Source organism: Antechinus flavipes, chromosome 6 (assembly GCF_016432865.1).
Source record: "Antechinus flavipes isolate AdamAnt ecotype Samford, QLD, Australia chromosome 6, AdamAnt_v2, whole genome shotgun sequence".
NCBI classification, from domain to species: domain Eukaryota; kingdom Metazoa; phylum Chordata; class Mammalia; order Dasyuromorphia; family Dasyuridae; genus Antechinus; species Antechinus flavipes.
The window spans coordinates 36,337,707-36,626,064 of NC_067403.1; the positions used below are offsets into that span (position 1 = coordinate 36,337,707).

A 288,358-nucleotide genomic window follows, 5' to 3' on the forward strand; every position below is an offset into this window, starting at 1 on the left:
TAAATGAATAAGTTATTCCCTTTAGAGCCAAAACTGATGAGATCAAGCTTCAGATAATGCTCAACCCCCTGCCTTTTTATCCTGTATTGTAATAGGTCTTTTGTACCTCCTCATGTGAACTACTTTTCTCATTATACCTCCCCTTTCTCCTTTTTCCAATAAAGGCTTTTTTCTAAACTTAGATGTCTTCACATCATAGTCCATTCACAAGCACATCCTCAGTCCATGTGATTTCCCCCTTTGTCTGCTCCAGTGACAGAAACAGGGTTTTTTATTTGTTTGTTTTGCTGAGACAATTGGGGTTAAGTGATTTGCCCAGGGTCACACAGCTAGGAAGCCTTAAATGTCTAAGGTCAGTCAATCCTTCTGACTTCAGGGCTAGTGCTTTATCCACTGCACCACCTACTTACCCCCAGGTACAGTTCTTAAGAGTAACAGAAATCCTTTTCCCATCTAAGGATGTAAACACTTTAACCTTTAAATACAAATTTTTCCCAATTACCATTCTAGGCCTCTTTGATTCCTGTGTTCATAGATTACATTTTCTATTTTGTTCTGATTTTTTCAGTAGTCTCTTATTCATTGAAACTTCATCGCCACCTCATAAAGATGATGCTGAGTCTCACTGTTTAATTAATTCTTGGTCGTAACCCTTGGTTCTTTGCCTTCCCAGAATATGATATTCCAGGCCCTCTGATCCTTTCTTGTACAAGCTGCCAGATGCTAAATAATCCTGACTGTTAATTCTTGATATTTGAATTGTTTTTGTCTGACAGCATGAAGTATTTTTTCCTTTGAGATTGTAATTTTGGAGTTTCTCAACAATATTCCTTGGGGTTTTCCTTGTGGGATCTCTTTCCAAAGGTGATTGATAGATTCTTTCAATCAGTATTTCCCCTTCTGTTTCTAGACTATTGGGGCAATTTTCCTTAATGATCTCTTGTAGAATGTTACTCAGGTTCTTTTTTTGATCATGGCCTTCAGGTAGGCCAATTATTTTTAAATTATTTCATCTGAATCTATTTTCCAGGTCAGCTGTTTTTCCAATGAAGTATTTCACATTTTTTTCCCTATTTTTTCCATTCTTTTTAGTTTGAGTGATTCTTGCTGTCTCACAAAGTCATTAGCTTCCATTTGCCCTTTTCTAGTTTTTAATGTGTGATTTTCTTCAGTTAGCTTTTGTATATCTTTTTCCACTTGGTTAACTGCACTGTTTAAGGCCTTGTTTTCTTCAGACAATTTTTTTTCATTCCTTTTCCAAGCTGTTGACTCTCTCTTGCATAACTCTCACTTCATGATAGAACTCTGGTTTGGTCCAACTATTCTGAATATTAATTTGGAAATATGTAAGAAAAATGATTTTTAATATTTATACCTTTAGATATAACACATATGGTCTTAAAAAAAACAAAGACAACTATGCTCAAAAAGTTATCAAACTGTGCATACCCTTTGATCCAGCAGTGTTTCTACTGGGCTTATACCCCAAAGAGATACTAAAGAAAGGAAAGGGACCTGTATGTGCAAGAATGTTTGTGGCAGCTCTGTTTGTAGTGGCTAGAAGCTGGAAAATGAAAGGATGTCCATCAATTGGAGAATGGTTGAGTAAATTGTGGTATATGAACGTTATGGAATATTATTGTTCTGTAAGGAACGACCAGCAGGATGAATACAGAGAGGACTGGAGAGACTTACATGAACTGATGCTGAGTGAAATGAGCAGAACCAGGAGATCATTATATACCTCAACAATGATACTGTTTGAGGATGTATTCTGATGGAAGTGGACCTCTTCGATAAAGAGAGCCTTAATTGATCAAAGATGGACAGAAGCAGCTACACCCAGAGAAAGAACACTGGGAAATGAATATAAACTGCTTGCATTTTTGTTTTTCCTCCCGGGTTATTTATACCTTCTGAATCCAATTCTCCCTGTGCAACAAGAAAACTGTTTGGTTCTGCACACATATATTGTATCTAGGATATACTGCAACCCATTCAACATGTAAAGGACTCTTGCCATCTCGGGGAAGGGGTGGAGGGAGGGAGGGGTAAAATCAGAACAGAAATGAATGCAAGGGATAATGCTGTAAAAATTACCCTGGCATGCGTTCTATCAATAAAAAATTATAAAAACAAAACAAAACAAAAAAAAAACAAAGACAAAAACAAAGCTAGAATATACATGAAAATATTTCTAGCAGCATTATTGTAGCAAAGAAGTGAAAATAAAGTGAATACGCATCAATCAATTGAAGGATGGTTGGAAAAAACTGTGGCATATTAATAACATATTATTTTATAGTCAGAAATAATAAACATATAGAATTCAGAGAAACAAGTAAAGATATGTATAAACTAATTTTAGAACTATAAGGAACCATAAAGTTCATCTAGTTCAATTTCTTCATGTAATAGATGAGGAAACTGAGGCCTTAGGGGCTTGCAGTGACTTGCAGCACTAAGCATCAGGGCCAGCTCTCTGATCCCAAGGTCCAGACTTGTTTCATTGGACCAGATAGACTTCTTATGAACCAGAAGGATGCAGAGTTCTAAAACCAGACCTCTCTTCTTTCTTTCAGTCTCAGACTTGCTGTTTACCCTGCATGGGGAGAAGATTCATCCCTTTGCAATCCTTCACCTGTCAGATGGGAACATGATCAAGTGCTGAAACAGACAGAAGCCTAGAAAGGCTTTACATGGATCTACAGTCTGGGGTTAGCTGTCTCGTCAAAAGACTTTTTGTTTATCTTTGGATTTATATGCACATAGCTTATAAGGTCCAGAGATATTTAAAAATCTCTACTCTGTTTTCATGGTTCTATAATAAATAAAATATATTGAGACTTTTATGTTTCCATAAATTCTTGACATAATTAACATCACTTTATGACCTTTATTCCATTTCACCAATTTTGCCACAAAATGAAGGGGAATTAATGTATCAGAATGGTATTTTAACTTTAGGGTTCTTTTGATCTTTTAATGTTCAATTTTTTGCCTAGTTGACAATGGGTGACATTTGAAACATTCCTTTGGTTTGAAATAAACCCAGCCGAATTGTTCCTAGATACTCTAGATTGAATAGCTAACTGCAAGGCCTTTTTAACTTCCAAATATGCTGCATTAACAAATATAGATAAATGCTTCCTTTTGAGTATGATTTATGCTAACTCTCAAAAGCAGGCAGCAGCAGCAACTGGCTCATCCTAATCCTTTTTAATTTGCGTGAAATACACATTGGAAATTTCCCCCTTTCATCCCAAACCCAGAAGCTCTAAGAGCTCAGCTTTTAAAAATGTAATTCATTAGTTTGAAAATAGGAAGTGGCAGGAGGTAATTGATCTCAATCTCAATTTGTTCATGAAGAAGACAGCTTTTATTTCTTGGGCCATTGCTAGCCATTGCTAATTAAGAACATATATTTTTTGAAGTTTTTTTTTTATTTCCTTCATTTGAGCACTAAGAATGATTTAAAAAATTTTAAACACCTAAGAAATCTCAGTTTTAAACAGTATTTTCCAATAATATGGCCAAGCATGATAATACATGTGGTTAGTTTTTTTTTTCCCTCTGTTTTTCTCTCTCCCACTCCATTTCCCCCTTTTTTTCTCCTTTCCTCCCTCCCCCCTAAAAACCCAACTCCTACTAAGACTTTAATTTTGTTAAAATATTTGGAATGCAGCTGGGACTAAAGCAGTTCAGCTAGGTGCAAAAACACACAGTTATTTAATATTCAATCCACAGTCTAGACAGAATCACATTAGGTCATTTGAAAAAAAAAAGAGCTGCTGAGACTGCTTTATGTAGCATGATTGGTAAAGTCCTGCTGTGGAGTCACATACTATATAAAAAACATTTGGCATCTACCACCAAAGCAGTAATTTGGTTTTTGGTAAATTGTAAAAATGGTTTTCAACTGAGACAAAATTTATACTTCGGCATGAATTATTCTTTAGTGTGGAAGGAGGAGAGTTGTTCTGTTTACATAGCTGTTTTATTATTGTACTGTTTTAAAGTTGAAAATTTAATTGCAATAGTCTATACTCTGTACTTACAATTCCTCACTACCCATTCATTTCAGGAACTCATGCAATCTGGATTACATCCCTATTCATACTGTCAAAGATATCAACAATCACCTATTAATCACTAAAAGAAAAGATTTATTCTTCAGGACTCATGGGAGACATATCTCCCCACCCAGATCCCACCTGATCATCTCTACTATCCTTGTGGATAATTTCTTCTTCCTTGGTTTCTCAGATTACTTTCCAACTTAACTACCTTCTTTGCCACCTTTGTTGGCCTATCTTATTTCGGTCCTTCTCCCTTAATATCAACATTCCTTAAACTCTGTCTTCTATCATGCTCTTGCCTAATTCCACAGTTTACATTATTACCTCCATGCTGGTGACTTTCAAAGTCATACTTCTATCTATGAGCTCCCAAACTGCATTTCCAACTACCAACTCTGGAGTTTCAAGAGGATGTAGCCTTGGCACCTCATGTTTAATTTATCTTTGCCTTATCTTTTCCATAAATCTTCTTGTTCTTCTCTTAATAAAAGCATCCCTGCAATCTCAACATCACGGAGTTCTTCCTCTTCTTTACCCTTTATATCCAACCAGATGCCAAATATTATTGGTGCTATAGCTTCACTATTTCTTCACACAATCTATTGCTATTACCTTCATCTAGACTCTCATTGCTAGCCTCAATTATTGAAATAGCCTGCTACTCTTTTTCTTCAATTACAATTCATTCTTATTGTTTTGAAATTTATTTTAAACTTAGTAACTATTAACAAAACAAACTTTCAGGTACCCAAAGAATAAAAATTTATTGTACAATAAATTAAATCTAAACTCCAATGTTAGCTTATATATTTACTTAAAAGTAAATAAATTTACTTAAATAACACTAATGAAAATATACTACTTTCCATGATGACTTCAGAAAATCTTTTTTGTCTCTGTAGTTTTCCAGGCTTTTTTGACTTTTACCCATATAATTCTCTAATTTATTCATTCTATATTATTTAATGTAATATTTCATATTTATTTGTATTGTTTATAGTACAGTAATTTTCAATTATGTTCACATACAAGTATAGTCATTTCTCCCTTATTAGATATATTTCCTAGTTTTTAGCCACTGTAAGTAATATTTGGTATATATTTTTGTCTAAATAGTTTCCTTCTTTTCAATAACATCCTTTAAGTATGATCCTAAAAATAGGTTCACTGAGTCAAAGAATATGAGCAAAATTTTCTGCTTATTTTATATTGCCATATATATACCCAGAGAGAGTGAATCAATAGTTCAATCAGTAATGTTATACTGTGCCTTTTTCTCCATAGTTCCCATCAATAATACAATAAATCATTTTAAATTATCTTTAAATTAATAATAAAGTAATATCATAAAAGTTTGTACTGCTCCACAAATTAGATTGTTTGAACAGTTTGTCAAGTGTTTGCTAGTTAGTTATAATTCTGAGAATAGTCCATTCATTAATAGTCTTTATGGAAATTTGTTAATATCTCAATTCTTTTTAGCTCTGTGGGAATAATCTGTATCAACCTTCTTCTATGTTCTCACAAATTATGTTATTAATTTTTAATTTATTTTTTAATTCCTCTAGCAATTGCTATTTTTATTATACTCTGGTCTTGTTAAATACTTGCTTATTTTTTTTGGTACTTATTTATATTTTCTTTGTATTCCAATAACATGATCTATTTTTTGTAAAGATGCAATATAGTACTGAGAATTATCTATTGAGAAGATGAGAAGATATCTATTGAGAAGTCTTTAGTGCAAAATTTTCTAATAGTTCTTTATTTTTCCCTTTTGTCTTTTTTTGTTAAATTTGTCCAACTGTGAAAGAGATACATTAATGCCTTTTTCTATTATTGAATTACTATATGTTTCTTAATTGAATTTTCTTTTGTGAATTCATATTCAATATTAATGATGTTTCATTTCTATGGTTTTTAAAGCAGAGTGCAATCTCCTTACTCTATTGATAGTATGAGTTTTAAAATACTGCTTTATCTGAAAACATAATTGCAAAGTCTAGTTTATTGAAATTTTCTTGAAGCACAATAAATTCTGTCCCAAATATCATTTTAATTCTATATGTATCCTTTTAACATATGTTTCTTATGTATAAGATCATTAGATTTTGGTTTTTTTATCCATTCTGTCATTTTAATTTTATTCAATTATTTAATCTATTCACATTTAAAGTTATGATTGTTAGGCTTGTACTCACTTCATTTGTCTCTTTTAGATTTCTCTTTCAAAATCCTCTTCTTTTTTGTTATTACTTTTTTTCTTGCAATTTTCAATGCTTAAAATTAGATGTTAATTTTTCCATATGTGTTTTCTCTCCATTGTCCCATAAGCTTATTTTACCTCTTAGTCCTTGGATTTTATTGAAAATAATAATTTATTTTTATTTATTTAAGTTTTCTAATTTCCTAGTCAGTTAAATGCAGACTTCCTTCCTTCTGACTTATTTTTTTTAATATTATTTTTCTTTTACTTTGCTTTTCTTTTCTGAACAGGCAAAACATATTTCTGCATTATTCCAAGAAGAAAAAGCAAGAAGTCGAGGAAATTCTGAGTTCATCAGTTTTCTTTACTGGATGTGGACAGCATGTTTTATTAGAAGTCCTTTGACCATCAGAGTTATAGAGTTTGCCTAGTTCTGGCACAGGTCTTCACATGCTTTTTTGAAACCATTCCCTTTATCATTTTTTACAATACAATAATATTCTATTACATTCATAAGCTACAACTTTTTCAGCCATCCTTCAGGTGATAGCCATCCCCTAAGTTTACAATTTAGTTTTAACTTTTGGGATACAATTCCAAATCATTTTCCAGAACAAATGGATTAATTATGCTTTTTTCTACAATGTTTTTCTTTGCTTTTTTTTCTTTATTACCCTTCTTCCTTTATGGTATTCTCTGAATTTTGTTTTCTGATTCATTGGCTATTCATATTTCTTCTTTATTTTCTATCTGGCCTTCAAGGAGTTAAAGCTTCTAAAGTACCACTTTTGAGCTTTCTTCTGACCAATTTCTGTTTTTATAGATCTTGTTCAAACTCTCCTTTTCTGTTGTGCCTCACTCCTAAAAATGTTAGTTCATGCCTATAAATTACAAAACACCTTTGGACCCAGAAATACTATTCTAGACATATATATCCCAAAAATAATAAAGAGAGAAAAGACTCATATATACATCCAGATACTTAAAGCAGCTCTTTTTATCTTACAAGAAACTGTTAACTAAAATGGAGCCTACCTATTATGAAATGATTAAATAAATTCTAGTATATGAATGTAATGGAATATTATTGTATCACATGAAATAAGTGTATTTTCAGAGGGCAACTAGGAAGACTTATATGAACTGATTCAGAGTAGGCAGAACCAGAATTTACACAATGACAACCATTATAAAGAGAAACTACTCTAAAATCCTTCAAAACTTTGTTGACTGATGCCTGTTTTTAGAAATGGAAATGAGGGAATTTGCTTTGCTTGACTATCCATATTTATTATAAGAATGTTTCTTTTTGTTCATTTTTGTAGAGGAAAGGAGGAGGGAGAGAAACATTTGAAAAAATAAAGAAATAATTAGTTCATCTAGAAAACAATATTTCATGGAACCAGCCCCATATGGTAGAAATTTTCCTGTGTCTCAAATCATGTGATTCAATCAGTCAATGAGCAATATACTTTTTGAGAAAGGACTGCATATTGTTTTTTGTAATTGGGAAAGAGGGAAAGAAGATTCTTCTGTCCAAATTAAATAAAAATGAAATGAATAAGAAAGCTTAAGATGGACACCAAAGCTTAAAGAGAATCTCAGTGATGAATATGAGGAAGAGAAAATAGAGGAAGAAGGAAGAGGAAGAAGGAGAAGAAGAAAGAAGAGAAGAAGGAGGAGAATTCAACAGAAAAATAAGAGTAAGAAAGACTGCTAATTTTTCAGAGATGGATGTTGGTTATTCACATTTTTATATAGTGACTTAACGAAATTTGAGAGCCAACAAGGTTTGTGGAAGAACACAAAGATGTAAAATTTTAAATAGTACAAGCTTAGTTTTGGAACACTGGAAAGAAGAAGTTCTAAAAACATAAACAAAACCAAAACTAACCATGACATATATACACATCCCAGTATAACTGAGAACGATTGTGTTCCAATAATTTCCTGGGTTTGTGTTGGCAGGACTCCCAAGTATTTATATCATCTGCAGTTATTTTTTATTTATTTATTTATTTATTTATTTATTTTGCTGAGGCAATTGGGGTTGTGACTTGCCCAGGGTCACACAGCCAGGAAGTGTTAAGTGTCTGAGGTCAAATTTGAACTCCAGTCCTCCTAACTTCAGGGTTGGTGCTCTATGCACTGTGCCACTCAACTGCCCCCGCAGTTATTTTAAAAAATATTTTTCCATCTCTTCCTGCTGGACTTTGTTGGTAATATATAGAAATGCTGATGATTTATGTGATTTATTTTATAACCTGCAACTTTGTTGAAGTCGTAAATTATTTCAGCTAGTGGTAGTTTTTTAATTTGATTCTTTAGGATTCTCTAAGTATAACATCATATCATCTGCAAATAGTGAAAATTTTGTTTCCTCATTGCCTATTTTTATTGCCTTCTTTAATTTCTTTTGTCATTTGTTGCTATAATTAGCATTTCTAGAATAATATTAAGTAAAAGTGGTGAAAATGGGCATCCTTATTTCACCTGATAGTACTGAGAAAGCTTCCAGTTTCTCCCCTTCCCAGAAAGTATCTGCTGATGGTTTTAGATTTCAGTCATCATCTTATTCCTATGATTTCTATTGTTTTTTTAAAAATAGAAATAAGTGTTGTATTGTCAAATATTTTTCCTACATTTCTTGAGATAATCAATTGATTTTTGTTGTTTTTGATGTTGATATGGTCAATTTTGCTGATAATTTTCCTAATACTGAATCATCTCTATAATCCTAATAAAAATCCCAGCTAGTTATAATGTCTAATTTTTGTGATATAGTGCCATAATTTCTTTACTATTTAGAAATTTTAAGAAACATTTTTTGCATTAATGTTCATTAGAGAAATTTGTGACATTCCACAATTATGGGTATGTTGTTTCAGTTGTCATTCTATGAAATGAAACAACTGTTATCTATGATTTGGTGGCTGACCCACTCATTTTTTAGGATTAGATTATTTTGTTGCTGTTGTTGCTCAGTCATTTCAGTTGTCTGATGCTTCATGCCTCTCAATGTGCCTTCCAACCACTTCTGTTATCCCCTTCTCCTCCTACTTCCCCGTAGGATAAGATGTGTAGATGTTATTCCCTCTTTCAATCAATTCTGATAAGAGCAATGTTCAATTATTACTCACTACCTTTCCCCTCAGTCATCTTCCCTCCTCTACTGTAAAAGCCCTTCCTTGCGTACTTCTTTTAAGCAATTATCATTTTTCCTACCCTTCTTCTCCCTTCTCCTCCCAGCACATCCCTCTTTTTCACTCCTTAATTTTGTTTTTTAAAAATCATCCTATCATACTCAATTTACACCCATACCCTCTATGTATAATTCTTCCCACTGTCCTAATAATAAAAAAGTCCTTAGAAGTTACAAATATCATCTTTTCATATAGGAATATAAATAGGTTAACCTTATTACATTCCTTATGACTTCTCTTTCAGGTTTACCTTTTATTACTTCTCATGAATCTTATATTTCAAAGTAATATTTTTTATTCAACTCTTTTCATCAGGAAAGTCCTCTATTTCATCAAATATCTATTTTTCTCTTCAAAATTTATACTCAGTTTTGCTGAATACATGATTCTTGGTTATCATTTCACCTCCTTTACTTTCTACAGGTATCATTTAAAACCTCTGCTCCTTTTAAGTGGTAGCTACTAAATCTTGTGTTATACTGATTGTGACTCCACAATATTTGAATCATTTCTTTCTGGCTACTTGAATGATTTTCTCCTTGACCTGGGAGCTCTGAAATTTAGCTACAATATTCTTGGGAGTTGCCATGATGGGATCTCTTTCAGGAAGTGGTCAGTAGAGTCTTTCAATTTCTATTTTTACCCTTTAATTTTAGGATATCACAGCAGTTTCCTAAATAATTTCTTAAAATATGTTAGCTAGGTTTTTGGTTTTTTTAAATCATGGTTTTCAGGTCTAACAATTCTTAGATTGTCTCTATTCAATGTTTTCAGATCAATGAGATTTTTCATCATTCTTCTGACTTTGTTTTGTTATTTTTTTGATGACTTACAGAATTGTTAGCCTTCATTTGCCCAATTACAATTTTTGAGGATTGTTTTCTTCAGTGCATTTTTTAATGTTTTTTTCCATTTAGCCAATTCTACTTTTTAAGGAGTCCTTTTTTTTTCCAGTGAATTTTTCCTGGCCAATTCTGCTTTTTAAGGAATTCTCTTCTCGGTTTTCCTTTAAGCTCTTTTCATCATTTTCTTGCATCACTTTCATTTCTTTCCCCAGTTTTCCCTCTCTCTCTTTCTTTTTTGATTTTTAAAAATCCTTTTTGAACCTTTCCATGATTTCTATTTGGGTTTGTGAACAATTCATTTTTTTCCCTTTGAGGCTTTACTTGTAGCAGTTTTTGACTTTTTTTTTGAGTTTGTATCTTGATCTTCCCTGTCACCATAATTTTTCATTGTTAGCTTCTTTTTCTATTGTTTGCTCATTTTCCCAGCCTATTTCTGGTGTTTATACTACGCTTGGCTCTGCTTCTGGGGTGAAAAGAGCACTGTTTCAAGCTTTAGGTATTTTGTATGCTGTTTTGAAAGTTAGTTCTGAGAGGGAGGGAAAAGAGGGAATCTATAAGTTTTTGATGTTTCTAACATGGTATGATCTCCATCCTAGAACTGGGCAGGGTCCTCTTCTTTGCCATGGAATTGTGACTAGGAACTGTGTAAGGGCAATGCAGCAGTGTCCTGAAGCCAGCATCAGCAAAAGGTCCCTTTCTGACCAGTTGTCCAACTCTTTAACTTCCCCTTCCCTCTGGGGCTCGAGAAGCTGGTGCTGCCACTATTGCAGCTGCCTTGACATGAGGTGAGCCTCTGTTGTGTTCCCTGCCCAATCATCACCCAGGTGAGACACTTTTCCTGCTGACCTCCAAAGTTGTCTGGAACTAGAATACTGTTTTACCAGAACCTTTTGTTGGCTCTGCCACTCCAAAAATATATTTGGGGTGTTCATTTTAATGTTATTTGGAAAGGAATTTGGGAGAGTTCAGATGAATTCTTGCCAACTTGGACACCTTGGTTCCACCCCCTAGAAGCTCCATTAAATGGTTTAATTATAATTTCAACAAGGATGATTCTCAGATTTATATATATTCATTCTTGATCTCTTTCCTGAACTCTCTCATCATGAATGACCTATTAGACAATTTGAACTGTATGTCTGATAAAATCTCAACTTTTGCAGATCCAAAACAGAATTCATTATTTCTGCTCCCGCCCCCCCAAAACCCAAATCTACTGTTTTTCTATACTTTTCCTATATTTATGGATGGTTCTTCTGGTTGCTCAGGTTTGTAAGTTTATTGTCATCCTCAGCAACTTATTTTCCTTTCTTTCATATACTGAATGAACCAAGTGACAAACCCTAAATTTTGTCTATCGCTTAGGTCTTCATCACACGTTGGTTGACCTACTGTAAAAAGTCTCTTAAATGAGTGTTTGGATATCAAGTGTTTGATAAACCCAAAAGATCCCAGATTTGGGGATAAGAACTTAGTATTTGACAAAACCTGCTGTGAAAACTGAAAAACAGCATGAAAAACTGAAAAACAAGTATAGAGCAATATCTTACACCAAAATAAGATCTAAATGTATATATGATTTAAAAACATAAATAGTAATACTATAAGTAAAAATAAGGAATAAATTAATTAATTAATAAATTAAGGAATGTCAGACGTATAGAAAAAGGAAGACTTTATGACCAAGCAAGAGATAGGAAGAAGCACTACTAGATTAAAATTGACAACTTTGATTATATGAATTTTTAAAAAAGTTTTGACCAATAGAACCCACACAACCAAGATTAGAAGGAAAGCAGAAAGCTGGGAAACAATTTTTACAGCAAATATCTCTGCTAAAGACTTCATTCCTCAAATACATAGAGAATTGGTTCAAATTTAGAAGAACACAAGTCATTCCTCAAAGAATATGAAAAGGCAGTTTTTAGATGAAGAAATCAAAGCTATCCATAGTTATATTTTAAAAATTCTCTAAATCAACACTGATTAGAGAAAAACAAATTGAAATGACTATGAAGTACTACCTTATTCCTATGAGATTAGTTTATGTGACAGAAAAGGAAAATAATAAATGTTGGAGGGGATGTAGGAAAAATGGGAGCTGTAAATTAGTCCAACCATGTTGTACAATAGTTTTCTATAAAAATTGTACATACCTTTTGATTTAGCAAAGCCACTATTGGGTCTATATCCCAAAAAGATATAACAAGGATTTATCTATCTGTACAAAAATATTTATAACATCTGTTTGATATTGAGGGGATGCCCTCAATGCAAAGTGAAATGAGCAGAACAAAGAGAACACTGTACACAGTAACAGTAACATACGATGATCAACTGTGAATGACTTAGCTGTTCTCAGCAATATAATGATGCAAGACAATTCCAAAAGATTTGGAAAATGCTATTTGTATCCAGAGAAAGAATTGATTGAGTTTGAACGCAGATATAGTTTTCACTTTCTGTATTTTTTACCCTTAGAGTCTGTGTCTTTCACAATATGACAAATATGGCAATGTGTTTTGCATGATCAAATACACATAATCCATATCAAATTGCTGTCTCAGGGAAGGAGATGAGGGAAAGAAAGAAAATTTGGAAATCAAAAGTTTTTTTAATGAATGTAAAAAATTGTCGAATTGTCTTCATTTGTAACTAGGGAATAAATTTTATATATACATACATACACACACACACACACACACACAACACATATAAAGTCCTGATTTCATAAAAAAGAAAAAAGCCTCTTATTTGGACTACCTCAAGGTCCTTCTTACAAAAATCATTCTACACAGAGATACAGAAGTCATTTTCCTAACTGACAATGTCTGACAATGTCACTGTTCCCTTACTCAAAACATTCCAAAGATTCTCTCTTACTTGTTGGATCAAATGTAAACTTCTCTGTCTAGTAAAGTTCTTCACAATCTAGTTCCATTAGACCTTTCTAGACTTCTTATATGTTACATACTTTACCCCTCTATTGTTCCTTGAAATTGGGTTTCTTATCGTTCTTCACACAGGGCCCTCCATCTCTTATCTCCAGCCTCTGCAATGGTCTTTCTCCACCCCAGAATGCCTTCCTTCCTCACCTGCACCTCCAAGAATTCTCATCTTTCTTTAAGGTTCAGCTCAATCCCTCCCTACAAGAAGCTTCTCTTTAAAAACCTTCTATAATATTTCTCCCTCAAATAACAAATTTCTTCAATTTATATCACATTTTCTTATATATATATACATACTGTCTCCTACCCTCCTAGACTCTAAGTTCCTTGAGGGAAGAGAACATTTCACTTTTAATAGCTTACATTTACATAGCACTCTGAGCTGGATGCTTTCCAATGATTGTTTTCATTTGATCATCACAATAACCCTATTTTTATCACTACTTAATAGAGGAGGAATCTGAGGCAGACAGGTTAAATGACTTGCTCAGGATCACACAAACAAAAAGTGTTTGACCCCAGATTTTAATTGTTATTGACTCCAGACATGGCTCTCTCTCCACTATATCTTTTAGCTGCCCCAAATTCTCAAGGCCTAGTATTCTAAAAATGCAAGAGGAGAATGGGCTCCCAGTGTGAGAGTTATTTCTATCACTTTTCTGCCTTTGTTGTGCTTTCTCAGTAAATGTCCTGCCACAGAAATGAATAAAGATCTACTGGTTAAAAGAAATTGGCCCTAGAGGCAGTCAATAGAGGCTCCTGAGTAATGACAGCAGAAGCCACAATGCTTTAAGGTAACCCACAGGATCCTGAGGGGAGTATCCTTCCTTCTGGGAATCTGAGCTGCCAGTCTAAAGGAGAGCGAGAAAGAGAACCCTGAAGGTGGGCTCAAATAGTATTTACTATAGCTGAGGGGAATTCTATGGCTATCCTGCTTTATCAAGATCTTAGCATAGCCTCTGGTGAAGTATCTTATACTGCCCATGGGGAGAAGCTAGAGAAAAAAGCACCCTCGGAGCTGGTTGGCTGACTGGCCAGTTAGTGGTGCAGTAGATAGAGTTGGGAAAATCTGGGTTTAAATCTGGCCTCTGACACTGGCTGCAGGCCAAGAACTTTACTATTTGCCTTAGTATCCTCAATAGTAGAATGACACAATGTAGAATTCCTCAAATGTAAAGTGATAACAGTACCTACCCCTTAGGGTGGTTGTAGGGATGGCCTCTGTACCTATTTTTTTTAAAATAACTTTTTACTGACAGAACCCATGACAGGGTAATTTTTTTTTACAGTATTATCCCTTGTATTCACTTCTGTTCTGATTTTTCCCCTCCCTCCCTCAACCCCCTCCCCTGGATGGCAAGCAGTCCTTTACATGTTGAATAGATTACAGTATATCCTAGATACAATATACGTGTGCAGAACCAAACAGTTTTCTTGTTGCACAGGGAGAACTGAATTCAGAAGGTAGAAATAACCCGGGAAGAAAAACAAAAATGCAAGCAGTTTATATTCATTTCCCAGTGTTCTTTCTCTGGGTGTAGCTGCTTCTGTCCATCTTTGATCTGAATTAACTCTCTTTATCGAAGAGATCCACTTCCCTCAGAATACTTCCTCAAACAGTATCATTGTTGAGGTATATAATGATCTCCTGGTTCTGCTCATTTCACTCAGCATCAGTTCATGTAAGTCTTGCCAGTCCTCTCTGTATTCATCCTGCTGGTCATTCCTTACAGAACAATAATATTCCATAACATTCATATATCACAGTTTACTCAACCATTCTCCAATTGATGGACATCCTTTCATTTTCCAGCTTCTAGCCACTACAAACAGGGCTGCCACAAACATTTTGGCACATACAGGTCCTTTTCCTTTCTTTAGTATCTCTTTGGGGTATAAGCCCAGTAGAAACACTGCTGGATCAAAGGGTATGCACAGTTTGATCACTTTTTGAGCATAGTTCCAAATTGCTCTCCAGAATGGCTGGATGTGTTCACAATTCCACCAACGATGTATCAGTGTCCCTGTTTTCCCACATCCCCTCCAACATTCCCCATTATCTTTCCCTGTCATTCTAGTTAATCTGACAGGTGTGTAGTGGTATCTCAGAGTTGTCTTAATTTGCATTTCTCTGATTAATAATGATTTGGAGCATATTTTCATATGTCTATAAATAGTTTCAATTTCTTCGTCTAAGAATTGTCTGTTCATATCCTTTGACCATTTATCAATTGGAGAATGGTTTGATTTCTTATAAATTAGAGTCAATTCTCTATATATTTTGGAAATGAGGCCTTTATCAGAACCTTTGTAAAAATGTTTTCCCAGTTTATTATTTCCCTTCTAATCTTGTCTGCATTTGTTTTGTTTTCTCTGTACCTATTTTTTGAAGCCTAGAGTATGGTGTGTGGCACAATAGTTTAAAGACAAAATGTTGTTAAAAGACAAAATGAGATAGTAAAATGTGAAGCACTTTGTAGACTTTCAAATTTTCTACAAATAGCTATTTTTTTCTGCTGGGATTGTGCTTTGGTGTCTATATTCCCATGACTAGTACAGGCCTTGATATATAACAGGCACTTAATCAATATGCATTTGATTTTAAAGATTATTACATAGAGGGATGTAGAGGGCCGGAACTCTAGAGAAATATACTTGAAACAAGAATTTACAACCCAATTTCAAGGGTTTCCTCACTTTCCTCCTCTATTAAGTAGTGATAAAAATAGGGTTATTGTGATGATCAAATGAAAACAATCATTGGAAAGCATCTAGGAGGGTATAAACTCAGGAGAATTGATGAGATGATGGTTCTCTAGTTCACATATATACTTAGTATGATGATATAATGGTTCTCTAAGTTCACACATAATCAGTATGCTGTAATGATGTATTTACAATAAGGTATAAAAGGGCTAAGAAGGACTGGAAGATAGACAATCTATCTTTAACCAGCCTCGTGGTGGCTCTCATGCCTCCTGCACTAAGATCAAGACTATGCCAGAATAAAGAATCTAGACTCTTTTCAAAGTCCGATTCTTTTTGTGCAGCAAAATAACTGTATGGACATGTACACATATATTGTATTTAACTTATACTCTTACATATTTAACATGTATTGGTCAACCTGCCATCTGGGGGAGAGGGTGGGGGGAAGGAGAGGAAAAGTTGGAACAAAAGGTTCAATGCTGTAAAATTACCCATGCATATATCTTGTAAATAAAAAGCTATATATAAAAAAAGAATCTAGACTCTATTCTTGACCGAATTTCTCGTGGTGTCTAATCTGCTGAGACCAAGGCCCATCCGAAGGACCTCCAGAAAGCTAGCCCCAACATTACGGAGGGAGAGAAAGAATACTTTTTAAAATTAGGAATGGATATACAGATCTGTCTTTTTTACTTTTTTTTGGATTCATTAGAGAAGAAGTTTGTTTTTCTCACATCACACTACACTTGGTAACATTTTTAGGAAGGAATTACCCTATGCTGATGTATCAATAACAAAGATATTAAACAACAAACTATCATCCTGTGGGTATGTGGTCAATTTCGAAGGAGAATGAGAAAAGAGAATGTCTATTAGATACCATTCATGAAAGAAAACATTCCTCTTTATTAAAGCATCTTGTCTTTCTTTTCCTTCCACAAAGCTTTTCCTAGTTAAGAAGCTCTGATCTATATACCCCATCACTAAAGAAAACATGGGAATATAGAAAACTAAGATGAGAGAGAATAAATGGTAAAGCATTCAGAAACAGTATCATTTAATTCGTTAACACGTCTGCGGGTAAGGACCCTGTCTAGTCCCCCGACATCAACGCCATTCAAGTCCTTGACAGCATTTCTAGTCTAAGGTTCTAAGGGTTAAGCCACATAACCATTCGCGGTTCGGAGACTTGCCCCGTGACAGGACTGTGGCGATATAGCACTAGACTCTGTCTGGTTTCAGAGAAACTCTCCCCAAACATCATTCCCAGAGAAAACCCAGCAGACAGAAACGCCCAGCCAAGCCCTCCCTCCCTCCTCCTTCCCCGTTAAGTCTTTGTTCAGCCTCAGGTCACATTCTAACGGAACCACTTAATGCTGATTAAAGGGAGGAGCCAGCGCTGCCCCGGGGGCCTGGGGACCCACAAGTGAGAGGCAGAGAAAGTCCCGGCCGCTCGGCTCCCAAATGGGATTCAAGTGCATCCTTCAGGGCAGCCAGACTTGAGGACTTAGCCCAGCCCTCCCCGGCAGCGGGGAGCATTCATGCTGGGGACCCCGAGGAGTGGGAGACTCTCGGGAAGCCTAGCTCCGCGCGAAGCTGGGAGGTCCGTGCCTCCCCGCGCCCGGCGGACAGGCTGACAGCGGCCGAGGAGGAGAGGCAGTCGGGAGCCGGGCAGGGTGACGGTCCCCTCTGGCTCCTCGGGACCTGCTGCTGCTTCTCGGCTGCCGGCCGGCTTCGGATGCGCTACAGGCAGCCGGCCCCTCAGCGCGCAGCCTTCGGGAGGCAGGCCGGACGTCCCCATCCCGCAGGGATCCTCAGCCATGGGCAGCCAAGACAATGAGACTCTGCTGTTCTCGCCCTCCCCCGAGGCGGAGAACTACAGCCAGACAATCACCGTCGGGGACTTCAGCCCCAGCCCTGCCCAGAACTTCAGCCCCAGCATCTTCGAGGACCCCAGCCTCAGCCCCAACTTCAGCTCTAGCATCAGCCCTGATCCCAGTTCCAGCCCCAGCCCCAGCCTCAGTTCCAGTCTGAACCCGACCCCTAGCCCCTGGGAGTCAAAGGTCAGCAGTAGTCCCCAAGGTTTTGCCCACCTCCCACAGGATTGGGGCTCCCAAGCCAATCCGTTCTGGGACACCCCTCTGAACCACGGCCTGAATGTATTTGTGGGAGTGGCCCTGTGCATCACCATGCTGGGTTTGGGCTGCACCGTGGAGGTCAATCACATCGGGGCTCACATCCGCAGGCCCATCGGGGTCCTGCTGGCCCTGCTCTGCCAGTTCGTCTTCATGCCCCTGCTGGCCTTCCTCCTGGCCCTCATCTTCTCTCTGGACGAAGTGGAGGCTGTGGCCGTTCTATTATGCGGCTGCTGTCCAGGCGGAAACCTTTCCAATCTTATGTCTCTGCTGGTGAACGGCGACATGAACCTCAGGTAGGAGCTTCCCTTCTCCCTCCCGTGGGGAGCTTCTCCAAACCAATTAGCCATACGATGAGAAAAATGAAGGGAGCTGTGAAAAAGAACAGACTGGACAAAAAGTAGAGAAAGGATTGAACGGGAGAGGCTTTGCAATCAGAGAAGCAGTAGTGGCTATGTTAGGGAAAAGGGTAGTAGCTCTGAAGGTGGGAGGGAGGAAAGGGAGAGGCAGAAGCTGGGCTCCTCCACCACTAAAGTCAGTTTTAGAACCCGGATGACTGTAATTGGGGATATCAAAGAAGAGACTGTCACTGTGGGCAGCTGAACCACAGAAAATCTGTTGAATTCAATTCAACAAGTAGATACAAATAAAAAGAAATAAATAATCAAGGACAATTTAGAAAAAAAGACATGTCCAGAAGAATCAAACAACTACAGATCCTAGTCCTTCTGCTTAATCAGATCCAACCGGGATCAATGGAGTACTTTAAAATATTGGCAAATAAAGACAGGGGATGGGAGTGGAACATAACTCTTAACATTTCTCAGACAGGTTTCGTTAGGAGGGTTGGCCCTAGGCCCCTTCATCAGTCCAACATGTTGCTTTTCCCTGCAGCTTTCCTCAGATCTTTAGGGACCCCTCCCCAGACCTTAAGCTGGCTAAAGAGGCTGGGGGGAGGGTCGGGTCACTCCTAACTAGATGCTTGTTGTGTTTACTTCCATCTCTACAGTATTATCATGACTATTTCTTCCACACTTCTGGCTTTGCTGTTGATGCCCCTCTGCCTGTGGATCTATAGTCGGGCCTGGATCAATACAACTTTGGTGCAGTTACTACCCCTGGGAGCAGTGACCCTGACCCTCTGCAGCACCCTGATTCCAATTGCTGTAGGTGTATTCATCCGCTACAAATATACACGAATCGCTGACTATGTTCTTAAGGTACGGTCCTGATTCTGTTCCCAAACTCAGTTTTGTTTATCAGAACCTTAGATCACTTCTTTGACTCTTAACTGGCCTGAAATGGGGAGGATCTAGGAGGGGAGAAAAAGAGAATCAGCTTCACAAGTTACAAGGAAGAAGCTACTCTAATTTTACAAAAGATTACCTCCATCTCAAAGTAATGATTGAGGCTTATCTGAAAAGAATCTTACAAGGCACAAGTAGAAGAAACAAAAGAGAAGTAGCTAGGGAAAAATAAGAAAATGCAGTAGCAGCAAAAATATTTTCTCTAACAAGAGCTGATCAAATAATACTGCCAAAATAGGATTTGTATAAAACTTTAGGGATAACTTACTGTGTTTTGCAAAGCTCACAAAAACTGGCGTTAAGGACACCATCTAAATATAGTTTATTGAAAAAAGAAACCAAATTAGTTCCAATTGTTTTCAAGTTACAAAACATTTTAATATTTTAAAAAACAAATCTGGACATGGAAAAACTCAAAAGGAATAGAAAGGATGATTTAGTAAATGGACACTATACAAACAAAATATATGTGTGAACACAAAATAATATTTTATTTTTGAAATGTACCTTACGCCATAATCTTGGCTGTTCTTTCTTGGTGAAATATAGTTTTGCATTATTTTTGGCTGTTATTGTAGATAAAGTTTTCTAATACCTTCGAGAAAGGAAAATAAAAATGTAAGAATTCCAAAAATGTATTCTTCCAACAACAAAAACACCAAAGACATAATAAATTAACTATAAATAATAAACACCGGTTATTTCTTTTCTCTGATCTTTTCTCTGTGGGAGAGATACTGAACCAGCTTTCAATAAATAAACAAGGTTTTCTGTAGCAGTATTTAGTCAAATCAACAAAAATAATCAACATATCAAATCAAAGGCCAATCTGACAAAGCAACTGAATAGAAAACTCTATGACAAAGTTTCAATTATGTGACATTTGAGAATAGTTCATTTGTTGAACTTTACCATCAGCAATGTCTTTATTTCCTATGGTTATATTGTTATATAGAAGATCTAAACCTATTAAAAGCAAAAACAATTATGTATATTCAACTCAAAAGTCATAAGAAATATATGGCCTTAAAATATTATTTTATACCTAATTTTTAAAGTGTTAAAAGATGCTTCCTTCAAGACTTAATTGACAAAGAGAATCAAATTATCAGTTTGCATGCCAAAAACAAACATTTTAATCACTTAAAAATGAATATATTTGAAATTAACTGGAGAAGATGGTGAGGCATATGGTAGAGTGAAAAAAATACTGGACTTGTAGTCAGTTGACAAGGGTCCGACTCTCCCTATATGACATACCTCTTAATTTCCCAGGTCCCCTGTTTCATTCCCCACAAAACTGGGGGTAATGTATTCAGTTAGCTACATTCTAGAGGCAGGCTTTGAGGAAGTCCTTCTCAAACCTTAAGTCACTTTGTCCTGGGGGACTTGGGCTCTCAGTCCAACCTAGCAGAAAGTTTCTTTTAAAAGATATTTTACAACCTTCAAATAGTGATAACTAAACATGAGTGGGTGTGGGGACACCAGATCTGTGATTTCATTCCAGTAAAGGAATTCAGATGAGACAGCTTTCTTTACCAGATACAGATCAGTAAGAGACAATATAGAACCTCCAGCTTTTCCCTATACAGAAGCCAAATCTTGATCCACTATGCCAGAGCTGACTCTCAACTATCCTTAAATATGTATTATTTTAGGAAAACAAAATGGTAAGATTTAATAATATTATCAGATACCTGAAAAAAAATTTAAAATAAACATCAAGTCCCCATAATAACTAAAAGAATTAAAATAGTTGAAAGATAAAAACGGACTCTACAATAAAATATTTCAAAGGAAACAAGTGATTTCCTTGGTCCTGATTTTCCAATTGTATTGACAAATCAAATGGAACAATGTTTTTCATATTTTAAACTACAAGGATCATGTGATTATTTAGTTTCCATCTGTTTTTTATTTGAAAGTAAGTTGAATATATTTTTAGAATCTTCCAATGCTGAGATCTGTCTTAGAAGATACTATCATATTAACAGACAGAAAGTAGTATTAAGGATATGCCAATCCCACATACGAAGCTCTCTTCATAAACATCTAGGAGCTTGATGCATTATCAAAAGTATTATCTAAAATCTTACGATTTCCTACTACTCTCTCACAATGCAGTCTATTTTATCTGAATGAGTTAAAAGTATCTGGCAAGATACCAAGATGACATAGTGTTCTGTAACACAGAAAACATTTTTACTGCCAGCTGTAATGTATAAACAAGCTACCTATTATGATGATGATATAATATCGTCATAAGAAACTATTATGGTTTAACAGATAAGTAAGAATATAATATGGAAATATTCAATTTAGTTTTATAAAAGAAATACATCTACATTTGACATCAGCTTGTTTACATTCTTGACATCACAAAAATCTAAAAGATATCATGGTTCAATATTATGAAAGCTCCTTTGGAAATGTGAAATACAATCATATCACAAGTGTTAAAAATATTGCTTGTTTAAAGGAATTTTAAAATATCATTCATTTAATCCCAAATATAGTACAAGACAAGTTTTCATGCAAAAAACACAATGTCCAGTTATAAAGTTGTTATATAGTTTATGCATGTATGTATGTATACATACATACATATACATAATATAAAGTTTTATTATGTTTTGCATTAGTTAAGGCCACATTTGGAATTCTGTGTACAACCCTTGAGGCTACATTTTAAGATGGAAAATGAAAGTTTGTGAAATGGACTAGGACATTGTAGAAGAGATAGAGTAGAAATGTAGAAACTATGTTATATGATGAACAGTTGAAAAAACGAGGAATATTTAGTTTGGAGAAGAGAGGAGGGGAGCCAGAAAGCCCGATCTTTGTGTATTTGAAGGCAGTTATAGGGAAGAACTTTTTGCTCCAAAAGGGAGAACAAAAACTAACTAGTGGAGACTACAGGAGAGAAAATTCAATTCAACATAAAGGAAGAATTTAGTAAACATACCTCTGTTTAATAATAGCAAACTGAGTGGATAAGTCTGACAAGAGCCAACAATTCTAGAGGGCTTTCAAGTTTGCCAAGCAGTTTCCCATCCTATGGGACAAGTAGTACCATTCCTATTCTCCAGATGAGGACTTAGCCAGGGAGAAATCATGTTCACAAGCCAGGATCACAAAACTAACAAACGTCGGAAACAGATCTGAATCCCAGCCTTTCTTACAGAAGTCCAATCCTATTCACTTACTATATAAACTAATATCTATAATTTATTTTTTGAATTTCTCTGCATTTTATCTGATTTTCAATATGATTTATCCATTTTCTATTACTAGGTTTCCCTGTGGTCTCTGCTAGTGACGCTGGTGGTCCTTTTCATCATGACCGGTACTATGTTAGGACCTGAACTGTTGGCAAGTATTCCTGCAACTGTTTATGTGGTAGCCATTTTTATGCCTTTGGCTGGATATGTGTCAGGATATGGTTTGGCTACCTTATTCCATCTGCCCTCCAACTGCAAAAGGACTGTTTCTCTAGAAACAGGTAGTCAGAACGTACAACTCTGCACGGCCATTCTAAAGCTAACCTTTCCTCCACAGCTCATAGGAAGTATGTACATGTTTCCTCTGCTTTATGCCCTTTTTCAGTCTGCAGAAGCAGGGATTTTTGTATTAGTGTATAAGATGTATGGAAGGGAAGTTGTACATAAGCAAGATCCTCTGGATGAAGATGATACAGATATTTCTTATAAGAAACTGAAGGAAGAAGAAATGGCAGATACTTCATATGGATCAGTTAAAGTGGATGAACATAATTCAATAATGATGGAGCCCACCCAGACCTCATTGTGAGTTCCATTTAACGTAGAACAACCTATCGGCTCCTCCCCCCCATCTCTCATTTATAGTCTGTGGGATGTTTAAGCAGTATTAAAGGGCTTCATCATAGCAGGATTCTTCTACATATAACCTTATACCTTTCCACTGTAAGGCAATCTGGGCTTCGTGATTGTCAGCTACAGACCTTTCCTCAAATTTAAACACTTAAGTACATTCAATGTTATAACCTCTACATCAGATTACCCACACAAAGTTGAAGTTAAGTGAATGAATGTCTGTTCTTTAAATAATTCTTTTAAAATGGAGCCGCTATTAGAAACCGGGACCTCAAAACATGAAATTTTGGTGCAGTGTGAGTAAAAATAAGTTCTAGTTCTAAGACCATAATTGAATTTCATGTATTCATCGGGGGGAGGGGGGAATGTAGGATTTGTCTTGTATTCAGTTAAGTTCAATTAAATAAAAACGGTGTAACAATGTCAATTCTGTTGAACCTGCATCATATTAGAGAAAATCAGTAAAGACATTAAAACGCCTACTTGACTTGAACTGATATTATTTATACCAAAGAGCTAACAAATATCACTCCCCAAGTGATGTGGTGCCTGCGGGAACAACCAACACCACAATCCTCGGAGCACTTTCTCTCGGAGAGAGAAAAGGCAGCTCACGCTAACGCTCCCAAGACCAGAGAAGGAGTCGGCCCACCCTGTGGCAATTCCGCCCAGGGGGTGTCCCAGCAGCCCAGCCCAGAACGCCCCTCCCACCCCCGCCCTCAGCCCGTCTCCCGCAGACTTTCCCGGTTCTTTCCCCACGTGCTCACCACCTGGGGAACCCCGCGCTGCCGTAATTGACCAGGGCGGCTGTCTCTAGACCCCGGAGGAGGGGGGTCTTCTGGGGGTGGAGGGTGGGGGCAGACCTGCGATGGCTCCCCCCCTCCCGCCCCCCACCGCGGGGTCCCGGGGGAGTGGGGAAGGGACGAGGCTTACCTGGGCGGCAGGCCTTGCAGGCGGCCCCAACCCGGCCTAGACCGCCCCCGCGGGGAGGCGGCGTCTGGCCTCAGGGCCTCGGGCCGGGAGTGCCGCCCCCGCGGGCGGGCCCGCCTATTTAGGGCGCGGGCGGCGGGCACAGCTGGGCTGCGCACATGGCGGGCCTAGGTGACGACGGCGGCCTGGACGGCTACATGTTCCCGACCTACGGCCCATACGCGTTCCCATGCGCGCCGGGGCCCAAGGGCAAGGGCGGCGGCGGCGGCGGCTGGCGGCCCCGGGGCGCAGTGGGGGCGAACTCCGGCCTGCCGGCCTTCGGGCAGCCCCCGGCGGCTGACTACCTGGACAGCTACCAGCGGGCGCAGCTCATGGCCGTACTGGCGCAGGTGAGCCCGGGCCTGGTTCCGCGGCTGCGCAGGGCCCCGAGCCGCGACGTGGCCGTGCAGGTGAACCCGCGTCGGGACGCGGCCGTGCAGTGTTCCCTGGGGCGCCGCCCGTTGCTGCGCCGGGCCCGGGAGCTGCCCGAGGCCGCCTTCCCGCGCACCGCCGCCGTGTACTCGCCAGTGGCCTCGCGCCGCCTCGCAGCCCTCGTGGAAGAGCCCGAGGTCGGAGGCCCCGCGGAGGAGGAGGAGGGCAGTGAGGCCCAGCAGGGCAGTGAGGCCCAGGAGGGCGGCGGCCGGGAGAGCGAGGAGCCGACTCAGTCCGACGGCGCCCAGGCCGCGGAACCCGCCGACGAGCCCGAGGAGCTGGAGCAGGAGCAGGAGCAGGAGCGGGAGCAGGAGCGGGCCGCGGCCGAGGAGGCGGAGGAGGCCAGGGAGACCGCAGCCCCGGGGTCGCAGAGCCCCGAGCAGACTAAAACGAGGCTGCGCTTCCAGGTGAGAACCCTGCCCCTAATTCTAGGGTCAGCGCCCACCCCCGCCTTCCACCTGGCACCTCTGGTAGACGCCTCCCGTTTGCTGGGCTGCTGCTCGCCTTAGGGGCTGGAGTCCAAACCAGCTAGTGACTCTGGAAGGAGCGTGGGGGGCGGGGGAGAGGAGAGGGAGAGTCAGCCCCAACCCCCACCCCTAGTGTGGAGCGGGGGCTGCCTCAGAGGGTCCGGAAGCTTTCTTAATGGAAAGCCTCGGATGCTGGGGAAGACTGCCGGCGCCCAGGGACTGCTCTGCCCACGTGATCCCGCGGCCCCTTGAGGCTCTGGGAAGCCTTGGGAATGGCTGGGCCGTAGGCCGGCTTTGGGCCTTCAGCGATGCGGGTCCCGTTGGGGCCGGTCATCGCCAAGCGCCGAGGCCGCGGCGTGGAAGCACTCAGGAGACTGTTGGGGGTCCTGGACGGCCTGCCCGGATGCCTCCCCAACATGCGATTGTAACTGTCTGACAAATAAAAGTCTAGGACTGTCTTTTCCAACGGGGAGTCACGAAGGGCTAGGTTCTCATCCCTTAAAAGACCCCCAACTGCAGAAAGCTTTTGCTTTGAGTTCTTCTGCCCCCTTTTGGCCCTGGAGGTTGCCCACGTGGTATCTGCCAGCCCGCCTCTGACTGCCTCGCGCCCCGGAGAATTATGCTTTGTTTGGCTGGGTCCCCCGTAAGCGATTTCTTCCTTGGTGCGTTCTCGGAAGAGGGTCTGTGGAAATGATTGATTTCTCCTTTCCTTAGCTTTGGGAGAGTACGATGGACCTCAGCCGAATCACAAACAAGCCTCGGCTTCCCTCCTCTCTGTGAGCGAGAGAGCGGACATTACGGCTCGTTTGCCCCTTACGATGTTGTTGTTGTTTAGTTCTTAGAGCAGAAGTATGGCTATTATCACTGCAAAGACTGCAACATTCGATGGGAGAGCGCGTATGTGTGGTGTGTGCAGGGCACCAACAAGGTAAGCGGCGAGGACCTGGGAGTGTCGGGGGAGGGAGGAAGAGGGCACGCTTACCTTGCGCTCTCTCCTATCAGGTCTACTTCAAGCAGTTTTGCAGAACTTGTGAGAAGTCTTACAACCCCTACCGAGTGGAAGATATCGCCTGTCAGGTAAAATGTCTTTCCTTGCTCGGGAGTGGGTGTGATTTGGGTCTTTGTGTGTTTTTAGTGCACCTTATTTCAACAGAAGCTAGCTGGTTACCTAATAGTTATAGAATCACAAGACAGTAATAAGAAGGGCACCAGGTTAAAAGACTAGGAGAATGCTTGGTTAAAAAGTGGATTGCTTGGGCATGTTGTAGAAAGGATTCTTGGTTAGAGAGATGGCCTCTGAATTACCTTTCACATCATAGATTCCATGGTTTGGGGTCTAGTTTTTATGCCACATCCTCCATTATTAAAGCCAAATAATCTCCGAGTTCAGGTTTTGGTACACAGCATTCCTTTTTCCCCTCCAGAGTTGTAAACAGACAAGATGTTCCTGCGCAGTAAAGCTTCGCCATGTGGATCCCAAAAGACCCCATCGGCAGGATTTGTGCGGGAGATGCAAAGGCAAACGCCTCTCCTGTGACAGCACCTTCAGCTTTAAATACATCATTTAAGTGAATGTCAAGAGTCCAGATGTAGTTTCTGCAGACAAATGAGTTTCTTTTGCTTGCCACCTTCCCTTCCCTCATTTAAAAGACTAATGAGAAAAGTAAGAATATTTAACTGAACCTTTAAATAAAGGTATTATTGCAAAACAATCTATACATTATTGAGGTCTCACCTTTTTTGCTTTTAAAAATTTTTTTATTTTGGGAAACAAATCGAATCAAAAGAAAAAAAAAACTTGTAACTCATATTGCAAGATAGATTCCAGAAATTGTCCACTTTTATACAGAAATAAATCAACAATTACTTGAAAGACTTATAGAGATCAGGAAAATGATCTAAAAGAAAAACCTAATGCTACTTAACTTGGGGCACTATTGAATCTTTGCAGTAAGTTAAGAATTTGCTTCTGAGGAGGGGGGAAAAAACCATCTTAATTTTCTCTGAATTTGTTCTGGTGTACATGGTATAGAAAAATCATAATTCAGTTTAACAGAAGCCAAATCAAATAGTTTTGGAGGCAAAGAAAAAATTAATTCTGGCAATACTTGACAGTGTGATCTAAATAGGTACCTTGAAGAAAATTAAGTGCATTTAAAAAAAATTCATATTGACAAACATTTAGGGCAAAAGTATGATAGCTTGGCTTCAGTGAGGAGGAATTTAAACTCATACAATTGGAATAATTATAGTACCTTATTTCTTTTTTAAATACTACTCACTAGAGTGACTTGAAGAGGGAAGAAGTTGTAGATGCTTGATCTGAGTGTTACTAAATGCAATTTCTTCTTTGGACCTCTGCTCTTTTTATCTTGCTTCCTGTTCTAATTTAAAGCTAAAGCTATTGAAGTGTTTAAAAAAACAACAAAAAAACCCTGTCACAGGAGGAGCTATAAAACCTTGAGTGATCAAATCCTGGGAATTAACAAGAGTTGAAATGATCCTGAGTATTGATTATTCTTTTGAGTAGGATTTAGTAAGATCAGACTCCTTATTTGCTTATCACCCCAAAGAATAATCCAGGATGACTAAAATAGCACGTTATCCCATTGGATTCAATGACTTTTGTAATGTATTCTGGCCTAGATTATTTTAAAGAATATGATATTGGTGATGTGATAGTATCTGGATGACTGTTTATACATGTCCAAATTTTCATTATAGAATGGAGATGGGCAGGTAGGTAGCTCAAGGGATGGAGTTCTGGGATCACTTGGGGAGGACCTGAGTTCAAATATGGCCTCAAACACTAGCTGTGTGACTCTGTTTGCCTCAGTTTCCCCATTGGTAAAATGAGCTGAAGAAGGAAATGGCAAACATTTCCAGTATCTTTGCCTCAAATGGGCTCATGCAGAGTTGTAGACAACTAAATAGCAAAATTGAAATATGGATGAGAAATGTTTTCTTAAAAACCTTTTTAAGTCCCTCCATAACTTGGTATCTTCTTGTCTTTCCAGCCATATGCTGGAATCAAATTGAACATCTCTGACCTCAGAGTTGCAAAAAGGGGCTCACTCATGTGCTTGCATGTTGCCAATGCCTGTTAGTCTGTCTGATTAATTTTTTCAAGTCCTTTAAAGCCCAAATCCAAAGAAAACCTGATAAAGTTGATATTTGTTGCCTCAAAGACTTTTGTGGAACAAAGCTCTTGCAGATGGCAACATGTTACATGAATGTCAATTACTTCTATCCTCTCAGTACTTGGTAATTCTAAGGCACTTGGGTAATACTGCAGTGATAGCCAAGTGATTGATAGGATTTTACCCCTTTACAAGAATTAATTCCTGGAGGCCAGCGGCCATCTTATATAAACTGCAGCCCTGAGTAGGCACTTTAATAGTTGCAGTATCTTAACTATGTAAAATGAAATTTGTTTATTCTATTTTGCAGAAGTGCACTGAACAAAATTTTCATGCAAATTCAAATGCACAAAATCAATTCTTTGAACATTTGGACAATTTAAGCTAGAAAATGATGCAGAACTCTGGTTTAAACAGGAGTCAAGGCTGTTTTGCAATAAATAAGCTTTTGGTAGTAATATGATAAAAGTGTTCAGCATAGTACCTGCCACATGAGTACTTTATAAATGCTTTTAAAATTTTATCTGAATGGCCTAGGGGAAAAAACTTAAAATGAAAGTCTTTACTGGATAATTGAGTATTAATTATTTCTCTATGAGAAAAAACCCAGATCTTAAATGCCAGTAATACTGGCTGTGTGACTTTGGGGAGATGACCACTGTCACTGTGCCAAGCCCTTCTCTCCCCCGGGGGCTTCTCAGAGAATCCTGAGATGCTGCTGTGGAACAGTGGCAAAGAGAGTATTCTACAGCCTGTATCATCAGAGATTGCAGTTTTTTCATTGAGTAGGGTTCCATTGTTAAGAGTTGATTTTCTCCAGGCATTTCACTACCCCATTAAGCTAAGAAGTAGGAAAATGAAACAAGTTCAGCAATTTTAAATACTGCTTTCTAAAAGTATGTTCACCATTTTGGTGTTATTTAGACTTCTATTATATTCTTATATTAACTTTATTGGGCTTTGGTAAGCTGGAGCAGTATCTTACATGATTCTCATAACCCTGACATACAGGTATTATAATTCCCATTTTACAACTGAAATAATACTTTCATTTGATAATTTTTAAAAAATATGTGAATATTAATAATTAGTATCTAATTTGTACAAAACAAGTTTACATGTTCTCAATCAGTACAAGGTGTAATTCTTTAAGCTATTCAGGCCCATTGCTTAGAGTATGACTAAAATAAAATTAGTAATTAATAATTTTCTGCTTTTGTAGCAATTAGCTTAGATGAAGTTTACTGAGGCAACAGGATTAAGAAATAGTTTATAGAAAAAAGGGTCATGAAAATCTTCATGCCACCAAGCTCCTTGGACGTTCATGTGAAGAATCTCATGGCCTAGCAATTGCAACTTCATATGAATAGGATACATTTTGAGAATTTGCTGTTAATGCTTGTTTGTTTTTGTTGTTGAAAAGTAATTTCCCACTTACCAGTTATCTTGGACAGTTTATAACACAGCTCACTGCTATTATATCATTTTGGATTTTATATCCCATTAGAATGAAGATTTCAGTTTTTCCACCCCCTCACCTTTTACAGAATAGGAAGCATGACATAAAGAACCAGATAATCATTTTTTTCCCCTTCACGGCACCTTTTGTTTCATTTATTCATTTATTTATCAGAGCAATTGAGGTTAAGTGACTTGCCCAAAGTCATATAGTTATGACATGTTAAATGTCTGAGGCGGGATCTGAATTCAAGTCTTTCTGACCTCAGAGCCAGTGCTTTAATCTACTGAGCCAGTCCCAACAGGGCACCTTTTGTAAGGGCCTCTTCCAACTTAGTCTTACTTCAGCAATTCTGAAGAATCCTGGCAGTTAGAAGCAAAACAAAAACTTCACTTGAAGGAAGCTATTTGTAAGTAGAAACTGTTTCACTGAAATAAAGGGAGGCATTTCTCCTAGAGATATACAATATTTTTGTTGGAATATAATTGTAGATTAGTAGGAAGAAATTAATCTTCAAGTCTTAGAATAGAGGCTTAATTTTACCTAACTGTACTAGTTTCATTTCATTTATTCAGTCTTTGACTTAAATCCAGTAATTTCCATGATATAACTATAATACCTTGGATTTTTGCTTTCTAAACATAGAACAATTAAGAATTTTTAGGGAAATGATCCTAAACTGATTCTGAAACTCACATTTCATATAAAGTAATTTACTATTGTAAATTTACTGTTGTAAAAACAGTAAATGTAATTTACTGTTGTAAAAGCAACACTAAAGCTAATTCCATGTTTTCATATATATCTTCAAAGAATACTTTGTTTCAGTTTTGGGAAAAAAAAGTGATTTTAATTATATTCTAGAAATATTCTGCTCAATATTCATTAGTTTGAACGAGTTTAACATTATGTTATAACTATATTTTTGGTCTGTAATGAGGTGTAAGAAATCATTTTACAATCTTTTAAAATAAAAATGAAAAGAAAATGAAGTCCACTTAATGTTGTAAAAATCTTAAGATAGTTATAAAATGATTTAAGCACTAATTTTCAAAATAATACACTGAGTAAGAGATACAATATTTTTATTTTAACAAAAACAAACAAAAAAAAAAAAGAGTCAAAGGAAGAGAGAAAATAGGAAATGGAAAGAGATGATGGGAGTAAGTGTAACGCACCACTAAATAAAACCACCTAACCTTCAGTAAATAGTTATTAAATAATTAAAAGAACACCATCTACAGTACCAACAAGCCATCAAAATAATTCAATTTTATCAGGGTCAAAAAAAATACAGTGATTATGAATGTGCCATGACCAGTTATAGAACTTATAAAGGTAACATAACTACTGTCAGCAGTCCAACAGCGCGCACAGTGCCTTCGATGAATGCATTTCAGCATAATTACATTTCTGGTGGGGTCCTCTTCCCCAAGAAAAGGCAAAGCTAAGAATTTCATTTCTACATTCTAAACTCTGGAATCACAGAGCCTGGGTTTTTTTTTTTTTTAAAAAAATCACAGTGGGTAAGAGATGCATATAAAAAATACAAGGTGTTCCTTTCAAATCAGAGGAATTGTGGGACTACATTCATTTCTTTTACAAAATGCTTAAAAAAAACCCCAACAGGTACAGTTCATATTATACTACAGACTCAATGGATAAGTCTATTGCATGTTTTGGTATCCATCCCCTGTGGTCCTGTATTTGTCTTTTTCTTCTGCAGCCCCAGTTTCCTTAGTTGTCACATAAGTCCTGAATAAACATCACTGCATTTGCACCTCTTCAGCAGACAACAGGATCTGCAAGTCTTATGTTTCTACCACCAGTGGCCACAATTTTTTTCATTAGCTTTGTACACCCATTCTTGTATAACAGTGCATTGCACAAATGTACAAGAAAAATACTGGTTTTATTCTATACAGTTTCTAGAATATTTACAGAATAAAATAAGTTAACTTTTTCTAGTGAGAGTTGCTGATGGGCAGCATATATCTTTAATATACATTTTTAAGTCTCTGCAGGCAGCTACTTTGGTTAGTTGTTATCAATAATTGTAACATAAGCACTGATCAGAGAACTGAGCAGCATTCCAATAAAGTTAACAGATATATTATTTCTTTTAGAAATTCTGGGAAAGCCCAGTTTTAAAATATTATTTAATGTCCTAACATTTACACACTATGAAGAGTTAGATCTAATAAAATAAAATTTCTTCAAAAATAATTTGCAGTGCTCTTTTAGGCATGCTCTGAGACTTTTATCAACAAACATCCATACTTGGAAAATGGGACTGTCACATATCCATACATCCTAACTCTCGCACATACAAATCCTTATGCAGACAATACAAAACAAAGAAAAGAAGTCCACCACACATGACTGCAATCCCCAAACATTAAGAAGTCTTTTTTTTTTTTTTCAAACAGTCTTTTTCTGTTGATGTCTGACTGCACATTCTTCGTGTAGATAATTAGGTCTCAAGTGATGATTATGCTTGTGATTGCTGGAAAGACAGGAAACCTTGCAGGTTTTCAGCTAAAATAACCCAGCCTTGATTTCAGCCTCATTCCACCTGCTTTTCGTCGTTTCAAGATTAAAGAAACATTATTGCAACTACTCATAGAATTATTTTCTTACTGCAGAAAATAATGCGTTTCTGTGCATCGCTTTTAGCCCTTTTTTTTTTTTCTTTCATGTAGTTTATTTTGTGTAATTTTAAAAAAGTTTACTACTGTACAGAGTTATTAAGTGAAGTGATGGCAGTCAGTAAGCATTTTTTTTTTTTTCCTTCAGAGCTTTTGTTTTCAAGTTCGTAATTTCTTATTTTGATAAAATTCTACATTGGTCACCAAGGTTGTGGATGCTGCTGGAAAAGGTATTAATTATTTGCAACAGTTTGTGAAAGGTGCTTGATAAAAATTCTGAGGTACCCCTCAGCTTTAATCTTGTTCATTTCTAAGCAATGAAGCTTCTCAAAATCCAGTGCTCACCAAATTTCTGATCGGTTTGGCCTTTGTTAGAAGCTGGTATGATTGCACCATTCGTAGAGACTCTCTTATTTCGAGATTAAGTTCCATCAGTTTTAAGCCGGCTTCTGACATGTCCTGGTTAGAACCTATCACTGCAAAACTGCCTGTCTGGCCCAACGTTTGATGACGGAAATAAATGTGTAACAGTGTTTGGACAGGATCATCTTCACAACTGCCAAATATGTCATTGGGCCAAAGACACCTGCAAATATATATTTAAATAAAAAATAAAGCAACTATGGTTAAGTATTTAACTTACTATTTAAAAAATAATTTACAAGTTATTATGTTTTTCAACAATTAACTGTTATAAGGATCTATTTCTTAAATATGGGAAGACAGGTGTTTCTAAAAAGTTCACATTTTAGAAAAGATTATGGTGAAAATCTTTCACTTTCAAAAATGACATGTATGCAGCATTAATCTATTATCATATTTAAGTGGGCTGTGTAGAAATTTTATTTTCTTATGTATATGTGGTTAAGGAACCTGGGCAGGCTCATAAAAATTCATATAACATATGCTACAGAGAATAAAACAGGATGATACAATAGACTATAGATATCCAGAAAAACAGCAACTATTTTTCTTACCAGCAACCCCAGGTTTTTGCCCCTGGTTCTCCCTTCAGATTTCAAAGTGACACTTTTCCTTTTGCTTAGCAGGAACCTCATCTGACAGATCAGTCAACTTTGTTCAACCCCTGTCCTCTACACTACTGAAGCCCAGAAGGACAGCATTAAATTCCCAGTGGTAAGTCTAATTTTAGCCTTACTCCAAAAAACTCACTTTCAAATGATTCTATATTTTACCTGAAAGTTTTGACTTGTGCTACTGCTGCCATAAACTCTTTATTTCTCAAAGTCTCAATGAGAGAATGAATGGCTGTTTCTATGGTAGCCTGTGCAGCCTCTGACACATCATTTTCTCCAATGTTCTCGGAGGCAGCTTCGGCCTCCTGAAGAAAACTCTCTAACTGGGCAAGTTCCTCTGACATGTTAATGACCTAAAACAAATAATCAGTTATAGTAGTTATAAACTTTACAGTAAAAAACTGATTTCATTTAAACATTTTTTTTGTTTCAAAATGGTTCTTTAAAAATACCAGATTTGAATATTACCAGATTTTCCCAGCACAGTACAAATCAAATATATGTGCTCTTTCTATAACTTTATAAAATGTACTGTGAAGTTAGATACTCTTCACAGAACAGGATCATATCATTTTAAAGATAAAAATACAAGGTATTATGTCTACTAAGAATGCAATTTTAGCAGACATGTCAACTTGGCATTTCATAATGAGAAAAGTAAGGCCCTAAAAAGTCATTTAGTCAAAGCTATTCAAATAGTAAGTGGTAAAGCCAGAATTTATTTTACTACCCCAGAGGTTATTACATGTATAATGAAGTATAGGTTTAATCCTAACTTTAATTTGTATGGTAACCATGAAATATTTCAAAATTATAATATCATATGTCTTACCTCTGCTTCATTTTTGATTGTATCTACTTGGCTGATAAGTTTACAGTACGCCTGGAACAGAAGTAGCAACTGGAAATGCAATTTGTATAACCTCCGACATAATTCCAGTTCCTAGGAATAAGCAACATTACATTAAGATTTAGGAATTATTTTTCTGTAAATATGACAAGACATGTTTTAGCCAGCTTTTCAGCAAAGAATTTGCAAATAGTTATTTGTTTACTGCAGAGAAGGAAATGTAGAAAATTTTGACAAGTTAATAGGGTGTAAAGCTGACTAAAGGCAGATGAAAGATGCTTAGGGAATCTCAGTTTATAATTAATAACCACTGATACAGGCTATTTTATTTTAAAGTTTATTTTGAGAATGAAAGCACATTTCCAACGTAATAATAATGTTGGTCCACCAAGGCCATATGTAGAATGCTTTAAAAGGTGCAGTGCCCATGTAATACTTAAAATTATAAGTTATTTTCCACTGCAGAGAAAAAATTCTTCCCACTGCATTTACTTACAGCTGCCTGACAGCAAACAAAAACTAAATTAATTCTTACTCAGAAGTAAGAATAATCATTTCCTTCTTTAAACTGATTTTTATCAATTCCCCCAAATTTTGTATCCTCATTGAAATAAGAAAGTGATATTAACATTTGCATTTTAATAATTATTAAATTTTTCTTTTAAAAAGCCACTGCTAGTTAGATTTAATGATGAAATTCCACAATCAATGTAGGAACAACATTTCATGGGTTAGGACTATGCAAAACTTAAGCACACACTATTCTTAAGGTAGTCTATGACAAAAACATTGCTATGTCACAAATGGGCAAGAGACAGAACACCAGTTTTTGTCTGACATGGTTAAGTAATTCTATAAATCAAGACAGTTCACTTACTGCTAGAATTTCCATTTGCTAAGCAAGAAGGTGAGCGGGTCACAAAAAAAAAAAAAATACAAAGGAAGAAAGAGACCAAGAATTAGTGTAGGAAATCATTTTAAGTAGGGTCACAGATGTCCCAGGTAAACTGAAAGAAAGACATTTATTCCCATAAAGAAAATCATTAGAATGAAACTTTTTTTTTTGTTTTGCCAAAAAACAGAATTTGACAGTCACAGTGAAAGTTTGGTGTACTGTTATTTAAATACTTAAAATATAAAGGCCACCAAGAGTAAAATAAAATTATAAGACTTAGACCACTCATAAATTATCATGAATAGTATCAGATAGATTCTTTTTTTTCTAGCTAGGTTTTTGAAAGTATTAAAAAAAAAAATCAGGAACTAAAATGAAATGAAGTCATTTGCTTTCATTTACAGAGAATAATTTTAAATTTAAATTTTTATGTAAATGGTGTTTCTCTTATAAAGTACTTCAATGTTACAAAAATGAATAATCTCTTAAAATGTTTAAGTATTTTCCATTAATATATGTTTATGCTGGTTATTTACATTATCAAGTGAAGATGGGATTTCCTAAACTTCAAGTTTCTGTTATCATATTATCACGAATATAGGGCATCCCAACACAGAAGCCCTTTCAGAATTTAAGTGAATTACTAGTGTAGTCTGAACCACTGAGAACATATCATATGCAATATTTAGAGATAATTCATTTTACTGGGATTATCAACACCTGCCCAGGAAATGAATTTACATTTTCCTATTTTACATTTTCTCAGTATTTGTATTTTCAATTCTTTATAAAACATCAACAGAATAATACAGAACAGTGAACAGTCATTCTCATGTCTCTTTAAATGCTTCAAACAATGCATATTAGAAGAGGATAAATATTATCCAAATATACATATTTTAAATCCTACTCCTAAAAACTTCTTCAGGATAAAGTTGTTTTTATAAACATGTAAGAAATGTTTACTGAATTAAGTTATAGGAATTGTTAGTGTTCATTTTTTAGTGTTATTTTCGCTTTTGATTACCAATTTTTTAGACTCTTCCATTTTTTTCAGAAAGCTCATATACAGAAATTTTGAAAAAATGAACATAATACTTGTAGGCATATAAAATGACAGCCTTTTAAAATACAGATAAGAACTTTAATTTATATGTTATAAGCTGACTTTCATAAAATAAGACAACCCAAGATTATTTTTAAAGCCAGGTGTATAATTTTAAAAGGGCAAAACAAATGTTATGAAATCAAGTTTCACAAATAAGTCAATTTTTGAAAATCCATTACATGGAGAGAACGACAACTCCTCCCCAATCAGCTCCTAAAAATAATAAGTGATTTGTATAATTTAACAAAAGCATAAGAGAATATAGCTTTGTCACATATCGGTTATTATCCTTGTTTTTAACATTTTAAACAAATTTTCCTGAGCATGAGGACAGAAGCCATCCTTTACTTTAAATAAATACCTATTAGCCCGAATATCCCACATTCATAAGTTCCATGAATCACTCCCAACCAGCATGGTTCCCAGTAAATAAGTCCCCCAGTTTTGCCTTTGCTGCCTGTTCAACAGCTGCCAACAGCTTTCTCTTCCCTCCTGCTATTGTTAACCTCATCCTTCCTTCTTCCTTCTCTTACCTGAAATTGTTCTCTTTAGCCTTTGTAACATAACTGTTTTCCACACAGCTTTTCAAAGAAAGTATTTCACTCTGTTTTCTAATATGGAAGCCAAAAGTCAATGCTCCCACTGAACACCCCTGATCAATATATAAAATGGATTCTTTAGCCTAATTTTTCCTTCCAAAATAAGCAAGATGGTATTGGAGATGTTGAAAAAATGTACTTTTCTAGCCTGATCCAAACTCCTCAACACAGTTGTCATTAACAACATAATTTAATGTCTTTCAATTGTTGAAAGCAAAATAGACAAAGCAGCTATCAGGTGGAATACACAATGTCCACTTATCATAGGGTTTTTAGTCCATTTGTATTTTTCACTAAACTTTTATGTGAACAAATTGCAAAGGGTCCACCCAGAATTTCATCATCAAAAGAGCTATAATATAGTTCTACAGTGCTAATTTCAGGTCTGGTTTTTGGAGTAGACAATGCATCTGTAAGGGACTGAGGCAGAATACTAATTCCTTTTCTTTTAGAGGCAGCTGCACTCAAAGCAGACCTGGGCTGACTGGTGCACAGATTTTTATCTAGCTTATCCACTGAATATTATTAAACTACATATCACAAACTGGTTGCTTACTTTTATTAAAGTGAAATTTTCATTACTAAGCCAATATTTCATGGGAACCTAAGTTTCACAAAGATGATTCTGATAACTAAAATGAGAAGCTTTAGAAATATTCTTTATTATTTCTAAGAATATCAGACAAGAACTGGAACACAAGAATTTTTTACTTGCCTTAGAAATATACCAAGAAAATGAGAATAAAACACTTACCTGTGCATCTGTGTTATTTCTATACATGTTATCACCACCACCAAATGTCCTCTTGCAATTGTCTAACCACTACAGGGGAAAAAAAAGCCAAGTAACATTGAGTAAAAGGAGCTTCTCCCACACAGTGCCCCGCAGGCTACGGACTGTAGGAACACCGTCATTCTAAGGTGCTTACCGTACCTTCTTACAACTCTCTCAAGTAACTATTACTGTATAGCTTGATGGAATTTCATGATATTGAAGAGGAAACTGGCTCAGAGAGAAGAAAAGTGACCAGCTCGGCAGCTAGGAAGGACTGGAGGTCGGGGCTTCCTGACTTCAAATTGAGCACGCTTTCCATTCTACCATAGGATTTGGTATATCTGAAAATATTCTGTGCTCTAGAGATGGACTGATAATTATTGCTTTTCTTTAAATGTTGGATAATGCATCATCAACAACTACACTGCTACTTTTTTCCTTGTTGAATTGCAATAATGTTCATCCATATCAGGATAAATAATTATAACCGTTTCTCTAAAAAAATTGAGAGGAAATAAAGCTCATTTAGATACATCATTTTACACTTTATGAAGTGCTCTTCTTTTAACAGCCTTGTGAAAGTGATAGTACAAATATTATCATTTCTATTTAGCAGATAAGAAAACCCAGGATTAGAGAGGTTAAAGTGACTTTTTCCAACTGGGGTCATGTAGAATGGATATGGTGAAAAGCCCAGTCTTCTGACTGACTCCAAACTAAGTGATGACTACTATGATGGATAACCTCCCCAGCTGAAAAGCTCTTGTGAAGACATCATTAAAGTCTACAGCTTTCAGGAAAGTGTTTTGCAATCACTGATTCAAAAAATATATATAGATTTTTAGCTTCAGAGAATCAAGCATATGGGAAATAATTAAAATTAAGAAGTCCATTAAACTTAAGGAATAGTATGGTTTTAGATGTAAAAAAACCACATTTCAAAGCATGTAAATATGACTTCATTTGGTTAAAAGTATTTCCTCAGAAGTATATGTTATTTCTCATAAAACAAACATCACAATATCTTAATTTTATTTAGAATAAGTATTTTTGAAAAAACCAAATAAATATTTTATCTTTAGAATGTGAAATGTTGCTTAACATAAAATAAAGCTGACTAAAATTTTATTTTAATTTTATTCAGTAACAGCAGGGTAATGTACACATTGCTGAGACTGAAGTGCCAGTTCAAACATGGTAAAGCTTTTTTGACCGTGGCTTCCTCCAGACATAGATCAGTAAACAGTCCACTTTACCTCTGTAGATTTCATTGGAAATCTTCATGACCTATATCTAATCTTTGTGAGATGTAAGACTGGGAAATGAAAAATGTGGTTTCTCATCTGGTCAATTTAATAAAGGCTACTGAATGAATTAACCAGGTCTGTTTGCTTATCAGAAGTGGAATTCTCTAAACACTGGTGTCACTTTCAATTAGTGACACAGAATCCAAGATCCATTTTAAATCTAGTAACAAAGAAAAAAATCATGGGTGTCAAAAAACATTTTAGCTTGAAAAATCCGATAAAGACCTGATGGTTCTTTTCTATGCGGTGAGTGCACTTTTTTTCCCTGCTCCTAAAGTTAGGCACATTTAACACTTAAGGAAAATGTATTATCAAATGTGATAGGAGGAAAAAACGATAGTCATCAATTGGTTCAGTCCTATGTATATTCAAAATGTGCAAAACTATCGGAGCAAAATATCAAGGCATGGAAAAAAACCTATTATAGTTAGCTGAAATACTTTAATGATCAACAAAAAATAACATTTTCAACCTCCATCTTAGTTTACAATATGTAAAGAATAGGAAATGAGGCTTGATTTCTGTTATTTCAAAAGAGTGCTTTTGACCAGACTGGACCTCTACCCCAGACATTCAGAATGAAGTGGTCCTTGGGCTATTTTCTGACAGCATCACTGAAGAAAAACATGTTGTGCACTCCTATTGAGATAAGGCTGACAGAAATTATTGTCAAATGCCAGCCAGTAGATTTCTTAATATCAGCCTGCAGAGCAGACATCTATCACAAGATTATGCATTATCTTTATTCATAGAACTGCTTTCTAACAGAATCATGATGCTAGGGGAAGTTTTTGTTTTTGTGTTTTAAAGCTATCATTAATAGCAAATATACGAATAGTAAGAGTTTTAAATCTCTTAAAAAATCATGTTTCCTGCACCCCAAAATAATTTCAATCCTTTGTAAAATAATTTACATCACCTGTTCAAAATACATACATGCACTGTATTCTCATTATGCTGATTCTTGTTTTGCCCTCTCCTTCCCTACCGCACCCCCTGCACCGGCCCCAGGCCCTGCCAGGTCAAGAGATAATTTGAGTCTGGCAGATGCCAGGGAGGGATTCAGCCAAGCCCTGGGGAAAATGACTCGGTGACCGCAGGCAGGCCACTTAAGCTCTCTGGGGGGCTTATTTGAGGTTGAATTAGATGATCTCAACTTTCCCTCCCAGCTCCAGATGTATGAGCTGATACAAGAAAAGCTTCTGTACTATGGGCACTGAGGGGAATGTGGAAAACAGCTGGGTGCTGCCTTGCAAAGTCAATTCACTAAGTCTCTATGTCAGGTGCTCAAGATTTCAATCAAATTTCTTTATTCAACACATTCCCTAATCATGTTGATGTGTCTGCTTAAAAAAAATCAAGTAACTATATTTCAAGAACTACAAATGTACAGAAACTGAGTGGCATTAGGCCATAACACAACACACTAGAATATAACTGCTACTTCCCTTCTAAAAATTGAGGGGAGGTCAAACAGGGAAGGAACACATCCTTAGGAAACCTAAAATTAAGCCTTAGAGAACAGATTCAGCTGCATCCCTGAAGCTGTTGTAGATTACTACAACTCCAGTGGTTCCTAGACCTGGAGGATCAGATATCAAATCCTTTGTCCCTTCTTCCCTTTCCATCTTCTTCCACAGACTCTACAGCCCAGTGATAATGTCTCCAGACTGCTCTTGCTCCACACATTCCACCTCCTGATTCAGTGCATTTTTCCTGGCTGTCTCTTGGCCCTGGCATTCTGTTCTCCTCCTCTTCCAAAGCTTCCTTCAAGTTGCAGCTAAAATCTCAATTTTTCTAAGATTTTCTCGATCCCACTTAATGCTAAGTGCTTTTCTTTGGAGATGATCTTCAATTTATTGTGTCTATATTATGTCTGCACAGCTCTTTGTACATTGTAAGCTCCCTGAAAGAAGGTCTGCTTTTGACTTTCTTTTTATCCTTAGTACTTAGGACAGTGCCTGGCACAGAGCTGACACCCTAAGAACACTCTCAGATATTAATAAGACCTAGAGGGAAGTCTCTGGAACATGAGGTGAATCATCTATGAAAAGGACAAAAATTAACGCAGAACCAGGAAGCATATGGATAGTAATTTGCATTGATGGAGAGATGACCCACATTGGTGAGATCATAGGAGACATTCATTTTCAGAATACTGAAAAAAGCCAGGAGTCAGTAATCTATGCTATCAATCTTTCTCTTAGTCACACATACAGGGAAAGTGCTCGCAATCCAGGAGTAATACTATTATTGAGAATTTCATTTTCTTAAATATTCTGAAAGTCACATTCCCTCCTTTAATCAAATGAGATATATTTGTCAAGCATTTAGCACAATATCTGCTGTGTGGCACTATATAAATGATTATTGCCTTCTCTCTCCCTTTTAAGGAGTTTATTTCCCCATTCTCAGCTATGTAACTACCAAGCAAGTAGGTAGTTATCCTGCACTATTATATATGTACCTTTAAGGAGGGTACTAAAGTAGTAATCAAGCATTAGAAAGGCCTAACTTGGAGACTGTTCAGTTACAAAACCTTAGTATCTCCCAGTGTATCCAAGTAAATTGGCAAAGGGAATGTGTTTGAAAAGCAGTAAAGACCCAAGAGATTAGAGTCTAGACCTAACATCCAAGGTATTTCGCTGCCCTTTAAAATTTATGGCCGAGGGCACACCAACAACTACCCTTGCTGTTATAGTAAAATATGCTACTTGAAATGAGTCACCTGTTCGGCTGCTTCTCTTTTGGCATTATACGTATCCAGATGTTCTTGCAATTCCAACACGCTGAACTTTAGTGTTTCTAGCAAACCACATGACATCAACTGTAAGAACAAAAAAAAAATTTTTACATGGTTTGCCAATTTGAGAATAATCACAAAATTAAACATTTGTAACTGAAGGACTATCAGGATTAAGGGAATCAATCTTGATCCGGAGACTAGAAAGGACTGAGATAATGACTGCCAGCTTCTCAATTTCCTTGGACAACCTGATATGTGGCAAGAATTTCCATGAATGGAAGAATAGCCCCCAAGAATTTAATCCCATCTCCATGTTCAAGCACAAGATTTTGGAGTTCCTATTTCTGGCAGCGCCACCAACTAAGTTGTACAAGGAAATTCCCCCCCAAAATGGTTAGAAATGGAAACTGGGGGCATTAGATATTCCATGCCAAAGGAGTCAAATCATATGAGGGGTGAGATCATCACAGATGAAAAATTCAACCAAACTGAGAAGTCTCAAATCTGGAATGGGAAGAGAGCTACGAGAGAATTGAGTTTCTGATGCATTATCATAATTTATGAAAATGAGGCTGGCAAAATAGGTGCCTTAAGGCAGGCACTCATTCTTATTGTGAATGACCTAAAGGTCGGATATAGGACATGGGAACATAGATAAGAATGCTAGGTACCTAATTGGGAGTAGAAACAGAGAATGATATATAAAAGCAAATGCAGGATGGCAAAGACAAATTTTACCTAGGATTTACTCGTATACCCATTCATTTTCCCCAAAGTACTGAGAGGAAGGTCTATGGAGGACCATTTTAGAGTCCTTCTAGGATAATGTACTGTACCACAGGAGAATAAACACTGGAGAATAAACAGTGGTGCGCTTAACTTTGCAGTGTGACTCTGGACTTTAATACTACCTACTTATATGCCAATAAAATAAAAACAAAAATAAAAAGATTTCCTATTTCTAGGTTACTAATATTTTCTCTTAAAAACAATATATATATACACACAACATATATACAAAATCTGTATGAAATAAATACAAGATAATCTGGGGAAGTAAGAATTAGCAATCACTGTAATCTGAAAGGGCGCCATGGAAGTGGTAGAAAATGAGTTAAATTAAAAAATGGCAAGATAAAGATATAGATTGACCTCCCTCCATCCCCCATTACAAAATACTGCTATTGATTTCTAAGATTTTTCATTACATGAAGTTTTAATTCTTTATATTAGGCCCAGTTGTATCATTTTACCGTTTCAGCATCCACAAAGACTGTTGGACATTCTGAACACATCATCATTACTTCCAATGAACTTTTAAACTTTGTTCCAATTCGTTGGAGACTCTCACCAAGAAAACTGACTGAATCATTTGTTATAGCTCCAAATTTTCTTTGAATGGTCTAAAATAAAACACACAGAGGAAACTGATTATAAGCATGATATATAACAATTATCCTTCGATCTAAATCTTTAATTTTATTAAAAATTCAACTTCAAATTTCACATGTTTAACATATGTTGGATCGCTTGCTGTCTAGGGGAGGGGGGAGATGGGAAGGAAGGGAGAAAAATTTGGAACACAAGGTTTTGCAAGGGTAAATGCTGAAAACTATCTTTTTATATATTTTGAAAATAAAAAGCTATTATAAAATTTTTTTTGAGAATAAAATTTACTTTTCTCTCCTCTTAAATTAAATTTCATAGTTCTGAAAAGTAAAATTTAGAGCTGCTAAAACTACATTTTTGAAAACAAATAACACCAAAGAAGTCAGAGTATACATTCTTGTTTATCTGGCTATCCCTGGGTAGTCCTGAAGAATCAAGAACCCCTAAGTTAAAAACACACATGGAGTGCAGAGAGGAAAAGCCCACCTCCTCGGGCCCATATCACTTCTGGATCGCTCAACTAGACCAAAACTAAATCATTCTTTGTTGCTTCCAACCATGAATCTTGTTCCTGCCTTCTGCCATTTCTGAGTACAGGGTTCAAAAAGTACACTGACAACCTGGGGACTGTGTAGAGAAGTGTATCGGGAGAGAGAATGGCCTGAAGTAATATGGAGTCCATGGTCAGAACTTTAACCCACCACCCATCCTGCTTCCATGGCCACGGAGTTAGGATAATCAAGACAGTCTTAGGAGTTGGCCTATCTTAATTAAGCCAGACCTAACCAAGTACCAGGCCACTGTCCACTGATGGACACACCAGTTAGTTCTCTATCTGGCCCTTCCGTAAGCCCTCCCCAACTCCCTAGGTCTTGCTCTTACTTCTTTCCCCCTTTCTCTTCTAAATTTCAAAGTCCAAGCTACTGGAAGCATCTTGCTTAATCATATGTGATTCAGCCTTGCTGGTCTTATTTGATTACATGCCTGAGCCCCTCCCCATAATAAATGGCATCTTTTGTGGCTGTGATAAACATCTTGTGAATTTTTCACGTTTGAACCACTCTCCCACTTAGTAATATGGTTCTTTACATTACACTTCTTCACTGAGTTCATGACATATGAGGATTGGCTGAAGGAGGCAGGACTTAGAAGGCAGAATCAGGAGTGAGGGATGGGGAGAAAACAGAAAGGGAAAGACAAATTTAAGAGGAAAGGACCATGCTAAGGGTGACCATACTAAAGGGTGGGTGATGGGATAGAGCAGATCAAGTTGTGGCAAAGTCAGAAGAATGGAGTGAGAAGTTACTCCAGGTATTTGAATGCTGAAATTCATTTATCTAAATGAACAAAATTTTCAAGTGCAAATTTCTTTTAACATTGTAAAAATCTATAATGATAAACAACACTTAAGAAGAATTAAGATAATCTCTCGTATTATCAGTCTTTACAGAATCTGAGAATTACAAGCTCACCTTCTAAACAGAAGAAAACCAAACTTCAGAATATACTGATTAAAATGTATAATGCTGCTATCGAGGTTAAAAAAAGAAAAAAATTAGCATGGATGAAAAAGCAAAGAGAATTGGGGCATCTACAGAAAGGAAAACAATCAAAAAAGCCTGGGGGTAGGAGAACAGAGCAATCAAAAGGAGAGCAGATTTTTAAAAATACAAATACAAAATTCGTTTTAATTCCAGTTAAGGAAATTTATAGCACAGATGAACAATATTAGAGAGAAAAAACCTAAATGAATTAAGCCAGCATTTAAAGAAGTTAGGAAGAAAAAGTAACCCAAAGGAAAAGTAGAAAACAAAAATTAATTATGATTAGGACAAAAATAATCAGGACAGATCATGAAAGAATAAATAAATAAATAAAATAAAACCCCCAAACAAGGTTTTGGCTACGAGTTATTTATTTTTTTTTAAAATAATGACAAAACTTATAAATCACTAGAAGTGTAATTATTTTTTCAATAAAGCTTTTTATTTTTAAAACACATGCATAGTTTTCAACACTGACTCTTACAAAACCTTGTGTTCCAAAATTTTTTCTCCTGCCTTCCTCTCCCCCGCCCCCCACTTCTCCCATACAAGTAATCCAATATATGTTAAATATAGGGAATTCTTCAACATATTTCCACAATTATCATGCAATACAAGAAAAATCAGAAAACAAAATGCAAATTAACAACAAAAAAACTGAAAATACTGTGATCCACACTCAGTCCCCACAGTCCAGATGGCTTTTTCCATCACAAGTCCATTGGAACTGGCCTGGATTACCTCACTGTCAAAAAGATCCATGCCCATCAGAATTGATCATTGTATAATCTTGTTGCTGTGTACAATGTTTTTTGTTTCTACTCATTTCACTCAGCATCAGTTCACGTAAGTCTCTCCAGGCCTCTCTGAAATCATCCTGCTGATCATTTCTTACAGAGCAATAATATTCCATAACATTCACATATCATAAACTTATTCAGCTATTCTCAACTGATGGGCATCCACTCAGTTTCCAGTTCCTTGCCATGTCTACAAAAATGGCTGCCACAAACATTTCTGCACATGTGGATTCCTTTCCCTACTTTAAGATCTCTTTGGGATACAAGCCCAGTAGTAACACTGCTAGATCAAAGGGCATGCACAGTTTGATAGCCCTTTGGGCATAATTCCAAATTGCTCTCCAGAATGGTTGGATCAGTTCACAATTCCACCAACAATGTATCAGTGTCCCAGTTTTCCCACATCATGTCCAATATTTATCATTATCGTTTCCTGTCATCTTAGCCAATCTGAAAGGTGTTTGCATTTCTCTAATAAATAGTGATTTAGAGTATTTTTTTCATATGATTAGAAATGGCTTTAAATTCTTCATCTGAAAAATGTCTGTTCATGTCTTTTGACCATTTATCAACTGGAGAATGTCTTGTATTTTTATAAATGAGTCAATTCCCTATATATTTTAGAAATGAGGACTTTATCAGACTCCCTTGGATATAAAATTCCCTCTCACCCCCTCCCCCCCCACCCCAGTTTATTCCTCTTCTAATCTTATCTGAGTTGATTTTGTTTGTACAATTTATTTAAATGGAAAAAATTATTGTGTACTCCAGGATCCCAATTCTCTTCTTGTCACTTTTTTTTTCACTGAAATAAATACACAAATACTTGCTTCGTTCACAATGCTTAATGAAAGGGTTGGAAAAATGCACAGAGTGATGGAAAGAAGATGGAAACAAAGTCAGTGTTATGCTAAACAAGAGTAATGTGGAGGGTGGTAAATCTTCATTATGACACGTCTTATTCTGAGATTCAAAATAAGATAGAAGAATAGAAAGTTTAAAAAATGAACAAAAATTAAATCTCAGTTGGGACTTCTTATCACTTAAGTTTCATGGGGACTAGGTAACTGTAGAGGCACACTGTTATTTTTGATGCACACAAGAAGTTTCTCTTCTACCTCTGAGCTATGTTGTATTCCTACATGTATGACTGTGTCACACCTCTTCTGTTTACGAATTTGTTTATAGTGGTGAAAAGTGTTCAGTATATAATGGAAAAACAAGCATAAAATTTATTATGTGTCTTAAGGCAAAAATCTATAGTGAGTATCCTATAAAAGTGAAAGCTGGCTATATGTGAAAGTCCCTGCTTTCAAGGATATTATAATTTAACTAGAGAGAGCTAAACAAAACAAAGCAATGTGGAGAAATGTCAAACAAGTAATATAGCTAAAATATACTTTAAGAGTTCAAAGAAGGGAATGGGCTCAAATGATTGACAAAGGCCCAAGAAACTGGGCCTTTGTAGGAATTTAGTGATGGATTAGATTGGAAGGATTTAGATAGGTCAAGATACCATTAGGAGAGCTCGTTTTCCAAATCACTATTAATCAGAGAAATGCAAATTAAAGATAAGTCTGAGATACCACTTACACACCTGTCAGATTGGCTAAGATGACAGGAAAAAATAATGATGAATGTTGGAGGGGATGCGGGAAAACTGTAACACTGATGCATTGCTGGTGGAGTTGTGAACAAATCCAACCATTCTGGAGAGCAATCTGGAATTATGCCCAAAAAGTTATCAAACTGTGCATACCCTTTGATCCAGCAGTGTTACTACTGGGTTTATATCCCAAAGAAATACTAAAGAAGGGAAAGGGACCAGTATGTGCCAAAATGTTTGCGGCAGCCCTGTTTGTAGTGGCTAGAAACTGGAAAATGAATGGATGCCCATCAATTGGAGAATGGCTGGGTAAATTGTGGTATATGAATGTTATGGAATATTATTGTTCTGTAAGAAATGACCAGCAGGATGAATACAGAGAGGCTTGGAGAGACTTACATGAACTGATGCTAAGTGAAATGAACAGGACCAGGAGATCATTATACACTTCGACAACGATATTGTATGAGGATGTATTCTGACAGAAATGGATTTCTTTGACAAAGAGATCTAACTGAGTTTCAATGGATAAATGATGGACAGAAGCAGCTACACCCAAAGAAAGAACACTGGGAAACGAATGTGAACTATTTGCAGTTTTGTTTTTCTTCCCGGGTTATTTTTACCTTCTGAATCCAATTCTCCCTGTGCAACAAGAGAACTGTTCGGTTCTGCAAACATATACTGTATCTAGGATATACTGCAACATATCTAACATATATAGGACTGCTTGCCATCTAGGGGAGGGGGTGGAGGGAGGGACGGAGGGGAAAAATCGGAACAGAAGCGAGTGCAAGGGATAATGTTGTAAAAAAATTACCCTGGCATGGATTCTGGCAATATAAAGTTATTATAAAATAAAATAAAATATTAAAAAAAAAAAAAAAAGGAGAGCTCGTTTTCTTGAGCTAAAGCCCAGAGAGCAAACGGTGCCCTGAGCTTGGCAGAAGAACCATCACTTTGTGCATGTAATGACCACATGAAGTGAATCAGGGTCCTGCTTGCTACTCATGACTGGAAGGTCCTAGCCACACCAATCCTGGTTCTACATACTGCTCAACAATCACAAGGCTCCACAACCCTAATGACCCAGAGAATTATTTACTCGAGACCCAAGAATATATGTTTGTGGTTTTCATGTTTAAAAACCCTACCTTTACCCTAGGTGGGTGAGCCCCTTTTCTTAGCAAGAAGGACTTGGCTTACAAGCTGTTTCCGTCACCATGAAATTAAAAGTTCTGTTTGATTCCCAATTCTCCAGTCTCTAGCCCACTTCTGTTGGCTCTGGCCACCCACAGATTAGAGGCCAGTTCATCAGGCTGACAGATAGGTAGAAGTAGAAAGGGCATCGGGAATGGGGCACTGGATAAACAAAAGCAAAGATACCTGCACTAGACAATTAGGTATTTATTTATATGCTTATTTTTAATGTCAACCTGCGAATAGTCTTGAGTCAAACAGAGCAGGCCAGAGATAGGAGACTCAGGGATCAAACAAAAATTTAATTTCAGAGTCAGGCAAATGAGACTTGGAAGTAGAAGTTCCCCTGAGGGGAAGGCTTGTCTAGCTGCGAAAAGGGCAGAGTTTATGTACACAAAAATCACAAGTGGAATGGACCATGACAATCATTTTTAGATCATGAATTGCTGTGCCTGTGGCAGGCTCATGTACCTTTGGGTCCTGTGGGAATAGTATTTCTGTTCTAAGGGCTGTGATTATTCTGTAGGGTACAGAAGTCAAGTTCTGTGAAGGAAACAGGAATTCCAAACCAGGTTTGGTTCAAAAGTTTTGGTTCAGTTATTGCCAAGATAGAAGTATGTGGGCTTAGCTCTGCTAAGACTTCCCAATGGAGATAAGAAGGGTGGATATTTCAGGCTTGAAGAACTGCTTGAATGACTATATGGGATACTTTGGGGGCAGGTTTGGCTGAAGTGAAGAGGTCTAATAGTTAGTAAACCTGGAATAATAAGGTTGTGGGCATGCTTCAAGTACTCAGAAGCATTACCTGGCTCCAGTGGTTGGAAGATTGTGATAAGGTTAGAAGAAATTTCCAGAAAATCAGTATTCTTATTCAAGAGAACATGATCTCCGGAGAAGAACTAAATAAAAAAGCAATTAACAACAGCAAGGAAGAACTTTGCAAACTCCAAACCTCACTGACCTGAAATAGCCTGGAGAACACATGGAAAGTAAAAACAGCACAGGATCCATCTGTGTCAGAAAGCATTTGGTTGACATGGCAACGCCAGGCTTCTTCTTCATCATCATATGCTACTGGTTGAAAAGCAGCTATTATGGCAGAAAGAAATGGCGATGGTGGTGGGGATGTCTGGATTTCTGGAAAGCCATCTTGCTCTTCCTCATCTTGGCTGTTAACATAAATATTAACAATTAATCAAAATGCTATATACACACACACACACACACACATATTTTTTTTAATACATTGCAAGTACTATCAGGGTGATTTAGGTCTTGGGTTCCTAACATATCCTTCAAATTTTTCTCCTTATTTCCGACTTTTCTTATTCCTGAGAACTATGATTAGCATCTTAGGCAGCGATCACTCTCTATCCCTTTATTCTTTTTCTGGATCCATGTTTGTCCATATCTGCTTTAACTGAAATCAATTTCCTTTTTTTTTAATTTAAAATTTAAATAAAAAATAAAAAAAGAAAAAAAATTGCCATGTGCACAACAGAACATGAGAGGATTCAAAGTATGAGACAATAAATTTCCATTTCAAGAAAGTATATAACACGTCTCTGAAGTGGATAACTGTGCTGGTTGAAAAGAATTATGAGAAATGGTTCCCATCTAAGAAGAGTTTAAATTTTGTTGGGAAGATAATATATAAACAATCCTGGGACTGTATATAATAAAATATTTAAATTTATTAATGCAAGCTCTAAAATCCATAAGATTTCACAGAACAGAGAAATCAGTGTAGTTAAAGAATTTTGGGAAAAATTTTTAGAAAAGTTAGAATCTAGATTGATAATGGAAATGTTAATGTAGTAGTTGACTAATATCAACAAATAAATATTTTTAATGTTTAAAAATAAGTTAGAGGGGCAGCTAGGTAGCACAGTGGATAGAGCACCAGCTCTTAGGTCAGGAGGACCTGAGTTCAAATCTGGCCTCAGACACTTAACACTTCCTAGCTGTGTGATCCTGGGCAAGTCACTTAATTCCAACTGCCTCAGCAAAAAAAGAAAAAACAAAACAAAACATAAATTCTTCTTTAAAAATTCAAATAAGACAATTTATGTATTACATAAAAATAAGTTAACATTGTGGTGTTCTTTTTCTTCCTTAAAATATATAATAAGATGATGGTTCTCTCTGGGTGAGAGTAGGTTTCTTGAAGAGGTTTTCTTGGAGGCAGCCTTAGTATTAGTTCAGATCAATAATTACACCAAATGCAGCCAGCTGGTAAAAATACAAACGTTTATTTTCTCCTTCCAAAGTAGCCTGGTTAGTTGAGGCCTCTCTCTCTGCTTGATTCCAAGAGCTCCCTCCGAATGTCTTCAAATCCAAAGGTTTTGTCCTTCAGCCTCTGCCTCCGCTTTCTTCAGCCTCCAGCCAGCACAAAGATGGAATGACTGTCTTGTTTCCTTCTCTTGGGGCTCGGCTAGCTTTCTGGAGAGTCTTTCAGACCAGCTTGGTCTCAGTGGGGGGAGTGCAGGAACCCAGCCACCATAGTAGTGTGAGATGAAGATGAATCTGGTTGTGCCTCTGAGAGAGCCTTCTCAATCTTCAGTTCAGCTCCAACTCGTGGCTTCTTCTGACTTGATGCTCTTCTCTTCATGTGATTTGGCTGAATTCTCCCCGAGAGCCTCTGTCTGTTTCTTTTATATGAGAGAGAGGGATTATGGGTTTTCTCCCATAGTGCTCTCTGGCCCTAAGAGCTTCAAGGGAGGTGTGAATTCACAAAGTTTACTTTGTGAATCTCTCATACTTGTGAACTCCAATGAATAAAGGTGTAAACACAAGCATTGTATTAATTAGTTCTATTTAGTACCTTGTTTCAGGTTCTGGCCCAAAACATCTTCTTGTAAGATTAAATCAATAATCTATCAACTCTAATGAGTTAGCAGTTTGTAAAGATTCCAACATAACGTAGCCAATACTTACTAACACTTTAAAGTTTGCAAAGCATCTTAAATATATTTTCTATTCGGGTCCTCATAATAGCCCTGGAGATAGGGTATGCAAGTCTTAGAGAGTTGTGACTTGCCCAAAGATTCATAGTTTTTAAAGAGTAAATTTCAGATCTAGCATTTTGTCTATTAAATCAAGATGAAGGAAGATTATTCAAGAATAGCAAGAATTTTTCATGTGTGTACTAAGTAACAGATATAATATTCATCAGTAATTACCATAAGAACACCTAACATGTTCTATAGATAGCTTAGATCAGTGGTTCTGAAACTCTTTTTCTCAGAATCTTTACGGTATTAACAACTACTGAGAATATGTGCAAAGAGTTTTTATTTATATGTGTTACATAGAAGATATTTATCATAAATAGAAAAAAAAACTAATTTTGAATTTGTAGACCCTTTGAAAGGATTTCAGAGACCCTCCAGGATTCACTGCACCACACTTTGAGATTATTGTTTTTCCTAAGATATGAAAATATTGATAAATGAATACCACACTATAAAAAACTACTCTTTAAAAAAAAGAAATGTTCATAGGAAAAAATAGATTGGAAAAAACTTCAAGAGAATTAAGTAGATAAAAAGGCAGGAAAGTTTTGTAAGAAATGAGAAAATACAAAACGCCATAGTTATATATATACGTCTTCTTTTCCTTATACTATAAAGGAGTTGATTCTCACCTCGACAAGCCTGAGAAATCAGCTTCTTCTTCTTCACATCTTTCATCCAGCTCTTTCAAGGCAAGGGTAACATCCTCTTCACACACTGATTCAGGAGAACTTTCAAGAACTGGAGGCTCTGCAATTTCAGTTTCTTCCAATTCAAGAATTTCTTGACACATGAGAGATTCTTGCTGTTCTTGCATAACATATGACCCTTCATCTTCAAAAGTCATGCTAACATGTTCATCTTTTAATAATGAACTTCCATCCTGTAAGTAAGCAGAGTTTTCATTACTTTTGAAACATTTTAAGAAAGCAAATTCATGACAATTTTCATGTTCAATCTAACCTAACAAGCATTTGTTAAGTGCTTACTATGTATAAGATACTGTACGGGGCCTGGCTGGTAGATAATAAAAATCAATGTCTGCCACTGAGAAGTTCTTTTTTTCTAGAGGAAATACAAAATAAACGGTCTAGCTGCCAGCTCCCTTCTTTATTCACATAATTTTACTTTGCATATCTTTATATTATAAACTATAGTTATAAATTCAATTTTATATTACTGGTTCTAATCGAGGAGATCACTTAACATCCAATCACTTAAACTTTTTTAATCTCCATTTTTTTTATCTGTAAAATCTGAGGGCTGGACAAGATATTCCCTTCAAAATGTACCTGCAATCTTATAGCAATAGAAATATTATGTCTTCTGATATTCTATTATTTTGATTATAACTTGAAAGTAAAGGTTCTTTTGCCACCTTAAGTGTTATAATTTTCAGGACATAAGGTTAAATAGTTTCTAGTCATTGGATTTGTTTTGAAATTTCCCTGATGCCCCCAGGAAAAAAAGTTATCATGTAAGATATTTAAAAATTAATCTAACAGAAAGTTCATTTATCTAATAAGGTGAATACTAAAGGGAAAATGTAGCTCACATGCCAAACTCCATAAGATATCATCTAGTATAACATGTATTCAAACTTTTCTCTTCCAAAATTAAATGATTTAACTTAACTATGGCATAATTTTCCAGAGCCTAAAAAGGCTATCATTAATGAAGTACTTTAAGGCTTACTATACATTTTGCAGACATTATCTTATTTGTACTTCCTAATGATCCAGTGAGATTCTACAGATCGAAGTGGCATTACTACTTTGCCTAGTAGATATTTCAATAGCACAGTGAATATTTTGAACTGCATTTCCTTAAGCATTTCAAATTTTGGATATTCAAAACTAAATCTAGTATCTTTACTTCCAAATCTGCTCTTCTTTCAAACTTCTTTCTTTTTTTCAAGAAGAGCAGCAGTCTATTAGTTTGTAAGAACTGGTTTGTAACTTACTTCAAGGTTATCTATCTGTGATTCCTCACTCTTCCTTCATCCATAGACCTAATCCATCCCTCGATCTCTTTACTGCAGTCTTTGATGGCCCTTTATCAGGCCAGTCCCTCTAGAGATCCTTTTGATGTCATCCTTTCCCATCTCTCTAGCATAACTTCCTGAACAATTATCTCCCACCTTGGATATTCAATCTTGCTTCATCTACTCACTCCCTTCTTTCCCACTTCCCTATCAGAAAAAATAGAAAATACTTAAATATAAATAGTTCACTAATATTTAGTTATAATATGAGAAGATTTTTTTTCAATTAAACAATATATTATTTTCATTATTCATTTCAATATTACAATCACTGGTGGTTCTGATCAATCAGACTTTTATAAAGCCTTACTGGAAATTCACACTCTGAAAATCTATATATATATATATATATTTTTTTTTTAAAGTATCTCAGTTAAGGAACTTCAGTGTCTTTACTACTTGTTATAAAACACTGTTTGATTGTGGATACTTCTGAGCACTAGATTCTTAATCCACAAAATGAATGAACTGAACTTAAATTTTCCATGATCTTTCCCTCTCACTTCTAAATGTCCATTTTGGAAATGAAAGCGCTCGTTTAAACTATTTATACCAAGAGTTTAAAAACTTCAACAGGGAAAAATGGTATAAAGGTAATGCTTTAAAAGCCCATAAAGCAGGAGAGTTTTCTACAACTTTGGAGCTTCAGAATGAAATAATATAAGCTTCCTACCTATAGCATGCAATTTACTTTTTTTTTTCCTCTTTCACTCAAAAATTAGGGTGTTAGACAAACAAACCATTTCCAAGATTATTTCACAATCTTCCTCTTCATACACTCTAAAGTCCAAATTTTCCTACTTACTGCTCCTTAAATTCAGCACTGCATCTCCCACTGACATGCTTTTTATAGGCAGTATTCCCCATTGTTGGAATTTACTATCTCTTCACATCTGCCTTTTAGAATTCACTTTTTCAAGCCAATAGACATTTATCATGTGCCAAGCATTGTACTAAGCATTGGAAATACAAAGAAAAGCAACATATGTCTCTATCTCCTTTTTTTGGGGGGGAAGGGAGATAGTGATTATTCCCTCCCCCAAAAAAGCCCCAAATGGTAATTTACAGTAGCTATAGTAACAAATACTATTAAGTGGAATATTTGATTAATTTTTTAGTCCAGATCTTTGATTTCATTGGCATAGCAAACACTCAGTAAGTAAATTCCCTCTATCAACGCAGATCAGTAATGCTTATGAAGCTTAGAGAGGCCTTGGGTAAGGGAAGTTGAGTGAGCAACCCACGATGGCACAGCAAATAAGTGCCAGACACAGGACTTTAAGCTAGCTCTATCCAGATAATCTATTTTGCCACTACTTCTCAAATCAAAGTTTAGCAACTACTGGAAGGAATATGAATTTTCCACTGAGTAGACATCATATACTTTATGATTGGAGATCTCAACTTTGCTATTATCAATCCCCCCCCCCCAAAAGCTTTATGAAGAGCTAATAAGCATTAAACATTTTATTTATGCACAAAATTATTTTTGCATTTCAGTGGAAAAATTATATATCATGCATAAACATATTAATATTTACATATATACATACTTATCTATAAAGCTTTTATATCAGTTGAGAGAGAGTAAGGATATATATATATATAAGAGAGAGTAAGGATATATATATATATATATATATATATATAATCTTATATATCCTTACTCTCTCTCAACTGATATAAAAGCTTTCTATATATATGTATATAAGGTTATAGGAGTAGGAGACAGAGACATGATTTTATTGGTATAGGGAAACTGCTTGGTGAGACCACGTCCCCTACTACTGCCAGTTAATACTTTTTGTGCTCAGAACGCTGAGAAGGAAAGTGATCTGCCCTATATCACTCAGCTAGGAAAGATCAGAGGCAAGACAAGGACTCGGATAGTCTGGGCTTCAGGGCCAGCTCCTTATCCATTATCTTTTGCTGCCTCTCCTTTCAGAGGCAAAGAACCTGTTATTTTTTTTTTTTTTTTAAGTAATATAAGTAAAACAAAATGTTTTTGTTGTTGCTTTCAGTAAAGAAGAAAGGGGAAAAAAGTTTGTATTTTGATGAGTTCTGCTTTTTTTTTTTTCACATTATTAAATTTTCTCATTAACATTTATCAAGCCCAAATAATGAGAGTAGAGACACTGAATTTATTTGTTACAATAAAACTCAGCTGGGGCAGCCATATGGTACAGCGGATAGAGCACCAGCCCTTAAGTCAAGAGGACCTGAGTTCGAATCTTGCCTTAGATGCTTAACACTTCCTAGCTGTGTGACCCTAGGCAAGTCACTTAATCCCAATTGCAAAAAAAAAAAAAAAAAAAAAGAAGCTCAGCTCAGACATTTCCCTACCTCTCCCCTGGCTGTATTATTTGGGGGCTTTCTCTGATTTTTTTTCCATCATTCCCCAGGAAAGTCCTTAAGGGATAACCTGGTCAGGTCATCAGAGCTCAATGGACATTAAACACCAATCCCATCACTATGCTCTGCCTCTCCAAGGTGGGACCTTGAACTCCAAATCTCCATTGAAAGAGAGGGGTCAGCGAGGGGCCCAAGCTTCTCAGTAGGCTACATTGCTCTGAGACTTCTCCACTATCCCAGCAGAACCCCCAACAGCTTCCTTGGGTTTTATCTTCTCCTGTTAGACTGTGAGCTCCTATGGGGCAGCCCTTCTTCCTTTGGCCTTCTCTCTCACGTTTGTATCCCCAGCACTTAGCAAAAAGTCTGGCACAGAGCAGATGCTTTTTGGGGGGAATAATAATAGCAAAGTTGAGATCTCCAAACAAAAATATACTAATCACTTTACCAAAGATGGCTCTCAGGTAAAGAATTTAAGCATAACACAACTCAATAAATCAGAGGATAACTTTTAAGTTCTATGTCCCAAATAACCTATTTAATAAACCAAGAAGTTATGACAATATTATTTTGATAACACCTGCAAGAAAATAAGATTTTCCAATTTTTAGCAATGCTTTTGCAAGTTTACTGCACTGAAACCTAAAATGGCACGAGATTTATTTAGAATTTCACCTTTATGCTAATTCTTACCTAATAAGTATAAAAAAGCTACAGTTAACTGCATTCTAAAAATTAGTTATCTACAAAAGTCAAAAAAGCAGCTAAGATACTCACATCTTTTTGTTCAGTCATTAGCTTGAAATCTGGCTTACTCCTCACAGGCCTTTCCAAAAAAACATAATACTAGGCTTCCAAGGTCCTTTTTAAAGGATTTGATTGCACCAACTGCTAACACAGCTGGCCTGAGGTTTTAATCCCAATAATAGCACCAATCAATAAACCCAAACACAAAGCAAAAAGGAACAAAGCAGTATTTTTTCAAAGAAAATAAAAGTGCTGTAGAAAGATGATCACCATCTCCAGGAAAGCATTTCATACATGAACTTAATGTTATTCTGCACTACAAAATGCTTATTGAAAATACTTGCAATTATTTTTAACCTGTGGGTTGTTTCTTGAAATATAGCAAATCAATTTCTAGATATTAACAAAAAAATTAATTTAAGACATTCCCACAGGTTAGAAATACTGAAGACAAATTAAATAATCAGTGTAACAGCTGAAAATTCTTTGAAAAGAAAGGAGAGTAGTTAGAGAATGCTAAGGAGAGCCCCGATCAGCCATGCGCCAGCCCGCTTGTCTCCCCACCTCAGGCAGCTGGCTGTTAGCATTGTCTAGAGAGGCCTCCATGCCGGGGCTGTCCGCTCGGATGTGAAGGACTTCTTCCGGGGCGACACTGCTGGCCGAATCTTGGCACTGAAGGAGGGAATCTGGGTGGTCTGGTATTTCATCTAGGGTGGACTCATTGGTTAACTAAGAGGATGAGAAAAAAGCAAAATGGTGGGTAAACGTGGGAGCCGATGACGGGTCTGAAGATTGAAAGAAATCAAACTGATCCTGAAAGATATTGTGTTGCTTGGGTTAAAATGGCTGTTTCAGCAATTTCTTGAATTTTTTTCATTTCAAAATCAACCATGACAGCTATCAGTAACATATTCATGGAAACATCAGTAGATCCCCTCCCCCTAATATCCCTAAATATAAGCAAAACCTATCTAATGCAAACAGTGAAGGGAACTCCTCCTTGCCTCAGGGTAGACTGGCACCCTCACTTCCACTAACAAGCCTGGACACCAAGGGGTGAAATGATTTTGCCATGTGCCAATGCTAGGAAGTTGTGGGAGGCAAGCCTCCCAGCTCTGGCTCTCTTGCCAAGACTACTACAGGGAAACCAGGTGGGTCTCTGGGCCTCTGCCTCCAAGACCAGCTCCCGTGAAGCATCTTTGAGGCCTCCGGCTTGGAGATCCTGAACTTTTCTTGTGTCACAAACGCACTGGTAAAGTCTTAAACCCTTATCAGAACAATATTTTACAATAAATAAAGGAAATATTAAATTCCAGTTAGAGTATACTGAAAATAAAGATGTCCTAATTTTTTTCTCTTTCTTTCATGTCCACAGCTATCTCTGGTTAAGAACTACTTTTGTCTTTTCTTCCTTATAAAACTGCTTTTTGACCTTTTTCATGTACTATTATGTCAATTCTGTAATGTGGTTCTTTGTGAATATGTAGAATGATGCTGTTAGTGTGTAAGCTTCAAGAGTGCAGAGACTATGTTATCTAATTGTTTTTGCCTCAGGGATCTACACACAACGGATGCTCAATGAATATTTGCTGAATTTTTTTTACAATTTTTCTTTTGGATTTCTGTCCAGAGTTCTGCCCAATGAGTTATCTCTCCCGGTTTAATGTCACTGAGAAACATGGTAGTCAGGGCTACTAAGCCCTTTAGCTTGAAGGTCATAAATGAAGAGGGAAAATGGCACTTATACTGAACTTTTAAGTTTGTGATGTACTCTAGAGACAGAATCTTACTTGAGTCTCCTAACTTTATGAGATGTTATTTATGAGTTCCCCTTTTTACAGAAAACTCTGAGAGATTAAGTGCTTTGGCCAGGGCCCCAAATTAACAAGGATCAGCAGCAAGGGTGGTAGATTTTATGTCCTTTACCCTGCTGTCAATGGGTGAATGGAAAAAGGGAGAGGAAAAGGAGAGGTGTGGGGAGGAGTGGACTGCTAACCTACTGCTGTTACTAAAAAGAATGATTCAAAACTCCCATATGACAATGATAGAGATGTGTACTTTTCCCATAATATCTCATAACTGATTCTACTCTGATGAAATCAAGTGAAGTTTATATGCTAAGAAAAGAGGTCAGCTTGCATACAGTCAAGATCTGAGGAATGATAAATGATAAATGTAAGGGTCGAATGGACAGACTGAGAAGCCAAGGCCAGAAGTACAAGGGTGACCACCCCAGGCTCACAAAGGAAGAAACAGAGCCAGGATATGCATCCAAGAAAAGTCGAGATTTACCATCTGGGAGCGGGACAGTATCTGGCTTGCTGTCAGGGCTGCCTCCTCCTCAGAGGACTCATCAGTATCTTCCTGATTGGTCAAGTTGAGGCTGGGCGTGCTGCCAGAGTACTGACATTCCTGAAGGGAAGGCGTGTCCCCTTTGTCAATGCTGTCCAGCGAACGTCTACGGACTCCCCAGTTGAAATTATCCATACTTTCACCCTGTAAAACAAGATAATTAGTTATTGTATAACCACTTTAGAAAAATGTAATATTTGGAAAACATGTAACAAGAAGAAATATCACCAAAAACATTATAAACAGAGTTTCAATCAGCCCTTTAATTTTTAAAAAATGGTATCATATTGTTAAGTGTTTGTATTTAACTAGATCAAAACACAGTTGATGACCTATAGTTAACTTTAGACAAAGCAGAATTCTCTGAACCTTCTATGTGTTATGACTTGGGACAAGCTAATTCTAATGTCTAAGCCATATATCTGCACTAAAACACAAACATAAAAAGACTATGCAAGTACAGACAGACACGTCACAGATGACAACAGATTAAGCAGCCCCTAGACCAGGCTGCAACTTACCTGCAGCTCCTGGTTAGCAAAAAGGAAAACACACAGAATTAGAAAAACGAAGACAAACATTTAAAAACAGTCTCTAACTTGGGGAAAATGATTTCTGATTTGCCAATGGTAAGACTGATTCAAGCTCTGGATTCAGCACCAGCATGGCCAGCCAAACCGCTCTCTTTCTGTACAATCTTGTATGGAAAAGTCAGAGACAAACACTTGGAACAACATTTCTGTTTGGCTAAACATATAGAACAGTAGATTTTTAAAATACTAATTGCACACACATCTACTACTTTGTAATGAAATATTATAATGATTAAAATGTCCACAGTCAAAAACAACATACAGCGTTTACAATTTAATGCTGTAGAAAGACTATGTCTGATTTTTAGAAGTCATTGCCTATGTCCATTTAAATATCTGACAATCAAGATCCCAACCAATCTATTCCTATTTCCAAAAAAAATTGTAGGAAATCATAATTCTTACAATTTCTCTAAAGCCTTGCAAAAACAAATTACACCACTAATCATATTTTATACTACAATAATCTTGATATATATATGATAATAATTGTTAAAAAGATCCATTTCAAGATGTAACAGTTGCATTCTTTGTGATTATTCCAAGTATAGGCTCACCCTGTCTAACATCGTCAACTGGTTCAGTGAAAACACAGTGACAGGTGAGTTGATGTGCGAGGAGACAGCTCACTGGCCACCGGATGACCAGCATGGTGTTTGCAGCAGAGTCTTTGACTCTTTCTGTTAACAATGTTATTTCAAACTGGCCTGGGTCTGGGCCTTCTTACATTTTCATGAGGCCTCAGATAACAGCGGTTATTTCAAGAAGACCTATTCATATTTTGGAAGGCAACCAGAAATTTGGTTTACTGTTCAGGATCTTTTTTTTTTTTTTTAAATGAAATAACGTAATCAGATCTATTTCTTTATTCCTTCATTTAAAGTCATTAAAGAAATTCTCATACTCTACAGATTCTACAAAATCTATTTTATCCTTAGAGCATTGTTTGTTGGGGGACATAGTGATGGAAATTTAATTTATGAATCTCTTAGTTTGTTTATGTAAATCCTCAATTTGATCTAATATTACTGAACTGAAAAAAAAAACAAAAACAAAAAAAACCAAACCCAAACAAATTACAAAGCAATGGAAGGATTAGTAATAGTGATGAGGAAAGTACATTCTGCCTTATAATAGGAAGTATTAGTTGAATTTCCTATGCTGTATAATACACTCTTTAATAAATAAAACTTCTGAGGACATAAGAAGCTTTATAGCTAAAGTATCTTAAAAGAAAAAGCTTCTTGGACAGCAACAATTTGAAATTTGAGGGGATAGCACCATGATAAGAAAAAAACTGGGAATGTTATTGGGAAAGACATTCAGTGGCTACCACTGAAACAAGTTCAAAAGGACCAGGGCAGAAGATGACAATAGGGACAGCTTTATTATGAATAATTTTTTAAACAGCATGTCATATTGCCAATGATTAGAATCATAATATTATTCTCTTCTGTTGAGCAAGAATTTGAATAACTTAGGAAAATTACTTAAATACACATATAAAGTGCTTTTGAATAATTCATTATTCAAAATTGAATAATGAATTATTTGTGTGAGGGTTTGGGAGCTATTTTTTTTAATGACCTTGGAGTTAGAAGGTTAACATGAAAAATTTTCAATTTTTAAAAATAAATTTCAAAGCTTAAAATGTTTGTTTTATTTGAAAATTTGTTTCTCCACTTTGTAGTTAATTGTATGCAATACTTAAAATCATATGAAGGGGCAACTAGATGGCACAGTGGATAGAGCACTGCTGCTGAAGTCAGGAGGACTCAAATTCAAATCCAGCCTCAGATACTTAATACTTCCTAACTGTGTGACCCTAATCAAGTCACTTAATCCCAGTTGCCTCAGCCAAAATAAAAAAAAATCACATGAGAAGTTTCTATTTCAATTTTTATCCATTACAAATAATAAAATGGCCATACAGTGAACAATGGACAGAATGGGTACATTCTTAGCATTCAGACAATTTTAATTTTGAAGTACACCAGCAATGACAAGAGATAACCCAGATTCTTACCTCTGCATCTTCCAGCTCAACATCTAAAAAGTCAAAATCCTTAAAAACTCCAAATTGTTGTTCACTGCTATTGTCCTCCACAGCCACTTCCTCCTCCTGGATGATTTCCTCTGTTGCAGAAATAAGACTAGTCTGTTGGTCCCCAACTTCCAAATCCTCATTAGAAGAAAACACAACCTATGGAGGGAAAAAACCAGAATAAAGTTGTGGATCAGAGCCCAAAGCCCCCATACTATCTAAATGGACAATGTCTTAAGAGGCAACCTTTTTTTAACCTAATTTTTGAGTTGGCCACGAACTGTTTGTAAGAAACAATCAATTTTTTTTCTCAAATTTAACATTGTGGCTGTTAGTGCATGAAAACGATGAGAAAGAATAATTTCCATTTCTTTGTGTGGATTAAATGATCCTTCAATAATGATTAAGAACTCACCGATGGATTCTTTGGGAGACCAGACTCTGGACCACAGAGGGACAACACATTCATTAGCTTCTCTCTTGTTCTTCTCTAGGATACAAAAGCAGCATACAGTGTCACAAGATGATTAATAAATATATGTATGTGTGTATGTATGCATATACACATACAGAGAGAGGGAGGGGAAGAGAGAGAGAGAGAGAGAGAGAGAGAGAGAGAGAGAGAGAGAGAGAAAGAAAGGAGACAGAGAAGGTGAAGGAAGGAGGAAGGGAGGGAAAGAGAGAATGCACACAACTGCAGTGTATTAGAAAGGATCTGAGAGAGAACGTAGCTCTGAATCCCAACTCTGTTACTTATTATTGGGCCAAATGCTTAACCTTACCGTTCTACATCTATGACCTTACCGGCATCCCTAAAGGTCTTAGCCTTGCTTTTAAGCCTTTCCCTTGGTATTGTCATTGTGTATAACTTAAGGACTCCTTGCCATCTGCCTCAGCACAATATTTAAGGGCTAACCAGATTTCTTTCAGACCTTGAAGCTGAACTTGCCTTGATGTTGTTTCTTTCCAAATGGAGTTTGAGCTCCTTAAGAATACAGGATGTCTTTCCTTTTAAAAAAATTTTTATTTCCAGCACTTAGCAAGGTAATTGGTATAGAGTCAACACTTAATAAATTCTTCCCTTCCTCTCTTTCTGTCTTTTCCCCTCCCTTTTATTCCCTCCTTCCCTCTCACATACCTGGGATAACTGTGGTCTCTTCCAGCTAACAGGCACAAGGGCATTTGAATTTGAACCTGATGAAGTTGAAGAGGTACTTCGAGTAACTGCAATGACTTTTGGTTTCCCATTTCTTCCAGCTGCACTATGTTGATCACCATACTTATTCCCAATAATTGGTGTCTACACAGAAAAGAAATAATAAGCTTGACTCAATTCAAAATTATAGACGTAAATGGTAGTAGAAATGAAATGTCTGAAAATCAGTCTAAGAAAGATGATATATTTTAATGTTAGATACACATGGTAAAATGATAAAAATGTCTTTTAATACTTGCTGTTAATTTTGTTTTTTGGTCTTTAAATGAATTCAAAGATGATTCTTCTAAATACTGTTAATAAAATCTGATAAAAAATTATCCTTAAGCTTAATATATCAACTTTAAATTCTTTGCTATTTCTAAATTACGATCCAAAGATACTTTATATTTAGCTTTGCTATTTCTTATGGCTTACTTGCCTATAAGCACATTAGATATTCTGGAATTCACTTTGTTTCAAGCAAAACATCATCACCACCAAAAAACCCCACCACTACCCCTCACTGTAATAACTCAGAAAATACCACAAAGCACAATCCCCCATCTTACCCACTTGCCTATTTCTCTCAACTTTCAGAATTGAGGTAATGGCAATGCTAATCACCATCTCAAAAAGCACATGTGTGCTCTCTATCATACTTTCTTTCATTAAAAAGACAAAACCAAACCCTACTGACAAGACTATTATTATATCTTTGGTGCATAGGATTTTAATTTTCCGATTCCATTGGGGAAAACTCCCAAATATAAGAATGCAAAATTCTGTTGAAAAGAAAATAGGTTGTATTTTTGTGTTTTATACTATTTTGATTACATGAAAGAATTACCTCAGATATATCAAAATGAAAATCTAATGTCTTTCCAGGCAACTCCTTGGAGACATTATTGAAAATTTTTGTAAATGATATTTCAGGAGAACCCATATCACTGCCATAATTCTTAGGGATATCATTGGGGACAACCAGACTTGCAGATCGTGATACAACCAGCTTTAATATGTTGAGGGCTTCTTTCCAGTATGGACTCTAAAAAGAAATAAAAATACACTAGTTACACATTTTTTCCTCTTACATCCAGACATGGTGAACAAATATACTAAATGAAATCTAGATAATGCGTTGCTCTTGAAGGATTTCCTAGGGTAGAGGAAAAGATAACAAGTCCAGCAGATATGGGACATTTGGCTATGCATATACACAAGCACATATATTTTAAACAGTTAGATACTGTAACATGTTACTTATCTCTGTGACATGATGAACTCTTAGCTTTTTAAGTACCCAAACTCTTTTTTCTAAATAGCTAACATTTAGATAGCACTTGCTATGTGCCAAGTACTCTACTATACACATCACAATATCATCTGTTCCTCATACAACCCTGAGAAATATCTTAATTTCTATTTTACAGAAGGAGAAACTGAGGCAGAGGTTTAAGTAACTTGCCAAGGGTTACACCCTCAGCAAGTGTCTTGAGGGGGACAGATAAGTGGCTCATTTTGGGGAGCTCAAATCAGCTGTAGACACTGACCAGCCATGTGATCCAGGACAGGGCTCTTAACCTTGTTTACCACTGTTTCCTCAACTGTAAAATGAGCTGGGGAAGAAAATGACAAATCTACCAGCTTTGCCAACCCCAAATGGAGTCATGACTTAAAAACATAACAAGATATCCTTAGGCTGTTTGTGCTCAGGTCTCCCTGATTCCAGCCCAGTGCTCTAGATCCAATACCACCTCATTTTAGCTGCCTCCATTTTCAGCTGGGTTCCAAGTAGATGAAATGATCTCTGTAGAGGGGAAGGAACCCCCCCTCCCTTCCCGAACCTAACTCTCCATTATTATGTGCAGGATGCTGCTCTGTTGTCTGTCCTTCATTCTAAAAGGGGCCAATGACGCCAGGAAGGTGACATCTTGAATTCGACTGAATTTAAGTGAGGCAGGGCTGGGCACTTAGCCTTAAATCATTCAAGGAGGCACCTCAAGGGTGCAGGACACTCGCCTTACTCTCAAGGAGCTTTTTAGCAGCCCTAAATCACCAATCCTGTGCAAAGCACAGTGCAAGGGGCTGAAGTTTACAAAGACAAAAATTAAACAAAGATGGACTTTAAGGAACCTCACTTCTACAGAAAAAAACACTCAAGTCATTAAGTACTTTGTGAAACACTAAGATAAATAACATTTCAAGTCTATAAATATCTTCTCTAGGATTCTTAAAAAAGAGGGGGGGGTAGGTAAAATAAAACATATAAAGGTAGGTAAGGATTTAAGAGGGCCCTCCATAAAAGAGTGGTAACTCAAAGTTTTGGCTAGGACAGAACGGTCTTATAGTAAATGCCTCCTAGCTGCTGCTTCAGCAAAAGCTCCTGTGAGCTAATTCCTGCCCTCTCCTTTTTACAGTCGAGGGAAAAGGGTCATTAAAGTCTTTTCCTATTACAATCCCACATATAAAATGAAGGAGCTGACGTAGGAGGCCCAGATCTCTTCCAAATCCATATACACTCTATTTTAGAAAGAGATGGTGGTCTTCACTTTTGCATATCTCTTTATATCTATCTACATACACACCTAGCAATACATCTGTACAACCACAAATCAACTCTTATGTTCAATGAAGGAAGGATTTTAGAACCTTATTTTATCTGCAAGTAATTCAAGAGAGGTGGACTCCTATATTTCACTATAACATTGAAGAAATATGGTCTTATAGAAAACCCTGAGCCTAAGAGCAAGCAAATCTAATGTTACTTTTCTCAGATGTATTCCTGGTGAAATCCCTTTTTCAAGAGTCTAATAGGCTATGAGGCTGATACAATATATGAAAATTGTCTAAAATGAGATCTCAATGGTATAGAGTAAGAAAAAAGTTCTTATAATTGAAGTTTTTGTGGTTTCCCCCCCTCCCTTTTAAAGCAAACTTTTGAGATAAACTATAAAAATTACAACAAACTAGAAGGATAGGCATATATATCAAAAGGAGGAAATTCAAGTACCAAATCTATTTTGCTATGGTATGGCATGAAACTTAAGAGAGCAAATAATTAAATACTTGTATTTATTTCTTCTTTTGATATCATATTTTGATTAATTTAATATTTTCAATAAAATCAAATGGTGGATTAGTAAAGTTATAGAAGAACAAAGCCACAAATTAGCTTAGTGGGTGAAGTCTCTAGATTTTGATTATTCTATACCAATTGCTGAATCAATCTGGAAATATTTTAGGCAAGGTTTAAAGGAAACTCATAAACTGTTATACATAAGTGAAGAAGAGGGCTTTCTTGAGTAGTTCTCAGGAAATTTGAAAACTTATCTAAATCTTAGAATATGAGACCCTTTCTTAGGATTGATCTAGAACAGGAACTAGCAACTTTTTAAGGAAGAACCATTCTGATCAAGTGTCTGGTAGAGAAACATTTTATATTATGCACATTTTTATACATGCTGAATTGATATTAGAAAGATTTTAAAAGATCCACATCTGTACAATAAGTTAACTCAAATATTCAAAAGGATCTGTGATCTCTGTTCATGTCCTCCCAGTTTGCCATAGAGATTTCCCCCAGTATACTTCTTCTTGTCTCTATTCAGGCTGTCTACATGTGATTCCTTGTTTTTACCAAATAACCAGATCCTCTTCTCCTATTAGAAAAGCTATCGGTTTCCTGACAATATCCTTTACTGCTGCTCTTCTTCAGAGTTTCCTGTTGGTTATGTTGCAGGCTGCCTGGATAAACACTGTGAACTTTTTTAGTTCTTCAGAAGCAGTACTGTTCAATGGCTTGCTGCCATATAGCAACACCAATAAAATGTGAGATTGAAATGGTAGGCCTTTGGTTTCAGGAAAAACTTGAGATTAGTAAAAGCTGACATTTTCAGTCCACTTTCCTCCTCTCACTCTATTTTCTATGTAGATAGGTCAAACTTCTCTCAATGATTACATTTATCTTCCATGAAGATCTACAATACTTTGGGGCTAAATAAAATCAAGAAGTCACCAGCAAAAAGGAGTTTCTGGAACTAGAGATCATTCTTCAACCTGGACTGTGCATTTAATTTCATTTTATCACAATGACAAATATATTCAGCAAGCATCCTTCTCCCTGATTTATATTTAGCCTGAATCATTGAACAAGGCTGTTTCTTTTTTACTGGGAGGGGAGGGTGTAAAGCTATTTCTAATGTTATATTTTCCATGAATCTTGATGTACAAAAGGAAATATTTTATTATTTTAAAAAACAGCATCTTGTTCAAAAAGTACATGACAGTACAATAGTTTTAAAAATGAGTCAGAACATGATTAACAAGCCCATTTGTTTTACTGTTTTAGCTAAAAGTTATACATGTACACTAAAAGAACTATAAGTGAAAATTAAGCTGTTAATCTTTCAATCTCTAGAGCTTTCAGTCACTTTATTATTAAAAACTTCAGTGAAAAATCAGGATTCCTCAATCATTTCTTTCAGCTCATACAAGTAACTGAATACAGAGCATAACTAAGCCAAACCAAGATACTCGGTCATCTCATCTAAATTGAAATATATAAAAGTGGGTTAAATTATATTATTTCCAAAGTCTCTTCTGGGTACAAAACTCTACAACTGAAAAACATTTCCACAAATTTTTTTCTCCAATATTTCTGGGGATACAAAAACAAAAATGGAATATAGTTCTCAAGAAGTTTCCACTCAGGAAAACAGCAGGTACATGATTAAGTAAAAGCAAAATATGTCCTAAATACAAAGTAATTTTTTTTAGTGGATGAGGGGAATTGAGGAAAAATCAGAAAAGATCGTTTGTAGAAGCCTGTAATTTGAATCTTAGAAGAAGCTAGAGATACCAACAGGTAGAGAGGAGGAAAGTCACAGATGAGAAGAAAGGAAGAGAGACACAAGATGGAATGTGAATGTGAATGGAAAGTTTGTGGAGAAGAGAAATGTGTCATCAGCCTGAAAAATAAGGTCGGATCAGATGCAAAAAGCTTTAAATGCCTAATAATGTAGTTTGCATCTTATGCTAGAGGAACCTGGGAACTGCTTAAGTTTCCTAAGCAGAACAGTGGCATAATCATTTCAATACAGTAGGAATAAGTCCCAGATGGTGTCAAGATAATCTGAATTTTAACAGCATTTTAGTCAGATGTGATTTGCCAACTTTTGTTAGTTACACCCCCCCCTCCCCTGAATTTAATGCTCTCTCTTTTCTGATACAGCTCCCTCTTACCTCTCATGCCCAATTCATCCTTGGGCATGTCCAACCATGACATTCCCCATTTCAATAAGCTCTGGTGTTCCATTATAGCCTTCACTGCCAAATACAAATATCATGGGCACTTAAAGTACTTCACAATTTGGCTTCATACACTGTGTTCTACTTAAACTGGCCTTTCTCCTCTTCCCAACATAACACTCCAGATCTCTTTTCTCCATACTTTTTTGCACAGCTGATTTTCCCATGCTGATGAAGTATTTATTAAGAGACAACTATTTAGGAGGATCTGTTTTACACACAAAGGATATGTACAAAGAATGAAACAAACCTGACTCAAAAGGAACTTGTATTCTACTGAGGGAAACAAGTACATAGACAAACTGAGAGAGTATAAATACAGAGCAAATAAAATAAAAATATGTACAAAACAGTTAAATGCAAAGCACTTAGGGAGAGGGAATACAAATAGTTGTGGGACTCATGAATGAATGAAAAAGCACTTATTAAGCCCTTACTATTAGCAAATGCTTTGCCAAGTGTTTGGGATGCAAATAAAAGCCTCTGCTCTCACGGAGCACACGTTTTTGTGGAGGAGACCACATATGGTAGATGGAAAGTCTCGGCTGCACAGCAGAAGGACGAGTTCTGTCATTTCTAGATTGCAGCAGCAACAGATGGTAAAGCCTTTTCTTTGAACATCATTTCCACCAACATTTTAGTCTGTGATCATTACTTATTGGGTAGTACACTAAGGCCTTAGTTAGCAAAACCTTTTCTGGGTCTTCACTACCTGGGACTAGAAGATATGCTTCCCAGGTGATGGCTTTGGGGTCCTGGGCCATCTCCAGCAGGATCTGAGGGAACATGGCAGTCAAAAGAGCAGAGCTGGTCTGCCTGGCTGACACAGACTACCCCTTGTCCCTTCCTGAGGGGGCTCTGCTCCTTTAGGGAGGCTGGCTTGCCTGCCTCCTGGGAGCACTGGGGACAGGCGACAGGATGGCTGGCTTCTGCTTCATAGCAGTTGCTTCTCTTCCGCAATGGCTTTGGGGTCAAGGGCTGAACTGGAAGCAGAACTGGTGGGTAATCTGTCATTGGAGTCACCACTGCCTGGGCTCCTGTACCCTAATGCTTTTTCAGCTGGTGATTCCCATTAGAGTCAGTGGGAAAAAAAATCCTACACTTAAAAAAAGCAAAAAATAAAAAGAGCTACATAGAGGTAGCTGAGGTAGCACTGAGTCATGCATTTAATCAAGTATGTCCCGGCCCAAGGACGATCCCTTAAGGACTGCCAAGAATGAAAATGTCCAGACAATTCCAAAGTCATTATGAGAATGGTATTGTAAATAATCATATTTAACATTAAGTAAACTTGTGAACATGGGGAAAGAATCATCATTTTTCAGGCAAATAATTAGACTCCAGGCATTTATGCACAAGCTTTCTGTAAAAAGCCTAAATTTCTCCAGGGACAATGCTTCCAATAAATTACATTAAGAGTTATATTCCAAATGTAAAAGAGATTACCAAGGGCACAATTGTGTAAATGGCTGGCATCATCTAAAGAAATGCATTAAAAAAAAAATAGGGACTTAAACAATTCCAGTGAACTTTTGGAGTGAATTGCCATAAATACAGATGGTAATATCTTTGTTTTAAAGAAGAAAAATAAAACCTCAAGAAGAATCAGATATTCTTTTGTAAGGAAATATGATTCTCACTCAGTAAATTCCTAATTTTAGTGTGGAATAGGGCTTAAAACAACAACTAACTCTGCCTTACATTTTACACTATAGGGAACTCTACTGGAAAGCTCAGTAATCTCAACACTTTAATATGCTTTTGTTGTTCAGTCCTTTGAACTGTGTCCAACTCTTTACAACTCCGTTTCTGGGGAAGACACCAGAGTCATTTGCTATTTCCTTCCAAAGCTTATTTTTATAGATGAAGAACTATGGCAAACAAAGTGAAGTGACTTGCCTAGATTCACAATAGTTAGTAAGTATTCTGAGACTGTATTTGAACTTATGAAGATGAGTCTTCCTGATGCTAAGGCACTGCTCTAGCCACTGAGCCATTTAACTGCCCTGCCTTAATTATAGAATGTTAAAAATATTGTATTAATTTCAATTCAAATGAATATTGCAGGCAGCTAGAGGATACTACAGATAAATCACTGGGACTAGAGTCAAGGAAACTGAAGTTCAAATTCAATTTTAGACATATCAGTTTTATGACATTGGACACAACCTCATCTGTAAAATGGGGATAATAACAGCATCAACTTCTCAAGATTGCTGAGAGGATCAAATGAGACAATATGTATATAAATGCTACTCATTATTACCATCATTATTATAGTTATTACAAGGGATTTTTCTTTTTTTTCATTGATGGAAAGGTTAGAAGAGTGGAAAAATAATGTTTGTCATATGAAAAAATAAATTTTAATAATAAAAGAAAAACAGAAAACAGTTTTAAGTCACAATAATTTACAGCTGTTCCACAAACAACCATAGGTTGGTCCTCAAAGGACCAAGTAATTATCCCATTGAAGTCTGCTTTCTTTGTTAAATTAAAATTATCCTCTATAATGCTGAATACCAATTTCCTTAACAAACTTGTTAATCATTTAAAGGTAAATTTCAGTACAGATCATCACAAATCCCAAATAGTCAAATCTGTTTTAATACTTGAGATTTCAGATAAATATTTTCTAAGAATTTAATAATAAGACTCACCTGTACGTATTTCCCAATAACCTTTATGATCTCCAAATTAAATTGTTTCACTGGGGCTGCTGAGAGGTCAATATGACTCAGAAGGCTATAAATGATCTGTAGTAAGGACTGCTGCATACTGGACAATCCTTTTTCTAAAAGCTAAAAATAACATGACAAAGTTATTCTTTAGTCAGGTTTTAAGACAAGTTTCTTTTACTTGACTGAGGTTACTAAAAATACTTGTTTATGATGTGTGAAAACATATAGCTACAGCTTGAGAAAATTGAAATCAAATAAAATGAGGAAAAGTACAGCATAATTAAGCTGTTTATAATGTCTATGTCTAAGGTTGATAAAAAAAAAAAAACACACCAGTATTTAACAATAAGAGTTAAACACTTTTTGATGTTAAAATAAAACATTTCTCTTAATTTGGTAATATGCAGATTTGAAAACTGGTTATAATAAACTCAGAGGATTATGCTAACCTTGTCACATAAGAAATGTTTGTTATTTGTTTCTATGCTTTGGAAGAATATAATATTACTTCTAAGAAAGAGGAGAGAATGGGGCTTTATTTTTCCTCTCAATCTTTCTTAACACATCCATTTTGAATAACCTTTATATTTGGCTAAGGTAATAAATAAATCAACATTTTAATTGGGACAATTAAACATAAGATATGGAGAGATTAAAATATGAAAACATCAGCACCTGTGAACCATGACAATATAAAAGCTTTCAAGCCTTAGACCATACCTTCAGTCTACTACTTAAAACTACTTTGGTTTCAGGGTAGTTAGTAGTTTGATGGATATGGATCTATATTGGGGTCCCAGAAGGTAGACAGAAGCAACTGATAAAGTCTAAAGCTAATCCAGGTTCTTATTTAAAATGAGCTTCAATATAGAGGATTTGCAGAACCTGGGAGCTGGAAATGATATATCTGTTTCACCGATTGGGCTTTTAAATGAAACTGTACTTTATCCTATTCTGTTGGGATTATCATTAAAAAGTAGATATTGGTTGGTTTTGTAAACTTTGACATGCTATGAACTTTCCAAATTGAATAAGGTTACTTAGGGTCTGTTTAAACATGTACTGCAAATCACTTATTACCTCTGTCCCTATTTATCACTGTCACAGCAATGGCCCATTTTCTAGCAGAGAAAATTAGTGCACAGAAAAGTTCAGTTTTAGTTACCAATTCTACAAATATCTTCTATCTTTGTTCAAATTTTTGCTTGTCTTTATATAGCTTTGGGTCTGGACATTGCCAAATGTTGAAATTCTGTACTAACAATCAAAACTTTTAAAAAAGGAGATGATATTCATTATTTGCAAAACTGGTTTCTTTTTGATAGATTTTGATGGCATTCACTGTAATATTAGTGGGATTCTTGGACAGAAGATAATTTTTTGTCATTTTTGAACCAAAATCAGATTTCAAATGAATACCATGATAAAAATTTACTTAATAGGAATTTCCGACAGCATACATACTTATAGAATGGGCTAAAGAAGAGAAGTTGTTAATCAGTTAATTATTTAACTGAACAATACTGACTTTGCGCCACCTTTTAAAGGCAAAGGAGCTTTTTACTTTTTTTCCCAAGTTGGAGGCCAAAGAAACTATTTTTCTTTAAGTTTAAGAGAAGGCAAATTGTTTTGTACTAAACTAAATTACACCTCAAATTAGTTGACAGTACTCTGAATACAGTTAGATATAAAGGCTACTAGAAAAACATATTTAAATTGAAAATTTTGTTAAATTTAAAAATAATAGGCAGATTAACGAGTTAAGGAAAATTTACCTCAGCAAGATAAGTTACAAGATTAAATGTAGTTTCTGAGAAAGAATCATGTAGATATCGACACACTACATTAATCCAATTTGAGCAGTCCCTGGAATAAGTGTGTGTACTGTATAAACTCATCATGTGAGCCAAATTGACAAGTGTTGGTGATTTTTCTTCTGCACAGACCTGGAAAATAAATGTATTTCATTCAAAACCAAAATAACAACAAAAGACATTAAAGTCTAAACTCGACACAAATGATTACATTAACACATTTAAATTAAAAGGAAATACAGGTGTGCATTAATATGGACACAAGAAATCTGGTTTAATCTAAAACTTCTCAGATGCTGAAAAAAATAAGCTAATTCTAAGAGTACCTTCATGGGTTTTGACATATTTGAGGCAATCCAAAGAGATCCCCATTCAGTTCTGAACTCTGATTTGCAAATCCATTATCCCAATCCCTAATCTGCCTGAAAATCAACTATGATCACAAGGCCAAAATTTCCAGGACACTCCACTGACAAGACAATGAAGGGAATTTGGCATTTCTGAAACCTACTTGTTACTAGATCACGTTTTAAAGACATTATGGCATTGTGTCAGAACATTAGAATATCATATAAATGGAATATGCTACAATAAATTGCTATTCCTATCATTTTTTTCCTCCATTCAAAACTCTATTCTGATGAGTATCAAGATGCCCTAGGGTTCTGGCATGCTATACAAGTAGAACCAAAGCTCTGCCAGCTCTTACTGTGTTGAAAAAGACTAAGTGTGGGCCTAATAACTGGCTCTACATTGTTATCCACAGACAGTCCTAGGAGCACATCACCAGTTTAACTACAAGTTGATGAATTTTTCAGACAGAGGAGCTCTCAGAGGTTTTTACATCTATGAAAAAATGGAAAGGCTGTAACCTACAATGGAGGAAATACCCACACCAATGACATTAAAGGTCCGTACAGAATAATAGTGCAGGTCAAATCTGTGTAAATTTTAAGACTTGCAAAGCATTTCTCCCCCCTACAAATTTATAAAGTAGTTAGTGAAAGTGTTATTTCCCTCTTTTTCCAATGAGGCTCTCAAAGGTGAACTGGCTGGTCCATGATCACAGATGGCAATGGTAACTGCCTATAACATCAGCTACTAGAGCAGGATTAAGTTTGAATTTATGCTTTGGTAGTCTCAGCTGCAGGAGAGCTAAAACCAACTGAATGTTTCATTATAAATATGGGGAAGGCCTTGGGAGTTAAGAGCAGGGATTACAGAATGGGAAATCAGGGCTCCAGCCTACCTAAGTAGGGGCAAATGAGCTTAAAACAGAAATGAAACAAGACAAAGATTCTGTGACAGGCAGCTCCTGAATAGGACCTTTTTTATTCCTAGTCTTCCTGGGCAAGATAAGAGGATCCAGTCTCAGCTTCCTTTCTCCTCTCCAAAAAGAGTCAAATGAATAATTTTATTTAAAAAAAGATTTAGAGATTTTATACTATGCCTTCAATATCATCAATAGGCATTACCAATGAATAGACTCCAGATGTGGTGTGTGTAAGAGATTACATTACCCTATGAAATATCCTAAAAGGGTTTTTTAAAATGATACCTATTTTCATACATTTCTTAAATATCTATTTTCCATAAAAATAGTACTCAAAATATTTTTTGAAACCTGTTATTTGAGCTATCTGGATATTTATGTAAGAGATAAAAGAACATCTGTAATAAATGAAAAGAAACCTTGCCAACTGCTTTTAAAATGTCACAACTGTGTAAATACTTCAGAATATGAAAAACTTGCAAAAAGAATAAAATTAGGTTCTCTCTTAAAAGACAGATATGGTTAAAATAATAGCTGACATTTAAAATGTCAATAAAGAATGATCTGTGTTACATTATCTCACTTGATCCTCCCAACTATCTGGCTGGGGAAATATGATAGCATTATACCTATCTTCCAGATAAGGGAACTGAGGTGGAAAAGAATTACAACTTGCCAGGATTACATGATTTGTAAGTATGAAGCAGAAATTAACGCCAGGTCTTTACATCCAGAATACTAAAGCACCACACACACACACACACACACACACACACACACACACACACAAATAGAGATTCTATTTTCAGAAATTCCTGATTCTCTTGTTTAGAAGCATATGCATAGATATATATCCATATGTACACATTACCTGTACATATATAAAAAAGGTATAGAGAATGTATGCTTCCAAATATAAGATATCTTATATGTGTTTGTGTGTTTCTAGGAGAGAGTTCTATGTTTTATGAAAAAAGAGAAATTTATCTGAGCAAAATTTGTAACATTTAAGAAAATGTCATTTTGAAACGGATTTTAGACACTGGTACAAAATGTGATTAAAAGACCATCTTGCTTGACAAAATGAATTTCTTGATGTACTAGCTTTTTGCCTGTATATGAAGGCCATTCCTAATCAGTGGACCCCATGCCAAGACTCTCAAGTACATGGAGACTGCTTAGAAGATGATGACTTGGGTGAGATTAAAATGAAGATATTTGCATAACAAGTGTTCACAAAATAGTACAGAGACCACTCAAGAGTTATATAAAGGAGATAGCAATTAAAGATTCAATCTAAACTTCCCAAAGCTCATCTACTTCCTGCCGACTAAAGACATCTAGAGAGGAACCTGTTATTCACTACTCAACAGGAAGAAAATAAACATTCTTTATCACAAATAAGAGAGAAGCCAATATGCATGCTGAGATTGTCTTTTAGTTCAAGAAAATTTTCTTGATTATGACTAGCATACTGTTTTGCTATTTCCTGTGCAATGACCTATTATTTAATGATTAAGTTATCATTTTTTTTAAGTCTTCAATTTTTCTTGCAATATTATGTGTTACGGTTTGCTTTTGTTGTGCTAGTGTAAATTCAATTTATCAGATTCCTTGCATACAGGATTATTAATATTTTCAATTTCTATAAAGTGTTTGAATGGAATCTTTCTTTGATATAGCACAATCCCTACCTTTTCCCCCCTAGAACATGCACACTTTTCTTTTGTTATCTAATACTTGTCAATTAGTTGGTTTAAAAAAAAAAAATTACTCGTTTTTTAAAGCTTATCTTTGTTGGTTTCATTTACTTTTTAAATTTTTAAGCATATGCTGCTGATCATCACTATTTTCCCTCAGCTATTCTAATCTATTCTAATAATTTAATATAACATATTGTGGATTTAACTTGTGAATTTCAGTACCTCTTAACTTGCCATTCACTGGTTATGTAGACTTAAAGATACTTAAAACTTTCTGGGCCACAAGTTCCTCATCTATTAAAAAAAAAAGTTGGGGGGAAGGGAGGGAGGATCAGACCAGAAAGTTTATGATATTCTTTTCAGTTCTAAATCTGTAATTCTACTTTTTTTACCTTTCAAACCAACATCACAGTAATAAAGTTAAAGGCAAAACTCAAGCCAGGGTCAGAGAAGTCTAATTTGAAACATGAGAAGCCACCACATCCCAGCCATACTTTCTCATGAATCCCATGGCATTACATGTGACAGAAAGATGTATAAATATGATAGTATACTTCTTTTTAATTTAGGGACCTTGTTTTCAGGCTGACAATGGCAAAAGAAATTAAGGGGAGATTCACTATACCTTTCTATCTGCTGATGCCAACATAGAAGTCAAAGCAGCAATTTATTATTCCCATCATTTTTTCTATATTTATCTTGACTTTATCAGTTTAGAAATGTTTAGATGTTAACAGTACAAGTAGTAGCATTTCAGAAACTACAATTTGCAAAATAAATATATTGCTCTCAAAGAGCATTGTGATATTGAAAAAGCTCTAAGAATGATTTAAAAAGAAGACCAAAAGACTGTATAGTAAAAGGCTTCAATTTTAAAAATCATAATATTTACATACCTTTGCTATTCGACCAGCTGTTTCTTTGCAGAACTGTGTTGGGTTATCAAAATGCTGAATTAAATGAGGCAATAAGCACAGGATATTTAAGGGAAAACCTACAGACATTTAAAAAAAAAATCCACACATCAAAGGTCATTGTCCACTTTTGGAGACTAAAAACTCAAAATTAGGTTAATGATACTTTTTTCTTTTTTCAATTCTTATTTGTCAACTACAGTAGTTTAAGTCTATATATCATAGGGTCCCTTAAACTAAATTTATACTTATTACTGTAACTCATTTCATAGAGTTTGGTAGTTTTTATGAAATCTGATGAGATATATATGTTTGCTTTTTGGAATTCTGTATCCACAAAATTCATTTAGGGAATCTAAATCAATGTTAAGTGCTTCTATAGGAGGACATGAATTATCAGTTGAATGAAATATATCTCAAGGAAAAAAGCCATAAGCATCTACATGTTAGTTCTTCACTTAAAATAAAGAAACAAAAAACAGCCTGGCACAACCATGATACTTGTTCACTGTTTAAAGTGAATTAAGAGGCAGAACATTCTGGGAAGACTCACATGCACATATTAGTCAACTATTATGTATGCTAGTGTGCTTATGCAGTTTTAGTTGTTCTCTGCTTTCTTTCTTTGTTTTTTTAAATCTCCGAAACTATAAGTTGTTTCCCCAATTATAAATTTTTATGTCTATCTGGGGCTCAAATGGCGCCAGAGCACCCAAGGTATTAGATAAGACTTTCTACATACTTTTTGTCAGACATTTTAAAATAAATTGGAAAATATTCTAATTCCATATTTTTATGCCCTCAACCAAAAATCTGAAAGTGTAAGTCTGAAAGCTAAGGTAATATAATACCCAGTTTTCTACTTATCGTCACTTTGAAACTTAGAAACTTTCCTTGATTTAAAAAAAAAAAAATGGGGAGGGGGGGGACACACACATGTACACATGCACACACTTGCATGGTGGGGGAGAGCTGCAAAGCCACATTGAGGTAACTATCACACTAGCAAACAATTTGGATGTAAATGTGGAGGAACTCTCTTCAAAAAAAATCTCATTTGACCTTAAGCTTTTGCATAGAATTTTTTCTCTTCCCTTTCACTGTTTTACCACATAATTTTACTCATCTAGAGAGTTCTTTGCACTAAGTGTAAGAATTGGATCATGTAGAAGAAAATGGTCATGTCTGCTCATTTTTAACAGCCTCAAATGCATACAGAGCCTTCATTCAACTTGTTGCAATGATTTACCTTAATTCAATGTAATATGTTTAGACAGTAACAAAAAAAATTAGAAACACTAAGAATTTCAACATAAAGACTCATTTATGCCCACTGACTCCAAATAAAGCTATTAGAACAATATTCTTCACATTACCTGACAACTGGGAAGGATCCACCAAAGTGTATTTGGAGACAGTAATGAGTTTACTGAGGAGGTGGACTGTCATTTCCTGTGTAGAGACTGAGGTAAAGCCCTTAAGGAAAAGCTGCTGAAGACCTGGAAAATTATTCCATTTTAGTTGACTTTGTACATTTTCAATCTTCTCTCTGCTCTCAGATTTATCCAAAGGCAAATGAATGAGCAGTTTGTTGAGTAGCCTGAGAGCTAAGAGGTATTCATATTCGTAATCTGATTCTAGCAAGGATGCTGCTATCCAAAATATGGTGGCCATCAAGTTAGTAGGGTCAGTAGTGGACTGCACATCATTAATTCCTCCCTCTCTCAGAGAGGAAAGGCTTCTAGTCCTTGCTAAACTGCCACCATGATTTATCCGTCCATCCATTATATCCAGTGTGTTACTCCTTCGCCTGTCACCTCTTCGGTCACCAATTAAACTTAGTCTCAAAGAGTTACTTCTTGCATTGCTGTAGTAGCCCAAATAATTGCCACTACTAATGGGGCTTGTGCTTAGATTAAGTTGTCCAGTGCTTTTCCTGTTAGCTGCAAACTTGTTTCCCATGACAGGATCATGGTACGAGGTTCTAGAAAACAAAGAAAGGGCATAAATTATACATGTAAATCACAATTTTGCTAATAGTCTTAAAACTATATAAAAAAAAACAGTGTGTGCCTATAAAGATGTTTTTTTCCCAAGGATGTTAAATTCCTCCACATGAAGAAATACATTTTCTTAAAGTTTGAAAACAGGCCCAAAGGCTAATGGGGGAGTTAATAAGCTAGGGGAAAATCCTGCCTTCACCCATCTTGGCTGAATGATCATGAATATATCATTTAAACTCTCAGTGCACTGAGCAACTTTCCAAGTTACAAATCAGGGCAGCTAAGTGACAAAGCTGAATATGGACTAAGGAAAATCCTACCCGAGACATTGCTGGCTGCGTGCTACTTAGCCTGCGCAAATCAACCTCTGTCTGAGTTTTCTCATCTGTAAAATGAGGTTAAGTAACAGCATTTACCCAATAGGGTTGTTGTGAAGATCAAATGAGATGTATGTATTAATTATAAATCTTAAATATGATTGTGAATGCTGCCATTATCATTATTGTTACTAGCAGTAGCAGCAGAAAATATGTATTAGTTGAAGAAAGTGTTCTATTAAAAAGTTACCCGAAACTATAGAATCAAAAACAGTTTTTGTTTGTTTGTTTTTTAATTCTCCTCTGGTATGTTTTTCCTTGGCCTGGGGTTGTCTAGCTCAAAGAGAAATCTCTTTTTATTTTTTCTGCAATAGGGTGACATTTACACTATTTATAAAATAGAATGTCACCTTGTATATATGACCAACTTTGTCCTCAGTTTGATTCTTATTATATCTACTATCATTAGGTAACAGTAAATGACCTATCTTATTTTACAAACCAAATATTTTCTCAATTCTTTTTTTTTCAGACTTTCCTGTTTTTATTGATTATCAACACTCTTTAAACCACACTCAAAAACCCAACAAATACTCCCTTCTTGTTTATTCCTCAAATGTGAATTAAATTCCTGCTAATTCTAATTCCTAATGAGTCTCAGTACATCTCTCTCTTTAACTTCTCACAGCTATAGCCCTATTTCAAGATTGAATTACTTTTTGCCAAAATTATTCTAAGAGCTTCCAAGCTGGCCTCCCTCCCCCCAATTTCTCCCCACTTCTATACTTTACATATCACTGCCAAATTAAAGTCACCAGTCTTTCAAAAAAAAAAAAAAAAAAGTAAAAAAAGCTCTGTCCTGCCTATTAAATTAAACCCAAGTTGTAGCAAGTGCAAAAAAATGAAAGGTTCAAGCTTCTGAACATAATGACTTATTGAGGAATGCATGATAAGTGCACAATAAATCAGGACAAGGCTCCTTAGTTTTTGATACAGAACCCAGAATATAAGAGGAGATAGATTTTTATGCATTAAAAACAATTAACCAAAGAAGACCAATTAATTAAAATAAAGAATTAACCAGAATCTAAATAAGATAAACTGATTTCTCATTGGAAGATTAGGGACTTTCTAAGTTGAGAGAGAATGCAATTCCTTGAAATCAGAAAAAGAAATACATAGCATTTATGGTCCTCCAGAATGTGTTTCCAGCTTCACCCTCTCCCATTACTTCTCTACATGAAATCCATCTTCTAGGTTATTATTCCAAGCTTTTCCACTTCTGGGGACTTACTTTTATCTCGTAGTAAGAATAAAGAACCTAAAAGAATTGTTTTTAATTAAGTTTGCAGGCTTTTTTTTTTTTTTGGGCAGAGCATTGAGGGAATTAGGAAGTTTTTTCTTAATCCAAAATTGCCTTTCCATCAGTGTAAGAGATTATTTCTATTACCCTATACTATAAAAATCTTTACTTACAAAGCTCTATTTCCAGACCAAAAAAAAAAAATTCATTTATAAATGTTATTTCAGAAGTATTGTATAAAGGTCTACATAGAATTTTCTATTTAAAGTGAGAAATCAACAATTTCACTATAAAAGAGAAAACCAGGAAAAAAAAAATCAGTAATTAGGAACTGTCCCAAAAAATTTCCTAATTTTTGTCATGTGATTAATTGTGATATTAAATGAATCACCAAAACACCCTTTTATCTGTTGCAGACACATACAAATCCAAGCATAAATATACATATGAGAGTAAAGACAATGAGAATTTTAAAAATCACTTACATCAAGGATTAAACAAAAATACAATTAATTATTTTATGTAATATTTCTCATATAATAAAATGAGCAGTTTGCTAATGATTTTTAAATATAAAGTTATTGGTCGACAAATTCTTACTGAGAAAGGGCAGAAAGAAGATCATAATGCTTCATGGTTTCTGCCAACGTATCAATGGAAGATTCCAAAGTGAGAAGGAGTTCTATCACAAAACCCTGGAAGAAAATATAAGTTTTTAAATATATTATGCTATGAAAGAAGTAATCACAATGAAATATTAAAACAGAAAAGCAGAAATTTTATCAAGTATTTTATAATTTAGTATTAAAAAGTGATTTAGATTTTCTTGCACAGCATGATTTTTATGGATCTAAAAATCTATAAACTATGGCATTTAAAAGCAAGGGAATAAAAAGGGTCATTTTAAGTGTATATATACTGATTTCCCCATTACCCAATTGGGATGTCAGCTTACATTTTACTTGTTATCAGAATAGGAAATCTATTCTATATATTTAAAGAAAAGTCTCTACCTCCCCTTACCCACATTGTCCTGTTCCCTCTTTTTCAGGATGTTAATCAAATAAAATAAATAAACGCTTCTTCAGAAAGAGTTCCTAACTTAAAAAGAGGATAGGAGATGAGGCTCTATATGTACATAATCACTTCACCACTTAATGGTGTAACATTCTTGATTTCTTGCTGTTATGCTAATATACTGATCTAAAATTTCTAAAATACTATTTCTTTTTTCTACATTTGAAATCCCAGTTTCACAAACTCATTATAAGATGTTAATTCCCCCATAGCTACTCTATAAAAATTGATTAAACTGAAATATGTTTACCTGGGCATCTTCTCCTGCATCACCCACAGTTTCTACAAGTCTGGAAAGAACATCTGAAAGTGTATTTGCAGAAAGTGGCTGTTTCAGAGCTCTGAAAATCTGAAAAGATCTCCCAGCATAGTGTCGAGAAGAACAAGAAAGTGCTGTTTGCAAAGCAACTTCACTAAGATGATGCTCCAGTTGAAATCTTGCTGTGAAAATAAATAAAACAAATTATTTTCTCCCCTAAAACTGTCAGTTTTATAATCACAAAGTATTTGTTCCCTTATTTATTTGTCTGTTCATTTATTTATTTATTTATTTATTTATATTATCAGGCTTTTCCAATTATTTTAACTTCCAGAGCAATAAAACTTCAGATACCTAAACAATTTAAACCATGATTTAAAAAAAAAATTATTTTGTAATAAAACTAAAACCCTTAGAAATTGTGAATCCTGATCAAGTTTATTGTGTCACACTCAAGTATGTATCTCTAACACAATTCTTTCATGATATACAATAATGAAAATTACCTATGGATACTGGCATAGTAATTTGACAAATTTTATTTTATGATCAGACATAATCAAAGAAGTCAAGTCCTGAATTTTAAATATCCTTTTGAAAGGGTGCCTTAATATTAATTCCATTTTTTGGTTTGGTATTTTATTTTCTCTCAGTTACATGTAAAAACCATTTTTAACATTCATTTTTAAAACTTTTGAGTTCCAGATTCTTTCCCTTCCTGCTTCTGCAACTCCACTTTCCCCACCGAGAAGGCAAGCAATTCGATGTTATACGTGTGACCCCATCAATGTCCAATAGGAATTGTACAGTTAATGTCTATTACTGCTAGTAAGTGTAACCTTTTTTTAAAAGAAACTTTTTTGACACAGACCAGTTATGTCTTAATTTCATATGACCAAAAAGGAGATTATTCTTTGATACAACTAAAAGACATACCCCAAGGAGGTCAAAGGCAGAGGGAATGGCCTAATATATATAAAAATATTTGTAGAAGCCTTTTTTAGTTTACTAAGAACTGGAAGGAATGTAGCTGATCATTCATCAGAAAATGATTGAACTCTCATATGTGAATATAATGGAATATTATGTTGAAATAAAAAATGGACCATTTTTTAACCATTAAATAGGAAGAATTCAGAGAAATTTGGGTAAACATGTAAATTGACATAAAGCAAGATAATTAGAACCAAGACAATTATTTATATAATAATAACAATTATTGTTATGTATTATATTGTATGTATAATAACAATTATTATGTTATCATAATTGAAAAATTAAAAGATTTGAGAATTCTGATCAGTGCAGGTGCAACAACCTATCATGATCAATAATAGGGAACTGGAAGAAAGTGGTGGACCACATATGTGTAATAAGGCATACATACATTTTCAGATATGGGAAACATGTTGAATTGTTGTTTTACTATATTTTTTAAAAAAGGATCTCTTGAATGGCCAAGCATAAATGGGAGGTAACAGTGATATTGTAAGATGAAATTATAAAAAAACAAGTGGGTGGGTGTGGCTTTTTAAGAAAGTAGGTCACCAATAATTCTCATTTTCAAAATAAATTCATAATTTACAAAGTAGGAATTATATAAAAGATTTACTGAAAGATACCTGAGCTTGATTGTTTAAACACAGAAACCACATGTTTTAGAAAAACAGTTAACTGTTCAGCACTTTTAATACTGGGGTTCTTGGCAGAAACATCCTCATGGTTCCAAAGAGGCCCTCTTTTTCTGTAAATAAAACAAAGAAATAAATCCCTGTATTCCTAACATTATTGATTCTAAAGTAATGATCATGTAGCATATTTAAGTATTTTCTTCATTCATTATGTAAATATATTTGATCCAAGAAAGGTTATTTCATTGACTCTAGTGTGATATTAATACAGTTATGGCAAAGGGGAAGAAACAACTTTTTTTTTTTTTAGAAACAACTTCAGTTGTTAATGGAATCCTCTCTTTTCCTCACACGACACTGCCCCTAGCATCTTTTAATGGAATGCTGTCCCTGCCATTTGCCTCACAGAGACCTGCTTTTTAACACACAGCTCAGACCTCAGTACTGCTTGATTCCTTTTCTGATAAAACAGACTGCTAGTGCCCTCTCCCAAATTACCCTGAACTGAACTCTGGACTTTGTATTGCTCTACTTTCTATGCATGCTTTACATACTTACATATATACCTGTGGGTTCCTCCACTAAAATGCAAACCCACTGAGAGAAGAAACTGCTTTGTTCTTTGCACTTATACCCCTTAGCACCTGGCATTATCTTGTGCCATCTCTTTGTTATGATGAACTGTCAATTCTCTTGCATTCAATGACAAGCAACATTTTGTCTATAGAGATCAAATTATATTTCCTTCAATCAAATTATAAGAACTATAAAATCCAAACATTTTCTTTTTTCCTTATTTACAAACAAACTCAGATCTAAATTTAGTATGCAATTGCAATAACTAACTCATGTCATATATACGCTAACATGTTTTGTCTGTCCTATTATTTTTGATTTCAACATTAATTAAGCAAGGGAAAATAAATTATTGCCTCAGTACCACAGTTTCTTTACTCATCAAAAGGACATGATAAAACTGCACTAATAACTAAGTCTTTACAGACTGATTTTGAAGAAAAGTACCTTTTGAATTGCAAAGCACCATTCAAATGTGAACTAAATTGCTACTTTTAAAGTTTTCTGTTGAATTTTTTAAGTAATCTCAAATCCTATAGGTGACATGAAAAAAATGGTCAATTAACAAATATCTTACATTGTTAATTAACATTAGAAACTTTCATTTCCCTGACTAGACTGTAAATTCCTTAAAGTCAAGGATCAACGTTATACCTCCCTAAAAACACCTGGCTTTGGATATAGTAGAACTGCAAATGTTTATTAATGATACAGTTCCTGAAAAAGGGACTTTCATCACATATTGTACTCATTCCTCTTATTTTGAGGGGACAACTATGATAACCGTAGATCCTCAGGCTATATCATATACTTTTAGAAAAGACAGTAATATATCCATACCTGTGTACTTCAAATAAACATCAATCAGCAAACTTCAACTGTGAGTCAATATGTTTAGAGCAACTTAGACATTTCTGTGATGGTAAGAATGGCAAATATTACCTTGAGGTAATGAATTCCATGAGTGTTTTTACTTTTTCATCCTGCTCTACTGAAATGTCCGCCTCGTTTAGGAGAGTGGTGTGCAGCTGTGAAATGGCCGAGCTGGTATTTCCTAGGCTGATACTAGAAGAGGTAGAACTTGAGCTAAGCCCTGAGTCTGTCATGGGGGAGGGCTGGTAATCAGGGATAAAATCGTTAACACCTGTGAAAAGAAACCCATCATCACTACAACACAGAAGACTCTTCTCGGGCTTCAAAGACTCAAACTTAGCTTTGAGCTGGATAACGGGGACATAGACAAAGATGGATTCACTTTAGCCCATGGTACATGAACCACATTCATTATATAAAAATGTGTTCTGAATAACTGTCTCCTTCTAGGAGGAAATACTGAACAATACAGTGTTGCTGCCACCTGCTGGGGGAGGCCGACCCGGCCCACTTCTCAGAATGCTGCTGAGTTTACCAGACAGCTCTCAAACAAACTTCAAAGATAAAAGAATTTTATTATAATAAATTATGTACTAGGCTACCTGAATGTTATTTAAACACAAAGCCATAGTAATGAAAAGCAATTAAAAGATTTTTTTTGTTGCCAAGTATGATTTCATAACATCGTCTGGGATGGAAAATCTCTGAACCAATGGAGATCAGCAATGGGTCAGTATGTAACTTACAGATATTGAGATTTATTCCATACCACAGAGGCAGAAATAATCTACCATGTTTTGAGAATAAAATAACTGCAATATTACTAATTAATATTTAATCATCTTCACATTTTTCCCCACAGAGTAGTCTTGTCCAGAGCCATAGGGCAGACCTGATGAATTCTTGAAAAACCTTTTTAATCTATAATATTGCTGCTAGATGCATTAAATAATAGCCCCTCTTGGGGAAAAAAATTAACAATATATATGTGGTCTTTTAGTGTCTGAGAACTCGGATTTATTCCATTATCTCTGGGGACAAAAATATTTTTTATGTTTTCACAATAAAATACAAAATAAATGAAAAAAAAACACATCAAAATATCAAATTTCTCAATGATTCTTTTCAATTATCTGAAAAGAATGAGTATCAATGAACACTAACAATGTATTTGATTTGAGAAGAATTCTAGAAAGTTTTAATTCCAAAGTTTCAGGTCATTTTAATGTTTTTGTTGAATCATATGGAGTCCTACTAAGTGAAAAAAAAAGATTTTAAAGTCATATTATATTATACACAGTACAAGTAAAATTTTACAAATAAAAACCAAGGATGAAATAAATTGAGTTAGATTCATTACATCTGACTTCATTCAGAATTTATAAATCAAAAAAATTCTTAAGAAAAAGTTTAAAAGAATTTAAGGCAATTTAAAAAGCAAAATACAAAAATAAAAGCCACCTAGTTTAGCAAAAACTTCAAATCAAAGGTTCAAAAATGAAATATTCCTTCAGCATACATTTAATTGAAAGGTTAAGGAAGCTATCATTTTTATGTTTATTATGTCATGTGTTGACCAGTTATAACATGTAACATTTTCATTGTGTTACTTCCTTTTGCTTCTTAATACTCACTTCTTATTTTACATATGTTACATATAATGGTAATGTAAATTATTAAATATTATGGTGATTAATTAGAGCCGATATATTGTAAGACTGAGAGCAAGGCAATCTGGCTATTATACTATTGACACTGTGGCACTGGACAAGATGCTTAAGCCCTCAGTGACCAAGGCCATCCTTGGAGAATCTGAGTTTCAGATAAATTGCATTTTTGCATTGGTAGAGGAAGTTCCTCAACTGGAGTTAGTTCTCCACACAAATGAAATCCTAGGTCCAGGCCAAAAAAAAAAAAAAAATGGTACTTAACCATTAGTTATAACACAACTAATTTTCTTTAAAAGTATGATTCCAATTTTTCAGGGTCAAATTTGCTTTCTCAACTCCAAATTCCAAATATACAGAGTTTTACAGAACTTTCAAATTCTGAAAGGAAGAAAGTGCAAGGAGAATAAGGATCACTGGAAAAGAAAAAGTGAAATTATTATAGAGTATGTCCAACATGCTTTTAAATTGAGTAAAACTTCAATTACCTGTGAAAGTATAATCTAAATGTGCAGGGTGTTTGACAGTAAGCACCCTGGGCTCATTAAACTCCTTATTCCTGAGGAGGACTGAGGCAACAGTTCGGACATTACTATTGGATCCCATTACTATCAGTAAATGCAAAAGCAGGCGTTTGCAATGCTCATAAACCTCAGGGTGGCAGTGGTCAAACCCTAGGAAGGAAAGCAGACATCATAATGAAGCAGGAAAAGAAAATCACCAATTACCTACATCATTACAACATCAACTACCATCATTACTAAATTCTTGTGACATAAAATATCTACAATAAAAACCTTTAAAGCATTAAAAACAAAAATGACAATTCTTTTATCTATCCTTTTTCAGTTGTTTGTACGCAATGCCACCTGTACCCAATAATAAGTTAAAAGTCTAATACTGTATTTCCTGGTCTGTTTCCTCAACTGCAAATATATAGGTGCTAAGTATAGAAAAAAATTATTGGTTTTTTTCTTTTTGTGGCAAGGCAATTGAGGCTAAGTAACTTGCCCAGGGTCAAATGTCTGATGCAGGATTTGAATTCAGGTCTTCCTGCCTTCAGGATAGGCACTGTGATATGTTTCACAGTAAGTCATAACTGCCCTAATCTTTGTACTTTTTCACAGAACTGAGGTAACCTTCTAAAATTCTCAGGCAAGCATAAAGTGTCTCTTGTAGGAAGATGAAGGACAGCTCTGACATCAGTGAGAGATGAGGAGTGAAAAGCACTTCAAATCAGAAGAGCCATGGATCTTTCTCAGCTAAATGACTTGGTCTGAAAGCAAGTCAGTAATGGTTTGATATCAGGTCAGAAATAGGTCTCCAGTGGAGTGTTCTAGGGTCCTTGGCTAGGGACCATTTGCATTTTTAATCAATGATTGATGAAAAGGCATGAACAACAGGTTTATCAGATTCACAGAAAACAAAAAGTTTGGAGTGACACTGGATGTATGTAACACTGGGATGACAGTGAGAAGTAGAATCCAAGTAGAATCTGATAAGAAGAATTAAAAATAAAAGATGTAAAATCTTAGTTTATAAAGCTCTTATAAGCAATATTTAACCAATGGATTAGGAAAATCTAATGAAAATGTATTTCTCAGAAGAGTAAGACTACTAACGTACAAATGGAATAGAATAACTGTTAAAAATTACTGTGAAAAAGTAAGATCAGAGTGGATTCAAAGAAACCTAGTAAGTCTTGAATGAAGTAATACAGAATTAAGCAACAAGAAATAAGAGAACAGTCTAAATATAGACCACAAAAATGTAAAAGGAAACTCTGAAAAGCTCAGGAGCCTGATCAATGCCATGGCTAATGGTTCAGAAACATTCTGCCCTTCTCACAGCAGAGATTACAGATGTTAGTATAGAATGAGACACTTCTTTAAATATATAATCAGTGTGTGTCTTTGTTTTGCTTAAGATATTTGTTATAAGGGAGGACTTCTATAGGAGAGATTAGTCAAGAGGAAGTAGTAGGTAGTGATAGTGATGCAAAATAAAAAAAAAAGATACACTGAGAAGTAAGCAAGCTCTGGAACTATCATGTTAAACTTAATATGCACTGAAAAAACCAACTGTATCACAGAAGTTTACAATTCCATATACAATATTTCTATAATCTTTACATATTAAAATGCTACCAGTTATTGATGTTTGCAAGTTTGTAGAAAAAAAGAAAGTTCATTTTTTGTATAAGCACAGAAACTTATCTATTTCATGTATACTAAATGTATCTAGAATTATGTTTTCAGGGAAATAAATTTCATTAATGCAATAAGCATCTTATTCAAGGACACAATAACTTGGGAAACCAATCACTCCTCTCCCCAAAGTATCAGAGTTTCCTTTAAAAAAGTCACTTAAGAATTCAGAAACTCATTCAATATTCTAGAGGGATTCTTTGGGAAAATAAAAACAGAATGAAAACTATGAAAAATAGCAATCATTCCTAATGTCTTCTTGAATTCCTCTGTATTTTCAAAGTAAGATCTGGCATCAGCTTTAAAAACTGCTAAAGGAGCTAGTGTTGTAAACCTTATATTGACACAGCCATAAAATAATCTAATAGCCAGGAGTGGAGGATGGTATTAGATGTGTTTCTTTTCCCCTTGAGACAGGACTTTTAAAAGAGAAGCCAGGAGTGAATGACCAAAAAATAGTATGTTCAGATATATTTTTAAATATTTAAGGAAAAAAAGGCAATGATGAAAGAACTTATGTCCATTACTGTTTCTGGGAAATTTATGCCAGAACAGAATGTATTCTTCAAAAAAAAAAAAAAAAAATCTGAAGATTTAAAAAAATAGAACTGAGAGAGGTAATATAAATATTTTAAGCTGTATGTTTCATGAAACAGTGGCCATTTGGGATCAGTTGGTCTTGAAGTTATTCTAAAACTTTTAATAAAGTTTTCTAAAAAGAAGCCTTATTTCTAAGAATCTCATTTCTTCTAAAAATATTTTCAAGTAAAAAGAAAATGGAAAATATTAAAATAGAGAAAAACAAGATAAATATGCTAAGAGTATAATTTCATACAAAATCTAAAAAAATAAGACAAGTTTATATTTGTTGCATATGGCTGTGTGCATGCATGTGTATAGTGTAATTATGCATATACACATACACACATATATCTTTCATTTTATTATAGAGAAATATAAGTTTAAAAATGTTCTTTTTACCTATAAAAATTGCATGAAGAAGAAGATGTAGGTAGCTTCCCCATTCCACCTTCACACTATGATCAATGATCAGGTCAGTCAAAAGGATCACTGCTATGTTACACCTAAGAAAGGCAATAGATACAATTAATACTTTACAGAGTAAAAGCAAAAACTCCAGGAGTTTTGTAAAGATATGTAAAACACTTCAATAATTTCCCTTATCAATTAAATATAGATTATTAATAAAAAGAAAGGCAAAAGCCACAGAGCAAAATAAGCAATTACACCACCAAGTTCCCTCACTCTATCACTTGCCAAAATAATCTGACAGAGTAAGACAAAAGCTACACCAAAATTAATGTAGTAACTAACAGTCAAAATCACAGTGCTCTTATAAAAGCAGTTTGTGTTAGATGTAGTGAATTGTAACCATGAAGTGTAAGTACCTTTCCAACAACTGCTCCTTCCAGTTTCTGCCCCCCCACCCCTACTCTCCATTCAGCCACTGGGCCTGGGTCCTATCATGTCTCCCCACCACACTCCCTACTGTCTCCCGTCGCCTTTCCAGTTTTCTTATACCTTCCTCCTCACCACTGACATTGGAGTCCTCCTGAGAAGATCTTCCAGCTTTCTGGCCATTCCTCACATTCCCTCCTCTGCTCTAAACACTGAGCTGCCTGGCTTCCTTTAAATCCCAACTACGATCCCCTTTCTGACCTAAAAGTCTGGCCCATTCCCTTTTAATTCTATCAGTTTCCCTCTGCTAATTATGTCCTATTTATCCTGTGTAAAGCTTGCTCAGTGGCAGGACTGAGCCAAGAAGATGTGATGGCTCAAGATACACTAGATGACTTTCAGCTCTAACCAAACTCTAAATGCTCCCAGCATGCACCTGCCTTCACAGCCACTGGGACTACCTGCTGCCATCCGCCCTTCCTACAGAGGAAGTCTTCCCATGCTTGGGGAAGACACCCTCCCAACTCCCCGTTGGGTGGGAGACTCTTCAGTCCCCTTCAGTGTCAGCCTGATTTAGCCCCTCTGCCCAAACAGTTTACCGGCCACTGGGCAGAGGACAGCTCCCTGGAGCAGCCAGTGAGTGAGGTGGGCCGTAAACTCCTGAGGCGGAGGCTTTCTTTTGGCTCTCTCCCCAATACTTGGCATGCTGCCTGGCACATAGCAGAAGCTTAATAAATATTCACAGATTTAGTGATGCATACTATCTAATGGGAACCTAATCTCATGTTTGATCCATTTTGTACCTTTTGATATTGTATAAAGAAAAGGCAAAAGTTTATCAAGTTCATAAAGAATTACACTCTAAATTTTACCTGTGAAGAGATAATCCAGGTGATGAAGTTTCAGGCAAATAATCCACCAATGGTGACCAACAGCCTCCAGCAGGAGGGAAAGGCAACGGCTCTCCTTGATTATGCTCCATCACTTTCAGTCGCCAGTTAGAGTAAAGTGGCATTGAATCACCTATCAAAATAAAATTATTTTCCTTTTCTACATCATTTGTTTTACAACAGCTTCACATTACTCAAAAGAAATAAAAAAAGAGTTCCTCACAATTTAAAAATATTTTTGTCAGAAAATTAAGCATAAATATATTATCAAAAATGCTAATTTGAGAAGAATAAGATCATAAATCTTAAGGTCAAAAGTTAATTTTATTTAACAGATAAGATAAACTATGAACCACAGAAAGTGACCTATCCAAAGTCACAGAGAATTAAGTTTCAGAGTTAAGATTCAGATGTAGGTCCTCTGCATACAAATCCATTTTTTCTATTACTAACAGCACAGATTTATCAGATTCAGGCTCATTCTTTGTACCAAATTATTCAATGAAAAAAAGCATTTATTAAGCACCTTTTTTAGGTTCTAAGCCCTAAACCTGTGCTGGGGATTAAAAAGACACAAGCGAAACAGTTCCTGTTCTCAAGGAGTTCATATTCTATCAGGGAAACACCACCACTTATACCACTCTGACTTTTTTAAAGTCAGAGATGAGATACTAGAGCTGCAGGGATCAAGAAATCTCCCGTGTGAGGCCCTTGACCCCAAACTATGAGAAGCCAGGGATTCCGAGAGGTGGAAATGAGGAAAGGCTGAAGTCAAAGCCAGAGAAACCTACACAAAGACACAGACACAAGAAGTCAGGTGTGGATGGAGCACAAAGAGCAAGAAAGACAGCACTCAGTGAAAGACAAGGAAGTTGAAGTCGAGTCGTAAAGGGCTTTAAAAGTGAAACAGAAATTATGCTTGATCCTCAAGGCAATTAAGTTACTGGAGTTTACTGAGCAGAAGGCAAACCTGTACTTTAGGAACTTAACTTTTTGCAGGAAGACAGCTGAGAGAGTGAGATGAATCTAGAATTCACAGCAAGAGAGTAAATGACAGACACCAAAGTGGTGACCTTGACAGGGGAAAGAAAGAGATAGACACAAAAGCAGTAGAAGTAGAATTTTTAAATGGCAAATGACTAAATATAGAGGGAGTTAGAGTAAGGAGCTGAGAGCATGACCACAAAGTTGGGCACTGAAAGGATGGAGGGGCTCACAATAGAAAGGGGGAAGTGAAGAAGAGAAGAGTTTTTGGAAGGAAATACAGTAAGTCCTCCTGGGGCATGCTGAGTTTGAGATGGCCATGGGAGATCCATTTTTAAATATCCAACAAGTACTTGGTGACATAGGACTGGAGCTCAGGAGGAAACATATGTGTGTGTGTGTGTGTGTGTGTGTGTGTGTGTGTGTGTGTGTGTATGTAACATGCATATAACTAAAAATAAACACATATATACAAGTTTATGTGTACATATATGTATGTTATATATGTATTTATATTTTTGGGAGTTCTATGTGAAGAGATGGAACTATCATTACACTGGAACTTAACACATTGGAGAACCAGGAGATTTCTTTACAGATAAAGCAGCCTTATAAGTTGGTCCTTTTGGGACTTCAGTAATACACTGGTTAATTTTTATATTATACTAAATCTTCTCCTACAACTCAGAGATAGGGAGCAAAAAAGCCTCTGAAAAATGAAGAAAAGTATTTATATGATTCTGGGCATGGCACAGCATAAGGAAAATAGAAAACCAGAATAGTCTGTAATGAAAGAAAAATAAAGGGCATATGTCAATAACTATTATTATTTTGTTTAGAATGAAAGATCAATGAAAGAAGACAGGAGAAAATGAAACAGGTAATATAAGAAGAACTGACTTCAAGAGGATAAGTCACTGGCTTGAGTTTCTCCTTCATGAAAAGTTATCTTAGCCAATCTCTTAGCCCCACTCTACTTCAAGAACTATATTATTCTATTTTAGAATCATGGCAAACTTTCATTTGTCATTCAGTCCATACTTGCAAAAAGAAAAGAATTCATGTGTTTATTAGAATAAGAAAATATATTTTCCCACATTTTAAAATCCCCAAATAACTGACTCAAAGTTATATTTTATGCTGTTAAATAGCTAAAACGCATATATTATTTTAAATGATTAAAATTTCTCATTCCCAAATAAGAATGGAAAAACTAGTAAGCTTTATAAGTGGCACTTACTATACTTTTTTACTTCTTAATTTTGTAGAATCAAGACATAAAAATCACACTGGAATAATATGGTATAATATTAAGAGAACTTGATATAGAGTTAGAACAATTCCAGCAGTGATTACATTTTCTGTGATACTGGACAAATTACTTTACTTTATCTCTATAAAATTAAGAGGGACTGGAAACCCAAGACATCTTCAAGCTTTCAAGTTCTAAAATTCTAAATCAGCTATCTTTTTTCTTCACACAATGCTATTTTTATAGCAAAAGAAGCTATCTCTTCTAACCACCCTAAAATTTATAATAATAAGTAAGTAACCATTCAATCTAAGTTCCTTAGGAAATGATAGGGTGAAATTTTCATAAAATTCCTTTTCACAAGCAAGGAGAATAGAGAGGAAAATTCATTCATTATACTACATAGCAACTGATAAATAAACACAAATATTTTTGCATTCGTTTTTAGAATGTGCTATAAGTTTGCAATAGCTATTTAACTACATCTTGGAGAAATCAATTGCTTTACTACTTTGACTTTTCTTTAGTTGCAATATTGACTTTTCTACAGTCTTAATAAGATGAGTCTCAATTTTTAATTTACTTAATAACATAACAACATGTTTTCTTCCTAAAATGAAAATAGCACTGATTAAAACTGTCTTTTGGAATGAGCTCTCTGTTGAAAATATATTTACTCTTAGAATAGTCTATATAGGTTAATAGAATTATAGGCTTAAGTTATGGAAATGCACTTTTAACACTTTAAATAAATTAATAGTATTTATTATTTTTACTTATAATATTTCATAATTATAGAAAAATAACTTGAGAGCATTACTTTTCTCTTCTTCATATGATCCTCCTGAGCTGCTACTGTAACGAGATTCTAGTCTGTGATGTTGACGATTTAAATTACTATTCAGTCCACTATAGATGTCTAGATGAACATAGCTGCAGAAAAAAATGAGTAATTAGGCATAGGTGACAGTAAACCAATAAGTATATTTTATTACTTATTTTATATGCATAAATATACACATTGCAAAATTGTAATAGAAACTGACTACATTTTCTTAATTTTCCTCTTGATCAAAAACTAAAGTTTTTATGCCAAAGATTAACTAAAGATTCAAATCTTAAAAACATTTTTTTGCTGACAATTATTAATTAGAATATTGATATTAAGATATTTATATCTGCTATGCAAAGACAGGAAAGGTTAAATTTTACAGCAAAACAAAATACAACAGAGAATTTTTTTGTAGATAATATATTATTTTAAAGTATATTTTACAAACTCTTTACAAGAAATAGGAAAATTTCCATTACAGTAATATATTATCTTAAGAATTTTGAATGAAGGAATATAAATTGAAATCCATAGTTCAACACTAATAATCCTGGAAGGATTAAGTATTTAATAATTATAATCTCAAGTAATAGGATGAATCACTTACTTCTCCTCAGTGCTGTCTTTAATGTGCTTATTGTCAAGGCTGCCATCTGTAGGAGGCACCATTGTATTGCTACTGGAAGTGGTTCCTATAAATTAGAACGAAAAGTATCTATATATTATAAACATGTATAATCTAATAAGTGATTATATAGCATTACATAATTAGCAAATAATATGTAAACCTCTATGACCTAGCTCAGAATGTGGCCAAAAATTTTATTTGGCTGTTAAATGGTTTTATCTGGAAAAATCAAACGGAAAATCTGTTTGTAGCTTATAAGTAGCTTAGACAAGATATTATTCTCAATTTGTCAAATAAGTAGGTAAGGAGGTGATACGTTAATTTAATTCAAAACATAATATAGTTTATTTGGCTCTGTATAGGTATGTGTGTTCCTGTGCATGCTGTAATACTCAGCTTCTTAAATTGTGGTTCTTGACCCTATGTAGGGTCTTAGAATGTGGGGTCATGAAATTATGATTTATTATCAGTAAAAGTGTGATTTGTATACTTATTTTATATACCTATTTACCCGGGGGTCACACAAAAATTTCTTGGGCAAAATGGTGTCACAAGTGGAAAAGAATTAAGAAGCCCTGCTGTACCGCACATAGTGTTTGCAAAACTTAGCTTTATTCTCTCCTTCTTGTATCACACTGAACCACATTTTCTTTTGCTGGATCATAATCTGTGCCACACATTAACTAAGACTGAGCTCCAAGAGTATTCTGAGCCCTCTTTTTCCCCCCTTTCTAATTTGGTGACTTTAATACTCTGTACTGATTCAATTACCATCTTTATATAGACAATTCATATATCCATATATCCAAGCCTAGATTCTCTACTGAGCTCCATTTGAACACCTTAAACTACTTATTCAATCTTTCAAAAAGGACACTGTGGAGGCACCTCAAACTTAGCTGTCCAAAATAGGACTCATGATCATTCCCCACGATTATTTATCACCAAGCTTAGAGGTCTTGGTTGCCATATTCAAGTCCCCATTTTACTCTTACTCTGCACATCTATTCCTAATTCCACAAAATCTCTTCCAAACACCCATTCTCTCCATTTATATAATCACTCTCCTAGTCTAAGCCCTCATCATGTTTCCTGGCTTCAAGTTTCTACTCATTTCAATCCACCCTCCCAGCAGTCATCAAAGTATTGAGTTCAAGAAGTCTGTAGTCAGTACGAACTATTTAAGTGGTTGATGGAACTGGATAGCTTGAGACCAGGAGGGAGAATAATGCTGAACACACGGATCAAGGGTCCAGTCTATTGATAGAGGAATGATAGTATTAAATAACTTCTCACCTGAGGTGACAGATGGTATTTTATAACTTGAAGTAATGCGATAATATGGTGGGTTATCCATGTGAGTGACCCCTGAGCTGACTGGGTCTGTGAGCTGAAGTTCACTCACCAGTTCTTCTAAGAGCTGCATGGTTTTATCTCTACCTAAATATACAATAACCTTTTTCACCTGTCATGGAAAAATTTGCAGAAAACAAAATAATGAAAGGTTAATATTTATCACTTATAATAATGATTTAAATAATAGTTGGTTTTAAAAGTAAGTATAATTCAAAATTCAGCACATTTTTCAGAGCTGTTGTACTCATAAAGGGAGATGAATTTGCGCTAAATGTTCCTTTCCTTCCACCTCCTCTTGTATATAAAACCACGATACTTAGTTGACAGTTGACACAAAAACTTTGTCCCTCTACTCCCAATTATATTTCCCCCTTTATTTTCACTCTCAGAAATTTATTTTTGATTTTGATTTATTTTGATTTTACTTCGTCACCAAGTTTTGTCAAAACTTCCATTGTCAAATATTTCTTTTTCTTCCAGTTAGTCACCACTCTACAAAACTTACTTACTACAAAACTTAATGGAACACTTTCCTTTTCCCAGTACATATCATGAATGAGGAGAGCAATTCCTAAAATTCTGAATTATATCATTCCCCTGGGAACCTAGCTCATTGCTCTGTTTCCCATAATGTCCATATAGAATGTTCTATTGCTTAAGACTTGAAATCTTTTTCCCATTTTATCTAAATAAAACTTACTCTTCACAACAGATAGATTTTCCCTTCTATTAAGATTACTCTGCTAGTGGCAGCTAGATGATGTAGTCAGTATAACACTGGCCCAGGTGTCAGGAGGATTCCTAATGTTGTCATTAGGCCTCAGTCACTTAACACTTCCTAGCTGTCCAAGTCACTTAACTCCAATTGCCTATATATCTATAGTGCACATGTATACACATACACACACACACACACACATACACACACTAACTTGAGGTAAGATTAGTGTGCTTATGAGTCTGCAACATTTACTATACTCGCTCTTTAGGTCTTTATAGTTCTCTTTTCCAACTAGAGAATTCTGTCTCTCTTCCTTTCTGCTATCCAAATCTTACCAAATCATTATGGAGCATTTAAAATTCGATGGCTATAGAAAACTTACCTTGATAAGTTTATTAACTATTGTCATATTCCTGTCCTTGTACCTAAACCTACATCCAATACTTACTACAGCAAATCATCCTATTCAGATTAATGCTGTATTTTATACCATCTTGTACTTTTTTCATATGTGTCAAGATTGGCATGCCAAAAAAGTTCTGTCTTTGGGTGTACCCTTACTCACCCTGGACCCTCTCCTACAGTATTAGGGCCCCCCTTCTTACTTGCATTAGCCAGTATTGAATCCAAAGAGATTGTTCTCATCAGCTAGCTGGCTGCTAGCTGCCACCATTTCCCTGCCCATGCACTTGCGCCTCATATCCACCCATTCCCTAACAGGCCATGTAACAGAGTCCTGAACCAGAAAACACAAAGACCTGAGTTCAAATCCAGCCTCAGATCCTTAGTAGCTGTGTGATCCCAGGCTAGTTACTCAACCCTGTTTAGTTCATTTCCTTATCAGTAAATTGTGGATAATATTAGCACCTACATTCCCACCCCCAACCCCTACCCCCACTGGTTTGAGGATCAAGGTGATACTACAAAATATTTGACATATAAAGGGCCTGGCCCATAGTAAGCACTTAATAAATGCATGTTTGCTTCCTTGCTGACATAAATTCCTGACAGCAAATATAAAAAGACAAAGTGGAGCAAACAACTCTCAGGCTCACACTGCTGTGCTCAGCCTCTCTCTGCCTCTCTGAACCTCTGATATGCCCTTAATTCCCACTCCCTATTTGACTGTTCTCATTGATTCTTCAAGCCTTCCTAGTATCTGGCTACTCCTTGACCTCTTTATTCACCTCTTATTCACAATCCAGGCACAAGAGACTATGATGAATTACCAGTGGCAGGAAAAAAAAAGGGAATGACCTCTCAGGCTGTTTTTGGAGTGTTCAGAATGACCAAGATGATGGGTTCTGTGCAGATTGTACTGGGAATTCTGGGCTTAATTTTGAACCACACCATGAGGAGCAATTTAATCAAGGGAGTTCAAGGGAGAGCAACTGAAATAATAAGGGGATTTGCAATTTTGTCATATATAAATTAATTGGAGAAAATAGTGGTCTTTTGCATAAACAGAACAGTTGTCTTCAAGAGTTTGAGGGGCTCTCATTTAGAGGGCAGCAGTCACTACTGAAATTGATTTCAATTCAAGGCAATGAAGTATCCTAGAAAAGGCTAAACCATTCCTCCGACAGTCACTTGTGTGATTATGGGCTAATTACTTCATCTCTCTTAGCCTCATTTTTCCCCCCTATAAAACGGGGACAACAGTCGTAATATGACATCACACACAATTACTGGGAGGCTCCAATGTGGTATAACTTCTACAGCAATGTCACCAATTAATATTACAATGACTCAGGCGAATCCCCTACACGGCATCCCAGAAAGAGGGAGGGAAGAGTACAAAGAGAGTAGAACACAGTGGCTGTAGCTTCCACTTCCCCTCTGACCAGTGAGAGGGAAGAGAGCTGGGAGAGGCCAGGAAGGGGCCCCAGCTTTGGAATCCACACTCACTGGCTGCTCACTTTGTGACCTTCATCTGTCACATGAGGGTTCCAGCTCCATCCAGCTCTAATTCTCTGACTTTTCCGGCTTGACTCCAAAAGGAGCACTATAGGTAGAAGTGACAGAGCAGCCGACTCCAGCTCAGTCTTTGAAGAAACGTCCTAGAAGTTGGAGCTGACCCACAATGCAATAGCCCATCTCAGGAGGCAGCTGGGCGAAGGCTCACCACCAGCAGGATGCCAGGCCGTGGCCTCCCCGGCTCTCCTAAGCCTTTCTATACTGTATTATATTGCCTGTGCATGGAATGGGTGTTCAGAAGATCGCTGTTAAACTGAATACATACATAAGGCAAGAGGCTGGGTTCACTATTCACTCCACAAATGCTGATCAAAAAGTGCAAAATTATTTTCAAATTCTTTGGCCAGCTGTCTGCTAGTGTGGTCCAAACATTCTCAATCTCTGACCACGCCAACTCGTCACCATACTATGAAACAAAATTAAGACACATTCATTAAAAAAGATTAAAATGTAAAATAGAAATGCACATAATGATTTTCTAATGAATTACTCTAAAAGGCTTTGCCCATGAAGCACCATCATCTAAAGCTCACTGATGCAGCTATAGGCATTATGTTCAATTTCTTTGACAAATCAAATGACTACTCATTTCCTTTACTATAATTTAAATATAAATTAGTTATCTCTCAGGGCAAGAACAGTCAGAGAAAGTGTCATTTCTAACAAATGAGAAACTTCTTCAAGAAAGCATTTAGAATCTCACATGTTAATTGTTCTATAAATTTAGCACATTATCTCTTTCAAACCAGCTTTAATATTCTTTATAGCAAATACAAAGATCAGGTTACCTTTGCTGTCATGTACATCAAATTGTTCAAAACCATGGCTGTAGCCTGTGGTGACCCCCAACCTTCTCCTCGTAGCCAACGCCTGCTATTCACCATGAGTTCTCGGTCTTTTAAAGCTTCATCTTCATCTTCATCGTGCCGCCTTACTGTTGGCAAAGGTTTTAAATCCACCAACTCTATATTATTCATCCATGGTAACAAATAGTGCAACATTATTTGTCTCCCAGCTGGATGAGCTGTTTGAATTCTTTGACTTATTTCTGTAAAAAAAATTGTGACAGTTCATGCTAAAACAAACTGGACTTATTTGCATTTGCAAAATTATAGGTATTTAAAATGATCATTTGACCTTTTTTTTAAGCTAAGTGATATTAGAATAAAAAAATCAATAGCTAAAAATAGTCAGTCTTCTTTTATGCCTGAGATATTTTTCAATGTTTAAAAAGGAAACTTAATTGCAGAATAGAAAAAAAGTTCTCATCCTTCCTGTCACAGGAGCTATTAAGATAAAGGTTAGATGATTATTTGCCAGGGATGCAATAAAAAGAAAATTTGTACATTGGCTTAAAGACTAGACAGAAGTTCCATTCAATTGCAAAGTACTACAACTCTATGGATATTATGTCTTTTCTTAAAGAAAAGAAAAAATAAGATCTTCAAGTAAAATGAAATTTTAAACTACTTAATTACTAAATATCTTCAAATTTAAAACAGTTAAATATAGGCATATGACTTCCATCAGGTGAGTACTTTGGACTGCAAGTTAGATATCCTGACTTTAATTTCATTTTCTTTTTGAGGCTTAATTTTCATATTCAACTGAAAAAAAAAAGGCTGGCATAAATTTCTCTGAGGACATTAGTAAAAATTATTTCAACATGGAATGTATACAACTAACTTTATGTCTACAAAAGTGACTCTGGGACAACATAAAAATTCAATTTAAGCACTTTAATGATTTAGGATATACAAAGGACTCTGATAGAAAACCTTTAAGAGATCATTTGGCAAAGATGAAATAAGTTATCAACGGGCAGGCAAAGAATAATGTATTATGTTTTTTATATTGCCTTCAGTGTTTGGGGATTAAAAGAAGGATGAATGGGATTGGGGAACATATGGGAGGAAGACATAAGAGAAAGAAGAATAGAGGAAGGAGAAAGGAGGTAAATGAAAAGAGAGTGAAGAAAAGGAAAGAGGACATTAGAGAAAACAGAAATGGAGAAAAGTTGCAGGAGGGAATAGAGGACAAGGTAGGGAAAAGGGTACAAGGTGGGAGAAGGAATAGTGTGAAACAAGACGGGGAAGAAAGAAGAAAAAGAGATGAAGAGATGGGCCAGGGGAAGAGAGGGAGAGAGGAAATGTAAGGAAGTAAAAGGACTAAAAAGGGAGGGTTAGTCAGAAAAGAAAGAAAAGGAAAAAGGAATGGATAATGAAAACAGTCCAACTTCTCAGCCTGGCAGTGAAGACCCTCCACAATGGGGACTACAACCTACCTTACCAGTCTCTTCTCCAAACATCTCTCCTATTTACACTTTAGTTTGCTGCCAAAATAAATTAGGGCAACAACGATGGTGAAATTCTAGAAGAAAAATACTCCCCTGAAGCAATCAGGACCAACCTACTTCATGGCAAACTTGATGGCCAATCATCAATTCCCACTAGTGACCATGGGATCTAGGGTGCATTCCAAATTGAACATAAAAGATAAGCAAGTGAATATTCTGGATGGAATATTTATGTGGAGAAAATGATATCTCAAGTCTCTTCTATTTCTATGAGTCTATGATCTATGGGTGGGTCTGTTTTTCTGTCAAAGGGTTTTCAGTAGAAAATACAGGGAAATACATATACATAAGAAAAAGTAGTATAAAAAAGTCATTTTTTGGGGGGAGGGGGAGTAGGGATAACGTTTAATACCTTTAAAAAAGTATTTTTTAAGGCAATCATTAGGGTGTACTTTTTCTACAACGATGCATACTAGATCTCTGTATATTTATTTAAATTCCACTTGGAAACTAACAAACTCTGAAAATCTGTTCAAAGTAGGGATTTTAAAATGTCTAAATAAGCCTTACCAATTAAATGCTCATACCTGAAAAGATAGCAAGGGTTAATTCAGGATAAGTCCTTGCTAATTCCTCTGACAACTGATAATATGAAACAGAATACAGGTGTGGCAGAGGAGACAGCTGACTAAGCACTCCATCAGTTCTGTGAACTTCTAATTTGTGAGCATAACGAAACATCTTCGGTTCCAGAATCTATAGGAAGAGAATTATAACAATTAAAGCTAAAACTCAGTGGTCTTTTAAATTTCTGTTAAAATTATGTCTGCTTACAAATTATCTCCCAAGGAACCCTCTTGGCTACAAAAAGTATAATAAAGTATCTTCAAAGCAGTTTTTTATATTAATTACTGCTTTAGACAATATATGGAGGAAAAAATTTCCTATGGCATTTTATAGGAAACTATGGTAAATGTCAATAAATAATACAACTTTGTCCCAAGGCTTAAAATATACAACAATAAACTTCTACCATTTTTCCCCCTTCTTGCAAAATAAAGATATCAACTGTGACTATTGTTACTATGCTAAGTGCTTCAGTTATTATCTCATTTGATCCTCACAACAATCAAAGAAGGAAGGTGCTATTATTATCCACATGGTATCAAACAGACTTAAGTGACTTGTCTTCCTGACTCCAGGCCCAGTACTCTGGACATTGTGCCATCCAGCTGCCCTCTCAGTATTAACTCTAATATTGATATGAAGGAGTCAAAAGCTCTAAAAGAAACCCTTTAAAATTGACAAGAATGGCTATTTCCATTTTGAGTAAAAAGAATATGATATGAAAATTATGTTTTCTTCAGAATCCCTTCAATTTCATATTATTTGGAAATATATGATGTTCTCCAAACCTAGCAAGCCAGTTAAGAGCTTGTCATGTCATCGTATATTGCCAAAAACTTAAAAGAGTAAATGAAAATATTCTCTCATAAAGGAAAACTTTAGTTTCATGAAAATATTTTTTATTCATTTAAGAAAGATAATCTAATAAAATATTACTATAAAATAAATTTTCTTTTTACTCAAATATACCATGCTACTAGAGGTAATTTAAGATACTCTAGCATTAAATAAAATTTTAGAAACAAATGGATTTTATAGAGCTCATAATTTTCCAAAATGACTTCATGTACATACATTTTAAATTACAAATGTGAATCTACACAGTCAACTGAATTGGTTACATATTTTTGAATTTCAATGACCCATACTATCCTCTGTCCACTACTGGAAAGCTAACTCATTATATATATAACTGAGTACTAATGATGCATGTTAAAAGAAGTAAAATAAATCATTTTGATCTATGAGAAGTAAAGCAAGGGGTTTAACTAAAAACTGTTGACAGACCTGTAACAACTGCATAGCAACTTCATAGATATTCCTCGAAGAATCAGCTGCTTTAAACAATATCAGGTTTAGGAGAGTCACTGTATCACACTGGTAGTCTCTGGGGATAAATTTACATAATTCAGCAAAACACTTTGAAGCAGAAAGGAACACTCTACTATTAACAAACATAGTATTTCTAAAGGGAAGTGAAAACAACTTATGAAAAGCAATGTCTAAATAAAAGGCAATGTTAAAACAAAATAATAAAAGACCTGTTTTGGAACACATTTGCTATAGCTTTAAAGCAGCCAGCGGCGACCCTCTTGGAACCAGTGTAACAGCGATCCACAGCCCAATACATCAGATTGCTCTGGTCAGGGTTGAGCTCCAATAAGAGCGTAACAGCCTCACAGCCTAACTGATGAACCTTAAAAACAAATAAAAAGTACCGAGAAACAATGTAAAAATAGAGAAAATTTAATTTTTGATTTTCAGAAATGTTTTCACTAAAATAGCATGTATTTATTATATAACTAATTATATTAATTCCTCCCATCAGATTCCCAATTAAGCAGATATGGAACCATTAAGAAAGGACACCAGAGGATGAAGTTACTTTTAATAAATCTGGGCTTGTGGTTCAAGCCCTCTTTGAAACTCCTCTTTGAAAGCCTTTCTGATGGTGATAAGATCAAGTGTAAATAATATAATTATTACTTTAAGCTGTCATTCATCTCTAGAACATTTTGTATAAAATCCACTCTAATGCAGTAGTCAGAGATAAGACGTTAGAAAGGGAACAATGTATACTCTCTCCTCAAAACTGAAGACAATAAACGTAAAGTAACGTGCAGGTTGTAGGAATGATATGGATTAAGGGAAGGGACAACTGAGGTGAAGTGAGGACAGAAGATTGAATAAACAAGTAAATATGGAAAAAATTTTTATTATAGGAGATCAAATATACTCTACAAAAGTACAAAATACACTATTTCAGCCTGATAAAACATGACAACTACTAAGTCCATTTTCATAAGGAAGGGGAATATGACATATCATCAACTAACAAATACTGTTTTAAGAATTAGAATCTCAGGTAATTCTGGATTACTTTTAAACAATATTCTCTTTCTGCATGTTTAATTAAACTTCAGTTTTTAATCATTTAACAAACAGGCTTCGGATTAATTAGTTCATCCTAGAATCCTAAATTCCTTAAAAGATACATGAATATGAAGCACTAAAAAGACACACATTTGTCCTATTACCTTTTTGTCCAGAGAATCTAAAATATTATCCAGCCATTTGTATAAGTAGCCATCTGAAGAGAGTCCTACATTATCCGCAACAGGGCCGCAGCACAGAACAGCAGACATAGCCTTCAAAAATAACATTAAAAATATGCAATCTAATAAATAAAGCTGTTGAGTGAAGCTGACTGAGAAAATTCAATCAACTTTAATGTTTGCTAATCTTAAATCTCATAAAACAGAGATGTAATAATGTCTGTACAATAAGACATATATCTGTTATATAGAAAAAGTAAACAACATGGCATCAAATCAGCTAATTTATAAAATCTAAAAATATTCCAAATAGATTAAAAATAAAAACTTTAAGTTTTTATATACCAAACTTTTACAAACATACAAACAGGGAGAGTTATGGGGTGAAGTAGAAGGAGTGATCATTCCAGGTAAACAGGAATATTGTAAAACAAAGCTGTACATGTAAGAATATGTTTAGATAAAAAGACAAATTAAGTTGGAGTGCAGTGTACATAGAGGGGAGAAGTAAAAGAAAAAGTAGCTAAGCTGAATTCTAATGCATCATGGTTTGAATACCCACATATTATGAGAAAAATACAATGGTAGGTAAATACCTTTAATGCACAGTATTGATGTCTATTAATCTGCATGTTCCTATCGCTGTATCTGTCCAAGGGAGTAAACATGATGCTAAAAGGACCTGCCCAATGACTGAACAACATGAAGAGACTGTGACGGAGGCTCTGCTGGGGAAAGATGCTTCTTCTCTGGTGAACTATAAAGAAAAGCAAAACAGAAGTACCTGAGTTTTACCTTACTCTCCTTTAAAAGTATGAGAAAAAAATGTAAACTAAAACTTCAAATTTATCATTTTAGTAAAGGCAAACTTTCAATATACAATGTTGTCAGAAAGATATATTCCATTTTATTTCTATTTCATTTATGCCAAGTAAAAAAGAGAGAAAGACTACAGCATATGTTATTATGGCATGGCATATGACAACTTTTAAAGCAGAAATTTCATGCTGACAATATGATGTATTTGAAAACAGGATGGAAATCGGTAGACTGGGATACAGTTCCAACTATGACACTAATAGTATGACCTCGGTCAAAATCACTTTATCCAAGGGTCCCGAGTTTCTAGGTTTACGAAATGAGAGAGTTGGACTATCTGAGATGCTTCAGCCTTTAACAATCACTCTATACTATAAGATCTGGAAATACAACGTCTAGTTTTGCAGTACAATTTAAATTTAGCAAGTAATCTACTTATCCTATAAGAATGATGCATCTATTATGTGCATGTGCATGCCCCTGCACACATACACCCACACCCTCTAATCGGTGTAGCTCCTGGTTAGAAAGTCCTCCTACTGATGCAGGTTAGCACTTTTTCGTCTGGGGCATTAAGAAGTTAAGTGACTTGTCCAGAATCATAAAGGCAGTAAGTATCAGAGGTTGCACCTGAAAACCCTTGCTATTAGCTGTCTCTCTCTGTCCCCACCGCCCTCTCCCTGTCCCTCTTTCTCTCCCTCACTCCCTTTGTGTTTCTGTCTCTTACACATTCATAAAAGTACATTAAAATTTCAATGAATTTTTATTTGAGATCATCTAAAAAATTCAATAAATAGGTAATATTAAAACTTGATGCTTAGAAATACTCTCAAGTTCTAAATCTTACTTACAAGAAACTTACAAGTCCTAAGTCTCTTATTATTGATTCTTATCATATCATTGTATCTGTATTGCCATAAGCTTACTATTTGATTTTCAGAAATTGAAAATTGTGAAACCCACATAAGAAACAGAACATATGAGGGCAGTCAAATATACAGGGAGAGTGAAGAGCCTTGTCTCGAAAAAGTTGATAGTAATTTTTTGAAATAGAATTCGTATCCTAATAAAAACTTAATTATTGCATCAGTATTATTCACAAACTAGATGTCAGATTCATTACTTCTCATTTTTTCAAGGTTGTTATTGATTTAGAGATACCAGTTTAACTTTTCTCCAGACTTTTTTTTTTCCACTTTCATTCTCTCTCTTCCTCCCTCTCCTTTCCCTTTTGTGTACTCCTTTCTGCTGCCCAATATGTCTACAAGTTTACTAAAAGCCTTCATTGCTGTTTGCTTCTAAATTTAACTCTTAGTCTTCATTTTGCATGAAAATGAAAATGTGTCAATTCAATACTTTTATAACCTCTTGCCACCTGCACTTCTCTAACATTTCCCAATGCTCAGGTCTTGTCACTTTAAGTCCCAGTCTCATTGTAGTCATCATTGGAGGAAAGAAGACACAAGAGAATCAATTAATGCTATAAATATTGAACATGATACCTGGAACATTCTGAATGATATTCGCCACTAAGGCACTAAAATGGCATCGGATATCCTTCAGGGTATCAGAGTCCTTTTCATTTTCAGCTTCTAGGAGTTGCCTAGTTAGATCTACATACTCCAGCAAAGTGTTGTTGAGGGAATGTGTTTCATTATCAAGGCCACCACTTGCACTGAAAAGAAAAAAGGAAAATTATTAAAGAAACACAAAGTAAAAAAAAAAAAAAATGACAAGATTTTCTAAGTCATCTAAAGAACTAAAGAACCAAAATTAGAAGTGCATTTGTTAAACTCTACAAAGTTCCTATAGTAATAGGATTGCCAATGCCTTAGAATTTTGAATATAATGTTGATGTTTTATCAGGGAAACAAGTTGTTAATTAAGAAATGTTCAGGAAGATATAAGAGGGGAATATGGCATAGAAAACCAATAAAGGCTGAAAATCAGATAAGATAGGTAACATCAAGTACATTTAAGATATTCATGAATCACATCTAGTCTAGAGTATTACAACGGACTCTTAATTGATTAACCTAATTCAAGACACTCTCTACTTCAGTTTATTCTCCATATTTTCCTATCCTATCAACTTCAGTGGCTCTCTCTAAATAAAAAAATATACTTCTCTAAATTTTAAAGCCCTCTGTAACTTTACCCCAACCTATCTTTTTAGCCTCATTATATATCTCTCCCCTTTCCACACTCTGCAATCTAGTCAAACAGATCTTCTTTCTCTTCTTGGTAGACATCTCAGGGCCTGGGTATCAGCTGACTAACAAGCCTGGACTACACTCTCTCCCTATTCCCTCCTCAGAGAGTCCTTCTTTTCTGTTAAGATGTTGCTCGAGAGCTGCCTTCTCCATGAAGTCATACCTGACAGCTTCCCTTTACCGTTAATGCCATCTCTTTCAAATTATCATGGATGTAATTACTTTATTCTGTACATGCATGTATATTCTGTCTCTCCTATCAGAATGTAAGCTCCTTGAAAGAAGGATTGTAATGCAAGCTCTTAACACAATGCCTGTTATACACTAGGCCCTAAATAAATCTGTGTTGCTTAATTTATAATTCAGAGGCCACAGATTTAGAGCTAGACAGGCTAGTCCAATGTCCCGGCAGAGGAGGGAACTGAAGCCAGGTCTTGCCACAAATGCAGATGTTTAATTTTCTTTCATTCTAAAATTCATGAATTTTATTATTTTGAATCCTATCTAATAGCACTAGCCTCTCTGACTTGACCTAGCAAGGAAGTGAAAGTGAATAGGAGAAAGAGAAAATAAAGGGCTAGAAAGAAAAATGGACATAATAATTTAAACTATGTGCTCAAGGCTACTACATTTATGACTCAGAATCTATTGACTGCTACAAGTATGGTACAATGAATAAGGCATTGACTGAGTGGTACAAAGAGGTACCAGAAATTATAAACTGATTAAAATAGAAAATATAATCTAGAATTAGAGAGATAAGATACACATACATGAAAAAACTACATAATACAACAATGTTGGAATGTAAACTCCAAGATGTCAGGTTATCTTAGTAGAACCTTGCACACAATAGATGCTAATTGTAGAATAAACTGAAAAGAAAAAAATCATAAGAATGATATCACAAAACACTACGAGCAAATGCTAAATGAAGGTGACAAACAAAAAATGTGATGAATTCACAAGGAGATGGCAAAGGTGATATAGAATAACACAACTTCATCAATACATAATCTGTAATGCAGGGAGTCTTGTATAATTTTTGCGTGCCTATGACAATGAGGCTTTTTATTATTTGTCTAAGTTGTAAAGTTACTTTAAAAAAAAAAAAAAGCATTTATGTCAAGTGGATTATATGTACCACTTCTCCTATCCCATGTCATGGCTAATCCCATGAATGGCTAATTAACATTACTTTCACATTACTACATACTAAAACTTGTAGTAGGTAGGATCATAAGCCCAGAGATTTAGAGCCAGAAGGGACCCCAGAGTCCATTTTACAGACAAGGACAGTGACGTGCAATGTCACACAGGCAGTAAGCTCCAGGGGCAGGATCTGGATATAAACTGTTCAACCCCAGAGTACTTTCTATCATAGCATCTTGTCTTCTATTTCCTATGTAAATACTGTTGTAATGGCAGTCAAGAACAGAAGATTCTCAGTATTATGAGTTTATAAGAGGGAAGAAGAACTGGGCTCACTGTGTCTGGCCCTGAGGGAAGAACCAGCACCAGTGTCCCAAGGGGCAAATGCAGGCTCCTCACAAGGAGCATCTCCACCACAAAAGAAGAGGGCGTTCACAAGGGACCATAGTTTCCCTCTCCTTGGAAGGCTTCAGCTCTTTGTGGGGTTTGCAGAACAGAGGCGGCAGGTCAGGCACGGATAGCTTTTGGCAGCTTTTGATCCTTTCTCCTACCAAGACAGTGTGAGTCTGGGAGGCCCCTAACTGCTGCATAACATGACGGCATTATAAGTACTACTCTATAAAAGTAACAAAGAATGATTTTCCCTAAGGACTTTTTTCTTTTTTTGCATTTCAATGTTCTCACCCCAAAGAAAACAGCTCCAGTACTAACCTGTGGCTGATGACACCAGCATCGGCCAGCAGTTCAAATATCCGTACCAGCTGCACTCGCAAAATATCTCGACGCCTGCGCCGTTTCATATTCTGCTCCATATCAAAGGAAATACAGAAGACATATTAGAATGTATGCGGTGATGTCTTTTTTACTGAACTTTAAAGAGTACAAAGGGTTTTCCTCACAACAGTGCTGTTGTTACTTCAAGCTGTCTGAAATATCTCATTTATACAAACATCATTTTCGGTACTCTGTCAGGTACTCTTTATTGTGAATGAGAAGGAAAAAAACTTACTGAATTTTTATTTTAGGATAACTTCAGGGAAGAAATAAAGGTTCTACATCTGGGGAGGCTGCATGGTACAGTGAATAGGGTTTGGATTTGAAATCAAAGGATGTGGGGTGCAATCTGGTTTCTGCCATGTACGGTATTACCTTGAACTTTTTTAACCATCCATAGAATGGAGACTGAAGGTTGTGCAATGGTTCTGAAACGTATTTGCAGCTCTAGATCTATATTCTTACGGTCCAGTTTGTAGATTTGTTAAACCTTTAACAGTAGCGAAAAAAGTTGGAAAACTCTGCTTTAAATGAAGAGAATGTACAAGGGAGTCCTGAGTTTCACAGAAATCAGAAAAGGAGCAGCAATAATAAACTCCAAGAGGATTCCAAGAAGTCCCCAAACTTCTGAGAAGTTTTTATTTAAAAATTGTAGCGTTAAGAAGCAGGCTAAGAGAGCTTGAGCTTTTGATGCTACTGATGTGAATAACAAGCTACTTTTGACAATTAGAGGACCAAATAGGATACAGCACATCCTAAAAGCCTTAAGATAGCTTCACACTGTCAAAAAACTTTCAAGTATCTAGGAAGAAGCAGCGTGATGTCATGGATGGAGGTCAGGGCCACAGAGGCAGGACAACTGGAGTTCCAGAACAGCTGTCTGGCACATGTGACACTAGGCCTTAATTTCTTAGTGCCCCAAGCAGCCAGCTCCCTAAAAATATAAGCAGCAGAACAGGCGGTGATCTGCCTTGCTATGGGGATTTTTGCTTTTTTGGGAAAACCCTTCTAACAATGAAATCCCAGCTCAGCTTAAAAAAACAAACAAAACCCAAACATTTAATCAATACAAACTAGGTCAAAGGCACAATACATAAGATACAAAGATAGATAGCATCTCTTCTTTTTAAAAAAAAAAAAAGGGAGAAAAAAAAGCTTATGGTGTACTAAGGTAGACTGATAAGAACACAAACATAATATATAAGTATATTTTTAAAAATATTTCATTTATTTTACTAAATATTCAGTTTGGGATAAATTATCTTATTTTGGAGAATAAGACACTCATTCTAAAAGATTCTGTTCATGTCTCCTCTATTTCCTAGAATTGATACTGGCATTTTAATTTCATGTTTTAAGCTATTAAAGCTTTAAACTTCACTAAGATTTTTAAGATATTATTTTTACAGAGAAGAAAAGTTGTATGGCTTATTATTATTTAGACTCACATTCCAAATAATGAAATTCCCAACTGCTAAGCAACAGTGGCTAAAGCATGGCTAAGAATAACAGAATTTAAGCTTCACTGTTACTTTCTAGTAAGTTATAAATTTAAGTTGAGAGTACAATATTACTTGATTTAGAGTAACTAGAAAAAATTAAGAAGTAGATTAAAGTTATGTTCTTTAAAATTTCTTCTCTATGTTAATTTTGTCTAAATAGATTTTTAGATATTTGATTAATCTTGACAATTTTAAAATTAAAAAGCTCCCCTCACTCCCATCCTCGAAGGACTAGAAAGTAACTACAAGGACATTAGGCATGGTGTATTCCCTGAGAAGCACCATTTAGTGTACTAAACACTGAACAAGAAACATCAAAAGATATAAATCTGAAAAATATTCTCTAAAAGTTCTCAACAAGTTCACCTGTAGCTATAATAGCCTAATAAGAGTCCCCTCCTCCCTCCAAGAACTGGTTAAGAAACCATTTCACAACAAAATGTTTAGGTATGGAAATGATAGCTATTTCAACTGAAGCAGAATTAGCAGACATGGAATTAAATGTTCTAGATATACTATCCTATGGTAAATATATGATTACCATGTATCATCTAACTCAGAAAAAATGAATATAAAACAAATTTTGGCAGTTGCCCCATTACCATCTGTTTATGAAATATATGCCCACACTCTAAATTATCATATTCAATATACATGCCAGTTCCCATTATTTAGACCATGGGTTCTTTGAAGGCAAGGATTATATCTCATGCATCTTTGTATTCACCAACACGTCCCAAAAATCTTAGTGAAGTTTTAAGCACCATTTTTTTTTTTCTGGTTAATTGGACTTGCAATTTTATTGATACGAGGTGTGCCAGACCTGAACCTTAGGTTGCCCAGCCTCTGTGTGGCTACATCACTTTCATCCATTAGACTATACTGTCTCTCCACAAATTCTCAAATTAAATTGAAATTAATCTCTCTTGGAGAATATCAAAGAAATTGGGGCCGAAAAATGTCTCAAAGGCAAAGCACTCCCAGATTTTCAACCTTGGGGCTACAGAATCCCAGGCAGTGGAGGAGAGCAAAGATTTATTCAAGTAGCCATTCATCCATAAACAAACATACCACTAAAATCTTATTATTTTTTTATTACCATTTTTCAAATGTATTTGGATGCTTTTGTGATTAAATAAAATAGACATTCATGTAAAAGTATTACTGAATTGATAGTAGCCTTACATAATGTTTTTCCCTGAATAGATACTAACAGCACAACTGTTATGAGATGGCATGAGGTTTTGAGGTGGTTTCTTGTTTGTTTTAAAAGGGATCCTTTCAGTCTTGAAAATGTTGGGAACCTCTCATCTAGCTCAAATTCTTCACTTTATATATGAGAAACAGAGGCCCATCTGATCGAGTCAAATGACAAGGTCAAGATTAAGGTAGGGCTGTCTTTCAGATCAATGTGTTTTAATTATTAATTCAACATTTTTAATACTTAATACTTTCAACTATATTCTATATTGCAGTGTTTCTACTACATGACAACTATATACTAGGCTGCCTAAAACAGGATTGGGTAATTAAATCCAGGCAAGCAGCCCAGCTCTGCCTATTTCATCTACATCTGTTTTCATGTTTTAACTCAAAGATGTTAAGCACTGTATAGAAATAATTTGCAAAGAGGTATTAATTTATATTCACAGAGCTTAGCAAAATGCCTAAGACATGGTAAACTTTTAAAATAAATTAAATTTCTATTTTCTTTTTCCTTCTCTCTCTCTACCAACTTTTTCTTACTTAACTCTGTTTTTTTCTCATTCCTCTTCCCCCAACTTCCTTCTCTATCTACATTAATCAATGTACTTCCTCATCTTGTAAGCTGCATCATATGTTGTATTACTCTGTTCTCCTGAGGAAATGAGTGGTACTTTAGCTAATAGTTCATAATAGATTTTATTAAACTTTTCAAAACAATGTCCAAAATCTTCTGAAAGGCCTTCCTCCTAGCCCAATCATAGTCTTAGCACTCCTTGAAAAGTCAAAACTTAAATTAGAAATTATTTTGGACTTATGCATAGCTTTGGCAGTCTGTGAATGTACCTTTTATTTTTATGCTAGTAACACACTAACACAGCTTTCAAGATTTACTAAGCATAATAATCTTTGCACTTAGTGCAAGTATTATTTATACCCATTTCAGGTTTGGAAAACTAGGACTTTGCGAGCTCGATTCATATTATCAAGATTATACAGACAGTAACAGGAACTGGATATAAATCCCGGTCTTTTGGTTTTAACAGTAATGATCTTTTAAAAATTTAATCCCAACAACTTTTTACTATTCAAGTAACCTAAAACCTTCAATTATTCAATTGTCTAAGTAACACTAGTTTAAACCCCTATTATATGCTACAAATGAAAAAGAAAATTTACCACTAAATCTTCATTCACAAATCTATTCAGGTTCTCTCTCTCTCTTTCTGAAAAGAAACTTAGCTTATTTCTAAGCAGTTTTGATGAATTTTTAAGTGTTTAGAGTTATGGCATGATAATGAAAAAATGTGTAGAATGTTCATTAAGTTACACATTCTCCAAGTCATTAGATCTCTGTAATCAATATATATAGGAATCATAAATATGGGACAGATAAATAATTATCTTGCATAAGGTCTTATAATTCAGCCAAAAAGCTGACATTAAATGATACTGGCCAAAGTAAGAGCTGAATCTTATAAGTGGAAAAACTTGCTGTTTTGATTGCTTATTAATCATCCTTTTGTTTGAAAAGGTTTGGTTTCATCCTTTAAAAATAACAAATGTGATTTTGAAAAGCTATCATACAAAAAACAACAAGTAAATATGTAATGTAACAATATTGATGAACATCATTAAATAGTTTGTTTACTGCTATTTCTGATATGTATCTTATTTTTCAACAGTCTTAGTCGCATAAGTCTGGGTTTACACAGAAACATGAGGACCACATCTTTCACAGACAAATTTTTTTTTTTTTTGGAAAGACTTCCTCAAATAGTTTTTCTTTGGGACCCAACTCCATTCCAGTGTGGTCACTCCTACATTGAAATGAGGAGGCACAGAGAGGACAGCTGTCAGAACAATGCTCTTGCTATTAACCTAAAATTGTAATGGAAATAAATTTTCCCTACAACTTTGTTTCAACTCAAATTATGTTTGCACAGGGGGAATTAATATTATTTGGGGCATGGCTATAATTTTGTTAAGCACTTCTCATTACCTAACCCATCATACATCACATTATCCTAACAATCTCTTCTTTAATTTGTTCTATATACTAATGGCAAAGAAAACACTCATCAAACCATTTCTTGATTGATAATGGTATAACAAGTCTCTCTCTCTCTCATCCATTCCTTATGCCTATCTGGCTTTAAGACTTTTCATCCAGTAGTCCTGGATGAAATAACATGAAACATTTTTCCCAACATGAATTTTGTTCATCAGGTTGACTTCCTTACTATCCCTGAGTAAGCCCTATTCATTTCCACTTTCATCCTTTAAAAAAAAAAAAAAAAGCGACTTCCTTCTTCTCCATTAATTGCCTCTCCTTCCTTTTGGACAATGCAAAGGAGTAGATTGCCTGAAGTAGAAGAAAATACACTAATTTTGGAGGCTCAAAATCACTCAACCATTCTCACCTCTGGCCTTCTTTCAAGTGCTTCTTTAATTATAGGGTGCAATTCTTCTATTAGTTCCCTGGAAAGAAAAATATTAATTGCTACATTAATAACCAAGCTGATATAATCAAACTCTAAATGAAAATACATGAAAAAAATGAACAAAAAACCCTAGTGCCAGTCTTAATCACTGATTTTTAGCATTCAATTTGTATTGGAAACAGAGATTAGGTCAGTCAATTTTGATAACAATCAAGTATTTTTATATATGCTTTCTATTTATTTTCTAATAGTGAATTTTTTTAAATTGCCATCTGAAAAGAATATACTAAAAGAAAAAAAAAAAAACCAAAATCTGCAGATACATTAACAGAACTTATAGGGGGGAAAAGCAATCAAAAAAGTTCTTTACAAAAATTTACTGGCATAATATGCCTCTATTTCATTATAATACATAAGACAGTTACCTATCAATGTTTAAAACATTTAAAGTTTTTTGGGTTTTTTTTGAAGAGCAAGGTAGAAAAATTCAGCTTACTGATAATTTAAATATGTATACTGTGCCCAATTTGCCAGGCACTGAGCTGGATGTTAATGGCCAATGGATGAAATAAGACACAATCAGTCCCCCAAGGATTTCATGCGCTGCCAGGGGAGAGGAGACTGCTGGGTCCAAAGGCAGAGGGCATGTGTCTGAACAGTAAGCTTTGCCACTTACAGCCAGTGTAACGTTGGGCAAGTTAATTAACCTCCCCACACCCCCGCTCTGCTCACCCATAAAATGAAGTCAGAAGGAGATGCCGAAAACTCTTTGAACTCAAATGTCTCGGATGTTTATGAAGATGCGGACACAAAATATAGAATACAAATCATAACGTGGTGAGGGCAGAGGAAAGGTCCTACCAAGTGCTATGAGAAATGTGAAGAAAACAAGATGGCTTCCGGGCACCTCCCCAGAGTCCTCACAGCCTGGGATGAGGAGACAGTGGCAGGAGAGGTCGGGGCCAGAACACACAGAGGGAAAGGTCCTGAGAGCAGCAGCAGCAGGGGCAGGCCTGGGGTACAGCCAGAGGGTGCCCAGGTGCCTGCCACTCCCTGCCCCCCCCGAGTGGGTAGGTTGGGCATTCCCTGGGTGCCAGGGAGCCAAGAGTGGGAGCAGGAACAGCTCGGGGTCCTCATGGAAGTGTGGGCAAGAGACAATGTAGGAGGCTGGTCTAAGTTGGTCTACGCTGGCGGCAACATGGAGAGGCAAGATCTGAGAGACCTTTTGGGGCTAAAGTGACAGGATGGGACAGGTGAGAAAGCAAGAACGGAGAGCGGCTTGAAGGTTTTAATCCTGGTGACTAGAAGGATGCTGATGATGGGCCACCAAAAGATGGAAGTCAGGAGCAGGGATAGGTTTGGGGCAGGAGGATACACAGGCAGTCTGCAGAAGAGCAATGCATGAGCAAAGGGAAAACCTGTCCTTTATAGTCATCTCCACAGACATGAACATCTAAAGTCACAGAAGGCGGAGGGACAGCCAAGTGAGAGAGGGTGGAGACCCTTCCAGAACACAGAAGGGGCAAGAGGAGGCTGAGCTGTGTGAAACTCATGACACTTGGGGATAAAATAGGTATCATCACGTGGAACCTTGCATGGCTGATCAGATTAACTAGGGGCATCCTTAAGAAAATGAAGGGAAGATCAGAGCTGGACAACATTTTCCTCAAGCAGAACGAAAGAATGTACTTTATAAACACCTCAAGCCCTAAGAATGCCATTCTATGAAATGCCTGAGAATTAAAAACAACTAAGTGTTTCATTTACGTCACTTAAAATCCACCCTACTTTCTATTAAGTCTATAAATATAACGTGGTACTTGAGGAGGAAAATAAAAACAGAGATGCATCATAATACGGCTCAATTTTCTTTATAAAACTAAATAAGGATGGTAGATTCATTTTTCAAAAATCACTACAGTTAAGAGATGAAGAAACATTATCAAAATCACTACCCTTAGAATTCTAAATAAGTAGCCAATTTTTCTATTAATTATTTACTTATATAGAAAATATAGAGACAAGATAATAATTACCTAAAAGCTCCTGGGTTGGTCCTGCCAAGACCAAGAACAAGGGATTCAGTTATTTCCATGCTCTCAGAGCGCATCATTGGAACTATGTGCTTAAACAAGGAAGAAGGGGATGGAATGCCAATAATCTGGGGGGGAAAAAATACTGTGTTTTTATAGTAGACAAAGTAAACCTACAATCTCATAGCACTAAAAAGAACAAAAATAATTTAACATGTTAAACTATTTTTTGTCAGGGATAATGAATAGACAGACATAAACATTATACAAGCAGCACTGGAAAAACAAATCAATAAAACTGGCGTAACTCAAGATGGTTAAATAATTTGCCCAAAGTCACACAGCAGGTTAATTACCAACCCAAGCCTAGAACTCAGGTGTCTTGACTCCTACTTGCATGGTCTTCTCCCTGTTCCAGGCTAGCTCCCCCAACATTTTGTGTTCCACATTGCCTTAGGATGCCAGTAATGGGCTAAGGTGGGGAGAACACGAGTTAGAGGACAGGAGATCTGCTCTCTAGTCTGGGCTCCATAATTCCCCTTCTGATTGCAGTGAATTCATTTCCTCTCCCAGGGACTTACTTTGACCGCTTAGCAAATGAAGCCACATGGTGCTTGGTGAGAGAGTGTGGTGGGAGAGTCCGGAATGTGGAGCCCAAGCCCTCGGTTAGTCCTGGGCTCTTGCTGTGAAGCCTTGGGCAAGTCACTTAACCTGGCTTTCATGCCCGAGTGTCAGACAAGGAAATCTCCAGACTTTTATCTGCTACAAGTCCATTACTCTAGGTTCCTAGGACCGGATCATCGCGTGATCAGAGAAAATGCAAAGCACAAGTACCAAAAGGGAGACTGTGATCACCCAACACAAGATCTAACTCAATACTTTATGGTATTGGAAGCTGTACTCATGGCCTCTTTCTGGAGATGTTGTTGAAGGTGTGATTTAAAAAAACCTCAATGTTTTTACACCAAGATTCTATAATCTTGTAATATCAATTCTCATCCACTTACCTGGGTATCACCTAAATGTCATCCTTGCCTTTGAGAGGAAACTTCAGTCACCCAGGCAAGATCCTATATTTCTCTCTTTACCCTTTTAAAATTATACTTACCTTCCAATATCAGAAAAATGAATAAAAACTACATGATATGCTATAAGTATAATTTTTTTTTAAATCCATAATCACGATCTTAAGACTGATGGCTTTATTGTGAAAATAAATAAAATGTGTATATGTGATTAACATTTCATTTCTTTTTAAATAAATAAATCTTTACTAATCCAAGAAAAAAAAGAAATTTGGAAAATATAAAGGAAAGAAAGTGATCACTTAATCTACTCACTTTTCTGACAAAGAACTCTACAATTATTTTATTCAATTCTTCACTATTTCTATGGAGAGACTTCAAATACTTACTTTAGAATCAATGCCATAACCACTGTCAGGAGTAGATGCCAGCGTTTCAGGAGGAGAGCACCTCATGGAACCAGTAGATGGGGAAGAGGATGCACATGTGGCTGCACTGCAGCAAAGAATCAGGTAGTTTCTCCAAAGTCCAATGTAGGAATCACTGCTTATGGTAGTACTGACTTTTTTAGCATTAATGGGGCTACTAGACAAAGATTAAAAAAAAAAAAAAGCAAATTCAACATGATATACGTCAATAATATTATAGCCAAGAAATGTCTATTAATGTATTTCAAAAATTTTCCCACTACTTCAATGGATCTATGATGTATTCAGTGGGGTAATTCCATCAATAGTACAGATTATGGTCTACCACATCCTATGTATCCATGCTAATCTATGTATCCACACAAATGTATATACACAGATTTAAAGCAGCAAATATATTTGAGAGGGATGGCAGTTAGTCAGAAGGCATGGAGATAGGAAATATTAATGTTGCATGAGAAAAACAAGAGCTGGCTAAGGCAACTGAATCTAGAATAAACAGAACACAAGACTGGAAGGATAGGAAGGGACCAGCTTAGGAGGGTCTTCAAATATCAAAGGAAGGACTTTATATTGAAGATTGGAGATAACAAGGCTATAGCATCAGAGAGGGTTGCAACAAGGTTAGACTTAACTCTTTAACAAAATCTTTTTTGGGAACGGAGTGAAAGATAGACTAGAAAAATGGGGAAAGAATTAAGATAATGAAACCTAATATAACTATTGTAATATCAAGTTAGGAGTGATTAGGTCCTGAATGAACTTGAGCAGTGCCTATGTGAATGGAAAGAAAGAAATGTACACAAGTTGTGCTATAGTTAGAAACAAAATTTGATAATAGAATAGACATGTAGAACATGGAGAATAAGGACTAAAGAATGTCATGAGTATTGTGAGCCTACATGACTGCATGGCAACAAGAAGATTATATGATGATCAATTCTGGCGGATGTGTCTTTTTTCAACAATGAAATGATTGAGGCCAGTTCCAATGGTCTTATGATGAAGAAAACCATCTACATCCAATGGGAATTGAGTGTAGATCACAACATAACATTTTCATTCTTTTTATTGTTGTTCGCTTGCATTTTGCTTTCTTTCTCATTTTTTTTCCCTTTTTGATCTGATTTTTCTTGTGCAGCAAGATAATTATATAAATATGTATACATATATTGAATTTAACATATATTTTAAACACATTTAACATATATTGGATTACTTGCCATCTAGGGGAGAGAGTGGAGGAAAGGGAGAGAAAATTTGGAACAGAAGATTTTGCAAGATTCAGTTGAAAAATTATGCATGCATATGTTTTGAAAATAAAAAGTTTTAACTAAAAAAAAAAGATGGTGGCAGTCACAACAGTAATAAGAAAGCTGGGAAGAGGGAAAACACTGGGGGGTTAGGGGGGAGATAAAGAATTCTTTGGATATGCAAATGTATAAGTAATATTCAACTACTACTGGAGTTCAGAAAAGAGACTATGTCTAGAAATATAGAACTAAGAAGCATCTGGCTAGATATGATGAGTGAATCCACAGCAATGAAGGAAATCATTAAGCAAAATGGAAAGAAAAGAGTACTGGGCTTTGCGGAATACCTATATTGAAGAAGAAACAGAGGAAGGAAGAGGGAGAGAGAGAGATTGAGAGAGAAACAAAGGGAGGGAAGGAGGAAAGGAGGAAAGCACCCTAGAGACAAGAGAATATCCAGAAGAAAAAAGCAGTAATTACGTTATATGCATAGAAGTAAAAAAAAAAAAAATCATTTTTATGAAAAAATTATTAGATTTCATGATTGAGAGATCAATGTCATATTTTTAAAAAACTGTCTTTGACTGTGCTTGATAGGATGTTAGGCATATAAATAAGAATTTTCCTAAAATCTATTGAGATAATGATTTGGTTTAAGTTGTTTTTGTATTTAATGAAATTGTGTTGCTTTTTCCCCTAACACTGAACTATTCTTGCATTTCTAGTATACATCTAACTTGATATTTTTGGTTGAATTTCATAAATGCAGTTTGGAAGAGAGCTTCTTTCACAATTTTTATGAATTAGGTAGAACTGATAAAAGTTTCTTTTTAAAAATGTGACAGAATTTTTGCTATAAATACATCAAGACTAGGAGTTCCTTCACTCCTCCTTTTCCCTCCCCACATAGTTCCTTATGCAAATAAAGTGATCATAATGTATACTTCAAGCTTTGATCCAGACATTCTACTGCCAGATATTTTGTCCCAAAGAAATCATTGATAAAAAGGGCCCATTTACACCAACACTCATCCCCTCTCTTCTTTTCCCTCCTTTCCTCTCCTCTCTTCTTTTTTTCTTCATCTCTCTTCCCTCTCTCTCTTTTTTTTGATAACAAAAAAGTAGAAACAAAGCAAATGCCTATTGATTGGGGAATAGTAAAGAAACTGATACATGAATATAATTCATATTATTGTACTTACTTTAAGAAATAACAAAATACCACAAATAAAAAGAAGCATGGAAAGACTTACACAGATATAAAATGAAACAGACATGACCAAGGAAACAATTTAAACAATGATCTATGGAAAGAACCACTACCACACAAAAAGGAAAAGAAGTGTTGCAAATTTACAAAAAAGAAGATTGGTCACAATGAGAGAAGTGAGAAAATACCTGCCGCAATTCCTTTGAAGAGATGAGAGGTCTAGCGATATGAAAAAAAAGTCAAAATGGGGGAGGGGAGAGAGTATATGTATCAGTTTTTCTGATTCCTCCCCTTATTTCTCTCCCTCTCTTTTTTTAACTATCATATTCTTTTTTAAAAAAATATTTTATTTTTCCAAATAAATGTAAGTCTAGTTTTCAACATTCATTTTTGTAAGACTTTGTATTCTAATTTTTTTTTCCTTTTCTTCTTCTCCTCCCTAAGACAGAAAGAAATTTGATATAGTTAAATATGTGCAATTCTCTTAAAACATTTCCATATTTGTCATGTTGTACAAGAAAAATAAGAACAAAAGGGGGAGGAATCACAAGAAAGATAAAAATAAATGAACAAGGTGAAAATACTATGCTTGGATCCACATTCAATCTCCATAATTGTCTCTCTGGATGTGATTGGCATTTTCCATACCAAGTCTGCCTTCATATGGGAAGTATTGCCTTGAATCACCACATTGTCGAGAAAAATCATCTCTTTTTGTTTTTTAAGAAAAAAATTTGGTATAAGAAGTGGCCCCTTGGAGGAGAGAAGGGAAAGGAGAATAAATAAAGGGGAGAATTTAAGCAATATAAAAAATAAAAAATAATAATAAAAATTTATTTTGAAAAATAAACAGGTACTATTGCTAACTTTGTAAGGAACAATTTCAGTTTAAAACCAGGTTATAAAGGGTTTAAAAGACAATGAAAGGAATAGAAGCACCTACTATAGATGCTCAAGTAGTCTAATCAAGAAAGAGAGAAAATACATTGGAAAATAACTAATGGGGATGATAGAACCAAGTGAAGGGTTTTGTTTTTGTTTTGTTTTTTAAGGATGAGGGAGACATGGATATGTTTGTAAGCAAAAGAAAATAAGAAATTGAAGAGAAAGGAGAGAATGGGAAAGATAGTGAGGATCATTTTCTGGAATAAATTCAAGTGTGCATGTAGATAGTCACCCTGTTGTGATGGCCACCTCTTTATCTGAGGCAGGACTGGAGAAGAAAAGTGTTATATGAGTGCTCTGAGATGACAACAGAAGGAAGGGGAGAGAAGGAGGAGCTCCTATCTAATAGTCTCATTTTTTTGAATGAAGTATAAGATAACACCTTCAGCTGAAAGTGAGAGGTCTGAGAAGAAATGAAAAGGTTAAGGAACAGCTTCTGTGAAGTGTGTAAAATAGAAATTCTCCATTTACCTAAGAGTAAAAGAAGTACCCAGCTAAAATAAGAACAGTTGAGATTAAGAGAAATATAAATTTATAGTGAAAATTTATAACGACTTAGCCATAATATGGAGTGAGCTGGTCATGTAGAAGACAGAAATGGCCCAATTACTTAGATTTCTATTTTAATTATGCCTAAGGATTACATCAATCATCCCATCTCTAACTTGGAATGGATATGGACAAGTCTATGTGGACAGGCAGCTGCATAAAAGAGATTTACTCATCTATTAATGTGTTGCCTTATTTATCCCAATTAATGAAGCCTGCTATTGGAAAGGACTGGAAAAGACTGCGTAAATTTATCTAACCAACCATACACAGGTTATGTTACTGGTAACGCTGTACAAGCCACTAAAACTATTGTTGGAGAAGAAGCCCTTCCCCTCAGATGATCTCCTTTATCTGGAATTTTTGTAGAAGTTTGAAAGGAACTTTGCAGCTCACTGTCTTCAATTTTGGATACTGGTTGGTAGGTCCTGCAAATCCTCCCCAGAGGAATGCCAAAGAGAATCCCTCACACCATCCTGAGCAAATTTTATTCTAGAGACCTCTTCAATCCCCTCTTCCCTCTACCCCTCCCCTTTTATTTTGAAGTTTATATGAAAGAATTGGTAACACTGTGCCACTATTTCTGATGTTTTGAACTTTTAATAGACTTTAAAATATCCTCTACTCAAAAAGTCCCTATTTTCAATGCTTTGTCAAAACAGCTGCAGGGACAAAAATGTATCTGTTTTTTACCGATGTGTGTGTTTATACTTAATGGTGAGATTAACAGTCTGATTATAAACTAATCTCCTGGATTTTAAAGCTGTTTAGGAATGTGGCTAGATGAAGTTGCAATTTCTTGATCAAAAATAAAGGGCAAACAAGTTTGTATGACTCTTAGGAAGAACCAAGAGACATAGTTACTTAAGAACACCCCCTTCAGTCCTCCTGCACATCACTGTCCTATGCTGCTGTTCAAAATACATGGTCCTTGCTCTTGCCTGTTTGATGAACAGACTACCAAGGCAAGCCTTTTCTCTCTAATGTTTCCTCTCTGGTGATGAGGAAGATGATGTACAATATTTGATGCCAGAGCATAGGCAACCCTTGGCCTTGATTCTGACTCTGGAGGGAGGAACAATTCTTGGGTTTTACTACTATTTCTTCTATGTTAAAAACTTGCAACTTCTATACAATTGGCATTTATGTAGTGGCACAGTAAGTTTCCTACTTTGTCATGATGACACTTAATGAGCCTCCAATGCAGAGGACTTGTGAGGTCCAATTATTTTTCTCTGTACTGCAAAAATAAATCAGCTTGCTGGAAAGAATTCCAGCCTGATAAAATAAGGCTGATATTCTGAAAAGCTATCAGTGTTTAATGTCAACAATGTTTACTAAAAATTAAAAGTATAACAGAAAGAAGAAAGAGAACATGTCCTAGCATGTGTAAATGGATATTTTAAACACTATTCTAGAACATTCCACTGAAATTATCCATTTGATCCTGCTTTCTTATCACCTTGGTCTCTCTAGGGTGATCAAACGTTAACTCTGACTTATTCAGGATTCTCATTTGCTCCTTTCTGATGTTCTCCATGCAATGGTATTCTACGCAGTTTTTCTGTTGTTTGGTCTCTTAATGTTATTTGTAACTTGGGTACAACTTCAATTTCATTACTAGTACATTCCATCCTAAAGATGCAAATTCTTTATTTTTCTATAGTTAGGAGGGGATTGTTAGCAAGAAAATGTCAATGTATACAATATGGCATCCAAATATTTCAATATAAAAAATAAATGTTAAATAAAGTGGAAAAAATTACACTGAAATCAATCAGCATGGTTTTTTTATTTTTAAAAGCACTTAGATAGAAGCAACAAGACTAAGTGGCAGGAATAATCTGGGATTCAAGTTTGGCAAACTATGATTATACCATAGTTCCTAGTATGGTTGTGGGAAAGAGGGAAGGATTTAAGAATTGAAAGTAGTGTAGAGTTAAACCAGTTGACCAAGGATTAAAAGATAAAAGAGGAGAGTGTATTACAAAAAGAATGGCATAGGAAAGAAAGAAATGACAATTATGGTAAGAACAATGAAGAAAACTAAGGTATCAAAGATTTAAGGAAAAATAAAATGGCAGAAGATTCAGATCAGATAAAGGAATTTCAGAATACACGACCACAGAAATAAAACCTTTGTGGGTGATAGTTAGATCAAAAGTATGATTATCTCCATCTCTGTGTTTAGTTGAGGTAGAATGGAAAAGTAGGTATTTCAGAGAACATTGAATAGAATGAGTAGAAAAATTTGACCAGATTGAGGAACAGGGAAGCTATAGAATTAAGTATGGGTTACTTCACCAATTTCTACTCTTTCACCATGTAATAATTGTTTTTTGAATTCTTAGCAGTGCAGAGTCATTTTTTTAAAAGTGGAAACATAGTGATTCTATGACATCTACACATAGATTAATGTGATAGTCTTTTTTGTATCCACGCCTCAAAAATAGCTTCAAAAAGAATTGTGAGCATTTTCTGCATATTTTCCTTGGAATACTTGAAGAGTTTAATTTTTATTCATATTTAGGGGAAAAAAAAAGTTAATCAGAACAATATCAGGTTAAAAGTTTTTAAATACTCAGGGAACTAGAATTTTGATGCCAAAAAAAAAAAAAATGCTAGTAGAGAAGCCTAAACAGTGGACACCCAGAGGAATATATGAGAAGGTTTTCTTGTTTGGGAACAGAATAATTTAGGGCAGCAAAAAGGGAATCAGAAAAGTAACAAATTCAAATCTGTTATTCTATAATTTTGCTTCTAACTCTAGAAGCAGCCAAAATAAAAGTTGAATGATGCTAATAACAGGAATTATGAAACAAGGGCAAATTTGGAAGGATGCAAGAAGAGGAAGAAAGAGAGAAAAAATATAGAGGTAGAAAAGCTATATACATGTTTCCTATGCCTCCCTTGCCCATTTTTATTTTAAGTATGTTAAAGCACATTATTCTTTGAGAATTCCTATTTTCAGAACTTTTAGAAGTGCTTTTTCATAAAAGTAAAAATTATAACATATTCATTTAAATTACAATTGAGAGGAACTCACTTTATATCAACCTGAGGAGATAACAACTGGAGTCTTGTATAGGCAAACATCCAAGCATAGCTCACAGCAGTAGAGCAGTACTTTGGAAGATTTTCTTGTTTCATAAAACTTGACAGACTAATTATCCATGGATCTTGCCCCTGGGTCACATGTGCAAATATCCATATATGAGATGGGCTGATCACATCAAACTGGTGGCTGATAGGAGATGAACTCCACTCAGCTAATGTTTGCAAATCTATAGAGCCAGGGCAATACAGTAAAGTTGTCTGTGGAAAAAAAAATTGCATATTTAGAGCTGCCTGAAAGCTTTCTAACACGAACTGGGTTTAATACCAACAGATTCTCTTGACTTGACTCTAAACGATAAATGGATTGCATTTGTTTTTGCTCCTGAAATTACTTAAGAAAATCAAAGATAAAGATGGCAGTTTTCTACTGTCTTACAAAGTTGTGTTTATTTACAAGAGTAAGTTATCTAAAAGGTCCACACACATTCTCAAAAATTGGCCTGTTGATATTTGGATTAAACTGCAAAACTAAATGCTACCTTCAATTCTGTTCAAATATCACAAGACAGAGAACACAAATTGGAAAAAGCATAAAGTGAAAGATTAATAAGCACAATATTAAAAAAATATGATAAAATATTTTTCAGATAGGCATTTATAAACAGAATAGATTTTTAAGCAAGTATGACATTTTGAAAGAATGTGTTTTACTAATCACAACTCTATGTGCAAGCATAAACACATCTCTTTCCACATTCTCTGAAGTTCCTTCCTCCCAAACTCCCTAAGTAATATTCTTGGTCTCTATAATTTCCAAATAAAGAGTGTCATTTTGTAACCTAAATAAGAAATTAAGTAAAATATATAGAAACTTCCTTAAGAAATAGATTTGTATTTTTAAAAGAAAATACACTTTTTCCGCTATCCTACAAACTCATTTGCATTTCTTTGGAATAAGAGAATTAATTAAGTAATTAATGGTTGAATGATGTCTATAGTAGCTACTTCATGATTAACAAGACATTTTTATTCTTACTTATTCAAACACAATACCTTGCAAATAAAGTTAGATTTCACTGAATCAACCATGCCACAGACATCACAGAATCCCCATTCTAGAGCTGGAAAAGCTCTTTGAGGTCGTTTAGGCCAATTACATTGTTTGATAGATGTGGAGCTTGAGGTTCAGGGGAATTAAGTAACTTAGTCTGGTCACACAAGTAATATCAGAGACATGGTATGAACCCCATTCTTCTGACTCCAGACTATATATACTCTTTGTTAGGACAATTCAGAAACCATTTCAAACCATGAAAGTCAAATATATATTTTAACTATTTATATTTTGCATTTGTTTTGGTTTTAAAGAGTACAATTTAATGTCACTTTATTGTTAATTTCTCTATACACTTGAAGAATGTATTCATGTACATTATTTCTAAGGTAAATCTATCATAGAAAACTTAAACCAAAAGATATATGCCCCGTGTTTAAGACAATATTCTTTAGCAAGACAACATGAAAGCAAAAAACCCACTCTTATTACCTGATCAGCCCCTGTGAGGTGTATGAAGCTCTCAAGAATGGATGGGCTCAATCTGTCCATCACATCGATGGCCAATTCATCATCACCCTAAAAATAATAAATATAATCCTCTGAAAAATGTAATAGTGATTATGAAAAATAAACTAAGGTAATTATATAGTAGAATCTAATTAGAACAGTATTCACTGTAGGAAGGACAAAATTAATCTGAAATTTCTTAATCTTACCTTAGAAATTTCCAAAAGTGCAAATAAAGCTCGTACTTCTCTAAGGACACTGACAGCTAATCTCCTAGTGGCGGGACGACTACTACAAAGAATGACGAGTGCAAATCCTTCCACCACATGGAATACGTTGGAATATGGGATTCTTTCCAAAGGAAGGGAGTGAGCAGCTCCATTAGACATGTCATGCTTTAAAAAATTAAAACAATTACTCAAGACTTGCTGATAACGGTAAAAACAGCACAGAAATTTATAATATAATAATTACGAATGCAAGTATGCCCTATTTTAATAAAATCCAATATGCAGAAATCCAGCTTAATAACAGATAAATGAAAGAATGACTACTTCTGCTGCAAAAAAACATAGCTCCCATTGCCAATAAGTTCAAACAAAGGAAACTTTTAAATTATTATAAATTAAATAAATTAATAAATACATATTAAATGATAAATTATACTGTGTAGCAGAAAGGAAAAGAAAACCTACAGGGAAGCAAAGAAAAAGCTAAGTAGCTGGAGAAATAATGTATATTATTTATTATATAGGCTTAAAATAAGTAAAAATTTATAAAAAATTTTTTTCTTATATTGAAAATAAGATTTGGTAAATAAAAACACAGAAAAGCAAAGGCAAAGGGCCCCGGAGTAGGAGCTGCACAGATTCAGGTTACAGGTTCAGTTTTTGTTATGAAGTAAGTAAGTTACATTTAACAAGACACAGAACTACTCTGGCACATGGTTTATCCAGACCTGATAATCTCTAAATTCATTTCCAACTCTACAGTTCTTTTATTCCACATCACCCTTACAATCAATCAGTAAACATTTGTTGGGAATTTAAAATAAAGGTACAATAAGCACCTCTATTATTTTTTTTGAGGGGAAAAAAAAAACATTAAAAGAATAGCTTAGAACAAATAGTATTAAGGTGTTCCAGCAAAAGACCAACAAGAGATTCCAAGTATGATTTCCTTCCTGAAAGGAGACCATCTTTTCTGAGCTACCAGAAGCAGGATGAAGAAGTTATGAAAAATGAACTGCACAGAAATGTATGGATCACCTAAGAGTAAGGGAAGTAATCCCAATGAGTTTGTAGGGAACTAAAGATGAGTTACTGCTTCAATAGAGCAGAGGGGACCTAGTAATATCATCAAGGTTATGACAGTGAAACTCAAGTTCTGAAAAAATAACATACTATCCCAATCTGGAAAGACTTATAATGTGGGTAAAATCTGTGTCAGCCAGAGTAAAGTCACTGCCAGAAAGCTGGTCAACACATAATGACTTTTAGTAACTGAAGAAACAGAAGATTTACAATATAATTTAGTGTAAGGAGTAATCACATTGATGAAATTAAGCATCTTGGAAGCAGAAAAAGAAAAGACAATTTATACTTATGTCCACATATATATTAACATTTCTAACAACATATACTTTTATAATTAAACACTGCGACCCCATTATTTATTTATTTATTTACTTGCTTACTTATCTATCTATCTATCTATGCTGAGCCAAATGGGGTTAAGTGACTTGCCCAGGGTCACACAGCTAGGAAGTATTAAGTGTCTGAGTCCAATTTTGAACTCAGGTCCTCCTGATTTCAGGTTTGGTGCTCTATCCACTGCACCATCTAGCTGCCCCCCACAATTTCATTTTTAAGAGGAAGAAGCAAAGCTACGTTCACAGATTTGTTGTTGCTCAGTCATAAGGTTTTTACTGAATGTATAGTACCTGAGAGTCTTGGTTTTTATTGTGCATTTGGGCTGCTTGCTTCCACTGGTTTATTAACTGCACCAACATTTTTACAGCATTGTCAAGAAGTGTAGGATGGACATCCGTAATTTCCCGTACAATGAAATACACAAATCCTGAAAGAACATCTTCTCGCCAATCTGGAAAATCAAGCATTAGTGCCTGCAGAGTATTGAAAGCCAGAGCGCGTAGTTCCTCATCCATATGGATCGTAAGCCTACCAAAAACAAAGGGCCATTAGGATGCTTCACAACTCTCCTAGTATTTAGAGAGGCTTACGCCTGAAAATGCTCATTTTTAGCTGTTGCATAATGAACAATGAGAAACATTAAATTAGGGTTCACTGGGCCCTTTTCTGGGCTCCTCCCATTAGCCTATTAATCTACATATATTTCCACCCATTTAAAGTTATTCTTTTCATATAATTATTTCAGCAAAAAGCTTGATCAATTTAGAAGAAGATAAAATATATTTCATTTTGAAAGAAAACGATCTTTATAATTAGTCTCAACATATATATTTTGACTAATTTTTCTTATACTTGATAATCACTTTTGTGACAGCTAAATATAAGATGGCTGACAATGAACAAAATGTAAAACATAATGGAATATTAGAAAAACAATTCTTGGGAGATGGGGAGTGAAAATGGAACTTAATAGATCAGATAGCAAACACAGAATGAAGTAAATAGGCTAAGAACAGAAAGAAATGATTTAAGAAATGAAGGTGAAACAACACAGAAGAAAACCTTCAAGATTAAAGAATCTATGTCTGCATATGATAAGAAGAAGATCTGGTAAAGTATTTTTTAAAACCATGAAAACAATAAAGGGAAATGAATACCATTAAAAAAAAAACAGAAGTTTTTATATATATAGAATGTAAGGAAGTGAATGATAAACAGGAAAACCATAAAAGATATGGTTGCAGTTAAAGGAATAAGCAATAATATATTAATATGCAAACAAGAGATTCAAGTCCTGGGTGAGAGAAATAATTTTGGAGATTGACTATAACGACAAATGCATCAGAGTGAGAAATAGTCTGAATGAAAAAGGTAAGTAGATAGTATTAAAAAGATGCCACAATTACATGCTTGGGAAGCTGGGAAGATGGAGTTATCCACCATGACAGAGAAGAGTTGTGTGGTTTAGGAGAAAGGAGAGATCACATCTTCACCCTGCTGAACTCAGTTCTGGTCTTCACTAAGCCAACCTTCAACTGACAATGAGACTGAAGAGAAAAGAGGTGACAGCGCAGCAGCCTTGGCAGCAGCAGTTACCCAAGGACATTGGCAATGACCCAGGGTCAGACTGATGGTCTCTCAAGCCCGGGACTCTCTCTGTCACTCTGTAAGAGAAGACCTTACACTACCTTCTATGACACCCAACAAGCATTAGGAATCAAATGCCCATGAAGCTATAGAGATGCTTTTAGGCAACATAATTTCCCAGAGTAACATTTCATAAACGTTCTCCTCCCTATCTGGCTCAGGAAAGTCTTAAAGATTTATAAGCATTCCTCAAAGACAAAATACAATTCAGATACCACTAGGACAAAATCTACAAGCCACCCCAAACCTGTTATCAGAGTAGAATGTCACCACAATTAAGTACATCTCAGGAAGTCATTCCTAATCTACTATATCTGGAAACAATACAGACTAACTCTTCTGAAGTAAATGAATTAGTAACTGAAAAAAAAAAAAAAACTGCTCTGAAAATAGTAGGAAACTCTGTGAGGCCAAAAAAAAAAAAAGTTTAATTTTGAGGAAATAAAGTACATGCATTTTATCCTCTTGGAGGTTTTTATTATTATTATTATTATTATTATTATGTTTATAATTACATTTTGCTGGGCACAGCAGAAATTGAGGGTTCTTTGGGGAGAGGGCAAGGTGGGACGATTGGGATAACGGGGATGCTGAAGATGGAAAGAGTGAATAGGAATGGAAGGAGGCTTGTGGCTTGTGGAATTTGTAAGGCTCATGATATCATGTAAGACTCAACTTTACTAAAAGCACTATGTCTTAGCTTTAACCTTTCAAGTGTCAGCAAGCAAATGTAAAAAACAACTCACTCTCATAAAAAAATTATAGTAAGCATTTCTTGAATTGAATTGAATCAAAATGGAGAACAAGTAAGAAAATTAGTGATTTACTGTCCCAAGATTCAATTATTTCCCCTTATATCCTGGACAACAAACACTACTATACTCACTCATTTCAATTCAAAACACCTTAGAGCATGTACATGTAAATGCCTGTGCATGGACTGTGCATGTGAAGGTGAGGGCAATGAGAGATGCATGGGATGTATGTTCCAGAGGTCAACAGGAGAGGGATAGAGCAAATTCTAAGTCAAGAATCTCCTCAGGAAAATAAAGCATTTGAAAGGGGGGACTTCCAAGGCCTTGCCTAATTCTAGAGTCTAGGACTATAAGGGTTCTCAATTACATTTACCTATATGGTAAACACATACTGCACAATTAACTTGGTCACTTTTTTTATTTAACAGTGACCTTTGAGAACAGTATCAGCAATATTCTCAGTTAGTTACTGAGGGAAGTAATTAAATATGCTATTTTCAGTAAAAAGACATAACTTCTGGTAATAATAACAACAAAAAAGTTCAGCAATGGAGAGAAGTGAATATAAGATGTCAAAGCAATAATTGGAGAGGTAAATTTAGTTTTAGTATCTGTCTAAATAAACATGATGGTATTCTGGGCATTATATATATAAAGGGACAATACAGGGGTATAAGTCCCAAAAAACCTCATGGAGAGTTACAAAATGAAAAAATTAAAAAGCAATGAGGGCCGATCTAAATCATAGTTAATATAACTAAAAATTAGAAAACTGAGATTTGTAGGGGATTCAAAACAAGAGACAGAAGTTAAAATGAATGGGAATCACAAGCTTGACAGAGAATTAAGAGAAAAAGTGTTAATTAAGATGCTAAATAAAATATAGGGTTTATAAATTATTTTATTCATTCATTTTAAAGACAAAATTGGTGATTTAAAGTCTAGGTGCAAGTATTAAAATTTCCATAGCAAATAATAGTTTTATTTCATTTACCTTGCTAATAATTCAATGAGGTCCGTTCTGCTCATACCATCTGGAATCAATCTTGGGATAGCAGCAATACATGTTCTAAACAAATCAATCTTCGGTTTTCTCTCACCTCTGAAAAATAAATGATATTAGGTGCAAATGGAATTAAAGTGTTTAAATTTTTCTTCTGATAACACACAAAAAAGAAGTGGTATAGAGCAATAAAATAATTCATTACATACGTGATCATATCTTCAGGCTCCTTATTAGACATTTGTATACTAGTCATACACATTGGTCTTCCAACTTCTTTGTCTAAATGTCTAAGTATGCTGTCTAATGCTTTTCTTACTTGAGGGTAGTATATTGACATTCCTGAAAAAGAAATATAACATTACATACAGCTGGGAGGTGTTAAGTGTCTCAGACCAGATTTGAACTCAGATCCTCCCTACTTCAGGGCTGCTACTCTGTCTACTGCACCATCTAGCTGCTCCTACAACAAACTTTTAATACCAGACTTGTTTCTTCTGCCCCTCAGAAGATTTCTACCCCCCATATTTAAATTTCTTAATGGCTTTAATACTGGCAAAAGATGCTACTGCTACCAACCTTTTTACTACTATTACTTTCAAGATTACTAACTTATTCTAATTATTTTTTTGATGCTTTACTTAAGATACTCCGGAAGTGACAGCAATTAGTCTGCATAATTACAACTGTTATTTTGCCCCTGACGCTCATGTCCTGACCATTGGTCTATAGCTTTTGGTAAGCCTACCAGAAAGGCATATTTAAAAATATAAGTGCTATTAATTCCTAGCAAAGAATTAAGCAAGAAAGAGAATAGAGAAATTAGGGTCCTAAATTATGTCTTATTATAGTTTTTTTTTTTTTTGTTTGAGATGAAATACCAGAATGTCAGATGAACCTATTTTCAAAGATAACTGCAAAAACTCATTATAAAAATACATTTTCCCCCATGACATGTCACTTTGAATTACTTATATCTCTGTTCTATTATAGAGTTGACAATAAACAAGAATTGACAATACAAATAAAAAACCTTCTTTATTTGACATTTTGATTGCCTAGATCATAACATTCCTTCATTGTCAGGGTTAAGGGAGAAGTCATTGCATGAACATTCCTAAAAAAATTATGTAGTCTGGGAAAGACAAACAGTTCACAAAACAGCCCTTCAATCTCTCGACATACTTTTTCAAATAAAAGTTCTTTTAAGAACAAGCTGTTAACATTAATTTCAAAAGATGTGCCATATTGCCTATGTGTCAAGGACTGTGCTGTTTCAGAATGGAAAGAAATCAAACATTCTTGTCCTTTAAGATCATATAATCAAAGCAGGGAAAATAAGTCATGAAAAGAACAACTATAAAACAAATCAGAAATTAAGGGCAAAGGAGAAGTTCATATGAAATATTATGCAAAAAGCTGAGCCTAGAGGGGAAAAGAAGAGTCTTGATTTACTAAAAATGGGGAAAGAATATTCTGGAAATAGCAAATAGCATACATCACAAGAAAAGGAAAAAGAATCCATTCTGAATGTGGGGAATGGTGAGAACAAAGGGACAGATAGGAAAGGGCAGGATGCAAAGAAATGGTCATAAGAACAGGCTGGCTGGAATGTAGGCTCATAAAAGAGAGACAGGCTGGAAAAGGACATAAAAGCTAACAATACCCACTGGAGGTTTGAGCAGAGTGAGATGATCAGAACAAGGCAGAGTGAAGAGCTATAACCAGCTAACCGTGAAGAAGCAAGAAAGGATAAAGATCAAAAAAAGACAGGATAAAGAAAAGCATTATAAGAATGAGAATACAGTCCAGTAATAACATCAACAGATCAGATGATATTAATAACTCTTCAAGGGAAAAGAAAAATGTTTCAGCTGGAATGCAACTATAAGAATTGTCATTCTAACCAAATTTACATGAAAATCTTTGCAAAATGTATCTAGATAGAATATATATATGGGTTTAGCCCTCTGCTACATAACTAAATATTCTGTTTATTTAAATTACTTTGGTGTGATTCAAAATGTGCTCTTGTTTAGTTTGGTAAATATAAAGAGAGATTTGTGAGTTGTTTTTGAAAATGTTTGCCCAAAACATGCATGACTTGAACCTAAGTTTATCTTTCAAGCATTATAAGAATGGAGAAGTAAAAGAGGAATGGGATATAAAAAAATTAGAGAGAACATTAATTAATTTGCCAAGAAAAATCCCATTCCCGATAATGCTAATTAAATGTACTAAATTTTTCTTGATCAAGGAATTTGAAATCAAAGAACTTTAAAAGAGCAAAATGAACCCAGTCTAGAGACTATGAGGAGAGCTTGTATTAGAAACATTAATAAAATCTTGTGGAGAACTTTAAGTTTCTCAAGGGGCAATCTACTTTTCTAATCTATGTTTTAAATCTACTTTTATTTTTCCAAAAGTCTGAATCTAATGGTAGGCAGGAATTAAACAGCTCATTTTTCTTCAAAGATTATACAGTGTAATCTGGTGCACCCAAGTAATAATTAGTCAAATTACAAACTAAAATCTAGGAACAATAACAATGAAAACATTGAATTATTTTCTTAAACTTTCTCCTGGATCAAAAATAATGCAATATAATAATATTTATTTCAAAATAAATTTATCCATTATAGGGAAAGGATAGCTTTAGGTTCAATAGCAGTGGGTATATAGGACAAAGATTATCAGCTCCATCCAGGCTAAAACAGTGAAGTTCTGGAAAGTTCTAGAAACTATCCTTCTGTTTAGTTTGGTAAAACTAAAATGTAAAGACATGTAGCAGTGGCTTTGAATAGATGTTCACTCAGGGCATGGACTTGAACCCAAGTGTTTCTTTCAAGAATCCATGCTTCAGTGAGTCTGAATTAAGTTACTTAACCTCTACTCAAACAAATCCTAAAAGTATAAAACAGGAAAATTAAATTGAGTAATTTTTTTATGCATAAAAATAATAATAACTAAAAATAGCAGCAAGTATAGATGGGAGAAAAAGTGATCTGGAAAGAAAAGGTATTTTAGAGGAAGACATGCTTTCTTACAGTCATTCAACTATATGGATGAGTTCTGCATTTGCAAATCAGAGTAAGGAAAAAAAATTTTTAAGTGCTGGGCTGGAAATCAGTAAACGTGAATTCCACTCACTGCTTAATCAATAAATACATGAGTGGACTTAGAAAAGTCCATTTCCTTACATAGAAAATTAAGGCAAACGAGAAAGATAAGAAGAGAGAAACTGAAAATATGGAAATAAGACAAGGAAAACCTGTTGCTGAATCCTTCTTGAGGACAGCTTCATTATTGTTAATGAGATTATACATAGGAATAATGTAAGATTGGGGAAATGTGTGACTGAAAGTGTAGGTGAAACATATCTTTTAAAAAGTTATTTGCTCATTTGGAACTATGCCCAAAAGGCTATCAAATTGTACAGACCCTTTGATCCAGCAGGATTACTACTAGGTCTGTATTCCAAAGACATATTAAAGAAGGGAAAGGGATCTTTTTGTGCAAAAATGTTTGTAGCAGCCCTTCTTGTAATGGCAAGAAACTGAAAATTGAGTGGATGCTCATCTGGTGTGGATATGTATGTATGCAATGTATATATATATATATATATATATATATATATATATATATATATATATGAATGTAATGGAATATTACTGTTCTATAAGAAATGATGAGCAGGCTGATTTCAGAAAAGCCTGAAAACACTTATATAAACTGATACTGAGTGAAGTGAGCAGAACCAAGAGAACATTGTACACAATAACAAAAAGATTATGTGATGATTAACTATGATAGACTTGGCTCTTCTCAACAGCATGGTGATAGACTTGGGATGGAACATGCCATCAGCATAAAGAAAGAGAACTATGGAGACTGAACATGGATCACAGAATAATATGTTCACCTTTTTATTTGGTTAGTTTGTTTTTTTCTTTTTCATAGTTCTTTCTCTTTGAGTCTGATTTTTCTTGCATATGACAAATAAGGAAATATGTTTAAAAAACTGCACAAGTTTAACATATGTCAGATCTTTCTGTTTTGGGAAGAGAGGAGGCAAGGGAGAAAGGGAGAAAAATTAGAACTTACAAAAATGAATATTGAAAACTATATGTTTTGGAAAAATAAAATATTGAAAAAAGTTATATGCTCTAATTCAATAGTTATTTGAAATGACATATAAATGCAACTGTTCATTATTTCAATTATATATAATTGGATTTATAATTGCAGTTATAAAAAGTTATAATTAAAAATAATATTTTAGATATAATTCTAAAAAAGTAGAAGCATAAAATCAATTCACCATTACCTATGACTTTTGCTTCTTCATCTGTCAAAGTTTTATTAAGAAAAATTTTCTTTACACGAAGAGTGTTTCCTGAGGGAAGAATGACTCCTGTTGTTGGCATTGGTGGCTCACCATCTTTCTGCTGCAAACTGTCTGCTATCACAAGGAAGACTCTGAGACCAATGTTCATCCTCTTCAAAAAAAAAGTTCAAAATGAAGAAATTAAGAGCTTTTACTAGCATCATGAGCTTTTCTATTGATATTAATTTTATAAAAATAATATTAAATTTATCCAAAAAATATAGTATATATGAGATCAAGGAAAAACTTTCTGTTTACCTTTTATAGTCAGTCTAGGAAACTAATTCTGAGGACAAAGTGTAAATGAGAAAATATTTCTAAGATGTAAAAGGTGCCTGTTGCCATTCTACCATATTTCATATGGGATCATGTGATGATGGGAGGGAAAGGCTCATCAGAGAAAAGGGTTGTAGCTCATTCTATCCTTTATTTTCTGGCTTTGGACTATTGAGAAAATACCATAAATAAAGAAGTATCCAATTAGATTTGGCAGGAAGTGCTGTCTTTTCAGTAAAAATTGCTCGTTTTCAACATAGGTCAGGTTATTACTACTGTTAAATTAGATGGATTAAAAAAAGAAAAGTTAAGGGCTGATATCTCTGTTGGGGGTAGAAAGTCACAAAGTAACCTTGGTATGAAAAATTGTCACATTTCACTTTGGAAGTAAAGTTGTTACTGGATGTAACCACCTTCCTAAAACCATGAATGCTAATTTTAACTTCCTCTTATAACAAAGTATACATAACCTTTCTTCCTTGACATAATATTTTATCTCACCTGTTTTATAAGTGAAACTAAAATTTATTTTCAAAACATTTGATTCTTATTAGTTTTTAACTGTGATAAAATATTTTTAAATAGGACAATAGAGAATAAAAAAAAAACCAACACCATTTCAAGAACTTAATTATAATTTACAGATTTCAAATACACTTTGACCACTTTGAGTCACAAAATATTGGGGGAAAAAACACAACTAAAGTAAAAAGGCACTAAGTTTTATCATTTCCTTAAATAATTATTGCTCATTTTATGAGTCACTGCAAAACTGCACTGTCCATATCCATATTTTTTTCCTTGAAGTCTACTACTTCAAATGCTTTCTATACCCCAAGAATGTTAATCTGGATAATGTTAAACTGGGATCTTTCCACTACTACTGGCTCTACTTGTGTCCCCTTTAAGTCTCTCCCCTCTCCACCCCCACCCCCCCCAATAACATTAAAATTAGTTTCTTAACTTCAAGGCAGGGAAAGGGGAAGGAATGCTTCTATTAATAATTACACACACACACACACACAGAATTGGTCCAAAAAAATTCAATAGTTACACATTCAAAAATGTGTAACTAAATTGCCTTTATCCTCATTATTTCACAATTCTTATTTCTGCACAAAGTAGAATCTGAAAAATCTCATCATTTACAGGAAATCATTCCTTCAATGCAGATCCTCTGCTGAGTATCCACATAAATTACAAACACATCAGCTTGCTCAGCTATCTTCCAATCTTTGTTTTCTTTAAGTGCCATTTCTACTTTTTCATACAATACACCAATAATTGGCAAGCTGATAGAATCAAATGTAGCAGGTACATTGTTATTGATATAGGTAACAATTTGTTACAAAAGCATGAAAAAACTTTTCCATTTTTCATCTATTTTTTCCCTCTTCTTTTTGCTGTAAATGTTCTTGCTAAAATTGCTGGCTAATTAGGTCTTTTACCAGACTTTGGTCAGGCTGTCCTCCACCAATTCTATTTCATGAGAGAATATTATTTTTCACCATCCTCTTCCATATAATTTTATGAGTCTATGGCTGCTATAATTCTCTTCTTGTCAAAGAGATTAAGTATTTGCTCCTTTACCATAAATAAATAACTGCATTAACTGCTTGTTGCCTGATTGAGACAGTTTCCAGGGTCTTTTGGTCTCTTTGTTATGGCAATGGAATCATTTCAGTTAACCCAACCATCTTTAAGAAATACTGCCAATATCTGTTATTATTTAGCATTTTTGTTGTTTAAAAAAAAAAAAAATTCTTGTCATTTGTCAATGACTAACCCTGCCTCAATAGAACCCTCCCTTATAATAAAAGACTACAAGCTAAGTAAAATAAATCCACACAATGCTAAAGTCTGACAAAATATGCCTCCTTTCATAGCGATATTCACACCTCTCTACTCAGAAAAATGAGACTTTAGTACTCTCAAGTTAAGGTTTAGCATTCAGAGATTAGAAATAGCTTGCCTTTCAGAGTATGTGATTATGGTCATTGTACATGTTCTTCTCTCTTCACTCTTTATCAGTTAATGTGAGACTTGCCATTCCTCTGAATACCTAATTATTTAACTTTACAGAACTATACTAATGTAATTCCTTTAAGCCACAATTTTATCAATCTCATGTGCAGCAAAATGCACTTAATTCCAACTCTTTTCCAGAAAAATTGAATCAATTCAGATTCACCAACAACTGCATTAGTGAACTAGTTTTCCCTCAGAATGATCTACATTTATCGTTATTTTTCCCCTTCATTTTTTTCTGAAAAGTGTGGGTAAACAGATCAGTCTGATGCTGTTTTAATAAGAGACCCTATCTTTTTTTTCCCCATTATTTGGTTCTGTTTTTTGCACTAACAAGACAGCTGGTTCAGAATGATTACTTCATTAGGAAGTCAGTTCTTTGTTAAAAATACAGTCAATTTCTTTTTTAGAATGTTTTCTGGTGTTTGCCATGCCTTATGTTTTTCAACTCTCTTCTTTAATAAGTATTCATGGCATGAAGGCGAGAAAGGTTTATTATAGTTTTCAATCCTTTGATGCCTTATTTCTTAATCCCAAGACATATTTTTTAATATGTTTTTAAGACATCCTCCTTTGTGTCCATTTTTTCGCCATCAATGTTTTAATATGGAAGATCTTAATTGAGTTTGTGAAATTTCTCTACTGCCTCAACCTTTACAAGAGCTGTTGCCACATAAGCCACAATAACCTTCGGGGGTGGCCTTTTTTTACAAATAATTACACTATTCCATATCTACCCAACTTCCTTTTGTTTTCTGTTCCAAGAGAATATTCCAGAATCTGTGTTTAACCTTTGGCTGTTTAATATTTTCATTAATGTTTCAAACTAAAGCCCAGATGGCATCTTCATCAATTTTATAGGGACTCCCATGCTGAGAAGGATCATAGAGTCAGGATCTAAAAGGATCCTGACAGGTTATACCACTGGGCTAAATCTAGTGAGGTTAAATTCGACAGAGATAAAGAATTTCAAACTTCAGTTAAAAAAATCAACTTCATAAGTACAGAATAGGGAGGCATGGTTCCATAATTTGTTTGATAAAGATATGGCGTAAGATCTAATTCATTATTAGGTAATATTATAATGTGGTGACAAAAAAGCTAAATTAATCTTGGATTGAATTAAGGGAGGCATAGACCTAAGAGAAGAATTCAGAGCTATTAGAACTTCAATTTGCTTTCCTTATTGGCCTTTTCCACATTCACTTCTGGCAGCCACAGTTTCAGATGTACAATAATAAGCTAAAAAGTGTTGAGAAGAGAGCAATCAGAATGGCAAAAGACCTTGAGGATGTTTAATTTGAAGGACAAAAGATAAAGGGGCAATATGATATCTGTCTTCAAATATTTAAAAGCCTTTCAGGTGGAGGCAACATTGCTCCCCAGAGAGCAGAAAAAAGAGCAAGAATATAAATATAAATTGTAAAAAGTTGGTGGAATCCTTCTACCTGAAGATCTTTGAAGTAAGGCTGAATACTTATTAGATGTGGTAGAGAAATGGGTTAGACTGTTTAGCCAAGAGCATCTCCTTCAATTCTCAAAATCTATGATTCTGTAGTTTCAGTTACACAGGAAATATCAAGTCTGAAATAATGCCATTTCTAAAGTCATACATTAACTTATTAGTGAGTAAGTTTCTGACAATCAGGGTACCAGCAATGAAATTAATTTTGATAGACAATCTAAAAATGATGACTCTTCACATTCTCTGCCTCCTTTTCTAGCACTTTGCCACTGTCATTGCAGAACTGAAGGAGACTCTAAGGATTTGGTCATTTTGCAATTTTCTTTGTTTCACTAGAAGTTAATGTTGATCTAGTGGTCATATTTAGCAAAACTCCAAATTCACAAACATGTAGTCTGTTGTTGTGATGGCATTCAAAGTATTTCTGGCATGGCAGGACTTGCCATAAGCCTATACCTTGCCAGTTAGTCTTTAGGAATCCAGGGTTGGCACCAAACTACCATGAAGCATTAGAATATGATGTCTGCTAAGGATATACCAAAGACTTCTGCTATACTCTATATCAATGTTTCTTAAAAGGAAAGTATAAATCTATGATAAAGCATGAGGAAATGAAAGCAAATTAATTGGCAGATATTAAAAAAATCTTGGAAATATACTGAGGCACATTGGAATGGTAGATACAAGGAAAAAATATATAGTAATTAGATGAATTCTCCCTTGAGAGTGACAGACAAATATTATTTCTGTCAATCTCAAACTGGTCACTTCCAGCTTCTTCACTCTCTATTACTCCCAGATGTCTCGTGGAGAGGGATAGGTAGTTATCAGCAATGATTATCCTTTCACTGTAGAAGTACAGGTCATTTTTAATCTATTTCATCCTTTGTCAAAATAGTCAAAGGATAACCCATACTGTATTTTATGAAAGGAATGGAAGAGAAAAAAGAGATTTTTTTCCCCCAAGATAAGGGATGTCATATAGCTAAAGGGTAAATGTGATATGTCTAAACAGTTTGAGAACTAACCATCCATGTTTTTCAGATTTCTAGTCAACAGCTTATTTTGTTTTGTTCTTGTAAGCAAATTTTTAAGTGTTTCTTTTATGAAGGATATTAAAAGTTTAAAAAATATAGACAAAATTGCAAAGATATCAGATCCTTTTACCTCTGGATTAATGGTGAAGGTTTTAGTAGATTTTCCAACACTGAGAAGATCAAATATTATTTCTTTCATTGCAAAATCCAAACGTTCCTAAAAGAAACATACTTTTATTATGTTATACTAAGGATATACTAACAAAAATACAAATCCATAAACAATGATTAATTTTGAATTGGATAAGCACAAATTACTATGCTAGATGCCATAAAGAATAAACATTCTAGAACACACACACACGAGTTCCCTGTTCTAAAAGAGATTACAAGCAAACAACAAAACAAAAGACAAAAACATTTAAAGTCAAATAATAACAATGCAAGCAGTGTCATAAATTAAACGTAAAATTAAAATTACAAACTATGTACTTTTAGTTCAGAACAGAGTGAGAACCTTTCTTGTATGATGGACTGCGATGGAAAGGTTTTATGAATTTAAACTGAATCTTAAAAAGTAGGAGAAGCAAACAACAAGGACACAGGAAAATGGCATTAGAAAAAGACGATTTGGGGAGAGTAAAAGGCCAATTTAATGAAAGCACAGAATCACACAAAAGGATAGTGAGAGATAAGGCTAGAAGAGAGCATTAGATCAGATAATATAGAGTCTTGAATGGCAAGGAAAGGAGTTTGGACTTCGATGAAATGTGAAGTCACTGAAGATCTTGAGAAAGAAAATGAAGTGATATAGGCAGTGTTTTAATACAATCTGACAGCAGAGGCAAGAATGGATTAGAACAGAGGATCAATGAGAGAACCACCAATTAGAAACATATTACAATAGCTTGGGGGTGAAATAATGAAAAGATAGAAAAGAAAAGAAGAGATGCACACACCAAAAAGGTATATCCTAAAATGTAAGGGGGGAAGAAGAGATACTGCATATAGTATTTAATGTTATTGAAAATAACTACAACATAACCTCATCGTTTTTGTTCTCTAGTGATTAAAATAACTATCATTCCATCAAGTGCAAAATAATTTCATTTGAAAACATTCATATTTTTCCCATCTTGGTTCTATAAAAAGGGCAATTGCATACTCTGGAATAAGAGTATTAAATATATATACTTATTCTGTATCCCCCTCAGTCAAAGATTTAGACAAAACAAATCACAATAACATCAAGATATTTTACTATATTTCATGAATCTTATTCAATATAATTATTCATCAATAATATTCATTTTTGCCTAGATTTTTGAAATGTTCTTAACTGTGAAAGAACTACTTTTTATTGTTTGTTACTTAGAAAACAAATACAAATGTACTATTCTATGGTGAGCTTACCTGAGCAATGAATTGGATAATCTTGACAAATATGTTAAGTGGCGTATCACGAGGGACTACGCTGCGGGAGCCTTTTGGGAAAAGTGCTGATACTATGCTCATAAGACGACTAAGGAAAAAAGAATTTACAAACGAGATGAAAAGCTGCTATTGCAAAGGTTCAATAAATTTAATCTTTTTTTTTTTTTTATAATTCTTTAAATTTCTTTTCTTAGTAGTAAAAGGCTTTTCATTTCTTATTCATCATTATCATCATAGTCCCTAAGATTTATATATAGATCTTTAAGGTTTGCACAGTGCTTTTAATGCTTTATTTCATTTGATTCTCTGAAGCACCTATGTATTATTTGAAACCCATTAAAGCAATTTTATTTAATGAGGTAATTTATTAAATGTTAACATTAATAATTGGTACTCACCTCTGAGTTACAGTGTTGCTTTCACATTTGATTCTAATTACATAAACCCACAATAGTCTATACAGAGATTCCAGTGCAACTCGGGACATTTTGGGATCTTTATTCTGTTAAAAAAGAAAAACAAGACCAAGTATTATTTCTTCCAAATTTTGTGCTCTTAAAAATAATTAAAATCTTTAAATTCCAAATTACTTGCTCAATAATTATTTACAAAATTAAATTCCCAATTTTCCCATCCAAAAGTATTTTAAAATGATTTCAAGCACAAATAATAAATCAATTATTATTCATATTTGGCAAAGTCATTTTGAGCAATTTCAAAATAAAGTCATTAAAATAGTTATTTAGAAAAAATATAAAAAGCTAAGGGTGATTGATCATGGCTTTGTCCAGGCAATGAAATTAAAAGTACCAAAATTAACAATTTAGAACTAAGTGATCAGGAACAGTTAATTCAAATGAGAAGCTACCTAGATAGTTAAGATTGTTATTAACACTCTTGTATGAGATTATGATCTCATCAATGCAAATATTTCCTCTATTGATATAGCTTACAACACAACCATGTCTGCCTGTTTTGTGTGACTCCAGCTCAAATCTCCTAAAGTTGCTACTCAGTGTTAGTAGTATTCCTCTCATTCTCCCTTAAAAAAAAGTTTTATTTCAGATGCAAGGGTAGGAATGGGTCAGGAGATAATCCTTTATGTTCTTACTCAACTTCGGCAACTGAACCTCTTCTATATGAAAGGAAAATAGAGTAAAAACATTCATAATGGCAACTTTGTCAATATATTATATTCTGCCTTGGGTCTCTAATCTACTCCCACCATCTTTTTTTTTTTTTTTAACTCAATTCTTTGATTTGAATCATTTATAATTGTTTCCACTTAGCCATTTTTTGGGATAAGGTTCAGCCTTGCGTTTAATATACATCATGAACCTTCTAATCTCATCCATAAATTGTTTTTGGGTTAAGTGAAAGAATATTTGCCTTAAAAAGATTGGCTTTTGTTTCAGGGAGAAGCATGGAAGTCTTTAAAATGACTATAATTTCCCAAATAAGCCAGTCCACTCTTCTTGGTGAATTTCAGTCCATGTATTGTCCATTTATTTTCTAGTTGTAATATATCTAATACAAAACACATATACATATGTACATTCTATCTATCTACAGACATATACAACATGCATATATATGTATATATGCTAATGTGAATGAGTCCTATATTGCTGTCTACTTGCAATGTCTGTTCAACACAAACATACACATATACACAATATATGTATGTGTACATATATGTATGTATGTTGATAAATGTGAATGAATCCTACAGGTTGTCCATCCAAATGAGGAAGAGGCATTCTTCATTCACCTGGTTTTTACTGTGAATAGTCTGGCTAAGTTCTTATTATGTATTTTATTTAGAAAGTTCTGCAATGTTAATGAATCATGAAATCAACACAATGTAATCCACAAACAAAAGCATTTGAAGGACCTCACCATCTTGAAAGAATCCATCCCTCAACTTGTATTCTGTGCTGTATCTCCACCATGACAGCAGTGAACATCTCTTTTATGCCTTGCTTGGTATTAATGATCAGAGAATAGTTGAACAAGGTGACCTATGTTGTCACATCTTCAAAAAATCTCATATAATTCTGACATATGCAAGACAGATAGCTTGTTGGAATAAAGATTTTCAAAGTCGCTCTATTGTATCAAATGCATTATTACAATAATAAGCAATAAGCACAGTTAAAAGAGCCCACTGTTTGATTGATAATGTTTGTGGGATACAACTTGTTAAAGCCTGTCTACTTTATCCTAATGATTCCCTCAATGAGAATGTTCTTAGTGAAGGTGTAGAATAGTCTAAATTTTTGTATTTTATACATAGGAGATTAATCATATGGGTTGGCCATTGGTAACTGCCCTTTTTTGATTATCATCTTTGAAATCTTCTATTACTCCAGAGATATTTATGGGATCTGTCATTATTTTTAAAATTGTCTCCAGCACAGATCCTCTTTCATGTATACCTGGTCTTGCTTTTGTTCTTCAAATCAAACAATTTGTTACTCTCTGGTGCCACATTCACTTTCTCTATTAATTTAAGAGAGATTGTGATAATGTGGAAGCTCTACTATCTTTTATGTTGAAAGGTTTCTCATAAAAATGACCAAAAAGTTTGAACAGAGTTCTCAAAAGAAGATATGAAAACTGTTAACCACCATAATTCTAAATCACTAATGCAAACCAACAATTAACATCCATAAAATTGGCATTAATGCTGCTAGATCACTAATTTTCAATTTCATTTTATACTGACTGCTTCCCCATTTCCAACAAATACACCCAGTCTTGCCTCATCGGCAAAATAAACTACTCATTTGATCAGTCCCTATCTGCTAATGATCATCCTATTTCCCTTCTTTTCACATCTTTGTGAAGATCATCGACAACTCAAATTTGATCAGTAGAGAGAGACTTTTGGGACTTATCTATTGTCAATTCTATTTTTGTAACATCTCTAGCTTATGTCCCTTCCTCTGGAAAAGCAACCATACTGCTTATAGGCCACTGTTGCCTCAACACCTGGATTATTGCAATAGGCAGCTCATTGATCTTCCTGACTTCTCACTCTCTCCTCCATTCAGCTGTCAAAATGTTCATCCTAAAACATCCTAAAACAAAAAAGGTTTGATCATGCCAGCTGCTCCTCATTAAGATAGTGGCTCCTAATACCTCCAGGATCAAATCTCAAATCTTGTTTGGCCATTAAAGCCCTTCACAATCTGATCCCTTACTACCTTTCAGTCTACCTTATTCCCTTTTCCACACTGTCCAGGAGCTATTGACACTGGTCTCAATTTTCAACAGATTTTTCATTTGTTGTCCACCATACCTATAATAGTCTTCCTCAGGCTGATTTCCTAGTTTCTCTGGCTTCCTTCAAGTTTCAGCTAAAATTACATCTTCAACATACTTTCTTGATCTTCTTAAAATGTTAAAACTAGCATTTTTTCTCTTAGATTATCTCCAATTTATGCTATACATGGTCCGTTTGTATATATATTTATTTGTACATTGGCTTCTCAAGTGCAATTCTTTTACCTTTCTTTGTACCTCCAGGGCTTAGGACAGTGCCTGGCACATAACAGAAACTTGTTAAATGCTTGCTGACTTGACTGATAAACATATATTCCAGAAGGATTAAAAAGAGAAGTACCAAACATACTAAAATATCTAATATATAGCAGTACATTTTGTGGTAGCAGAAAATAAAAAGGAAAGTTGGCACCCTTTGAGGAAAGGTTTAATAAACTACAGTACTTAATATCATGTAATAATACTGCTCTGAAGAAACTGCAAGTATGAAATGTTCAGAGAAGCAAAGGAAAAATTATTATGAATTGATGCATAGTGAGTTGAGCACAATCAGGAAAACTAAAACAATATAAATTTAAACTACAAAAAAATGAAACTGAATGATGTATAATTATAGCAACTTAAGTTTGATCACAAGGAAGAGTTGAAAAAATGCTACTCCTTTCTCTTTAATGGAGAGGTGGAAGACCATGGATATTTAATGTTATATATACTGTTAAAAATTAACCAAACGTGTTGGTTAATTTTACTGAAATGCTTTTTTCCCCTCTCCCTTTGTTAGTTTTTAGTAAGGAATAATGATGAATATAGGAAAGAGAGGGAGAGGAATAAACTAAAAAATGAATGTGACATAAAAAAGGGATCAATAAAAATAAAATGAAAAAGAAATATCTTTGCAGAACTTTTCAATTTTTTTTTGGTTGCTTTCCTACTTAAATGATCTTGGGATGACTATTTAATTGGATCTCTCTAAACCTTACTTAAATTACTTTTTCTCTCTATTATATCTTACATGCTTATAAGGCACGTTTGTAAGATTTTACAAAAGAATTCATATTCTAAAAACATCTTCTTTGGCCATTACCTCTTTGTACCTGCAAAATCAGTCAAATGTTTGTTCATTTTGACAGTTTTTAGGCTCTTTTAATCTTATGAGCAACATATGTATGTCAGAAAAAAATCTATTATGAAATTGTAGTTTATATTGATGTCTGTTCTTCCCCTATTTATTTAAATTAGACTGGACTGTTTTAAATCAATGCTAGATTTTCTCATTTTTATTCATTTTTATACTTTATTAATTTGTATCTCTGCCTTAACAAGCAGTGGTGTCATTGCAGAGACAACAGCTGATCCCAGAATGACTCCTCCAACAATCAATTATATTTTAGAGATGTTACTCAGTGCCCACCACATTTAGATAACTTTCTCCAAAAAATATAAAGGCAGCAGGCTTTTCTTGAGACTATGGGAGACTCCTCTCAGTCTTAACTCCTTTCCACAGTCTTCTCATATGCCTGCTTTGCACTGAATTCCTCAAGATTAAAATACATGTGCCTTAATGTAAAAGTATTACAAAATTCTTGACAACATTTTTATCTTTATTGTCTGCAATTAAAGATCTTGGTACACATTGTACCGATTTTCTAGCAGATTTTTTTTTTAGTTATTTATCAGGAGCACTGCAATCCCAGATTATCAAATGATCTACCTTCTTTATTTTCCTCTCCAAGAAGAATGTTTGAACCAAACATCTTTTTCCTGTCTTCTGATATTATTTATAACAATGCCAAGATTTTTATGAATAAGTTCCCTCAATTGCTTTTCTTAATGGTTCAATGAAGACTTGACATGCAAAGACCAAAAGTTAAGTTAATATTTACTTAAGTTAATTTTTACCCTGAGCGAAAGGAGGAAAGGTGAGACTACTATATGCTGATCCTTGACCCTTTCCCATTAACAAGAATACACAAGTGAAAGTGAATAGTCCAGGCTAAGAATTACTTTTTATTTTTCTTTGTTTTCAGTATTGCAGGAGACAAGTATTTTGTCACCAGGTGAAATGAACTTTTTAATTGAGCAAGGCTGATCCTCAGAAAGAAGACACACACTGGTTCCTGAAACTTTATTAAAAATGTTTCTAGCATCTGTAGCTATACCACCTGTCAAATCTTGGCTCTACTTGAATAACTTTAAAAAACCTAGAATAATTCCCACAAAATGAAGACCAATGTTATAGACTAATTTTCTCTAAAATACATTTTTTGTAATTACTTCTTATGTTATTATATCATGAAATAAACTAATTTCAAAGCACTGGTCATTATTTATTTATTTATTATGGCCATAATTATACTGCATTAACATGAAAATGTATTGGTTTAAAGGATTAAATTTATTTAGAAAATATTCACTTCCAAGAATCAGGGATTTCCTTATAAGTACAAAAGCATTCTATCTGGTAACATACGCATAAGAACACAAAAAGGATTGATGCTAAAAGGAAGAGGAGTTAAAAATAATGATCTTTTGAATTACTTTTTGAGGCCATTTAAGCCAATAGGAAAAAAATTAATATGTGCAGTGGCATTCTAACTGGTGACATTTATTTAATGTTTGAAAAAAATAGTACGTATATGCCCTTTGTTTTCATATGAATTGTAGAAACCATCATGCTAAAGGCACAAATTTTAAGTGGATAGCTTCTGAATTATTCAAAAGCAGTAAGATATACACTATCATTTTTTTAAAACCCTAATCTCATTCAATTTTATAAGTATTATAAATGAGGTTTAGTTCTTTGCTATGGCTATTCAAAAATTTTCTTTTTTAAATTCTAAATGTTTAAATAGGTCTTTAAGTTCCATGAAATGGATATGAAGTATACAAATTTAGATAAGTTTGAAATCTAGATAAGTTTGAAATCTTAACAACTTTGGGCTCTTTGTCCAATTAAAAGCAAACCATGAACCAGGAAGCAAATGATGCACTTTCATAATTATAATCCAAAGATAAAATAGCACTTTAATAAAGGAGTAGCTAAACTATCTTGTCCTTAGTCCTGAGATTATACATATTACAAGCACATACACATGCACACCCAAGTGTGGCAGAGTGAAGAAAACGCAGACTTTGGAATCAGAAAAAAGCCAAGTTCCACTCCTGCCCCGTGCCACACTGGCTCTACGTTTGCCCTTTCTTTCCTCCAGAACATTGCTGATTTCTCAGTGCAGAAGAACAAGATACAGCGAAGTAGCCAGAGTGCATTGGCTGAGTAAGTTTCCATTATCTACTTATAGAAGATACATACTACATATATATGCATATGTAGTATAAGACACACATTTCAGCTATAAACAGAAATGAAGTAAGCTTCTCAAATAAAAAGTACTAAATGGCAAAAACTCTAACTTTTTCACAATTATGATTTGAATTCAAAATCCCAGGAAATATAACAAGTTAATAAAAAAGGTAATAAGATTTTTTTTCTCTATTGCAGCTCATTTCCCCCCAAAACACAGTTAAAACATGAAATACCTAAAATTAACTGGCAGGGAAAGCCAATCTATTTGATAATAACATCTTTAAAAAATTAGTTTTCAACATTTATCCTTGCAAAATATTGCATTTCAAAATTTTCTCCCTTCCTTCCTCTACCCCATCCCCTAGACAGCAAATGTCTGTCTGTCTGTCTTTCTCTCTATATATATATGTATATAAACTTCTTTTTTTTTTTTAAAGAAAAAGTAAAACCAATTTCTTGAAATAGCAAATGATTAAGAATGGCAAAATGAAGTTAGAAAAAAAATTTAAAACATTCTTTAATAAACAGAAAACAATGCATTGTTAACGACCATGCCTATTACTTGTAAAGGAAATATTCCTAAAATCTTGGATTACTTGAAAAGATAGTTGTAAGTAATCTGAATTAGGCAGTATGGTATAAAGTTTCTTGGCTTTGGAGTTGCAGAACTAGTTTCAAACCCTGGACCCTGCTTCTTCTTATCTATGTGATTCTGACTAGGTACTCTTGACTTGCTCTTCCCCTATTTTCGTATAATCAGCTCCTGAATCTTGTCAATTTTTCCTTCAGGTTACATCTCACATCAGCAACTTTCTCTTCATTAAAATGGCTCCACTACAATTTAGGTCTGAATCACTATGATTAATGAAATAATCTCTCAAATGATCTCCCTGCATCTAGCATTTCTCTTCGCTCCAATGTATCCTCCACACGGCTGCCAAAAGCACAAATATGTCACTATGTATGTCACTTCCTTTCTCAAGCATCTTTGGCAGCTCCCTATTATCTCTAGAACAAAATACAAACTCCTCAGCTTCTATTTTTATTTTGTCACAAACTAGTTCCTACCTATCTTGCCAGACTCATTTTATTTTATTAACATTCACATACTCAAACTGGAATCCTTGCAGTTCTTCATACACAACATTGGATCTCCTGACCAAATGCCTTTGCACAGCCTATTATCTCCCATGCCTGTCCCCCTGTTCCATCTTTGCTTCTTAAAATGTGCAGAGCCTGTCTCAAAGTACAGCCAAAGTGCCTCTTAAAAAAGGCTTTTCCTTGTTCTTATTTTCCAAGAGCTTTTGTTTCCTCCTGAAAATGCTCTGTATTTGTACTTTTTATATGTTTTATATGGCCTGTAAAATTTTCAATCTCTGGATCTAAGATACTATGAGCTCCCTTTCCTTTTAGTAATTTACAAAAGTCCGAGGTGATATTTATATGTAAATTTTATATGCTGATTCATATTTCTATCATACTTTTTCTTTCATGTTGGAATTATCTGTTATGTAGTGTTTAAATTTTTCAAAGACAGATCTAAAGCATCAATTTATGCAAACAGTCAAATAAAAAAATGAATTCTAACTTTTAAGAGAAAAGAATTATCACTTTGATCACATATAATTGGCCTGAACTAAACAGTAGAAAAAAAGAAAACTAAAGTGTGGTACCAGTTTGTTTTGTTTTTTAAATTGAACATCAGCTCCTTCTTTTAAACTCATTTTATCTGTGTTGTCTAAATAGCACAGTTTTGTTCTATGAAGAATTCAATACAAGACAAACTCCCGGGAGTTGTTTCTCTTGGACAATGCTCAAAGCAGCATTTTAACAAAGTAGACATGCAACGCAACAATGGGCAAAGAACAAAATGCTGCACAGATGGACAACAAAGCAATATCTTAACTTTAAAACTTCAATCCAGTAACTCACCTGGAGGGTTTCTATTTGTTTTCTGATACTGTTGTTAGATGGCATCTAAATAAAGCAATGTGAGACAGCAAACATAACCAACATGAGATGCGGCACATGCATGTTAGATGAAAATAAGCACAAGACAGCTATTCACTAAGGTCTCTATTTAGAAGAAATCCGAGCGCACCAGCAGCGCCGGCAGGACGTTGGAGGCAAGCTCCTACAGCTTCCACTCTATGGAAGGCATTTAAAAGAGCCAGAAGGAAAGGGAACAATTACAACGTGGTTTCCGGGCACATTTTCTAACCACGTTTTTCAGGGTCAAATGTGCTTATTTTCCCATTCCAAGCACCAAATACGATTTTCAGTGGATTCAAATATAAAAAACTTTAAAAAAAACAAAACAAAACCAAAAACAAAACCAAGCAACATGTATTTGAATCTGCACCTGACTTTAGATACAATCCACTCATATCCTTCATATTATGTTTAATTTAGTCTTATATTTGTTTTCATTTTCAACTTTAAAGAAATTATAATAAAGGCCCCAAATGGCATCAAGATATTCACACGCACACAAGGGAAACCACTGACCTCTATTCAGAGCCAGGTAATTTTTTCAGGGGAAAAAAAAATAAGTGAAAGAAATTGCAAAATAGCATTCTGGGCATGCAGAAACAAACTCCACTTACTGGTAGGGTACAATTTGAAAAATGAAGGAAAGGAGGCCTATTCAAAATGTTATTAACTAAGAAGGAAAAAATGGAACCATTTCATAATTTCTGGCTTATTTTTCCCTTCTTTCTTCTTTCCTTTCCATCTTCCCTCCCTTAAAGAAGCAAAGACCTACAAAGAAACTTGAGAATTTACCTAATTTATTTATATGACTTTATAAATATATTTAAATGATTTCTTTAAATTACAACTAATTATGTCATTTTCAGCTCTACCTAGGTTTTGAAGTAATATTAATCTCCAGTAAGAAATAATCAAGAAATTTCCTGAATTGTGCTTCTTCAATATAATAAAGTTGAATCTTGGGGAAGAAGATTTATCAATTATTTTTATCACAAAAATTTTTTGGTTATTTCCTTGTAAGGTGAGAGTCAAGAAATTTATTGATTTCTTAGTCTAATTATTTATTAGTAACATCACATTACTTTGTCTGAAAATTATATGTAAAATTTCTGCTAAATAGAGCCTTATTGTAATTTGTGTTAATGGTCAAGGATGCTATATTCCAAACATACTTGCTGAGTGGCTGGCTCTTAATCCTTAGAATTAGCAAATATAAATATCCATTGAGAGAAATGGACTCTATTTCAGAATACTTAACAGGAGACAGGAGTTCAAAGAAAACACTGTATTTTAAAGAAAAGTCTTAAGACATACATACAAATAAAATTAAGGCATTGCTCAAGTATTATAAATGTTAGATGAAAAAGAATTCCCCCCCACCAAATCTAAAAAGAAACAGAAAAGTATGAAATGTTATAAAACAAAGAAACTTTTTAGAAAAACAAATCTATGTTCCATTTAAATTGATTTACATGGCAAACCATTGTAGATATGATAATTTAATTGCTATGTATACTCTCATAAACACTGACCAGGACACATCATCATTAGGAAAAAACAGGAAGTTGTACATAACAGACTAAACATGATTTTTAAAAATTAAAATGAAATTGATCTGAATAAAACTTTAAAATTCTCAGTTGGATGCTTCTATTAAAAACAATTGAGGCAATTCAGCCCTTTTAAAAAGTGAATGAGACTGAAATACAGTATTTAATTTGCTTAATTTATTTGATAAATGTGATTGAAAATATAGTACTGACCTGACATTAAAATATAGCATTTAGTTTGCTTGATATAATAATTAACTTACCAAAATAGTTGAAAGGGAACAATTTTTTAAAAAGTTTTATTCTAGAAGGAAAGCCTTTAACATGTTTCAATAATCTAAATTGTATTTGCAACCCAAGAATTCCTCAAAAATTTTTTAAAGCAGATTTTTAAAAAAGGGGAAAAGGAAACTTTAGAAACTAGAATCTAGAATGATAGATTGGAGATGTATGATTTTTTTTTGGGGGGGAGGGGGCTTTTTTGATCAGTATTTTCATATTTTATTTTCTTCAGTTACATGCAAAACAATTTTTTTTACATTTGTTTTTAAAACTTTTAAAGCTCCAGATTATCTCCCTTCCTCTTTGAGAAGGCATATGTTAAATAAAACAATTCCATAAAAGTCAAGTTGCAAAAGAAAACAGATCCCTCCTATGACATTCAAAAAAAAAAATGCTTCAGTCTGTATTCAAATGATGTGCAATATTTTTTCATTTTGGCTTTAGTACTTGTGAAATTTTGTGCCCCCTGTAACTACAGCTCAAAAAATATTACAAAACTAAATAATTTCTAAAATTATTTCTTTTTTTTTCAATGGGAAAAGGGTTCAAATTCTAAAATGAGGAATGTACGGATTGACTTCAAAATGTTATTAAAATTTAACAGATCTGGAACCAGTCAGCTTAGTTAATTAATTCTCTATGGTCCTCTCTACCATGTAGCAGACACTAGGGTGATATTTATATAAAAAAGAATAAAACAGAGAATAGAGCATTCCTACCACTTCTAGGCCAGCTACTTTTCCACCTCATCATCCTTGTTATCCAGCCCTGATTGGTAATATAACTTTCATTGCACTTTAACAAAACTTCTCCACTTACTTCAATGACATATAAACTCTTTGAGGGTAGGGACGTTCCTGAGTTTGTAATCCTAAAATCTAACATCTGGCCTGGGACACAGTGAGGAATTAGTACTGATTGCTTACTAAAATATTTGTTTTATTTTAAATTGTTTACACAAAATCTATATGAACGAATGCACTGAAGTTTTGATAGTTCCCAAAATTAAATTATTTCTTACTTTTAAATGTGGCAGTTTTTTAAGATGCTCTGCCAGTTACTTAAGAAAACCTAAATTCAATAAAAAATTTCCAGATTAGGCTAAGCAGACTTATATAGGATCCTTTCATTTGTTTTACACAGCAAGCTGTGTCAAAAATGAATAAGAATCAATAATGATAAATACTCAAGTACCTCACAAGAGAATTTGTGAAATGTTAACTGACTATATGATTTAAGATTACAAATCCAATGTTTAGCCCTAAAACAAAGTATTTTTTGTATAACACTTAAAAGATTGCAGAAAGATTAAGTATCCTATATATATACATACATATATATAATCTTATGCCTATGGCATCAGTTTCATTACAATTATTCCCAGACCTAAAAGACTATCAGTTGAAAGTTATTCTACAATGTAAAATAAATGAAATTGATTGAAAAAATGTTATTGTCAATATAAGAGAATGAAATGAATGTGTTCTGTTGAGGAAAATAACATGAAATATTTGAAAGCACAACTAATACACTAAAAAATATTTTAGTTTTAAATTTTATACAGTGTATCTACATGACTAAAGCTTTGTTTTGAGTTTTGGCAGTTCCTGAAATTAAATTATTTCTTACCTTTAAATGTGACAAACAGTTTTGTAGGAAAATGTGCCAGTTATTTAAGAAAAATTGCTTTTGACTGACACATAAAAGGCAGGTGATCAGTGGATACAAAGCCTACGAGATTAAAAAAAAAAAAAGAGAGAGTATGAATTTTTAGTAGGATAACAAAACATTTCCACTCTTTCTGTTATTGTTTGATTGCACTTTTGTTTTTTCTTCTCAGGTTATTTTTACCTTCTTTCTAAATCTGATCTTTCCTGTGCAACAAGATAACTGTATAAATATGTATACATATATTGTATTTAACATATACTTTAATATATTTAACATGTATGGGACTAGCTGCCATCTAGGGGAGGGGATGGAGGGAGGGAGGGGAAAAGTAGAAATAGAAGTTTTTACAAGGGTTAATGTTGAAAAATTACCCACACATATGTTTTGTATATAAAAAGGTATAATAAAAAAATTTTTATTGGGAAATAATATAATTGTCATATATATTACATTTATTCCTATAAAAAAAGAAAAATTATTCTTTATATTGTTTTATTACATGAAATAAGAAAAATACATATGTAACAATGAATAACTCCTTAAAGTTTTAGTTTCCTAACAATAATTTTCAGGCCTAATCATTAGATTAGCTTACCTGGTGATACTTTTTGAAGTATTTGGAAAGAACCAAAAATATTTACCATGGAATAAAACAGAAAAAGAAGCAATTAAGTAGAACAATGTTTTAGAACAATAATGAGCACCATCTTGGATAAGAACCAAGAAGTTCTTCACCATAAAGAGCATTGAATAAAGATCTGTGGCCTACACCAATGGAATGAGCATCACAACTGACTAAACCATGGCTTCTTGAAATCTGAACATTTGTTATTTAAAAAGTGGGGTTTTTTTCCTCTAAATTACATGTGAAAATGATCTTATTACTACATAATCATACTTTATTTACTTTGTGTTTAAATAATTTAAATTGATTTCATAGGCTATCATATGATAATAAATAATTCACATTTTTCATTTAATGTATTTTAATTCCAAAACTGAAGAAAAGGTAAACCATTAATCACTGTATTCAAATTATTTTATTTTAGCAAAACTTATAATGCAATTAAAATTATTGATATGTCTATTATAAACTTTTCTATTCTATACCCATTTGTGAATTCTCCTAATCTATTTCATTCTTTATTTTTCAGGCACAATTTTTAACATTTCATTCATTCAGACTTTACTATAGCTTATGGGGTAAGTGATGTATTATATTTAAACAAATTTTCATCAAATCCCCTCCCCTCCCCAGTTTTCCCATTAATTTTGTCAAATCAAGAGAGTCTTCCTTAGGAATTTGTATGTATTTCTATCTTAATTTCAGAGTTGGAAGGAAACAAAGAGGGCACAAGACAAATGAAGAATGAAAAGCCTTAGGCAGGAAAGTGACTTGTGATGGCATAGGTGCTGAGGGACAGAGCAGGAAGTAAAATCTTCATTGGATAATTAAAAGCTAAAAATCATGCTCATAACACCACATGAGATATTTATGTATTTTTAAAATTTTTATTTAGGATCATGGTGATTTGATAATTATTGCACCATTGTGTGAGCTGGATAGCCTAAGTAACATTCTCCATCCAGTCTCCTTCACACTCCAATACAACAATTTTTTTTTTAATCGTGTGCCTTTTATTCTGGACCTTTTAAATTTTCTAAATCTGGTGGTGTTTGTTTGTTTTTCCCCTGAGGCAATTGGGGTTAAGTGACTTGTTCAGGGTCACACAGCTAACTTAACAGTGTTAAGTGTTTGAGGCCAGATTTGAACTCTGGTACTCCTGACTTCAGCAGCAGTATTCTATCCACTATGCTACCGAGCTGCCCTGTGGTTGTTTTTTTAAAACATTTGTTATATCATGGTTTCCTTTAACAATCTGATATAGTCTATTGCCCCATTTCAAAAGAACATTTTAGAATACATAAAATACCTGCTATTGAAATCAAAGTTTAGTGAAAATAAATTTATATTATTTTCCCACCCAATTTCAAGGATTCTATGAAATCTATGGGCTCTGGACTCCAAGTAAAGAAGTTGAAATACAGAGAGAAAAGAAAAGACTCAAAGCAGAGCCTAAGGAAACTCACAGCTGATGAGCTGAAATGAAAAGTCAAAGGAAAGGAGACTCAGTGCAATTGAATGGGTAGAATAAACTGAGAGTCAAATGGCAAAAGCCCTATAAGCAAAGAATATCCAGAAGTATCCAGAAGAAAGTAATCCTGTTTGGTTTAATGGAATTCTTGAGAAGAGAGTCCATTTGATTTGGCACTTGATCACTGAGAACTTTGGAACAAGTATTTTTAATTGAATGATTAGGTCAGAAGCCAGACAGCATCAGATTTAGAAGAAAGTAAGAGGAGAGTAAGTTATAGTACCTCAAAGCTTTCTCAGCTGAGGAGAAGAGATAAGTAGATGGAAAGCAGAATAGAACAAAAAAAATTTAAGAGAAAAAAGGATTGAAATTGCCTGCACAAAGAAATCTTTAAAGCTAAATCATTAGCAATTGGAGCAAGCAGTTAAAGAAAATAAGCTACAGGGAAGATAGAGAAAAGATGCACTCCACAGGGGCTGCCCATCAGTGGGCAGCAGAGAGCAACTGAAGAAGACTACCTAGAAAAAAGGGCACACAGGAATGGAGATGGCCAAATGCAGTGATTTTCAAAACTGCAGAAGATAAATACAATAAACTACAGGCTGTGAACTTGATTTAGATCCATAGAAAAATTCGAAAGCACATTATTAAAGAGATGATCTATCAACTTTTGAAAAGTAGTAAATACTACTAAGCCAGCACAGATTCACCAAGATTAAGTTACAGAAACCTATATTTATTTCTTTGCTGAAATTAGACAGGCAAATAAGGAGTGTTACAAAGATACTTTTCATCATTTCTACAAGATATATGATGAAGTCTCTCCTGATATCTTCAAGGACAAAGGTGCAAAATAAAAATTCAGTTAGATGGATTCAGAATTAGATGAAGACATGGTTGATGTCAGTCAACAGATATTTGCTAAGCCCCCTACTATGTGCCAGGCCCTGTGCTAAGCAAAAGGGATACAAATAAAGGCAAAAATTAGGTCCCTATTTCCAAGAAGCTAACATGAATGGGTACAACAACTATGTATAAATAAAAAATATTTATAAGAATGGAGATCCTAGGGCTGGAGAGTTTTGGAGGAAAGGTGAGAGAAAATTCCAGGAAGATAGAATTTGAAAGGAAATCCATGGTGGGATATAAGCTAAGTCTTGAAGGAAGCAGAAATAGGAAAATGATGGAAGAAAATTAATAGGGCATCTAAGTGCTTTGATCTTAATACTGTTTTGCTCAGCATAATTATCAACGACTTAGAATAAAGCATAAAAAAGGCCTAAATGAACAATTTTAGATGATTGAAATTACAGTGATTGCTAATACAATGGTTAACAAAACTGATATTCAAAACATTCTGAAGTCTATGACAATGTCCCAAATCTGGAAAGATGAAATAGTAGGGGAAAAGGTAATCTTCCATTTGGAAGGGGGAAACAAGGGTGGACATCTTCTCTGAGGAGAGCTTTAAAGTTAAAAACCTTTCCATCTACTAGTAGATGGAAAATGTGGTTAGACAAGAGTATATGTGAAAAAGACATAAATTTTTAAGTGGATTGAAAAGCAGTGAGATCCTATAAACCAAAGAGAAGTAATAATCCAAGTACTGTCCAGAAGGAGAAAGGACACTGCCCTTCAGTAATCTCCCTATGTCAGAACATACATGGAGCACTGACAAGCTAGAGTGCATGCACATGGAACATAGTGATCAAGACACAAAGGGACTTAATTTTCTATCATGCAGGGACTGGCTTTTAAAAAAAAAAAAAGAATGTTTTGCTAAGAAATGAGAAGACTCAGGGAACAGGTAACTATTTCAAATGTCTGAAAAGCTGTCAGACATAACAAGAATTAGTCTCACTTCCAAAAAGCAAAAATTAGCATCAATGGAAAGAAGTGTCAGAGACATCTGGAAAAACTTCTAAACTAAAAGCTATCCAAAAGCAAACAGATTGCCTTTGGCACTAGGAAATTCCTTTTCACTAGAGAATGTCAATAGTTTTCTAGATCATCATTTTAAAGTAATATTACTGTGCAGTTATAATTTCAGATTATGTGATTCTTATTAAGGTTTCTTTCACCATTAAAATTCCATTTATCTTATGAAATAAAAACATGATTAATGAATAAGTTCAATCTATTTACATAAAATTTACATTTACTTTTTTCAGATTATTTACATTTTTTTATAATCAGAATTGCTGAATAGAAAAATAACAAGTATATTACACTGGGGAGAATAAGAAATAATCTACATATAAAAAATTTATGGTTATAAGGTGAGATTGAGGGAACAATCATTTGTTATAAAACAATAATAAGCAGCTTGCATAAGATGTGGATTAAAAGTAAAAACAAGCATTTGTTTATTCCTTCTTTCTGGACAGACCCAAATAAAATAAAAAGAAGATGTGGCATGTACAATGCACAATTAAGAATTTTGCCCTTAGGAACCTTTTGAATGCTACTCCTTTCTTCCTCCTCAATTTAACATACTTTTTATGAGTACTATTCCCCTCCAAGAAAGTGGGGACCATTGAATTTTTTTCTATTTGTTTTTTTTACAAATAAAGAGCCTTGTACAATTCCCTGAAGGCAGGGCTGTAGTAAATATTTTTTAAGTGACTATTTTGTATTCTTTCAATTTTCTTGTTTCCTTTTACTTTACTTTGGACATTTATGCAAATAATGTAATTTATCAATCAAATATAAGAAGATCAGAAATGTTTCTTACATACCAGTGAATGCTTTTTTCTGGAGCTCAATTCAAAAGTAGTTTGATACAGCATCTCCACAAAATTTTTCAAACATGGAACATTTACTTCATTTTTAACAGCCTAGTAAAAAGACAGAGACACAAAAATTTATAAAATGAATAAAAGAACAGATAAATAATATATATAAAATGCTCTAAGCCTCCCTGAATTATTTTGTATATGAAATTATAATCTTTCACACTATCATGTCAGCTAATGAACAAAATGCTTATTTAATATAAGCAGTCCCAATGAGAAATAGTTGATTCTGGTCGACTCTGAAAGTTCATTTTGGTTTGTTCCACCGCCATAAATTGTATTGTCCTGCCATTTTTCACCTCCAGCCCCAGGTTTAACCAATTATTATCCTGGTCTGGTTCTTCTCCTGAACAGTAGCATATCAAAATTCTGAAAGAATTACATCTAATAATACATATTACTTAAAACAAATTACTGTTATCATTTTGTTACATGAAAGAGAATAGTTTATTTAATAACAAGTAAAAATGATAGGAACTCACATACCTAAATCAAAAGGAAAGTATCACCATATATACTAAAATCTCAAATTAATAACTAATTTTTTCTCAAGAAAACTTTCAAACTTTTAGCTAGAATTAAATAACAAGTGGCTTATATTTGATAACAATTTCAATTATAAAATCACTTTTTACAAACATCTCATGTAATCTTCAAAATAGTCTTGCAAGGAACGATGGCTAAGTATTTATTCTCCTTATTTCCTGATATGAAAACTCAGCCTGTGACTGGTACAGATAGGACTCAAACACAGTGCTGATTTAAAGTTCAGTATATTTCCAATTATTTCATACTTCTAATAACTCAGATAAAATGTTACATATGAATTTGTCTTCCTTTACTGTTTTAAAGGCTTAAAATCTATACATATATATGCACATATATATCAGAAATGAAGGCTATAATTAAATGTAAAATGTGAACTATTTTTGCATTCAATGAAAAGGCATTATTACATTATTAATATCTAGCAGTTCTATAGCACTTTTATTACTTTCCATATTTGTGTGTATGATGTTTAGTATTTCTTATTATTTACAAACACACTGTCTACGGGACATGACAATGACCTTTGTGAGAAATATCATGCATTATGAAGTGCCTAGCTTGGGTATAGACTGTAGGAATGAAAAAAAAAATCAAGGCCTAGTCCAACAGGGAATTCAAGTTGCAATTTCATCAGCACTATGATTATCAAATGAACTTTATTTCTGTGGGTTTTTTAAACAGTACTTTTTTTTCCAAATACATGTAAAGTAAGTTTTCAACATTCATTTTTGTAAAACTTTCTGTTCCAAATTTTTCTTCCTCTCTTTCTTACTTCTCCCCTCTCCAAGACAGCAAGCAATCTCATATAGGTTAAATACATACAATTCTTTTAAACATATTCCATATTTGTCATGTTGTGCAAGAAAAATCAGATCAAAAGGGAAAAACCATGAGAAAGGGAAAAAACAAGCAAACAAACAGCAACAACAACAAAAGTGAAAACATTATGCTTCAATTTACATTCAGACTCCATAGTTCTCTCTCTGGATGCAAATGACACTTTCCATCCCAAGTCTATTATAATTGCCTTGAATCATGGCATTGTTGAAAAGAGCCAAGTAGAATGGAACTATCGTTTCATTCACATGCACATATTAGTCATAATGAATGTTAGTAATTGTAGGAGCAAGGTGTAGATAGAACACAAAAGTTGGGAGTTGAGAATATTTGAATTTGTAGCCTCAGAGAGTGAATATGCTGTGTAACACAATCTAAATGACTTAACTTCTCTATACCTCACTTTCCTCAACTATAAAACGGAATAAGAGCAATTAACTCACAAGATTGTCATGAAGAACAAATAAGTTCACATATGTAAAATGTTTTGTAAACTATAAAGTGCTATATAAATGCTAGCTACTGCTATTACAGTAAAAGTTAGGAAAAATCGAGTATTTTATGTGAAAATACATTTTTCCAGTTTTACTGCATAATTTATATTAAAAAAATGAAAATGCAATATAAAAACCACACTGCAAGTTTGCAACAAAAGATAAAGTGAACAAATCATGGAGTACAGCCAAGCATTAAAATTTAATTAAAATCAATAGTTTTGCATAATTACTGTTTGTACTTGTTATAATATGCTAATAAAAATTATAAAAATCAGCTTTATATTTATATTTACTTATGCTTATATTTATATTTATTATTTATATTATACTTATATTTAAATATAATCTAAAAATGAGAATAATTTCCATGTTAGTCATTGCAGGTTTTAGATTACTCTCTGGAGATTATTAAAATGGTCAATTAAGGGGCAAAAGTCACAGTGAAATGTAACGGATATATGACTATTGGTGTTATTGAAGCACAGATATTATGATCTCTTAATCCTAGATGATTTGGAGTGGGAGACAGTATTTAAATGAGGGAGGAAAAGGGCAAAAATGGGAGAGATGTATTAAGAAATTTCTGAATGGTGGCCTTTCACGATATTATTTCCTCCAAACCCAAATATTACTTTTATCTTTAAAACATCCTATATTTAAACTTTACTCAGTCCAATATTTGCAAGATTGTTAAAAAAAAAAAAAGCATTTTATGGAATGATTTCATAACTATGAATACTATTAAAGTAGAATTTTTAAATAACAGAAAATACTCACAGCAGCCACAGGGATGAGAATCTCCACAAATAAACCAGCAAGTGCATGTTTAATGTCTTTATCTTTTACTTCAAGGAAATACTGAGCACATTCCTTAAAGAAAAAAAAAAATCTTAAAACAAAGTGATATACACTCTGCTCCTAAATGTATTAAGATTATAGAGATTGTGGAATGGTTTTTACATGTTTACTTCATTTCTCAAGGATATTTCTTTTTTTTTTTTAAAGCATTAATCATTTATTTAGCAGAAAAAAATAAATACTACTGTATAATTTAAAGAAAAACAATGCCCATTCAATCATTCCTTTTTACCCTTAAAGATGAGTGAGAGCACTGATTGATTTATAACATCCTCAGCTGCGCTTAATCCCACTAATATCACGTGCATTTCCACACAGAGAAATTTGATGTTATTATTTCATTATTAGCATGTCATGGTAAAATTGGAAAATGTGACTAGACATGCCTCTAATTCAATAGAAAGGTAAGCAAAATCCCTATATGTGATATTTTTCAATGCTGACATATAAAGATGAGAAAGAAGAAAGAAAAGTCTGCTCCTCAGACTCTAAGAAGCCTCTAAAGCTGTCACAATAAAATTGTCTTTTCCTCTCTAGCTGAAATGTTGTTGATTCATCTAGTAGATTACAATGTGGCCTGATCCTTAGTGATATGCCTAAAGGAAGTATATTAAGAATTTTAGGAACAAGTTGCCAATAATGTTTGCTGGGGAAGGAAGACAGAAATTTTCTTGTTTTTCTTCCATAAGCCATTGAATACTCAAGGCAAAATACAGTGTGTAAAGGAAAACTAAGAGGAAGAGATTAGAAATCATGCAATGCAGGTATCATTTGAAGATTATCCAGTATTGGAAAGTAATACTGGAGAAAAGGAAGCTTAGAAGTTACAGATCAAGATATTAAAACCCAAAGCAGTTAACTCTCACGGATATTTCAGAAATATTAGTAGCATGATAAAACATCTAAGTATACCAAAATTTAAAATAACAGTTATTCTTTATGAAAAAACTTGATTTTCACATTATTGTAGCTCATGGAAGAAAACACAATTATTCTTTCCCTTGCAACTTAGTTCTTAATGGATGGATTTTACACACACACACACACACACACACACACACACACACACATTTTTGCTAAGGCAATTGGGGTTAAGTGACTTGCCCAGGGTCACACAGCTAGGAAGTGTTAAGTGTCTTAGACCATATTTGAACTCAGATACTCAGGCCTGGTGCTCTCCACTGTGCCACCTAGCAGTCCCATGGATATATATATTTTAAAAATTACCTTGGAGAGCAGAAAGGTCAGTTATTAAACTTAATAGTACAATTACCTGCATGAACTGGAATGAGGCTTCAAAGTCTTCTACAGGATACATTTTCACTCGGAAAAATTTCATCCCCATTATTAAACTGATGATACTTTGTACCACATGTGGGCTTTGTTCCTTTTGTCTTAGTTCCTTCAGTTCGGTTACAAATTTCTTCCGTACTGCCTGAAACCTTAGATTAGAGGGAAATTTTAAACTTTTTCTATTTTATGACTGAAATTACAAAAACATAGGATTTTAAGACTGAAATAAAAAGTTATTTATAGTTATAAGTTAATAATCAGAACGTCTCTAGACTCATCACTAATACAAATATAAGAGGCACTCCATGGGGAAAAAAAATTAGCTTATAGGTATACTTATTTTAGGTCAGGTAAAAATGCCTAATTTTGGCAGCTCTGTCTAGTACTTGCCATTGCTTAGTCTTTCCTGCGCTCCACCTTACTTCTGGATTTATCTAATGGCTCACTCCCCCAGATGTCCTGTCAACCTCAGAATCAACACAACCAAAACAGAGCTCATGACCTTGCCTTCTGAAACAAGCCTTAGTCGGCCTTCTTCCGGTTCTTATCCCACATGTGCCCACCTCAGACTGATTTCTGACTCCTCCCTCTCCCACAGGTCCAAATCCAACCTGCTGCCATGCCAGCTCTACTTCCACATGTCATCTCTCCCCTTAGCTCCACTTACATAAACCACCTGCACTAGATGTTCAGCAGCTCGTGCTGGTCCTGCTAGCCTGTATTCAACAGGGCCTCCTAAGTGCTCCCCAGGTTTCTGTCTTTTCCTCTACAAAACACTATCCACACAACTTACAGTGGAGAAGTTCTCCTTCTTTCAAGCTTAAGACAGTTAGGTGGCCATCTGCTTCCTCAAGGATAAAATTACAAACTCCTCAGCCTGGCGAGTAAGGCTCAACTTCAGTATGACGACATTCCACTTTTCTATATTATACTACCCCGCAAACAATTTATTCTTCACCCAACTCACCATTTCTTTTTCTCTGTGGCTTTGCAAAGCCTATCCCGTCTGCCTATACTGTACTCCTGTCATGCTTCTACCATTTAGAACCCTTAGCTTCTTTAAAGGAATAATTCATTCCCTATCTCCTATAGAACGTCTTGATTGAAGTCCAGATTTTTAATTCAAACAATCTCCTCAAATTATTCTTATATAAATATTGCAACCTCACACATTTTTACCAATATATTGGATTACTTGCCATCTAGGAGAGGGAGTGGGAGAAGGGGGAAGGGAGGGAAATTGGAACACAACACTTTGTAAGAATCAATGGTGAAAAATTATCCTTGCATGTTTTGAAAATAAAAAAAATACTGCAACCTCCCCCCTTCTCCTAGTAGCATAGCACACAAGTTCTAAGTTAGCGATGGTTTTTCTTTTTTGTTTTATATCCCCAGTGCTTCCTAGAAGCTTTGCATAAATCTTTGAAACTTATCCAGAGACTTATAATTTTGTTTGTGTGAGAAAACTTCTTATGTGAGAACTCCTCTACTTCACAGTCTTAGAGAGATGCAGAAGGCATTGAGAAATTAAGAGACCCAACCACAATAAGAGTGGTCCATGTTAGAGGCAGGGCTTGAACCCAAGTCAATAAGGTTGATCCTCCATCCAAAGTATTATGTTATCTTATTAACAAATATTAAATGGTGGATTATATAACTGTAAGAAGCCATTGGTCTTGCATCTTAAGAAGAAAGAATATAAATATATTGTATTAACTTAGGGATTACCAGAATTTTGACTTTGCTCTTCACATTTTCAGAGAATATCCAATACTACCTAACCAAACGTCATAATAAAAGCTATTACTACTAAATTATTCTGTTATGTCTTCAACAAAAGTCATCTAGCAATGACTATAAAACCTTCTAATATTTCCCTCTTGACCTTAACAATTGATAAATGCTTGCTTGATTTGAGTAACTGATCCGACTGAAAAACCAGAGGAAATTCTTTATTTGACTTCATTTACATTGATCATATGAGTCAAAGCATGTCAGATTTTACTGGAAAACCATAAAAAAAAAAAAAACAGCTCATTAAAGCCTTTTAAAAATTAAATCTGTATAACATTTTAATTGGTCAGGTATAAGATATAATCTTTAATGTATATGCCTGCTCTTGTCTTTCTGTGTACCAGAAACAGGCAATTAAGCAAAATTAATAGAGAAAGGTGGTCAAGAGTTTATTCTGTATGGATATCATTTACAAATAATCTAATGAACAGAAAAACCAAGTAGCAAAAAGAATAGACTGCATACTAATTTATAATACTACAGAAAAATTCAAAGTGGATCTACATAATTACTAATAATTTTTATTGAAAAGAGTAAAAAAATACTGAAAATTGAATTAAAATGATAAAAAAAAACTTACTTTGATTGAGCAAGAACCCCTATCACTTCTGCATATAAATCTGCAATAATATGCACATTCCCAGTGTTGGTTCCTGAATACCTAAAACGATTAGATATGTAAGAAAATAATAAAAATATTACATAATTTTATTTATATAGTACAATTTTCCACAAATTCTTCTTGCTGTTTTGAAAGCTCAACTAAAGTAGTAAAGCATTAGAAATATCTTTTTTTCACATTTTACCCCTGAATTTTTTAAGAAGAAACACTTTAAATTTGTTTAAGTTTTATTTTTGTTTGTTTTTTTTAAACCCCAAATCAATTTCAAATTATCTTCCAGGACAACCGTAAGGCAAAGATCACAAGATATTCAAAACCCAAAATGAGAATAATAATATATATTGTTTTTGTATCTCTACAACTTAATTTTGAAGCAAGTTTCTCTTTTATTGAGATAACTTTCCCCAGCTGCTGTTAAATTTTTATAAAATATTTACTGTAAATGTTATGCATATCCAACAAGTCTTTTGGACCCAAAAGTTTGATCTATAAAATTACACTCCATATTTGAGTTAATTCAGATAAATATTTGACTTACCCTTCCTTGTGTTTAAAGTGCTTAAAAGCCAAATTTAAAACTTCATGAACTAAAGGATCTGGCACTGGATGAACAGGAATCTAAGAGGAAAAGCATCTAATTTAATAAAGAAAAAAATCCTAATAATTTGTTCAATAGATTATTTCTAATATTTTTATGAAAATTTAATTAAAATCTTCCATCAGAATCTATGCCACACAGGTGATAGTTAATTTGTGCATTTTTTGTACTATTTCATAATGTCCTGGTAGATTTAAGGTTTTTTTGAACTGCTCATTCAGAAATAGTTTTATTCAGAAATTAGCATAATGAACAAAGTGCTGGAATTGGATACAGAAAAGCCATATTCTGATTTTACTATTTATGTGAGCAAGGGGAAATCACTTAAGAGTCTCTATTCTTGCTTCATTGTTTTAAAAAGGAAGATAATTTATACAGGCAGTTCTTACACTTCACAAGATCTTTTGTGAGTATACAAAGAGGTCATTGTGTGTAATGGAGCATCCTCTCAAAATACAGTAAAAATGTTCATTTATCCATATATTAAATCCATTTACAATTCTTACAGAGACTATCACTTTTGGCAATGATATTCCTAAGTTTACTTCATGCTACATAAAAGTATTACTTTTGTTAATTTGTCCTAAGACTATCTTGATCAAATTTCCCCATATTCAGTGATACCACTGAATTCTGGCAACAAATATGTGTTCACCTTATCCATGCTGCTCATGACTTAATACATTTGAATATTATCTGCTTCAGTCTTCCTACTTCCAAACTAAAGAATCCCAATGATTTTTCTGATTTCATGTTGCCATTTTCTGAACACTCTCTAGACATGTTTTCTTTGTTGAGATAAAGTAATCAAAAATTGCATAAAATAATTAATGTATGGATACATTGCAATTGTATTTGTGTCAGGTCATATTATCTGTTTTGTTTCCATCACATTTCTACATAATTTTTTATTTTGGCTATCTGACACAATCTACAATGACTCCTACCTTTCCATGCCTAGTTTCTAAATGACAATTCAGAGCCTTTCATTTCAGAGTTTAAATTTGCGCCACATAAATGCACTACCTTGTGCTTAAGACATAATGAATTATATCTACAAGTCACTTCTCTACTAAATTCAGGAAGTCTTTATCCTAGAGTCTATCCTTATCATGTTGGCTTTTAATTACCCAAAAGTCTGAAGTGCAATCAAGAGGCTTAACTATTTTACAATGTACAACCTTCCTCTAGTACTTTATAAACATATTTTTAAACATTCCTACCATGGATCACTGAAAAACTGGCACATATAAGTTCTTAACTTTTATTTCCTTTTAAGACCATAGAAAAACCCAATTCAATGGTGACTCAATTTTTAAAATAACCATTTACATGCAAACTTATCTATAATCTATCCACTTGTCTATCTACTAATTCTTTCCCAAAAAATTTGAGTTCTTCACAAGTACAACATGGTGCCCCAGGAACCAAGAGCCCCTTACCAGAGGTCTTATGATCACTGGTCACTCATAGTATGGACAGAAGTTTTTAAACATAGGCTGGACTCTAAACTTCTCTGCAATTGTGAAATTCTCTTTGAGTTGTAAAGATCAATGGAGATATATGTGTAAAAGAATAACTATAAAGCACTACATAAATATACTTATAAAACTATTCTCTAATTGTTTTCCCAAGTCACCTCTTAGAAAAATTCAGGGCTAAAGCCTAAATCATTTCCTTTTTGGTTTCTAGACTATGAGTCTTAGAAATCAGTACTTTAAAAGATAATGTTCTATAAGACCACTAAAATCCTATTTTGATATGTCACTGTTATATTGGTAATATACAAACTCTGCAGGCCCTACCCAAGGTAAAAAGCTTGAAAAATAATGGAAAGTATGTCTGTTAGGTCTCTTGTCTAAGTAGTTTAGCGTAGGTTTAAGGGGGAAGAGGAGGGGAAGAAGTCACATGGAAGATTTAAGATCAAATTATACCTTCCAAAACTGACAAACATGGGTTTAACTCATTCATCCAAAATATGCAGCAATTCATTTTAAACAATAAAAGCATGTGAATTTTCTAGAAAAATAGATAAGGAACTGTTAGTGGTGGTCTACTATAGTTAACCCACAGATCCTTTGTTTTTTTCTTCCTCCCCTTTTCTATATCAGCAGGAAGAAATAGTAGTGGGAAGAACCAAGAAAGACATTCTGTAGAAGATGGGATTGAGATGAGACAAGAAAGAAACTAGGGAAATCAGGGATGGAAGTGAGGAGACACAGCAACACAGGGATGAAAAATAGTCAAGACAGTCACAGAAAAAGGAAATATAGTGTCAGGTTTGAGAAACTGCAAATAAACAAGTATAGTTAAAATGCAGAGTACATAAGTGGTAAGAAAGTAGAAAAATGAAAAGGCAGGAAGAGGCCAGCTTAAAAAGAGCTTTAATTGCCAAATAAAGGATTTTCTGGAGATAACAGGGAGTCACTGTAGTACTAAGTGGGATGAAGAGACAGTAGGACTTATGCTGAGTATTGGATAGACTAGAATGGAGAAAGACTCGAGGGAGGGAAAACATTGACAAGAATATTGCAATAGTCTAAAATAGGGTTATTACTGCATGATTATAGAAAAAGACAAGCATATAAGATATGTTGTGAAATTAAAAACAGTAAGATTTGACAACAGATTGAGTATTTCAAAGCAAGAAGAGACTTTAAATATCATCTGCTACAACTCTCTCGTTTTACAAATATGGAAAATGAAGGATAGAAGAAAATAGATTCATCCAAGGTGATAAATAAAATTAGGACAAAGGACAAATCTGACCCACAGATTAGAGGTTTCTTATCTTTGGTAGATTCTCAAAAAGCACAATGTCTGATATACAGAGATAATTCATTCATGCTACAATTTAACCCATCATAATGATATTTTTAAACGTTATGGCAATACTCAGCTAAGCATTTTTAATTATGTTCTATGATTTGCCAGAGCATATTTTTCTACATACTTTATAAAAGTAGTTTTTAGTCATTTAGGATTTACATTATGATCCTAAAGAACATAAGCTCTTTTGAACATCATCTTCAAATAAAATATTTACATTTTTTTATCTAATTCTTCAATGTACTTTTATATATCAGAAGTACTCAATTTAAACAAAAATAAAACAATTTATAACAACTGTAGACTACTGCTCTTACTTGACCCAAAATCAAATTTTTCTTCATTTTGTTTATGTATATCATGTGCAATCAAAGTTAAGGTCTTATTAAAATAAAGTTAGATTAAATTTATGCTTTTTTCTTAATCTCTTAAATTTGAAATCATGTTAAAAGAATATTATGTTGATGTATCACAACTTTTCCAAAAATTTTATTTACTTTTTAGTCCTGTTTGATTTTATTAGCTTTGAAAGCTAATAAAGAAAACCAGTATTTCCTCTATCATTTAAGTCCCCAAATGGGATAGATTTTTTTACAATGTGTAGTTCAGAATGCCAGAGAAAAGTGTTACTGGGGAAGATGGTACACAAGGCTGGATTGAATTATATGATTACTCAAAGCCAGAAAAAATAAAAGAAGAGAAATAATATTCTATAGATCATCTATATATCCTGTACTTCCTACCTTCTGATTCCCCATCAATTATGAACCTGAAGAGATTAAATGCATGGAACCTTAAAGATACAGTCAGTTATATGAGCTGAATGAAGTATTACATATTCTGGTACTTTCCTCCAACAGAGCTAGCTATCTTTAAAACAACAGTATAAAAATAAATATGTTTCAAATTTGGAAGCTGGTGCAAAAGAGAACAAATGTCAATCAACTATCAGACATGTTGGGAAATTAATAACAGCTGTTAAGAATGGATAAAATGTTTTGTTTTCTCATTTATTTTTTCAACGATTGTTTAGCTAATAAAAATAATCTGAAATCTGGTTACCAACCAAAAATAAAAATAGCCTAGAGCACAAGAGCATGGGAATCATTTCCCAAGCACCATTATTAGGACCATTTCAATTAAAGATCCATGATATCACCTATCAGGATATTTCATCCCTAGAATGCTAGGAATCCAACTAAACCAGGGGAAAAAGATCTACCTCAAACTGATGCTACTACCCTTGTGAAAAAGTTTTTGTCTTGACAGCTATTATAACAATTTTAACAGCTCTTACAGAAATGCCCTTTAAAATTTAGCAGTGGAATTTACCAAAAAAATTCAGAATAATGTAATTAACAATTAACTATAGCTTGATGATATGTCACCCTGAAAAACATTTAATTCTATCTGCTCCTTTTTTTTTTACATTCACTAATTTTAAATGCAAACATTTTGTATATTAAAAATGAAGATATTTTGTATTTTTAACCTTTCTCTGAATATTCTTTGAATAACTATCTTTTCAAAAATGTCATTCAAAAAAACAGGTTTTCATATTGGCAACATTCCAAAAAAGTAAGCTGAATGAGAAACCATTAAATTATTTTATATTTCATTACTAAATTTTCAACAGATGCATTTTAATGTCTATATATATATATATAAAAAATCCAGCCATATGGGCACTGTGAAAGAGTAATTGTAAGTGGAAGTTCAAAGGGCATCTGGGAGTATAGGGTTGAACTAACAGGGAGAAAAGCACAGGGGAAGCAAGATTATGTGATGATCAATTATAATGGATTTGTCTCTTTTCGACAATGAAGTGATTCAGGCCAAGTTCAATGGACCTATGATGGAAACAGCCACCTGCATCCAGAGAGAGGATTATGGGAACTGAATATGGATCACAACATAGTATTTTCACCTTTTTAGTTGTTGGTTGTTTGCTTTTTTTTTTCCTCTCTCATTTTTTTTTCTTTTTGATTTGATTTTTCTTGCACAGCATGATAAATGTGGAAATATGTATAGAAGAATTGCACATGTTTAACAAATTCTAGATTACTTGCTGTCTAAGAGAGGGGATAGGGGAAGGCAGAGGAAAAAATTTGAAACACAGGATTTTGCATGTATTTCAAAAATTAAAAGCTATTACAAAAAAGAATTTTAAAATCTGACTTATTTTTAAAAAAGGAAAAAAGTATGTGGATGACAGATTATACTTAAGTCTTAGATACTGGATATATACTTTCGTGAGTAGTGAATATATTTTAGAAGATGAGAGCTTTTATACTAAAAACAATACGATATAAAGACAGGCATAAATTTTATTGCAAAAATTTAAAACAAGAGTTCACAAAAATAAGAACTTACCTGTTTCAGAACTTCTACTAAAACTAAACAAAAAATGAAATCTACAGCTAAATCCCTCCTTTCGAGTAGGTAATCTCTTTCACGCTGCTGTTCATCCCTAAAACAACAGTTCAGAATTATTACAATGAACATTGCAAATGAAAGAAATTCTTAGATACATATTTTTATTGCATGCCTATCTACAAACCAGTATACTTGATATGTTTTTTTAATATGATAAATCACATATCACCTGATTTTTCTTGTGCAGCAAGATAACTGTATAAATAAGTGTGTGTGTATATATATATATAGGATTTAACATATAATTTAACATATTTAACATGTTTTGGACTACCTGCCATCTAGGGGAGGGGATGGAGAAGGAGAATTTGAAACAGGTTTTGTAAGAATCAATGTTGAAAAAATTACCTACACATATGTTTTGTAAATAAAAAGATAGAATAATAAAAAAGAAAAGAAAACCATATCACATGCAGCAAATCTGGTCAGAGTTGTGGCGTCAAGTTTGGAAAGTTTAATAAACAGTTCCTGAATATTCCCAGCTTGATCTGCAACACTATGATACACCTCAATTGATGCAGCAGGAAAGTTCTATCATGTCTCTTTGAATGAGTTGTTTCTCTGGTATCTTAATTCAAATTCCCAAGTTGGTGCTTCTGAATTTAAGCAACAACTACCCTCAAAATAATAAAACAGTCAACTGGCTTTATGACCATAAAAATATACAAGAGCCTTTTCAAGAGCTATTCCTTATGGATCGCTTACTACAAAGATATTCTTTAAAATAGCATATTTGGTAGACATAACAACAACAATAATAACAAAAGCACTTACCCCTTAGATTTTGTGCTAGATCGAGGCCTATATTCATATGATTCATCTTCAGTTCCATTTTGACGTCTATACCAGTCAAACAAGGTGCGAAGTAAGGATGGGAGACAGTGCTCTGCTACTGAGCTCATAGAGCTTATCAACTGAAAAGATGAGATATTTATGATGATTACTAAATACAATATTAAAAATTGTACTTGAGTTCATTAAATACCCTGCCTCCAGTCCTTCTCCTCTCTAATCCATTCCCATATGATTGTCAAACTTCTATACCTTTATATTTTTCAAAAATAAATTTTTTAAACATTCTTTAAAAAAATTTGAGTTTCCCTCTTGTCTGCATTGAGAAGGCAAGAAATGAATTATACATGTGAAATTCTTGCAAAACGTATTTCCAAATTAGCCATGCTACAGGAAATAAAAAAGCAAGAAAAATAAAGAAAGTGAATTATGCTCCAAACTGCACTTATACTTTTTCAATTCCTTCTTTGGAGCTAGATAGCATTTTTCATTCTAAATTCTTTGCAATTGTCTTGGATCACTGCACTGGCAAGTCATTCATAGAAGATCAACATACAATATTGTTAATACTGTCTACAATGCTCTCCTGATTCTGCTCATTTTATTCTGCATTAGTTTATACAAGTCTTCCCAGATTTTATTAAAACCTATATGTCATTTCTTAGAGCACAATAATATTCCATAACAACCACATGTCACAACTTGTTTAGCCTTTCTCCAATTGATGGAAATCCCCTCAGTTTCCAATTCTTTACTACTACTAAAAGAGCTACTATAAATATTTTTATACAAATAAGTCCTTTTCCTTTTTGTTTTTTAATCTCTTTGGGATACAAGCCTAGTAGTGATATTGCTAGACCAAAGAAATATATATAGTTTTATTGTTTTTGGACATAATTCCAGATTCAACTCTCTAGAATGGATGGATCAGTTTATAACTCCAAGGTACAAAAATCCCAATTTTCACAATCTCTCCAACATTTCTCATTTTCCTTTTCTGTCATTTAGTGCATTTTTTTAAATGTGACTATTGATAACTTTGATTTCTTCTGAAAAATGCCTGTTCAAGACAATTTTCAGATAAATTAAAGCCATTTCTAGTTACGTGAAAAAATGCTCTGTATCACTATTGATTAGAGAAATGCAAATTCGGACAACTCTGAGGCACCACCTCACATTCTCAGATTGGCTAAGATGACAGGAAAAGATAATGATAAATGTTAAAGGGGATGTGGGAAAATTGGAACACTAATGCATTGCTGGTAGAGTTATGAACTGATTCAACTCTTCTGGAGAGCAATGTGAAACCATGCCCAAAGGGCTATCAAACTGTGCATGCCCTTTGATCCAGCAGTGTCTCTACTCTACTACAGTGTCTAAAGAGATCATTAGAAAGGATCCACATGTGCAAAAATTTTTGGTGCAGCCCTTTTTGTAGTGGTAAAGAACTGGAAATGTAGTGGATGTCCATCAATTGGGGAATGATTAAATAAGTTATGATATATGAATGTAATGGAATATTGTCGTTCTGTAAGAAATGATGAGCAGGCTGCTTTCAGAAAAGCCTGGACAGACTTATATGAACTAATGCTGAGGGAAGTAAGTTGAACCAAGAGAACATCATACACAGCAACAAGATTATATGATGATCTTTTTTTTTTTTTTAAACAATGGGATTGAAGCCAAATTCAATAGACTTGTGAAGAAAAGAGCCATCTGCATTCAAAGAGAACTATGAGTGAGTGTGGATCAAAGTATAGTATTTTTACTTTTTTGTTGTTGCTATTGTTTGCGTGCTTGCTTTTTTTTCTTTCTCATTTTTTTCCTCTTTTGATCTGATCTTTCTTGCACAGCATGATGAATATAAGAATATGTTTAGAAGTTTAACCTAGATCAGACTGCTTGCTGTCTGGAGAAAGGGGAGAAGGGGAGGGAGAAAAATTTGGAATACAAGGATTTGCAAAGGTGAATATTGAAAACTATCCTTGCACGTTTTTGGAAAAATAAAATATTATTAATTAAGAAAAGAGAAACTATCTGCTCATAACCTTTGATCATATCAATTGAGGAATAGTTCTTTTTTAAGTAAATCTGGCTCAGTTTCCAATATATTTGAGAAATGAGGCCTCTAGTTAAGAAACCTCCAATTGTTTCACCATTTTCTGCTTTCCTTCTAATTTTGGCTACATTTGTTTTGTTTTTGAAAAATCTTTTTACTTAATGGAATCTAAACTAGCCATTTATCTTCCCATGACCTTCATTATATCACTATATTTGGTTATAAATTCTTTTCTTATCCATAGATCTAATAAATAAAAATTTCCATGCTCCCCTAATTTATTTATGTCATCACTCTTCCATATCTAAACCATGTGCCTATTATGACCTTAGCTTGATATAAGATGTTGAGCTACACCTATTTTCTGCCAAACCACTCTTCATTTTTTCCAGCAATTTTTATCAAATAGTGAGTTCTTGTCCCCAAAGCTTGAACCTTTTAGTTTATTCAACACTTGATCATTATAATCATATACTACTGTTTCTTATGTACCTAATCTATCTACCAATCCTCCACTCCATTTATTAGGCAGTACCAAATTATTTTCATGATATCACTTTGTAATATGTTTTGAAGTCTAGTACTGCTAGGTTACTTTTCTACAAATTTTACCCCACTGATTCCCTTAATATTTTTGACCTCTTGTTCTTCCAGATGAATCTTATTTTTTCAGGCTCTAAGAATTTTGGTAGTTTGTTATGGTACTAAATAAATCAACTAATTTAAGTAGAACTGTCATTTTTATTATGTTACCTTGGTCTACCCCCAAGTAATTAATAGTTCTCACTTCTCTAGCTCTCAAACTGGTATTCCTAAAATACAAATCTCACGACATAACTTCCCCATTCAAGAAGCTCCAATGGTGCACAAATATTGAATCTTTGGCATTCAGAACATTCCATAATCTTGTTCCTGTCCATCTGGCTGATTTCATTATATATTGCTCTCTTGCATACCCTCTAGGGACCAGTCAAATCAGCCCATTTGCCTTTTCCCCATTCATGAAAGCCCTTTTACGGACCATTCTTTCTCCTTTGACTTCTCTGAATCCAGAACTAGAGCTCAACTTGAACACCCTCTCCTACCCATAGCCCTTCTGAATTGTTTTTGCTGCTAGAACATTCTCATGCCATTGGTTTGGAAATATTTTGTATCTGTGAACAAATTGCTTCCTTTGATAGGCAATAACCTGGACAGTAAGAAATGTCTCTCTCTCTCTCCTTTTATGTAGCCCAATACTAAATTCAGTTTCTGTAACAATTTTAATAAATACTTAGTGACTGATTGATCATGTACCCCCTACACCTTTTCTCCTCAAAGCTAAATATGCTTCAGTAGCTTCAGTTTGATCCTCTTAGGGTATGATGTGACTATCTGCAACATCTTTCACCTATATCCTCTTGACACCCCTTCCAGCTTATCAAAATAATTTTTAAAATGTAGAGAACAGAACAAAATACTCTAGGATACAATTGACCAAAACAAACAGAACTTTCTTAGGAACATCCCAGTATTAGGAATTATGCTAATTTTACACAGCCTGGTTGCCATATCACAGTAATGACTAATAGCAGTCTAGAAAAACCTCTAATATCTAGCCATACACAATCAGTTCAATTTTACTTATACTATTGATCTTTTTAGTCCAAGTTTTTCCATTTGTATCAACTATAATTCATCGTAAAATATTAAGACCAACATTCAAGCTTATTAAGACCTTTTTGAATTTCTGCCATTGAATTAGCTGTCACTTAAAATGTTATGATTTCTAAAAATGCAATCATTTCATCTTCAGTGCCTGCATACTGATAAGAAAACTAAGGACCACACTTCAAGTGACTTGCACAAGGTTATGGAGATAATAAGTAAGCTGTGACATATTTAAGAGCTCTGATTCTGAATCCAGCGTACTACTTTCACTTTATCACAATGAAATACTGTGTTACAAATGTCCAGTTTCAGCTTTAAAACTAATATTCTCACAATGATGTTATATGCCTGAATCAAGAACACTATGATTTTTGGAAAATTTTTGGAAACCCTTATTCAAAAAGGCTAAAGAAAGACAAATGACACACGTCAGCAAGGATGAGAAAGGTAATCAATGATGACTTTGCACAAGTGACATTAAAAAGTCATTAAGAACATGAACCGGAAAAGGATGTGACCAATCACAAAGAGAATGTGAAATAAAATATGGGATTGTAAAGCCATTATGATATTTGGAGTTAAACTGTTTTATGTATGGGAAAGATAGAAGTCAGCAACAGATTTAAACTACATTGTTATGTTTTGCTTAAAAAATGTTGACATTAATTAGCATTTCCTAAATACATAGTGATAGTAAGTAGAAGTATTTCAAGCTTGCTGTGTAGAAGCAAAATGCTAATCTATTATTCTGAAAGCATTATAAACAATAAATGCACAATCAAAAGTAGAGTTAGTAAAGAAATAAGAAAATAACTAGAAATTGTTAATAAAACTATAATGATGTTCACTGGAGGGAAATAATGTGTATCACAAATTCAATAAAATTTTGACATTAAGTGTAAGTGAAATATAAAGAAAACTAGACAGAAGTACAACAATATTATCTATCATTGGGGGAGGACTAATATACAGTTCTGACTCCCTATCATTTAGAAAAACTGGGTGGAAAAAAAAAGACAAAATGTTTAAAGGTTAGACTAAAGTTATTGAAAGTTTACATAAGGAGAGAATGAGAACTAAAATTATGTCATCTGAAAATAAAAACCCCAAAAGTAATGCCAAATACAACTCAGTAACTTTCCAGTTATTCTAAACAGTGGCAGGAATTAGAGAATCCATTTTAATTGCAATCAACATACAGCTTAAGCAGAGAATGCTCTGGTTACTGCTAGAAATTGAGTTCTCTGTAGAATGAAATCTCTCAGTTAATATATAAGAACACTTCAAGAATTAATGTATAATTCAAACAAAGATAAAATTAGGAATTTGCTAAAGCTGAATTTAATTACATCTGGTCATCAGATATTCTGGCCTTAGGAAAATTGTCATTGCTAAAATCAACCTACCTGATCAAACTGAAGATCTTCACCCCTTTGAAGAGATCTAGATAATAACTTTTCCTAAAATGTAAGAAAAAAATTTTAGTAAAAATACATATAATGACAAATTAAATGATAATTTCATGATATGGGCAGGGGAACTTCATTCCATAAATTCCAAAGGACTTATCTTCAGATACATAGTAAGATAGAACAGAGCAACCGCAATCCCATCCCATCCCACCCCCAGAGTAAACTCTGAAGTCACAAATACAAATACTATATGTAAAAAGAAATTATCAACTTTCAAAATGCAAAAAGGTCAACAAATAGATTTAAATATGCAGTATTAAACAATAATTTAGGAGCAATAAACAAGCAAGTTTGAAACCAAATATATCCAAAGAAAATTCAGCACTCAAGGAACTATTACCATATATTGAAAATGTACCCAAAAGAGGGAGGGATTTCAATAATGAAGAATCCTGGGAGTTTCCTATACCAAATGACATAGTACAGTCTCTATTACTATGCATATACGAAATTAAATTGCTATATATTTTTCTAATGTTTTGTCTCTCTCATAACTCCCAGAGAACCAGCCAACAAAGCATAGAGGAGAAAATAGAGCAAAACTAACCAAGACATCAGATAAGAATGCAATGTACATATTTACTAATAATCTATACCATCCAATATCTATCTACAATCCCCCAAAATATGCAAAGGGTGAGGGGTTGGCTGTCTTTTTATATCTCATCTTTTAGGTTAAGTTTGGTCATTATAATTTTACAATATTCCATTTAAATTGTCATGTATTGTTATTTATATTTACATTGTTATAGTCATTATGGTTAATATTTTACCACATATGCTTATTATTCTTTACAGCAGTTCATTCAAGGCTTCCCATGGATTTCATTATATTAACTTTTTCTTATTTGAACTGTAATAAATCATTGCTTATTCCAAGATATTTATTCTCCTTGAATTTTTTCCCTCAGAGACTTTGTCATTTTAATTACTTAAATAATTTCTTCCAGATTCTCTTACACTTCTTATGAAATTGTGCTCTTCTATGTTTACCCCTTGGGCATCTCTTCATCCATCTTATTTTTTTCATAGTATTTAATGTCCTTGTCTATTTACTATTATCCCTAGTCTTAATGTTGACTTGGGATCCTAGATCAGATCTTCAGCCACTTGCCCGTGTCTTAGATGGAGGTTGAGAAATGATCTAAGTTTCTAGGACTATTAATGCTGGTTTCTTACCTCCCTTGGTATGCCTGTGCTCAAATGTCCACTGACCCAGATTGGAACTCTAAAGTTGGCCATTCTGAGGGAAGGTTCTATTTTGTGCTTCTGTCCTTCCTGGGACTTCCCTAGCCATGATACAATGTATATAAGGGAATTGAGCTGCTTTATAATTGTTCATGCTGCCACCTAAACCAGAACTCATTTCCACAGTAATATTCCATTATATTCAGGTACCAAGACAGTCAACAAAAGTTTATTAAATATTTAAATGTGAATCAAGCTTATGTTAAAGAGGAAATTGATAAAAATATATTATTAGTAATTGATGTGTTACTGTCAAATGTTTGAATCAGTAAATTAAGATCTTAGGCTGATTTGTGCTTTCCCACAAAAAAGGTAATGTATTTTATGTTCCTTGATGTCCTCATTTTAGCAATCTCATGCCAGCTTTCTGTTTCACAACTTTTGTTTTTCATTTCTTTGAGCTACTTGTGATTCTCAGACAACCAAAAATATTTCACAGTCTGCTTCTTTGAGGATTCTCTCTCTGTGTTAATTTCTATGCTTCACAAGGCTCTGGATTTGACTGATTTAGAATTGTTGCATTTTTTAATGAGTGTACCATTGCATCATTATAATACCTCAATTTCTTGAATTTTTCTATCATTTGCTAGTTAAAAAATCAGAAATTCTTGATATACTTTAATTTTCTAAATTTTCAGATGTATGTTTCTTTGTTGCCTTTCATTGAAAAATAAATACTGTGCTCAGGTTTTTTGTCCTATGTACTAGTCAAATATCATGGCAATCTTTCAAGGTTTTCCCACAGACTTTCAATAACTCTCTCAGGTCACTTCTGCCAGGATGATATTTGATGTCAGTCTTCAGGAATATTAGATGATAACTCCATTTTCTTAATGGGATAAATTTCTTTTATCTATTCTGATCTTTTCAAACAGAAGAAAAATTTTAAATTTCAAATATAAGAAAAAAGTTAAGATGTGAAACTGTTAATCTCTATTACATTTAGCATTTTCATTATCACTAGTTTCTCTCTTACCTCCAGTAAGAAATAAACACATATTCCATACAAACACACACATACATAGATGTAAGTATGTATATAAAACAAACAGTCATGCAAACAAGTCCATACATCTGCCATGTCCCAAAACACACTTCATTCTGAATCTTGTACCTATCACACCACCCTCCCAGGAAGGAGGGAGCATGCTTCATCACTGATCTTATATCTTTTTCTTTATAATGCTGTTATTGCCATCCAAAACATTATTCTGGCTCTGCTCATTTAAATCTTCATTAGTTCACCCAAATCCTCCCTGGTTTCTCAATTTTTATGGTACACTAATACAACATTATATTTACATAATATAATTTATTCAGCCATTCCCCAATTTAGCTGTACCTCTTTTGTTTTCAATTCCTTATCAAAATAAAAAGAACTCTCTTAAATGTTTTTATGCAATGGATCCTTTTCTTCTTCTTGTTCTTAAATCACTTAGGGAGTAGAGGTCTACTAGTGCCAGTTCATATTATTCTTAAACATGGCAATAGCCATAGCATAGGTGGTTGTATGCAATTCCTCAAGTGTTTTTATAGCGTCTTCAGATATTGTGAGAGAATGCATTCTTTCATGATGGTTACAGCAAAGTCAGCTTTTCTGAATTAAAATGTTTTGGAATGGTTAGTCTGATTGCTGGATTCATGCTGAGGAAGTCACAAAGAGTTTTTTGAAATTCTAGTCTAAGTGTGCTCATTCTCCTTTTAAAAATAATTTGAGACATCAGTGTTGTTTGTTTGTTTTTCCATCTGATTCATTTTTAGATAGAATTTCTAAAGTTGCATGAGAAGTAATGGGTTTTCCTGGCTAGAAAGCTGGCTTTATGAGTCAAGAAGACTTGGGATTGAATATATCTTCTGACCTGATAATGAAAAGAAAGTGTTAATCTATACTGGTACAAGTTTGCTCATCCCAGAATTTCCAATAAGAAAGAAATCAGAGGCTCAATCTTCCAGTCACTTTTTTATTTGAAATTCAGTGAAAAGATTTCAATAATTTTAGTTTCTAAGATTGCCTAAAAATCTGGAGCTTTTTAACTTTTCCTTCCTAAGAATTTAGTAATTCCTCAATTTCTCTTATTTCATTTAACCCAGACTCATGGGTGAAGTTAATTCTTATAAATAACCTGTATTCATCACTGCATTATTGTATAGTTTAGGTACTACCAATAACACCAGTATGAAGCCCTTGTTTGCAATTCTGTAATGACACAATAGCAGCACAAAATTGCTTCAGTCCATTTCGTGTGCATTTGTGGTCAGTGCCACCTATGCTTGAACACTATCAGCAGGTAAGGTATTCACATTTCTTACTTGTACCAGTGTATCCTATTTCTTGTAGTACCAGAGTATGAAGGAGTTTCATTTGCTCTGTTGACCTCCATGTCTACCTGATCACTACAACAGCTACAAACACCATTAGCAAGGAAATAATATATTGAAAAAGCTAATTCTTTTTGACTCTTAGGAGTAGCTGCCTCTCAGTAACAACACTACTGACTTGATCAATGCTTTTCTCAGGATTACTGACAGGTCTTTCCAGCATTGCCTGGCTCAGGTTATACGTCACCTTGGCAAGCACTGTCCTACCTTGTTTTTATCCCCATGTCTTCATGCAAAGGCTCAAACAATGGGGTAGAAGTTATCAGTAGCACTATTAGTAGTAATAGTGGTATTAGCAGTATGTTTTTTTTCCCCCTCATCTGTTTGGATAGGTTACAAGTAGAAACAGTGCTGAGACAAGCTGCTATCCTTGAATTGGTCTTTTATAAGAATAATGATATGGCTTTGCTTAGACAGATAATTGCTTTATATCACTGAATAAAAGTGTGAGATACAAGTTCGGCGAAGGCATCTTTCAGACAACTTCAGCAGCATATACAATGTCAGTGATGATACATGTGTCCCCATATGATACTGAAATGACTTACTAGGTTATTCATTTTTTAAAAACTTTTCATTTCACATAATATAATGGTTATATCAAGATTATAAATATTTAAGATGAATTTTTAAAAATCATTCTTAAATTTTTATGGATCAATGTTATTTTGGTATAACAATTTTGTCTTTTACGATGTTTCTAGGATAGTTTTTTTTTTTTAATTTCAAGCATTCTTTGGATGTCTGTATTATAATAAAACTATTTATTTTCTGATGATTTGTGAGGGATAGATATCAAAGCTCTAGAGTACAACTCTGGCATTAGCTGCTAAATTTCTTCAACTTGCAATATTATGGATCTTTCTCTTATTTACAGTTGTGATGACAGGTCTTATTACAATCAAACCTCTTTTTTTTGTAAATAAAAATACACAATTGGGCCATTTCTTTAATGCTTCTGTGGTGATATATTGAATTCATGTGGATATCATTCATAGAGGTCTTTTGATTCCATTCTTAGATCTTAGTCATTTCATAGGTTAACTTCATTTCAGTTAATTAACAAACCCAATGGCACATATCTAATGTCATAGTTTACTAGTGCTCTGTGAAATACAGAGAGGTCCACTAGACAGACTTACGTGAATTGATCCATAGTGAAGTGAATAGAACCAAAGAATACTGAACACAGTAATAGCAATAGTGTTCCATAAAGAATGGTCAATGACTTATTCTCAATAATATAGTGATCCAAGAGAATCCCAAAGAATTATCAATGAAGCAAACTATATGTGTCCAGAAAAAAGTGATACTAACTAAATATAGACTGAAGTATGCTATTAATCACTTTCTTTCTTTTTTCCTTTTATTTGAGTCTTCTTGTATAAAATATGGATATGTTTTACATAAATGCACATATATGACATATATCTCATTGTTTATCATATCAGAAAGTGGAGGGAAAAGGAAAGGGAAAGAGAGAATTTGGAACTTAAACATTAAAATAAAAATGTCCTAAAATAAAATGCAGGTCTATTTGCAGTCCACAGAAATATTTTTTTACCTATATCATATGCTCTGAGAATACATATTGATCATTTTCTTTCTTTTTGAATAGTAACTGTCAGTCTTTCTGTAGCAGTGATAAAATAAGAGAACCTGGTGTTTTATTAAAATTATTTGGGTTTCTACTGTAATTGTTGTAAGTTTATATATATATGCAAGTTTAAGTTTATATAAGTTATAAGTTTACTTGAATCAAATTCATCTGCCATTTACTAAATATCTACTATGTACAAGATGTTGCAGGAGGAAGTGGAGAACCCCAACTTTCAGGATATTACATTCTAAGCAAGAAAAGAATATATTCTCTAACTGGGGGACCACCTGTGCAAAAGTGAAGAGAGAGAAATTAGGTGGTTATATTCAGAGAATGGCAAGTATTCCACTTTGATATGTACGAGTTTATAGTTCTTTCCACAAACTATCTGTCTCAATGTTTTTAATTGTTAGATGCTAATTCCAACAATATTAGGCAAAGTTTTCACAAATGTACAGGATTAAATTTTGAAAATTAACAATCAAAATAGAACTTCAATCAATTAAATACTTATACATTCAAAGACATTGATAATCAATCAAAATAGAACACAAGTAATATTACTAAGGAACTTTCCAAAGTATCTAGGAAACTTTTTTGCTTTTTATAAAACCACACATTTAACCATCCTGGATCACATTGCTTCTTTTTTGCATGAAACTGCATATACAACCATTGTTACTATAAAGGCATTTAATACAGAAATACCAATTGTACTCACCAAGGGCTCAGCCATTACAACCTCAATTTTCTTTTCAGCTTGAACAGCAAATTCTGCGAAGAGACTCTTGATGACATATTCCCCGGGTTTGACATCTGGGTCAATAGTAATGTTGGACATGACGATATTCTTTTTATCCACAGTGGAATGAAAGGTGGGTGAAGCTCGGAATTTATTTACACTGCTGGCTGGCACTGAGGCTGTGAGAGAGAAAGATAGAGAGGAGAGAGGAGGTGAGAGGGATGAGGGAGAAGTGGGGGAGACAGAGACAGAAAGAGGGAGAGACAGAGGCGAGGGGAGGAGAAAGAGAGAAAGGAAAAAGAGAGAGGGAATGGGAATAGAGAGAAAGAGAGAGACAAAGAGAAATAATTTAATAGTCCTCTGAAATTGTCAAAATTCTTAATCATACCAAAAGTTGATAATTCTGATGTAATATCACTCAGAATTAAAACCAAATTTTACATGTTGATTGCATATAAGGTAGGCAGTAGGTTTCAAAAGTTTTTTTTTTTTTTTTTTTTTTAACACTTAATAAACTTATGACTAAAGTCAAAGTATAAGGAATTCCTGCCATAATTTTAATTTTCTCAGTATTTCAATCTCTTAAAACTTGTTAAATCAACAAGGAAACATTAAAAGACTTTCAATAGGATAACTTGAAAAGACATATAAATATCTGCTGCCCATGACTTGACAAAGTCTTATCTCTATTTACATAGCATTCAGTTTTGTAGGAATTTGGGGTTGTTCTTTCCACTTATCTTGCTGCTCTTGTGAGTACTGTTTTCCTGGCCTTGCTTAACTGGATTTGTATCTGTTCACAAAAGTTTTCCCATCCTTCTATAAATTCTGCATAGTTGTTATTTCTCACAGTGCTATGGTATTCCACTAATTATGTGCCACAATTTTTCTTGTCATTCCCAAAATAATGAGCATCTATTCTGTTTCCACTTTTTAGCTAATACAAAAAATGCTTCTCTAATTTTGTTGCTTTAATTACTTTTTCTTGTCTTTGACTTCCTTAGGGTATATGTCTAGGTAAAAATGTATGAATATTTTAGTCACTTTTTAAGCTTAATTTTATATTGCTTTCTAGGATAACTGGACTAATCCTTAGACCCAACAGCATACATACAACAGTATATCTATTCTCCTATTATCTTACCAACATTGATTATTCTCTTTTATGATCTTTGTCAATTTGATGGGCTGAAGTGAAACCCAAGATTCAATAAAGAGGAAGCAAAGATGTTTAAGTTTAAAAAGGAATAATGAAATGAAACATGTCCTTGAAGAATGCAGGAATGAACTAATTCCCTTTCCCAAACATTATGTAAACACTGACTACAAATACAAAACAAGATACTATACCAGGTACTTGAAACATGAATTCTTTTGGAATTTGTGGGAGGAAAAATTCAATCTTGAACTTCTACAACTTCCTATTCTTTAATTGTTCTAATAACCTGTGTTCTCCCTACTTTTGTGGGTACCATAGTGGCAAAGGCAGAAGCAAAGCTGATGTACAAGAAAAACTTGCAGGAAAAATGTGGGTAATGTAATGACTATGCCATGGCCAAGGTCAAACTCAGGGCAATTCCTAAAGACTCAAGATGTTCCTGGGGGAGGAAGAAGAGTATAGATCTTGACTGTGGATGGAAGTAGATAAAGAAAACACACATAGACATTGACACACTTAATGTTCATAGTAGCCAAACCAATAAGAAATTAAAGTAAATGTAACAAACATCTCCTTTTAAGTAAAAGGTCTAAATTCTTTCACAAAAAAATTCTGTATCCCCTCCCATATACTATATACATACTCCTGTATTACCAAAAAGGGATTTATGGAAGAAACCTAGAAAACCTGAAAGATGAAGACAGTGATTGTTTTTACAAATTTATAATGTGTTAGGTGCTGCATAATCATGAATGATTAACATTTCAATGAGCATAGAAGACAGACTTAGAGGATTGGCAACAGCTGATAAAAGTAAAATAAATTTGGGGATATACTGGGGGGAGGGAGGAGGAAAGAATAGTATTTGTTCAACTAATATATAAGAAAAGATGTAATAAGTGAGAGAGAGAGAGAGAGAGAAGGAAATGCTATGATAGACAGCTGAGGAATAATTTTTATCACAGTTGAAATTAAGTGGAATAGGAGGAAAGAATGTGATATGGTTAGGAAAGGAGGAGAAAGTAAACTTTCTAGAATAGAGGGCCTTTCAGAGAAATGCAAGTTTAAGTGGAGTCCATTCTAGGCAATGACATATTTTGAATACAAGCTTTAAAAGGGGGTAGGGGGGTGGGGAGGAGAGAAAAAGGTCTAGAATAAGGAATGACGAGTTATGACAATATGGAACACAGAATGCACATTCCATATGAGATAGGAGAATGGGGAGACACAATGGGTGGGGGTCCCTGAATGGCAGAATGAGAGTTTCTATTTTATATCTTAAGCAATAGCTAGAGAGACAGAAACTAAATTTAAATAAGAGGATTTGATTTTCTTGCCCCAGGACTTCAATGATTTTGGAGAAGAGAGTAGAGCTGATTGATGGCTTTGTACAAGTGCCTCACTTAAAGTGAATGCACAGGGAAGTCAAGAGATTACCCTCCTTATATCCCAGATCTTCTTGGAGAAGGAATGGCAAACACCACACATCACGCAACAGGCAGACTTGAATGGGAATTCTCATTTGCTTTTAGTAATGGTCCTGAGTTTCTGCCTCCTCTTCTATAAAAACAGGGGATTGGACTAAAAAAAAAATAAAATAAAAAAGGGACTAAAGTCCCTACCAACCCAAAAGGATCTCGTAATCCCCTACATTCTTTGAGTTGAGAAGTAACGAGATACTGATGGTAAATTACCTGGGCAACAGAATCACGGTTTGACTAAAGATAAGTTCAGGGGAAAAATACTCATATAGTATGTAATGGAAAAAAAGACAAAGTCCTGAACCTTCATGTTTTTGATGGCAGTGGGAAGGAAAGAATAAATCTGAAAATTAATAGTCAGATTTGGTAGCTATTTAGATGTGAAGGATAATGGTGGGGAAAGAGTCAAAGATTGCTTTCAGCCTATTAATCTGAATGAGAGCAGATAGTGATACCATCAACAGAAAATGAGAATTTAAGAGAAGAAATAATCTTGATAAGAAAGATGAGTTCAAGTTTGAACATGCTGATTTTGAAAAGCCAGTGAAAATAGGTGAAGGGATAGAGAGAAGGAAAAAATCTGAAACTAAATTTGTTTTTTTTAAAGTCAGTGAAATATATTATTGAAGATATCTAAAAGTCAAGTAGGAATACAGGACTAACTATCTGGGCTATATCTGGGCTGAGGAGTCATTTGCAAAGAGACAACATTAAAATTTATTTAAATGGTTTAAAAATCCAAAATAAAGACAAAGGCCAGAATAGGCCTCTTTTACTTCCGGCCCCTCACTGAAATAGCTTCAAACTGAATTTCTCACTAAAAAATAATTTTAATTATCTAATATCTATAATTCAATTTATAACGGAGAACAGCATCATCAGATAGCCATTCAAGTACTAAACATGAAGGGCAAAAAATAGAGATCCTTATCTCTATGGGAAAAATCACTTGTCCTATTCTTAACTTATCAAATTAAATCAGTAATTAGATATTTTTGGCACTTACAAATATCACAATATATTTTATAAATTAAAGTCTCCCAAACTTCAAAATGTAAAACAAATATTAGTTTTGCAAACCCCAAGAAATATAGTAAATTCTCAATTACAACTATGTAACAAAAACTGTAGCCATTAAAAACAGAAAAATTCCAGTTTCCTTGGTCACACTGCACATTATTCATTTTAAACAATGCTCTGGTTATATTCAGTTTCATGATCTAATACTGTGTACTCCTTCCATGTGGGAAATCTATGAGCAAACGTCCCTCTTGAACACCAGGAAGTTCTTATAAAACAGAAATGTTTTTACTTGCTTGGAATTTTTTTTTGGGGGGTGTAATATATTATTTAACTAAATAATCTCAAGGAATCATAAAACAACATGAAAAGAAGAGTCTTGAAGGCATGAGATGAGAGTCCTTCCCAGAGGCAGAACATTGAATAAATTGCCCCCCACACCTCTCCTCTCTCTCTTACACACACACACACACACACACACACACACACACACTTTTTTTCTCTCTCTCTCTCTCCCCCATTAAAATAATTTTTCAGATTTTTACTATCTTTATCCTAAATTTTAAGGTACAGAAATCCTTGAAAATGAGAATGATTATTCTTAAAATTTGTCCCCTCTAATTTAGATTTCACAAAGTGATTAAAATTTTATCAAATCCAACTTTTGCATGTTTTCTGGATAACAAACAATTTTTGGAGGGGAATAAACAATCTGTCTTTGCAGAAAAAAATAAAATCACTGCTTAAAGAAAAGTGACAAAATATTTCTTATCAAAATGCATCATATATAAACTTTTCATAATTAACCCCTCAAAATATAGAAACCTTTATGTTGCTAAAATATTATAGTAAGTAGAAGGAATCAGAGTAACAACTATAAAAGTTTCAATATAATGAATGTCATTTTAATAGGTTAGTTCAGTTTAATAATTTAAACTTTAATAGTCTAACTGGAATTATTGTCAAGGTAAGGAGGTCCTTCATTGTTAACTAGCATATGCTACAATAAACAGATCACTGAATCTGGGTTTAAATTCTGGCTCTGCTTATTTTCTTTGATGCCTAATCATTTTCCCCTCTTTAGTCCTTAATTTTCTGAATGATAAAATGGTTCTTAGAGTAGACATTGTCTGAAATATCTTTCACCTCTAAATCTATAACAAACTCTACTTAAGTAGAATAGTTTTGATTTACTTGGAGAAGTTATATTTACTTCACAGTTATCAGAAGATGCTTCTTCTAGTGAAACAAATACAGTACAGATATTCTGATGCTACACTCTTCTACATTTGGTTTAAAGAATTATCTAATGCTCTATGTTAAAGAAGTACCCAAATAATAGTACTGCTGAATATCTAAAACTATTCTCAAATTGTTGTAAAAAAAATTTAATAAGATCGTAATAGTGACCACAGAGAGTCCTTTAATTTTTCTTTTCATTTTGCATAATAATGTCATAGCTCAACTTATATAACATATTAATATTAGCAAATTTCTTTGCTCAAAAAAGTCTTGTTATTTAATCATTTCAGTAATATCTGACCCTTTGTGACCCCATGCAGGGTTTTCTTGGAGTACTGAAGTGGTTTTGCCATTTCCTTCTCCAGCTCATTTTACAAGTGAGGAAACTGAGGCAAACAGGTTTAGGTGACTTGTCCAGGGTCACACAGCTAATAAATGACTGGGCCAGATTTGAACTCAGATTCACCAAGATGAGTCTTCCTGACTCTAGGTCCAGCACATTACTAGCCTGCAAGCCTCAAGCCCACAAGAAGTATCCCAGTAGCTAATGAGAGTGTTATTGACAAGTTGAGGAAACCTAGATTAAATGACTTGTCCAAGGTCAAACAAGAATTTGAAGTTCACATCAAGTATATAAGTCTTTAGCAAAAATTGGCAAAATACTCTGAATCAAAGAAAACCCTGATGACTGAGCTGGGATGCCAATTAAAACCCATTAAACATCTTAAGTTTTCAAAATGGAAAGATGAAAATTTTGCTACTCTGGTATCATAAAGACCCTGAGAGGATGGTGCAATGAAAAGGACAATGAGTTCGGAGCTGCCTCAGTTCTGCTAACACCTACCTGGGCTACCCTAATGTAAAATAAAGAGTCCATCCAAATCATTTTTAAAATACCTTCCACTGCACACACTACTAGCATATAATCTGTCGATGAGATCACCAAGTTGAGGAATATAGAGTAAGACAGTGGTCAAGGTCAGAACACTGAAAACCTACATTTAAAAGACGACTGTATACTAAGCAGAAATGAAATAATAACATGACAAGAGAGAACATAAAAACTCAAGTTCCTCAGGAAGGAATAGCAAACATCAAAGTGAAAAGAAAATGGTCCTTGAAAGTTATAAGGAAAAAGACTTTGCTCATGACATCATAAAGGAAATCATTCTTGTGAACATATAGCAAGTTTCAAATTCATTCCTAAATCAGGATTTTTATTATTCTTTGTCATAATTTACATGTTACAGAAAATCAATATACTGCATAATAAGCATTTGCTATAGTATATTATGATAAAGGGGATGAAAAGTTCAATGAATTAATAAAGTATCCAGGGAATAGTAAAATGAGAGATTTTTAGAGCTGGTAAGTCCCTTAAAGGTCATCTATTTCAAATGTCTCATGTTGGAAGCTATAAATGATGTTTTTGGATAGGTAAACCTGAAGAACAACTTACTCAAGTAACTGTAGTCAGTATTTTGTAATCCTACAAGTATTAAGTTTGTGTCATTAATACTCAATTAAGATACACAGGCAACAGAGTAATTTCTAAAATGTTATTAAAACCTTTACCTAACTTCCAAAAATTAGGCAGTAATCCTGTCTTCTAGCAATTAACTTTATTCATGGAAACTCAAGCTTCAATTGTCTGTATAATCACCTATGCAAAAATTTCTACTTAAAACATATTGTGGTAATTTGTCCCAGTTCCAGTTACATGAGCACTGCCTTCAGAAGAGTCTGAGGGCTAAACAACAAAAAAAATTGGCCAGACTGAATTTTAATAGGTAGTAAAATTAAACTCCTCATTTGTTCTTTGGAAAACTGTTTTTAAATGATGTATTTGTCCTATTGCCAATTATTCTTATTTAAAACACTTTCTAAATGTAGAAGTCCTATGATATCTTTTGGCATTTTGCCAACTTTTTTTCTACTAAAGGTTCACCAGTACAAAAACTACATATTTCTGAAACAGGCAAAAGAACAATCATTTTGTAAAAAGTCTAATTAAATCATCAAGCTAGACTGCCTGTGAAATTACTCTTCCTCTTCTACTATTTAACCACTGGTCTTGTTCCCTTTTGGTACTCTCCAGAACCTCACATGAGGTTTGCCTAAATGTATTCCCACTTTGCCTGTACCATTCATTCAGTACTATATTTATGTAACTAGTCACAGATGTCCTTGAGAACTGTCCCTAAGAGAGATTTTGTGATGTCTAAAATTTTTTGCTAATGACACAAATGACTGGAAAATGATGGTTAAAGGATGGAAAAAATCCATTTTTTTGTGGTTACTATGCAAATGTCCTATGACAATAGGTAGCCATTATTTTCATCTATCTTCTAGAAATATAATTTTTTCTATCTTAAATAGGTATAAGCTACTCTTTAAACCTTGGTAGTTTTATAGTGAATTATTTTCTCAAAATCCTTTCTTGGTTGATTCTATAAATTAAGTTCCATTTTTATCAGCCAAGAAATTCAAATTGAGGACTTTAGGTTAAGTATCCTCTTTATTTTTGGTTCTACCTGGTTCTCAAATTTTTTTTTTGTAGAAGAGATATCACTCAATTCACAACAAAATAATTTCTACTAATCTTGTTCTAGGAAAGGAGAAGTAGGAGAGGGATTATATCCTTGGGCTGCACATTATTAAAAGCCTAATTGTTCAAAAAGGGTGCCAGACTTCAAGCAAAATTTCTCATGAAGGTGCCAAATGTACAGTAGAAATATCCAAAGGCCAAATTCCCCTATCGTAAGGATTCTTATTTGCTTTAAAAAGAAAAATTATTTAACACAGACCCCTTCTGGAGTCTGGTAATGGTTAGATGGGCCTCTTCTCAAAACAATGTTTTATTTTGTTTTTAATTGATAGAACTGTTAAATTTCAGTTAGAATTTTGTGAATTTTTTTTCCATCTATGTTCAAAGACTAAAACCTAACAATGGACCCCAAATTAATACCCTTACTCTTAAGGGTTTTCTGTAAATGCAAATACCAACCATCTGGCTTGGGGTTTTTTTCTCACCTCTCAAATATTATGGCTTACTGCCTTCTTAGTTCTTCAACTAATTTTCTTGATTGACATAGGTCAAAAATAAAAATCTCAGGATGAATCCATCCTATTCCTTATTTTTCACCTCTAATCAGTCCTTAATATCAAACACATCTTTTCCAATACCATCTTTTTGTATCAGAGACAGTGTGGTACAATTTGAAGAACACTGGATTAGGAGTCATAAGACTTGGGGCCCAAGCTTTGTGAAGTTCCAACAACAGAACCACAGCCAAACTCAGTTCGCTGAATCCTTGTTTCTTCACTTATTAATAAGTAAAGGAAGAAGCAACATGGTGTACTGCATGCAGAGCTTGCCTTAAAAGCAGGGATGTTGCCTCTGATGAGACTAGTTCTCGTGGATGACAGTGTAGTTGCTGTTGTTTAGCTGTTTTGGTCACATAGGACCCTCTGAGATCCCATTGGGGAGTTTTCTTGGCAGAGATCTTGAAGAAGTTTTTGCCATTTTCTTCTTCAGCTCATTTTACAGATGAGGGAACTGAGGCAGAGGTGGGACTTGCCCAGGATCACACAACTAGGAAATGGATTTGGACTCAGGTCATTGGCAAAGCAACTAGGGACCCAGGAGCAATTCACACCAATGAGATCCCATGTCCAGTCCCTTCTCCTATCCCAAAATTCACAGGAATATACCTTTTTGTTCTGTCAACCTCACAGTGCTATTGTGAAAATAAAAGTGATATATGTGTGTGTGTGTGTGTGTGTGTGTGTGTGTGTGCGCGCGCGCGTGTGTGTGAAAACACATGGAAAACTACAGTATTATATAAAATATTAAAATATTATTCTCATCAATATGATATCAACCTCTGATCTCATTCATCTAGGTACTCTTCTCTAACAAAAAAGACACCATTTTTACTTTCCCTCTTACTTTTAGTGACAAAACGCGTAAGAAAGGCTAAATCTGGTCTTCTCTGAACTATATAGATTCTGAATCTTAAATTCTTTGTTTATAAAAACTAGGCACTAAGATCACAGGGTCATATGATTTAAACCTAGAAGGGAACTTAAAACAATTGTGTAGAGAGTATGATGTAGTAGGCATAAGTATAATATTTTCATTTCCCTACTAATTCTAAAGGAAAAAGGGAATGGGAGTAGCACTGAGTATAAAAAAAGTAAGTCTACTTACTCCCTATTCATTTTTCCTTGTTACATGATAGGAATAGGATATACTGAGCAGGTGACTTAGAGGTGAGAAGACCAGATACTCATAATATATATAAGCCTATGAGAAATTCACTCCTAACCACAGTATCATTAACTGAGTGAGAAAATCAACCACGAAGCACACATTAATTAACCGTCTTCTATGTGTAGAGGTATCTTGCTAAATTCAGATAACACAAAACCCCAAACTAAAAGAATCCTTAATTTCAAAAACCTTGTATTCTATGGGGAGGGTATTGGGAACCAAGTTTACAAGAAAGCAAATACAAGATATATATTGAATGAATGAATAAAGTAAGTGGGGTCACCAACAACTTGGAGAAGCAGAAGCCACTTGAAGGAGGGGAAATAAGCTTAACCTTGAAGGGAGTCAGTGGTGCTCTAATAGATAATGGTGAAGAAAGAGCATTTCATACATAGGAAACATGAAGACAAGACGTATTTAAAGACATAAGATTTAGCAACTGATTAGATATTCATGGTTAGGGAGAAGAAAGAATAGCTGATAACTACATTATGAACCTGGGGAACTCACTGGAAGAATCATAGTGTCCCCAATTGACATAGGTTCCATAAGATCATTTGGTGGAATGAGTTGAGAGGTGTGATAGTTTTATAAACTGTTAAAGGTTTTTAAAAATGCATTATTGCTATATATAATTTACATTTCTATACTCATACACATATATAATTAACTATGTAATTTTTTTAAATCCCAAAGAAAATTCGCAAGTTCTCTGTGCAAATCTATAATTTCTTCTGAAGCAGGCCAAGAAATCAGAAAAACCTTATTTGAAAACAAGAGATAATGATGGTGGAGAGGGAAAATAGGTAGATCTCTAGGGGAGATAAAATAATAAAGAGGGGATGCCTAGGAATTTAGAATAATTCCCAAGATACTTTCCAAGAGGCTCCTCTTACCCACATCTTTCTTTCCTAAACAACTTTAAATTTCCTGTATCTATATACCATCCTGTCCCTTACTTCACTCCAACAGGAGCCTTAATCCTGGGCTATCAAAATGAATCCAGTAAGCTCATAGCTTAGAAGTCGTTGGACCCATTATACATACCAAGAGGAATAAGGAAGACTGAACTTCAGTTCATATACTTAAACCTAAAAAAGAGGAGAGCCAGATTTCTCCATATGCTCCACCTAATGTGACTATTTACTAGGAAGATGGTTTGTTTGTTTGAGTTTTTTTTTTTTTTTAAATTTTCGTAAAATAGTTAACGGAATACATATCAATATGTATAATGGGCTTCATCTGACTAAAAGTGTGTTAAGACTCCCTAGGCAGCCTAATGGGATTGAGAGATAATATTAGTGAATTTTCATGCCTAAAACTATGTCATAGCAAGAGTTTAGTGTTTTATGTTAGGTATATAATACTGTCTGAGTTTCAGGATTTCTTGTATGTTGTTTTTCTTCTTTACATGGTTTAGTCAAATGATATTTAGATAGAATTGCTACGTTTTGGGGGGGGGTCTGGATTTTTTTTCCCTAAGTGATTAATATAAAGGGAAAACTGTTGATTTTGAAGTGAGAGGAGTTGAGTTCTGGATCCTAGATCTACTACTTAATGTCTGGGCAACCTTGGCAAGTAAAAGCCTTTGAGGGGAGGGTTTGTGACATATCTCTAAGTGTAGCACTTCTAACCTCTCAAGACCTCACTTCCTGTATTTGCAAAATGAAGATGCTAATTAAATCACCTCTAATGTTCCTTCCCACTTCTTTTAAGCTGTAATACTGTAATGTGGATATGTGTGTGACTTGTTATTTTACAAGAGAACATAAACTTTATAAGAAGAGCGGGGACTCTTTGTTTTAGTGCATGGATTCTCAAAAGCCTAGAAAAGTCCCCCACACACAGTAGGTGCGTAATAAGTGTTTGCTGAATTGAGAATAATCACTGTATTATCCACCAGGCAGTGACCAATTCTAAAATGCATCATGAAAAAGATAGATTCCACTATAGCAGCTCTACTGGGTTTCTCTTCATCGAAAACATTTCATAAAATGCTATCAATGTTTAAACAAGAGACAGTATAAGATAGTGGGCCCACAGCAAGGCTTGGAGTTGGAAAGAACTGGGTATAAATTTTATCTCTGATTCTTACTAATTAAATAACACTGGGCATTTCATTTACTATGTGCTTCACAGGTCTCCCTTTGCATTAAATCAGAAAAAAGTTGAGTTCTAGTAAAAGTTCTCTATGTTGACAAAAACAACAACATATAAACTTCTGTATGTATTCTCTCTTAATTCATTCTTTTCTGACATAAAAAGATTGTTTAATATCCAAAAGCCTTTCCCAAATTTTTCACAAAAATCAGAAGCACAACATACAAATTTAGTTTGTCCATGCCCAGTGTGTCTAATGTTAAGATCTGGGTGGGGAGGGTGAGATGAGCTAGTTATTATTTTTTTTAACTTGTGGGAAGTTAACTTTTTTTTAAACACAGTTACAAAGTCACAACATTAACTGGACAAATTAAAATGTTAACAGGAGATATATGTAGCTGTTCAAGATTCTTTGTGACCTAATTTAACATTGCAGATATAGAAGCCTGACATAAGAGCACTGAATCTTTCCTTCATTTTCAATTCTAGTGAAGTGAACCAATCACTTAAATGGCAACATCCTCACTACACAGCTGGTTTAACAGAATGTTCCTGACTCAATTTTAAAAAGGAATAATGTCTAAAACTGTTGGCACAGAGACAACATCCTGAATCTAGGCCATATGAATGTCACTTCATTGTTGTTACTAAAAGAAATAAGCTCAACTATAATCAAACCTTAGCCAGCACTGCATCAACTTTCTGCCAGCTAAGCAAGGCCTTAAAACTAGAATTACATGGCTCTAAGAGTTCAACATAAAAAGTAACATTTACCATTAGCACAAAGCATTCAAAAGTATTTTTGTAAACCTAACTAAAATTAACAGAAAATATGGGACATATTATGAGTAAAAGCACCATGAAAATACCTAATTCTATTTTATTTGGGGAGTGAACAGAAGCATATCTCAAAATGTGCAACTTCTCAAAGGATTAAATTTGTGTTGACTGTTTACAATTTAAGAACAAATATATGAATAAATCAAATTTTCAATAAGGTCTGCTCAGATAAGTTAGAAACTCTGAAATATCCTACTGTCATTAAAGTATCATTCTATGCATTACAGTTTCAGTTATAGATCCCATTATATTTTAAATTTTATTTAAAATGAATTTATACTTTATATTAACAAATTTATATTCAAAAAAGTTTTTTTAGATAAGATAATGAAGTATTTAGTCCCTTTACTATTAAAAACATACTGAAGAATATGCAAGCAGAGCTGTATCTAGTAAGTTTTTGCTCCATGGGCAGACAGCAAAAAAGACACTGAGAAGTTCACTTGACTTAAAGCTCCATGGGCAAAAAAGCTCCCAGAAATTCCTGTTTTAATCAATCATGTTATGTTTACATTGCATATTTACAATATTGTATATTGTTCATATACTACTAAGTTATAGAAGTACTCCAAAGATGCCAGTGTCCTCTAAATGTCCTCTCTTTGGAAAAGACAAAATCATTCCTCAATAGTTACAGTTTGATTAGACAACCTCTCAAGCCCCTTCTACCTGTAGGGCGGAACTCTGGTGAAAAAGGTCAAGTGCCTTGCTCAGGGTCTCACAGTGATTCTAACTGGAAGGAAAGAGCAAATTCTTGGAATCAGAGCAATATTAATAGTATTGAGAAGCTTATTGGTGTCCTGGAAAGGGTCAGATAGCCTGTACTCTTAGAAACACCATGAGCTAGCTAGCTAACCTCCTTATGCCTCAGTTTCCCCACCTTTAAGATGAAGGTGCTGGGCTTCCATCTCAACTTCTTGTTTCTATAAATCCCGTTCTCCAACTATACAAGTGCTACCCATCTTTTAAGAATCAGTTTAAATCTCAATCTTCAAAGTTTTTTTCTTGCTAATTCTATTTCACTGGGGAAAATGAAGCCATCAGTCAATAGTCTCTTTACTATATTCTATCTATTATATGACACACAGGTATCCTATCTTTCACCGAGGAAGTGACCCGTCCTCCTTGATTAAGGTCCCCTCAATTCTTTCCCCTCCCATCTTTTCCACAAGCCTCCTTCCTCTCTGATTATATCCCCTCTCTCTCCTCTCTAATCTAGTGCCCAAGCCTATCCCACAATACAAAAACTGTCCCTTACCCACCTTTAGTCTTTGCCTTTGGGCTTACCCCTTTCACTAAAACTCACTATTTAACTGCTTTACCTATCATCTCATGCTAAACTGATTAATCTTGAGGACTCTGGCTTCCGGGCTCCCCACCTTGACTGAACAATCTCTCTCTCTCTTTCTCCAAAGTTAGAGGTTCCCTCTTAACTGCTAAATCCAGTTAAATTTTCGCTCTCTTTGGCCTCTCTTCATTTAGCTTCTGACCACTATTGACAATCCCACTATCACCTGCATCATGCAGGTTTTCATCTCCTTTGCCTTCAGTTAACATGGCTCCCTGGAATCATGTTACCCTATTCCATGTGCCAGGCGCTGTGTTCCCATAAGACACAAAGGTGAGCAAGCAAAATAATCTCAAGCTCTGTCTTCTATACATCTACTTTATTTATCTTTATTTACCTCTATAGCCAGGTCCCCAAAGAAGCCTCACTCTGTATTAGATAAGCTCTTTTAGAGGCAGGACTATAATTTTTTGTCTTTCTATCCTCCAAGTAAAAGTAGAGTATATGGATTGGAATAGGCACTTAATGTCTATATTTAACATTTCAATCCAGAGAATTATTTCTACTCTGAGATCATGTGCCCATACCCTAAATGTCTTAATCTAGAGCTGCCTAGTAGTTCTATATTTATTTAATTTATCAAGCTTTTTGAAGGAAAAATTCCATGTTTCACATTTCTTTCTCTCTCACAATGCATTATACAAGGTTTGTCATTCTACAAAGGGTAAGCTACTTATTCAATGTTTATTTCAAAATATTTACTCCTTAGAAATACTGAAAATTGTAATTGGTTTGGAATTTAAAAGATATCAAATGTTTATTTACAAATAAAAAATTGCAATTAAATGGAGAAAAGGGGAAACATCAGAAAAGGTAATGTTCACTTATTTTACAGGAAAAATAAAATCTGGTCATTGGTCTGTTGGCTATTATAAAAAGTTTATAATTAATTATCTTTCTTTCAACATTACCTGAAAACCTAAAAGAGCTAATTTGCTTTTAGGAAGTGAACAATTAGAAAGTAAAAAAATTGGAACACAAGGTTTTGCAAGGGTCAATGTTGAAAAATTATCCATGCATGTTGTGAAAATAAAAAGAAAAAAAATTTTAAATAATAATAATTAGAAAGTGGATACATAAACATGTTTAAGTACAAAAGAGACTCCCAAAATAAATTATTATAATTTGCTACCTAAAATAAAAGACTCTAAGTAAGGTCTATCACAATCTGTTATGACTCACTTATTTTCAAAATGTTAAATAAACTGAGACTTGGAAGTAGCATAAATTAATATATAACGATGCATAATATAGTGTTAGACTTGAAATTAAGAAGCTATGAATTCAGATCCTGCCTCAGATCTGAGGGATCCTTAATCTTCCCAGTTTGCTCAGCCATAGAATAGGGATAACTTCTCACAGGGATGCTTTAAGGATCAACTGAGATACTGAATGTCAAATGCTCTGTAAACTTTAAAGAGCTATATAAATTGTTGCTATTATTATGTTATGGATGTTTTCAATAATCTTATAGAAAGTAAATAATACATTTAGGAATATTCAAACAATCATAAAACAAAAAAGAGAAAATAAAATATCTACATAAAAGAATTGTGATAAGAATGAATCTGTGGTTTCACTGGTGTAAAGCAACATGTTACCTTACGTTTACCATGGCCTGATCTCCAATGTATATCATTGACCAAAAGGCAAGACAGGAAAATGTATTGCATTTCCCTATTAATAGCCAGTCATCAAATTTGTCTCCTTCATAATTACAACCTGGATTTGAACTCACATTTTCCTGCCTCCAAGCTCAGTGCTCTATCTGCTCAACCATCTAACTCTCTCTGAGTTAGTTTCTCAGAATGTGTAGACATGTGTAGACAGATATCATTATTTTGTTTCCTGCAAAACTGCTACTTATCTTCCACACTTCCCTATGATGGTCAAAGTCACCACCATGACTTAAAGTACTCAGGTCCACAACTTTGAGGTCATTTTCACCTCCTCCCTTCTACCCACCCAATATTCAAACAGCTGCAACATTGTATAGATTTCATTGCTACAAGGCCTCTCACATCCTTTCCCCTTTTCTCTCTTCATAGAGCATTAAACACCCTAGTGCTTGCTGGGACTACTCTAATAGCCTTCTGCTTGGTCTCTCTGGCTCAGGTCTTTTCTCCTTTCCCATTCTCCACAAAGATGCCAAAAGAATTTTCCTAAATTGCAAGTATGACCATGTCACCTCCCTTCCCAAAGTTTTCAGTGGCTTCCTTCTGATTATAGAATGAAATATTTCATCTTCATTTAAGGCTTTTACATTTTCTATTTGTGCTTAATAATTAGTATGACAGCAATTACACACACACACACACACACACACACACACACACACACACACACACACTGTAAGTAATTACAAACCTATCAAGTGTATGCTGAAAAAATTTTTTCCTTACTGGGATTTCCTGACATGTTTGGAAATCACCAGTAACAACAACTCCCTAGGAGGACATCTTCTCCATTGATAGATATCTTCTGCCCCGCAATTTTAGTTTTTGAAGGTTGCCCATCAAGGTAAGAGGCTATGTGACATGCTCAGGGTCAGCTGTCCAGTATGTGCTGGAAAGAAAACAACCATGCTAACTTGCATCCCTTATATACTGAGCTCCTTGAAAGTAGACTGGGTTTGGTTTTTGGTTTTTTCCCTATCTTTGTATCCCCTCCCAGTTTAGCATTTTAGCAGGCATTTAGTAAGTGCTTTCTTAACTTGATTTGACCTGACTCTTATTTCTGCACTGAATGTAAAAATAAAATTCAAAATCATTTTTAAATACTGTGGAGGATAAGTTTACTTTCATAAAATGTGGGTCCCATTTCAATGTATCTTCTAAAAAGAAAGTTAACAGTCTTTGAATGAAAATATTTGGTCAAGAAGTTTCTCCACTTTTCTTAACATTTCTATCAATTTTAATTTAATGTTCTCATTATGGACTGATATAGTTTTAAAAAAAAAAGTCTGAGGAAACTAAAGTCATTCTTAATTACCTCTTGAAACTTTCTCTGAACTAAACCAATACTGGGTAATAATCAGTATGACAACCATCATATGAAAAATAGAGGAATAGGTCAAAGATTTACAAAATGGTGTTTTCAAAATATCCCCAATAAATATGTAAGTAGAACTCCTCAGAATACCGAATAAGCTTTAATTAAACTGACAATATGGGGAGTTTAGGATTTTTCCCATGTGAGCATTTGATCTTTTATATTATTTGTTTATAATACAAAGCTGCTCTAAAGAAACAGATTGGCCCCAAGTTAAACTAAAGAGGGAAATCCATTTTAAATTCAATAATATTCCATTTATTAACCCAGTCACATGCTGCTTAGTTGGAAGTGAAGAGAACAGGGTTCTCACTTGAGCTCTCTGCCACTGAGTGACCTTGGAAAAGTCATTTAATATTTTTATACCTCCATTTTCTCCATGCAAAGTAGATATTAATAATATTAACCTCTATCTACTTCAAAAGGATGTACGGAGTATTCCAGAAATAAATAAATAACCCTAGAAATAACTTTTGAGTACATGTAAAGTACCCGAGAGGAAAAGCTCTATTTGAAGGTATTAGCATAAATACTAAGCAAAAATACAGTTAATCAAGATCTCTGAAACACCCATAATTGATTAATCTAAGAACAAGATAGTCATTTAAGTGATATTGCCTTTATTGAATTAAATGAAAAGTATAGTTTTATTCATAAAAATAAATCTATCTTAAATCTGCCATCCATAGCTAGACGATATTTTCTACCTTATGAAATGGAAGAAAAAAGTTATGGTTATTATAATAATTATTCAATTCCTGCACATAACTGATTTTATTTCTAAAGAACATTTAGTGCTGACCGAACTATGGAATAGTACCAGTATCAGATAACTCTGCAGAGACCCATTGGGTCTGTTACCTTTTTTTAAATCTCCTTTGCTTTTGGCCCAAGCTTACAAAGAACTTTGCCAGAAAGAAAGTAATTAAAAGGCACCTCTTTTTAAATAAAAGAAACTTAACTTTTCACATACTGAAGGTCTCCTCTCTAAGACAGCATGTAGCTATATAAGAAGACCAGAATGTGTTTTCCATAATATATCAAGTTTCAATAATATTCCTCATGAAAAAAAATGATCACTTTTTTCACCAGCTTTTATTCCAAATTTGTTGGTTTATATCATTAGCATGCAAAAAATAGTAATGATGGCACCAAAACATCAATCTCAGTAAGAAGCACATATACTTACAGCTACTGCTCCAAGACTTTAACAGGGACTTTATGCTAATTTCAAAAAACACAGAATCTTGTAGGCTCAACATTATGTCTCAGTCAGCTCCAGCAGCAGCAGCAGCAGCAGCAATAGATTTGTTGGTCTGGCTTGTCAAATTGTTAGTCCCTTCTTTGCTCACAGGCAGCAGAGTTTTGGCCCACAGTCTCGCTGCTTCATTACCATGCAGTCTCTGAATGACGCACAAGTATAGTAGAAACACTGCTGAATGCAGATGACTATCCAGGAAGAATAAAAGCTTACAACTTTATGATAAGTGCCCTGAAGGACATCCTCACCTTTACTTATGCAGAGACATAAACTGCAGAGACTGGCTTCTATTGGCTATTTTGTTAGTAGTTGGAAGAAGCAGTTTCTGAAGTGCCTTTCAGAAGAGTCCCCGTAGTTAGTAAACATAACAGGGTGGAGTTCTGCCCTGCCAACTTCAACTAATTTCAGATCGAATTGCTTAAGAATAAAAATGAATTAGCAACTGGCACGAGATTTTCAAGCAGGTCTCCTCCTCAGACAGTTGGGCAAAACAGTGGCATTTGATTCCACACAGATCCCAGTTTAGAAAAGCTATTCCTCTGGCTGGTCTTTAGTAGGACATTCCTTCCACAGCTCCACAGACCGGTCAAGAAGCACTGACTTCTCAGCATGCTTGTGATGATGCAGAGTACGTCATCTCACTAAATCCACTAAAGATAATGCTGGCTAATGGAATGAGAAGATGATGTAATGAACATGGATGCTCTCAGCTTCTCTCGGCTCTCTACAACTGCTCAGCTCAGTGCAAAGTTTTTTCCTGTCTCTTGTAACTTAATGTCTTGGATGTCTCCTTTACTAACTGCAATACAAACTCAGAAATATATAACTATTACAACTTTAAAAGATAGTTCTCTTTATATAATAAATTACAACTTTAAAAGATAGTTACTTTACTCAAAATGATTTTTAAAAAAACTTTTATTTGAAATATCAAGTAATAACTAATCACTATTCAATTTAAAAGACTTTAAAGGTTCTCTGTGTAAAAAGATAAGCCTGATTCTGCCCTTTCACTGGACTAGACACTATAAAAGAGAAGTAAAAAAGAGAATCTTTGTTTACGTGAAATTTTATTGCTCAGAAAAAAAAGATGTTCATTTTCATTGCCTTTTACAAATGGCTTTCCTTATGCCTGACAACATTACTCCACACACATACAAAAAAGTTCAAGTCATTACCCAGCTATGAATCCCAGTAAAAGTTCAACATCCAACAAAGAAGGAAGAGATAGTATGTTGGATTTGGTATGAGGGAGGCACAGGTCATTTAAATGACATATCCAGACCAGACATGTAGTACGTTAAGTGAAGCCAAACTTAAACTCAAGGTCCTTATTGACTTTATCCGCTATTCGTTCCCTTTTAGTGCCTTACTACTAATGTTTAAGATCTTTCCCAAAAATAAAGCTATAATTCTTTAGTTGTATTTCTGCTCTACATTAACTACATGGAGCTTCCCTTTAGTCAAAAGGGAAACAGCAGACTAAGGAGAAAGAAAAAAATATATTTCAAGAATCTTTAATAAAGATTTGGTATCTCAAAATATCAATAACAGAAATATCTAAGACCAAAAGTTATACTTCAAAAGAGAAGCAAAGAATATGACATGCACACACAGTTCTCAATCAATTAAATACTGCTAGTAATCTCATAAAGGAATGTTCCAATGACTAATAAGAGACATGAAACAACTCTGATACCCAATAAACTTGCAGACAAATTAAAAGATAAGACCAGTCAATGTTGGAAGGTTGAGAAAACAGAGACATTGTTGGTAGAGCTGTGGATTGGTAAAACCATTCTGGAAAGCAATGTGAATATAAACAAATAAACCAAGTAAACTGCTCATGCTCTAAAACTGATTCAGAGATTCCACTCCACTGTTAGGCAGACAATCCAAAAAAAGCCATTGCCAAAAGGGGATCCGTACACAAAAAAAAGTTATAGATAACAAAAAATTAGAAACAAAGTAGATGTCCACTAGGAAGTAGATAAACAGACTGTAGTTATAAAATATATAAAAGATTTTTACTGTGCTGTAAGAACAGATAAGTATGATGAATATAAAAAGAGCACAGATTTACATGAACTCTAAGTGAAAGAAAAACAATATACACAGGAAAATAGCATGAGTACATAGCAATGTAAACAGGAAGAAATGATCAAAAAAAAAAAAACCCACCTAAATGTCTTAAAATTGCAAAGAACACGCTGGGCCACAATTAAGAGATAATATAAAGACATTTTCACTTTCTTCCTTTGCTGAAGTCTGGATGGAGAGTGCCACATGTGTAGATCATTGCATATAACATCAGATTTTTTTCTTTGATGTTGATCAGTTTTCCTGAACTTTTTTCCCCTTTTTTTCTCTCTTTGAAGTAAAAAAAAAAAAAAATTATTGTTTAAAAAGACTTAATCAGCACTTTTAAAAAGTATCAATTTGATATAGCATCCATACCCATTGTTTCCATGAGATGGAATTTAAAAAAACCCAAAAAACTGACACTGAAATGACAAACTACATTTTCTAGTTTACTTTAAAACTTACATGCAATGAATGCTTCGTTTATATATATATGATTATCCCCTTTGCAATTCTTCTCAGTCTTTCATCACTTATTCCATAAACTTATTAACAATTACACACACACACACACACAACACAACACAATTTTGGAAGAACCTTCTAGAAAATCAAGTATCACTGTATTCTGAATGTTTTTTAAACTGTTTAGTCATTTTTCAGTCATGACCCCATTTGGAATTTTTCTTGGCAAAGATACTGAAGTGCTTTGTCATTTCCTTCTCCAGTTCACTTTACAGATGAGGAAAATGCAACAATCATGGTTAAGTGACCCACTCAGGGTCACACAGGTACAGCTTAAGTGTCTAAGGCCAAAGTTGAACATAGAGAGATAAATCTTCCTGACTTCAGGCCAGGCACTCTGGCCACTGTACCACCTACCTGCCCATTAATTACCCGTTTTTTGGGTTTTTTTGTTTTTTTTTGGGGGGGGGGGTTTGCTCAGTTTTATATTTTATGATGGACTAACTCTTTTCTCATTCTTCAAAAGGATGCAAAACTGAGAATAAAAATCCAGAGCAGATCCAAGCCCACCAGATCAGGAAATACTTCCCAAAAGCCAGCATTCACTACTATATCCTTTGTATACATGCAAGAGATTCAGAGTAGCTCTTCCTTCCTTCTCCTATAGCTAAAAAGCAAACAGTGTAATAGGTTTAAAAAACCAAACTAACCAGTCAAGTTCAAGGCAATTAACTCCCGAGAAGATAAAGAGTACAAGAGCTACAATTTGCATCCCAACTCTGGGAGGAAAAGAGAAAAGGGAGAGAGGGAAAGAGGAAAATAGAAGGGAAGAGGGAGGGGATTCATCCATGTTAGGATATAGTCTTATTTTTAGTCTGTTAAGATATTCCCAGTTCTCTTAAAAAACAAAAACAAAATTCCCATTCACAGTGAATGGTAGTTGTTTTGGTAGTTGTTTTTTAATATACATTTTAAAAGTTTATAAAATATGGAGCTAGAAAGGGCTTTAAAGGACATCTAGTCAAAATCAGAAATGCAGATCTGGAAGGGATCTCAGGAAAGGATCTAGTCCAGCTGTGAATCATTAATAATTTCATCTACATCCTAATACGGAGGCTTCTGAGATACCTCCAGTGAATGCAGAGGAACCCATGACCTCCTTCTGTGGCCCATTCCTTCCAGGCCTTCCTCAAATTTCAGGTTTTTCCTTCCATCAAGTCCAATTTTGCATTGGCAATTTTTACTCATGACTTTTAGGAATGCCCCCAGGGGGTAGGGGGCAAGCATAGCAAATCTAATCTCAAATCCAAGTCATTGTAGTTCTTTTATTTGTTCAAAGATAGTTATATAGTTATGTAGGCATAACTATAACCTATAACTATGTAGCAGAACTGTAATGCTGGAGAAACTGAGGCAAGATAGAGATTAGAGAGTATTTAATAATTTATAAATGGGAGAGATTTAGTGGGATCAAATGGATCCATGGTTTGGATGAGGGCTGAATGAGACTATTATCTCCAAGAATCCAGTCAACAATGAGAGTTCTCAATGACCTATATACACATGTTCAGACTCAGGGGGTAGACTGAGGCAGGGGTGGAGTTGGTGCTGAGAGCAGGAATGGGATTGATAATCCGGTTCTGACAGAGTAAGGAGAGGTATGGGAGGAGGAACCCTGGAGATGGGGAAAGGCATCTTGATAAGACAGTATCTGACATTCTGGTAGCTTGGGATGGGGAGAGGCATTCTGATATTCTAAAACATAAGATCTTTTATCCTTATCAAGTATTCTGATAAAGAGGGAGGAGAGGTTTTGCAGGACTGAGAAGCAGAGAAACTGAGTCAAGATAATTGGAGAAAATGAGTCAGGACAATAAAAGAGAACTGTGGCATAACAGAAGAGTCTTCTTAAGCATTACCAATTATATTAGATGTAGGATCTGCTTCTGACTTATTTTACATTTAATAAAAATTAGGGTTTGAGATTCTGCTATTATAAAATTTCTCTAAATTTTATCCTCAAGCTTCATTTCCCCAGAATTTCAACTATTTCAAAGAATTTTATGGAAGCCTTTTTTATGTTCTGATAAAGTGACCTCATATTGTGCCCTAAATCAGTAGTCACATAAGAAAATGGCCAATAAAAAGAAAAAAAAAAGGGGGGGGGGGAAGGAGAGCTTAATAAATTTTTGAGAAGCTAGAACTCAGTTTTCCACGTCCTTTAACAGTTAAAATCTCTGGAAGGATTTCCTAACAACTATAATGAGGGTATTTATGCAAACTTTAAAGTTAACAAAATACTTTTAATCCTTATGACAAAATAATGAAGTACACATTACAAATATCATGATCCCCATTATACATGAGGAAACTGAGACTCAAGGGTTATAAGTAGTTTTGTACTTCATAAATGTTCAGGCCTAAGGTTACTGATTTAGAAGGCTATCAGTGCTTCAAACTTTTTAGAGGTATAGTATTGTTAGTAATAGCAAAACATAAATAGAGATGAAGTAAAGGTGTTACATGTGTTTAAACCAGGGTCTCTAAGCCAGGTTTTCTGAGTGCTTTCTCTTGGTTCTCTGAGTGTCTGATCACTCCTCATCATCCTTACCACAGACCCAAAAGTTTTATCCTGGGCATTTTTCCATATATATATACACACTCTCTTTCCATTGATTTTTTTTCAGCACCCAATGTTTGAATTATCATCTTTATTAAAAGATGGATTACAGCTTTGTATAACTTGGACTTAATTCCAGATCACCAACTGCTTACTTAATGGTTACCTTTTTTCAAAACTCCCACAGATTTCCTTTCCCCTAACTCTCATAACTGAAAACCATATTTGACTAAAAAAAAAAAAATTAATGTCATTTGCCAAGAGCTCCCTCTTCTCTGTTGTTGCTCATCTCATAATTTGTCATTATCTCCATGTTCATGCCTATCTCATCTGAAGACAATCTCCTTCTAAGACAAACATACACAATCATTTATCCTATCTTCTCTGTCATCCCAACTCTCACTTACCTTCAATCTTTCAGTCTATTGGTTGTTTCTTTGTAGTCTAAAAATATTCAAAAAACTCATCTATCCTCACTATCCCATATCTCTCCTTCCTTTTGAGCTAAACTCTTTGAAAAGGAGTCCTACAATAACCACCTCCACTTCTTTCCTTTTACTCTCTTCTTAATTTATCATTCAATTGAAATTGTTCAATTGAAAATGACAGCTTCCTTGTCAAATCTAATAGTCCTTTCTCAATCCTTATGCTTGATCTTTGCATCCTGTGTCCCCATTCATAACTATCTTCTCACTTATACTCCCTTCTCTGTAGGCTTTAGTGATACTACTCTCTTATGGTGTTACTCTGCCATCGTGTTTTCTCATACTCAATCTCTTTTGCTTGATCTTCATCAACATCATACCAAGTAAAAAGAGGGGGGGTCTCCCACAAGGCTCTATCCTGGGCCCCTTTTTTCTTCTCTCTCCATACATCTTTTTTGAGGGACAAGGCAATCAGGGTTGTGACTTGCTCAGAGTCACACAGCTAGCCTCAAGTATCTGAAGCCACATTTGACCTCAAGTCCTCCTGACTCCAAGAATGCTGCTGTATCCACTGCACCCCCAGCTGCCCCCTCCATACTATTTCATATCATTTCATTTATCATCTCTACTTGTTCAGCCCTGCCCTCTCTCTCAACTTCGCATTACTGCCAAGGACAGCACCACATTCACCATCACCCAGACTTACTGCCAATGTTTCACTCTCCATCACGTTTCTCATACATGCCCTCTCTTCTCTCCTGACACAGCCAGGGCCCCAGTACAGACCAAGATCATTACGTATTCTGACTTTTATGATAACCTGCTAGTTAGTCTCCTGGTTTCAAATCTCTCCCTACTCCAATCCATCATCCACTCAGCTGTCAAACTTATCATAAAATCCAGATCCAAAGTAAAAGGCTGAAACTATGAAAGGGTGTATTTGAATCAGACAACCAAGCACTTAAGGCTAATTACCTATTTGATATGAGACAATGACTATTAGCATATGTTTGGTCTTAAGATAATTGTAGGCAAGGATTAGAGGGTGGGGTGACAGAGGCCAGAGACTCACTTGGTGGCAGGATGAAGAGGAGAAAGGTAGAAATTCTGGACTCCAGAATCGAGAAGAGATCTTTGGCAAAACTCCTGGCAGTTTGCCTGCTTCCCTCCTAAAGACAAGGACTTTTACTTATCCTGACTCTGGCTGATCCTGAGGCCTCCAGGAAGCTAGCCCGGACTTAACATCCAACCATATCAACTGCCTATACAACCAATTCCAATGTCTCCTTCTTGTCTCCAGGATCAAATATAAAATCTCTATTTGGCTTTCAAAGCCCTTCCTTTCACAGCTTTGTACTTTTCTTGCTCCTCATTCCTCTTTCTACTCTGAGATCTAGTAACATTGGTCTCCGTACATACTCCCACTCCAGCGCTTTCTGACTCCTGAGCATTTCACTGGTTCGTCCCCATGTCTGAATTCTCTCCATCCTCATCTCTCCCTCCTGGTTGGGCCTCTAATCTCAGCAGAAGTCCCACTCTCTCAGTCCTCCTGAATCTGAGGGTCTGCCCTCAGTTTATCTTGTTTGTACATAATGTTGTTTCATGTTGTGACTTCCTTCAGAGGAGAACTGTCTTCTGCCTTTCTCTATGTCCCCAGCAATTAGTTCACTGTCTGATTCAGTGAACACTAACTCACTGACTGATATCCTAGAGACGCATGAATTCATAATCTCTATCTATCTTATGGAATTTTCCCATTTCTGCAAGACTACTACCAATGATAGAACCTATTTAGGATCCCAGGTTCACAATCTCCATGCCATTATCATCTCACTCTTTCTCACCCCATACTTTCAATAACTTATTAAATTTTGCAATTTCTATCTCAACAAGATCTCTTGCATTCAGCTCATTTCTCCTCTTACAAAGCCAGCCTTCTCACTTGGACTATTCAACGGCTTCCCAACTAGTCTCTCTAGCTCAGATTTCTCCCCATTATAAGCCACTTTTCATGTAGGTCTCAAAGCAATATTTCTGAAAAGCAGGTTTAACTATATTAAACCCCCTATTCAATAAATTCCAACGGCTCTTTTCTCAACTATCTATAGGAGTAGCTCAAGCTCAAATAGAAATGGATCCCTACAGGCCACCTGTCAGCTTAGAAAACCACAAATTAACATTACCTATATATTGTATTTTTATTTATTTTGTTGAACATTTCCCAATTACATTTTAATCTCATTCTGACCTCTGAATTTTGCTGACTGAAAATTGACACTTCTGATTGACAGTCTCAAATATAATCTCTTCTAGTTTTCAAAGGCCACTCTACACTTTGGCCTCAATTATCTTTCCATTCTCATCCATTATTCCCTTTCCCATACTCTGCAGTCCATCCAAAATTGACTTTTCTTTGTTCCTTGAATCAAGTACTTGATATCTTGTCTCTATCCTTTGGCTACTCCCCACTCCTGCAAGGTACTCATCCTCACTTCTACCTAAGAGAATCCCAAACTCCCTTTAAGATGCTATTTAAGCTTAACTTTCTACATTAATCTTTCCCTGATTTCCCCTCAATTTCTAGTGTGCATTCTCTGTAACAACTCTCTAATTAATCACCTAACCTATTTATGTTGATATGTACACATGAATGTATGCACACATAAACAGACATCATTCCTCTCCTCACTGTACCCTAAACTTCTAACCATGACCCAGAAGTCTCTTCATTCTCTTAAATTTACTCCAGCTCTAGAATTTATACACTACAAGTATAATCCTTCCCTTTGTTTTGTTGTTGTTGTTGTTGTTTTTCTGACTGGATTGCGCCTCCCAAAATATTTTGCTCGTATTTGTATTCCCAATGAACACTGCCTGACACAATAAGTGCTTAACAAATAAAAGCTTGTTGCCAAGCTTCTATTAAATTCTACCTTAGTAGAATTTAAGCTCTTCAACATCCCATACACAAAAAGGATCTTTCCAAATGCTTGCTGATTCACTACTCATTTTATCTGACTTTGCGATATTCTGTTACATAAAGTATTCTTTAGTCCTTCAGTACCATATATCCATATGGAAGACTTTTGCTCCAAGAAAGTTTAGAGTAACTTAGAACACTATTTTCATAACAACTGACAGCCTGCTATAAGACTAGTAGAACACTTTACATATGTTACCTTACTGGAACATTACATCCCCATAAAGTCTGGACATAGGCATTTTTATCTTCAGTTCACAGATTAAAAAAAAAAAAAAAAGCTCAGAGCCTAAGCCTAGAGGCAAACAATGAATGCCAGAGGCTGGAACTGAAGTTCTCCAGAGATGCCAACTCATTCCATCACCTGAATATACGGTACCTCTGCTTAAACAGTGACCCTGATTACAACTGAAAATGAGACCTCACTGCTTATCAATTTTGCAACTCTTTAATTTGACTAGTTTGATCACTAATGTTTTCATCAACCCTCGCTTGAGGGGAAAGTGTATTAGATTTCCATTGACAAGAGACCATAAAAGCTAGGTTCCAATATCCACCTGTTTCAGTCTATCCAAACTGCAATTATAGTAAGAAAGAATACAAAACTCTTTAAATCTAGCAAAGCTAATCCAACAAAGTAACAGAAAAACATCATAAGACTAGGATAAGGAAATAGGAAAGAAACAGAAAACACAATTACTCATACTACTGTACAAATGAATGAATTGGGCTCCGAACTGAACAGGAGGTGATAGGTAGAGAATGCAATTGGAAAAATGCAAAGTTCTTTTACTGACTCCAAACTTCTCCAGACAATAAAGATCTTATTTTTAATATAAATATTCCCCCATGTTCCTATATGGTTATGGGTCATGGAATACATTGGGGAAAAGTGAAATTGTAAAGTCCCCAGAGGACAAAAAAAGGTGTATGGTAGCTATAAGCAATCTATAAAACATTACAGACAAGGCAATGAGCTAGAAGAAGTGGGTAAAGGATGCCATTAAAGAAATATTAATTTTAAAATGAGCTTATTCTAATTCTTATGAAGAGCAAACAGCTCATGTGGATCATGATTTCAAATGGAAGTGAAAAAGCTTCTGAGCAGAAAACCTAAGGAAGAGGTGCAAAAAACAGACAAGCATGAAAAGGTTAAAGGAACAGAGCCATTGAGAAGGAGACAGATCCATTTATATAATTAAGTAATATTATTTCAAAAAACCTCAAACTAGCAAATAACACTAAAGATAAAAATAATACAAGGAAAAAATGTTTGTGTGCACCTAATAGATTACCACAATTCATAATCTCCAAAATGCTCCTTAAGAGAACAGAAGATATAAAGATGAGCTCAAATACAGCTTAATTCAACTCTTCAACCCCCAATTTATGTCTTTAAATGCATAAAACAGTGGTTTGGATGAAAAAAAGAATTTTTTAAAGTACCTATTAGGCACCTATTAAATGTCAGATACCAGAGCAAGCATCAGTGATACAATAATAACAGTCCCTGTCTACAATAATAACAGTTCCTGTCATCAAGGAGCTTACACTCTAATCAGAAGAGATGAAGGAAAGAGAGGGAACAGCCAATGAAGATATTTTTTGGTCCAAGAAGTCACATGGTTAGAACCACAGGAAAATCAACTACCATATCCCTTCCAATCATAATGGCAGTGCTTATTTGATTACTGTTCAGAGAACAAAAAATAAAAAGAGCTTCAGGAAGAACTCATACAATATAAGAATGGAGAGCAATATATCCAAGTAGGCTGTAGTTCTTTGTGGATGGATGGATGGATGGATGGGTGGATGGATGGAAAGTGAAGCAAAGTCTGAGATCTGCTAGCTATAATGGGTTAAGTGATATTCATTCTCCAATTGGGATGATTTAGCCCCAGAGCAGAGATTCTAAGATTGATGGATTACAGAGTAATTTATATATGTCAATAAACTATGCATCACAATACATCACAATAAGAAAAAAGTTTTGCTGGGAAAAAAATGTTTTCCCCACTGGAATCTTACTATAGATAATGATAATATTGAAAATAATTCAATAGTCTTAGAAAAGACTGCAAAAGAAATGAGAATATGCTTACATTATGACTAAAGGGAGGAAAAAATAATGTTCTCATATGAGTATGAAAAACTTCTAAAATATTTCTAAAATACTTAATGTGAAGAATCTCTGATTTCATCAACAAAGAGAATTCCCAATATTGGAACTATTTCTTCAATGCAGATCCTAAATGATAACATGCAGTCTCTACCTGCCCCACATCTAAAAGAAGAAGAAAAAAGAAAAATATAAGCCACTAATATTTTTCAAAATTCATGTGACATTTAATGACAAATACCATATGGCTATTCATCATGGGTTGTATGGTTACAAGTCATAAATCACTATAGTTTCAATGATGCAGTGGAAATGACACTGAATTTGGGAGTCAAAGTACTCAAGTTGCAATCCTAGCTGTGCACTGATTGCCTGTGTCATCAGAGATAGGTCATTTAATCTATTTGAGCCAGTTTCCTCATTTGAAATAAGAGGACTGAACAAGATGTCTTCTAAGTTCTCTTCTAGATCTAAATGGTTCTATCATTCTCCCCAAATTAAAAATGAATGTAACAAAGGAGGCAATGTAAAGATGCATCATGGGTACGAGCATGCTCCAACATGTAAGAGATAAGGAACTCTAAATAAGAAACAAAGGAAAAAAATGTTGTTAAAGAAAATGAGATAGTCACATGACAAAAGCAAGGGCTAACCAGTGTACAATTCACATGCTTTCCTAGTATCTTCAGTTTTTGTCAGAAGAAAATAAGAAAGGCAAATTCCTGAAGCGCAGTAACTTTGAATGGGTCGCCAATGATAGGAATAATCATGAACAAAGACCATGCTGAATAGGCAGGCACTAATGAAATATTGTCTATATCAGATTTGAACAATCCAAATCTGAATTAACATCAACACTGATGAAGTTGTGAGTCTATGAAGTATGTAAAAAGTATGCCGTAAAACTATAGTTATCATTCCCACTGACAATGTCTGTAGCAACTTAAGTTGCTCCTTATTTCAATACTTAATATATCTATCTCACATATATTTTTATTTAGTTGTGCCCAACTCTTCATTACCTCATTTGGAATTTTCTTGCCAAAAATACTTAAGTACTTTGCTATTTTCTTCTCTAGTACATTTTTCAGATGCAGAAACTGAAGCAATCAAGGTTAAGTGACTTGCCCAGGGTCAGACAGCTATTAAGTGTCTGAAGCTGGATTTTAACTCAGATCTTCTTGAATCTAGGCCTGGTATTCTAACACCTATGATACCCTAGTAGTTCTTCTCATAGCATACAGCATAATTTAATTTGTATCAAGTTTTATATTACATGAAAAATAAAACAGCTTTCTATGATTAGAGACCAACACATTCCCAGGTAGTTTTCTTATATAATAAAAGAAAAAAATTACTTTCCTTTTTAAACTAGTAATGAAAGAAAATAGTCTGGAAATTTTAACACAGATGCAATAAAAGTCACATTGCTTTCAAATATTCTTACAAGCTAAAAAGGAATAAAAAATTCTCCCAAATAATTTATGGTTTTAGGCTTATCAAAAACTGGATTGTTGAATTCGCTTGTTTCTCACACACACATACATGACTGGCTAACATGTCACTGAAATAATTTGACCAGTTTAACATAAAAAAGTGCAAATTAACTTTGGTAGTACTGTCATTTTTAGAATATTGGCACAATTTAATCATGAGCATTGACTATTTTTCTGCAATTAGTTATGTCATTATTTAATGAGTACATTGTAATTGAATACATATTAAACATTAACTTAGTGAATATAATTAAATGTAGACAAATAACTTTATTCATTATGCAATTATTTTAAACGGGATTTTCCTTTCTCTTACTGTCTTCTGGATTTTATAATTATTATACATACATGTGCAGCTATTAGGTATGTTATTATATATTAGGTTATATTTCTGTCGATTTATCTTGTAGCATACAATTTTACCAAAATGTTACCTCAATTAGTTTCTTTGAAGATACTATAGGATTTTCTAGATAAAATATCATGTCATTAACAAACATTTGTCTTCTTTTTTCTATTTTTGTGTCTTTAATTTTCTTCCCTTTTATTATTATTATTATTTCTAGAAGTGTTTGAAATAAGAGTGAGGAAAGGAGAATCTCTGTTTTAAATCTTATATTTACTGGGAAAGATTTTAGTGTTCCCTTTACAAATAATATTCGCTTTTGATTTTCCAAAGACATTTCCAATCATATTAAAAAGACTTCTCTGTGACTATATTTTGCGGGGTTTTTAGCAAAATGAGTTATATATTTGGTCGAAATCTTTTCTTCCACGTAGTGAGGTAATCAATAAATGTTTGAGATATTTTTTTAAATAATTAGGTTATTTGTTTTCCTATTGTGTCTCTATTATAAATTCAACTCGATCAAATTGAGTGCCTTTCTGGATAATCTGCTGTTGTATCTCTGCAAGAATGTTATTTAAATTTTTAAATTAATATTCATTCACAATACTGTTCTAAAGTTCTCTTCTCTTGCATTATCCTTCCCTGGTTTAGGTATTAGGATTAATTTGTTTCACAGAAGAAACCTGGTAGAAAGCTTATTCAATTTTTGAGAATAATCTGTATAAAAATATTATTTTTTTCCTTTAAAAGTTCTCCAAAAGAATACTCTTGTAAATCCATGTAGCTCATTTTACTTTTTTCGGTAGGATAAGAAGGGAAGCACTTTATTATTGGGAGGGGGGGGGAGAAATCTATGCAACAAATAGAGACATCAGAATATGTCACAAACTCAAACATCTATGTGTCAAGGTTTTAATATAAAAACTGTGAAGACAACTAACAGAAATTTATATAAGCCAAAATTCATTCCCAGTCACAAAACATTAACTAACAATTAATTCTCAAAATTAGAACTGCAAACCATTAACAACTTTATGAAAGAGTACTCCAAGTCACAAATAACAGAAGACAAGCAAATCAAATTAACCTGATTTCTCAGGTTAGTCATTTTGCAAATTAGCAAAAATGATAAAAGATAGGAACTGTGAAGATAAGAGAAAAAATGGGAGTAGGAACAAAATTGGAAGTAGTTATCTGCAATTTCATACTATATGAAATCCTGTACTATACAGAATTTTCTATTTCTTGAGGATGTTTTAAAGGAGGAGTTCTCAATCCTTTTTGCATCATGCATCCCTGGAGATGACTAGGAACCTCTTCTCAGAGGAGTATTTTAAAATACATAAAATGACATGCACCAGTTTACTATGTTTATTTATTTATTTATTTTTAACTTTACCAACCCCAGGTTAAGAACACCTATTTTGGCATCTTCACTGATGCCCTACTTCCAATAATGCTGTCATTTCCTCTCCCTGAAGGATTTCATTGGAATCCAATCCTAGGGACTTTTCTGAGATTGTCCAAACATTTGCAAGATCTTCTCAGAAATCATCCAATTTTCATACTCTGCCCTATTCTCCTGTACCTTTTTTCTAACTTTCTCTATATAAACCCTCACCTTATTCAGCTGGTTGCTCCTCTCCCTTAGGAGGCCAGAGAGCGAACCATTCTTTAATCCAACTAAATGCCCTTGTTTGATTTGCAGCCTGAATTCTTTTACAGTTGACACTGTAACCTACGTCCTGGAACTCCAACATTTTGGGGGGTCCAATTTTAGGTGGAACTCTTCAGAATGACTTATTTCCTGGAAGTCCAACCCATAAGAAAGATAAATACTTAAACTAAATTCTACAATTCTTTTCAAGGTCATTTCCACGCAAGATACCAAAACAAAAGAAGAACTATAATTTATGTGAATATACAATTTAACAAATTAAATAGGGAGTGCACAAGCTATTTTTCTTTAATAAAATGGTATACTCCCACATTAATGTTTTCATTAATATGGTAAGCAAATTCCTCAAGGTTATACAATAATAATCTCCTCTAATAGCTCCTTGAATCATTATTACCAAAAATAATTTAACCAGCATTTTAAAAAGGAAAGCAAAAAAGTTAGGAATATGATCTGCTAGCATAACTAAACCAGTTAATACTCAGGCTAAACATATAGAATTTCAACAGCTATTGACCCCCCTTCCTTGAAACATGCCTGAAGTAATTTGCTTGAAGTTACTCTTGAAACATACCTAGAGATCCAGTGAGAAAAGTTCAATTATCTTTTACCTCACTCTTAACTAATCTAGTTTCCTTCAGCCCAATTTCTCTAGTTTAGCTTGGGTTTTCCATTGTCTTTCAATTCAGTCCTTACTTTCCCTTCATGGAAAAAGGAAAAAGGAAAGAAATCTATTTGTTTTAGCTGAATATGGAAAAGTAGAACTCTTACTTTCTTGGTGACTTTCTGCTAAATATTTTTCTATTCAATTCTAGATTCTCAGCTCAGTGAAAGTACATAATTACAACTGATCCATCCCAATCACAAAAGTTAGCCCAGGAACTCCAAACTTAGCATTTTGTCCGCAAAACTCTTAAGCACCTATGTTTTATAAGTATTTGTACATATATAAAATCCGTCTCCCCTATTGGTCCTTTCTTAATATCTTTCTACTTCCATTAGCCATAACACACTGATTTATAGTCAGTCAATAAATGTTTATTGTTTGATTGTGGTTACTCACAAATTCTCCATAAAAATCTATCCAAATAAATGCTGAGGCCCTTTTGAATTTTATATACAAATGTTATTTTCCTGTAAAATTAGATGACTGGTTCACTATGGAATATATTAAAGACAAAAATTTTATCTTATTTTATTTCTTAGTCTAAAGTAGACATGGTAATGAATTAAAATTTTAGCATATGAAACTCACTGCTAAAAGTACACCACTAATCATCACTTAGCTGCCTGATGAGTTCTGTTGCACTAAGAGTTTGAGTATGTTGCCCAGTGTCAAACAAACCAAAGTGAATCAGAAGCAAAATGTGAAAACCCAGCTATATGAACCTCAAAAATCAGTTTCTTGATCTATTCACTTTGTTAAGACATCATTTTTCACATAATTATAGGTGATTACTCTTGATTTCAATTTTTTTGAAACTACATTTACCACCCCCTGAGATGATGCACAAAAGACAAAATGGCAATAACCTAAACAGAAGAAAGATTTAATTCCAGAATTCCATAATAATTTAGGACAACATGGAAGCTTATCTACATGAAGAAGGTACATATGTTTTACTTTAGAAACAGAATAGTACCATTAAAGTTAGCTTTGAATAATGGTTTGGACATGTATACTTATTTTGTATTTAATTTATCCGCTAATATATTTAACATGTATTGGTCATCCTGCCATCTAGGGGAGGGGATGGGGGAAAGGAGGGGAAAAATTGGAACAAAAGATTTGGCAACTGTCAATGCTGTAAAATTACCCATGCATATAACTTGTAAATAAAAAAAAATTAAAATAAAAAAAAATTAGTTTTGAAAGGAAACAAAACAGAGTACATGTTTTATGAAATAATTCCATTCAACTTTGGAACAGGATCTAGTACTTCATATCAAATAGTAGCATGGAGAGAACATTAAAATATCTTGTGTTGAGGTAAAAGTCATTTCACTTAAGTATCTATTTCCAAATTTCTTAGTCCTAGTCCTTTAAAATGAGCTATTCTGTACCCTTACATTACAATATTTCTTAGTCCTAGTCCTTTAAAATGAGCTATTCTGTACCCTTATATCTAATTTTAAATAATGATAAAACTTTCCTCATGACAATGTAATTATTATATTTGTGTGTATATTGTGCAGACTGCTGAATTATGCAATATAGGTTACATATATTCTTCCACCATGTATGCATGTGTGTGCTTTCCCAAAGTCTAAGAAAAGCTTAAAATTTAGACTTCTGGGACAAATATCCTGTATTTTAATTTATTCTACTTCATTAATAATGATGAACTATTCTTGAAGGAGATGCTTACTAAAATACACAGACACATTTCTTGTTCTAAGCAAATTTAGAAAAAATAAAAACCTGATAAATTTTTGAAATTTATTTTAAATGTTTCCACATGTATGAAAAATAATACATAAAAATATTCCATTCATAAAGCTTAAGATTTTTCTTTTATTAGCACCATTGCCTGGTTGGATATTATCTAGCTTCTAATGAATTCTATTGGTAATGCAGGATAGATGACAAAAAAAAAAAAAAAACACATTTCATTCCATTACCAGGATATAAAAATAGAAATAAGTAGATTTAAAGAGGATTTTGCTGCTATTGCTAATGTAAAAGTACAATCTCAATACTCAAGTCATATATATTCAATAACTAAGGGATGACTTTTAAAACATATTGACTATTCATATTCTTTATAAACTATTTCTAAACATGACATCCCTTTAGGCATATTCAAAATTAATATAGTTCTATTACTATACCTCCCTTATTAGCTCTACATTCTATGAAATTCTTAATATACTTATTTAAAATATTACATAATTTATATTAACCTACAATAAATGAATGAACAATAACAAACCTTATGATGTGAAATATAAGGAACATAAGAATTATTCTGGGAAAATGTTACTTTTAGTTTGGTTATAATTTTCAATGTTACACCAGATTTGGTTAAAATTACATGTTCGTTTTATGCTTAATAATTTTTCTGAAAAAAAAAGATCTAGGCTGATCAAGATATTTATGTTTTCCAATAAAATTACCTCTACTATTGAAAAAGGAATGCAGGAGGTGTCAGGAAGAGAAAAGAGAGTGAAATCCTCTTACATGTATGTGAAGGTTAATAAAGCAGAATGTCATCTTTAAAGAAAATATTTCCTGCCTTTCACTAAAACTACATATAACTATAAAGCTAATAATGTTATTAAGATGACAATAAGCTAATCTGATTCAATGCTTTCAATTTAAAGTTGAGAAAAGCCCAGAAAGTTTGACTTCCCTAATATCACAAAGTTCACCATCAAAAATGTAGGTTTTTTTAATGATGTCCTTTGTATTATAAACTATATAATAACACATGTATTATATATTATAAGGGACATACGGAAAATTATTAGTTTCCAACAAAGTTAATGAAAAAAGATGAAAATATATTAAAAATTATGAATCAGTAAAAGATTTAAACAAATTTGGGACAACATTAGAAAAACATCATGAAGCATATTAGTAACTTATAAATTAACTATTTAAACAATAATTACTATAGGAATGCAAAGAAAGAGATCATTTTAAGACAGTCTAGTCAGAAAAGGTTTTACAGCAAAGGTTTATAGACGTTGAACAAAAGGATAGGTTGGATAGTTTTTTTAAGGTCTAATGATTTCATGATAGGGAAAACATCCCAGTAAGGACATTCCCTTTCCTAGTGCAGCCATCTCAAATCTAAGAGAAGCACTTGGGGCACTGAAAAGTGGAGTGCCTTGACCCAGCTGGGCCCCAAAGCCAGAATGTGGACAAGGCAGGGCTTAAGTTAGCTTGGAGCTCAGCACTGAGTTAATGCCGCCCAGTCTCTGAAAACAGGAACAAGAAGGAGAGACCAAAAAAAGAGGTTAAAGAATCCCATAAGCTCTAAGGCAAAAGTAAATCAATGAAAATTTCTGAGCAATATTTTAGGGAAACTGATCTGTTCCCACAGCAAAGATTGAGTGTAGAAAGAATATTCTATAGGTACAGGGCAAGTTCCTTTTTGATGAAAGGAAAACAAAGTAAAATGAAGGAGTTGTGACCTCTCTTATCTGGGATTGGCTTAATATTCTCACACATGGTAATAAACAAAGCAGGTTAAATACAGGAACTGGGGTGTGGAAATCAGGAAGAGCTGTGAGCTTGTGACCACAATCAAGTCATTTACCGTCTAACTCTTGGAGGCAACTTTATAACTCCAACTTCCCTACAAGGTTCAGCAAAAAACACCACAAAGCAAAGGCTTTTTTTGGTCCTCATACAATTTAAATTCCATCTATCCTAAACTATTCTTAATAAAGCATATTTATAAACTACAATGATGTTATTACCTCTAAACTCACACCTCTGAGTAATTTCAATGACAAATTTATTCATCACATGCTATGGCCAGGCATCACGCTAATGCTGGGTATACAAAGTAAAGGAAAAAACAACCTCTGCCTCTCAAGGAGCTCACAATCTAATGGAGGAGCCAGCCTACCAACAAATATTCACAAACAAGTTGTATGGAGCATACACTGAAAAGAGCTGATTGGCTGATTGGTTAAGGGAGATTGAGAAAGACTTCCTGCTGGCACTAGGAGGCAGAGGTGAAGAAGGAGAGCATCCTGGCCATGGAGACAAACAGAGAAAATACCCGCAGTCAGATGGAGGCTCTTCAAGGCCCAGCAAGAAAACAAATGTGGTTAGAGGTGGTAGTTAGAGAAAGAATAAAGGTGTGAGATAAATATCTCTGCAATTACTCAAGGAATCATCTGTTCTCCAAAGCAGAAGGAAGTTCAGAGGCCAAGTCATCAATTTACACCTGAACAAGAACCTCTTCCATAGTATCCCCAATAAGTGGTCATTCAGCATTTTACAAGAAAAAACTCATTACCTACCAAATCAGCCCATCTAGGAAGCATTCTTGTCATGTAAAAATATTTCAGTCTTGGAAGCAAAGACTCATTCTAATAGTCATAACAAATCTATAGTAAACTTAGGGCTGCTTATTACTTTCTACTAACTTTTCATTCATTCATTATTTATCAATCAACCAGATAGTACTATGGAATACTGCACAAAGCAGATGGCATTTTTATGTTGCTAATTCTCTGTAGCAAATATTAGTCTTTAGTCATTTGATAATCTCCATGAGGGGCAGGAATCAGCTTTATTCTTCATCTTTCATAAAATATTTAACATTCTACATAATGAGCACTCAACTATATCTATGACATACATGTTCATCTATATATGTAAATATATATTTTACACACAATATATTATATATACATTATATATGTACATATATTATATATACATACGTTTTGACAGTGTTTTAGGATTAAGTCAAATTACATTATATATCTTAATATCTCTAGTTTTTAAGAAGACAAGTTAATAAGGTGATATAGTCTAGTTCATGTAAATAAATTTTATACTACTTAAAATTCTGAAAGATTACTGATTTCACAATATTTAGAAAATAACATCAAAAAAAAAAGATACTAAACAACAAAAATATTTCCTCTAGAAGAAATACATTCCAACTACTACCAAAAAAATGAATACTCCTTATTCAGCTTATAGCAACATCTTCATAAATGGAAATAATTATGAATTAAAAACTTATCATTCAGTTGTATTGATTATTTTGATTTCTATCATGTCAGTGCTACTTAAACTTAAATTCAACCTTAAGACATATACACTTGCCAAATAATAATATCTACTAATACTTTAAAATAGCATTTCTTAAAGTTTTGATTACCCAGGAAAAAAATTCAAAATACTCATAGTATGCAAAATAAAATAACTTAATATGTAACATTTGTTTAATAACTGAAGAATTCCAACTTCCCTTTCTGATAAGCTGTATCCATCAGACATTTCTTGGCACAATCTCAGCTTTTCATTTCATGAGACAGACAAAACTGAGATACTTCTCCAAAAAAACTCTACACTTCCAACATTCTTATCATTCCCTCTGCCTAGAACTATAGCAGATATGACATATATATGTATATATGCATATATGTACACACACATATATAATATGAATATTGAATATTCAACCAGAAAATATAATACTAAAAAGAATCTTTTACACAAACATATGAACCATAAAGGTATTTATTAGAAGTTAGCTCACACTACTCAAGCCAATTCCAATGGCCTTATGATGAAAAGAGCCAACTGCAACCAGAGAGAAGACTATGGCAACTAAGTATGAAGCACAACATTCTTTTTGTTGTTGTTTGCTTGCATTTTGTTTTTTCTCATTTTTTTCCTTTTTGATCTGATTTTTCTTGTGCAGCATGATATTTGTGAAAATATGTATAGAAGAATTGCACATGTTTAACATATACTGGATTACTTGCTGAATAGGAGAAGGGGTAGGAGGAAGGGAGGGAAAATTATGAAACACAAGGTTTTGCAAGGGTGAATATTGAAAATTATTCATGTATATATTTTGAAAATAAAGAGCATCAATTAAAAAAAGAGCAAGTTAACTCAGTCTTTCACTAAAGGTGTATTAGTTTTAACATATTATTGGGGCTATCTGTGATAATTGCATGTTTCTTCATTTTATAAGTCCAATTTTGAACTAGATATATGACATTGAAAAGCTTTTGCAAAAACAAAATTAATGTATCTGGGCTAAGAAGGGAAGTGGTAGAAAGGGAAAAACATCTTTGTAACACATTTCTCAGGTAAAGATTTGATATCCAAGATATATAGACAATAATTGTGTGTAAGACCAAAAGCCATTTTTCAACAGATAAGTATCAAAGGGCATAAATTTCTTTGAAAAAAATTGCAAACTTTTAATAAGAATGTTCCAAATCACTAATAAATAGAGACATTCAAATCAAAGTAACTCTGAGGTTTTAGCTCATATCTAGCAATTACCAAAGGCAACAGAAGATGGAAAAAGCTACTCATGGAAAGTAGCAGAAAGAGAGGCACACTGGTACATAAGCCAATTATGAATTAGCACAACCATTTTGGAAAGCAATTTGGAACTATAAAAATAAAGGGACTCAAATGTCCATACTCTATCACCTAGAAAGAAAGATAATGAAAGCAAGAAAAACTAATAACATTTTTATAGCACCTGCTGTGTGCTAAGTAATGCACAAATATCTCATCTGGTCCTCAACAACCCTGAGAGCCACATAATCATTTTGCAGATGAGGAAACTAAGAAGCAATTTGCCCAGGGTAACATAGCTAGTGAGTGTTTGAGGCTGACTCCAGGCCCAACACTCAATCTTCTGCATAACCTAGATGTCCCTAAATTCCACTAGGCTTCTCTTCCGAAGAAGTCACTGATAATAAGATAGTCTTCTTAGACAACAAAGTATTTGTGACATTAGCAAAGTAAATGCCCACTAATTAGAGACTGATTTATAAAATTGTAGTAGATAAATATAATGTATATCAGATTTTTTTCCAATGTATTAATAATTCAGGATTATTTTTCCTTTTTTTGTCTTTAAAAAATATTTTTTTACTGGATCATTCTCAGGTGGTGGAGAAGGAAAAGCCAATAAGAAAAATGTATGTAATGTAAAAATAAAAGATATAAAAAAATTTTTTTATTTGGGGGGAAGAGTCTAACCTTAAATATTTGCCTATAACTTCCATAAGTTTAAGGTTCTGTCCTAGAAACACTTCTTTTCTCTCTAATTACTTTACATGGTGATCTCCTCAGCTCCCATGGATTTAATTACCATCACTATAATGATTTTCAAATCTATCTATCTTGCCCAAATTTTGTGCTGATTTTCATATGTCATAAAATGAATGTCCAATATGCATCTTAAAGTCAACAGATCCAAAACTGAACTCATGATAAAACCTCTTCCATCACTACCATCACCACCATTACCTCATACTTTCTACCTTTTGTATTACTGCAGAGGGCAACAACACAGCCCTCCTAGTTCCCTCAGGCTTCCAACTCAGGAGTCATCTGGACTTTCAGGATTTCACTCCCAATCACTAAGCTGTTGTCAACATCTGTCCATGTGCAAATAAGAAGCTCCCTTTCCCCCTTGCCACCACCCTGATTCAGCCCCTTATCACTTCTCCCCTTAGTTATATCAATAGTCTACCTGTTTCAAGTCTCCTCCCACTCCAATCCATCACAGTCAGTCACCAAAGTGATCTTCCAAAAATGCAGTTCCACTCACATCACCATTCCCCTACTCAATAATCTCCAGTGGTTTCTTATTGCTTCCAGGACAAAATAAAATTCTGTTCCCAGCATTCAAAGCTCTTCATTACCCAGACCCCCAGCTGCTCCCATGTTTCTGGTCTTCTAATACTTTATTCCCTGACTCAGTGACACTAACCCTCAGGCCCTGGAATCTTCTCCAGCTGATCCCCGTATCTGGAATGCTCTCTCTCTTCCTTTGCTCCGAGGCCTAACTTAAATCTTACCCTCTACAGGAAGCCTTCTCTTAACCCTTCTTAATTCTCATGTTACTTTTCCTGTTATTTTCTATTTATCATATGCATAGCTTACACTGTACATAATCTGTCTGCATACTGTCTCCCTTATTGGACTGTGATATCCTTGAAAGCAGAGACTCTTTTGCCTTTTAAAGCATTCCCTCAGTGCCTGACACTCAGTAGACACAAAATAACCATTTACTGATGGACTGAATAGATGCCTATAAAAAGGCAAGAATCTTTCGGTAGTAAATGTGGCATTTTGGCGATGATGACCGTAATAATAATAATGATAATAGTAATAACAGATAACATTCACATTTCAAGGTTTGCAAAATGCTTCACACAAAGATTACCTCCTTTGACTCTCATAACAACCCGGGAGGCAGGTACAACAACTATTATTCTCACTTCACAGATGAAGAAATCAAGGGACACAGGTTAAATGAGTCTCCCAGGGTCACACAGTTGGGAAGTGTCTCAGGCCACAATGAGCTCCAGCTCCAGCCCACTAACCTCCAAGCTGCCTCACTGCAAAAATTATATATAAATGCCATTTGAGAAAATAAAAAGACTAACAAGGATGTAAGGGGAACCTTATACCAAACTAGCCCCAGAAAGTTCACACACACACACACACACACACACACACACACACACACACACACAAAATCATTAGTGAAGAGAAGCCCATGGCAGCCTTTGCTCTAGCCAGGCCGCTCACTCGCTGAGCAATCCCACAGTTCCAACCACAGCCACAAGAGTTCTAACAACTCCTTGCAATGTCAGGGCTAATGAAGCCATCTTGCTTAGCCAGCTGACAAAAAGACGCACAAACTGACTCCTGGACGGGTCTTCTTTCCCACCACTGTTTTATATAAGAAAAAAGGACTAAAGCAACAGCATGAAGTTACACTGTAACCACAACTGGAGGAAGACAACCTCCCGAAATCATTCAACCAAAGAGTGAAGTGTCTGCCTCTCCAGGGGAGCACACTATGATTTATGGCTTCCAGACTAAGGTATTTCCAAAAAGTACAGTCCACAAAAGGTCATCACTGTTTCAGTTTTTTAAGTAAAATGGAAAAAAAAAAATCAAAGGTGTATCACTTAAAAACAGAAATTTCAAAGCTAAAAAAATACATTATATCAAAAATTAAATCACAGAAAAATTTTAAAATCAGATACAACTATTCTTACAGTTTTGACCAGAGACCAAATAAGTAAGGTAATACAATAGGTTAAGCTAAATAGATCCTAAACATTAGAAATTACAATATAAATGAACTTGGAACAGTGAAGAAAGTTATATATGTTGAAGTAAAAATGCATTATCTTTAACATAAATATCATCTTCAAAACAAAACTAGTAACAATAGATTTCAGGTTTAAATAAAAATGTAAGGCATATTTCAATGACTAAGAGGCATATAAAAAAATTTTTTTTTAATCATCTGGTAGTAAACCTGGTATTCTGGTGATATAATGACAACAATAACAGCAATAGCAAGCATTTATATAGAACTTTAAGGTAGGCAAAGAGTTTTACAAAGGTCAGCACCCTGAACTCCACTTTCTCTATTTAAATTAATTCGCAATGTGAATCCTAATAAGTTAAGTTCTAGTGCCACATACAAAGTCTTAAGGCAACTGGCAAAACTAAAATGATCAATAAGGAAATAATCTCTAATTCATTTAATAAAATATCTTTTCTTAAGGATGGCATAAAAAAAGCAACTTTTCCCCTTAAAATTTTATTGGATAAAAAAGCTTCCCTATTTTATGTAATAATATATCTCTCTACAATATAAGTGAGATGTCAGTCCTTTTTTTTCCCCATACCTATTTGGAATGAGAGAAGTCAGTATATTTCTGTAAAAACAGAACTTCAAATGATTCATAAATGTTTATTGTCAATTTCTTTTAATTTTTTTGTTTCTATGAACTACATGCATTATATTGAAAAACAGGTATTTTTCCATCTTCTTAAATTCTCTAATAATTACTATTAAACAGTACCTTCACTGATTTTCAATTTCAACAGTGAAAATCAGATCCAAATTCCTCTTAAGTCAAAGCAAAAGTCTTAATAATATATGTTCATTAGGCAAACAGTACACTGTTTACTTTAAAAATATTAACTAAAGAATAAAAATATCTCAATCTGCCATGGTTTGTTTTAACATAATCAAAAAACTTAAATACCTATGAAAAACTAAACACTTAAGTCTTTACCACGTTGATGATGTTTATACTTGTCATAATCAGGATGAAGAAAATCGATGGCATCTTCGTCATTTATAGTCTTTCCTAAAGAAAATAGGCTAAGGCGTCTCATCTTCAGTAATAGTGGAGGGTTTTCCTGAAAATTATCACCAATATCCAAAGCCACATCTCCAGGAAGAGCAGTAGAAACACTCTTTTTTAAAAAATCCATCTTGGGATTCTTCTACATAATTAATATCAGTTGTTAATAGTTTTCAGAATTGAAAACCAGATACTGGCACAAGCTTCCCTACTGACAAATTAATGTCAACTGTTTATGTTAAGGGAGCAAAGAAAGTCATGTGAACTTAGGCAGCAGTAAGTAGGAGATCGAGAGGCAGCTGTCTTGAAGCTGATTTTTGAAGACATTTACTGCACAAAACTGATAACAAAATCAGCAGAAAAAAGACCCAAAGTTAAATACACACACACACACACACACACACACACACACACAGTATTAACAAGAATACAAAGACAAAAATATAAACATTTTAGAATTATAAACTTAATCACTGAGAAATGAGATTTTTGTGAAATGCTTAATAAATGAAAGTTTACTTTGATCTAGGTTGAGTAATCAATCCTACAGTAGGAATGACTAACAGTAACTTAGTTAAAAGATAATACTTATCATTTAGAAAATTCACGGAGACCTCAGAAGCACTCCTACATTACACATATAAGGATAATCGAAAGTTTTACCTTGTTCAGCATGCTATATTACAGAACATGCAAAACCACTTAATGTGTTAACTGCTAATTATTAATGGTCATAGTGAAAACCTCAGCAAGGATGACTTAAAATGGAAATAAGTAAACAAGGATATGAAAATTAGGAGCAAAGTTATAGCTTTAAAATTTTTAAATGTCCAAATATAAACTTTGCAAACACAGAAGATTAAATTTAAAGAAACTGAGCATTGTATGAAATACTATATAATGTAAAAATAAAAGAAACATTTCTCTAAAATAATCTTGTAAATTGCTATGATTATTCAGGCACTGAAATTAAAATTTAAAATTGATTAATTTCTCTTCCATTCCTGTCTGCCTGCCCTCTGGTGGTAGTGTTAATGAACAAAAAAGAAACAGAAATAAAGAATATAAGAAATATAAATGGGATTTTACTATTTTATCAAGAAGTTAAGTGTTTTTAACATCTTGAAAATTTTTAAATTGATATCCAATATCTGATTTTTATTAATGAAATATGAATTATGCATATGATGTAAAAAGAATGACAAAAAGTATAAAATGCTGAAAATATTATAAAAGAATAAAATACTTGTAAGTTGATGGAAGAATAAAGTTAATGTTAATTAAGATAACTAGGGTTTCCCCACCAACACAAAAAACCATTACGAAAAAAAAGGGTTATTTAAAATCAATTTTCTGACTTACAACTCTATTGATTCCATTCATTAAACAAATACTTTTTAAGCTTCTATTACATGCAAAATACATATAAGGGTAGATTTGGCAAGCACATAGAAAAAAAATATCACTAAGGTCTTAAATAGATATGGCCTCAATCAAGGCATACTAATAAGGAACCATTCAACCAATGCTGATTAAAATTCTCTTTTCTATTGTTCTATGATTTCAGATTTTTGTTTTTCCCAAATACACCGAAAACTATTTGAAGGTAAGGCCCATATCTTACTTTTCCTGGATCACCACGTTACCCAAGTCAGTGTGGGACACAGAATAATAAATATTGTTTTCATTATTAACACAGGGAGTAAATACCCATCACGTGTAAGATGCTGTGCTTGTCTGTTACATGCTTCCTTTCTTTCCTACAAGTACTTAGACCTAGAAACAAAAGACAAGTGCTAAGGGAGATCCACAGTCATTTAGTCCAAATTTATTTTACTACAGGTGAGGAGAGGGTAAGTAATAGTATCAAAGGCTGCAGTGAGATCTAGGAAAGTGAGGCTATAAAAAAGGCTAGTTTTGTATTTTCCAGAATTATTCCTTAACAATTTAGATTGGTTTTTTCACTGTGCTAATTATTTTTTTTCTTTTTGAAGCCTTTGTAAATTTTTTCTCTTCCAAAGAACCTATAATGATTTAGATAATTCCTTAGGTGAGCAGCTGAATGACACAGTATGTAGTGTACCAGGCCTGGGGTCAAGAAGATCAGAGTTCAAATCTATCCTCAGACACATATTAGCTGTGTGACCCCTGGACAAGCTACTTAACTTTGTTTGCCTTAATTCCATTATCTGTAAAAGGAGCTGGAGAAGTAAACTGCATATCTCTGACAAGAAATGTAATGGGCTGAGGCTCGAGTTGATGCGCTAAGGACTCAAGCTCGTGAGGCTAAATAGTAATTGGACCATACTCTATTAATATATAAGCTTGGAGAAAGAATGGCCCCTGCCTGAAGATAGTGAATTATCTCAATTAATTGTTCACAGTCAGTTACAGATCTATCTCCTTGTTCTCTCTTTCCCTCCCTTTCCACTCCCCTGCCTCCACCCACCAAAATCATCATTTCCTCTACAACACATCAGGACTTGCACAAAGAGTGGGTGGGGGCCATTCTTTCTCCAAGCTTATATATTAATAGAGTATGGTCCAATTACTATTTTGCCTTACATGCTTGGGACCTCAGTGTATCAACTCGAGCCTCAGCCCATTACAAAGAAAAGCCCAAATGGGGACATGGAAGCATCAATGGGAAGCATTCCCACTGAAATGACTAAAGGACAAATTCCTATTTGGGGATGAAAAGGTCATGGAAATCTGAGTTGAATGCATCTAGTTATTTGAATAATATCTGTCCTTTCCACATATTTTGCTTTCCCCATTTTAGCTCTTTCCTAGTCTTCTTACTAGTTCATAGCTACCTTCCCCCAACCCCACCCTGGCTTTTTTTAAGTGGAGGGAAGCATTAAGAAGGAAATACAATAAATGGTGGAAAAAAATAATTTTAGTGTGCATGTTTATACTTGTTCAATATCTTTATATCTCATGGGAAAACAATCCCCTTTATTTTTCTTAGTATTATATTTTTTCTACCAGAGAACTGTTTGCTTGCATGATCTCATAGCCATAAAAGTTAAAATGTGCTAGTATTAAAATACAAAAATATAAAAAGAGATAGTGAGGGTCATATTATTCCTCTTTAATTCAGAACTTAAATGGTACCTTCCACTCATTCTCTTGGCTATAGAATTAGCTGCTATAGAAGTGAGCAACCAAGTAATACCAAAACATAGCAAGAAAAATTGATCTGGCCGTCTCTACCACTAACAAGACTTGGATTTCCAGAATGAGTCAATGGGTTGAGGGGAGGGGGATGAATAGGGGGGCGGGGAGGCTAGTACACAAACACCTTTTCCTAAGGACTTCTGGGTCACATGTCTAACAAGATGGTTTATTTTCCTCCAAACCTCACAATCTTTCAAACCCTTCTAACACAGGGATGCACAGAAGATGAAAGTAATTTCAGCTGTCTCTAGGACACCAAAAATCCAAACAAGGTAAAAAAAAAAAAAATCCATGAAATACCTTAACTGGCTCACTCAGCAGGAGCCACAGCAGCATGGCTTATAATAGAACTTACACCAACCTCCACCAACCTCCTGAGGCCCCCTGTGCCACTAAGATTCAAAAAGCAGAAAACTTTTTTTTGAAGCAGAAGCAATGAACGACAACTCTGAGATACCACTACACACCTGTCAGATTGGCTAAGATGACAGGAAAAAATAACGATGAATGTTGGAGGGGATGCGGGAAAACTGGGACATTGATGCATGGTTGGTGGAGTTGTGAATGAATCCAACCATTCTGGAAAGCAATCTGGAATTATGCCCAAAAAGTTATCAAACTGTGCATACCCTTTGATCCAGCAGTGTTTCTATTGGGCTTATATCCCAAAGAAATACTAAAGAAAGGAAAGGGACCTGTATGTGCCAAAATGTGGCAGCCCTGTTTGTAGTGGCTAGAAGCTGGAAAATGAATGGATGCCCATCAATTGGAGAATGGCTGGGTAAATTGTGGTATATGAATGTTATGGAATATTATTGTTCTGTAAGAAATGACCAGCAGAATGAATACAGAGAGGACTGGCTAGACTTATATGAACTGATGCTAAGTGAAATGAGCAGAACCAGGAGATCATTATATACCTCAACAACGATACTGTATGAGGATGTATTCTGATGGAAGTGGATTTCTTTGACAAAGAGACCTAACTCCGTTTCAATTGATAAATGATGTACAGAAGCAGCTACACCCAAAGAAACAACGCTGGGAAATGAATGTAAACTATTTGCATTTTTGTTTTGTTTTACCTTCTGAATCCAATTCTCCCTGTGCAACAAGAGAACTGTTCAGTTCTGCACACATATATTGTATCTAGGATATACTGCAACACATTTAACATATATATAGGACTGCTTGCCATCTGGGGGAGGGGGTGGAGAGAGGGAGGGGAAAAATCGGAACAGAAGCGAGTGCAAGGGATAATGGTGTAAAAAAATTACCCTGGCATGGGTTCTGTTAATAAAAAGTTATTATAAATTAAAAAAAAAAAAGCAATGAACAGCAATGCTCTGTGCCACAACACAAGTCAGTACATTCAATCCCTTGCCCATGATGATTCCAAAATGCTAGGGAGTTCAATCAATCATGTACAAAACAGTTCCAAAGGATACATGATGACAAATACAAATACAAATCTGAATGCAGATTAAAAACATACTACTTTTGACTTTCTTTACATTTCTTGCTTTTTATTAATTATTATTTATATTTATTGAGCTGTTGTTTTTATTCATCTTTTATACAACATGGTTAAATAGAAATATTTTTGCAAGACCTCACAAGACTAACTGATTTAATACTGTTTACCTTCTCAGTGGGTGGAAGAAAGGTGGGAGATAGGGAAAGAATTTGGAATTCTAATTTTTTAAAATGTATGTTAAAAATAAATAAAAATATTTTATCGGAAAAAAAAAAGGCAACTATAGAATATCACTGAACTTGATCTCCGAAGTTGAGCAAATAAATCTCAGACTCAGTTCCCCACTCTGGAAAATAGAGAAAATTACATTTATACTACTTCAAAGATTTATTGTGAGGACACTTTGTAAAGTGTCATATAAATATTAATCAAATATTATCATTATAATTATTATTCTTTTCTAAAAATACAAAAACTGTATACAATCTAAATTCCTTTGAAAACAAGGGCTTTTTTTTTTTTTTGTTTGTTTGTTGCCTTTCTTTGTTATCTATCTCAAATATGTGGCCAATGACTGGCACAAAATAAGTACTTAAAAAATGCTTCTTTAATACTTGGTAGATCCAATTCAAAAAAATAACCAAAACAAGTAACTGAAATATCTTTTTTAAAGTTTTTTTAAATTCCATAATCCATATGTGGTATTTTTAAAGTTTCTGTAATAGGCTTACCGTTTCACTCAACAAAATGACCTCTTGATGATAACTTGGTTCATCTACCTTGATTGTGTCAATCTTGGGCAGATTAGTTGAGTTAACAACAATCCAAGACTCAAATAAATGGCTTTATTTCTAAAATATAAAAAAAAAAAAGGATACCACTTATAAATAGCATAAAAACAACATATTCAGTGACAACAATAATGTACTTCTAAAAAACAACAACAGCTGAACAGTTAAATAACAGAATGACAAAGCATGGCCTCAAAAGAGATAATCCTCCTTTCTTGGGGGAAGGGAAGAAAAAAAAGGGAAGAAGTTGGGATACTATGGGTATGAAATACTGCTTGCTTTCAGAGCCTAGAGATGCTACATAATTTTACTGAATAATGTTTTCTTTCTTTTTTATTACAAAGGATGACTCTCTTGGCAAGGAATAAAGAAGGAATATATTTGGAAATGAAGGGAATTTTAAAACAAATAATATCAAAAAAAAATCAGAAAAAGAATCATAATCTTATAATCTAGAGATTCAAACTATATTCCAATGAAATCAAAGAAACAGAGCTCAGATAAAAAGATCACAAAATATTCAGAGCAACACTTCTCAGCAGCAAAACAACTATAAAGTAAATATCCATGGATTGGAGAATGGTTAAATCAGTTCATTGTGATACATGAATGTAATAGCATATTACTCTAAGAAATAATCAAAATTAATTCAGATAAGCATGGGAAAATTTAAGCGAATGCCAGCCAAATAAAATAGGGAGAACTAGGAAAATGAAATTCACAGTAACTATTATAATGTAAGCCAAAGAACAAGACAAAGGAAATTAAATGCTAAGCAATTTTAAAGACCTAAACGTAGTTTGGAAATGAGGTAATAAAGTACACTTTCATTTATGCTTTGAAGAGGTGAGAGAGAATGGGTGTATAATGAGATATATTGTCAGATTCAGTTGATTCACTTTTTTATTCTTTTATAACAAGAGGATTACTAGATATAAAAGATAAATTCATAAGAAGCTATTAAGGGAATTAAATATGAGGGGAAAAAGAGAAATCAACAAGCCCCAAAAATAACTTTAAAAAAATAAGTCTAATAACAAAACCAAAAGGATATAATAGAAAAGGCACAATTTAAATAACTACAAAAAAAAAAATACTGAAACACCTGAATAAATTTTCTAAAACATGAATATACTTATAAAATATTCTTCAAAGAAAAGGAAAACTTTTATTAGACAGATATTCATTTCAGTAAGGCTATGCCAAGATTTTAAAAATTAATGGAACTTAAAATTACCTTACAAATTTTGGTATTACAACAATCAAACTACAGATGAGAGAGAGGTTAAAGAAGATAAAAGAGAAGGAAGCAGAACATTTCAAGATAGCAAATTGTAGTATAAGATGATAACTGAAAAAATTCTTTGATGCTACCAAAAAAAAGGTATATGACAAATGTTGGGGAGGTAAACCAGGTACATTAAAACTGTAACTGTGAACTGGCCCAATCATTCTAGAAAACAATTTGGAACTGTATACAAAATGACCAATTTGTGCATAATCTTCGACCCAATGATACCACTACCAGGCCTATAATCAAAGAAAACAAAGAAGATAGATAGATACAGAGAGAGAGAGAGAAAGAGAGAGAGAGAGAGATGGATGGGTGTCAGGTCTTTTCATAATGATAGTAAAATTAAAGAAGTGCCCATCAACTTGGTGAAAGACTGAACAAAATTATGGCATATGAATGTGATGGGATAATATTGTGCCATAAAAATAAAATGGGATTTTTCAAAGAAAACCTAGTAAAACTATGAACTGATGATTGAAATAAGAAGCAATTGCAATTAATTGTAAGAAACAATTGCAAAAGATCTGCAAACTCTGCTTACTACAATGACCAATCATGAGTAGAAAAGAACCTATATATATGAAGAATGTGTCCTACAGAATGGTGACAGATGCCTGTTTGCCAAGGCCAGGACAACTACACAAGACACCTGAAATTAGTTGGTTCTACAATATTTCCCTAAGGACTATCAGTGTCACAGCAAGTAATGGTCTTGATTGGGGATGCAAAGACAAATTAGAGGCCAGAAGAGTTCAAAATCCACAGGGAAACAACAGGATATCAAGACTAAATCAAGGAGATAAAGGAAAGGCTGGTGCCTAATCAATACCAGCCTATCCATCCAGGCCAGTAGCCACAACAACACTCAGACTACAGAAGTCACATACAAACAGGAGCTCCCTAAACCTTCCAAAAAAAGGGCAGAAAATTACCTGAGCATAAAATCCCAATCCATAAGATTTAATTGAAAATATGACTAAAAAGGAGATAACTGAACACAATGAAAAAATCCTATAGGTTAAGAAAAATCAGAGATAAACCCAGAAGACAGTCGTTCAACAATAAGCATTAGCAGAGCCTTAGGGAGGCTTGGACACAAGAATTTCTGAAACTCTGAAAGAAATAAAGAGTTAAAACATGAAATTCAACCTCTTGAAAAAAAAAACTGGAATAAATGGCTTAAAAACAAAGTGGGGGGGAAATCATCTCTGTACAAATGAATTTATGTTTCTCTCTGTGTGTGCATATACATACACTCACATACACACACACACAAACCCATATAAATAGATTATATATATTTATTCTAGGAATACATTATCAATGTATTTCTCCTTCTAATACTATTCCACAGCTCAGGTCTGAATCCTAGTAATATCCTGATTATTGGTACAGAAAACAAAATTATATATTGCTAGTACCAATATATTTCACTACAAATATTCTAAGTTTTTAACAAATTAAAAACAGAATGTTTCACAGAAAACTTCAAAATTATATTGGAAATTAATTTTTATCATATTTGTTCCAACTAATAAAACTGAAATTATTATCAATTCAGAGCAGCTTGATGGCTCAGTGGATAGAGCACTGGCACTGGATTCAATTCCAGCCTCTGACACTTAATATTCACTAGCTGTATGATCCTGGGCAAGTCACTTAAACCCAATTGCCTTTTAACAAACAAGCAAAATTCAAAGACTGCCCTCCACTGGGAAAAATATAAAAGTTTTTCATCACTTAACTTTATTCCCCATAAGCTATTAAAAAGTACAAAACTGGATCACAGTACTCTCAAAAAAGGAAGTGTCCAACTCCCTTTTAAATTACCATTTCTGAAATATTCAGATTTTCATGGACCTATAGACTCTCTAAAATATTGTACTTCTTAGAAGACCATGTGAACAGTGTCAATATGGTTCCAAAGAAAATGTTATTTAAAAATGAAAAACTTCAAGTTGCAAACTTTTCATTTCTACAGTCTTCTTTTGATTTTTAGAATCTTCCCAGATGTTGTGACTCAGTCTAAAATATTTTTCTAAGATAAGAAAAAAAGGTTTCCAACATGTTTTCTGTCAGTATCTTCGAAGATCTCTTAATTCTTTCCATCCAACCCCTACGATGCTAATTATTTCTTTATTACATTAATAATTATTAATGTGGAAATCTCCAATATTACATTCTGAAAATCCTTATTAGCTCCTCAGGAAATCTGATACCACTACAATCACAAATAACTTACTGAGGGTTATGTAAATAGGATACAGAGAAGGTAAAGAGGCCAAAATCTATCCAGGTTTGATGCTAACTATGTATGACCTACTGGAGGATGAGGTCAAGTTCCACCCACCTGATTTAGGACTACAACAATAGCTACCAGACCACATAAGGACTTAGAGCCCACCAAGTCTTGGCTAGTCAATACAAGAATAATGAAGATAAGACTGTCTCTGACAAAGCTTCAGTAGAAAAACTAAGGCTGGAGGAAGGGGTAAATCAAAGAAAACTGTCAACACAATAAGGAAATAATATAAATTAAGAGATGCCAAGAAGTAAATTTAGAGGAAAAGAATAACTCCACAAGTATAAGCAGAGTATCAGGAAAAAAGAATGGATTAGCCACAAGGATTTGAATAGGGTTGGAAGAAATGACTGAAGAGTAGAATGAAATTTGAAAATCTTAAGGAAAAAATACTGGGAGAATAGTTCAGAAGGTGGAAAATCTTATCAAAATAGTAGACTCCTTAAAATATAAATCCATAGTGTCATGAGAAAAATCAAAAGACTAAAAAATTAGAATACTACATAAGCTGATTTATAAAAAAATAAAAAATGCTCTAAATCTCTATTGATTAGAGAAACACAAATTAATACAATTCTGAGGTATTACGTCCCACCTATCAGAATGGCCAACATGACAGAAAAGGAAAATAACAAATGTCAAGAGGATGTTGAAATGATCCAACTATTCTGGAGAGGAATTTGGTACTATGTTCAAAGGGCTATAAAACCATGCATACCTTGTGACCTAACAACATCACTATTATGTCTGTATCTCAAAGAGAATAAAGGGGGGGAAAGGACCTATACATACAAAAACATGTATAATATCTCTTTTTTTGTGGTAACAAAGAATTGGAAATTGAAGGGATATCCATCAATTAGGAAATGGCTAAACAAGTTGTGGTGTTTGACATTGATGGAAAATTATTATGCTATAAGAAATGATGAGCAGGATGACATCAGAAAAACCTGGAAAGACTTACATGAATTAAAAGCAAATGGAAGTGAGCCAAAGTAGGAGAAGAATGTATTAATAAAGCAAAATTGCAGGATGATCAACTATAAATGACATAGCTATTCTGAGCAATACATAATTCTGAAAAACTTATGATGAAAAATGCTATCCACTTCCAGAGAAAGAAATGATATCTGAATGTAGATCAAAGTACATTTCTTTCGTTTTATTTTCTTTGTTTGGTTGGCGGGGGTAGGGAGGCTAGGGTGGTGAAGAGGGAATGGATGTCTGTTTTCTTTTGTAACATGGCTAATATAGAAATATTTTACATGATTTTACATGTAAAATCTACAATTACTTGCTTTTTCAGAAAGGAAGAGGACAGTGGGAAGGAGAGAATTTGGAATTCAAAATTTCAAAACATGAATGTTAACTTTTTTACATGCAACTAAAAAAATATAAAGAAAAAATTTTTTTAAAAATATATAAGCTAACTACCATCAAAAAAATGAAGTGGAAACCAGGCAAAGAAGAAATAATTTAAGAATCATTAGACTTCTTGAAAAGGCTGAACAAAAACTTAGACCACATTTCAATAAAGTATTAAAGAAAATTGTCTAGATCTATTAGAAACACAAGATGAAGGGAAAATAAAATCTGCCAGTTACTTCCTAAAAGGAATTCCAAATTTAAAACTTTCCCAAAAAGATCATAGCCAAAAACTAACCTTTCATTTCAAAGAAAAATATCAGAGATGGCCAGAATTCAAACAACAAAGAACCAATGTTAGGATCACACAAGAAGACTATGCAACTGTTGCTATGCTCACTTGTTTTTTAGTTGTGTCCAACTCTTCAAGACTCCATTTAGGATTTTCTTAAGCAATTACACTAAAATGTTTTGCCATCTCCTTCTCCAGTTCATTTTACAGATGAAAACCTGAGGCAAACAGTGTTAAATGACTTGCCCAGAGTCAGATGCTAATATGTGTCTAAGACTGGATTTGAATTTAGGAAGATGTCTTCCTGACTCCAGGCCTGGTGCTCTATCCATTGGGCCACCCAGCTGACCCTATTTTGTCACTCCTGTCAAGATGCCAAACACTGAAGTAGCACATTCCAAAAGGCAAAAGATAAAAGTTTAAAATAACAAGCAGCTTGACTTTCCTTTCCTGAAATAAAGTATTTTAAAGCATTTCTGATGAAAATTACACAACTGAATAAAAATTGTGAAATGCAAACACTAAACTCAAGAAAAACCTAGAAAAATAATTATATATTAGCAATGGAAGAAGCTAAATAATAATAAGTAATTGCAATGTAACAGGGAAAGGAAAAGACAAAGTCCTTTGGATCTTTAATGTCTTCAGGGCTGAGAGATAAATTTTAAAAAGGATGATGGCTTAAATGTGGTTTTGTCTGTGGGCTACTTTAAGAAAGGAAAAAAATGGAAAGAAAGGAGAATATACTACTGAAAAAAATGATGAAGAACGGGGAGACCCAAGAAGACTATAATTTCTCATACCTGGTTGATCAAAAAAATAATAAAAAACATGCAGTGAGGTGAAGTTGGGTACAAAAATCTACTAAATTCCACAGGAAAACAGACCAAAACAGAGGAAAGGGAAGAGATTAGTGATTAAGAGGGAGTATAAAGTGGCAGAAGGAATAGTTACAAGCACAACAGGTTAAAAGAAGACAAAGTATAGGATTCAGCAACAAGTTTCTGGGCTAGGTAAAGAAGGGAGGAGGAGGATCAGGCCATTTCAATTACAGATTACTAATCACAAGGAAACAGTTTAAGACAATATGATAGAAAGAAATAAAAAATAATCATATCCATAAAAGATATTATAAACTTAACTATAAAATATCTCTGAGAAAGCTAAATGAGGCTCTATATTAGAATTCAGTCTCCTCTTTTACTCTCAGACTTCTGCACCTCAAATAAAACCGTTCATTAAAAGGCTAAGGAAGTACAACTTTCACTTAGGTTGTCTATTTCTCGGAACTTTTTCATAACTGTCTTGTACATAAAATGTTAGGTGAGAAACTACGATGATAGGAGTTTTAGAAGGAAAATGAGCAAAGTCTGCCCACATGTCTGGAGGTTTCCTGTGTGTCCAAAGGCTTTGGACTTTTTTCTATTTCATTTCAGAATCACTGACAGAGAGAAATTATGCCTACATTCAATGCCACATGAAGACTATTTTACATAACTAAATATTTTTTTAAAATTCATTTAGAAGAGTGAAAGGTCAAGAATCTTAGCAGAAATTATGGAAAGAAAGGAAACCAAAGCAATATTTCACTAAAACTGTTTGGTAACTGAAAAAAAAAAATCTGATCAGAAATAAAAATTGTATATCAGAGAACCAGGGCTGATCAAACATAATAATTGATATTTGATAAAAGTTTAATATTTGATAAACCCCAGGACATCAACTATTGAAGAAAAAAATTCAATAATTCAAGAAAAACTACTGAGAATACTGAAAAATAATATGTAAGAAGTTAAGTTTTTGCGAATATCTCAAATTATACACTAAAATAAGCTTCAAATGGAGACAAATTTTAGTTGAAAAAAGGGTTATACCACAAATTACAGAAGGGATGGAGATACTTTTCAGAACTAGGAGTATAGGATGAGATCTTGATCAAATAAGATTTTGAGCAAAGAATTATGAAACTAAATGAACAATTATGATTATTAAAAATAAAGTTTTGGACAATTATCATTGTCCAATTATTATTAGGGGAAAAAAAGCATTAATGGGAAAAAATCTTTGTAACAAATTTCTCAGTTATAAGGTCTGATAGATAAAACACATTATTGAATTGAATCAAAGATCCACTACTCCTAGTAATAATAGATCCATTCCCCAAGAAATAAATGGTCAAAAGATTATGAATAGGAAATTCTCAGACATATCAACAACCATAAAAACTGCTTTAAATAATTAATAATAAGAGAAATACAGATTTAAAATTACTCTGAATAATTTTCATTACTTTACACCCATCAGATTGGTTAGGATGTCCCTGAAAAAGGACAATTCTTAAAAGGTATCGTTCAAAAAATAATATACTGTTGGTTGAGCTGTGAACAAATTTAACCATTCTGGAAAGCAACTGAGAACAGTTATAACTCAAAAAGTCATGAATGGTATATATTCTCTGAAATTATACCACCACTAGACAGATCGAAGTTTTTAAAGTCAGAGGAAAAGGATCTACAAAGACAAAACTATTTATAGCTGTACCTTTTATTATATCCAAAACAAAAAACAAAAAACAAAAAAAACCGGATCTATTAACTGCACATCAACTGAGGAAAGGCTGAACAAAATGTAATGTCACAGATTATACAATAAAGTATGACAAAAGGGAGGCAGTCAGAGAAATGAAGAATCTATGTAAACTGATGCAGAGTGAAGTAAAGAGAAGCAGAATAACATAACAATGCAAAGCAAAAACACTTTTGAAGATTTCAGAGATCGAAACAAAGCAGAGACAAAGTCATGATTTCAGATTGATGAGAATGTTTCCCACACTTCAGAGTAGAAAGACAGTGAACAACAAGTGCAGACTGAGACATATTTTCAGAAATGGGTAATTGTAGGAGTTTGTTAGGTTTAAATATAAAATTGCCAATGGAACTTTTTTTTTTTTTAAATAAAAAAAGCTGAAGGAAATTCAAAATGAGAGAACCAAGCAGAACAATATTGTTCCTACAAGGTAAAATTTATAGCTTTCCTTTCAAAAAATAAACTGGATCCCAATAAAGATATATGGTTTCACATGATGTGATATTTCGTTTTCCAATCCTTCATGATCCCATTTGAGGTTTAGTTGGCAAAGACGCTGGAGTGGTTTCCCATTTCCTTCTCCAGCTTATTTTACAGATGAGGAAACTGATGCAGACAGGGTGAAGTGACTTGAGCAAGGTTAGGGTTTGTACAGCTAACAATTAGCTACAGTCAAATTAGAACTCCAGGAAATATCTTCCTCACTCTAGGTTCAGCATTCTATCTACACTATATATCTTTGCTGCCCTATGGTTGCACATACAGTTGTCTAATCATAATATTCATAATAAAGTAAAATTTACTTTAAAAATCTGTTTAAATAGAAAAATGCAGAGAAAGTGGTATAGATTATATTACTTTGGATATTCATTATTGCCTTTAGAAAAATGAAAAATCAAAAAAACTTTACATTTTCAATAAAATTAACATAGCTTCAGCATAACATGTCAGCTGTCAAAAACAATCTTTTTATGCAGTACATTTAACACATACAATTATTCCTCTGTGTGTGCTCACATGAATAGCTGAAAAGTGATTTTATTATGTACTAGTACTAAATAAGCCAAATTCTCTTAATATGTAAAACTCTCTTTAAATTCAGTATGTAGTTTTCAGCTCTAGAAACAGAGAATCAAACCCCTGAAGTACTGCAAAAATTCGATTAATACCATTTAGACTACTATTTAAAAAATTTACAATAAACAATGACACCCACAGTCATGGATATGTACATCCTTGTAGAATATTAAAATCTCCCTCCTTTTACCCCCAATTTGTGTTTAAAATGTATGAATTAGCCCTGAGCCACTTCTGAGAAACAGTTTGGTATAAACCAAAAAGCTAACACACAGATAAATTGGAAAACTGGAGGGGAGTTTCCCAAGTGAGGTCAAAAAGTAAACAGATTGATGGGTAAAAAAGGGAAAAGGCTGTTTTCCCAGTTCAAAGGAGAGGGTTTTATTTTCATTTATTTATTTATACTGTTAGAAGTTTTTTTTTTTTTATAATAACTTTTTATTGATAGAACCCATGCCAGAATAATTTTTTACAGCATTCTCCCTTGCACTCACTTCTGTTCCGATTTTTCCCCTCCCTCCCTTCACCCCCTCCCCCAGATGGCAAGCAGTCCTTTACATGTTAAATGGGTTATATTATATCCTAGATACAATATATGTGTGCAGAACCGAACAGTTCTCTTGTTGCACAGGGAGAATTGGATTCAGAAGGTATAAATAACCCGGTATGAAAAACCAAAATGCAAGCAGTTTATATTCATTTCCCAGTGTTCTTTGTTTGGGTGTAGCTGCTTCTGTCCATCCTTGATCAATTGAAACTTAATTAGCTCTCTTTATCGAAGAGATCTACTTCCATCAGAACACATCCTCAAACAGTATCATTGTTGAGGTATATAATGATCTCCTGGTTCTGCTCATTTCACTTAGCATCAGTTCATGTAAGTCTCGCCAGTCCAAAGGAGAGGGTTTTCAAAACTGGGTCTGAAACTAAAATTTGATACTAAAGAAATTAGCTTGTCCTTTTTTAATATAACAATAGGGCAAGGGAAAAAAAGATGGGGCCTAGGAATAATCACATAATAAGTGCACTTGGCTGCTTCCAAAATTGCTATCTTTTATCTTCTGCCTACCCTGCTAGCCTCTTTTTATTAAGTAACTGAGTCTCCCCAAACTTCCCCCCCCCAGTCCTGACCTGAGTAGACACCAGATGACCTAGTAAATCAGCTTATTACTTTAAGTACTATGAAAACATATTCCATAAGCTATAAAGCACAAGTACAGCCAGGGATCGGTCATCTCCATTACCCAAGTCCACTCCTCTGGTATAACTGCAATAATGTCCTGATTGGTGTTCAGCCTCCAATTTTTTTCATTTTCCAAAATGCTGCCAAAATCATCTTCCAAAAGCATAAATCTCTCCATGTTACTCCTCTCATGAAGCCTGATCTTAGTTTTTGGTACTCTCTCCATCTTCCATTCTCAAATTATCATCTACTTCTTAGATGTTTATTTGATGTATTCCCATGCAGAATAGAAATTCCTTGTGAGCAAGGACAATTTTTGTTTTATATCCCTACTAATGAACATAGTGCATTACACAAATAAATGCCTGATTAAACTGAATTTTATTCAAAATGACAATTTTGTCCTGGTTGACCCAAAAGCATCTATGGAATCAATTATCCAGGGCAAATCTCAATTTTAAGTTGACAATTAGCAACTATATTTCTCTACTTGTTTATCCTATTCATGTTTTACGTACTATGACTTTTATTTACAATTATTATCCAAAGCAACAGAATATAATTACAAAGTACTAAGCATATGGTCCGCAGAGCTCCATATTCAAATTCTGAAACTCATTTTCTTCATCTATAAAGTAGAGATAAGCATACTGTTACTATTTATTACAGAGTTGTTGAGAAGATCAAATGAGGACTGGGTAAATCTTAAAGCACAATATAAATGCCACTTGTTATTTACTATTATATAAAACTTCTATTCCAACAAGAATTTCCTTAAAGTCTAAATACCCATTTAAGTTCCAATGACAGGTTAAAAAGAAGTTTTATTTGCTTAGCTTGATTTTAATCTAAAAGGGAGAAAATAAATGAATAAGAAAATAAATAGATTAATTAATTAAAAGGAAGAGAGTTAAGTAGTCTTCAAGAAATTTTAATAATTTCCCAATTTCCTCTCCTAAGTTCTGCCAAAACAGTAGTAGTTTACTGTTTTGTTTAAAATAAACATATCTTCTATTCAAATAAAAGTAGAAAACTAAACACTAAAATCCAAATTTTAAACAAAAATTTTTGCCAGGCCATTTTAATAATTTATACAAATGCTTGACTCTCCTTTTTTTAATCTATGTTCAGTAGGAAAGGCAGAATGACAAAATCAAGAGCCTTCTCAAGTGAATTGGGTCACCAATATTTTGTCATATTTCAGATGGGGCATTAATGTACAATGTTTAATAGAAATTCATATCTTTATGATTTGAAAACCTAGAGAATGAGAGAAAAGGATGCTTCAAATACAGTAGAAGTAAATGACAAATAGAAGAGTTTTTGCTTTTTGACCCAAAAAAGTGGAAATAATTCTGAATATAATTACTCTAAGATAATAAATAAAAATCAGAAAGTAAATGAGTTTGGCTAGCTCCTTTTAGTAATTGTTTTCTGGGAATGTGTCCAAAAAACTAGAAAATGAACAAAACACAGACAAGGAGAAAGATGTAATAGGAAGAAGCCTGTATGATCCAAAAATTGAATGCTTCACTCTTAAATAAAATTAAAAAGGCAATGATATCTTCCTATGAAGGGTGCTACTGATTCCTGGAGCTGTTACTTTCCTTCTTTTTCTCAAAAACACATTTTAGATGAATATTTAAAGAATTTTTCTACCTATACTGATGCTTTTGGATGAACTAAGAAGATCTAGTCAGAATATTTGACTGAAAAACATAAATTTTATTTTACATAAATTGTGTAAACAACTTTTAATTTCAAGTGAGAATTATCACTAAAGATTAATGTGTGATGGCTAGAAATCAACAGATCTGAGATCAGATTCTGCCTGCTGGTTTTATAAGCTTTGGGGGAAGTCACCAAGCTTCCCAGGCTTCAGTTTCCTTCTCTGAAAAATGAAGGAGCTGAATTGAAAGACCATCAGCACAGTCTCTTTCAGTTTAAAAACCTATAAATTTCATACCTTCCCCAACAGAACATGCAAGACTTTAAAGTAGCATCAAGCTCATGATATGCACAAATATTTACACATGATATGCTCAAATTTTAAAGTAAAGCCCCAAATCAAATTTTTGAAGTAGCAGAGACTACGAAAGGTCATAGATCCTTTCTAGCCTAAGAAAACTAAAGGAATGGCAGAAGTTTGTGATGCCAAAGCGGAAGCCTGTCCTGCCCCCCCCCCCACTCTGAAAGCATCAGCTCTGAGGGCTGCCCAATATCAGCAACGAGGCTGAAAAGAGATTAGCAAGGATCCTTTGCTAGCAGGGTACAGCTGGCACTGACTAGAAATCCTACTGCCCAAACAGTACTGCCTCACAGTTCCAGGATGAAAAAGAGCTCTAGATCATATGAAAGCAGGAGCCCTGGTAGCAGGTGCTGGGGCCCGGAGACCTTTTTTTCTAGATATAGACCAGAATATGGACTAAGACCACAGCAACCATACCTCTCCCAGGCTCACCCCACCTTTGGAAGTACCAAAAGCCTGCAAACACCCACAATGAGCTCTGAAAGGAACAGCATGAAAATGCCTAACACTTGGGAGAACATCTCCCCAGCCCCTGCTGAGAGAGCCCAAGTGTAACGTAATTTTAAATAATTTTTTTACTTAAAACTTATATACAAAAGAAAAAAAAAAACACCATCATGTGCATAGAACATGAGGATTCAAAAAATGAAACAATAAATGTAATAAATGTCCATCCATTTCAAGAAAGCCTATGTAATAAACACTCCCCATTGTGTTCAGAGCGCTTCTTTGCTTCCTTGTAGGTTTTCTTGGTTTTCTGTTGTGCACGTCCTATCTTACTCTTTTTTTCCTGTTTCCTCTCTCCCACATCCCCCAAGAAGGATACAATAAATGTATGCCTATGTATGTACATAGATACACACGTACAAATACACAAAATAAATGTCTATAATATAAACAAATATACACATAAACACTCATATATATCTATATAAGACTGTACTATACTTGTTTGTTCTCCATTTCTCTCAAGGTGGATGACATCATCCTTCATAAGTACAAGCCTTTCCATATTTTTCTAAATCCACCAAAACATCATTTCCTACAATTCAGCACTATTCCAACTTTAAAACTGCCTAGTTATTTTAAAGAGTCTAAAGCAATATTAATAAGGTTGACACATAATATAATTTCCTTGTTCTTCTCTCTTGATTAAATCTATTTTAGCTTTAACTTTGTTGGAGATCAATGATTACTACTTCTGCTTTTTTTTTTTTAATAAATTCTACTCCTGACTATCATTATTGTTTGTATGCATCGCTTACTTTCTATTCCCAGTGACTCCTCTACTTGACTTCTTCTTGCTATCCTGCCTTACTATTACTTAACCTACACCCTTCCCATCAAAGATCCCTCCTTTCTCTTCTCCCTTTACATTCTCCTTCCCTCTTTATCCCATTCTCATTAGTTACATACCCTTCTATATCACTTCCCCATCTTTATCTTCTTCCCCCCGATATTTCTTCACAAATTCAGAAAACTTTTATACCTTTCTATATATATATATGTGAGTAGGATTCCAGAACTTCCAGTCCTCTCTCCCATCTCATTCTTCTGGGTCAGTTCTTGCTCTGGCACCTCATTTGTAAAATATAATTACTTTTTTTCACCTTTGTCTACACAGTTTTGCTTTTTAGAATCACATCATACTCAGCTCTACCTGAATCTTTCTTTTGAACCACATAATTACTAATGAAAATTTCAAAACATGTGGTTAATATTTCCACACTAAAACATAAACAATCTATCCTTATTGAGTCCCTTGAAATTAGTCTTTGATATTTCCCTTACATTTCTCTTGGCTCTTATATGTCAAATTTTCTATTAAGTTCAGGTCTTTTTACAAGAAAATCCTGAAAGTCTAGCAATTTATTGAAAACCTTTTTTTTTTTCCCATTCAGTATTATGCTTAATTTTACTGGGTATGATATTTTTGGCCACAATCTTAGTTCTCTGCTCTTCGCTAACTCAACATATTTCTTAAGAGAATTGATGGTACAACATGAGAGACCCTGGCATGGGACCACCAGCAAAAGGTCCTGTGCTCTGTGAGCACAGAAGAAACACAAGACGCAGCAAGTGAGAGTCCCTCCAATGTTCATAGGGACTATGTATGTCCGACCTGTGGCAGAGCCTTCCAAACTTATTTTGGCTTGTTTGGCCTGTTAGATACACTCACTAACTTGTCTCTAACATAGAGGTATCATTTAGGTCCTCTTCGAGAACAAAGGACAATAACCATGACCATTTTCCAAGATCTGCAATTTTTTAATGTAGCCAAGCTAGGTCTTGGGTAATTCTAACTGTGGTTTTGTTGTGTTTGAATTGGGTTTTTTGCTCATATTTTCTCCTTGACATGGGGATTTTAGAATTTGGTTATGATGTTCTTTTAGATTTTCCCCATGGGATCCCTTTCATTGATCAGTCAATTTTTTCTGTTCCTATGTTCTCTTGTTCTAACACTTCAGGAGAATTTTATTTCTTGTATCATTATAGGAAGATTGTTTTTTTGATTGTAGGTTTCAGGTAGTCTAATTATTTTTGATGTTTTCTCTTCTTCATCTGTTTTCTCAATAAGTTACTTTTCTTATGAGAAGGCCTACATTCTCTTCTATATTTTTCATTTTTTATATGTTTTTATTTCTTGATATGTTATAATTGTTAATTTCCCCTCACTCAGTTCTAGTTTTCAAGGACTCATTTTCTTCCTTAAGATTCTGGATCTTTCTAGTTGGTTGACTTTCTTTTCATAATCTTCTTGTTTTTCTTTTTTAAAATTTTTTTCTTCAATCTCTCTCATTTGATTTTTAATGTCTTTTTTGAGATCTATGAATTTTTTTGGGGGGTGGATGACCATTTAACACTGTTACTCTTTGGATAAGGGAGGTATTTTTTCCTTGAGTATCCTCCTCTGAACATGAATTCCAGTCTTTCCTATTCCCACAGTAACTTTTTATGGTTCGAATCTGTTGGAGTACATGGGAGCCACCTGACAGTGGCTGTTGGAGATCCAACCCAGACCTGAAGAATAGATCTCCTCTTGTGAGAGGATGGTACAAGGAGACTGAGAGGCAGTTGCTGTTCTCTGATCTCTCTCACTGAGAGACCTCTCTCCTCTTCCCTCTGCCTCCAATTTATCTCATTCCCAGTCCGCAACACCTGTGTCAGCAAAGGCTGCCCTGCAACTCCTTCAGGTGTTATGATTCACAGCTGTGGAGGCTCTCAGAGAATTAACTTGTCTCTCAACAGGGATCTTTGCCTGTTCATTTTTTTTTAAAATTTATACAGATTGTTGGTGTAATCCCTCTAGTCTTGAGGTACAAGGGATGGTGCTTCTGGCCTCAGGCCCTCCTTTAGGTTCTCCCTCTGGCCTAAAACCCCAAAACAAGAATTCCATCCTCCTATATCCAGCAACATCCCTGCCCTACCTATGTGCTGGTTCCTTCTTGCCCAGGGTCCCATCTTGACAGCACACGTGAGCCCAGTGATTCTTATCAGAAGAGGTTTCCTCAATCTTTCCAGACCCTAGTACCCAATTCCTCTCACTGTCTGGGAGATGAAAGTTCCTGGGGCTGAGGCTCAGGCTACCTCCAACTCACGAAGCCCCAGTATCTCTTTGCATCTTCTCTGATCATTCTGGGAGGACTACTCTTCTATGCCAAATTTTGTTTATTTTTACCGCTCTACATTCACCCTGAGGTGCTATCTTGTTTTGTTTATGGGGGAAATATGGAGAGTTTGGAACTTTCTGACCTACTCTGCCATCTTCCCAGAATCCGAACATAAATTTCAATGTTAGAAATAAGATGAGTAAACAACAACAATAAAGAATTCAACCATTAAAAAACTAACTATAATGTTGGGAAAGACCAAGACAAAAACTCAGAAAACAACAATGTGAAAACATTAGAGATAAAGCCTCAAAAAAAAAAAAAGTTTAGATCCAAGCTCAACAGAATTCCTAGAATAGTTGAAGAAAGAGTTGAGTGGCAGAAGAAAAATTAGAAAAAGAATGAGAATGATAATAAAAAAATATATAAAAGAGAGAATTAAAATTTGGTAAGAGAGACACAAAAATACTGAAGAAAATACCACTTTAAAAAACAGAGTTCACCTAGTAGTTTAAAAAAACAGCCAAATGGAAAACAAGGTATAAAATCTCACTGAAGGAAATGATACTTTAAAAACCAGAATTAGACAAATGAAAGCTAATGACTTTAAGAAACATCAAGAAACAATAAAACAAAGTAAGAAGAATCAAAAATAAAAGAAAAAGTGAAATATCTAGAATCTAAATATTTTATTTCAAGAAATTACCAAGAAAAATTAATTGCTCAAAGTCTTAGAACCAGAGGGTAAAATAGAAAATGAAAGAACTTAACCAATCACCTCCTGAAAGAATGAAAATAATATAGCTAAACTGTAAGTGAAATAATATTGCTAAATTCCAGAGCTCCCAAGTCAAAGAGAAAATATTTCAAGTAATCAGAAACAAATAATTCAAATATCATACAGACACAATCAGGATTACACCAGCTTTAGCAGCTTCCACATCAAAAGACAAAAGGCTTGGAATTATTGAAGGCAAAAGAGCTAGGATAAAAACCAAGAATTACCTACCCAGTAAAACTGAATATAATCCTTCAGGGAAAAAAATAAACATTTAATGAAATACAAGATTTAATGAAAAGCCCAAAGATAAAAAGAAAATCTTATATACAAACAAAAGACTCAAGAAAAGCATAAAAAGACAAACATGAAAAAGCAATCATAAGGATCTCAATTAAGTTAAACTGTTTACATTCCCATATAAGATGATGATACATATAACTCCTAAAACTTTAGCAATATTAGGGCAATTAAAAGGAGTTTACTAGAGGGCATGGCTATGATTCAATTAGCTAGAATGATCTCCAAGAAAAACGAAGAGATGAGAAAGAGGAATGCATTGGAAGAAAGGGATAAGGAGAGATTTTCTCACATAAAAGAGATGCAAGGAAGAGTTTTCACAATGGAAGGGAACTGGGACAGACAATGTCTAAATTTCAGTCTCATCAGAACTGGTTCAAAGAGTAAAGAATATACATAGACACACTCAGTTGGGGATAGAAATATAACTTACCCAAAAGGGAACTAGGAAGGGAAACGGACAAGACAAAGATGGGAAGGGGGTGGGAAAGATGATAAAAAAAAAGAAAGCACATTACAGGAGAAAGCAAAATAGACTTTTGAAAAGGAACAGGACTAAAAAAAAAAAAAAAAAAAAAAAAAAAAAAAAAAAAAAGCAAAAGGACAGGATAAAAGAGAGGAAGAAACCAAAGAAAATGGGAAGGAGGGAAATACACAGTTAATAATGATAATTATAAATGTGAATGGGATGACTTTTATCTATAAAGAGAAACTGATAGCAGAACAGATTGGAAACCAGAATCTACCAATATACTGTTTACAAGAGATAATTTTAAACAGAAAGACACTCAAAAGTTAAAATAAAGAGCTGGAGTAAAAACTAATATGCTTTAACTGAACTTTAAAAAGGCTAGAGTAGCAATCATGTGAGTGAAATAATTATTTATAACCAATAATTTGAAAAGATCCAAAGTTATCTCCCCCTTCCTTTTTTCTAAAGTCCTGACTTTAAAAATTCAGTCTCAAAAAGGGCATCACTGATAATGACAGTGGCCTACCTTTCTGGTTCAGACCCTACCTGGGTAAGGAAGTATGTATAATATTCTGCTAAGGACTGAATGGGACATAAATTCTTTGACTCATGTTGAAAAAAAGGTGTCTACCTCATGAAAACTGATGAACTCTTGAGTACAAAATGACAATTTTCTCTCAGGATTTTTCTTGCTTTTAAAAAAACTTGGCTTCTATAAAAATGTTTTTCATGACTTTACATGTATAATAACTGATATATTGCTTACCTTTTCAATGGGTGAGGAAGAGGGTGGGAAGGAGGGAAAGAATTTGGAACTCAAAATTTATAAAGAAAAGAAAGCCAAAAATAAATAACAATATGAAAGAACATGTATTTCAAAAAATTTAAAAGTTTCCCACTGTGGAAAGATCACTAACTAATTAGAGGGAAAGGTAAAATTTTAATACTAAGGGAAAAAAATAGATAAAAAGACAACAGTGCTTGCAATTATTGCACTATTAACTCATTATCTTTCTTAAATTGTTAATACTGAATTCATTTATTAATGGTCCCAGAGCTCCCACAGGCTCATAGGCTCTCACCTGAAGATTTTGAGACAGGTGGTCTTAACCATTTCTATGTTAGACCCATTTAGCAACCTAATAATCTCATATTATATAAAAACACATTATCAAGGAAACCAAACATAATGAAATGCTGTTATAAAAAAAAAAAAAAGTGTAAGTTCATGATTTCTAAGAACACCTGATTTATCTTTGAAATGTAGTCAAACATCCCAGCTAAAATTAAGAAATCAGAAGAATTTTGCCAGATACATTATCTTCCTATCATACCTTGAATAGTTGAATAGATACTCAAAAGCTTTGATCAAGATGATGATTTTATTAAAGAGCCTACAGACATAAAGTCAGAGTTTGACAGTTTCCCTGTGTTGGGTTTTACAAGCTGTGGCTATACAATGATTCTTTGGCTATCTCCCAATCGTACTTATCCTGATTTCTACTCCTACTCAAACTTTTGAAAGAACTTACTGTCATGGGCAATATGCTGATTGACATGGTCTGCTGGGTTAAGAACAGCTTTTATTCATATTATCATCCTCTAGATGGAAAATAATGAATTTTGATTGCCAACAGCTACAAAACAACATTCCAAATCAGCCTGATCACTAGGAATGACTATGTAGAACATACCACAAGGCTTAGTACTTCACATTCCACTTGCTCTTTTTTAAAAAGTAGCATGCATACACAAAGGCCAACACACACATTTTTAAAATGAGCTCTTTTCTTCTAAGTGGTTATCATTCCCTGAGAGTTAATTAGGAATTCAGGAAAACAGATGACTGTGTATGTACATGTATACACACACACACATACACACCACCGAAAGGACTGAAAGAATTAAGCAACTTAATACTTAGATACAGAGAGAAATATAATCAAGCTAACCATGCACGTGCAGAGCTTTATTCTAAAGGGTTTGTAAATTTATGTATATCGTTATATGAGACAAGTGTCATAAATTTGAATGATAATTTTCAGTGTATCTATAATAAATTCTATTATCTTGTATAATCCCAATGACCTACCCTAAGATTTGGTTGATAAAAAAATTTAAGCACGATAATATGATGCACAAAAATATTATGGCCCAAGGTTAATGCATAACTTTGTAATATCTCATAAAAGAAGCAAATATGCTTTTTCAGGATTCAAAATGTAACCATTTTAAATTTAGGTCAACAAAACACATTAAAAACCAGCATATATAGAGAACAAATTCATTTCCTTTCTATTAACATTTTCAAAGCAACTAACAAATCCAGTGAATAAAACTGATGTGGGAAAAGTATCAAAACTATTCAAATTTGAATTCATTATTTAAATATCACTTGCCTACTGTCTTAATGCAAAAATGTCTAGAAGAGAACAGAACTTTATTGCCTCACTTTTATAATAACATAGCACCACAGAAATGAGCTATTATGATTATTATTTTTATGTATGATTATTATTTTCCATACCTCTCTTCAGGATTCTCTTCCTATTACTAGTATCTTTTTTTTTTTAATTTAAAACTTAAGTAGAAAATGGGAAAGAAAAAAAAGTAGTAAAAGGAAAAAAAAAAACATTGTCATGTACAGAACATGTGAGAGGATTAAAAATATGAAACAATAAATTTCTATTTCAAGAAAGCATGTATGATAACAAAATACATTGTATTCAGAACAATCCATCTTCCTTTACTTCCTTATAGGTTTTGTTTTGTTCTCTGCTTTTACTTTTTACTTGATTCTTTTCTTCCCCTCTGATTCCCCATCTAGGCTACAGTTCAGCACAGATATATTTATATTTACATATCTAAATATATATAAAAGGAAAAACAGACATAGATATATACAAATACATATATATGCATTATCTCTCATTTCTGGGAAATGCTAGTTCTTCCACTTTACTTCTTGCTAATTTGCCCCGCCCCCCCCCACCAAGAATCCCTCCCATATCGTTTCCCCCTACCTTTACCCTCCTTTATTTTTTTCTCTTTAATCTACACACCTTTCTATAGATAGTCCGCCTTATCCTATTCTCACCCTCTCTTATTTCTTTATATATTTTGGAAAGGGCTATAAACTTCTGGGTCAGTTATTACTGGTGTCTCTGACCACTGTCCAAAGCCAGAGCCTTTCTCCCTGGTCTTCCCTGCTCTGACACTCTTGTCCCAGTAATCTATCTGCCTCTTAAGAGTCAGTTTATGTTCTGGGTTCCCTCCAAGTTAGAATCCCCATCTCCTCAAAACAAAAGGCTTCACCAAGTCAGCATTTAACATAAAGCAGAACAAAAACAATGTAGCTAGCAAGCACACCACAGTCTAGAAAAATAAAAAGTTACCAGGTTACTGCACAAAAAAGCAAACATGGTAAAGGTGTTTGGGGTTTGGGTTTTTTAAAGCTACAGTACAGCAAGTATTGATAAGGGCTAATGAAATAAAATATGCAGAAGGACTTGCCTTTTGACATAAACTTAGGCTCCCTCTTGCTTAAATTCCCATCCCCAGCCATGGACAACCTAATGCCAAGTTCGGTCCTTTCCATTGCATCTCTCAAACAAAACACCATTCTCACAATCTGCTTTCCCCTGACCACCCCATCCCCACCCCCCTCGCCGAATCTCCCACCGATTCTGCTGGGTCTCTGCCCCGGATTTCTCTCCACTCCACTTCATTCTCCACTCATCCTTCAAAATGATCCTGCTGAGCCCAGGCCCAAAGCTATCAAATCTCTCCTGGGCACCTCTGCCGGCCCCAGGGACCTTGGGAATCACAGAGAAAGTTCTTTCGGGCTTCCTGGCCCAGACTCCTCCTGCCCCTGCCCCTGGTGGCTCTCCTGGAATGTGCCAGGACACCATACTCCAGCTCTCCTGGATGTCATTGTCCCTTTCTCTCCCCCAGGTTTGGCACGCTTCTTCCCTCATAGCTTCTCTGGCTTCCCACAAGTCTCAGCTAAAGCCCACTTTCTACAAGCAGCCTTTCGCAGGCTCCTTGTAGATCACAGTGCCTCTCCAAGTTTGCTCCCAATTTATCAGATGTGTGTCTGCTTTGTACAAAGATATTTGCAGTGGGAGTTCTTTGGCTCTGGGCAGAAAGTCTGAGTGACTTACCCCATCCCCACTGCCCCAGCTTCTCCCAGCTCCCAAGTTCACAATCTTGAAGTTCTCTATCCCGACTCTCCCTCATCCATATCTCAGTCACCTGTCACTTTTGCAGCTTTTATTTCCACAAATTCTCTTGCATTCACCCTTCTCTCTAGTCTCTCACCTGGAGTATCACAAAGTTTCCCAATTGCTCTCTCTGGCTTTCCTTTAAACCTTTCTTCAAAAAAAATTCCACGTTGAAAGTAACTACAAAATATCTAAAAAGGTGCCAAGGTTTGCTTATTGAAAGTTTCTCCACTTTAAGTATTTAACTTAAATATTTAAACACTTAAAAAAGTCAAGTGAGACCTTCCTCTGACCCAGGTGTAGCTATGCAGTCCCCACAGGAAGGTGGCAAGAATCCCAGTGCAGGAGTCTTCCATCTGCCCCACAGCGGCTTCCTGCTGCCCTGCTTGAGAATTCAGGTAACTTCCATCTGTACCAACACAAGGAAATGTCAGCCGCTGGATACAGCCCCTATTTCCTGACTGGGATGTGGAAAATCTCTGGTGTAAAAAGGAGCCACCTTCCCTCTGACTTCAGGGCTTCCTTCTCTAGCATCTGTCCCTTAAGTAAGGAGCAGCCTTCCTTCTCCTGCTACTCAGGTTCAACTTCCCTTTGCTGACTAACATCCAGTTTTCAGAGAGAACAGGATCCTCCCTCTCAAACTTGCCTCTTTCCACTCAGTGATGAAGCTTCTCCCACAAGCTCACATCCCACACATCCCAGTGATTCTGCACACAACCTTTCATTTCCCCTATTCCTTATTCCTATTCTCCTGAAAGTTCAAACCAAACCCCATTCATCTCCTCCCCAGCGGGAATGCTGGTTACATAGATCACAAATTTCCCTTCAGGCCAGATCTGCACCTCTCCCTTCCATCTACAAGCAAGCACCAAAAGGAGCTCCCCTTGATGAGCCAGCCTTCCTAGTCACCTGCCAGTGGCCCCTTCTCACACTCCCTATAGTCAAGATGAGATTGTTACAATCCTCCTTTGTTGGAATCCTTACTAACTGCTAACTAATTAGAGTTGATCTAATCTTACAAGAAGATGTTTTGGGCAGAACCTGAAACAAGGTACTAAGTAGAACTACCCATAATCCTTCTCTCTGGAAGGAGCATAAATAGGCCAATGGGCCAGTCGGAGAGTTCTTCAGAGGAAGACGCTACAAGTCGAGATTTCAGCGGAATGACATGAAGAGTTGGAGCTGGCTGGAGGCTGAAGAAAGCAGAGGCAGAGGCTGAAGGACCAGACCTTTGGATTTAGTGACATTCGGAGAGAGCTCTTGGAACCAAGCAGAGAGATAGGCCTCTAAGCTAACCGGGCTATATTGGGATAATAAAAGATCTGAACTTTCATCACCTGGCTGTGTTTTGAGAAGAAAAAGCTCACAACATTTTGGCGCCCGAACAGGGACACAGACCCCTAAGTGGATTTCAGTGGAAAAGCTCCGATCCTGATTCAAGTGGAAAAGCCTCTGATCCTGATCCAGTGGAAAAGACTCTTCAACCCAGAAATTAGAGTGAGTACAACAAAGAAATTTTGTTAGAAGAGTTAAAGTAGAATTTCATCTAAGATGGGACAGATATTTAGAAAACAGCCTGTTTCTGTTCAAGGAAAATGTTTAGAGAGCATTGTCAAAATTATGAAAAGCCAAGGTTTAATTATAAGTTTACAGCAAATCACTGAATTTTTACAAACTGTAAAGGATATATGTCCTTGTTTCTCTCTTGATAAGGAATTAGATCTAAATGAATGGAAATTGGTTGGAGAGGATCTTTGTCAATTCTATGATAAAAATGGGCCTAACTCAATAATTAATACATATAATGTAATACAATTGGCTATAAGAAGTTATTTAAGTGATAGAATGATGAAAAGGAAAGTACAGGAGGAAGTGCCAACTTTACTAGCTGAAAAGGAGGACAAATCAGATGAGAATGGAGTTAATTACAATTCTGAGTATGATACTTCACAGAAGGAGGAATTAGGTGATTCCACATCTCATGACCCTCCCCCCGCAATTAACCCTTCATGGGTAGAACAAGGGGGAGGGAGAGAGACAGAAACACAGTCAGCTTCTCCTGTAAAGCAGAATTTGACAAGATTAGAAAAAGCATTAATTAAAGCAAAAAATGAAGGAGAAGATATATCTGATTTTATAAATGCATATCCTGTGATTGAAGAACTCAACTCCTCAGGTCAAAAAGAGAGAAAATACACTCCTTTTAATTTGGGAAAAATTAAAGATTTGAAAAAGGGTTGCACTCTTTATGGGGCTACATCATCTTATGTGAAGATGTTACTGGATAATTTGTCTTATGAAATCCTAACCCCGAATGACTGGAAATCCATAACAAAAACTTGTCTAGAACCGGGACAAAATTTATTGTGGCTTTCGGAGTTTCATGAATTATGTAGGATTCAAGCCCAACACAATAGGCAAACAGGAGCTATTGTACAAGTTGCTTTTGACCAACTAACTGGAGAAGGTCAGCATGCAGAGAGTTCAGAACAGATTTATTATCCCATAACAGTGTATGAGCAAATTTCTAAGGCTGCAATAAAAGCTTGGAATTCTCTCCCTGGACAGAAAGATGGAAATAATGCTTTCACAAAAATAGAGAAAGGTCCCAATGAACCTTTTGCAGATTTTGTGGGACGTTTACAAACAGCTGTAATAAGAACCATTGGAGACAATGCAGCAACAGAAATAATGACTAAACATTTGGCTAAGGAAAATGCCAATGAGATTTGCAAGAGAATTATATGGGGGCTAGACAAAAAAGCTCCTTTAGAAGAGATCATAAGACGCTGTGCCACAGTGGACATAAATGCTTATTATGCCCAAACTATGATGAACATGGAAAGACAAGGTCCTTCTTGGCAGAGGAATTCTAGAGAAACTCGTCGATGTTTTCAGTGCAGAAAAATTGGACATTTGAGAGCTCAATGTAGAAATGGAGATAGAGCAAGAAGACAGGGTGAGAGAAAACCCAAAACTCCATGTCCAAAATGTAACCAAGGCTTTCACTGGGCCTCTAAATGTATATTGACCCAGAGGAATGAGAGGCAGGACCCAGCTCCAAAGTATCAATCAAAGGACAGGTGGGGCATAATAGCAGCTGAGGTTACACCCAGAGAGACTTTAGAAATTCAGAACTCTGATGTCATCAACCAACAGAAAAGCAATCAGGATTACAGTTGGGAAGAATACAGGCCTTTTAAGACAACAAGACAATATCCAATGCAAACAGCTCCAATGTAATTACCAGATGATGAGGAGAAATCCCAAAAGTGGTAAATAGAAGAGAATTAGATAGGTTAAAATCTTCAGCTTTCAGTTCCTGAAAAACCAGCAAGAATCACTGGATTCCCTGAGATGAAAAATTGTTGATGAGACTTTTTACAGTACTTCAGAGCTTACAGGAATTATTAGATTCCTGGCGCATGAACTAATGGACAATGGATTCCTTATGGACTATTTCTAGGACTTATGGACATTTGTAAATTTTCAGGTCGATTTATGTTGTTACATTACTACTAGCCTGTGTTATATTACTATGTGCTTATGTATTTTAAGCAATTGCAAGAATCATTGGATTTCTTGAGATGAAAGATTGTTGATGAGACTTTTGCAGTAGTTAAATTTTCATGTTGATTCATGTTATTTGTTACATTACCACTAGCCTGTGTTATATTGCTGTGTGCTTTTGTAAATTATGTATAATGCCTCCCATATTGATGGATTTATGTATACCATGTATATCTATTACAAAGTTCTGGCCCATATTGATGGATTTATGTGTGCCCCCTCAGAAACCCCCTATGTTTTAAAACAAAAGAAAGGGGGAGATGTTGGAATCCTTACTAACTGCTAACTAATTAGAGTTGATCTAATCTTACAAGAAGATGTTTTGGGCAGAACCTGAAACAAGGTACTAAGTAGAACTACCCATAATCCTTCTCTCTGGAAGGAGCATAAATAGGCCAATGGGCCAGTCGGAGAGTTCTTCAGAGGAAGACGCTACAAGTCGAGATTTCAGCGGAATGACATGAAGAGTTGGAGCTGGCTGGAGGCTGAAGAAAGCAGAGGCAGAGGCTGAAGGACCAGACCTTTGGATTTGGTGACATTCGGAGAGAGCTCTTGGAACCAAGCAGAGAGATTGGCCTCTAAGTTAACCGGGCTATATTGGGATAATAAAAGATCTGAACTTTTATCACCTGGCTGTGTTTTGAGAAGAAAAAGCTCACAACACTCCTTGATCTTCATACACACTCCCAGACCTTCTCCCTCCCTTCAGAAGCCAGACCTGCTGCAAGTACAGGTCACTCATCTCTACCACCCAATCGGAACCCTGGGAGCTTCCTTCCTTAGTGAGTGCAGTATATGCCTCATGAGATTTCAGCGGAATTACGCCAGAAGCCCTCTCTCCGAGGCAAGAGAGAATATATTTTCCACTTGGCTGGCTGGTCGCAGAAGAGAGTTCAGCTGGACTGGAGAGGAGCACTCTGGTGCAAACAGAGAGCACTTTGAGAGATTTCACCGGAATGACATGAAGAGTGGAGCTGGATGGAGGCTGAAGAAAGCAGAGGCAGAGGCTGAAGGACAAAACCTTTGGATTTGGCGACATTCGGAGGGAGCTCTTGGAACCAAGCAGAGAGATAGACCTCTAAGCTAACCGGGCTATATTGGAGATAATAAAAGATCTGAATTTTTATCACCTGGCTGTGTTTTGAGAAGAAAAAACTCACCACATTTTGGCGCCCAAACAGGGACTGATTCAGATCCATCTGAACTAGATCACAACATTTTGGCGCCCAACATGGAGCTAACAGACCCCCCCCCCCCCCCAGTGGATTTCAGTGGAAAAGCTACGATCCTGATTCAAGTGGAAAAGCCTCTGATCCTGATCCAGTGGAAAAGACTCTTCAACCCAGAAATTAGGGTGAGTGCAACAAAGAAATTTTGTTAGAAGAGTTAAAGTAGAATTTCAGCTAAGATGGGACAGATATTTAGAAAACAGCCTGTTTCTGTTCAAGGAAAATGTTTAGAGAGCATTGTCAAAGTTATGGAAAGCCAAGGTTTAATTATAAGTTTACAGCAAATCACTGAACTTTTACAAACTGTAAAGGACATATGTCCTTGTTTCTCTCTGGAAAAGGAATTAAATCTAAGTGAATGGAAATTGGTAGGAGAGGATCTTTGTCAATTCTACAATAAAAATGGGCCTAACTCAATTTCCAAAGACATACTTAATACATATAATTTAATACAACTAGCTTTAGGAAATTTTATAAGTATTAAAATAAGGAAAAAGAAGAAACAGGAGCAGGGAGCGGTGTCAACTATACCAGGTGAAAAGGAGCAAGAATCAGATAACAATGGAGTTAATTACAATTCTAAGTGTGATACTTCACAGCAGGAGGAATTAGATGATTCCACATCTCATGACCCTCCCCCCTCAATTAACCCTTCATGGGTGGAACAAGGGGGAGGAAGAGAGACAGAAACACAGTCAGCTTCTCCTGTAAAGCAGAATTTGACAAGATTAGAAAAAGCATTAATTAAAGCAAAAAAATGAAGGAGAAGATATATCTGATTTTATAAACGCATATCCTGTGACTGAAGAGCTCAACTCCTCAGGTCAAAAAGAGAGAAGATATACTCCTTTTAATTTAGAAAAAATTACAGATTTGAAAAAGGGTTGCATTCTTTATGGGGCTACATCATCTTATGTGAAGATGTTACTAGATAATTTATCTTATGAAATCTTAACCCCGAATGACTGGAAATCCATAGCGAGAACATGTCTAGAACCTGGACAAAATTTATTGTGGCTTTCGGATTTCATGAATTATGTAGGATTCAAGCCCAACACAATAGGCAAACAGGAACTATTGGACAAATCACTTTTGATCAACTAGCTGGTCAAGGTCAGTATGCAGAGAGTTCAGAACAGATTTATTATCCCATACCAGTGTATGAGATTAATACCAAAATGTTGGAGTTCAAATGTGGGGGGTTCTTATTCTTCTATAAAATATTATAAAAGTTCTCTCTGGGTGCCTTCCCTGGAATCAGGATTTTGTCGGTCCCTATTCGGGCGCCAAAATGTGGTGAGCTTCTTCTTCTCAAACTCAGGTGATAAAAGTTCAGATCTTTTATTATCTCCAATATAGCCCAGTTAGCTTAGAGGTCTATCTCTCTGCTTGGTTCCAAGAGCTCCCTCCGAATGTCGCCAAATCCAAAGGTTTTGTCTTCAGCCTCTGCCTCTGCTTTCTTCAGCCTCCAGCCAGCTCCACTCTTCATGTCATTCCAGTGAAATCTCTCAAAGTGTTCTCTGTCTGCACCAGAGTGCTCCTCTCCAGTCCAGCTGAACTCTCTTCTGCGACCAGCCAGCCAAGTGGAAAATATATTCTCTCTTGCCTTGCCCCTCCCTCTCTCTCTCTCTCTCTCTCTCTCTCTTTCTCTCTCTCTCTCTCTCTCTCTCTCTCTCTCTCTCTCTCTCACACACACACACACACACACACACACACACACACACATATATACACACACACTTTCTCTCTTCCTCAAACACCATAACAACCCAATTCCTCATCCTACTCACTTCTCAGGAAGTACTCTCACTCACTCCATCACCCACAAATATTCAAGGTTCAAAGAACTCTGAAATCTCTTTATCCAACCACAATATGCCCCCCTCCCCCCCCAAAAAAAAAGAAAGAAAGAAAGAAAATCATGGACTCTGTCTATAGGGTCATGCAGAGATATGACCAAATGACTAAACAACAAAAAATTTGCTACAGTGGTGGAAATGTGAGCTATAGCAATAAGACAAGAAAAAAAAAATTTAAAGGAATAAATATGGGCAAAAAGGAAATAAAATATATTTGCATAGATATGATGATAGTTTGAATAATCTTAGAATCGCTTAAAGTTTTACTGGAACAATAAGCAGCAAAGTTATAAGATATAATCAACAATTCCACATAGGAAAACGTTCAAAAAAATTCTATTTAAAGTAACTACAAAACATATAAAACATTGGGAATCTATCAAAACACCCAATGGAACTAAATGAATGTAACTATAAAACATTTCACAAAAATAAAGACCTATGAATATTAACTGCTGAGATCATACAACAAAATTATAATCCCACCTCTGTTAATTTGCTTATTCAGACAGAAAAAGATTATGATAAAAATTGGAGATGTAGGAAAACTGAGACACTAATGCATTGTTGATGGAGTTGTGACCTGAATCAGCTATTCATTCCAGAGAATATTTTGGAACTATGCCCAAAGAACTATAAAACTGTGCAGACCCTTTGATCCAGCAATACCACTTCTGGGTCAATATCCCAAAGAGATCATATAAGAGGGAAAAGGACCCACATGTGCAAAAATGTTTGTAGCAGATCTTTTTGTGGTGGAAAAGAACTGGAAATAAAGTGGATGCCCATCCATTGGGGAATGGCTGAATAAGTTATGATATTTGAATGTAATAGAATACTGTTATTCTATTAAGAAAAGCCTGGAAAGACTTACATGAACTGATATTGGGTGAAATAATACTGGGTTCTACAAAGAGAACATTGTACATAGCAACAGCAGGATTGTGTGATACACAACTATGTCAGACCTTGCTCTTCTTAGCAATACAGTCAATAAACTTATCAACAAACTTCTGAAGGAAAATGCCATCTATATCCAGAGAAAGAACCATGGAGACTGAATGCAGATCAAAGCATATTATTTTCACCTTTTGTTTTGTTTTTTTCTTTCTTGAGCTTTTTTTTCTCTTTTCTGATTTTTCTTTCCCAACATGCCTTATATGGATTTCATATTAAAAATAAATGTACACGTATAACTTATATCAAATTGCTTGCTAGCTTGGAAAGGGAGGATGTGAGGAAGGGAGAAAAAAGAATCTAACTCAAAATCTTACAAAAATTAAAGTTGAAAACCAACTTACATGTAATTAGAAAAATAATGTACTATTAAAATATTTTTTAATTTGCTAATTCAGGTGTCAATCAAATTAAAAACCAAAGAATTATTTCATAGAGCTAGAAAAATAATAATGAAATTCTTCAGGAGAATAAAAAGTAAAAACAAACAAACCCAAGGAGAAAGTTTAAAAAGTAAAAAAAAAAAAAAAAAAAATGGACTAACAATTTTACATATCAAAATACTACAAAGAAGGAATTATCAAAATGATTTGTGACTGATTAAAAATGCCAAGTGGTGGAAGAAATTAGGTAAATAATATTAAGAAGCAAACAAACACAGTTGTTTAGTGTTTTAATAAACCCTACACCAACTTCACTCTTGGATAAAGGATTCATTATCCAACTAAAAACTCCTAGGAAAACTTTAAAGCAGTCTGGCAGAAATTACACTTAGAAGACCAACATTTATACTATACCAAGACTGGCTCCAAATGGACATATGACTTAAGACATGAAAGCTTCATGAGCAAATTAAGAAGGAGAAAGATTAAGAAAGAAAAATATAATTCCTTTTAAATATATGAATATGAAATGCAGGGATCTATGAAAATTAAAGCCTCACTCTGGAGGCTCTGCCTCACGCATCAGTTTGGTAAATTTGACCAAAAAAAAGGAAAAATGATCATTGTTGAAGGCGCTATGGAAAAAGGCACATTAATGTACAGCTGGTAAAGCTAAATGGTTTAGCTATTCCAGTAATCAATTTGGAACTGTATTTAAATAGCTAAAGCACCAATTCTCAAACTTTTTATTCTCTTACAAATTTACATTCATTAAAACCAAGAATCCCACAAAAATTTTTGTTGCTGTGGCTTATATCTGTTGACATTTACCACATCAGAAATGATAACAGATAAATTTTTCCATAAGTTTCTTTCATAAGTTCATTTGTAATAAACACAATAATTACTAGATAGTATTTTTTAAATGCATAAACAAAAAGATCTCTACAAAAATCCCACTGTGATGCTTCAAAATGATGAAATGAGATGAAATAATAGCGTTGATTAAGTGCTTACTATGTTCCAGTGGAGGGCAGCAAGTAGCACAGTGGATGGAGTTCAGGGCTGGAAATCAGAAAGACCTACCTTCCTGAGTCGCTTACTAGTTGTGTGATCCTGGGCAAGTCCCTTCACTCTGTAGCCTCAGTTCCTCATTTGTAAAAATGAGGGGAGAAGGAAATGGTACATTTGTGAAGAAAACCCCAAATGGGGTCACAAAGAATCCAACATTGCTGAAAAACTTAACATTTTAGTAGAATATTTCAGTAGAAACAGCCCAATGATGGAGGCTTTGAAAGCCAGGAAGTCTGAGTTCAAATCCAGCATCAAAAACTCACTGGCTGTCTAACCCTGGCCAAGTTACATAAGCTGTTTGCCACTAGAGAGGGAAATGACAAACATACAGCATCTGCACCCCAAAATCCACAGAGATCCACAAGGCACAAAGAATCAGACAGGACTGAAATATTTGAATAAGCACTGAGGACATAAGGAAAGGCACCAAACAGTCCCTGCCCTCGAGGAGTGGACATTATAGTGCAAGAACCAGTACAGCAGGAAGCAGGTCATCAGAGCCAGAGGCACTAGGAATGGCCTCCTGCAAAAAGAAGCCTGGGTAACTTTTTTGGTAGCTATGAAATCTGCATTTAATGCAATACCAACCACTATGTCCTATGTCTGGATCATATGGGTAATAACAATAATTCAAGTGGCATTTACAAAGCATACCTACACACACACACACACACACACACACACACACACACACACACACAGCCCCTCCACTCTCAGAAACTATTTTCAGTCCAAGTCTCCCCTCCAGAATGCCGTGAGGTCAAATTCCCAAGGACAGAGGACAGCAGATCGGAGGGAGGAGGGAGAGGAGAAAGGATCACTAATGCCTCAGCTCTCAGGCTCCTGCTCCCTAACAGGACACAACACACAGCCTATCTTCCTCCCCATCCCCCCCATCCCACCAGCTAGAAAAATAACAGACTACACACAGTCTCTGTGGGACCCAGAGGCAGGCATTTCTTCAATGCATCAAGAATTCAAGAGAAAGTACTGGACTGAAGGCACACTCAGCCTGTGAGCCCTTTTGGCAAGACTTGAACCAAACGGGGCAATGGATTTTAAAATGGTCTGCAGGATTTCAAAGATTCACCTGAACGAGGTGAATTCCACGAGATTCTCTATCTGACTTCTCCAGCAGGTCTACATGCAACCAGTGACACCAGTCTCAGGAACAGCCTTATTTTTTCTATACTTAAATTCGTCTTTAAGAGCTCTGTGTAGTGCTTCCAGGTAGGGATGGGGAGAATGGTGGGTAGTGTGCTTCACTACCATGATAATGTCCTGAGAAGATGTTGAGGGAAAGGAGGAGTTCTATAAGAGGACAGACAGTGAATATTGTAAATTTAAAAAAATCAAGAGTGAAATTTTTAAATATGCAATGTGTGGGATTACTGTTCTTAACTATATCTATTATGTGTTTATTCTTCTTTTATTTTTTTAAGCATAAGAGGAACATTCAGGAAATTGATCAAATTTTCTTGGCTTTACGATCAGTCTCTCTCAACTCATTTATTCTACTTTTTTACCTAGTTGTTAAATTTTAAATAAAAAATGCTCTAATAATAAAAATAAAATAAATAGGTTGATTACATAATCTCTATAGTGTTTTCAAGCTCTAAATTCTATGAGACTATGAACCCTGGTCTCAAAATACACAAATAACAGAATAAGGCTTACAAATGCCCTAAAAAGAAGGGGAAAAAAAATCACATTTGCTCAATTTCAACATAAAGGATACTGAACACAAGCCAATTGCTAGTGCTAGGGCACTTTTTCTATGGATGTTGCTAATAATACTTAAAATGCAAAGTGTAAAGAATGTTCATAAGCTTCTAAGACCTGTTAAAAGGGTTTTTTAGCTAATGTTCAGACAGATCTGAACATTCAACACTGGCAGTAATTGGTAAAAAAGAAAAAAATATGAAAAAGCAAATTACATATTGATGACAAATATAGAGAAAAAACCATTCTTACCACTTACCACTTAGAAATGGTAGTTGAGGCACAGTATATGTTGAAAAACCACCAGAGTTGGAGAGGATCCATCTAGAAGTTTGTTTTCAATCTCTAACATAATTTGTGGACATACAAGTAGGCACAGTGATGTAATGCTGTCAACAGCAAGGATTCATTCACTTTATATTCAGGATATGGAATGTTCTGGAACAGGAAGAAAAAAGAAAAGTATGAAATAAATTGGTAATTGTTGCTTCCAATAAACCAATCTAACAACACAATAGTAAATCACTGACAATGACTATTAATAATTTGTGTGATGTGGAAGCTTTTTTTAACATAGGATATACAATTCTCACATAGATTATGAGATCAAGATTCACTTCAGTTTTTATAATGAAGAATTTGACCAAAAAAACTTGTTATAGTGAAATTCTTGTTTTCCACTATGCTCAGGAAATAAGCAAGTTTTCCAAATATTGATTAAAGCAAGAAAAACACTATATACTTTCTACCTTAAAGTTTATTAACAATCTTATGAAGTAAGTAAAACCGGTATTTTTAACCTCCACATTTAGCTACAAGGAAAACGAAGCTCAAAATGGTAAATGCCACGCTAATAAGTGACAGATTTTCTAACGCTTCCTTCTGTTTGGCCCTACAAGCCGACTACCTTTCTAACAAAAGCTATGTTTTAACCCAAGAAATTCCAAAACATGGAAAACTTTTGATGGAAATGTTTCTAAAATGTGATATTTTACTATTTCTTGTTGGCTCAGGATCATATATCAATTATTATGAAATATAATGGACATTAATATTTTAATTGTGTGAAATCCTTAACATTTGTTTCTCCTTTTGAAGTTTCACAAGAACTCTAAGAGGAAAGCAATACTTGATATATTATTTCCATTTTATATATGAGGAAACTTAAGCTCAAAATGGGTTAACTGGCTGTGTCTATTGGCACACAGCTAGTGTCAAATGTGAGATGTTAATTAAGGTTTTCCTTACATTAGATCTAGTACTCTATCATGAGGAAAACATAACTATTCCAGTGACAGCAAAGGGGAGAGGACACAGATTTGACTGGATTCTCTAACATAGATCCTGAAACTTGTTTTCCACATGTAAGTCCTTGGTATCAATTTCTTTTGTCTCCTTCCATTAAGGTGAAGCAGAATATATGTCACCTGCATAATCTGGTATGTTGTAGAACTTAACTGTCTTTTTGCTAAATTAATTAGCAAAGTAAAAACTGAGATGTTAGGTTCTTTCACCTTTCAGATAATTTTCTTTCTTAGTGTTACTTATCAATGCATTTTCACTAATTAACATCATTCAGGAAATATAATCTCTTGAGTTCTGTTTCTATCACACAATTGACCACAAGTACATCCTTGTCATACTACCTAAATCCATAGTTCCATTTCTTTGTGTTTATTTTGAATGTATACTATTTTTCACCAAGTCAAAAATTTCTGCCAAAGTATCTGGGGTATGGTTTCTTCCAGTGCCTATAAATTTCTCCTCATTAGATGAAAAAATAGATACCATTCTCCAAATTATACTCATTATTTGATTTTAAACAAAATTCCAGGCAAACAATATTGAATATTGCATTTTCAATATCATGCATGATGTAATGACTTCCTCAAAATCCTTAATCATTTTACCTGGATGTCAACTTAATCCATGGTCATAATCAATGAAATAACAATATAGAACAAGATAAATAAAATATTCCTTGAGAGCTCATGGTGAGATCTACAAGTGACTAACAATATTAATAATTCACATTGATTGTCCTTACAATTCAGTGAGATAAGAATTATAAATATCATATTCTCTAATGGAGAAAACTAGAGCTTGGAGAAGTTAATGATAGTCATTTAATGCAATATCAAGGTCAGGTTTTGAACCTAGGTCTCTTCACTCTTAAGAATCAACTTCTTGGGAAAGAGACCTGTATGTGCAAGAATGTTTGTGTCAGGTCTCTTTGTAGTGGCCAGAAACTGGAAACGGAGTGAATGGCCATCAATTGGAGAATGGCTGAATAAATTGTGGTATATGAATATTATGGAATATTATTGTTCTGTAAGAAATGACCAGCAGGATGATTTCAGAAAGGCCTGGAGAAACTTACATGAATTGATGCTGAGTGAAATGAGCAGGACCAGAAGATCATTATATACTTCAACAATAATACTATATGATGATGATCAATTCTGAGGGATATGGCCATCTCCAGCAATGAGATGAAACAAATCAGTTGCAACAGAGCAGTAATGAACTGAACCAGCTACATCCAGCAAAAGAACTCTGGGAGATGACTATGAACCACTACATAGAATTCTCTATCCCTCTATTTTTGTCCACCTGCATTTTTTATTTCCTTCACAGGCTAATAGTACACTATTTCAAAGTCTGATTCTTTTTGTACAGCAAAATAACTGTTAGGACATGTATACTTATATTTAATTTATACTTTTAACATATTTAACATGTATTGGTCAACCTGCCATTGGGGGGAGGTGAGGGGGGGGAAGGAGAGGAAAAATTGGAACAAAAGCTTTGGCAATTGTCAATGTTGTAAAATTACCCATGCATATAACTTGTAAATAAAAAGCTATAATAAAAAAAAGAATCAACTTCTTTTAAGAACTAGAGATTATAAAATGAAAACTAGCTAATTTTGATTATATTAAATTTAAAAGTTTTTGCACCAATGTGCAAAAGCAGAAAACGGAGAAAAATTTTTTACAGTTAGTATGTCTGAAAAAAGCCTTATTTCCTTTTTTTAAATTAAAGTTTTTTATTTTCAAAATATATACAAGGACAGTTTTCAACATTCACCCTTATAAAATCTTGTGTTTTAAATTTTTTCCCTCTCTTTCCCTATCTCCTCTCCTAGAAAGCAAGTAATTCAATATATGTTAAACATGTGTGATTCTTCTATACATTTCCACAAATATGCAGAACAAGAAAAATCAGATCAAAAGGTGGGGGGAAAGAGGGAAGGCGATAAAGAAAACAAAATGTAAGCAAACAACAAAAAAAAGTGAAAATGCTATGTTGTGATCCACACTCGGTTCCACAGTCCTCTCTCTGACTGCAGATGGCTCTCTCCATCACAAGACTGGTCTGAATTGTCTCATTGTTCCATCAGAATTGATAATCATAATATCTTGCTGTTGCTGTATATAATGATCTCCTAGTTCTGCTCATTTCATTCAGCATCACTTCATGTAAGTCTCTCCAGGCCTTTCTGAAATCATCCTGCTTTTCGTTTCTTACAGAACAATAATATTCCACAACATTCATAAACCATAACGTAGTCATTCTCCAACTGATGGTCATCTACTCAGTTTCCAGTTTCTTGCCACTACAAAAAGGGTTGCCACAAACATTTTTGCACATGTGGATCCCATTCCCTTGGGATACAGACCTAGTAGAAACACTGCTGGGTCAAAGAGTATGCCCTTTGGGCATAGTTCCAAATTGCTCTCCAGAATGGTTGAATCTGTTCACAACTCTAACAGTTGTATTAGTGTCTCAGTTTTCCCACATCCTCTCCAATATTCATCATTATCTTTTCCTTATCATGTTAGTCAATCTGAGAGGTGTGTAGTGGTATCTCAGTGGTCTTAATTTGCATTTTTCTGATCAACAGTGATTTAGAGCACCTTTTCATATGGCTAGAAATAGTCTTAATTTCTTCATTTGAAAATTGTCTTCATATTCTTTGACCATTTATCAATTGGAAATTAGAAAAATCTCATTTTACAATATATAGAGAACTGAGTCAAATTTGTAAGAATACAAGCCATTCTAGTGGTTCCTTATTACCCCTTTCTTTCACATAAACTATAAAATTCAATTTTTCTAAGAAAGCTGATTTGTGAGCATCTTTCTACTGAAGGTTACATGTAAGAGGGTATTATTTATGGAGCTTTAGCTACTCTAAAAATCTCAGAAAGAAGGCTAAACAGTGAACAAGAAGACTAAACAGCAATTAAGTTTCCTCCAAAAAACTTCTCATCAACCAAAAACAGCAATCAAATTCCCAAAAAAACCCATCAGGAATAATGAGAGAATAGAAACGCACACACACACACACACACACACAAAATCGGCCAAGAAAACTATCAAAATATTGGGAGATTATAAGCATAATGATAGTCTTGGAGTCTTAGAGATAGCAGAGGCCTCAAATGTTAGGATATTTCCTCCTTTGCATCTCTAACCACCTTCCACCTCCTTTTTGATAAAGGGAGGGGAAAGGGGAAGGGACAGGGAAAAGGAGAGAGGTAGGGAGGATAGGTTGCTGGAGTTCTTTTCTATCACATCTTCTAGTCTTACTGACCATAAATCATCAGTCTAACAGCATGACCAGTTAGTTTACAGACAATCTCAGACTGCAGTTTGGCTTCTCAACACACTATGCACACTCAATCATCTCTCTTCACCTATCTCAAAACAAGAAAAGCAACAAAGCCCCATCAAGACTCAGAAAATGCCATGATTCCAGCTGAAGGGAATCTTTCAGTCAAAGGAATCACAGATCGGCTTGAATATGATTAAGAAAATAGATGCACAAAAATACAAATAGTCAAAATAGACACAACACAAAAATGATAATGTAAATAGACAAATCTCATATAAAGAAATGTTTAGGGATAGCTATATGGAGCATTGGATAGGGCACCAGCTCTGAAGTCAGGAAGACATGAGTTCAAATCCAATTTCAGACACTTAATACTTCCCAGTTGTGTGACTCTGGACAAGTCACTTAACCCCAATTGCCTCAGGGGAAAAAAAAAAAAAAAAAAAAAAAAGCTTAGTCACTCAATGAATCCACAGACTAAAGCAAAGTAGGCCCTTCTCTCACCCAAAACCTCCCAAACTCTGTCCAAGTTTTTGTACTGTTTCCATGATATTATCTATCCACCTCCTCTTCTGCCATTGTCTTTTAATTTCCATTTTCCCCAACACTGGGGTCTTTTGCAATGAGTCCTGCCTTCTATTATATAAAGTATTTAAGCTTCATCTCCAGTATTTGTCTTTTCAATGAAGAATCTAAATTAACTTCTGCATACTGATTGATCTGATCTCCTTGTTGCCCAAGGAACTCTCAAAAGTTTTCTGCAACACCACAGAAAGCACTGATCCTTTGGTGCTCAACTTTTCTCATAATCCGACTCTCAAAGTTAAACATTGCTACTGGAAAAACCACAGTTTTAACCATAGAGAGATTGAGCCTATATAGGTCTTTGCTTTTAATTTTAAGTAGGCTGTCCAGATTTGCCAAAGTTCTCCTTCCAAGGAGCAAGTGCCTTTCAATTTCATGGTTGCAATCACTGTCTATAGTGAGCCCAAGAATGTAAAATCCGACACTGCTTTCATTTCTTCTCCCTCTATTTGCCAAGATGGTACCGATACCTCATGAAAAAAAAGCATGTGGTCCAAACAAAATTCTTTTAAACTTTCCAAGAGCCAGTAATTTCTAAATTACAAAGATTACTTATAAATTTAAGACAAAGTTACATTACCTAGTAATTTCTGAGGTAAATATAACATCAAATTTAAGTCCAGGAAAAATAACATTAAACTATATGTTACTTAGTTCCCCCACATACCTATTCCTGAAAAATCTTGGAAATTCACAACCATACTGAATAATGAGCAAGAATGTGAACATATAGTCAATAACTTCTTCCATCTAAGAACTGTAAAAAAAGCAGTCAGAAAACTCAGTAACAATAGGAAATAACTGAGAATAATAAATTTCCTAAGCTACATTTCCCCCCCCACCATTTAAAATTAAGCAAACAAGGAAATATTTAAAAAAATTAAAGTTGTAAACTCTTCAGATTCCCCAAATCTAATCCATAAAAACCAGAATAGATACCCCACATCTTCCTAACTGCGAGGGTCAGTTTGTGTTTATTCACCATTATACTGGCTCTTCTCCCATTAAATATATGGTTAACTAAATTCCTCATCAATCTCAGAAACATGGAATTTTATCTCTTCTGATCTTTACATAAACAGTGGATATTTTGCAACCTATTGACCTAGTTTTACTGTACTTTCTTCCTCTGGAACTCAGTTTCTTAAAAAAAAAAAAAATCAATTTTAAAGGGAATATCTGAAAATAATAAATTTCAAAATTTCTAAGCCTATATTTTCCCCCACCAGTTACTTAAGACAAACATGGAAATATTTAAGAGAATTTAAGTTTGATATTCAAGAATAATAATTTACCTTTAATAAGTCAAGTTCCAATAGAAGTTCACATCTGTGCACTTCACATTTTTCTAAGAAGAATTTCTTTTAATCTCAATGTGAAAACTTAAGCCATTAAAAAAAAAAAAAGCTTTATGCTTATAGAACAATTTCATCTGTTTTGTTGTAACAAGAAGTCACAGGTTTCCTTTCTCCAGTAAACAATGGAGAATTAGCAAATCATGGGAAACACACTCCCGTAAAACATCTACTGTTTTTATACACAATTGGGTCTACTTCCTAATTATCAAAGGTTACCAGAAGCATAAGAGATAAAAATCTATCAAGAACTGCACAATAAAATGGGGCCAACCACATGCAAAATAACTGAAGCAAATTCCAAAGTTTCCTTGAAGAGACCAAGTAAGGAAAGGAAAATGTTGCCACAGATTTGACATAAACTATCTTCCAAATTCCTTTTAAAGCTTCTGAGACGATTAGTCCCTCAAGATCAGAAGTCATGTTTTGGGGTTTTATTTTGTTTTTTTTATTGTTACTGAGCCAAGTTTAACACCTTGTGGATTAAATAACAATATTACTAAAAATGGAAACTTTTTCTTAAAGAAAAACTATCAGTTTCAATTTTGTTTTTTACCTCCATTCTTTCCCAAATAGGAGTGATGGGATAAATGAGCATTAGTAATCCTGGAACCTTGAAGCTCCTTCAAAATATGAAAATTCCTTTTGGAGATAAAAATGTCATCAAGTCATTTTAAAGTAAATTTTTATACTAATTTTTTCCTCTGAAAGACTCATTTCCAGAAAATAAATTCCTCTGTTTCAACAACACCCATTAAACAAACATGTTTTAAAAGCTTCAGTCTACTACTTATGGGGACTACAGCCCAAAAGAGGCTAGAAAGTACTGGGAGGTCCCAAAATTTCATGAAACTTTCTTAGCATCTATTTTTATTACAATTAAACCATACCTATTTTCAATGAATTCTTTGGTATATAAATTTTAAGACAGAAACAGCCAGGGTTCAGTGCATTGATTTGGCCTTGGAGTCAAGAAAACCTAGGTTCAAAAGTCCCAGTTCAAAAAGTACTGGCTGTTTGAACCTGGGCAAGACATTGCACTTTTCAATGCCCTTGGCATCTCCCCAAGACTCTAAATTGCAGAAGAGTTGCTTATCTGTATAATCAGAATAATTTCCTTAAACAAGTGTGTCAAACAGGCAAGGCTCAAACCAGATTAAGATGTAATTCCAACCTCAGCTTAATGTGTTGATATATCAACAAAAAAGTAATCTGTACAGGTGTGCTTTTTTCTAAGTAAAATGAGGTCCATAGGGATCCTTAATTATGATTTAGTTGACCCTATTTCTCTTAGAGTTTAACAATGTTGTGCTACATCAGTAAAATCCCAAGTCTAGTCCAAAATAAAAACATTTGTTAAAAATCATGAACTTAAAAAACAACGTTAAAATTTTTCTCCAAGCAGTAATTTTTTAAAATCTTATTAGCCTTTCTCTCCTATACTGTAGATATAAGAGAATTCAATTTTGAGTCAGAGCAAGAGAGAACAAGATTCTGGCTCCAATCCAGGACCTGAGGGTCATCTCACCTCTCTCAGACTCAGTTTCCTCATCTGATTTGAAACAAAAAAGCCCCACCATCCTAAATAAATCACAAAATCAATGTATTTTCTGGTTTGTCACATTCTTTTCATGTGTTGTCTTCCTCCATTTGAATATAAGTATATTGAGGGCAGGGATTTTTTTGTATTTGTATAACACTAGCATTTAGAATGGTGCTTGGAACAGAGCAGGCACTCTGTGTGTGTGTGTGTGTGTGTGTGTGTGTGTGTGTGTGTGTATTATACTATCAGATTTATAGTCAAACGCCTTAAAATTCATGTATTCCTTACTTTATGATAAATAAACTGAGTTTCTTAAGTTACTTAAGGTCACACAGATTGTAACTGATAAAGTCCCAGTTATTCTCACCCTAAATCCAGTTTTGTTTCCACTACACTTCACAAATATTCTTTAGTTATTCATTCATTTATATTTTTAAAGCTACTTTTAAAAACAAGCAACTGTACATTAAAAGAAATGTTCTAAACCAATTCAATTAAAGTCATGGAAGTTAAAATCCAAGTCTCACATATATTGGCTCATACATATTCCCAGAGTGGTCATCTTAAAAATCCATTCTAGGGCACCAGAGCTCTTTCCTAAAAGCTGCTAAAACTAACCTGGTTTAGCAATCTCAGCTGGGTTGTCCTATTTTCCCCTTTGACCTCTTATTTGGGCACTAGGTCACAGACTCTCTCACCTAATTAATGGCTATCCTAAGAGCTGCCAATCTACCCCTGATCTGCTTAGTGACTCCAAGAAATAGCATCTCTCTTGGATTTTTCCCAACTTTGGTATTTATTCTGCCTCTCTCTTAAACAGCAATAGCTATTTAGATACATTTATTCCACAACTATTATTTGTGGTTTTTAAAAATTATGCACATATTTCTATTTCTATACTTTCTGTATATATATATTTATATTTATATGCTTTCCTCTTCTTTCAAGTAATTCTCTAAGTCAAGAAAGCTTATGTTTGCCTATATGAGGCCTCAAAGCATTCAGAACTATATCCTAAATGAATGTTTCTTACAAATCTTTTTTATGCTATATAAAGTCAGCCTCCACAAAATTCTATAGAGTAGAATAGTGCTGATTTCTCAAAAGCTATGACAATAGAAAATAAGTAAAAAAAAATCATCAAAATCTAGCACATTTCCCTAAAAAGGTTTCAAGTATACTCTCAACAAAAGTCAGTGTCAGCAGCCACTAATTAAGTAACTATATGCTAGGCACTGGGCTAAGCACTGGGTATACAAAAAAAAAAAAAAGTAAAAACTGTCCCTACCTTCAGGAAGTTTATGTAAACCATTATGAACCTATAACCAACTATGAATGGAAAGGCTACCAGGAGGCTGACAACAAGGTCAGGAATTCTTTGGCCATGACCAAACTTGCCACCTATATTGGTAGAGCAGTAGAAAAGGAGGCATATAAATGCTAAGAATTACTGGGGGCTATCTATAAATATTTAAATTATTAAATAGTATAATTTTAACATCTTTGTCCATTTCCTACAAACAATCTTAGCAACATCATAAGTAAACTACTTCTAGGAAATATTAGATGTTTTGGTTACAAGTAAAATTCAAACACTAATGAATTGCCATAGTGAAGGTGTGATATAATAGACCAGAATTTAAGGTGAAGTTCCACTTGTCTGGAAAGCTCACACAAAACTTATTTTCAAAAATTCACTGAAACCAAGCAGGGCTATGAAATAGGGAGACCATTTGTCTAATTTTAGGAGACTAAAAAAGGGAGTTGTGCAAATTAGAAGCCATTAAGATGAGTTCCTTTTGCAGCTAATTCCTTCAAGGGAGTCTACAAGTGAGGGAGTGAAATTTCTTAAGGAGATATTTTTTTCAATACTGCCTCTATACTACTCCCACCTTCCCCCAATCTACCACATCAATGACCAGGGTGCATTAGAACCAATTAAATAATACTCAAAAGATATGACGTACATGTTGTCTTGTACTCAAAAATTCTAAGACTTTCCCCAGTTACACCATCATAAATGTATGTGCAGGTATGTTAAAATTTAAGTAGCACTAGTAGTCATCTAGACGACCACAGGTAATGGTGTAAATAGTTGCTCTGATAATGGGAGAAAGGAGCCCCGATGTCACAAGGTGAAGAAGTATGACAAGATCTTATAAAACAAACTTAGTTCTAAAACTTCCAAAACATGGTACTGATAAGGTAAATCAATCAAGTCTATGGGGATGCTAGTAAAACTGTACCAGAGCATTCATCAGTGGGGCAGAAAGAGTCCTTTAGGCTCACCCAACCCTAAAGCATCCCATAAAGGCCCTGACTTGATTTAAGGGGCTCAGAAGTTAAGATATGAGAGGAAGTCGAGACAATAATTACAGAAAACTTCTTTTCTAAAAGGCCAACTAGAGAACAGACTAATTTAAAATATCCCAGATGAAGCTGGCAAAAAGTTACACATGAAGTTAAACTATAATACAGTATACCTTCAGTATAATTATAGATGTTCATTGCTGTATATTCAATATGCTTCTGTTTTATTATTTTTTTCTCTCATGGTTATCTTTATTTGCTTTGTGTTAACATTATGCAATAACAAATTGTTAACAATGCTTAGCTTTCTTTAGCTATTTGGCACATAATTCTGCTATTTTGCATAGCTCAGTGATGTTATGACTATGATACTGTTTGCTATTGTCGTTATTCATATTTGTAACATATGCATATTACTTCTGAGGAAGGTATGAAAAAATTTCTTTCATGAAATCTGTCATCTGTCAAAGAAGCAGCCTGTCAAGTGATGTTCTTCATTCCAATAGGACCACTGCATGTATGTGCCTGTGTGTGTATGTACTGCGCACGTGTATATGTGTATGTATATATGCTTACTATAAAAAGCAATTACACCGAGATGATCATCTGGACACTAAATTAATCATCCCTTTTCAGTTAAATGCTAAGGTAATGTGATGCTATACTATATATATTATTCCAGATATAAAATGTACCCCAATTGATTTTTCAAGGGACTGCCAAATTCCACACCCCAGCAAGAAACATAATGGAAGTTGAGATTTGACTGGTGTCCTGGGATTTATAGTTAAAGGAACAAATGTTCCCCTTTCTGAGCCAGAAGGCTGACTTCAGTCACACACTCAGGAGTTCTCAAAAATATAAACACAGTCTGGAATATATGAACTGAGAGGAAGAAGTAGGAACTTTTAGAACTGAACAGCAGTCACAATGGGGATCCAGCATCCCCAGATCAACCAACGACTTAATTAGATGAGCCAGAAACAATCAGTAGCACAGGTGTGAGGCATGAGGCACAGGGCGAGCTGAAAAGCTAAGACTCAGGCTAAAGCCAGCAGTTGTATCCACCTCTCAGACAAATAAAGGAAAGTACAAAAGGTCTGCTCTTTCCCCAACTCCTTCTCCAGATCCAGGAATAGACACTATTATATTGTGCTGGCTTCTAATCTAAATGTTTCCTGTTTTGTTTTTTTGCCTTAAAGAGACAAGGGTTCTTTAAAAGATAAAACATAAATTTAAACAAAAGGATAAGGAAACAAGTCTCTGCATGAATATTGAGAATTTTCTCAATTAGGCCTCCAAGCTACCGTGATTATTCTACCTTTTCATCTACTGTAAACTCCATACAATAATGGAAAGGAGAACCATATGGATTTGAGAGACCATTATACAATCCCTTGTGGAAAAGGAACTTAACAGAGTGTACCTGATTCAATCTTCAGAGAGCAGGATAGGATTCAACTCTGCTCCTATCCAACAGGGATAGAGGGCAGGAAGGCCAACTTTAATTTCCACAATCTTAGCAACATCATTACTGCTACAAGTTAGTTTTTACCATGGCCAAGTGTATCAACAAGCCCAAGGAAAAGCACACAGAGTGTAGCCAAGGATTTTCAATGTCTTCTGAGTAGGCCAGGTTTTGATCAATGAAAGAAGATATGAGTTTGAGAAGAAGTCAAAGAAAAATGTATTATTAAAAGAATAGAGGGTTTGGAGGGAAACGGGCACAGAAGGGGCAGAAGAGAATCTAGAGAGATGTGGGCCCAGAAATGAGGAAAGAGGGCATGGCAGCAGTACAAGAGTTTTCATTTAAGCAGCCAGTGATCCTATATTGCAGGAATGAAAACGGAAGGAAAGATTTGCTACCTCTAAGATGAGGACCATTGTATTTGACCACTCTCCCTTAAGAATTCAGTACTTTTTCTTTCAAACACAGGGAGAAAGGGAGAATAGGTAGTCGTTCAACATCTGATTCAATAAATGTTTATGAGATTACCAAGTCTTCATGAACTCACATCCATCCCAGGTTCTTTGTTTCATCCCAAAACTACAGAGAAATGATGTAGCCAGAAGATTATCTGCTTGACTCAACTCCGAATCAAACTTGGTGCCCGAGTTGTAACTCCTAAATGATATAGTAGTATCTGAAGTCTTGATTCTAGTCAGGGGCCTGGAATTGAGAAGCTTGGTGTCTAAGGTTTTATTTGTAGCCAATGTCCTGCTGGCAAGAAGCCTGGCTGTTGGGTATGGTTGGGCTTTGAACATCTGAGTTATGATTATAAAGCTCTAAGGAACTGTTGCTTTTTTCAATGAAACAATACATCACATGTGGAAAATAGATCCTGGTTACTGGGAGAGAAAAATTGCCTTAGCACCTATTCCTTCTTAAGCCCCTTAAAATACGACTTCCAGTCTCACCATTCTACTGAAACTTTACTCTGGAAGGTCAACAATAACTTCCTATTCACAAAATACAGAAAATTTTTCTGTTCTAATTCTGGCTTGGCTTCTTTGCAGTGGTTTCCTTTAGGAAATTCCACCCTCTCTTGGTCATTGGGATATTTCCCATCATACAGAGAAGCAACTCCTGTGGAGAAGGGGAGAAGTCAAACCTACCAACAATGAACCCAAGAACGTTGGGAACATCAGTGCTTCCACCTTAAGTTATCCCCAGTCATCATCTTGGGAAGTAACTCTATGGAGATGAAGCCTAACTATTGCTCCTATAGGCGCGACTGATGCCCTCTACTCACCTCCCCACCAAAGTAAAAAAGCTCTTGCCATCAAAGTCTTTGGTACACTTTAAAATGGTTCAACATCCAAAACTTATGATTTTATCAATGGAAATGACATTAAGGAAAAGGTATTGACATTACATGCTTCAGCACTCTATCCAAAAGATGATGGGATTTTCCCCATCCAACTAGCAATTGAAATCTTCCAAATCAGTAGGCTCTCCATTAAACTGCAAGTTCCTTGAGAGCAGATAGTCTTATTATTCTATTTGTATGCAAATAGCTTTAGCATAGTGCTTTGCATATGGTAAGTACTTAGAATTGTTTATCCCTTCAATCATTCATACTAATATGTTGCTTCTAACCCCCCCCCCCCCCATCCCCCCACTCCCGCCTTTTATCTAATCAATCAACAACTGTGTGCCTTGGAAGTTAAAAACCTATCATTAAATGTTTATAAAACTTATTGAAATCTCTACATTAAACCAAGAATTATTCTACAAGGTTATAAGAAAAATTTAAGTCATAGGCTCTTGAACAATTTATAATCTAGCTAGACTAGAGAAAAGACAAACATAAAAAGCAAAACAGAACATATGATTAAAAAAAATTAATCCAATATTTATTAAATGCCTATTACATATTCAGCAGTAAGCCAGACACTGTAAAACCTATAGGAAAAAAACATACAATATATACAATACTAATATACTAATATATAATATTAATTGTTTATGGTTAATATTTAAAATCCCAGGCTAAGGCTAGGCTCAGAAAATGTTTATTTACATGATGTACAGCAATACTCAAGCTACAGATCTCAACTATGACTCTTATATGCAATCTATGAAATGCAACCTTCTTCAATAACCAATGTACCTGTGAGAAAATTCACATAGTATCAGCTCTCTTTTCCTTATACCTTATTACAGAAATCCCTTTTCCCTTTCCAAATAGTTCATCAAAATCTGTCCTAATCTGTTGTTGTTCTGAAAGAGAGAAAACAGAAAAGTTCTGAAAAGAACAACCAAAAGCAATCAAGTGGGACCATTTAATTCAGAAAAATGTCTACCTGCATTGTGGTCTCTATGGACCCTAAGGGAATCACACTGTCTTATAATACAATATACATGTTTATGCATAAACATGATCTAGTTTCAGTTTGATTTCTTATTACTATACACTGATGCTTAGCATCAGTGGGCTTGATGCACTTCCAACTCCAGCTTTCACACCCTTTAAAAACTGGCCTCCATGCCTCAAATGTCTTCTTCTGCCTCTTAGAGATCCCCAATTTCTTTCAAAACTTAGCTCAAAGACTTTCTCCTGCTACTAGAAGTCTAATTACCTTAAGCTGCAAGTGCCATCCATGTCCTGCTGAAATGACATTGTATTTTCTGAAATCTATTTTTCTGTGTGCCTCCTATTTTCCCTGATGAAATGCAATTTCCTTGAGAATGGGGTCTGTTATACAACCTATATGAAATCACTTGCCTTCCCAATTAGGGGAAAGAGAAAATACATAACTCAAAAATTAAAAAAAAAACTAATGCTAAAAATTTTTTACACATCTTGGGGGGAAAAATACATTTGAGGATGGGGTCTATTTTACCTATTTATCTTCAGGACCTATTACAGTGCCTGGCTCATAGTAGGCACTTAATTCCTTGACTGACTGAAACAAAATATGTAATTGTTATACAAAAGAGTATCTTAATTACTTAGGAATTAGAAGTATCTTCTAATCATGAAAAGGTTAAATAAATTGTGCTTAATATCCTTTAAGACATGAAAGCATTTATATACATACACACATATTCTTTATATATATTTATAGAATAGAGCCAAGATGACAAAAAGAATCCAAAGTAGCATAGGGAAATGGAAATGATGAGTAGATGGGGAAGGGCTTGCATCTGGATCATCATCTCCTAGTAAAAGAAGATGATCTATGGAGAGATCTGGAGTGGGATAAGGCAAATCTGGGGTCTTCCCTGCTTTATCAAAAGAAAAATTCAAGGGGATCTTTAGGAACTTAAAAGATAACAACATTGGGATCAATATTGCTGACTCTCTGCCCCAACCTGACTCCCACCACAAGTCCTACTGCTTTGCTCTGCTTCTCTCCAGGCCTGGAAGGAGAAGTCTTCCTCCTCTGTCTTAGGTCTCCAACATCTGTTCCCAGATTGATACCAGCTCACTCAGTTTCAATGGAGCATAATCTACTCTTTTCAGAGCCATATGGCAATCCTTCTTTGAGGCATAGATTGACCGCTTGTAAGGTTGGCCATTTGCCACCTGGGGGAGATTGCCCATCTGGGCAGACAAGTCGGTCTCCATGTGTCATAGAGAGGCAGTGAAGGCTGCCATCTGCTGGTCCAGTGACCTTTTATTTATCTCCTTGGACAGCTCCAGGATAAGGTTTTCCGTGCTTTTGCAAGATAGTCCTAATCACCCCATCAACTATCTTCAAGGTCTGCAGATTTCGGTTTGCCAGAGTATATTTCAACATCAACAAAACAGGAACCCTTGCTAGAAATTCCCACCAAAACTCAGGTCTGATCTGCAAGTATCTTTCCTCAATCCTACAAAAAGATGAACCATGAAAGCAAATTTTAGAAAGATACCAATCCAAAAGTATTTTAAGATTACATTAAATTTCAGTACCTAAAAGAATAAAGCACCTATTATCCAAAGTTGTCCTTTCTACAAAGCTGATGTTTTACTCTATTTTGGTTTTAGCATCATTAGACATTAATTCTATCCTGAAAATGATTTATGCCTGGATATCTGTTCCAAAAAAGCTCATAGGATTCAGAGCTGGAAAATACCTCCGAGACCATCCACTCACTGACCCCTTTCACTATCCAAATAAGGAAACTGAAGCACAATTCACTCAAGGTCATCTAAGTAAGGAAATAACAAAACTGCTCTACTTTGTCAGGAATTAAAAAATCAATCTAACGAAGTGGTCAGAAAATGTGAGCCAAAATAGTTTTCAAATAAATTCCAGTCTCTATATAAATGACAACATGAAAGCATGTTCCCAATTGCTAATAAACAGCTGGATCCAGATTTAAGCACATCTTAAATCCCACTTCATATTCTGCAAACTGACAACAGAACAAAATAGAAGAATGGTCAGTATTAGAGGGAATGGGAAGCTGGGAAGACTGATGTTTTATGAAGCATTAAGCCAAGAACTATTCTATAAGGTTATAAGAAAAATTTAAGTCATGGGATCTTGAAGAACTTAAAATCTAGCTAGACTAGAGAAAAGACAAACACTCAAGCAGGCTACAGTTAAGTATGTATGTGTGTGTATGTATATATATATATTTCTACATATATACACACATATACAAGTATGCACATTTATACACACGCATATACACATACATCAAAAACTATTATTATGGATGACAATGTAGACTTCTTTCTTGATTGGAAGGGAAGATATCTAAAATATCACTAGTCATATAAAAGCCATATGAAAAATACTTCAAATTACTAATAATTAGTGCAATTATTAATGTAAATTATTAGTGCAAAATGCAAATTATAACTGAGGTTGTACATCTCACCTATAAGATTTGTAAAGTTGATAAAAATGGAAAGTAACAAATGTAGGGGCTGCAGAAAAATAAGTACATTAATAATGCACTTGGTGGAGTGGTGAACTAATTCACCTTACTCAAGTACAAAAGTAATGGAAAGATATGATCACTGAGGCATGGACAATAATTAATCTCAAGTATCACAAAAAATAAGACAAGATTAGAAAAAGGTAAATATCATTTTTCTTAAATGGGAAGAAAACAGTTTGAAAACTATAGGGCAATGAACTTGAAGCTGATGTGGGGGGAAATTCTAGAATATCTAATTCAAGAGATAATAAACATCTAGAAAGATAAATGGTGATTACAAAGAGCCAGCATGGCTCCACCAAAAATATGTTATACCAGACTAACCTTATTTCCAATTTCTTATTTGATAGGTTTACAAAACTATTAATACCTACCATGTGATGGATATGCTTTAGATTTCAAAAGAGTTTTTTATTAAGTATTTCGTATTGTTATTGTGAGGACAATGGAAAGATCTGAACTACCATACCAATGGTATCAAAGCCAAATAAAAACATGTTAGTACATAATATACAGAAGGGTGTGTATAGGTCACACATTCACTTAGTTTTAAAATGTAATGTAACCTATGTTTTATTGTATTTTTATTTTGCTAAATAAATATTTCCCAGTTATATTTTAATATGTATAAATTTTAATATGGTTCTGGCTCCACTCAATAGTTGTCAATAGTTGCTAGCTGTACCACCAATTTAATGTCTCTGGACTGCACAATGATATAATTAGATGAATTCAGACCTGGTTGAATGGCTAAACAAAAAGAGGAATAGTTAATGGTTCAATGCCAACTCGGCAGGACATTTCCAGTGGAATGGCCCAGAGATCTGCGGCGGGCCTTGTGTTAACATTTTTATCAACGACCTGAATAAAGTCACAGATAACATGTTCATCAGATTTGTAGGTTCCATAAAACTGGTCAAGACTGCCAATAAATTGGATGATTTAGTCAATATCCAAAAAGATTTTGGTTAGTAACTAGATCTGAATCTAGTAAAATGAAATTAAATAGGGATGTCTTAAGTTTGGACAGGAACATACACATACACACACACACACACACACACACACACACACACACAAAAACAATTGAGTGGACAGAGTTCTGGGCCTGGAGTTAGTAAGATAACTTCCAATCTGGCTTAATACACTTTCTAGCTGTCTAACACTAGGAAAATCACTTTACCTCTTTTTGTCTATTTCCTCAACTATAAAATGGGGGTCACAAGAGCAGCCACCTCCCAGGGTTGTTGTGAGGCTCAAAATGAGACCATAACTGTGCATGGCACACAATAAGTGCTATAGAAATATTAGCTGTTATTATTCCCATATTTTGTCATCTTTGCCAAACTGAAGTCTATCAGAACCACAGAATTTCAATTCAACAAGTCAACAGGCTCTTAATAGCAGCTTACTAAGTCCCTGCCACTGTACTAAATACCATAAGGATAAATGAGATAACATCTGTAAAGCACTTTGCACAGTACAGGCACTTAAACACAATTTCCACTCTATTCTATTCTAGTAAATGATAGAAGAAGGTAAGGCTCAATTGTAGTTTGTCCGGAAAAGATCTAGAGACTTCAGGGGACTGCAAGATCAAGTCTCAGCACCATGATGTGGCAGCCAAAAAAAAACCCCAAAACAAAAAACTAATGGGATCTTGGACCGAAGCACAGCCACAAGTACAAGGAGGAATCCGTCCCATTCTCTTCTGTCCTCATCAGACTTCATCTAGAAGGGGATGATAAGCTGGAGTCTCCACAGGCAAGGGTTTCTGTGGATGGGCAACCAGAATAGTGAAGGCACTTGAGCCTGTCATATAAGGATAAATAAAAATAAATGGGGATGTTTAAGCCCAGAAAAGAAAGGGCTGGGGGAAGATGTTTGCAAAAACAATTTATCAACATTTACTAAGCACCTACTTTGTAACAGATATTTTGCAATGAGAATACAAATTTTTAAAAAGTGAAATAATCCCTTCTCATAAGTTTACATACTACTGGGGAGAAAACAAACACACATTAATATAGCATATATATGAAGTTACTATGAATTATGTATTAAGTAATTAGAGAGGACACTAGCAGCTGGAGGACAGGAATCAGGAAAGGTTTCATAGAGAAGATGGTGTTTGACCTGCATCTTACAGGAAGAAAGGACTCATAAAGCTAACATAAGGAAGCAGCATATTCTAAACAAAAGGATGGCCCAGGCTAGGCTCAGGGGCATGTGTAAGAAACAGGCCAGTATAAGACAGTGAGAGTGAAAAAATAGATTGAGTAGGGCTAGGTTGTGAGAATGTTTATTTTATATATTATATGTATATATAATGTTATATATAAGATTATATTAGTGTATATGTGTGTACATACACACAAACATATACACACTAATATAATCTATACCTACATATTTATGTATTATTGCTTAAAAGCAATAGAAAGCCACTAGACTGACCAAGGGAATCAGATGTTCATAATTACACTCAATGTAAATTACTTTGTCAGTATTATACAGACTTGTTAAAAGTTGAGAAAAACTTGAGGAAGAAAGACCAATGAGGAGGCTTTTGCAATAACCTAATGAGAAAAATAAGGCTCTGAACTAAGACAGTTATTGTTTGATAGGAAACAAGAGACTCTGCAGAACAAGAAGGAGCAAGTAACTGGATATGATGTGGGATGTTGAGAAGAATGGCCAAGATTATGGAACTGGGAAACTAAAAGGACGCTGGTACCTTTGACATAAACTGGGAAGTTTGGAAGAAGGATTAACCTATGCTTGAATATCTGAAGGGCTGATACATAGAAGGGAGGATCAGTCTTTTCTGTGTGGGCCCAACAGACAGGAGCATAAGTGAAAATTACAAAGAGACAAATTTAGATTTGATGTAAAGAACCACTAACAGTGAGAACTGTTCAAAATTGAAACAAGGTTGCTTCAAAAGATGGTCTAACTTTTCCTTCTTTAGGAATCTTCAAAGAGGCATCTTGATCAACATTAGCCATCTATGTTACAATGGTGATCCTTTTTGATGAGTTTTAACAAAACAACAATAAATAATAGCAGCAGCAATAGCAATAGCATTTATGTAGTGCTTTAAGGTTACAAAGCCCTTTACAAATATCATCCTATTTATCCTCACAGCAATTCTAGAGAGGTAGTACTCCTAGATTACGAGATTACTCTAGTAATCCTAGAGAGAAGTACTTATTATAATTCTCATTTAATAGATAAGGAAATTGAGGCTGAGTGCAGGTAAGCAATTTGTTCAAAGTCACACCACTAGGACACATTTGAGACCACATTTTATTTCAGGGCTTCCTATTTACAGGTCCAGTGATCTATCTACTGCCACTAGTCTTGGACTTAAAAAATTCAGATTCTGTGATAATATGAAATTCATTTTTAGGTATAATAAGAGAAAACAGTACCAATAGAACACTTTCAAAAGATCACTCCAATGGAACGAGAATCTCACACATGCGAATGTTCCGTCAAACAAAGCACATTGTATCTTATCCATAGCTGGCCATCCTAGACAATCCTAGTCCTTCCATAAGTTTGTCAAAGGGGTACCCATCCAATTTACTAGCCTCTCATTCTATGGTTATTACAGGGACATTAGTGGCACATCAGAGCTCTCCTTAAGTTATCTTTCACTCTTCCTCTATTACCAATTTTTTTTTTCCAGGCTTATATTTGATATTATTATTCCACTTATCCACCACAATTCCTTTATACTGAAGGTCACTTAGACAAACCCCAAAATTTCTCCAAATGTGACCCTCAACTCCAATTATACAGGGACAGTAGTCTCTCATCACCATGCTAAGGTGATAACTTGATGTGCTCTCCAGTCCTGGTGTAGAGAAAGTTCATTTACTGGCAGGGAGCACTTCTACCATCCATACAGACCAAAAGAATCAGAACCTCCCAGCATTAAGGCATTGTTTCTAACCATGTACTAGGCAAGAGAGATTGACTAGGATTGACTAACGAAATACTATTATTGCTAAGGCAAACAAAGTGGAGAGCATTCTGAATAAATAGAAGAATGATACATAGGTAATCTTCTAATTATGTTTAGCACTGATCATGTAACATCTCTAAAACTTGTTACGTAAGAAAGCATAGGGGGTTTATTAAAGATTGGTTAACAGATTTCTTATTTTCAGGAAGAAAAAAATATATGTCTTTAGACTGTTTGGGGCTCTAAAAAATATCAAGGTTTTAGAATTCTCTTCCACCAATGCAGTAAGACAATAGAATAAATTTGGAGATTATCCATATTGCCAAGAAGAAAAAAATATACAAGGTTTCTTTAAATATTTCTACTAATGATTTTAGTCAATATGTGCTAAAAAGGAAGAACATTGAATTTGGAAATAAAAGATCTAGGTTCAAATTATGGCTTCAGCACATACTAATTGAGGAATCCTAGGCAAGTCACTTAACTTTTCAAATTTTGCTTCCTGATACTATAATGGAAATAATTTGTATCATCTATCAGAGGTTTTTTGAAGGCTAAATGATAAAACAGTATGTAAAAAGACTCTCGATATATGAATTACAAATACACATTTTATACCCACATAAGCTCCAATTAGACCCTGATTAATAAAATTTGCTTCACCATAATGTCACTTAACTGGAGGCATAATTATAATACTATACATACTATATTTGTTAATGATAAAGTCCAACTCAGGATCTGCTTTAGTTCCATCTTTCCTCCCTATAGCTTTGCTAATTACCCCAAAACTGTCAGCACTGCCCAAAAGAACAACACCACCACTATTCTCTTCACAACACAAAGAACTATCAACCCAAACTTTAGCAAAAACTGTCAAATTTTAAATATCTTACATTGTACTCATACTGTTATAATATTTGTGATATCTCTCTACTAGAGAGATGGATTAAGAAAAGCTTTTCTTGCTAAGTGAAATGAGTAGAACTAAGAGATCATTTATACAGCAACAATAATATTATTCAATGATCAGTTCTGAAGGACGTGGCTCCTTCCAACAATGAAGTGATTCAGGCCAATTCCAATAGACTTGTAAAGGAGAGAGTCATCATCTGCATTCAGAGAGAGTGCTATGAGGACTAAATGTGAATCACAACATAGTATTTTCACTTTTTTTGTTGTTATTTGCTTGATTTTTGTTTTCCTTCTCACTTTTTTCCCTTTTTGATCGATTTTTCTTGAGCAGCAAGATAAATGTGGAAATATAGATAGAAAAATTTCACATGTTAACATATATTAGATTACTGTCTAAGGGAGGGAGTGGAAAGAAGTGAGAGAAAAAATTTGGAACACAAGGTTTTGCAAAGGTGAATGTTGAAAACTATGCATATATTTTTAAAATAAAAAGCAAAAAACTGAATGATTTTACTTAACTGAATTCTGTTGTTCATATATTCATCAACATAGCATCTTCTAGGTCGTAGAAATAACTTATTAATATAGAAACATACATCATTCATTAGAGTATTCAATTAAATATTATTCAACTGTATTTGTAGAATATCTGGACTATTCTGTCCCAGAGTCTTAAAATTATAATCTGGGAAGACAACTTCTGAGGAATTCAAAGCATTAGCCCAACAAACTCCAAGGCAACAAAGCTCCCACTGGTGATGATTGAACTTGTTTATTGCTTTGCCCTCAGTGGAGCCATGCAGTACGAGCACCATAACAAAAATAGGTATAGAAATTAGGTTATCATAGATCTCAGTCTAAGAAAGGAACTTAAATCATCCATTCCATTCCTACAAAAGAAAAGGCCAAGTTAAGTTCTCCGCCTACCCCTAAGAGAACAATGGATTTGCTTACTTCACATATTAAGTAGCAGGCCTGGGAATGAAACCCAGGTTCTCTGATCCCAAACTCCCATGCTTTTTCCTTAACACTATAACTTTTAGCCCTTTACTTCTTCAGAAGTCTTTCCCCTAACCAAACTTAAAGTAGTATCTAAAGCAGGATTCTATCTAGCCTACATGCCATATAAGGTACGTAAAATCATTTGCTAAGGCAATCACAGACAATGAGCTAGGTACAACAACCTCCCACTTCTTGAGTTCTATAAACTGATAATTTTGTATGGCTCGCAAATGATGTTATAAATATCCAACTATCCCTTGGCAGAAAAAAGGTTCCCCACCTCGAACTAAAGAAATATATTCCCCTTAGAGGCTGTCTTCCCTCACCTGCAATACATTTAGTTAAGACCTTACAAGACTGTGAAGTAAAAAAAGAAAAATAAAAAACAAACAAAAACCCTATTCTAAATATTTGACTATTTGGTAATAAAAAAAACAATTCCCACCTCTGACTTCCTGGACTAAGACCAGATTACAAGCTCATAACTGTTTATGGATCTTTCTCTAAAGATAAGAGGAGTTCCTGGGAACACAGTCAAAGAACCATAAAAATCTCTAAATAAAGAACAGGGAACTAATCCAAGCATCAAGCTTTTAATATGATTATCCAAATTTTCTAACCACCATTTCTAGAAAGCAGACATATAGCCCCAATACACATCTATTGATGGATATCAATATGACTGATTCATATGTCTATATTCTCATCTTTACAATGTCTTAAAATTGCAGAGAATCCAAGATCCTATTGTGTTTATTATAAATGCTGACTATAAAAATAACTTGATTTCTATGTAACAGAAAATTTAAAAAAGAGATTATTAAAATCCTCTGATCATCAATAATAAGGAAGGCATACGTCTAAGAAGATAAATTATGTTCACCAAAGGTATTCATTCACTAGTGCTGAACAGGAGAGCTGGCACAGAGTCCAAATGGAAGAGGAGACTTCCCACAGAAACTAAGTTCCTCAGATGCTCCTGTTCATAGATGTCAGCATGCTAATTGCATTAAACTGGTATACTACAAAGTATCCTAAATGAGATCAATATTTAGAGACTTTGAGCTAATGGTCTAAAAATTAAAAAAAAAAATGAAAATTTATGGTAAACCTATTACCAAAACTATGTAATGATAGCACATCAAATTAGTCTGTCAATACATATATCTTGGATAGACATCATAGAGACAATAAGCAGGACAATCAATTGACAATAAACCAAATCTCATCTTTTTTAACCAATGAACTTCTGGTGATTCCATATGGCTTCAAATAACAGGACATCACAAACTCAGAAAAATTCAACTCTAAAATGATTATTAAAGAGATTATAAAAGGAAAGAAAAGTGATCATGAACAACCAGCATAATTTCATTAAGAAATGGACAGAAAAAAGGATAGGTACTATAGCTGTGATTTCACTTGTGTAGGGAACTCCCCAGTCAGGAAACTGCTACTCTACCAATTCGAGTCACCTTAGTAGCTTATAGAATAGACATGCTAAGTTATTTGCCCAGGGGCATGGTCAGCAATGTCCCAGAGGTTGGACTTTAACCCAAGCCATCCTAGTGGATGTAGAGTTGATTTTTTTTTTTTTTTTTTTAGCATTTAAAAATATATGAAATTGGATTACTTGCCATTTAAGAGAGGGGTGGGGGGAAGGAGGGGAAATTGGAACATAAGGTTTTTCAAGAGTCAATTTTGAAAAATTATCCTTACATGTTTTTAAAATAAAAAACAAATGTAAAAAATAAAAATAAATATATATGAAAAAATATCTGCCTTCCTAAACAGTTTAAAATATGAAATTTTCCCCCTGATATACACTGATAAAAGTTGACTTGGGAAATCTGTCTTCCCTCCCTCTACCACTTCACCAATATTTACTTGATATCATAGTCTTCATCAAGATTTTCTAAGAGCAGCAACCTAGGAGCTAGAAGGGATTATAGAGATAATCTAATCAATCCCTTAGTCTTAGAAGTGAGGAAACCAAATCCAGAGATTAAGTGATTTGTAAAAGGTCACTAATGTAGAAAATAGATTTGACTTTTCTAGAATTCATCTGGGGGAACAAAAGGACAAGAACATCAAGAAATACAATAAAAAAAATAGAAAAGAAGGGAACAGCAATACCAGATCTACAGAGCAGTAATTATCAAAATAATGTGGAACTGGATAAGAAGGAGTGGTTGATCAATGAAACAGATTAGACACCCAACATACAGAAGAAGCAAATGATCATATAAT

At 34.6% G+C, this 288,358-nt stretch overlaps 3 protein-coding genes across 4 annotated transcripts; 2 read left to right on the top strand and 1 right to left on the bottom strand.

Annotated features, from left to right (window-relative positions):
* The first annotated feature begins 17,379 nt into the window (after nt 1-17,379).
* On the top strand, nt 17,380-23,778 carry SLC10A4 (solute carrier family 10 member 4). Its single transcript, XM_051965264.1, has 3 exons — nt 17,380-18,421; nt 19,135-19,345; nt 22,727-23,778. The coding sequence occupies exons 1-3, from the start codon at nt 17,811-17,813 to the stop codon at nt 23,240-23,242; spliced, it is 1,338 nt and encodes a 445-aa protein (XP_051821224.1). The 5' UTR covers nt 17,380-17,810; the 3' UTR covers nt 23,243-23,778.
* A 333-nt stretch (nt 23,779-24,111) lies between these two features.
* Nucleotides 24,112-26,870, top strand: ZAR1 (zygote arrest 1). Of its 2 annotated transcripts, XM_051964605.1 has the most exons (4): nt 24,227-25,094; nt 25,990-26,082; nt 26,157-26,231; nt 26,579-26,870. In XM_051964605.1, exons 1-4 carry the CDS (start codon nt 24,375-24,377, stop codon nt 26,720-26,722), a joined length of 1,032 nt encoding a protein of 343 aa, XP_051820565.1. In that variant the 5' UTR covers nt 24,227-24,374; the 3' UTR covers nt 26,723-26,870. The 2 variants fall into 2 exon arrangements, with proteins under 2 accessions (XP_051820566.1, XP_051820565.1); XM_051964606.1 differs by lacking the exons at nt 25,990-26,082; nt 26,157-26,231; nt 26,579-26,870 and adding an exon at nt 25,869-25,975 and having other exon boundaries at nt 24,112-25,094.
* Nucleotides 26,871-30,821: 3,951 nt separating this feature from the next.
* On the bottom strand, nt 30,822-225,840 carry FRYL (FRY like transcription coactivator). Its single transcript, XM_051965725.1, has 63 exons — nt 225,597-225,840; nt 182,808-183,007; nt 176,794-176,847; nt 171,661-171,800; nt 170,824-170,920; nt 165,562-165,641; nt 164,982-165,062; nt 162,588-162,756; nt 161,234-161,326; nt 158,517-158,615; nt 153,641-153,742; nt 150,120-150,164; nt 141,994-142,097; nt 141,575-141,683; nt 140,292-140,378; nt 135,296-135,467; nt 131,178-131,310; nt 130,960-131,067; nt 127,854-128,091; nt 126,121-126,306; nt 125,894-125,980; nt 124,337-124,605; nt 117,295-117,490; nt 115,884-116,008; nt 113,827-113,884; nt 108,636-108,727; nt 106,062-106,234; nt 104,337-104,497; nt 103,723-103,833; nt 102,727-102,881; nt 102,473-102,572; nt 101,146-101,314; nt 99,051-99,310; nt 98,528-98,668; nt 95,505-95,673; nt 94,188-94,272; nt 93,569-93,681; nt 90,495-90,645; nt 89,185-89,288; nt 86,485-86,670; nt 84,399-84,600; nt 82,872-82,993; nt 81,241-81,431; nt 80,514-80,608; nt 77,667-78,274; nt 76,273-76,370; nt 72,362-72,532; nt 70,566-70,706; nt 63,446-63,643; nt 62,539-62,700; nt 61,816-61,890; nt 61,383-61,559; nt 58,704-58,907; nt 56,976-57,140; nt 51,904-52,154; nt 49,219-49,426; nt 42,972-43,121; nt 41,701-41,799; nt 37,645-37,713; nt 35,166-35,183; nt 34,271-34,381; nt 33,598-33,791; nt 30,822-32,987 (listed from the first exon to the last, which is right to left on the bottom strand). The coding sequence occupies exons 1-63, from the start codon at nt 225,796-225,798 to the stop codon at nt 32,729-32,731; spliced, it is 9,372 nt and encodes a 3,123-aa protein (XP_051821685.1). The 5' UTR covers nt 225,799-225,840; the 3' UTR covers nt 30,822-32,728.
* Between the last annotated feature and the right edge of the window lie 62,518 nt (nt 225,841-288,358).

Excerpts from the sequence above, each read along its gene's own strand:
- ZAR1 (XM_051964605.1), top strand. The coding sequence starts at position 24,375 with ATGGCGGGCCTAGGTGACGACGGCGGCCTGGACGGCTACATGTTCCCG. Across the intron at positions 26,083-26,156 it reads GTGTGCAGGGCACCAACAAG|GTCTACTTCAAGCAGTTTTG; the intron begins GTAAGCGGCGAG and ends CTCTCCTATCAG. Across the intron at positions 26,232-26,578 it reads TGGAAGATATCGCCTGTCAG|AGTTGTAAACAGACAAGATG; the intron begins GTAAAATGTCTT and ends TTTCCCCTCCAG.
- FRYL (XM_051965725.1), bottom strand. The coding sequence starts at position 225,798 with ATGGATTTTTTAAAAAAGAGTGTTTCTACTGCTCTTCCTGGAGATGTG. Across the intron at positions 90,646-93,568 it reads ATCATATGAAGAAGAGAAAA|GTGATTCAATGCCACTTTAC; the intron begins GTAATGCTCTCA and ends TTATTTTGATAG. Across the intron at positions 32,988-33,597 it reads GCACAAGTCAAAACTTTCAG|GTGTCTTTGGCCCAATGACA; the intron begins GTAAAATATAGA and ends ATATATTTGCAG.
- SLC10A4 (XM_051965264.1), top strand. The coding sequence starts at position 17,811 with ATGGGCAGCCAAGACAATGAGACTCTGCTGTTCTCGCCCTCCCCCGAG. Across the intron at positions 18,422-19,134 it reads AACGGCGACATGAACCTCAG|TATTATCATGACTATTTCTT; the intron begins GTAGGAGCTTCC and ends CCATCTCTACAG. Across the intron at positions 19,346-22,726 it reads TCGCTGACTATGTTCTTAAG|GTTTCCCTGTGGTCTCTGCT; the intron begins GTACGGTCCTGA and ends TTCTATTACTAG.